The sequence below is a fragment of the Pecten maximus genome, chromosome 8 (genome assembly GCF_902652985.1).
Source record: "Pecten maximus chromosome 8, xPecMax1.1, whole genome shotgun sequence".
Taxonomy (NCBI): Eukaryota; Metazoa; Mollusca; class Bivalvia; order Pectinida; family Pectinidae; genus Pecten; species Pecten maximus.
This window is the reverse complement of record NC_047022.1, coordinates 37,306,587-37,558,427: the sequence shown is the minus strand read 5'-3', so window position 1 is coordinate 37,558,427 and position 251,841 is coordinate 37,306,587. Positions and strand designations below refer to the sequence as shown.

Genomic DNA, 251,841 nt, shown 5'->3' with positions numbered 1-251,841 from the left:
GAAACAGCTCGGCGTTATGAATGGAAACATCACACATGGAAGTGATATACAGAATGTCATCATTAATCCTGTGATTATCTGTTGTGCTTCAAGCACTAGTATTAATACTTAAAATGTTACAAACACACTCACAATGTGACAGGGCAAACATATACATACAAATATGTAATCACAATCGTTTAATTGGACAGTAAGAGAGGATTGTCCAGAGGGATGACTACGCTTCTAATTCAATGTTATAACTAGAGATGATGAACTGTCACCAATCTGTGTGGATTAATATTACTATGGCACTGACTTCTGTTCGGCTACCATATATATATATATAAGAACGCCGATGTGGCGCAGTGGTATAAGCTGCGGGTATTTCTGGCTAGGCGATTGGGTGCCGTAGATCTGGAGTTTGAGGCCCGGTCAGGGTACGCGTCAAAAAGTTGTCTTCCTTCGTCATTTGTGTTGCTAAGTTATATAAACAACGTATATATATCAAGCATATTACATTTTTTTCAATTTCATTGTTCAGTACGAGTATATTTCCAAATCACGAAATGAGAAATGAAAACATGAAGTTTTTTTATACTGACATTTTACATCTATACTGCCCTAAGTCTGACTTCGCTAGCTAGACAGCGATATCAAAGATGTCAGAAAAGAAAAACTTCAACCAGTGTCGGAAAACCGGCAAAGAATAATTGACAACTTTTGTTCAAAGCATTAACCATTTGAACGATATTAACCAATGATATTACAATCCACGCAGTAGTAACACAATGTCATAAAGACTCTGATTAAATGTACGGAATTACAGATCTCGGTTTTCGATACCATCTTCACACGGAGGACCATCTCCCGCTTAAACAGGAAAAGTATTACTTACCGTGTCATTTTTTTACGAACAAAGATGATCAGAATGAAATACATGTTGCGCAGAATCTGTTTCAGACACGTGAGGGAGACCGCTAGCGGTACCGTTATTACTTGATTGATGTACATGTTATGTCGCTCTAACTCGCACAGCAGGTGCTTGTCTGATCGGTTAATTAAATGCCCAAGGGTCAGCGTCACAGTCGATACAGTATACCTTCACTAATTGAAAGAGGTTAAATATTAAGCTACAATTGATATATCGTCACCATCATCATTCGCCAGGCTAATGCGTTATGCCATATCAACAAAGCTATACATGTATACGCTATATAGCGGTGCCACTCTGATTTATTTTAGTGTGCCAGAGTTCGTACGATGATAAATCACAGGTACGTCCAGCATACCAAACTGACCACCAGCCAGTGAAGGTGTATACAGATAGATGACAAGTGGGCTAAACACCTGACGTATTGTTTGTTTGTTGTCTCCGACACGGACACCAGTACATATAGGTACGTACAAGACAAGTTTATTGAAGTTTAGATACCAGAATGCAGTTTCCGGCTGATCCAGAGTTACCCGACAAGACGCAGGGTCATTCAAAGAACTGGGTTAGTAATTATCGTCAGCAATAAAGATCCAGAGTTTGGCATCAAATACAATAATGTTATGGAGACATCGGTTTGGTAAAAGTCAAGTTTCTCATTTTTCTAACCATATGTTTGTTGTCAATAAAATACCTTTATCTTGTATAGTATAAGGTAGCAGGAGAAATCTGTTTAAAGTTTAGCCTATCTGTTATATAAACTTAAGGTTTGATAAATTAAGGAGATATTTCTATCGACTAGGGACCACATAGATGACAATATAATCGGTTTATCTGTGTAATTTTCATTATATTCATCAGCCATGTTGTATCTTACTGTTCACGTTTTTATTTCTCGCTCTTTCCAATGGTCACCATTTTTTCAGCAATGCGTTGAAAAAGTATTTTTGCATCGGATTTGTGTACACGAATATCATGATGCACATGGATGTCTTACAGTACAAGGATATCATGGTGTACAGTGACATCATGGTGTACACGGATATCATGGTGTACACGGATGTCATGGTGTACACGGATATCATGGTGTACACGGATATCATGGTGTACACGGATATCATGGTGTACACGGATATCATGGTGTACTCGGATATCATGGTGTACACGGATATCATGATATACACGGATATCATGGTGTACACGGATATCATAGTGTAATGGATATCATGGTGTACACGGATATCATGGTGTACAGTGACATCATGGTGTACACGGATGTCATGGTGTACACGGATATCATGGTGTACACGGATATCATGGTGTACACGGACATCATGGTGTACACGGATATCATGGTGTACACGGATATCATGGTGTACACGGATATCATGGTGTACACGGATATCATGGTGAACACGGATATCAGTGTGGAGACGGATATCATGGTGTACACGGATATCATGATGTACACGGATATCATGGTGAACACGGATATCATGGTGAACACGGATATCATGGTGCACGGATATCATAGTGTTATGGATATCATGGTGTACAGTGACATCATGGTGTACACGGATGTCATGGTGTACACGGATATCATGGTGTACACGGATATCATAGTGTACACGGACATCATGGTGTACACGGATATCATGGTGTACACGGATATCATAGTGTACACGGATATCATGGTGTACACGGATGTCATGGTGTACACGGATATCATGGTGTACACGGATATCATAGTGTACACGGATATAATGGTGTACACGGATATCATGGTTACATGGATGTCATGGTGTACATGGATATCATGGTGTACACGGATATCATAGTGTACTCGGTTATCATGGTGTACACGGATATCATGGTTACATGGATGTCATGGTGTACACGGATATCATGGTTACATGGATGTCATGGTGTACACGGATATCATGGTGTACACGGATATCATGGTGTACACGGATATCATGGTGTACACGGATATCATAGTGTACACGGATATCATGGTGTACATGGATATCATGGTGTACACGGATATCATGGTGTACACGGATATCATGATGTACATGGATATCATGGTGTACACGGATATCATGGTGTACACGGATATCATGGTGTACATGGATATCATGGTGTACACGGATATCATGGTGTACACGGATATCATGGTGTACACGGATATCATGGTGTACATGGATATCATGGTGTACACTGGATATCATGGTGTACACGGATGTCATGGTGTACATGGATATCATGGTGTACACGGATATCATGGTGAACACGGATATCATGGTGAACACGGATATCATGGTGTACACGGATATCATGGTGTACACGGATATCATGGTGTACACGGATATCATGGTGTACATGGATATCATGGTGTACATGGATATCATGGTGTACACGGATATCATGGTGTACACGGATATCATGGTGTACACGGATATCATGGTGTACATGGATATCATGGTGTACATGGATATCATGGTGTACACGGATATCATGGTGTACATTGATATCATGGTGTACACGGATATCATGGTGTACACGGATATCATGGTTTACATTGATGTCATGGTGTACATGGATATCATGGTGTACATGGATATCATGGTGTACACGGATATCATGGTGTACACGGATATCATGGTGAACACAGATATCATGGTGTACACGGATATCATGGTGAACACGGATATCATGGTGTACACGGATATCATGGTGTACACGGATATCATGGTGTACACGGATATCATGGTGTACTCGGATATCATGGTGAACACGGATATCATGGTGTACACGGATATCATGGTGTACACGGATATCATGGTGTACTCGGATATCATGGTGAACACGGATATCATGGTGTACACGGATATCATGGTGTACATTGATATCATGGTGTACACGGATATCATGGTGTACACGGATATCATGGTGTACACGGATATCATGGTTTACATTGATGTCATGGTGTACATGGATATCATGGTGTACATGGATATCATGGTGTACACGGATATCATGGTGTACACGGATATCATGGTGTACACGGATATCATGGTGTACACGGATATCATGGTGAACACGGATATCATGGTGTACACGGATATCATGGTGTACACGGATATCATGGTGTACACGGATATCATGGTGTACTCGGATATCATGGTGAACACGGATATCATGGTGTACACGGATATCATGGTGTACACGGATATCATGGTGTACTCGGATATCATGGTGAACACGGATATCATGGTGTACACGGATATCATGGTGTACACGGATATCATGGTGTACATGGATATCATGGTGTACATGGATATCATGGTGTACACGGATATCATGGTGTACACGGATATCATGGTGTACATGGATATCATGGTGTACATGGATATCATGGTGTACACGGATATCATGGTGTACATGGATATCATGGTGTACACGGATATCATGGTGTACACGGATATCATGGTTTACATTGATGTCATGGTGTACATGGATATCATGGTGTACATGGATATCATGGTGTACACGGATATCATGGTGTACACGGATATCATGGTGAACACAGATATCATGGTGTACACGGATATCATGGTGAACACGGATATCATGGTGTACACGGATATCATGGTGTACACGGATATCATGGTGTACTCGGATATCATGGTGAACACGGATATCATGGTGTACACGGATATCATGGTGTACACGGATATCATGGTGTACTCGGATATCATGGTGAACACGGATATCATGGTGTACACGGATATCATGGTGTACACGGATATCATGGTGTACACGGATATCATGGTGTACTCGGATATCATAGTGTACTTGGATATCATGGTGTACACGGATATCATGGTGTACTCGGATATCATAGTGTGCTTGGATATCATGGTGTACACGGATATCATAATGTACACGGATTTCATGGTGTACGGATATCATGGTGTACACGGATATCATGGTGTACACGGATATCATGGTGTACACGGATATCATGGTGTACACGGATATCATGGTGTACATGGATATCATAGTGTACACGGATATCATGGTGTACATGGATATCATAGTGTACACGGATATCATGGTGTACATGGATATCATAGTGTACACGGATATCATAGTGTACACGGATATCATGGTGTACACGGATATCATGGTGTACACGGATATCATAATGTACACGGATATCATAGTGTACATGGATATCATAGTGTACACGGATATCATAGTGTACACGGATGTCATGGTGTACATGGATATCATAGTGCACACGGATATCATAGTGTACACGGATGTCATGGTGTACACGGATATTATGGCGTACACGGATATTATGGCGTCTTGGATGTTTGTACAAAGGGACCTGACAAAGGGACCTGGCAAAGGGACCTGACAAAGGGACCTGACAAAAGGGACCTAACAAAGGGACCTAACAAAGGGACCTAACAAAGGGACCTGACAAAGGGACTTTTTATTCCCTTATATCATTATCATGTACTCATATGGAATTAATCACTCAGCGTTTCGAATCACGGTGGTAGAGATATACGAGGGCTGATTGATATGTCCTTAGCCTCATGTTGAAGAATTTGAATTTTGCCGGACATATTGTATTATTTTTCAACATAATCCCCTTCAGTATCTATACACGTTTGCCAGCGGTGTTCAAGGGCCTCAATGCCACTTTTATAGAACTCATTTTCTTGGCTGTCCATAAAGTAATCCAATGCATGTATGACGTCATCATCAGACTTGCCTCAGAAAAGAAAGCATAGTATGTGCCATTGATTGTTTGTTCCTTTTGGAAATAAACTATCTGCAGAATACCATCTGAATCCTAGAAAACCGAGGCCATAACCTTCCCAGCTGATGGAACATTCTTTGTCTTCTTTGGCGGGGGAGAGCGAGGGTGCTTCCATTGTTTCGATTGTTGTTTGGCCTCTGGGGTAAAATGATGAGCCCATGTTTCATCCATAGTGACAAATCTCAGAAGAAAGTTGGCAGGATCTTCCTCGAAAAGGTTAAGATTAGCGCGCGATAATGTGCGCCTGGTGTGCTTCTGATCAAATGCCTGAAGTCTTGGTACCCATCGGGCCGAACGCTTTCTCAATGCCAGATCCAGAATGGAATGTACTCTTTCCTGTGAAATGCCAACTCTACTGGCTATATATCTTTCTGTGACTCGTCTGTCAGTCATGACAATATCATGAACTTTATTGACCATTTCTGGGATTGCAACATTGACAGGCTTTCCATGACGGGGGTCGTCCTCAAGGCTCTGTCGGCCGCGCTGAAACTCCGCCACCCACCTTTTCACTGTAGCATATGAAGGGACGTCTTTCCCTAGTGTTGCTACCATATCATTATAAATATCCTTAGGTGTTAAACTTTTTTATGCAAATATTGGATCAGTGCTCTTTCACCGATTTTGTCCATTTTGCAAAAGCCGCTTGTCTTGTTTAAATTAACCAAATGAGACCAGTCCTTGGGTACACGGCCCTATATAGTCAGAGAATAGTAGGACTTAAAAAGAACATCCTTGAGTACCTCCTTCAATACGAGGCACACAACATATCAATCATCCCTCAAAAAAATGAAATGAAATCCCACGGTGGTTGTGATATAGTCTATTCGAAGTGTAAGGAATTTCTTAATGCGCTATTTAGCCAAGATTCCTAACGCTTCAATAAATTTTTACAGCTAAATTTGAATTAACTGTCATACAATCCGGTTTTTAACAAGTTCCAGCAACTGATTAAAATAAAGGACGAGCCACATGTGGTTCCACTCCGTCATACGTAGTTGTTTTCCGGTTTAACGACATATGGCGGGTTCTGTATCGGGATATGCTCATTTCCAGATTTGATTATACGATATCTTTCCATGTCATTTCCACAGAAATCAATACGTAATTTATTCAAATTTCATAACTTTTAGGAACTGAATTTTCAAAGAAACTTGCGTGTCGTTATAATACAGTCATAAGATATTCTACTATGCATATATTGACGATGTTAATTATATAATACATTTATGCGATTCCAGGAATATGACCAACCTCATGGTGGAGAACTGTTTGGTGTCTAACATGACTGTCAAGTTTGGAATGGAGAAAAGTTCCACTTCACATCAAGCCAACCACAGACTAACGATTGATGGCATCGACAGGGACGTGTTCATTGTAAACTTCGAAAAAATATTCCGGTACCACTTCGAGATCTATATCTACGGTTATGCTTGGCCTTTGGTGGCTCTAGTTATTGTTGTGCTGAACAGCATATTGTTGTATATATTCGCCAAGAAACGCATGATGACTCGGAACGTGACGCACCTCATTATAGGGGCGATATGTCTCTTTGATATGCTAACACTCGTCCTACCGGGGCTTGCCTACGTGTACGTATTTGGCTTCCTAGGAATCGTGTCTTATTTACCATACAACTTGTGTTCTACATGGTACTTCTTAACGGAGATATCCCCCACAGTATGCCACAGCACCGCTAACCTACTGACCGTCACCCTGGCGTTCCAGCGCTGTCTCAGCATCACCTACCCACTACAGGTAGGGCGCTGGTGTACGACTCGGAGGACATTTGTTACCGTGATTGGGTGCTTTGTAATTTGCATTGTGCCAGAAATAGTTAACTCCTTCATGGTTGGACAGAAGAAAGTGGACATGCCTCTGAAGGATAATACCACCTTTGCTGCATGCTCTGTGGAACCGGTGAATAATGACGTCGCGATGGCATACTTTCCGCATGTAATCGTATGGCTTCTGGGGTTCAAGATCATTCCTTGTATACTACTTATAGTATTTGGCGCCATTATGATCCGACAGTTACGAAAGGCGACCAGAGCGAGATGCTACCTACTTCAAGTCAAAAACGCAACAGCACACCAGCATCACAGGGAGGCCAAACTCACCGTTATGATTAGCTGGGTGATCGGGATCTTCCTAGTGTTTGAAGTACCGGGGTCTATTTTAGTGGCTTTGTACACAATATCAATGGTGTTCCATGTTAACATTATCTGCCGCCAAGACCTCGAGACGACGCTGTCCTTCATGTACATCCTGGTCATTTTAACGTTTATCTCAAACTTCGTCATATATTGTGTTTGTTCTAGCGAATTCAGAACATACTTGAAACACATGATTCCATTTTCTAGGAATCAAAAAGACAAAGAAATTATACATTCTAAAACTTCCAATATCTCTATTGTTTCACTGACTTCAGAGAACGGGGACATGCCATCGACCTCCAGGGATCCAGATCACACATCGGATGTCGTGAATGACACACAGGCACATACACTATCACAAAACGTTAGGCATGATGGCAATACTGTAAAGACTACATTCCTTCTATATACAGAGACACAGAATGGTACCACATGTGGTGACCTACAAGATGGTGGCGCCACCACAAACGAGGGTATAAACAATAGCCAACGACATACTAGAAATGGTTCAATGCATCAAATGTCATCATACTTATAACATCATATTGCTAAAATGCCCCCGTGTTGAAAGTTATACCGAATCCGACGTGTCATATGCACAAAGACATTTTTCGTTTTCATTTTTTATGTGTTGATATTTTCGGTGTTCACACACACACACACACACACACATATATATATAAATGTTGAAGTTGACGAGATGCAAGTAAAATATACTGATAACTGACGTCACACCTTGTGTATTGTTACTATGTACCTGAAGATCTAATACAATGAAAGCGTTAGTGCAAAATGTAGCGTCTTCTTTTGTCGGTTATCAGTTATATATATATATTCTATGCATGTATTTTCGTTACACACGAAAAGTAGCAGACGTTTCTCCACGACAGATGTTTAAGCACAGTATGGTGTATGGTATTGTTATCATTAAAATGTGCTATGCCCTTCTTCAGTATACAGTTTGTGACAGACCATTGCACGCGCTGTCCATCTTGCATGACAGTCATGTAGCTACAGTAGGACGCTCACGCGTCTAATCCCGTTGACTTGTAATGCTCCTGTATGTGGTTGGGAGTATGCTATTGCCGGAACAAGTTATCCTAACATTTTTATACAACTTTACTCAAATCAACAATCAATTGTGAGCATTTGAAGTCATCAGGCATTTGAAATCTGTCTACGTTATAACGAACCTTTTTGTTTCCTAATGCTTTCGTATTTTTGACAGTGTTCGGCGTCGTCAAAGTGAAGATAATTTAAGTTATGCCTTCGGAGACCAATACTTTAAAAAAAATTAATGTTAGTAATCTATTTAGCCCATTGGATCACGTGGAACCATAAAATCGCTTAATTCTAACGAATCGTTTTGTTTCCTGAAATCTTCATTGGTAACATTTCTCGTTTGTCCTTGTGGCGAGTACGCCAAGTCTGTTGTCCAGCCCGAACCAAATGTAATTGTCACAATCTTCTTGACGTTCATCTTGGTGGTAAGGGCCATTAGCTTTTCAGTGTGATTACACTTAAAAAGGGATTTTGGGTGGCTCCTTCATTCGGGGACATTGTTTTCATCATTGTATGACCACGATGTTAGGAAGCCGATGGTATATAGAAAAACCACAATAAAAACAACGTCTAGAGAAATATAATGATCAATTAGTTCAACCATCCGTATCGAACTCCACTTTGAGGAGTGTCTATAACAAATCTGTCAGATCTCTCAGTATAATCTTTGATAGCTGTAAAACAGAGCAAAGACTGAATGGGGGACGGACGATAGGACATAGTTAAACGCTTCTTCACGGTCATTCGAGTAAAAAAGACTATAAACCAACAATTATCATAACTTCATTTATTTAAATGTTACGATGATGTGGGTTGTCTACTACATGTGAATGCTGTGGAAGACCCACATAGTTGTATTAATGACTGTACACAGGTTTGATGACACGGTGATACAGTACGTCAGTAACTCTATCACACACACATAGTTGTATTAATGACACAGGTTTGATGACATGGTGATACAGTACGTCAGTAACTCTATCACACACACATAGTTGTATTAATGACTGTACACAGGTTTGATGACATGGTGATACAGTACGTCAGTAACTCTATCACACACACATAGTTGTATTAATGACACAGGTTTGATGACACGGTGATACAGTACGTCAGTAACTCTATCACACACACATAGTTGTATTAATGACACAGGTTTGATGACACGGTGATACAGTACGTCAGTAACTCTATCACACACACATAGTTGTATTAATGACTGTACACAGGTTTGATGACACAGTGATACAGTACGTCAGTAACTCTATCACACACACATAGTTGTATTAATGACACAGGTTTGATGACACGGTGATACAGTACATCAGTAACTCTATCACACACACATAGTTGTATTAATGACTGTACACAGGTTTGATGACACAGTGATACAGTACGTCAGTAACTCTATCACACACACATAGTTGTATTAATGACACAGGTTTGATGACATGGTGATACAGTACGTCAGTAACTCTATCACACACACATAGTTGTATTAATGACTGTACACAGGTTTGATGACATGGTGATACAGTACATCAGTAACTCTATCACACACACCTAGTTGTATTAATGACACAGTTTGATGACACAGTGATACAGTACGTCAGTAACTCTATCACACACACATAGTTGTATTAATGACTGTACACAGGTTTGATGACATGGTGATACAGTACATCAGTAACTCTATCACACACACATAGTTGTATTAATGACACAGGTGTGATGACACGGTGATACAGTACGTCAGTAACTCTATCACACACATAGTTGTATTAATGATTGTACACAGGTTTGATGACACAGTGATACAGTACGTCAGTAACTCTATCACACACATATAGCTGTATTAATGACACAGGTTTGATGACACAGTGATACAGTACGTCAGTAACTCTATCACACACACATAGTTGTATTAATGACTGTACACAGGTTTGATGACATGGTGATACAGTACGTCAGTAACTCTATCACACACACATAGTTGTATTAATGACACAGGTTTGATGACACGGTGATACAGTACGTCAGTAACTCTATCACACACACATAGTTGTATTAATGACACAGGTTTGATGACACAGTGATACAGTACGTCAGTAACACTATCACACACACCTAGTTGTATTAGTGACACAGGTTTGATGACACAGTGATACAGTACGTCAGTAACTCTATCACACACACATAGTTGTATTAATGATTGTACACAGGTTTGATGACATGGTGATACAGTACATCAGTAACTCTATCACACACACACATAGTTGTATTAATGACACAGGTTTGATGACACGGTGATATAGTACGTCAGTAACTCTATCACACACACATAGTTGTATTAATGACACAGGTTTGATGACACGGTGATACAGTACGTCAGTAACTCTATCACACACACATAGTTGTATTAATGACTGTACACAGGTTTGATGACACAGTGATACAGTATGTCAGTAACTCTATCACACACATATAGTTGTATTAATGACACAGGTTTGATGACACAGTGATACAGTACGTCAGTAACTCTATCACACACACATAGTTGTATTAATGACACAGGTTTGATGACATGGTGATACAGTACGTCAGTAACTCTATCACACACACATAGTTGTATTAATGACTGTACACAGGTTTGATGACATGGTGATACAGTACGTCAGTAACTCTATCACACACACATAGTTGTATTAATGACACAGGTTTGATGACACGGTGATACAGTACGTCAGTAACTCTATCACACACACATAGTTGTATTAATGACACAGGTTTGATGACACGGTGATACAGTACATCAGTAACTCTATCACACACACATAGTTGTATTAATGACTGTACACAGGTTTGATGACACAGTGATACAGTACGTCAGTAACTCTATCACACACACATAGTTGTATTAATGACACAGGTTTGATGACACGGTGATACAGTACGTCAGTAACTCTATCACACACACATAGTTGTATTAATGACTGTACACAGGTTTGATGACACAGTGATACAGTACGTCAGTAACTCTATCACACACACATAGTTGTATTAATGACACAGGTTTGATGACATGGTGATACAGTACGTCAGTAACTCTATCACACACACATAGTTGTATTAATGACTGTACACAGGTTTGATGACATGGTGATACAGTACATCAGTAACTCTATCACACACACCTAGTTGTATTAATGACACAGTTTGATGACACAGTGATACAGTACGTCAGTAACTCTATCACACACACATAGTTGTATTAATGACTGTACACAGGTTTGATGACATGGTGATACAGTACATCAGTAACTCTATCACACACACATAGTTGTATTAATGACACAGGTGTGATGACACGGTGATACAGTACGTCAGTAACTCTATCACACACATAGTTGTATTAATGATTGTACACAGGTTTGATGACACAGTGATACAGTACGTCAGTAACTCTATCACACACATATAGCTGTATTAATGACACAGGTTTGATGACACAGTGATACAGTACGTCAGTAACTCTATCACACACACATAGTTGTATTAATGACTGTACACAGGTTTGATGACATGGTGATACAGTACGTCAGTAACTCTATCACACACACATAGTTGTATTAATGACACAGGTTTGATGACACGGTGATACAGTACGTCAGTAACTCTATCACACACACATAGTTGTATTAATGACACAGGTTTGATGACACAGTGATACAGTACGTCAGTAACACTATCACACACACCTAGTTGTATTAGTGACACAGGTTTGATGACACAGTGATACAGTACGTCAGTAACTCTATCACACACACATAGTTGTATTAATGATTGTACACAGGTTTGATGACATGGTGATACAGTACATCAGTAACTCTATCACACACACACATAGTTGTATTAATGACACAGGTTTGATGACACGGTGATATAGTACGTCAGTAACTCTATCACACACACATAGTTGTATTAATGACACAGGTTTGATGACACGGTGATACAGTACGTCAGTAACTCTATCACACACACATAGTTGTATTAATGACTGTACACAGGTTTGATGACACAGTGATACAGTATGTCAGTAACTCTATCACACACATATAGTTGTATTAATGACACAGGTTTGATGACACAGTGATACAGTACGTCAGTAACTCTATCACACACACATAGTTGTATTAATGACACAGGTTTGATGACACAGTGATACAGTATGTCAGTAACTCTATCACACACACATATAGTTGTATTAATGACACAGGTTTGATGACACAGTGATACAGTATGTCAGTAACTCTATCACACACACATATAGTTGTATTAATGACACAGGTTTGATGACACAGTGATACAGTATGTCAGTAACTCTATCACACACACATATAGTTGTATTAATGACACAGGTTTGATGACACAGTGATACAGTACGTCAGTAACTCTATCACACACACATAGTTGTATTAATGACACAGGTTTGATGACACGGTGATACAGTACGTCAGTTACTCTATCACACACACATAGTTGTATTAATGACTGTACACAGGTTTGATGACACAGTGATACAGTACGTCAGTAACTCTATCACACACACATAGTTGTATTAATGACACAGGTTTGATGACACGGTGATACAGTACGTCAGTAACTCTATCACACACACATAGTTGTATTAATGACTGTACAGGTTTGATGACACGGTGATACAGTACGTCAGTAACTCTATCACACACACATAGTTGTATTAATGACTGTACACAGGTTTGATGACACAGTGATACAGTACGTCAGTAACTCTATCACACACACATAGTTGTATTAAAGACTGTACACAGGTTTGATGACACAGTGATACAGTACGTCAGTAACTCTATCACACACACATAGTTGTATTAATGACACAGGTTTGATGACATGGTGATACAGTACGTCAGTAACTCTATCACACACACATAGTTGTATTAATGACAGTACACAGGTTTGATGACACAGTGATACAGTACGTCAGTAACTCTATCACACACACATAGTTGTATTAATGACTGTACACAGGTTTGATGACACGGTGATACAGTACGTCAGTAACTCTATCACACACACATAGTTGTATTAATGACACAGGTTTGATGACACGGTGATACAGTATGTCAGTAACTCTATCACACACACATAGTTGTATTAATGACACAGGTTTGATGACACGGTGATACAGTACGTCAGTAACTCTATCACACACACATAGTTGTATTAATGACTGTACACAGGTTTGATGACACGGTGATACAGTACGTCAGTAACTCTATCACACACATATAGTTGTATTAATGACATAGGTTTGATGACACAGTGATACATTACATCAGTAACTCTATCACACACACATAGTTGTATTAATGACTGTACACAAATTTTATAACATATAATGCAATTATAATATCATACCTATATATACAATTTGATAGTGTGTGATCACCTGTGGTTACAGGTAGGTACAGTACATCTTCAATTGGAGTATTGTATGGTTATTTATAAATGGAGGACCAGAAAATATATGGTATTATGCAGGCTATACTGAAAAAAAATGGTTTTTTTTACTTTTGCTTTCCCTATGTATAATGTAGATATGTAATGGCTTATATAACACACAGTCACCAATATCATCAATTAATACACCTATATCAAACGTGAGACACGTACAAACCATGGAAAATTAATTATCAATTAATACACCTGTATCAAACGTGAGACAGCGGAGGCTTGTGTTTTTCACATGCATTATCAACATCCTGCCAAGAAGATGTGTCACCATTAAACACGTGTTAAATATCTAGATATTACACTCGCTCCAAATACAAAACTGCTACAATATATTTTATTGAAATATGCAAACATTTCCTGCTAAATGCTTAAGGCATTATTTGTCAATAGGAAAATGATAACATGTTACATATATACTGGTAATTGTGAGTTTGGTTTGATGGGTGGAACAGTATTTAATACCAGGACTTTTGTATATGACATTTCATGTAAAACATTTTAATAACACTTAAATTTTAATCTTTGAGCTACAATATCCAATATAAGACCCACATTATATAATACTCCATATCAATCAAAAGGCCCATGGACATTAATGGTCACTTGATGTATTTCAGCCAATATGGCCATTCTTACCCGCCTATCAGCTCCTTGAGGTCAGTCAGAGCCAATATGTGCATACCATCAAACTGCCATCGTGAAAATTCTAACCAAGCTTGGATTATTTCTAATGGCTATTTAACAAATGATGCTCAAAATGTGTGACTTACTTACATAGTATTAATGATTCACAATACAGTTCTGTATTAGTGAAACACCTGAAGATCCATTTATCAAGACTCAAGAGTATTTGATTCTTCCATAGCTTGTCTTGAGAAGAAGATTGTTGTAATTTCAGCCAATTTGACCCATTTTGGCCCCACCCATCCGCCCCTTGGCACAATCAGGGCCAATATATACATGCCATCAGCCTGCAGTCCTATACTGACAATTCTAACAATGTTTGAATTATTTCCAATGGTAATTCAACAAATGATACATTAAAAAATATGATTTTCCAATATAAACTATTAGATAATAGTAAATTTTACCACTTACCCAGTCTCCAGGGAAATGAAATTCACAGTTTTGGTAAAGCACATCTATCAAGTATTCTACCACGTCTGGGTCTTAAGAGGAAGATTTTTTGAAATTTCAGTCAATTTGACCCTTTTTTGCCCTCCTCAAGCCCCTGGGGAACACATAATTCAAAATTTTGACCTTTGGCACATGACAACCAGGGGAGTAGCGGGGCCCTTTGATTAAGTGGATTCACAAGCGCCATAGGCGCCAGTCCGAAAGTTTTGGAAAGTTTTGAAAATATTAAAATGGAGTTCAAACAAAGTCCATGGTCTGGCTTTCCCCCCAGTAAACTTTAATTTTCATTTCTGTTATCGATGTGTCAGTGTCACTATATGGTTCTACTATGTATACAAGATGCATTTGACTTCATATTGATATAATTATTTTTTTTATGGAAAATTATGTGGATTCACCTACGTACTTGCGTACAGGCAGCTACACGCCTGACAACAGACAAAAGGCGATTGCAATTGATATCTTGAGACTCATCTCAGATGACCTCAAAAATCTGATACATTTCCTATTTGACATTAAAGCCAGGGGACACAACATTTAATTTCAAACACATTTATACATTTGACATGCCACAAAGGATTTCAGATAAGTAATGATAAATACATGTATCAAGAAACATTTAAGGTTCATATACAGCGTTTTAGTCGATAAGATAGTTTTGAATGTATTTAAAACATGTTGTATATGTACAGAACATAGTACATGGATTAAATAGGAGAATGCTAATAAGGGGAGATAACTGTTAAACAACATACTAATGACAGATTTGCTGTCTTTGCAAAGACATTTCTTTTTAAAGAAAAAAATATGAAATTTTTCTTAGTAAAGAAAACAATGTAATAAACTACAAACAAAAGTATAAAACAATTCCAAAAATATGCATATTTCATACAGACATTTCATACCAATTTTTTTTCTCAATTTTCCATTTGTCCAAAGATAAATTGAGGTAATTTTTGTCTTTAACATGCTGAAAAAAAAAAAAGAATTCTGTCATGTAAGTAAAGTGGTCAGAATACTGTGATTGTAATAAATAACTAAACATCACAATCTGGATATTAATGGAAGTTAAAGTACCGGTACATGTACAATTATTGTAAATGATGCTGATGATTAAAATCTTTTTATATTTTTGTGATAAAATTACTCATTTTTAAGAAATCTGAAAAAACTTGTTTTCAGCAAATAAGCATGAGTTCCAGTACTTTTTAAACACTTGTAAGCAAATTCTAGCACTGACCCCAAATTTCAGAACTTTTCCAGAACTGACCCCAAATTCCAGTACTTTTCATCAACCATGATATACATGAATTTTTTTTTTTTAAAAAGAAAAAAAAAAATGAATACTTTGAATTACCTGTAATGTAAAAAGTTTTTTTGAGGTATTTTGCATGTTTTGATTGATGGTAAATGACTAGATATCACATGTCATGCTTGAAAAATGTATAAACAAATTAACGAAACCAAAATATCAATAAATTTAATAAATAAGTTAAAATAATTGAAAATACTCTGATAATTTGATGATAAAGGTATAACCATTTTAAATATGTAAAAAAAGCTAGAAGAAATATCATTTTCCAAGTATAAGTATTCAAAAAAACTCTTTTGCCAGAAAAAGTGTCTGGAATGACTTTTCCAGAAACAAACAATGTTAAATTGTAGATTGAGTACAAACCTGTAGATATTACACAGTAATTATATTTTGACTATGACATCATCATAAAATAATAATCGCAATGAAATCTTTTGCAACATTTCTATTGATTACAGATAAGAGAAAGAATGAAGCAACATATTTATGTGTACTACAAGATTAACAAATACAATGTACTATGAGATTTACCAGTACAATGTATTACAAGATTTATCAGTACAATGATGTACTATAAGATATATCAGTACAATGTACTAAAAGATTTATCAATAAAATGTACTAAAAGTACAATTTACTGTGAGATTTACCAGTACAATGTATTACAAGATTTATCAGTACAATGTACTACGAGATTTACCAGTCCAATGTACTATAAGATGTACCAGTACAATGTACTATAAGATGTACCAGTACAATGTAGTATAAGATTTATCAGTACAATGTACTACGAGATTTACCAGTCCAATGTACTATAAGATTTACCAGTCCAATGTACTACAAGATTTATCAGTACAATGTAGTATGAGATTTACCAGTCCAATGTACTACAAGATTTATCAGTACAATGTAGTATGAGATTTACCAGTCCAATGTACTACGAGATTTACCAGTCCAATGTACTCTAAGATTTACCAGTCCAATGTACTATAAGATTTACCAGTACAATGTAGTATGAGATTTATCAGTACAATGTAGTATGAGATTTACCAGTCCAATGTACTATAAGATTTACCAGTACAATGTACTACAAGATTTATCAGTACAATGTACTATGAGATTTATCAGTACAATGTAGTATGAGATTTATCAGTACAATGTATTACAAGATTTATCAGTACAATGTACTACAAGATTTATCAGTACAATGTACTACAAGATTTATCAGTACAATGTACTACGAGATTTACCAGTCCAATGTACTACGAGATTTACCAGTCCAATGTACTCTAAGATTTACCAGTCCAATGTACTATAAGATTTACCAGTACAATGTAGTATGAGATTTATCAGTACAATGTAGTATGAGATTTACCAGTCCAATGTACTATAAGATTTACCAGTACAATGTACTACAAGATTTATCAGTACAATGTACTATGAGATTTATCAGTACAATGTAGTATGAGATTTATCAGTACAATGTATTACAAGATTTATCAGTACAATGTACTACAAGATTTATCAGTACAATGTACTACAAGATTTATCAGTACAATGTACTACAAGATTTATCAGTACAATGTACTACGAGATTTACCAGTCCAATGTACTACAAGATTTATCAATACAATGTTCTAAAAGTACAATTTACTGTGAAATTTACCAGTACAATGTATTACAAGATTTATCAGTACAATGTAGTATGAGATTTATCAGTACAATGTAGTATGAGATTTACCAGTTCAATGTACTATAAGATTTACCAGTCCAATGTACTATAAGATGTACCAGTACAATGTACTACAAGATTTATCAGTACAATGTAGTATGAGATTTATCAGTACAATGTAGTATGAGATTTACCAGTCCAATGTACTATAAGATTTACCAGTCCAATGTACAACAAGATTTATCAGTACAATGTACTACAAGATTTATCAGTACAATGTAGTATGAGATTTATCAGTACAATGTATTACGAGATTTATCAGTACAATGTACTACAAGATTTATCAGTACAATGTACTACAAGATTTATCAGTACAATGTACTACAAGATTTATCAATACAATGTACTAAAAGTACAATTTACTGTGAGATTTACCAGTACAATGTACTACAAGATTTATCAGTACTCATAAATGGTTTAAAGTATTCTTGCAACTTTCACTGATTTCTAGGTTATTCATTTAGATCCCAAACTTACGGCTTTTTGTTCTCTAGATTATAACAATATATCTGACCTGTATCAGCCATCCTTGGCATTCCAGGATTACAATCACACACATTCTCTACACTCGAGCATGTGATTGTAACCCCAGGAGTAATGAGGATGATAACGGCAGTGACAAAAGCATATTCAAAGTCTTATCAATATCTATAGCAAATGAATCTGACAATGCAATATCAACACTTAAAAATAATCTATATATTAAATTACATATTACAATAAATATCATGTATATCAACAAATAAATAAAGCATATTATAAAAGTATAACTATGTTTGAAAAATAACATGCATAAATAACCTACAACAACTGAGCTAACTAAAATAATAGCATGTTCATATCAACAACCACTCGTATATGTTCATGTTAACAACCACTAGTATTTTCTTTGGAAGAAAAGTAAAAAAAAAAAAAGAAAAAAAACATATTCGCTAAGTTGTAAAAAATTTAACGTATCATTTTGATTCTAAATTTTTAGAAAAAAAAATGGTATTAAGGATTGTCAACATTATTTAGAAAGTCTACCATACTAAATTCTAAACACCTTGAAAATCTTAACAACAATCACAGATATTTAAACAACAACTATAGAGAAACAACCTGACAACCTCAAACACCCTGACAACCACAAACACCCTGACAACCACAAACACCCTGACAACCAGACACCATGACAACTAGACACCCTGACAACCACAAACACCCTGACAACCAGACACCATGACAACCACAAACACCCTGACAACCACAAACATCCTGACAACCACAAACACCCTGACAACCACAAACATCCTGACAACCACAAACATCCTGACAACCACAAACACCCTGACAACCACAAACACCCTGACAACCACAAACACCCTGACAACCACAAACACCCTGACAACTACAAACACCCTGACAACTACAAACACCCTGACAACCACAAACACCCTGACAACTACAAACACCCTGACAACCACAAACACCCTGACAACCACAAACACCCTGACAACCTCAAACACCCTGACAACCAGACACCATGATAACCACAGACACCCTGACAACCACAAACACCCAGATAACCACAAACAAACACCCAGGTAACCACAAACAAACACTCAGATAACCACAAACCCCCTTACAACCTCAAATACCCTGACAACCAGAAACATCTTGACAACCACAAATACCCTGACAACCACAAACACCCTGACAACCTCAAACACCCTGACAACCAGAAACATCTTGACAACCACAAATACCCTGACAACCTCAAACACCCAGATAACCACAAATACCCCGACAACCTCAAACACCCAGATAACCACAAATACCCTGACAACCATTAACTCCCTGATAACCACATACATGTGCACATCAACATCCACAAACACCCTAACAACCACAAACACCCTACAACCACAAATACCCTGACAACCTCAAACACCCAGATAACCACAAATACCCTGACAACCATGAACAAAAAACATCCTGAAAAAAAAGGAAAAACAGGACAACCACAAAATCCTATAAAATGAAATCCCTTAATACCTTTATTATATAAAGCTCTCAAAAGCATACTGACAACATTACATAAAGAGAAAACCTGGTAGTATTTGTGGTGTAGACTAACACCAGTCCTCCTGGTAGTATTTGTAGTGAAGATTAACACCAGTCCTCCTGGTAGTATTTGTAGTGAAGATTAACACCAGTCCTCCTGGTAGTATTTGTAGTGAAGATTAACACCAGTCCTCCTGGTTTTATTTGATAGCAATGGCAAGCATTACATAAAGCTGCCATCAAACATCTCCTGTACTGCGATCATTTTGTTGAGTAAGGGATACTACAGGCTTCAAAAATAAATATGGACGGATGTAGTGTTTCATCCCTCACTCCCATCGACCCTAACTCTCAATCAGACAAGGAAGACCAGTCCCTTTACACACAGAAGATAAGACAAATTACCCTGTATAAGAAGGGAGACAACTCCTCAGGCAGAAACTATCTCACTTTGATTACATTTAATGGGTATGTGTATATATACTGTAACAAACAACTAGACATTTTTCGGATGTGTTACCATTTGTAAGCACAGCAGTGATTGTTGTTTATCCGCATGTGTAAACACATAGCTAACAATCAAACTCACCTATACAGGACAACTCACACTGAAGGGGAGACAATTTCCTACTGAAACAAGACATTAGATTTATATCTAAAAAAAGTTGACAATAAATGACATGGTAAAATTACAGACCAATAGGACGGTGTCTAAAAAGGTATCACTGTACATGGTACACTTCAAATATATGTTAGTACCTCTTGAGAAGTTGTTTTTGCCTGATTTTGGTCATTACCTCTTGATACAAATTGAAAATAATCCTCAAGTATCACCAATTAAAACCATACCAGAGTTTCTTGAGGAAGTAGTGAAACAGATAAATGATGACAATGCACAATGACTTTAGCATATTTGTTAAAGAAACAAAATGAATTCAGTATAAACTTCATACTGTTCATACACATTAGGAAATATCAACATGTCTTGCTGCAGATAAGTGAAATTCATTACTCAATGATAAAAAATCTTTCATTCTAAATCATTAGTGGACCCCCCCCCCCCCCCCCCCCCCCCCAACGGTGGGCATACTCACTGTATGGTTAATTAACAGGTGGTTTACAGATGTAAATGATATTCATTCAATAAATGAAAATATAAGAGAACCTTCATAAAATAACAGTTCTGTTCAGTCTTGGTCTAACAATGGCTAATCATTTAACAAACATCTGTGATTATTTTTTAGCTTGGTGCACAAGCGCATAAAAGTGTGAGTCTGTGTCCTCCAGAAGCTTTTCAGGGGTGTTAATCTCAACTATATGGCCGTTGTCCATTACCAGCACTCTGTCGTATTTCAGTATGGTTGATATGCGATGCTACAAATAAAAAGAGTTGATATTAGCAATGTGGGATGGTAACTGCGACATCACAACAGAAAAACTGATAACAGATGTTATCACTTGTATCAGATTTGTTAATATTCACCTGAAGGGAAAATGTAACAAAAACCAAAGACACAATGCCAAAAGTGATAGAAATAGTGAACTGCAAGATTAATTTTCTAATCAAAATATCATTGAGAGAGTACCATTTCATCTCCAAGTTTAGATGCATTTACAGAGAATTGCATAAAAAGTTGATATAAAATGCCACTCAGGAAGTAAACACTAACACAACTACGTATTAGGATTAATAAATTATACTCATTTTCAAAGTGATTGGTCGAAAAATGTAGCAGATCTCCAAACAAGAGTACTGCAGGGCAGAATAATAAATTGTACAATGCCAGAAAGTGTTTAAACTCTCACCTTTGCTATTATGTACAAAGTCAATGTTAATTTTCCTAGTTTGAGGAATACAGTAAATTAAAGATTAATCTCCAACGCATTACACTGTAAATACCACTACATACCATACATGTCAACCTCTGAAACCTCCAATGAGGGAGATCTCCCTCATTCCACATCCATATGTCATATCATAATTACAAAGCCATCAAAGAAATCTGTAGATCTCCAGACATGAAATCAAAATGCCTCTCAGGAAAACACAACTATAAATCATGGTTATAAAGCCTACCAAGTTTCAAAGAAATTGGTCATAAAATGTAGATCTCTGGACAAAAATCAAGTACTGAAATATACAAAGAGCAATACACAAAAAAATGTTGAATGACAATGCTGTTCAGGGAAACAACTACTATTTAGGTGTATATCATGATTACAAAGGTTCAAGGAAATCGGTAGAAAACTGTAGGAGATCTCCAGAATAAGGGGAATAGCATTTGTAACAAGAGATCCCAGAGGGATCTTGGCGCCCACCATTGAATGATCTTCATAGGTTCCATGTCAGATTGATCTTTTCTCTACTTTTCCCTTCATTTTACTAATCTGTGCAAATTGAGACATCCCTCCAGTACTTTTCAAACAAGGGAATCCTAGCTATATAAGAAATTTGAGATTTAACAATAATGGCTGTTTGTTTGTCAGGTTGTTTTCAGGACAGACTGGTCCAAAAATGCAATACAAGGGACCAAGGGGAACCTACTTATGAAATTTGAGAAAGATCCATTCAGTACTTTGAGAAATAGCGATAACAAACTTCAATTGTCAAAATCCAAGATGGCTGCCTGTCGGCCATGTTATTTTTAGATCGGTCTCAAAATGCAATATGCATAACTAGGCACCAAGGGGAGCCTTCATATGAAATTTGAGAAAGATCCATTCAGTACTTTCTCGGAAATAGCGATAACAAACTTCAATTGTCAAAATCCAAGATGGCTGCCTGTCGGCCATGTTGTTATCCGATTGGTCTCAAATCGCAATATGCATAACTAGGCACCAAGGGGAGCCTACATATGAAATTTGAGAAAGATCCCTTCAGCACTTTCTCAGAAATACCGATAACAAACTTCAATTGTCAAAATCCAAGATGGCTGCCTGTCGGCTATGTTGTTATCCAATTGGTCTCAAAATGCAATATGCATAACAAGGCACCAAGGGGAACCTTCATATGAAATTTGAGAAAGATCCCTTCAGTACTTTATCAGAAATAGCGATAACAATCTTCAACTGTCAAAATCCAAGATGGCTGCCTGTCGGCCATGTTGTTTTCCGATTGGTCTCAAATCGCAATATGCATAACTAGGCACCAAGAGGAACCTACATATGAAATTTGATAAAGATCCATTCAGTACTTTCTCAGAAATAGCGATAACAAACTTCAATTGTCAAAATCCAAGATGGCTGCCTGTCGGCCATGTTATTTTCAGATTGGTCTCAAAATGCAATATGCATAACTAGGCACCAAGGGGAACCTTCATATGAAATTTGAGAAAGATCCATTCAGTACTTTCTCGGAAATAGCGATAACAAACTTCAATTGTCAAAATCCAAGATGGCTGCCTGTCGGCCATGTTGTTATCCGATTGGTCTCAAATCGCAACATGCATAACTAGGCACCAAGGGGAGCCTACATATGAAATTTGAGAAAGATCCCTTCAGCACTTTCTCAGAAATAGCGATAACAAACTTCAATTGTCAAAATCCAAGATGGCTGCCTGTCGGCCATGTTGTTATCCAATTGGTCTCAAAATGCAATATGCATAACTAGGCACCAAGGGCAACTTTCATATGAAATTTGAGAAAGATCCCTTAAATACTTTCTCAGAAATAGTGATAACAAACTTCAATTGTCAAAATCCAAGATGGCTGCCTGTCGGCCATGTTGTTTTCAGATTGGTCTCAAAATGCAATATGCATAACTAGGCACCAAGGGCAACTTTCATATGAAATTTGAGAAAGATCCCTTAAATACTTTCTCAGAAATAGTGATAACAAACTTCAATTGTCAAAATCCAAGATGGCTGCCTGTCGGCCATGTTGTTTTCAGATTGGTCTCAAAATGCAATATGCATAACTAGGCACCAAGGGCAACCTTCATATGAAATTTGAGAAAGATCCCTTCAGTACTTTCTCAGAAATAGCGATAACAAGAATTGTTTACGGACGGACGGACGGAGGGACGGACGGACCACGGACCACGGACGCAGGGCGATTTGAATAGCCCACCATCTGATGATGGTGGGCTAAAAATAGCGGGATTAAAGTGTCATTCAGGGAAACACAGCTACATAACAGGATGGTAAAGCGTACCGGAGGTTTTAAAGACAGTTGTAGATCACCAGACACACAAAAGTTTACATCAGACTGATGACGCTATACCATAATACTACCATCCAATTTTGATGGGCATGTTAAAAAGATAAATCCAAATGTCATTCAGGGAGCCATAACTACATTATCACAGTTGTAATACCTGCTAAGTGTCATTCAGGGAGCCATAACTACATTACCACAGTTGTAATACCTGCCAAGTGTCATTCAGGGAGCCATAACTACATTATCACAGTTGTAATACCTGCCAAGTGTCATTCAGGGAGCCATAACTACATTACCACAGTTGTAATACCTGCTAAATGTCATTCAGGGAGCCATAACTACATTACCACAGTTGTAATACCTGCCAAGTGTCATTCAGGGAGCCATAACTACATTATCACAGTTGTAATACCTGCTAAGTGTCATTCAGGGAGCCATAACTACATTACCACAGTTGTAATACCTGCCAAGTGTCATTCAGGGAGCCATAACTACATTACCACAGTTGTAATACCTGCTAAATGTCATTCAGGGAGCCATAACTACATTACCACAGTTGTAATACCTGCTAAATGTCATTAAGGGAGCCATAACTACATTACCACAGTTGTAATACCTGCTAAATGTCATTAAGGGAGCCATAACTACATTACCACAGTTGTAATACCTGCTAAATGTCATTCAGGGAGCCATAACTACATTACCACAGTTGTAATACCTGCCAAGTGTCATTCAGGGAGCCATAACTACATTATCACAGTTGTAATACCTGCTAAATGTCATTAAGGGAGCCATAACTACATTACCACAGTTGTAATACCTGCTAAATGTCATTCAGGGAGCCATAACTACATTACCACAGTTGTAATACCTGCCAAGTGTCATTCAGGGAGCCATAACTACATTATCACAGTTGTAATACCTGCTAAGTGTCATTCAGGGAGCCATAACTACATTACCACAGTTGTAATACCTGCTAAGTGTCATTCAGGGAGCCATAACTACATTATCACAGTTGTAATACCTGCTAAGTGTCATTCAGGGAGCCATAACTACATTACCACAGTTGTAATACCTGCCAAGTGTCATTCAGGGAGCCATAACTACATTATCACAGTTGTAATACCTGCTAAGTGTCATTCAGGGAGCCATAACTACATTATCACAGTTGTAATACCTGCTAAGTGTCATTCAGGGAGCCATAACTACATTACCACAGTTGTAATACCTGCCAAGTGTCATTCAGGGAGCCATAACTACATTACCACAGTTGTAATACCTGCTAAGTGTCATTCAGGGAGCCATAACTACATTATCACAGTTGTAATACCTGCTAAGTGTCATTCAGGGAGCCATAACTACATTACCACAGTTGTAATACCTGCCAAGTGTCATTCAGGGAGCCATAACTACATTACCACAGTTGTAATACCTGCTAAGTGTCATTCAGGGAGCCATAACTACATTACCACAGTTGTAATACCTGCTAAATGTCATTCAGGGAGCCATAACTACATTACCACAGTTGTAATACCTGCTAAGTGTCATTCAGGGAGCCATAACTACATTATCACAGTTGTAATACCTGCTAAGTGTCATTCAGGGAGCCATAACTACATTACCACAGTTGTAATACCTGCTAAGTGTCATTCAGGGAGCCATAACTACATTATCACAGTTGTAATACCTGCTAAGTGTCATTCAGGGAGCCATAACTACATTACCACAGTTGTAATACCTGCTAAGTGTCATTCAGGGAGCCATAACTACATTACCACAGTTGTAATACCTGCCAAGTGTCATTCAGGGAGCCATAACTACATTATCACAGTTGTAATACCTGCCAAGTGTCATTCAGGGAGCCATAACTACATTATCACAGTTGTAATACCTGCTAAGGGTCAAAGAGATCAGTTGAAAAATGTAGGAGACCTCTGCAAAAAAATCAAAGACAGAAATAAACTACCGGTAATCACTTTTGCAAAACTTGTTGAATGAAAATGCCATTCAGGGAAACACAACAACATGATTATCCTGATCATTCAGGGAAACACAACAACATGATTATCATGATCATTCAGGGAAACACAACATGATTATCCTGATTATGAAATACAGATAATAGAGAGACAGGGGAGATAACTCACAGCTATAGTGATGACAGTCCTATTCTGAAAGGCAGTAGATATCACATTCTGCAGTTTGCTGTCTGTCTCCAGATCTATGGAGGCTGTTGCCTCATCTAGAATCAGTATTTGGTTTTCTCGGAGGAATGCTCGGGCCAAACAAAACAGCTGTGAAAACAGAAACATGTTGTAATTCCCCCTGTTTCACCAAGAGCATGCTAGGTTATATGAAACACAAGCAAATGAAACAGTCCCATTAACTTACATGCATTGGATATTTATATAAAAGGCCAAAATCCATTTTTTAAAGTTCAGTAACACACCAGTAATTAACTGAAATCTTTGGTTGATCGGTTGCAGAATACAAATTTGAAAAATCTTCTGGCACACACCTCGGATCTTCACCCTGAGGTGATGTGGCTGACACACACGCAGGATCTTCACCGTGAGGTTATGTGGTTGACACACACCTTGGATCTTCACCCTAAGGTTATGTGGTTGACACACACCTTGGATCTTTACCCTAAGGTTATGTGGCTGACACACACCTTGGATCTTCACCGTGAGGTTATGTGGCTGACACACACCTTGGATCTTCACCCTAAGGTTATGTGGCTGACACAAACCTTGGATCTTCACCGTGAGGTGATGTGACCGACACACACCTTGGATCTTCACACTTAGGTTATGTGGCTGACACACACCTTGGATCTTCACCGTGAGGTTATGTGGCTGACACACACCTTGGATCTTCACCCTAAGGTTATGTGGCTGACACAAACCTTGGATCTTCACCGTGAGGTGATGTGACCGACACACACCTTGGATCTTCACACTTAGGTTATGTGGCTGACACACACCTTGGATCTTCACCGTGAGGTTATGTGGCTGACACACACCTTGGATCTTCACCGTGAGGTTATGTGGCTGACACAAACCTTGGATCTTCACCCTGATGTGATGTGGCTGACACACACCTTGGATCTTCACTGTGAGGTTATGTGACTGACACACACCTTGGATCTTCACCCTGATGTGATGTGACTGACACACACCTTGGATCTTCACCATGAGGTTATGTGGCTGACACACACCTTGGATCTTCACCATGAGGTTATGTGGCTGACACACACCTTGGATCTTCACCGTGAGGTTATGTGGTTGACACACACCTTGGATCTTCACCCTAAGGTTATGTGGCTGACACACACCTTGGATCTTCACCGTGAGGTGATGTGGCTGACACACACCTTGGATCTTCACCCTAAGGTTATGTGGCTGACACACACCTTGGATCTTCACCGTGAGGTTATGTGGCTGACACACACCTTGGATCTTCACCGTGAGGTTATGTGGCTGACACACACCTTGGATCTTCACCCTAAGGTTATGTGGCTGACACACACCTTGGATCTTCACCGTGAGGTTATGTGGCTGACACACACCTTGGATCTTCACCCTGAGGTGATGTGGCTGACACACACCTTGGATCTTCACCCTGATGTGATGTGACCGACACACACCTTGGATCTTCACCCTGATGTGATGTGGCTGACACACACCTTGGATCTTCACCCTGATGTGATGTGGCTGACACACACCTTGGATCTTCACCCTGATGTGATGTGGCTGACACACACCTTGGATCTTCACCGTGAGGTTATGTGGCTGACACACACCTTGGATCTTCACCCTGAGGTTATGTGACTGGCACTCTAACTGACTGAGCTATCACATCCCCTGGCTTTTTGGCAACAGAATGAAATACCTATTGATTATGCGGAGTAAGTTTGATACACATTAAGTATATAGCTTATCAAGAACATAAAGAATAAATACTGTCTTAATAACATAGCATTTTCTGTGGTATATTTACCTGTTTCTGTCCAACACTGAAGTTTTCCCCACCTTCTGATACAGAAGAATCTGTAAAGACATATAGCAAAGTATCAGATCTCTCTTAGCTCTTCAACACACAAACATGCGCTGTGATATATAGAAGCCATATGACATCAGTAACAAGAAAATCAAGATTTTACCAAGTTTTTCTGGTAAGGCAGAAATGGTGTCCTTGAGCTGTACAGTTTCCAGGGCCAACCAAAGCCTCTCATCACTTATATCACACTTTGGGGCAAGGTTGTATCTGTCAAAGAAACAAAACCCTGATATATCAACAAAAACCATAACAAGGCATATCAACTGGTCAAAGACAATCTTTTTCTTGTTTATCTGTTTATGATATAACACACAGCTATTTCAGGATGCATTCATGCTCTGATAAATTCTCTCTCTGAACAATTTACCTGATCGTCCCTTCAAACAGTACCGGGTCCTGTGGGATGATAGCGAGTTTGGACCGAAGCTCTGGCAGGGGGATCTTCATTGTGTCCTTTCCATCGATCAGGATCTGGCCTTGGCAGATATCAATCATACGGAAAAGACTGAGCAGAAGAGAGGACTTACCGCTTCCTGTCCGACCACAGATTCCAATCTGTAACAGGGAAAATAATGTCAAGGGGGAACAACTCTGTTAACAGGGGGAACAACTCTGTTTACAGGGGGAAACAACTCTGTTTATAGGGAGAACATGTCTGTTTACAGGGGGAAAGAACTCTGTTTACAGGGGGAAAGAACTCTGTTTACAGGGGAAACAACTCTGTTTATAGGGGGAAAGAACTCTGTTTACAGGGGAAAGAACTCTGTTTATAGGGGGAAAGAACTCTGTTTACAGGGGGAAAGAACTCTGTTTATAGGGGGAAACAACTCTGTTTACAGGGGGAAAGAACTCTGTTTACAGGGGAAACAACTCTGTTTATAGGGGGAAACAACTCTGTTTACAGGGGGAACAACTCTGTTTACAGGGGGAAACAACTCTGTTTACAGGGGGAAACAACTCTGTTTACAGGGGGAACAACTCTGTTTACAGGGGAAAAGAACTCTGTTTATAGGGGGAACAACTCTGTTTACAGGGGGAACAACTCTGTTTACAGGGGAAAAGAACTCTGTTTACAGTGGGAAACAACTCTGTTTACAGGGGAAACAACTCTGTTTATAGGGAGAACAACTCTGTTTAGAGGGGGAAACAACTCTGTTTACAGGGGGAAAGAACTCTGTTTATAGGGGGAAACAACTCTGTTTACAGGGGGAAAGAACTCTGTTTACAGGGGAAACAACTCTGTTTACAGGGGGAAACAACTCTGTTTATAGGGGGAACAACTCTGTTTACAGGGGGAAACAACTCTGTTTACAGGGGGAAACAACTCTGTTTACAGGGGGAACAACTCTGTTTACAGGGGAAAAGAACTCTGTTTATAGGGGGAACAACTCTGTTTACAGGGGGAACAACTCTGTTTACAGGGGAAAGAACTCTGTTTACAGTGGGAAACAACTCTGTTTACAGGGGAAACAATTCTGTTTATAGGGAGAACAACTCTGTTTAGAGGGGAAACAACTCTGTTTAGAGGGGGAAACAACTCTGTTTAGAGGGGGAACAACTCTGTTTACAGGGGGAACAACTCTGTTTACAGGGGGAAACAACTCTGTTTATAGGGGGAACAACTCTGTTTACAGGAGGAACAACTCTGTTTACAGGGGGAAACAACTCTGTTTATAAGGGGGAAAAAATCTGTTTACAGGGGAAACAACTCTGAGACTAAGGAAACAAATCTGTTATCAGAGAAAACTCTGTTATAGAAAGAACAATCCTGGGGCAACTCTTTTATGGGGCAACATGTCTGTTAACAGGAGGAACAACCAATGGGCAGGGAAACACTCCCTTATAGGGGGGGGGGGGGGGAACAAATCTGTAATTTATTAGCTCACCTGGTCCAAAGGACCAAGGTGAGCTTATGCCATACCGTGGCGTCCGTCGTCCGTCCGTCTGTCGTCCGTCCGTCAACAATTGACTTATTTGACTTCTTCTTCATAACCGCTGATCGGAATTTGAACAAATTTGGTCAGAAGCATCCCTATGGGTAGGGGACTCAAAATTGTACAAATGATGGGGCTGACCCCCCAGGGGCCTCTGGGGCGGGGCCAAAAGGGGTCAATTGGAGCTATTGATATAAACGACTTCTTTTTCTGAAACTAAGCAATGGCTATCTCTCATATTTACCTGGTAGCATCACTATGGGGTGGGGATTCAAAATTGTACAAATGATGGGGCTGACCCCCCAGGGGCCTGAGGGGCAGGGGCCAAATGTGGTCAACCGGCTATATTGATATAAACGACTTCTTCTCTGAAACCAAGCTATGGCTATCGCTCATATTTGCTTGGTAGCATCATTATGGGGTGGGGATTCAAAATTGTACAAATGATTGGGCTGACCCCCCAAGGGGCCTGAGGGGCGGGGCCGAATGTGGTCAATCCGACTATAGTGATATAAACGACTTCTTCTCTGAAACCGAGCTATGGCTGTCGCTCATATTTGCCTGGTAGCATCATTATGGGGTGGGGATTCAAAATTGTACAAATGATGGGGCTGACCTCCCAGGAGCCTGAGGGATGGGGCCAAATGTGGTCAATCGGGCTATATTCATATAATTGACTTCTTCTCTGGAACCAAGCAATGGATATCTCATATTTTACTGGTAGCATCACCTTGGGGTAAGAATTTGAAATTGTACAAATGACGGGGCCGACCCCCCAGGGGCCTGAGGGGCGGGGCCAAAAGGGGTCAGTTTTGCAGAATTGATATTAACGACTTCTGCTCTGAAACTAAGCAATGGATATCGCTCATATTTGCCTGGTAGCATCCCTATGGGGTGGGGATTCAAAATTGTACAAATGGTGGGGCTGACCCCCCAGGGGCCTGAGGCAGGCCAAAATTGGTCAATTTGTTTAAACAACTTCTTCTCTGGAACTAAGCAATGGATATTACTCACATTTGTATGGTAGCATGGTTATGCAGTGGGGATTCAAAATTGTACAAATGTTGGGGTTGACCCGGGCCGCCAGGGGGCTGAGGGGTGGGGCCAAAAGGGGTCAATTTGGCTAAATTGATTTAAACAACTTATTCTCTGAAACTTAGCAATGGTTTGACTGGTAGCATCCTATTGGGTTAGGGATTCAAAATTGTATAAAGGAAGGAGCTGACCCCCCAGGGGGCAGAGGGCAGGGTCAAAAGGGGTCAATTTGTCTAAACAAGTTCTTCTCTGAAACTAAGCAGTGGATATCACTCACATTTGTGTGGTAGCATCCCTATGGGGTTGCGCCAAAATTCAATTTCATTTCATGGATTAATGCACTTTGTGGCATTTTTAGTATTAAAATAAAACCAATGTATATGTACCCATATAAAATGCTTATGATATATATTGACATACCAGCGACAAATATACTTAAGCGTCATTCTTGTTTCATATCTCATGAAACCAGGTGAGCGATACAGGCCCTCTGGGCCTCTTGTTTAAAAGAAGAATTGAAATTCTTTTTATGTTTAAATATCCATAAATTTTTGCCTGATGTTGTTTGAAGTATCATCAATGCTAAAATAGTGATAATCCCATCATATTTTCGAGCTTCTTTAAAAACTTAGTTTAATTCACATTACCTTTTCTCCTCCATGTATGATGAACGAGGCTTCGTTGACAACTGGGTCAAGATTTTCCTCGTATCGTAGACTGACATTGCAGAAACTCAATCTCCCCATTTTCTGGCCATGTTTTATCCACAATCAGGTTACCTGACAATACAAGGGGAAACAAGTAAAAACATGGTAGCTTGTAAGCTATCCTTCTACAAAAATTACGATTTCATAATTAAATTGATATATGTATCAGTATTCATACTTTTCTTCCACCTTGAGACTGAGTCCTATAAAATTTATCTAAACTACGGTAATTAAAAGATCAAACAAATATCATCTTTGTTTTTTCATTCTAAGGAAAAAAACAATTGAACCCTATATGAGGCAGAAAGAGAATTGACAAACACCAATTCCACAAACATGTTAACTCTATAATTTAAACTTTCTGTTTAGATCTAGACAATCTAGACATTAGATTCCAGACAGTTTTATTGACCAACCTTCTGGATGTCTGACGGGCTCAGTGTCAAGTTGGGTATATTCATCAACCCTTTCTACAGAATTCATCATCATCTCAGTCTCTGCTGAAAGTCTCACAATCCAATTCAAATAAAAAGAAACCTGAAGAAAGATCATAGCAATACAATAAACATGGCCGTAATATTATGTTACTCAGTGAAAAGGTGTTATGCTCAGGTCAAATTTGGTCACATTTGACCTTGTGACCTTGACATTTGGTTTCTTGTTCTATTTTAAGCAATTGTGACCGTAATCTTTGGGTCAGATGTCCAAAATAAAAAATCATCCAAGATGTTTTAGTTCTTTACACATGATCTTCAGTAAAATCTATCTAAAATATAAGCTTTAACAGTATATGAAAAGTAAGTTGAACAGAATTAAATGCCTTCTCCACAGAACTGTTATTTGGCAATCATGATGTACTTACAAGTAAGGCATAAGTTATACTGAGTCCGACTGAGGCAGGAGTGGTTTGTCCGGCAAGACAGGCACTGAGACTAGACACTGCAGCCAGAAACACCACCACAGCACCCATGTAGTCCTGTAACATACATACCGGTACATATACCACCACAGTCTATCTACTGTAACACACACATACATATACCACCACAGTCTATCTACTGTAACACACACATACATATACCACCACAGTCTATCTACTGTAACACACACATACATATACCACCACAGTCTATCTAGTCCTGTAACACACACATACATATACCACCACAGTCTATCTACTGTAACACACACATACATATACCACCACAGTCTATCTACTGTAACACACACATACATATACCACCACAGTCTATCTACTGTAACACACACATACATATACCACCACAGTCTATCTACTGTAACACACACATACATATACCACCACAGTCTATCTACTGTAACACACACATACATATACCACCACAGTCTATCTAGTCCTGTAACACACACATACATATACCACCACAGTCTATCTACTGTAACACACACATACATATACCACCACAGTCTATCTACTGTAACACACACATACATATACCACCACAGTCTATCTACTGTAACACACACATACATATACCACCACAGTCTATCTAGTCCTGTAATATACACATACATATACCACCACAGTCTATCTACTGTAACACACACATACATATACCACCACAGTCTATCTAGTCCTGTAATATACACATACATATACCACCACAGTCTATCTACTGTAACACACACATACATATACCACCACAGTCTATCTAGTCCTGTAACACACACATACATATACCACCACAGTCTATCTAGTCCTGTAACACACACATACATATACCACCACAGTCTATCTACTGTAACATACATACATATACCACCACAGTCTATCTACTGTAACCACCACAGTCTATCTACTGTAACACACACATACATATACATTGTACCACCACAGTCTATCTACTGTAACACACACATACATATACCACCACAGGCTATCTACTGTAACACACACATACATATACCACCACAGTCTATCTACTGTAATACACACATACATATACCACCAAAGTCTATCTACTGTAACACACACATACATATACCACCACAGTCTATCTACTGTAACACACATACATATACCACCACAGTCTATCTACTGTAACACACACATACATATACCACCACAGTCTATCTAGTCCTGTAATATACACATACATATACCACCACAGTCTATCTAGTCCTGTAATACACACATACATATACCACCACAGTCTATCTAGTCCTGTAACACACATACATATACCACCACAGTCTATCTACTGTAACACACACATACATATACACCACAGTCTACCTACTGTAACACACACATACATATACCACCACAGTCTATCTAGTCCTGTAACACACACATACATATACCACCCCAGTCTATCTACTGTAACACACACACCACCACAGTACCCATGTAGTCCACTAACACCCAGCTCTACAATGATAAAGTAACAGCTCTACTCCACTGTAAGGCTACATCACATGACTTAAGATCTTGTAGTTCAATAGAAGAAGTGTTTTGAAGACGTACCAGTCTGATGCCGAGCCATCTGTTGACAGAGTGTATAAACAGCAGTGGTGTTGTGTTGTTATTTATAGCTTGTATAGCATGGCACTGGAACTGACCCTCTGCTCTGAAACCAAAAATATTTAGTTATATGGCTGAAATATGAAATCAATGGCTACTGAGTTTACAGAAGTTTTAATAAAATCAATGTTTATCAGGCTTAAGTGCCAATATATCATGTAAACTGAGTTGGATGTTAATCCAGATGTACAAAAAAAAAAATCTTGAAATTTAGAACATTTTTTGGCAAACATCTTTCATTTTATAATATATTGTTACTGGCCTTTTCCAGAGAACATATTATCCTACTGCCTAGTAGCTGGTAGTGTAGCCTGTGTGGTATCTATATTGTCACACTGAGATCTTAGTGCATAGCCAAATTAAAACAGATCATTGCCATGAAGAATTGTCATCATGGTTGTCATAGAAATAAATTTACAGAAACTACAATTAGCACCAACATTTGAGCAGAATGCTTAAAGCATGACAAACACTAAAATATACAGTATTACATTGAGTCTACAATCAATTTATAACTGTATTTACTCACTTATAAGCCCTTATCGTCTGTAGACCATTCAGTGTCTCCGAGAAATGTGAAAATATGGGCGACTTTGTTAAGCTGTCCAATCTCTGGAGTTCTCTGAAATAATACTAAAATTAACCTTGGAATAACTAGAATTCCCTCAATCTGGATATGGCCAGATTTACTTGAAGGGTTGAAAAGGTATCAATATATAAATATGTATCAATATATCCTTTAAACTGAGTTTGATGTTAATTCAGATGTTTAAAAAAAATCCCTAAAATCTGCTACTTAAAATTTAAAACAATTTTTGACATTTAACATTTGCTACTGGTTTTTTCGAGAGATCAGTTCCGCGCTATCACAAGGAGACAAACAGTAATATACCACAGCTTCCCAGGACACACACAACACACATGCATCTCGCACACAGGGGGGGGCCGTCCTTAAATGACCAAAGCAGTTGATAGGACCTTGATTAGTATTCAATTTTGTTTATTTTGTTTAACATCCTATTAACAGCCAGGGTCATTAGTATTAGTCATTAATATCAAATCAAACCCTAGTATAAGATTCATTGGAATTCAGTCTTGTGGAACATATATGTAGTGTATAAACACCTGGTCGTTGCTCTGAAGAAGGTCTGTATACAGAAGTAGAGGATGACAAGTGGAATGGCTGCCAGAAGGAAGTAAGGGGTCCCGATGCTGTTCACTATAAGTGCGGATATTGTCAGGAAAAAACATTTCATCAGGTTCTCGAGAGTATTTGGTAAATGCTGTAAAAAACATAAAACACAGCTTCACACTTTTATACATATTTCCCGGAGAAAACCTGTATGAAATATATAGATTTTCTAGTAAATGCTGAAATGTCAGTTTGGGTATATTGTGAGTCCTGATTCAAACTTAAGGACATATACCAATCTACATATGAATTTATGTATATCTTTAACGTTAATAAAACAGTGATACAAAACTGTATTTTCAAGCTTGAGAAAGCATATATTTCCTTTGTTAAGCAAAGAATGTACCAGTTAATGAGAAAGTCACGGTAACTTTTCACTTTAGGGCAAAGGAAAGAAAATATAGAGTCAGCTGTCAAACTCTCAAGACATATTTTGTCTCACTAGCACTCCCAGACAGTATGGGGGATAGCTATTTGTCTCACTAGCACTCCCAGACAGTATGGGGGATAGCTATTTGTCTAACTAGCACTCCCAGACAGTATGGGGGATAGCTATTTGTCTCACTAGCACTCCCAGACAGTATGGGGGATAGCTATTTGTCTCACTAGCACTCCCAGACAGTATGGGGGATAGCTAATGTTTTTTTTAAATACATTGCACACTTTAAATTCGTGAAAGGATTTCAAAATATATATAAGGTAAAGCTGAATTCAGAGATTTTGATTAACTTTGTAATAAGAAGAAATTTTTGTCAAGCCTGTTCATCTAGGACAGTTTTACTGTGTTTTGTAAAGAGTTGGTATGGCTCAGTAATTTGAACCCTACGTATTATTGTGGTGTGAGAACTGCTTAAATACTGTCACTGTTAAAGTAAAATAGTAATACCTACATTTTAATGAGGTCACAATAATGTCACATCATGTTTGATATATACAGTCTAGTCCAGACTCCTACACATCCCAAACTTTAGGATGGTAGGTGTGTTTACACATGGGGTCCAACATTTTACATACATTGGAATGGGAGAACCTACAAAAATACTGTGTAGTTACATGTAGAATTGACCTTATAGAACCTGTCATGTGCCTTAACACAGGTGCAATGAGAAATTGACAAACATACATGATTGTTAAATTACAGCTGACAGTAGAATACTGACCTGGTCGATTTGTGACATGTCTGAGGAGAATCGGTTTAAAATCCTTCCCGTCGGATTAGTATCAAAAAACCTTAAATAGCAAAGAAAACAAAGATGTGAAACAAAACCAGGATGAACTGTACCGTTGTATCAAGAAATTTATTGTGTGGAATTAACTTATATTTAGCACTGTCAGTTCTAAACACCAATGAACTATTGAACCAATAATGTGTAATTTACATATAGATAAATATTCATGAACAAAATAATATGTTGGCTGACACTCATTACTGACCTGATAGGTATGTGTAGGATGGTATCTAACATAGTGGAGTGCAGCACTTTGGAGGCCTTAATCGCAGCAATGTACAGAAGGCCGCTGGCTAACATGGCGCCCCCTATGCCTGATAGGTTTAGTATGGAGTATATTCGCATGTACCGACCATTATCAAATGTCTAAAAAAAAAAGTTTATACTTACTTTTATTCTTAAATGATGTTTAAAACATGTTTAAATGTTTGCAAGTAAAGATGATTTGAATAATCTATAAATGTTAAATCATAAACAAACTAATTGAAAATATTTAATGTAATATGCAACATCACACACAGACTTTTGACCAATTTTGAAATTCAAGGTTTACACACTCGATTAGCAATTTCGGTTGTAGAGATTAAATGTTGCTTCTGATATAATGTAAAGAAGGAACAAGTGACAAGAAGTCATAATAGTTTAGATAATCTAATTAAAGATAAAATGTTCAGATCATCAGTGACGTGTGATAAAAAATGTCAAAATGTTCCCCTTAATTTAATTTTGTATTTGATACATTAATCTGACATGGTGAAAAAAGTAACATTTGTTGGTATAAAATGTATTCCTGGACACAACTTAATACATGTTTTCACACACCGACCATTTAATTACAAAGTGGAGCTCTAAAGGTGCCATTTCTTACTTATACTGAAAGACGGGTATTTCTCAGGATCAGATATTTCAATGGAATAACACAATAATAATGCTGTAATTTCTATTATAAGAAATGTTCAGTTGGTATCTACCTCGGTGAAGTTACTGGACATCTGTTTCCTGGTCTCGTAATCTGTAATAGCCTCTGTCCATGTGGCCAGCACCATGTTACTGCCCACAAAACACGCGTGGTATATCACATATATCATTAACACAATAACAGCCAGTAGAGGGCAGCACGCCTGGCCATATCTCACGTACACACCCATAGCTACAGCTCCTATTTCCCTATGCTCCTTCTTTATCAGCTTTCCTGATGAATCAGCATCTACTTTACTTCCTGTAAATAAACATCAATATTGTAGTCTTATCAAATTTAAACTTTCTAAAAGTTTTTATCCTAGATTAAGTAATTATTTCAGAAGCCTGTTAGGTTTAATGGACATCTGTTATCAGAATAATCGTAATTACTAACACAACCTGATGGAAAAGGCTACATAACCAGCCACTAACTCCTGATCTACTGAGCCTCACTCCAGAGTATCTTTAGGAATGTAAATGTTTTGTATAATGTATTGTAATTATTAAACATTAGCTTAATACAAATTAAAAGGTTCAATAAATCACATAAATTTGAGAAGCAGGAAGCATAAAACATTTATGTGATGGAATTTTAGGAAAAACTTTCATTTAATTGTAATTTGTCAGAGCTGCCATGTCAATCCCCTTGGATTTTGGCAGTGTCATGGCAACTTTTGTATGTATCAAGACTTGCATATTTGTGATGGTAACCTGTGGATGTGTCATGGTTACCTGTGTATGTGTCATTGTAATTTGTGTTTTTGCCATGGTTACCTGTGTATGTGTCATGGTAACCTGTGACAGTGTCCTGATTACCTGTGACAGTGTCCTGATTACCTGTGCCAGTGTTCTAGTTACATGTGATAGTGTCCTAGTTACCTGTGCCAGTGTTCTAGTTACCTGTGACAGTGTCCTGATTACCTGTGACAGTGTCCTGACTACCTCTGACAGTGTCCTAATTACCTGTGACAGTGTCCTAGTTACCTGTGCCAGTGTCCTAGTTACCTGTGACAGTGTCCTGATTACCTGTGCCAGTGTCCTGATTCCCTGTGACAGTGTCCTGATTACCTGTGCCAGTGTCCTGATTCCCTGTGACAGTGTCCTGATTACCCGTGACAGTGTCCTGATTACCTGTGACAGTGTCCTGATTACCTGTGACAGTGTCCTGATTACCCGTGCCAGTGTCCTGATTATCTGTGACAGTGTCCTAGTTACCTAAGATAGTATCCTAGTTACCTGTGCCAGTGTCCTAGTTACCTAAGATAGTATCCTAGTTACCTGTGCCAGTGTCCTAGTTACCTTTGCCAGTGTCCTAGTTACCTGTTTCCGTGTCATTAACAGCCTTGTTCCGGTCATGGTTACCCTTGCCCTTGTCATGACTGTGATCTTCCATCTCATTGCCTTCTTGACTTGTTGTCTCTTCCTCCATGTTTGAGAGCTGTGTGGACAGGCGTCGATGTGATAAAGATCCAAGCATCTTCAAAAAAAGGTCATTTATCATTGAAGTGTAATTCATAAACCAATGGAATTTAATTCACATGTCTTCTAATTAAAGACTTCTACTGTTATATCTGCTTCAAACTACAGCATACAAGTTATCAAGGTGTTCTCAAATTAAGGATTATGTAAATGAGGCCTTTGTTACCTGACATTGGACAGATCGCTTATCTTGGTTCCATTATTCTATTATTCTTGCTTTTGACACATTTTTATTTCGATAAAATATATATACAAAATGTATATTACAAATAATGTGTCCTCTCGCACGAGGGTTTACACATTCATTTTCTCTTCAACATTCATTTTTCTCTTCAACATTCATTTTACATACATCATTTATTCTCTTAGTATGTTTTTATCATTATCATTATCATTCATACTCATGTATAAAATGTCGCTAATTATAATTCATAAAATATTCTCACATTTCCGTGGTATATTTACTCTCTTCATTTCATTTCAAACTTTAACACTCTATACCCTTTTTTTGTTAGATAAACCACATAATTATTAAGACGAGTAAATAGATAAGTCGGTAAGCCGAAAAGTGAAGGGAAATAATTATTAGAAACAATATATTAAAAGTTAATTACATGCTGTGTAAATTAATGGTTTTTTTAGGTTGTCTTACCACAGAAACATCTGATACTACAGCAGCCATACCTGTCCTGATGGTCGGCGATGACCCTCTGGTCGGAGGAGGTTCTCTGACACCAAGGCCACATCTGAATCTGTATGTTCAGGTAACTCCTTGTTGTCTGTCCCCAAGGTCTCTTTTTGGCTATCAACAACGAATAACAGTCATGAAAAAACTTCCGACAGAAAGTATTTGATTGAGGAAACCACTTTCAACAGAAAGTATTCCATTGAAGAAACCCAGAAAGTATTTGATTTAAGAAACCACTTTCAACAGAAAGTATATAAAAAAACACTCATAGCAATGTTTGAGGAGACCACACCACTTTTAAAAGACAGAATTTGAGAAAGCCTTGCACTCTGAGCAGACAGACAATATTTGTGGTAACCTGTTGTGGTATGACCAGGTCAGTGGTGGCCAGTATAATCAGGTCAGTGGTGGCCAGTATAATCAGGTCAGTGGTGGCCAGTATAATCAGGTCAGTGGTGGCCAGTATAATCAGGTCAGTGGTGGCCAGTATAATCAGGTCAGTGGTGGCCAGTATGACCAGGTCAGTGGTGGCCAGTATGACCAGGTCAGTGGTGGCCAGTATAATCAGGTCAGTGGTGGCCAGTATAATCAGGTCAGTGGTGGCCAGTATGACCAGGTCAGTGGTGGCCAGTATAATCAGGTCAGTGGTGGCCAGTATGACCAGGTCAGTGGTGGCCAGTATGACCAGGTCAGTGGTGGCCAGTATGACCAGGTCAGTGGTGGCCAGTATAATCAGGTCAGTGGTGGCCAGTATGACCAGGTCAGTGGTGGCCAGTATGACCAGGTCAGTGGTGGCCAGTATAATCAGGTCAGTGGTGGCCAGTATGACCAGGTCAGTATGACCAGGTCAGTGGTGGCCAGTATAATCAGGTCAGTGGTGGCCAGTATGACCAGGTCAGTGGTGGCCAGTATGACCAGGTCAGTGGTGGCCAGTATGACCAGGTCAGTGGTGGCCAGTATAATCAGGTCAGTGGTGGCCAGTATGACCAGGTCAGTGGTGGCCAGTATGACCAGGTCAGTGGTGGCCAGTATGACCAGGTCAGCGGTTGATGACGTAATGCATTTTTTTGTTACCTAGGTTCCTGTGTAGATTTAAAGTCCCTTAATGCTCGTCTCCAGGACTCGTAGAGGTCTGGGTCCACCTTCTTAACATCTGTCAGCTTCCCCTGGTACTGAACGCTTCCTTCCTTCATAACTATTACCTACAGAAAATATTATATTATCAAACATATAAACAATCTATTATGATTTATTGCAGATTAAAGATATATTTCATTTAATTTATGAAGCAAAAGCAAAAGCAGAATGATTTCTTGTTCTTCTTGATTTCCACCCTCTAAGATAATTTAAGTCCAAAAACGGGTAAAAATTCTGAAAATTAAATGGATTAAGTAATAGTTTCATAGAAAAGATTATCATAATAATATGCTAAAGTATATAGGCCACGGAAGGTGGGCACATTACAATTAAAATTGAATTTGAAGAAACTTTTACAGATCCTCAAAATCCAAGGAAATTTCGTATTTTCCTCACAAAATTTGGATCAAAGTATTTCAAATTTCTCTTTTTGTCCTGATCTAAGTAAAGCATCATTTTATCTACTGATAGTTCTAATTTGCCTGCTATATAACTTACACATTTTGAGATAATTAACTAAACATAACATTGTTAATGATGCTGACCGAGTAGTATCACCTCAGTTTTGTGTTTACTCCCTCCTCTCGGCAATACAAAAATAACACCAACAAAACCTTTTTCAGAATAATGTTTCACAATTCATTGTGAAATGCAAGCATACTTACATGATTAGCCTGATTTAGGTACTGAAGATGATGAGTGACTAGAATGACCGTTCTCTTTCTCCTTAACAGTCGTTTCAATATAGCATCCTCAAACACATGCTTGCCAACATGGGCATCCAACGCAGACAGGGGATCATCCTGGAAACCAATATAACATATTGACATTAAAAATTGATATTCTTTAAATTTAAAGCATTTCATTTCTTGCTTTTACTTATTACAATTTTGTTTTACTTAATTATCTTACATTGAATTTAGATAAATTTTTTTAATTACTAGGAAAACAGAATGATAACATAACTTATTAAGCTTCGATATTAATTCACTTAAGAGCTTTTTTGATGCTGACATTATTGTGTAAAGAGCTCTGGTGATGTAGACTTACCAGTATTATTGTGTCTGCTTTAGAGTAAAGAGCTCTGGTGATGTAGACTTACCAGTATTATTGTGTCCGCTTTAGAGTAAAGAGCTCTGGTGATGTAGACTTACCAGTATTGTTGTGTCTGATTTAGAGTAAAGAGCTCTGGTGATGTAGACTTACCAGTATTGTTGTGTCTGATTTAGAGTAAAGAGCTATGGTGATGTGGACTTACCAGTATTATTGTGTCCGCTTTAGAGTAAAGAGCTCTGGTGATGTAGACTTACCAGTATTGTTGTGTCTGATTTAGAGTAAAGAGCTCTGGTGATGTGGACTTACCAGTATTATTGTGTCTGCTTTAGAGTAAAGAGCTCTGGTGATGTAGACTTACCAGTATTATTGTGTCTGCTTTAGAGTAAAGAGCTCTGGTGATGTAGACTTACCAGTATTATTGTGTCCGCTTTAGAGTAAAGAGCTATGGTGATGTAGACTTACCAGAATTGTTGTGTCTGCTTTAGAGTAAAGAGCTCTGGTGATGTAGACTTATCAGAAATATTGTATTCGCTTTAGAGTAAAGAGCTATGGTGATGAAGACTTACCAGAATTATTGTATCCGCTTGAGAGTAAAGAGCTCTGGTGATGTAGACTTACCAGTATTATTGTGTCCGCTTTAGAGTAAAGAGGTATGGTGATGTAGACTTACCAGTATTGTTGTGTCTGATTTAAAGTAAAGAGCTCTGGTGATGTAGACTTACCAGTATTATTGTGTCCGCTTTAGAGTAAAGAGCTCTGGCAATACTGACTCTCTGTTTCTGACCTCCACTGAGGTTCACCCCCTGTTCAACAAATGAGGTCAAAGAAAATTATTCAAAGTATGAAACTTTAGTTTGCTATAAATGCACCTCCAGTCCCACAATACTAGAGACACATTGGCTCGCTACATGCTTTATTCTAGGAAACAACAGTTACTTAGTGTGTTGATATGTTAGCATTCTCCCAGTATCTCTCGGTGCATTAGATGTTCTTCAACATTTCTATATTGTCCCATCCCTCTCCATCTTACCAGCATGACTGACATTGGACATCCTACCAACATTTCTCCTTTGTTTCTAACTGTCCCTTCCCCATTCTATGCCATCCCACTCTCTTCCCATATTTCCTTTTTTCCATATCATGCTGTGGCTACCTTTTGTCCTATTTCTGTGTTGTGCCTATCTTTTGCCCTATTTCTGTGCTGTGTGGCCACCTTTTGTTCTAAGTGTGTGTTGTGGCTACCTTTTTCGTATTTCTGTTGTGTGCCTACCTTTTGCCCTATATCTGCATTGTGTGGCTACCTTTTGCCCTATTTCTGTGTTGTGCCTACCTTTTGCCCTATTTCTGTTGTGTGCCTACCTTTTCCCCTATTTCTGTGTTGTGTGCCTACCTTTTCTCCTATTTCTGTGTTGTGTGCCTACCTTTTGCCCTATTTCTGTGTTGTGCCTACCTTTTGCCCTATTTCTGTGTTGTGCCTACCTTTTGCCCTATTTCTGTGTTGTGCCTACCTTTTGCCCTATTTCTGTGTTGTGCCTACCTTTTGCCCTATTTCTGTTGTGTGCCTACCTTTTCTCCTATTTCTGTGTTGTGTGCCTACCTTTTGCCCTATTTCTGTGTTGTGCCTACCTTTTGCCCTATTTCTGTGTTGTGCCTACCTTTTGCCCTATTTCTGTTGTGTGCCTACCTTTTGCCCTATTTCTGTGTTGTGTGCCTACCTTTTCTCCTATTTCTGTGTTGTGTGCCTACCTTTTGCCCTATTTCTGTGTTGTGCCTACCTTTTGCCCTATTTCTGTGTTGTGTGCCTACCTTTTCTCCTATTTCTGTGTTGTGTGCCTACCTTTTGCCCTATTTCCGTGTTGTGTGCCTACCTTTTGCCCTATTTCTGTGTTGTGTACCTACCTTTCCCCCTATATCTGTGTTGTGTGCCTACCTTTTGCCCTATTTCTGTGTTGTGTGGCTACCTTTTGCCCTTTTTCTGTGTTGTGTGCCTACCTTTTCTCCTATTTCTGTGTTGTGCCTACCTTTTGCCCTATTTCTGTGTTGTGTGCCTACCTTTCCCCCTATATCTGTGTTGTGTGCCTACCTTTTGCCCTATTTCTGTGTTGTGTGCCTACCTTTTGCCCTATTTCTGTGTTGTGTGGCTACCTTTTGCCCTATTTCTGTGTTGTGCCTACCTTTTGCCCTATTTCTGTGTTGTGCCTACCTTTTGCCCTATTTCTGTTGTGTGCCTACCTTTTGCCCTATTTCTGTGTTGTGTGCCTACCTTTTCTCCTATTTCTGTGTTGTGTGCCTACCTTTTGCCCTATTTCTGTGTTGTGCCTACCTTTTGCCCTATTTCTGTGTTGTGTGCCTACCTTTTCTCCTATTTCTGTGTTGTGTGCCTACCTTTTGCCCTATTTCCGTGTTGTGTGCCTACCTTTTGCCCTATTTCTGTGTTGTGTACCTACCTTTTGCCCTATTTCTGTGTTGTGTGCCTACCTTTTGCCCTATTTCTGTGTTGTGTGCCTACCTTTTGCCCTATTTCTGTGTTGTGTGCCTACCTTTTGCCCTATTTCCGTGTTGTGTGCCTACCTTTTGCCTTATTTCCGTGTTGTGTGGCTACCTTTTGCCCTTTTTCTGTGTTGTGTGCCTACCTTTTCTCCTATTTCTGTGTTGTGCCTACCTTTTGCCCTATTTCTGTGTTGTGTGCCTACCTTTCCCCCTATATCTGTGTTGTGTGCCTACCTTTTGCCCTATTTCTGTGTTGTGTGCCTACCTTTTGCCCTATTTCTGTGTTGTGTGGCTACCTTTTGCCCTATTTCTGTGTTGTGCCTACCTTTTGCCCTTTTTCTGTGTTGCGTGCCTATCTTTTGCCCTAATTCTGTGTTGTGCCTACCTTTTGCCCTATTTCTGTGTTGTGTGCCTACCTTTTGCACTATTTCTGTGTTGTGTGCCTACCTTTTGCTCTATATCTGTGTTGTGCCTACCTTTTGCCCTATTTCTGTGTTGTGCCTACCTTTTGCCCTATTTCTGTGTTGTGTGCCTACCTTTTGCCCTATATCTGTGTTGTGCCTACCTTTTGCCCTATTTCTGTGTTGTGCCTACCTTTTGCCCTATTTCTGTATTGCGTGCCTACCTTTTGCCCTATTTCTGTGTTGTGCCTACCTTCTTTCGTATTTCTGTGCTGTGTGGCCACCTTTTGTTCTAAGTGTGTGTTGTGGCTACCTTTTTCGTATTTCTGTTGTGTGCCTACCTTTTGCCCTATATCTGCATTGTGTGGCTACCTTTTGCCCTATTTCTGTGTTGTGCCTACCTTTTGCCCTATTTCTGTTGTGTGCCTACCTTTTCCCCTATTTCTGTGTTGTGTGCCTACCTTTTCTCCTATTTCTGTGTTGTGTGCCTACCTTTTGCCCTATTTCTGTGTTGTGCCTACCTTTTGCCCTATTTCTGTGTTGTGCCTACCTTTTGCCCTATTTCTGTGTTGTGCCTACCTTTTGCCCTATTTCTGTGTTGTGCCTACCTTTTGCCCTATTTCTGTGTTGTGCCTACCTTTTCTCCTATTTCTGTGTTGTGTGCCTACCTTTTGCCCTATTTCTGTGTTGTGCCTACCTTTTGCCCTATTTCTGTGTTGTGCCTACCTTTTGCCCTATTTCTGTTGTGTGCCTACCTTTTCCCCTATTTCTGTGTTGTGTGCCTACCTTTTCTCCTATTTCTGTGTTGTGTGCCTACCTTTTGCCCTATTTCTGTGTTGTGCCTACCTTTTGCCCTATTTCTGTGTTGTGTGCCTACCTTTTGCCCTATTTCTGTGTTGTGTGCCTACCTTTTGCCCTATATCTGTGTTGTGCCTACCTTTTGCCCTATTTCTGTGTTGTGCCTACCTTTTGCCCTATTTCTGTATTGCGTGCCTACCTTTTGCCCTATTTCTGTGTTGTGCCTACCTTTTGCCCTATTTCTGTGTTGTGTGCCTACCTTTTGCCCTTTTTCTGTGTTGTGTGCCTACCTTTTGCCCTTTTTCTGTGTTGTGTGCCTACCTTTTCTCCTATTTCTGTATTGTGTGCCCACCTTTTGCCCTATTTCTGTGTTGCGTGCCTACCTTTTGCCCTATTTCTGTATTGTGTACCTACCTTTTGCCCTATATCTGTATTGTGTGCCTACCTTTTGCCCTATTTCTGTGTTGTGCCTAACTTTTTGCCCTATTTCTGTGTTGTGTGCCTACCTTTTGCACTATTTCTGTGTCTTGTGCCTACCTTTTCCCCTATTTCTGTGTTGTGGCTACCTTCTTTCGTATTTCTGTGCTGTGTGGCCACCTTTTGTTCTGGTGATGGTGATTACCGATCAGTTTAGTTTGGTGTACGCAATCATTGGTATGTGTCGCCATGTATACGACCAGATTTGGTATGATGCGTTTTTGTAGTTCGTCCATGCAATGATGCCCACATTCCAATGATTGCGTACACCAAACTAAACTGATCGGTAATGGGAATACAGGGCATAATAGCGAGTCAAATTTGGCTTGATTATGGTTTGATAGTGATAGTAGTTGATTATATGTGCTACAAAGTATTCAACTCGACTTGAAAGTATCAATCTAGTGGAAAATAGGTGCGAGGTGTTGATTTTTGTCTCAAAATATCGCGTTAAATGCTCAATAACTTCTAAACCATATACTGTCAGCAAATATATCATACATGATTGGAAACTGCAAACATTTTGTCACCGAAACGCAATCTCTATTAATCTGTCATATTCTTTGTTAACGAAATATCAAGGATTGTGTACTCACCGGTGGGATCTGAAGCGGTGTTTGTCAGCCATATTGATCTTCTCATACCAAAATATGCGCTCATCATACCAAACACGTTGGACCCCCTGCTTTTGCCCTATATCTGTATTGTGTGCCTACCTTTTGCCCTTTTTCTGTGTTGTGTGCCTACCTTTTCTCCTATTTCTATGTTGCGTGCCTATCTTTTGCCCTTTTTCTGTGTTGTGTACCTACCTTTTGCCCTATATCTGTATTGCGTGCCTACCTTTTCTCCTATTTACATTTGTATATGTTATGTGCCTACCTTTTGCCCTATATCTGTATTATGTGGCTACCTTTTGCCCTTTTTCTGTGTTGTGTGCCTACCTTTTGCCCTATATCTGTATTGTGTGCCTACCTTTTGCCCTATTTCTGTGTTGTGTACCTACCTTTCCCCCTATATCTGTGTTGTGTGCCTACCTTTTGCCCTTTTTCTGTGTTGTGTGCCTACCTTTTCTCCTATTTCTATGTTGCGTGCCTATCTTTTGCCCTAATTCTGTGTTGTGCCTACCTTTTGCCCTATTTCTGTGTTGTGTGCCTACCTTTTGCCCTATTTCTGTGTTGTGTGCCTACCTTTTGCCCTATATCTGTATTGCGTGCCTACCTTTTGCCCTATTTCTGTGTTGTGCCTACCTTTTGCCCTATTTCTGTGTTGTGTGCCTACCTTTTGCCCTTTTTCTGTGTTGTGTGCCTACCTTTTCTCCTATTTCTGTGTTGTGTGCCCACCTTTTGCCCTATTTCTGTGTTGCGTGCCTACCTTTTGCCCTATTTCTGTATTGTGTACCTACCTTTTGCCCTATATCTGTATTGTGTGCCTACCTTTTGCCCTATTTCTGTGTTGTGCCTAACTTTTTGCCCTATTTCTGTGTTGTGTGCCTACCTTTTGCACTATTTCTGTGTCTTGTGCCTACCTTTTCCCCTATTTCTGTGTTGTGGCTACCTTCTTTCGTATTTCTGTGCTGTGTGGCCACCTTTTGTTCTAAGTGTGTGTTGTGGCTACCTTTTTCGTATTTCTGTTGTGTGCCTACCTTTTGCCCTATATCTGCATTGTGTGGCTACCTTTTGCCCTATTTCTATGTTGCGTGCCTACCTTTTGCCCTATATCTGTATTGTGTGGCTATCTTTGCCCTATTTCTTTGTTGCGTGCCTACCTTTTGCCCTATTTCTGTGTTGCGCCTACCTTTTGCCCTATTTCTGTGTTGTGTGCCTACCTTTTGCCCTATATCTGTATTGTGTGCCTACCTTTTGCCCTTTTTCTGTGTTGTGTGCCTACCTTTTCTCCTATTTCTGTGTTGTGTACCTACCTTTTGCCCTATATCTGTATTGTGTGCCTACCTTTTGCCCTATTTCTGTGTTGTGCCTACCTTTTGCCCTATTTCTGTGTTGTGCCTACCTTTTGCCCTATTTCTGTGTTGATTGCCTACCTTTTGCACTATTTCTATGTTGTGTGCCTACCTTTTCTCCTATTTCTGTGTTGTGTACCTATCTTTTGCCCTATAACTGTATTGCGTGCCTACCTTTTGCCCTTTTTCTGTGTTGTGTGCCTACCTTTTCAGGGGGTCCAACGTGTTTGGTATGATGAGCGCGTATTTTGGTATGAGAAGATCAATATGGCTGACAAACACCGCTTCAGATCCCACCGGTGAGTACAAAATCCTTGATATTTCGTTAACATAGAATATGACAGATTAATGGAGATTGCGTTTCGGTGACAAAATGTTTGCAGTTTCCAATCATGTATGATATATTTGCTGACAGTATATGGTTTAGAAGTTATTGAGCAGTTAACGCGATATTTTGAGACAAAAATCAACACCTCGCACCTATTTTCCACTAGATTGATACTTTCAAGTCGAGTTGAATAGCATTGTAGCAAATATAATCAATTACTATCACTATCGAACCATAATCAAGCCAAATTTGACTCGCTATAATGCCCTATATTCCCATTACCGATCAGTTTAGTTTGGTGTACGCAATCATTGGTATGTGTCGCCATGTATACGACCAGATTTGGTATGATGCGTTTTTGTAGTTCGTCCATGCAATGATGCCCACATTCCAATGATTGCGTACACCAAACTAAACTGATCGGTAATGGGAATACAGGGCATAATAGCGAGTCAAATTTGGCTTAATTATGGTTTGATAGTGATAGTAGTTGATTATATGTGCTACAAAGTATTCAACTCGACTTGAAAGTATCAATCTAGTGGAAAATAGGTGCGAGGTGTTGATTTTTGTCTCAAAATATCGCGTTAAATGCTCAATAACTTCTAAACCATATACTGTCAGCAAATATATCATACATGATTGGAAACTGCAAACATTTTGTCACCGAAACGCAATCTCTATTAATCTGTCATATTCTTTGTTAACGAAATATCAAGGATTGTGTACTCACCGGTGGGATCTGAAGCGGTGTTTGTCAGCCATATTGATCTTCTCATACCAAAATACGCGCTCATCATACCAAACACGTTGGACCCCCTGCTTTTGCCCTATATCTGTATTGTGTGCCTACCTTTTGCCCTTTTTCTGTGTTGTGTGCCTACCTTTTCTCCTATTTCTATGTTGCGTGCCTATCTTTTGCCCTTTTTCTGTGTTGTGTACCTACCTTTTGCCCTATATCTGTATTGCGTGCCTACCTTTTCTCCTATTTACATTTGTATATGTTATGTGCCTACCTTTTGCCCTATATCTGTATTATGTGGCTACCTTTTGCCCTATTTCTGTGTTGTGCCTACCTTTTGCCCTATTTCTGTGTTGTGTGCCTACCTTTTGCCCTATATCTGTATTGCGTGCCTACCTTTTGCCCTATTTCTGTGTTGTGTGCCTACCTTTTGCCCTATTCCTGTGCTGTGGCTACCCTTCTGCCTTATTTCTGTGTTGTGGCTGTCATTTGCTGTATTTCTGTGCTGTGTGTCTCCCTTTTGCCCTATTTCTGTGCTGTGTGGCTCCCTTTTGCCCTATTTCTATGTTGTGTGCCTACCTTTTGCCCTATTTCTGTGATGCGAGCCTACCTTTTGCCCTATTTCTGTATTGTGTGGCTACCTTTTCCACTATTTCTGTGTTGTGTGCCTACCTTTTGCCCTATATCTGTATTGTGTGGCTATCTTTGCCCTATATCTGTGTTGTGACTATCTTTGCCTTATTTCTGAGTTGTGGCTATTTTTGCCCTATATCTGCATTGTGTTGCTACCTTTTGCCCTTTTTCTGTGTTGTGTGCCTACCTTTTGCCCTATTTCCGTGTTGTGCGCCTACCTTTTGCCCTATTCCTTTATTGTGTGCTTACCATTTCCCCTATTTCTGTGCCTACCTTTTGCCCTATTTCTATGTTGTCTGCCTACCTTTTGCCCTATTTCTATGTTGTGTGCCTACCTTTTGCCCAATTCTATGTTGTGTGCCCACCTTTCCCCCTATTTTTGTGCCTACCTTTTGCCCTATTTCTGTGTTGTGCCTACCTTTTGCCCTATTTCTGTGTTGTGTGCCTACCTTTTGCCCTATTTCCGTGTTGTGTGCCTACCTTTTGCCCTATTTCTGTGTTGTGTGCCTACCTTTTGCCCTATTTCTATGTTGTGCGCCTACCTTTTGCCCTATTTTTGTGTTGTGTGGCTCCCTTTTCTCCTATTTCTGTGTTGAGTTCCTACGTTTTGCCCTATTTCTGTGTTGCGTGCCTACCTTTCCCCCTATATCTGTGTTGTGTGCCTACCTTTTGCCCTATTTCCGTGTTGTGTGCCTACCATTTCCCCTATTTCTGTGTTCGTGCCTACCTTTTGCCCTATTTCTACGTTGTGTGCCTACCTTTTGCCCTATATCTGTATTGTGTGGCTATCTTTGCCCTATATCTGTGTTGTGGCTATCTTTGCCTTATTTCTGAGTTGTGGCTATTTTTGCCCTATATCTGCATTGTGTGGCTACCTTTTGCCCTATTCCTGTGTTTTGTGCCTACCTTTTGCCCTATTTCTGTGTTGTGCCTACCTTTTGCCCTATTTCTGTGTTGTGCGCCTACCTTTTCTCCTATTTCTGTGTTGTGTGCCTACCTTTTGCCCTATTTCTGTGTTGTGTACCTACCTTTTGCCCTATTTCTGTGTTGTGCCTACCTTTTGCCCTATTTCTGTGTTGTGCGCCTACCTTTTCTCCTATTTCTGTGTTGTGTGCCTACCTTTTGCCCTATATCTGTGTTGTGTACCTACCTTTTGCCCTATTTCTGTGTTGTGTGCCTACCTTTTGCCCTTTTTCTGTGTTGTGTGCCTACCTTTTGCCCTATATCTGTATTGTGTGCCTACCTTTTGCCCTTTTTCTGTGTTGTGTGCCTACCTTTTCTCCTATTTCTATGTTGCGTGCCTATCTTTTGCCCTATTTCTGTGTTGTGTACCTACCTTTCCCCCTATTTCTGTGTTGTGTGCCTACCTTTTGCCCGATTTCTGTGTTGTGTACCTACTTTTTCTCCTATTTCTGTGTTGTGTGCCTACCTTTTGCCCTATTTCTATGTTGTGTGCCTACCTTTTGCCCTATTTCTGTGTTGTGTACCTACCTTTCCCCCTATATCTGTATTGTGTGCCTACCTTTTGCCCTATTTCCTTGTTGTGTGCCTACCTTTTGCCCTATTTCTGTGTTGTGTGCCTACCTTTCCCCCTATATCTGTGTTGTGTACCTACCTTTTGCCTTATTTCTGTGTTGTGTGCCTACCTTTTGCCCTATTTCCGTGTTGTGTGCCTACCTTTTGCCCTATTTCTGTGTTGTGTACCTACCTTTTGCCTTATTTCTGTGTTGTGTGCCTACCTTTTGCCCTATTTCTGTGTTGTGTACCTACCTTTCCCCCTATATCTGTGTTGTGTACCTACCTTTTCCCCTATTTCCGTGTTGTGTGCCTACCTTTTGCCCTATTTCTGTGTTGTGTGCCTACCTTTTCCCCTATTTCCGTGTTGTGTGCCTACCTTTTGCCCTATTTCTGTGTTGTGTACCTACCTTTCCCCCTATATCTGTGTTGTGTACCTACCTTTTGCCTTATTTCTGTGTTGTGTGCCTACCTTTTGCCCTATTTCTGTGTTGTGTACCTACCTTTCCCCCTATATCTGTGTTGTGTACCTACCTTTTGCCTTATTTCTGTGTTGTGTGCCTACCTTTTGCCCTATATCTGTGTTGTGTACCTACCTTTTCCCCTATTTCCGTGTTGTGTGCCTACCTTTTGCCCTATTTCTGTGTTGTGTGCCTACCTTTTCCCCTATTTCCGTGTTGTGTGCCTACCTTTTCCCCTATTTCCGTGTTGTCCCCAGCTGGCAGACTGGCTATGTCTGGTTGTAATGCACATGCTTGCAACACTTTGTTATATCTGAAAAAAAGAAAACAATATCTTTTACAGAACCTATTATATACTATATCTATCATTTAGTCCCTCCATATAACACAAATGGTGTATGACTCGGTAATTCCAAACAGAATGAACTTCTATCCAGTCAGTATCCTAAAACTATTATAGTGAAACTTCTGTAAGACGATCATGCATGGTATATGAATATTTGGCCGGTTTAGAGAGGGTTTGGTTTGGAGAAATGAAATATTTCAACTGGTAAGGAAATGATAGGATTTAGGAAAAGTTATTAATCAGATGACGTTTTGTTTCTTTGAAGCACTGATAATGTTATGGAAGTTAATGAATACATAGATTGCAGAATTGATGAAAATAAAATAAAGTAATTAGTTCCAATACTGACTGTAAATGTATGCTATAATTATACCATATCACAATGCTGGCATCAGCACTGACCAGCATCCAGCATCTCACTACACCTCTGTGCTTATATGGCACGATAAGAGGTATTTATTTCATAGTTATATGACATGATAAGGGGTATCTATTTCATAGCAAACTAGAATGGCTTTAAAAATGAAAATAAGAACAATAATTTCAAACATTTATCCATTCCTACTGACCTTATTCAGGACATCAATATTGTATTTTAAAATTAAGCCTGATCTACTATTAGCAAAAAATAACCTGTTCCTGGCCTCATACAAATTAAATGCCGACTTTCGAGCTCTACTTGTTTTCTTACAGTAAACAGACTGTACCGCTTTGATGATGCATGGTGATTTGATTTCATCTTGACCATTTGGATTAATACACAATTAAATCATAATGCTCCTCTATTCGTAGGTGTTATGTACCAATTTACCTATTACACATGTATGCCCCAAGACATAGCTCATAACAACAATCGCCACAAGTGTTGATTTCACGGTCGGTAGGCCTGTCATGATTGCTCAGGTCAGGTCGGTTTACAGAAGTAATTTTGGGTATATATTAACCATTCTGGACACAAAATTCGTTCGGTATTCGGAATTCAGAGGGATCTGTATTTGGAAGTTTTTCTTATAATAAATATTAATGATTCCTTACATCACCACTTCAATCGGTATCAAGAGGTGATCAGTTTTGAGAAGGATTGGTTTTTGGAAGTTGCACTGTATTATTCAAATAGTGAGTCGTTTACAAAACCCTAGCCAACTTATTTTGACAAACACGCACTAGATAATGTAAACATACATATTTAAGATTTTTTTGTATTGAAGACATTCCACTTAATTATGATTACACTAATTACAGTTTCTGTATATGGCATTACACTTGTATTTGTCAACCATTGAATTGAATTGAATTGTCAACCATGTAGGTGTGCTAACCATCATTGTTCTAATCTCCTAAATGTGTGCCAAACAATGTTTTTACAGTTTGAGGAATTCCTGTTCCCTCCTCGTGTATCACTTGATAAACAAACATTGGATATAAGGAATTCCTGTTCCCTCCCCATGTGTCACTTGATAAACAAACATTGGATATGAGGAACTCCTGTTCCCTCCCCGTGTGTCACTTGATAAACAAACATTGGATATAAGGAATTCCTGTTCCCTCCCCGTGTGTCACTTGATAAACAAACATTGGATATGAGGAATTCCTGTTCCCTCCCCATGTATCACTTGATAAACAAACATTGGATATGAGGAACTCCTGTTCCCTCCCCATGTATCACTTGATAAACAAACATTGGATATGAGGAATTCCTGTTCCCTCCCCGTGTGTCACTTGATAAACAAACATTGGATATGAGGAATTCCTGTTCCCTCCCCATGTGTCACTTGATAAACAAACATTGGATATGAGGAATTCCTGTTCCCTCCCCATGTGTCACTTGATAAACAAACATTGGATATGAGGAATTCCTATTCCCTCCCCGTGTGTCACTTGATAAACAAACATTGGATATGAGGAATTCCTGTTCCCTCCCATGTGTCACTTGATAAACAAACATTAGATATGAGGAATTCCTGTTCCCTCCCCGTGTGTCACTTGATAAACAAACATTGGATATGAGGAATTCCTGTTCCCTCCCCATGTGTTCACTTGATAAACAAACATTGGATATGAGGAATTCCTGTTCCCTCCCCGTGTGTCACTTGATAAACAAACATTAGATATGAGGAATTCCTGTTCCCTCCCCATGTGTCACTTGATAAACAAACATTGGATATGAGGAATTCCTGTTCCCTCCCTGTGTGTCACTTGATAAACAAACATTGGATATGAGGAATTCCTGTTCCCTCCCCGTGTGTCACTTGATAAACAAACATTGGATATAAGGAATTCCTGTTCCCTCCCCGTGTGTCACTTGATAAACAAACATTGGATATAAGGAATTCCTGTTCCCTCCCCATGTGTCACTTGATAAACAAACATTGGATATGAGGAATTCCTGTTCCCTCCCCGTGTGTCACTTGATAAACAAACATTGGATATGAGGAATTCCTGTTCCCTCCCCGTGTGTCACTTGATAAACAAACATTGGATATAAGGAATTCCTGTTCCCTCCCCCGTGTATCGCTTGATAAACAAACATTAAATATGAGGAATTCCTGTTCCCTCCTGTGTGTTACTTGATAAACAAACATAAGATATGAGGAATTCCTGTTCCCTCCTGTGTGTTACTTGATAAACAAACATTAGATATGAGGAATTCCTGTTCCCTCCCCGTGTGTCACTTGATAAACAAACATTGGATATAAGGAATTCCTGTTCCCTCCCCGTGTGTCACTTGATAAACAAACATTGGATATAAGGAATTCCTGTTCCCCCCCCGTGTATCGCTTGATAAACAAACATTAAATATGAGGAATTCCTGTTCCCTCCTGTGTGTTACTTGATAAACAAACATAAGATATGAGGAATTCCTGTTCCCTCCCCGTGTGTCACTTGATAAACAAACATTAGATATGAGGAATTCCTGTTCCCTCCCCGTGTGTCACTTGATAAACAAACATTGGATATGAGGAATTCCTGTTCCCTCCTGTGTGTCACTTGATAAACAAACATTGGATATAAGGAATTCCTGTTCCCTCCTGTGTGTCACTTGATAAACAAACATTGGATATAAGGAATTCCTGTTCCCTCCCCGTGTGTTACTTGATAAACAAACATTGGATATGAGGAATTCCTGTTCCCTCCCCGTGTGTCACTTGATAAACAAACATTGGATATAAGGAATTCCTGTTCCCTCCCCGTGTGTTACTTGATAAACAAACATTGGATATGAGGAATTCCTGTTCCTCCCCTTGTGTCACTTGATAAACAAACATTGGATATGAGGAATTCCTGTTCCCTCCCCGTGTGTTACTTGATAAACAAACATTGGATATGAGGAATTCCTGTTCCTCCCCGTGTGTCACTTGATAAACAAACATTGGATATAAGGAATTCCTGTTCCCTCCCCGTGTGTCACTTGATAAACAAACATTGGATATGAGGAATTCCTGTTCCCTCCCCATGTGTCACTTGATAAACAAACATTGGATATGAGGAATTCCTGTTCCCTCCCCGTGTGTCACTTGATAAACAAACATTGGATATAAGGAATTCCTGTTCCCTCCCCGTTTGTTACTTGATAAACAAACATTGGATATGAGGAATTCCTGTTCCCTCCCCATGTGTCACTTGATAAACAAACATTGGATATAAGGAATTCCTGTTCCCTCCCCATGTGTCACTTGATAAACAAACATTGGATATAAGGAATTCCTGTTCCCTCCCCGTGTGTCACTTGATAAACAAACATTGGATATGAAGAATTCCTGTTCCCTCCCCGTGTGTCACTTGATAAACATTGGATATGAGGAATTCCTGTTCCCTCCCCGTGTGTTACTTGATAAACAAACATTGGATATAAGGAATTCCTGTTCCCTCCCCGTGTGTCACTTGATAAACAAACATTGGATATGAGGAATTCCTGTTCCCTCCCCGTGTGTCACTTGATAAACAAACATTGGATATGAGGAATTCCTGTTCCCTCCCCGTGTGTCACTTGATAAACAAACATTGGATATAAGGAATTCCTGTTCCCTCCCCGTTTGTTACTTGATAAACAAACATTGGATATGAGGAATTCCTGTTCCCTCCCCATGTGTTACTTGATAAACAAACATTGGATATAAGGAATTCCTGTTCCCTCCCCATGTGTCACTTGATAAACAAACATTGGATATAAGGAATTCCTGTTCCCTCCCCGTGTGTCACTTGATAAACAAACATTGGATATGAAGAATTCCTGTTCCCTCCCCGTGTGTCACTTGATAAACATTGGATATGAGGAATTCCTGTTCCCTCCCCGTGTGTTACTTGATAAACAAACATTGGATATAAGGAATTCCTGTTCCCTCCCCGTGTGTCACTTGATAAACAAACATTGGATATGAAGAATTCCTGTTCCCTCCCCATGTGTTACTTGATAAACAAACATTGGATATGAGGAATTCCTGTTCCCTCCCCATGTGTTACTTGATAAACAAACATTGGATATAAGGAATTCCTGTTCCCTCCCCGTGTGTCACTTGATAAACAAACATTGGATATGAGGAATTCCTGTTCCCTCCCCATGTGTTACTTGATAAACAAACATTGGATATGAGGAATTCCTGTTCCCTCCCCGTGTGTCACTTGATAAACAAACATTGGATATGAAGAATTCCTGTTCCCTCCCCATGTGTTACTTGATAAACAAACATTGGATATGAGGAATTCCTGTTCCCTCCCCATGTGTTACTTGATAAACAAACATTGGATATGAGGAATTCCTGTTCCCTCCAGTGTGTCACTTGATAAACAAACATTGGATATGAGGAATTCCTGTTCCCTCCTGTGTGTCACTTGATAAACAAACATTAGATATGAGGAATTCCTGTTCCCTCCTGTGTGTTACTTGATAAACAAACATTGGATATAAGGAATTCCTGTTCCCTCCCCATGTGTTACTTGATAAACAAACCTTGGATATGAGGAATTCCTATTCCCTCCCCGTGTGTCACTTGATAAACAAACATTGGATATGAGGAATTCCTGTTCCCTCCCCGTGTGTCACTTGATAAACAAACATTGGATATGAGGAATTCCTGTTCCTCCCCGTGTGTCACTTGATAAAAAACATTGGATATGAAGAATTCCATAGTTACCTTCGCCACTGGAATTGCTGCCCAAACAGGATGTTGTTTTTCAATGAGGCATTCAGTAACCAAGGCTTCTGGGAAACATAGGCACGTCTTGTTCCTCTGTGGAATTAAACATTTCACATTACCATGTCACAGCTTGGTAATGATGATTTATCATTACTGATTCATTGTTTGACATTGGTGATTATCATATTCAGTTAAAAGGAAATAACACATTATTTCCTGCATCATTATTTCAAAAGATTAATAAATATTGACACATGTATATTATTAATATTGATTCTCAGTGTAATTGGAAGCTTGAGTTACATGCTTTCTTGTGGAACTCTAGAAACTTGAAAGCAATTGATATGACCTTGACCTTATCTGCTGGCTGTGATCAAATGACCTTGAACTGACATAGTTTTGAAGAAATGAACTTAGTTATTTTGGAAGAATCAACCTTGAACAAAGAGCCTACCTATTCCAGTCCACAGTTCCTGATACAGTGATCATTTCTCCTAAAACAGCAGATAATAGCGAGGACTTTCCAGATCCCACTGGACCAACAATAATAGTCAATTTTCCTGAAAAATTAAAAGAAAAAATAAATCTGTTGAAAATGCCATTTCATTATTTCTATAACTTTATCAAATACAGATATAACCATTTCTACCTATAAGTACATGTATAAAACCAAATCCATATTTTCTGAAGTATTTTTGAAATAACAACAAGAACAATAAGACTTGACACAAATAAACTCAATCCCCTTGTTATTGTTATGGTAGTCCATCGATAAATATTTTTTGTTTTCTTCATTACTGTTAAATTTCTGTGTAAAGATTAACCCTGAACAGTGGTATTTTTGACATACAGTGATAGTAACATATGCTGAATTTGTAGCCTTGAACTAATTAGTAGGGTTGAAAATCACGGTCCATTTCATAATTTCTTTTGGGAAAACCAAAGAAAAACATATATATTGAAAATAATATTCTAAAGACATTATAGATTTAATCTAGTATACAAGTAGTTCACCTGGCTGGTCTATTCAACACTCACCTGATGGTATTTTGATGTTAATGTTTTTCAGTGACAGTTCCTTACTTTCCAGCTCCCAGGAGAAGTTACCGTGGACAACCTCCACAGTGGCCCGTGGCTCTATCACCGTGGTAACATCGGCAACATCATCTTCATCCTCTGTTGACACACCACTTGTATGACGGCGCCGACCTGGCTCAGCAGGCTCTGACACGGTCAGAACTTCAGAAGCAAAATAACAACACATTCATAACACATATCACACAGATGTTGTGGTGTCGGCCAGGTACTGTAGGGTCTGACACAATCATTGTAGGATGTCTATACTATAGGTCAGCATGATTTACATCTTAAAATTGAATTCAAAAGTACAAAAACGAGCTATTTCAGACAAATTAATTCACCTATAGATCACACCAATAGAACGGTAGCTGATTATAAAGTCTTTATATGCTAGTATGATACATAGGTAATGTCAAATAGACACAACAGACTCGGGCACCAATGCTCTCATGAATTGGGCAGGAAATGCTCTGGATCTACATCTAAACCTTAAATTGGCTGAATCAAACAGACTGATATTGATTGGTGCATAAAGAAATAAACCTGTCATACCCGACCCTGCGGAGGTCCTACCAATACTGGCACGCTTGTTGGGTTCGTGTGTATCCAGGAGTGAGGCTCGACTTCCATGACGACTGTGCATGGGTGTACGAGAGTATGTACTCTCTAACGAACTGAGGGAGCTGGTGTCTTCATCCTTCCGCAGTAAAGAACTCGTTTTTCTTGTCCCATTACTTATATCCACTACCAACCCCAGTCGTATACTCTGTACACATTGACAACATTATATTCATTAAAAGGTATCATAATTATAAACAAGAGGCCCAAAGGGCCTGTATCACTCACCTGGCATTAATCCAAGAAGTGGATTTAAGGTGAAACATTTATTTGTAAGTATCATGAGTTTGTTTTGTAAAGTAGAGGTCACTGATAGTTGATTGTTGTGGGTTTTATTTCCAGACAAACTGTATACATTGATGACATAATTACATATGTCGTATTACACATTCACATTTACTGTATGAACGCATGATAACATAAATATAGAATGATATGTTTCTTTGTGATTTACAGGAATGATATGTGTGAATGTTTATAAGACTTACATCCAGATCTGTTGTCTCCACTCCTATGCTGTGTGTGTGGGTCTTGGCACCACGGCCTCCGGGTCCCTCCACCTCCTCAGCCAAGAAATATGGCAACAGACGCTTCACGCTAACATTAGCAGTGACAAAAGTGTTGACGAAGTGAGTGATCAACCAACAAGGTAGCTGTAGTAGATTAAACAGGGAGAGCGTGGATAGGGCCTTCCCCACAGTAAATGGCTCGTCCTCTAGATAGGGGTGGATCAAGAATGCCTGTCACCGAAAAAAAAATCATTTTCACAATAGCTGGCTCAATAATGATTTATGTTTAACTTTTATAAATGTCACTATATTGTACATTCAGTAAAAAACTGTGATGAATTGAAGCCTATAGAAGCTAAGATTTTGAACTTGGCTCTTACGGACAGGTCTCTGATATTACAGTATTCAACATTTATGGTGCCATGCCTTTAGTCAATATATGGCGCTTTCATTTTATCAATGTTTTGAAGTGTTTAAACAGTAACTAATCATGTGAATTTCTAACTGATCAATTAAATGCCAATACATACAGTATAGTGAAATGTAATCTCATGAAACACCTACAAGGTCTGTACATTGTATAACTATAATCACTAATACAAGCATCAAGAAAAGTTTTGATATCTACAGTTTTAATATCATTGTGTATATCTAAGATTAATCTGAATACCATTTGGATTTCACTTTATTTCAGATTTTGGACAAAAAAAAACAAAATTTAAAACTTTTTTTTTCCATGAACTTGAGGAAAATATTAAAAAGAAACCTCTCTGTATTTCGACTTTTAGGTATTTAATTGCAAAGTTCCAAAATCTAAAAAATAATGATGATTACAGCTGTTTTAATATGAACTGTGAGAACTGAAAGTTTCAGTGACAGTTATGGATATTGTGGTACAGCAGTTTGTAAAATTTCTCCTGATAGGAAAGGCTGACAAGTTCTTTTTTCTCTTAAGGAATTATGATGGAAGTAAACCAAGTAAAATGCAAACTTACCAACATTGTACCTATAGCAGGAACTGCAATGCCGATGAAAGCTGTAGACAACACAGCAAATCATTAGTGTTTTCACCAAAATGTTGATATTTTAAAATTAGACATACACACGTATTGGTTTCATGTTGAATAAACTTGTCATAAATTTCCAAATACAATGTACCATAATGATTGTTTTTAAGCTCTACCTCTTTTAATATTTCAGTTTTTGAAAACTAGGCTAAACTTTGAAAAGCGAAAGCTATCTATGCATGTCATTCTTATTGCTATGTTACACATGTACATGAAACAGAATTTGTAATTTATAATTTGCTCATAAATGAAGTTGTTTAAACTTAGCCAAAAAAGCACATTTTGTAAGTAAGACTTACATAACAGAACTCGGAATAATGAGTTGAAATACAGGCTTCTTAGTTCATCTGTACGAGTCTCAGTGATGCTTTTAGTGAAGAACGGTTCCCATGCCAACAGCTTTACAACACTTATACCCTGTATAACCTCGTTTGTCTTCTTGACTCTTTTATCTGCTTTTGACTGGAAAATCAAAATAGTTGTATGTAATCCAGAGACTAATAAAAAGCTGTGCAAGAGGAAAATTGCATAAAATAATGTTTTGTTGTAATAATTTTCATCTGATTCACTTAATTATGCTCTTATCAATGTCATAACAGTAATACATAATTGCATTAAGAAAGCACACATACCATACATTTCTTCTGGACATTTGAGAGACCACTGCCGGCGAAATATTGGAGAGGAACGGCAAGTATAACCAAAGATCCTCCTATAACAGCACTCCAGCCGAGTTTGTAGTACATCAACAGTAGGGCAAGTATGATCTACAACAATATACAACACAAGTTTGTACTACATCAACAGTAGGGCAAGTATGATCTACAACACAATGTACAACACAAGTTTGTAGTCAGTACAACACAAGTTTGTAGTACATCAACAGTAGGGCAAGTATGATCTACAACAATGTACAACACAAGTTTGTACTACATCAACAGTAGGGCAAGTATGATCTACAACACAATGTACAACACAAGTTTGTACTACATCAAAAGCAGGGCAAGTATGATCTACAACAATGTACAACACAAGTTTGTACTACATCAACAGTAGGGCAAGTATGATCTACAACACAATGTACAACACAAGTTTGTACTACATCAACAGTAGGGCAAGTATGATCTACAACACGATGTACAACACAAGTTTGTACTACATCAACAGTAGGGCAAGCATGATCTACAACACAATGTACAACACAAGTTTGTACTACATCAACAGTAGGGCAAGTATGATCTACAACACAATGTACAACACAAGTTTGTACTACATCAACAGTAGGGCAAGCATGATCTACAACACAATGTACAACACAAGTTTGTACTACATCAACAGTAGGGCAAGTATGATCTACAACAATGTACAACACAAGTTTGTACTACATCAACAGTAGGGCAAGTATGATCTACAACAATGTACAACACAAGTTTGTACTACATCAACAGTAGGGCAAGTATGATCTAAAACAATGTACAACACAAGTTTGTACTACATCAACAGTAGGGCTAGTATGGTCTACAACAATGTACAACACAAGTTTGTACTACATCAACAGTAGGGCGAGTATGGTCTACAACAATGTACAACACAAGTTTGTACTACATCAACAGTAGGGCGAGTATGGTCTACAACAATGTACAACACAAGTTTGTACTACATCAACAGTAGGGCGAGTATGGTCTACAACAATGTACAACACAAGTTTGTAGTACATGATCAACAGTAGGGCAAGTATGATCTAAAACAATATACAACACAAGTTTGTAGTACATGATCAACAGTAGGGCAAGTATGATCTACAACACGATGTACAACACAAGTTTGTACTACATCAACAGTAGGGCAAGCATGATCTACAACACAATGTACAACACAAGTTTGTACTACATCAACAGTAGGGCAAGTATGATCTACAACACAATGTACAACACAAGTTTGTACTACATCAACAGTAGGGCAAGCATGATCTACAACACAATGTACAACACAAGTTTGTACTACATCAACAGTAGGGCAAGTATGATCTACAACAATGTACAACACAAGTTTGTACTACATCAACAGTAGGGCAAGTATGATCTACAACAATGTACAACACAAGTTTGTACTACATCAACAGTAGGGCAAGTATGATCTAAAACAATGTACAACACAAGTTTGTACTACATCAACAGTAGGGCTAGTATGGTCTACAACAATGTACAACACAAGTTTGTACTACATCAACAGTAGGGCGAGTATGGTCTACAACAATGTACAACACAAGTTTGTACTACATCAACAGTAGGGCGAGTATGGTCTACAACAATGTACAACACAAGTTTGTACTACATCAACAGTAGGGCAAGTATGGTCTACAACAATGTACAACACAAGTTTGTAGTACATGATCAACAGTAGGGCAAGTATGATCTAAAACAATATACAACACAAGTTTGTAGTACATGATCAACAGTAGGGCAAGTATGATCTACAACAATATACAACACAAGTTTGTACTACATCAACAGTAGGGCAAGTATGATCTACAACATTATACAACACAAGTTTGTACTACATCAACAGTAGGGCAAGTATGATCTACAGCAAAATATACACTCAAGTTTGGTTTACTTGAAAACATGTAGGGGTTTAGTTCTGTTTACCTGTTAACATGGAGGTGTTTAGTACTGTTTACCTGTAAACATGTAGGTGATCAGTTCTGTTTACCTGTAAACATGTAGGTGTTTAGTACTTTTACCTGTAAACATGTAGGTGATTAGTTCTGTTTACCTGTAAACATGTAGGTGATTACCTGTAAACATGTAGGTGTTTAGTACTGTTTACCTGTAAACATGTAGGTGTTTAGTACTGTTTACCTGTAAACATGTAGGTGTTTAGTTCTGTTTACCTGTAAACATGTAGGTGTTTAGTTCTGTTTACCTGTAAACATGTAGGTGTTTAGTACTGTTTACCTGTAAACATGTAGGTGTTTAGTTCTGTTTACCTGTAAACATGTAGGTGTTTAGTACTGTTTACCTGTAAACATGTAGGTGTTTAGTTCTGTTTACCTGTAAACATGTAGGTGTTTAGTTCTGTTTACCTGTAAACATGTAGGTGTTTAGTACTGTTTACCTGTAAACATGTAGGTGTTTAGTTCTGTTTACCTGTAAACATGTAGGTGTTTAGTACTGTTTACCTGTAAACATGTAGGTGTTTAGTACTGTTTACCTGTAAACATGTAGGTGATTAGTACTGTTTACCTGTAAACATGTAGGTGATTACCTGTAAACATGTAGGTGTTTAGTTCTGTTTACCTGTAAACATGTAGGTGTTTAGTACTGTTTACCTGTAAACATGTAGGTGTTTAGTACTGTTTACCTGTAAACATGTAGGTGTTTAGTACTGTTTACCTGTAAACATGTAGGTGTTTAGTACTGTTTACCTGTAAACATGTAGGTGTTTAGTTCTGTTTACCTGTAAACATGTAGGTGTTTAGTACTGTTTACCTGTAAACATGTAGGTGTTTAGTACTGTTTACCTGTAAACATGTAGGTGATCAGTTCTGTTTACCTGTAAACATGTAGGTGATCAGTTCTGTTTACCTGTAAACATGTAGGTGTTTAGTACTGTTTACCTGTAAACATGTAGGTGATCAGTTCTGTTTACCTGTAAACATGTAGGTGATCAGTTCTGTTTACCTGTAAACATGTAGGTGTTTAGTACTGTTTACCTGTAAACATGTAGGTGTTTAGTACTGTTTACCTGTAAACATGTAGGTGTTTAGTACTGTTTACCTGTAAACATGTAGGTGTTTAGTACTGTTTACCTGTAAATATATAGGTGTTTACCTGTAAACATGTAGGTGTCTAGTACTGTTTACCTGTAAATATATAGGTGTTTACTTGTAAACATGTAGGTGTTTAGTTCTGTTTACCTGTAAACATGTAGGTGTTTAGTACTGTTTACCTGTAAACATGTAGGTGATTACCTGTAAACATGTAGGTGTTTAGTACTGTTTACCTGTAAACATGTAGGTGTTTAGTACTGTTTACCTGTAAACATGTAGGTGTTTAGTACTGTTTACCTGTAAACATGTAGGTGTTTAGTACTGTTTACCTGTAAACATGTAGGTGTTTAGTTCTGTTTACCTGTAAACATGTAGGTGTTTAGTACTGTTTACCTGTAAACATGTAGGTGTTTAGTACTGTTTACCTGTAAATATGTAGGTGTTTAGTTCTGTTTACCTGTAAACATGTAGGTGTTTACCTGTAAACATGTAGGTGTTTAGTACTGTTTACCTGTAAACATGTAGGTGTTTATTACTGTTTACCTGTAAACATGTAGGTGTTTAGTACTGTTTACCTGTAAATATGTAGGTGTTTAGTACTGTTTACCTGTAAACATGTAGGTGTTTAGTACTGTTTACCTGTAAACATGTAGGTGTTTAGTACTGTTTACCTGTAAACATGTAGGTGTTTACCTGTAAGCATGTAGGTGTTTAGTACTGTTTACCTGTAAACATGTAGGTGATTAGTACTGTTTACCTGTAAACATGTAGGTGTTTAGTACTGTTTACCTGTAAACATGTAGGTGTTTAGTACTGTTTACCTGTAAACATGTAGGTGTTTAGTACTGTTAACCTGTAAACATGTAGGTGTTTAGTTCTGTTTACCTGTAAACATGTAGGTGATTAGTTCTGTTTACCTGTAAACATGTAGGTGTTTAGTACTGTTTACCTGTAAACATGTAGGTGTTTAGTACTGTTTACCTGTAAACATGTAGGTGTTTAGTACTGTTTACCTGTAAACATGTAGGTGTTTAGTACTGTTTACCTGTAAACATGTAGGTGTTTAGTACTGTTTACCTGTAAACATGTAGGTGTTTAGTACTGTTTACCTGTAAACATGTAGGTGTTTAGTACTGTTTACCTGTAAACATGTAGGGGTTTAGTACTGTTTACCTGTAAACATGTAGGTGTTTAGTACTGTTTACCTGTAAACATGTAGGTGTTTAGTTCTGTTTACCTGTAAACATGTAGGTGTTTAGTACTGTTTACCTGTAAACATGTAGGTGTTTAGTACTGTTTACCTGTAAACATGTAGGTGTTTACCTGTAGAGGACCTCCCCAGAAAAAGTGGATGAAGAAGAAGAGATGCATGAGGAATACAGTGTCCATGGACATGTGGTTCATGATCTGACCAATGGTCATCTTTCCACTGTTGATGACCAGACTGGATAACTTCAATGCTTTACCAAATATCATGGTCTGAAACATAAATCAAAGAAACTTTACCATCATTTGATATGTGTAATTAATTCTACATCAGATATGTGTAATTAATTCTACATTAGATATGTGTAACTAATTCTACATCAGATATGTGTAATTAATTCTACATCAGATATGTGTAACTAATTCTACATCAGATATGTGTAATTAATTCTACATCAGATATGTGTAACTAATTCTACATCAGATATGTGTAACTAATTCTACATCAGATATGTGTAACTAATTCTACATCAGATATGTGTAACTAATTCTACATCAGATATGTGTAACTAATTCTACATCAGATATGTGTAACTAATTCTACATCAGATATGTGTAACTAATTTTACATTAGATATGTGTAACTAATTCTACATCAGATATGTGTAACTAATTTTACATTAGATATGTGTAATTAATTCTACATCAGATATGTGTAATGAATTGCACATTAGATTATTGCATAATATACACTTTTTTTCTAGATCCTAAATGTTTTATCTTTTAAATCCTGTATTGTTCTGTATCGGCAATACATTGAAATATTAACTGATGACCCTTACTGGATTCTGTCATGCAGCTTTCAGACACACTCATACAGGCCTGTAAAGTTTTCTTATCTTTTTCTTCTACCAACCTGTGAACCATACTGATTTCTGACTTGTACTCAGCTAAAGTACAGCCCTCGGCCTGTACCTGTAAACCCTACAGATTTCTGACTTGTACTGACCTACAGTACAGCCCTCGGTCTGTAAACCCTACTGATTTCTGACTTTTACTGACCTACAGTACAGCCTTCGGCCGTTGAACCCTACAGATTTCTGACTTGCACTGACCTACAGTACAGCTCTTGGCCTGTAAACCCTACAGATTTCTGACTTGTACTGACCTACAGTACAGCCCTCAGCCTGTAAACCCTACTGATTTCTGACTTTTACTGACCTACAGTACAGCCCTCGGTCTGTGAAACCTACTGATTTCTGACTTGAACTGACCTACAGTACAGCCTTCGGCCTGTAAATCCTACAGATTTCTGACTTGTACTGACCTGCAGTGCAGCCCTCGGCCTGTAAACCCTACTGATTTCTGACTTGTACTGACCTGCAGTACAGCCCTCGGCCTGTGAACCCTACAGATTTCTGACTTGTACTGACCTACAGTGCAGCCCTCGGCCTGTAAACCCTACAGATTTCTGACTTGTACTGACCTATGGTACAGCCCTCGGTCTGTAAACCCTACTGATTTCTGACTTGTACTGACTTCAGTGCCGCCCTCAGCCTAACGCCCTACTCATATCCGACTTGTACTGACCTGCAGTGCAGCCCTCAGCCTAACGCCCTGTCTGATGACAATGAAGTGATGGTTCTGCATCAGAGTGTGTTCCAACAGTGTTCCAATAAACAGTATAACACACAGTACGTAGCCATTGGAGAAAAAGCTTGACACTTCCACATACAATAGAGTGTTCTGTGAAAATATTACATTATACAAATCATTTCGATTATAATACATTGTTTTGTGTCTATTTAACCTTTGTATCACCTTTCCCAAACAGAATTGTTTTCTTGTACAACATATGTTATTTCAATAGTTTAAGTGAATATCACTTTCAGGTATACTAAACCTACTAAGGAATACTGTCATCTATTGTATCTGATTAAAACACATAATCAGCAAATTAGAACAAATAAAGAACAATTATTGAAACCTTATATTATAAAATAAATGAAAAAACCCAACAGAATTACAAAGTGAACCGCTACTATCTGAGGTGAAGTCAAAAGGCCTATAACATAATGGAATTTACAAAATTATTCCTTCACCAGAGTAAAAATATCAACAAATTAAAACCTTAGAATCTGGCAGTGTGGAGAATGTAGAGTTATCCGTGCCATTGTTGATTACATATGTCTGTACAGTTGGACCACTCTGGCTGGTGTTGGTGTGGGACTTAGCTTTGTAGCTATAGTCCACAATGTGTTCTATACACCAGGGGCCCACAAACGACAGCAGGACACCAAGCAACCGCAGTACCCCAGCAAACACCAGCATCGGTCCAAATGCTCTCAAGTAGCTCTTGTGAAAGGATGGGGATTGGTTTCTGCATGATGCTTTATACTAAACAGAAACAATACCTCATGTCAAACAAACATCTAGTTAATACTCCTTTAATGATATGACAAATTTTGGATAGGACAATTATATACCAGGGTATTTTCTAAAAGGTATTTTGATCAATACATTGTATATCATGATAAATTATTACCAGTACTTAACTCATGTCTTCCTAAATAATTCAATATGTATTTTCCATATTTAAACTCCATTGTGAAAAATATGTTTTTGGTTAAATTAAACAAATAAAAAAGATAATTTATTTAATACTAACTTTGAAACATAACATAAATGAGATATTGTCTTTTTATCAATACAATATTTCTTACCTTTTCTTCTTCAAATGAAGCGTGTAGTTTAGCATATTGGGCTACAGCTCCCTCAGTCTGGTAATAAATTACACATAAAAAATCAGTAACAAATGGGGATCATACACATGTGTGTCTATAGAAATACAATTACCTATATATAGCTAGTAGGCATAATCATCGAAAAAATTAAAAGGAATATTGAATTAAATCGCTGGCAAAACATAAAATTTAACACTTGGTTAACTAATACAAATATTATGCTAATGATTATGAAAAATATATGCTAATGATTGTGAAAAATACCTATTTATTCCATAAATTCAAAGACAAATTTCAACATGGTGAAATATTTCTAACCTTTGGTAAAGGACCCAAGTCCTCCATCTCTAATGGAGTTCTATAACCCTCCATTAGAGTTGAGTTGAGCCACCAAAATGAAGCTTTGGAGAGGAGGTTCACATGGTCGTGAATATACTTGGATGTTCCTAGCTCCTTTGAAGAGTGGGCTGGTATATACTTCTTGAAGAAAGCATACCTCTGAATAAGAAAAGCAAATATGCTGTACAATATATAATATATGGAAGCTAAAGATTTTTTTCATATAGCTTTCCCATAATGAAATCAATGAATTTTAATTCAATGCTAATATAAGTAAAGTTAATTATTATATAGCCTACAAGATCTACAAAAGATTATTTTGGGATTGACGTCTAAGTTTGGGCATTGGCATCAATACAAAATTTGAAAGTTTCATACTTGGGATACATGGATTATATTACTAGCAGTACTAATCAGAGGGTTGATTTGTGAAAGAGTAATTATATTACTAGCAGTACTAATCAGAGGGTTGATTTGTGAAAGAGTAAACAGAAAGCTAGTAAAAGACATTGTAAATCAATTATTAGGTCAAAGAAAACGATGTCTGATATGATCTGGGAAATCACCTGTGTCTATAAATAGAACACAAAAGAGTTCCATTTGAACACACTTTCTCTGGTCTAAAGATCAGCTGGAATGGTTTACAAGTTTACAGGAATATTCAAGTGATGTTTAAGCTTAATATAATAAAAATATGATAATGAATAGATATCTTCATCTGGAACATTTTTATACTGAATATTTTACTGTTTCCACAGCCTTGGGTATTCTGCTATAAGGTAGTCTGTTTCATAAAACTTCAGAATAACTAATCTTATTAAGGGCGCCCCCACTGTCAATTACCCGTGCCCTTATTAGGTCAAATACGGTATATTTATATCTATAACTATAGAAAAGGTTATCTAGCACAACCAATAAAGTAATTGCTAGTGATGTTTTGATATTAAATCGCTCTGTAATTTTCCTCAGATTTGAATGATCAGTATACAGGGCATCCAGTAGACCCCTGAGAGTATGCTTTTGACTCTCCAAAATCAGATTTGACTCTTGAATTTGAAGGAACATGTCTATTTGGCATAATGTTTTGACCCTTCAGATCTCTGAGAAGTAGTGATTTGACTTCTGAAATTGCTAAAAGTCAAGGGTCAACTGGATGCCCTGAGCATACAATGTGTGTACACTAATATAAGGTGGTAACTTTATTGGTTGTGTTAGATAACCTTTTGTATAGCTATCCTTATACCCATGCCCACCTGAAGAGTATGTTTCAAAATATATATCTAAAAGAAACACTATTGTATATTAAGACTATTTTGTATAGCATACATGCACAAATGTACCTGCACTCTTAGAACATTCAGTTCAACTCCCAGCAGTATCAGGTACAGCAACACATCAAACCAAGTTAGCCAGACTCTCAGATGAATATGTGTCACATCATTTTTGTATAAAGAAAATGCTTTCAAGAATTTAAGGACAATCATTGACAACCAATATCCCATCAATACAAGGAGAAATCTCGGTGAGTTCCATTGCTCCACATTATGATAGTAAGTAATACTTCCCAAGGCTGCAGCGAGGGCAAGACATTGTGGGAGGAAAGCGTGCACATTAACAGTATCTTGGTCCATGTAGTCTGACATTACTCCTTCTGCTATCCCTACAACACAACTTATCACCAGCACTATGGTAACTGTCCATCTCAGAGAATGTCCATGGTAGTGCACCCATGTTGTTACGTGGAGCTGGCCGAGCACAGACCTGTTCCATACGATGAGGATAAACACGCTGATTAGGAGAAATATTGCATGGGGTACAATGTTAAGTACATCAACAAAGCATTCGTTTTGTAAGACCCCGTTGTCAACTCGTAGAGCATCATCTCGTGATCCGCAGAACCCCATGTTTATTTCCAATTTAAGCAATCCTCCAAATCTCCTCTGTATCTGATTTCAGTATTTGTCCATGTTTTTCCTGTGTAACAAACGACAGGTTTTTAATGTTCACATCGTTTGAACAGTGGGACTTAAGTTTTAAAAACTTATTTTGATATTGGTTCCTTTAGTCACACCTTGCTCATAAGATAACTGAATCATCCTCTGATACATGAACATAATGAAATCATCAGCTGATTGCTGTCACAAAGATAAACATCAACATGGCAATCGGAACCTGCTGCCAAATCATTAATTTGGAAATTGTGCGGTCAAAATGAAAATAAACACCATTGTGAACAGTTAACGATCATCCCTTCTCTTAGTTGATCATCATCTTACATCAGTATGACCTAAAATTTAGGATTAGTTCGCTCACACAAGCCCAGAGACTCACAACCACAGTCGATTTAGGTGATTGACCAAACAACACCTAAATATTATCTCTACGCGTTCCGGTTAGACGACAGATATAAATTAAACATAAATGTTGCAATAACATTGTAAATTAAATTCATTGTGATCTAACCATGTTTTGTAATAAATTTTTGCATAAAAATAGTTGCAATATGGGTTATTGTTCAAAATAACAATATCTTTACAAGATCTTTTTTTCTTTAATATCAATGCGCCCACCACCGGATACTGCATTATCTTCCAGACGCTTTTTTTGGTTTGGAGAAAACATGTCGCTCGAAACAGTGCCAAAGGATCCTAACCGAAACCTACGAGCATGTTTGTTCTGTTCCCTTGTAAAGGTAGGTATTCGAAGTTAATGGCACTTCTTATTGTAAGCACAATTGGTGTCACACAGCATCAATTCACAATAGTGTCTGTAGTTGGGGAGAGATGATGGAATATTGATACTCCACAATGCATTGTACGGCTGTAGTTAGCTATGCTCAGGCATTTTTATTTTATATCAATATACTTGCAACCTGTATGTTTATGCATGAAGCATCTCTTAGGCATGCAAATAAAAAAAACAGAATGAAGATGTGTGGATTTTTGGATTTTTAATGATTTTTTTTAATTTCGGAAATTTGGTAATTCTTGTCAGCTTTGTCAACCATTTTTCAAAAAATGCGTCAGTATGAAAAAAAAATAATTTCAAAGTGATTTCGGCAATATTTACATAAACCACAATATAAAACTATATGTATTTTATCATATGAAAGCAAATTTGGCGTCTAAAACATAAACAATTTTTTTATCTCTGCGCAAAGATGCCACAATTTTTAAAAAAACAAGCAAATTATCTCCCTTTGCAATTATCTACAATTTTGCTTTCTTCGCCAAAGAAAATACACACACCTGTCTAAAACATGCAAACTAGAAAAATAAGAAATAACATTTAAATATCTGTATGAAAAGCATCAAATTATAACCAGGGACTGTGTCTGTGACCGTATCTTTGACATTGTTAGAATTAAGACGACTGTCAAATATATTGAAATCACATGAAAATGTATTCTTAACAACACTTGGAAATAATCATTGAGATTTTTAGGAACATGCCAAGTCAATATCAGTCCCGATTTTACTTTCACTAGCTTCAATTTCACAGTAACAAACTTGCACAATATTAGTCACAATCACGTCGGAACGATCGCTTACGTAACTTGTCGTGAGTTACGATACTCAACTATAAGTTAGTGGATTATATATGCTATATAGATAAATTCTTTCATGAAAATGTTTCATTTGCTGCAGTACCATTACTATCTTTTAAATTAATAACTTAATTAAGTTATACATCGACAAAATTGAAGTGTTATGCATTTTCAAATGCTAAAACCAAACCTGCATGAAAGTGAAAGTAGATAATGTCAACATGGTCTGTGGCTTACCATAGTCGTAACGGACCCCATCTTAATTTTTACATATGGTCATTTCGAACAAAAAGCGGAATAATCACACATCTTTTATGGTATGTATGTATAGATAGAACATGTGTTAAACTAAATAAGAGTATTTTTGACATGTAATCAGCGTTAAAAGAAAAATACACGGATTTACAGATTTCAATTTTGGACCTCATCTTACCGCCATTGATTTTCTCCAAGATTTTTCTCATTAACATAGCCTCAATATCATATCTGCATCATCGGTCAATCGAATGTTTGAAAGGTATACGCTTTCATGTGCTAATTTAACGCTATAAAAAGGCGCTTGAGAATGACGTTTTAGGTATAAGGTAAGGTGACAAAAAAAAGTTACCTCCCCTTTGCCTGAGCATAGCTACTGTAGTATACTGTAATTTGTAAACATAATACCACTCGCCTGTCAAAAATGATGAAGGTTAGGAACTCCATCGTCCCAGTGAAAAGACCCAATTTCGGAAAAATTGTGATTGTCTATAAACCGTTCAAAAAATCTCAATAAGCTTCAATCATCAATTACCTGCAGCTGATTGTCCTGAAATTGAATACACCAAAGGCGTTTGAAGTTCTGACAGTAAACTGATATATAATACCATACAAAAAGTAAGGGTATTTACTATTAAAATAGTAAATACCCTTACTTTTTGTATGGTATTATATATCAGTTTACTGTCAGAACTTCAAACGCCTGTGAATACACTAACAAAATTGCAACATACCATCATCTACGAGTGCACATTTCACATACCTGGGATCATATTTGGTATTCTCATATTTGAGGACACTTGTACTAATCAGGTTGGGGAAAACCGCCAACTTGCATATATACTTGAATTCGCGTATTATATGCCAGGTCGTGTATGGATTTGTTTCTAAAAATAGACAAAATTAATGAAACAGTAAATTTTGAAATATATTACCGTAAAAACACGTGTAATTTGCGTACCAGTGTAATTTTGTAACTTTTTGAGGCTGAAAATTTGCGCATGAAAAATTTTGACCAAAAATGATGCCCAGGGGGTCCCGAAAACGATGTATGAAAATATTAATGACACCAACACAGATTAACACAAAACTCATTAAAATCATTCTAATAAATACTTGATGATTAAAATAATATAAAATTTCACTGGTAGAAATATAATAAATTATCACTAAAAGGTAATTAATGATGATCTTGTATTGTAACTTTTTATTCTGTTTTACAGACTTTTGACCAATTTGAGCTGGATGGCTGTGACAATTGTGAGGAACATTTACATATGAAGAATAACAGAGATGCAGTGTATGACTGTACTAGTGCTAATTTTGATGGGTGTGTATATTATATTGAAGCTGTACTGATTAAATTTGTTCATTACAAATTGATATCCCAGAAACAGTACTCATGTGATGGTTCATGGATATGGGCATTTCAGCTGCAAAGTCCAATAGCTAGCTTTTGTGGTTGTGCGGTTGAGTTTCATGTCTGTGTACCGAAGTTAAACAACGTCGAGCGTGGTCAGCTCTTGGGTGGGTAAACGGTCTGTTGTTCCCCCGGTGCACGCTACACTCTGTACTTCCATGACAAAGGGAATTTGAAGCTTAGTATTGTTGCCATTGTCTTTTTGTTTTGTGTATAACATAGTTTATTTCCTAGATTATGATTATTCCCAATAGTTATTTATCCTTAAGAGATAAAGTGAGCACTCAAAATTTGAATGAGTCTCACAGGAATTCTGAATAAAAAATCAAACTCCAAAAACTTATACATATTGTACACATGGTACTAAAAACAAGCTTCAAATTAATTCACAGTTCCCACAGTGTTGACTTTGGAAGCTGCGCTCATAATATACAGTATTATGTATACAAAATGGCAATGTATACATTAAAGCTGTTTGCTGGGGTTATTGTATACATTAAAGCTGTTTTGCTGGGGTAATTTGACAACTGCCAGAGTTTTGAAGCATAATTTATGTAAGGTCTCCTTGTGGCTACCTCACTGAACAACAGACAGAAGAGTTCCAGACCCGTCATATGGTACCCAGTGTAATATTATTATGATGAAGTGTCTTGCTCAAGGACAGAATCAATTACGTATATGGGGTTTTTGAAAAAAACAAAACCGAAGTAGTCAAACTTTTAAGGGAGCCTGGAGTAGACTGTAAATCACCAGCTGTCACTGTCAACCTCAATGGTCTTGTTTGAAGTTGAATGTTTTCTGATGCTGACATCATATTTGAAACACTTGCTATTGTACTCAAGAGTATTAAACATTTCAAAGCTGTACAATTTACATTGTTTTATACTTATCAATGTTACTATTTTCAGAATGGTAGCTATGATGAGTGGTGATGACAGTTGGGTGGCCAAATGGCAAAGGATAGGTATGTACCACAGTTTCATGGGTATGTTATATTATTATGTGTAGATATAGCTACTCTCTATGGTATGTACCACAGTTTCATGACTTCAATATTCTCACCCATAACCAAAGATTCATGCACAACTTTCTGAAAAAGGAGGCAAATCTTATTCAGTAGCTTTTGGATCAAATAATTTAATGGGTGAATTTTTGTTTATTCAACAGCAGTACATTTACATTTTAAAGACAGTTCTATACATTGATATTAACATTGTTCTAGATTTGTCCTTCAGGATCATCATTGCAAAGCAAATAAGATAAAATCAAAAAGTGTTGTCATATCAGTTACAAAAAAGTACTGAAACTCGCCACATGTAAACTGCTCATAGACTTGGAATATTTTCATGAGACTGTTTTATTTAGACCTAACTATGTAGATAGACAGTAATGTCTGCGGGAGGAGTATGTTATATTGTTATGTGTAGATATAGTTACTGTCTGTGGTAAATGTCTCTGATATTAAATTGGCTTTCCTCTGACTATTTCCATGTGACTCCTGTTGGAAAACATTGGTAGGATATGTACAATTTTTTCCGTCTAAACTAAAAGTATGTACCAGAAATTTTCTTATTTTATGTATAATATTTGAATTTGATGTTGTAGGTCGGTTTGTGAAGGGTTGTTATGCCTTGTCTGTGACGGGGCGCCTTCCACCGGGAGTGGTCCGAGAGTTGAAGAGAAAAGGAATTATTTACAGACCTCGAGATGTCAGTCAGAAACTAGTTGGATGACGAATCATCACTGCAATTTCATGGAAAGTTTGAGAGGTTTAATCCTGTATGAGACTGGTGTGTATTGTTAAGTGAAAACCAAAATTATGAGGACAAAACATTGTGTATGAGAGAGTGCATATCTGTATAAGACAGCTTCCCAGACACTATTTGTAGGTGAGTGAGGGGGTGTATCACTGTTAGGGTGACATCATTTGTGAGGGTGTTCATGTGTGAGAGAGGGTGTCTTTGTGGAGGCATCACTGTTTGTGAGGGTGTTCTGTGCGAGGGAGGGTGTCTTTATGGAGGCATCACTGTTTGTGAGGGTGTTAGTGTGCGAGGGAGGGTGTCTTTATGGAGGCATCACTGTTTGTGAGGGTGTTCGTGTGTGAGAGAGGGTGTCTTTGTGGAGGCATCACTGTTTGTGAGGGTGTTCTGTGTGAGAGAGGGTGTCTTTGTGAAGGCATCACTGTTTGTGAGGGTGTTCGTGTGTGAGAGAGGGTGTCTTTGTGGGGATTTTGAGGATATTTTAGTGTGTATATATCTGAATTACTTTGTTAACATGGTGAACTGTGTGCTGGAGAATTAGTATTTACCAATTATGTTAGAAATTGGTGCAATATATTATGATTCCGTTTAGAAAGAAATTTGAAAAATATTCTTTTTTTTTCAATTTTGAATATTTCATTTGTATTTATGTACAGATTTATGGTCTATATTTGAACAAGTTGCACTAAGACAATGGAAACATCATAGGCAGGATTTGGTTATTTGATTAAAATATTTAACTAAATAAGCTTGTAAAATTTAATTAACACACTCAAACCTTTAATCAGCATTTTGTATAATGCAACTATTTTCTCGTCAAAGAATTTTGTTAAATTTGTTGTACAAAAGTAGCAGTCAAATAAAAAACATTAAAATATGATCCTTTGAGTTTTTTTTGAATGTATTTAGTGGTAAGAATTTAAGTAACTTGACTAGCAATTATGGAATCAAAAGCATGGTTTGTACAGATGACAAAAAGTACTTGAAATTGGGATCAATGCTTGAAATGTGCTTGCACACTACTGAGATTCATGCTTGCTGTAAAAATGTAATTCTTTTCAGATTCCTTAAAAATGAAGTATTCATTCAGGAGAAAATTATAAAAAGAACAATAAGTACATGTCTTTGATTTGATTCTTCGACACATTTCAAGAGACTGAGTTGATGAAGATAATGAGTTAAAAAAGTGAGAAAAAGGTTCCAAAAATGTGCTTGAATTCTGTAAGAACCCTGCTCAGAGACCACAAGTTTTCACAAATAGAATCTTACGTGGGTCTGTTCTTTAGAAAGTTACTGAGTGCTGGCCAGTCAAACCCTTAGGAGGGTTGTGATATACCCCTGTCCATGGAACAGACCCATGTTTTTTTCTCACAAACTTGCTAGTACAAATAACCAATTTCCAGTCAGAATACTGATAAATATTGATATACTTTGAAATTCAAAACCAAAAACCCTATGTAGAGACAGATTTCTTATTTGACAATTCAATATTACATTAAAGTCATGCTAGCTGTCTTTCCCTATATAGATACTCTGGTGAAATTAGTTATCTCTTCCCCAGAACAAGAGATTACAGAGGGATCTTGGTGTTAATCATTAAATTATATAATTAGTCATATGAAAGACTGATCTTGTCTCTACACCCTCATCCTCTCGATACTCTTTAAGAACTTCTGAAATGTAACGATAAGAAATTCAAATATCAAAATCCCCAGATGGCCATCTATCAGCCATTTTCTTTTCCTGACTAGACTCAAAATTGATTGGGCACAACAGGAGACCAAGGGCATAAGTAGGGACCCAATGGGAACCTACATTATCCCCCTGTACTTCTAAAGTAATAGCAATAAACTTCAAAGTTCTGTCAAAACCCTGATAAGTCTCCGAATTTAATGGGTACAACTAGGGACAAGGAGAACCTTACACATGAAGTTGAGAAATATCAGGACAGAGTACGCTTCTCAAAAAAAAAAAAAAAAAAAATCCAAGAGATGGCCATAAGGAGTACAACTTGGGACCAACAAGTATGTTTTGAGAGAAATAAAAAAAACTTTCTACTTGTTTAAGTCATATATTGATGATATAATTTATTATGTATCCTATTGGTTTCGGATCTACAGATGTATGGCAAGCCGTTTGGGTTTTTTAGGTCACCTGAGACGAAGTCTCAAGTGACCTATTCTAATCGCCTTTGGCCGTCGTCGTCCGTCGTGCGTCCGTAAACTTTTTACATTTTCGACTTCTTCTCCAAAACCGCTTAACAAAATTCAATGAAATTTAGCAGAAAGTTTCTATGGCTGAAGGTCAACCAAAATTGTGAATTATATGGTCCCCACCCCCCAGGGGCCTGAGGGGTGGGGCCAAAAAGGGTCAAATTGACTAAAACTTCAAAAATCTTCTTCTCTACTCTCAGATATGGTGGAGTCAAACACTCTTTATAGATGAAAGGGTCTTGTGGTGCTTTACCAAAATTGTGAATTGCATGACCCTGGGGTCTCACGTTTGCCCCTGGGGAGGGGGTAAACTTTACTATAGTTTATATAGGGAAATCACATTTTTGGCTATTATTTGTTGGATTTGTATTGGAATTCATTCTAACTTGGTTCAAATTATCAGCATGGGATGACACTTTGATGGTATGTACATGTTGGCCCTAATTGACCCCCAGGGGCTGGTGGGCGGGGCCAAAAAGGGTCAAATTGACTAAAATTTCAAAAATCTTCTTCTCTACTCTCAGATATGGTAGAATCAAATACTCTTCATAGATGGAAGGGTCTTAAGGTGCTTTACCAAAATTGTGAATTTCATGACCCTGGGGTCTCACGTTTGCCCCTGGGTAGGGGGTAAACTTTACTATAGTTTATATAGGGAAATCACATTTCTGACTATTATTTGTTGGATTTGTATTGGAATTCATTCTAACTTGGTTCAGATTATCAGCATGGGATGACAGTTTGATGGTATGTACATGTTGGCCCTGGTTGACCCTCAGGGGCTGGTGGGCAGGGCCAAAAAGGGTCAAATTGACTGAAATTTCAAAAATCTTCTTCTCTACTCTCAGATATGGTAGAATCAAATACTCTTCATAGATGGAAGGGTCTTAAGGTGCTTTACCAAAATTGTGAATTTCATGACCCTGGGGTCTCACGTTTGCCCCTGGGTAGGGGGTAAACTTTACTATAGTTTATATAGGGAAATCACATTTTTGACTATTATTTGTTGGATTTGTATTGGAATTCATTCTAACTTGGTTCAAATTATCAGCATGGGATTACAGTTTGATGTTATGTACATGTTGGCCCTGGTTGACCCCCAGGGGCTGGTGGGCGGGGCCAAAAAGGGTCAAATTGACTGAAATTTCAAAAATCTTCTTATCTACTATATGTTAGAATCAAATACTCTTCATAGACTGACCCCATTAGGACTGATGGGTGGGGCCAAAAAGGGTCAATTTAGTTGGCCGAAATATTTCAAATCTCAGGTGACCGTTAAGGCCCTTTGGGCCTCTTAAATTGTTACCTATTGAAATGAAGATATCTCTATTTAATTAAAGATATCTCTATTTAATTAGAGATATATGTAATTTAAATAAAGATATCTGTAATTTAAATAAAGATATCTGTAATTTAAATAAAGATATCTATTTAAATAAAGATATGTCTAATTTAAATAGATATCCCTATTTCTACTGAAAATAGAGATATCTTCTTTTAAATTACAGATATCTCTATTTCAAATTCAGATACCTCTATTTGAATTACAGATATCTTTAATTGTAATTGAGATATCTTTATTTTAAATAGATATCTTTAATTCTTGTCAAATTAAAGATATCTTTATTTAAAATAGAGATATCTCTATTTGAATTAAAGATATCCCTATTTTAAATAGAGATATCTTTAATTTTATTTAAATAGAGATGTCTTCATTTTAAAGAGGTATCTCTAATTCAAATACAGATATCTCTAATTCAATTAAAGATATCTCTAATTCAATTAAAGATATCTCTATTTAAATTAAAGATATCTCTATTTGAATTAAAGATATCTTTAATTTTTATATTGATAATGATATCTTTATTTTAAATACAGATATCTGTATTTAATAGGTAAAAACCCAAACGGCTTGCCATACAGATGAAGTAATAAATATCATAGGTGTCAACCATCCCGGATTACGCGGGAAGTGCCCGGAAAATCATTAAAATTTCCCCTAAATCCCGATTTGGTACACTTCCCGAATCGGGGTTAAATTTCTCCCGGATTTGAGCAGTCTTCCCTCATTAAACCCCGGAAATCTCAGACACTTCGACCCTAAACTGATTATGTAAACAAAACACCCCCACCACCTGTGTAGCCTGCCCTGGCCTGAGGCTTGGTGAGAGAGGGTAGTCGGTCACCGGTCACCGTGCATGCGTGCCTGCCGACTGGTGTATACATAACCCATGTGGCTTCATTCGACATGGTCAGTTAATTTTGTGATTACAACTAGGATACATCACTTCAAGAACAAACACTGATACTATCTGTCAACAAGATTTACTCACATGAAAGCCAATAATGCCTTTCTTAATAGTAGCTGTCAGTACCAGCGTTTGTACTGCCGCCATCTTTAATTGGTCAATACTAATATAAAGTCGTAAACTGCCACAAAAATCCGGATTTCAATTTGGGTCAGAAAAAAATAAAAAGACTTTTTAAGAAGTTTGTTTTTATTGTCATAATAGAACTACTAGTAAAACAAAAATTAATAAATTACTGTGTAATTATTATTTGAGAAAGGAAGGGAGATAATTTGATAAATACATTTAGAAATATTTCAGAACAAAATAATAAAAAAAAAATCAGGAGATAAGTAGTTGCTTTGTATACTGGTTGCAAATTTCAAGTGACTACATCATTAATAATATTATTCACTAAATACAGTTTTTAAATGAATTAATCATTTTTTTCTATTTTTTTAAAATTATTATTATTCTTTAAAATTAACCATTGTTGTCAAATTTAAGTATCAAAATGTATAGCCCGTGGTAATTTACACCTGCGCAAGCCCATGAGGAACATCACCTAAAGTAACAAAAATGTCGCGATTTTTTTCACGCACTTTCTCCCTCATTTTGGATGTGGAATGAGGGAGATCTCCCTCATTGGAGGTTTCAGAGGTTGACATGTATGAAATATATGCATTCAAAACTAATGGGATACATTCACATAGATTTCGTTTGTTTCCTTTGGACATATATCTGATGACTTAAATATCAACGAAGACATGAAGGCTCCATTTTGTTGAGAACTGGTTGGTGCAGATGATGCCAATGGGTCAAGGGAGGCAACTGTTTTATATAGAAAAACTTTCTATTTTTTTGTCGTGTAAACAACGTACCCAAAAAAACCTTTTTATTAGTAAAGATGTCAGCGACTTGGCACGAAATCCCATCTTAAAATGCGTATATTTATACGAATCATATAACACTATATTTGGACCGTGGTTTGGTGATTCATGTTCGGTTCCTGTACTGTGGTAAAAATTTGCGACAAAATTTGGATTTCCCGCCATTTGAAACATTAGTGATTATGTCCCTTGTTCACCGATCTTCAGAGAAAAATGACTCGAAACTAAAAATAGTAACACAGTGAACCAGCGAAAACATGCATGAAAAAAGGTATTAATCTATATCTATATCTACATGGTCTTTATATAACTGCTACTTATCCATGCAATCGATGTATGTATTATGGTTTGAGTTTTAGAATGTCTAGTGGCCATATATTTCAGATGTTTTTATTTGAAGGTGCCTAATTTCGACAAGAGACGTTGACGTTTCGGCATCCGGATGTTTCGGTACCGAGACGTTTCGGCATCTGAAACGTAAACTAACTTTTACCCCAACACAGTTGATATTTTACTCTATATTGACTTAATTTAATAGACGCACTGTATGAATATTAATACTGATCTGTTGTTTTCCGTTTGTGCTCCCAATTGTCGTATTAGTGCCGAAATACCTCTATCGTAATAATACGTATACCAATGACCGAACAGTCCTGATTCTATTTATCAAAATTTAACGTCTTTTTATCGGCTTACAAATTATTATTGCGGTTATATTGGTCAACCATAGCAGTCACTGCCTTTCTCAACTCCCTAACACACATTAGGGGATCCCATTTCGGCGCTATCTCTCACCAGAGACGTAGGTCCTATATAATTATACTGATATACCAGTCTCTGATCTCACACAGTGAAGATACTCATTTACCGGTTGAGTCAACTGGAACACGATATCATAAGTATCTTGATAAAATGTACAACACAGTGCCAGATCCGCGACTGATTCTTCTGCTTATTTTCTTCATCAATTAGTAAGCAGAAAGGTGAGGTCCACCATGTTTGCCGATTAAATAATTAGCAAACCATTAAGCTTGAAAATAAATCATCAATTTTTTTTCTCAAGTAAAAATGGTATTTTGATATACAATAACACCTCTTCTTCCATGAAACACTGAGAAATAACACATTTATTAGCGATAAACACCTTTAAAACCAATAAAGGTCTTCAGGAGGACCCAAAAAGTTGTCAACACTAGTCACTGTTGGTAGACTATCAGCTAGCCACCAGCCCCTCGCATCACCTGTACACAGCCCATGCATACAGAGTTCATGCCTATTATCGTGACGAACATATTACCATGATGTAAAATGGCATAGAATTTTGCAAGCATTTTCATGGTGTCTTTTTCAGTGATTGATATTCTGCGTCAAGGTAACTATTCATTCGCATAAAACAAAAGCTTCTGGTCACATCTAAATCATCAATACTGACCTTCAATATCCTGCACCATTTTACCTTTAGGTAATATGTTTGTCACAATAATAGATATGGATCCTGTAGGCTTGGTAATTCTGTAGTAACTGCAGTTGAGTTGGTTAGAGTGCTGGTCACGTATGTAACGTCAGGTAAGGTATGTGGTTGATGCACCCTACCATTAGTGTTGGTTTGTGTTTCTAGGGAAGCTGAGAAACGGTTGGTCTGTTCTAGGTGTTGGGGATGTCTTGGGCATGACACTTTACTCATAACTGCTCTGGATGGCATGTAACAGGCTGTGCATTTGTTGTTCAGTGAGGTACATGCAGTACATCATTACTTCAAGGAAACGCCGCCTCAAAATAACCCTGGCTGTTCATGGGGCGATAAACCCAACAAACAAACAAACTTGAGGCAAGACCCTGAAATGAATGGGCTGCATAGAATCTTTTATATCATTTCTGTGCTAGTTGAATTTTTTTGGATGTTCCAAAGTCTATTCATAGTACTTAAGGTTTGTTTATATCAGTTAGCCAGAGTTTCCTCTTTAATAATTCCTTAACATCTGAGATGTAAGACAATTTACTTCACTGTTGTCTACCTCAGGCTAATATCTAGTGTAGGCAAATAAAACTGACCTGTCTCCAATATTCTGTCCACTCACTTGTTGAAGTACCAGGATTGGTAAAAAGAATTTACTCTGCGTTTAATGGTCAGTTTTAGCAAATGAAGATCCTGCACTTCTTTACTTGTAATAGTCACTCATTTCATTTAATTTGTAATTTAACAGCTGGGTTGGTGTGGCATATCAGGGTAGTCTTAAAAATATATGGTCTCATCTCTCACTCAACTAACGGAGAATGCTTCTTTGTCTCATTTGTAAGACATCCAAGTTTGGTACCTGTCGTGCACTCGGGCAGAATATGTTTTTCCCTGTTCTTTCACTTATAAATAAATACATGTAGGTATATATATTTGCATATAGTTACTAATAGCATTACGATTTTATGTTTGATGTTTAAAATATTGGTGATATAGGAAGCAGTAAGCTTGCACCAACCTCATATAATAGCCTAAATATTTCTCAAAGAATTACTGTTTATACTGTGTACCTGTTCAATTCATTGAATTGATACATGTTTGACATCTCAATTTCAGAATCAGAGGGGGGAAAAAGAGATAAGAATCATAAAACAAAAAACTTCAACTGAAACCTGATAAGGAGGAAATTTCAATAGTTGAAACTTGATTGAGAGATATAACCATGGCATCACTTCGTCCAAATGATCATGAAAATTTGATGAAAAAGCTGGCAATTGTGCAGAAGAAATCACTTGATGTGAAGTTTGACCTTACCAACACCGACTATCAGGCTGTGGAGAATATAGGTATAGGTGCATACGGTGTAGTGTGTTCAGCCATTCACAGAAAGACTCAAGATCGGGTGGCCATAAAGAAAATCCCAAGAATATTTGACTACTGTAAAATAGGAACCACAACATACAGAGAAATAAAAATTTTAAAACATTTTAAACATGATAATATTATTTCTATCCGAGATATTATCAAGCCGAAGGAAACATTGGAGGAGTTCAAGGACATATATGTTGTGTTTGATTTGATGGAAAGTGACCTTCACAAGATTATCTATTCCAAACAAGATCTTTCAGAGGAGCATGTGAGGTACTTTCTCTACCAATTACTGAGGGGACTCAAGTATATCCACTCGGCTAACGTTATTCACCGAGATCTGAAGCCAAGTAATCTACTTGTCAATGAGGACTGCCAGCTCAAGATAGGAGATTTTGGTAAAGTCTTTAAAAACAGTAGAGTAATGACAATGATTTCATTACTTTTAAAGGGACAAATTAGAATACACATGTATATTGACAGTGGGGGTTCAGAAATTGCTTAGTCTCTTGTAAAATTCTATTTGCCTTATAAGGATATAATTTACGTTGAATGAATTTTGAAGCATTTTGAAGTCTTTAATCTTTCTCTTTTTCTTATTAAAGTAATAATTTGGAATTTAATTGTAATATTTGCATAACAGTGTGCCAACTTCTGCTCCCGCTTAATAAGTTACTATACAGAGCCTTTTCTCACTGATTTGGGATGGGGCCTTTTTGTGTCATTTTGGGAAGAAAATTGGTGAATTGGGAAAGGTTTTATCAGCAGTAAACTGCAAATTTTGGGAAGTTGGCTTAAATATGAAATAATTTCAATTGGGAATGGGGCCCATTAACGGCCCAAAAGGCTATCAGAATAAGCCCTGCTATAGGAAAACCATACCAAATGTACAAAAGTACCAGGTAACATGTATTAAGGTTGTCAATTATAGTGTTAATTTGGAAATTCTTTTCTTCGGGTTAAACTTTGATATCTGTAGATTAATTAATTGTCATTGTCTATACACATCCTTTAGGTATGGCACGAGGTGTGTCGGCCTCACCAGAAGAGCCAAACCACTTCATGACGCAGTATGTGGCGACTCGCTGGTACCGTGCCCCAGAGATCATGCTAGCACTGGTAGAGTATGGCGCGGCTGTGGATGTGTGGTCTGTTGGATGTATATTTGCAGAAATGCTGGGACGCAAACATCTCTTTCCAGGTATACAATTTGTGTGACCTAAGTCTCAGTCATTTCATTTATGTTATTTTGAAGTTCATTTCACCAAAAAAATTTGGATTTGGATTTTGGCTTTTCCTATCCAAATTGTGACAGCCTTAACGAATTGTTTTCATCAATTTTTCAAAGAATTAATCACTTTGTAAGAGTAAAAATTAAAAATTCAGAAGTGGTACCTTTGCCAGTAAAAAAACCTTGTTTTTGTTTGGCTTTGTGATTATAACTATTTTACAACAATTCATAGAAAAAAATGTAGTGATGTTTTAATCTTTTTACAGGAAAAGATTACATTAGCCAGATTAAGTTGATAGTAGGAATTCTTGGTTCTCCATCTGATCGACTTTTCCAGTTATGTCAGTCAGATCTCATCAAGCAGTTTATCACCAGTAAGTTGTCATTTCACTCTTTATGGGAACAAATAATCCTAATAGTATTTTTGTTACTGTTGTATGGTAAGTAACTTTAGTTGCTTAACCCATTCACCTATGATGATACTTTTCATGATACTAAACTTCAGAAAATTTTGTATCCAGGGGCCAGGTCATGAAATTAAAAAATAAGGCATTACAATTTATATATTTACTGAAATTGTCCTGAACTGTTAAACTGTACATGACAATTTGAAAGCTTGCTCATTGCTTATAGTATTCTGACTGATGTACTTTCTTGTAGAACTGGGGAGGAAAGAATCCATAGCCTGGAACACTCTGTTTCCCAAGGCCAGTAAAAAGGCTCTGGATCTTTTGGGGAAGATGTTGGTGCTACACCCGGGTGACAGAATCTCTGTGGATAATGCCCTGAAACACCCATACCTCAACAAATACCATGACCCTGATGATGAGCCAATATGCCTGCCAACATTTAACTTTGATTTTGAGAATGAGGTTAGATATACAGTAGTTACATGTTACTGTACAAATACATTCCTATGTTGGTATAATGATCTACACTCTTTTAAAAAATTTTTTTATAAAGATACATTGTATTAGATTAATGCTATTTCTGAAATTCAACTTTTCTTTCTAGGAGATGACAACAACAAAGCTTCGCAATATTATCTACAAGGAGATCATGGAATATCATGAGCCAAAGACCTCTGTAATGAAATTCACAGCCTGTCTGAAGCCAGTTCCGCGGGAATCGACCTGTACTGTTTCCACGCCGCCAAAACAGGATAGTTCCAGTACACAAAATTTATTAAATCAAAAGCCTGGATTAGATGGATTGCAGGTTGTTCCACAAATCCAGACAAAGGATGAATTCAAGCGACCCATGACAGTTAAAAAGAATGATGAAAGAGTGACTCTTGATAAGGATAGTCTTAAAATGCCCACAAATGATGTTGAAATGCCTAGTGCTAAGTCAGAAAGTGGTGACCCTCAGGCTACTGCTCCAGGATCCCGCATCAAGGAGGAGGTCCAGCAGGAAATGAAAAAGGAGAATAAGACAATTTCCTCTGACACAAAGGCTTTAGTGAAGGCAGCACTGTTAAACTCTAGCCTGAAGAAACAACGTCACGGTTAGTATACTCTGTTACCATTCTTTCACCAATCAAAAACAACCTGTAACACATAAAATCTAGTGTGGAAATGGGCATAATGACACGAATACAAATTCAACTTTGGTGTTTTAGACAGAAACTTGAACTAGTATTTTAACAATTAATGTGATAGGATAAAATGTGTTTTAAGTACACAAATGACATTAACAAAAATCTGACAATAAACAATTTATTATTCGGTATGGTCAGCTGTATACAGAATATCTGAATAGTTTTATGAGATGTTTGAAAATTCATCTCAGTTCTTAAATTAAAAAAGACTTTCATTTATCTTCTGGTATGGGTGGCACAGTGAAAACACACTTGTCTTTCACCTAGGCAGCTGGGGTTCAATTTCCCGATAGCATATGAAAAAGGTACGGGGTTACCTGCCCGACCATGTGGGTTTTCTCCGGGTATTCCAGTTTCCTCCCACAGTATTATACTCTTACACTCCCATCTAGTCCAACAAGATTGATTAATATAAGATGGTTTATATTAGATTTTATTAGTCCTCCATCCGTAAACAATCCTTGCTATCTCTATTTCTTGAAAAGTGAATGAGGGATATATTCCTAAAACTTCACATGTGCCCATTTGATTTTGAGACTGATGGGGAAAAAAAAATCGCTGACAGTCAGACCAACTGTTGAAGTTTATTATCTCTTTCTTTAAAAGTACTGATGACTTCACATGTAGGTTCCTCTTGGTGTTCACTCAGAAACACATACCGGTATGTGTGTAACAAGAGATCACATACATTCAGTAAATTTTATGCATGATGGAACACACTGATTCATGTATACAAATTAATAAATAGTGATACTTGTCGCCAATATCTGCAGTAGAACTTGTTTCACAATTATTGTAAAATAAAGTTTAATCAATTTATTAATAGTTAATTTGCTGGTACGATTTTAGAATCCTCTGTGGATACAGATGACAGACCAAAACCTATCACTGCAGCACAAAGACAGAAGGAGAGGGAAGAAAAAAGGAGGAAAAAGAAAGAAAAGGCTTTAGAGAGGACAAAAAAGAAGAAAGACCAGAAAGGTAACATTCTTAAGAAACAAAAATATTTAATCTATGTTGCTATTAAAGAACAGTGCGTTATCAGTTTTTGGACATTCTTAACATGGTTTTTAAAGGAAAATTTTGGCATGAAATTATGAGAAGCATTTGTAAGGATTTTCAGCTTCAAAGATTTGTAAATTATGTACATGTACTTTTATGGTATGCTGATATTTTACTGCTGTACTTACCACACTTTGACTTGAGTGGCATGTTCTACTGAAAAGTATTTCTAACTGTTGACCATAACTCATGGAAGATTTATGAACCCATTGATAATGGTGTTTCTGTTGTTTTTCACAGCTGCTGCTGATGCTGGGGGACTCCTGACAGATGCAGACAGAGAACTTCTTAATAGGTGGTCAAAGATGCAGAAAGTTAACCATCCTATCGCACCCAAACCTGAAATCAAGTCCAACCCTCCACATCAGCCAACAAACTGCAATATGATATCTATTGGTGAGACCGGTCAAACGCTGGGGCAGCAACGCCTCCAACAGTACCTGGCCAATCAGAAGAAGGCTGCAGAAAGCCGCACATATGACTCTGACCCACAGGTCAACCCTGCCAGTACTGTAGGTCCAGGTTCTGACAGAACTCTAGCAGGAAGCAATATATCTCAGTCTGGTAGCCAACATCAGACAACCAGTTTCTCTCAGGACAGTACACAAAAGAACTGCCAAACATCAACCTCTAGTATGCCAGGTCTACAAGCTGGTAACAGTCAGAATGTAACAAAAGTTGGGGATGTATCCTCTAATGTCACCAAACAACATGACATGTCATATACTCAGCAACTCTCACTACTAGCAGGAAGTCATAGCAACCAAGGCATAATTGGTAATCTTGTCCAAACGCAAGGAATGATGGAAGGCGGAATTCGTAAATCAGAGGATGGTAACATGACTAATGATCTTTCAACAATTAGTTTTGAGAACTTAAAGATGCTTGGGATTATTAATCCCCAAACAACAACTACAAATTTTCAGCAAGGGCACTTCTTTAGCACACCTCAGCAAACTGTTCCCTTTGGTGGCTCTGGAGGGGAGAGTGTAGTTAGTGATAATAGAATCTCAGCCTCATCTCTTCCTCAAGATGAAAATCAAAGTCAGTCCTTCTCACAAGTTCGAGGACCTGTTTCTCATGGGTCCCCAGCATCCCCTCATAAAGAATACAGTAATCACAGCTCGCCTGAGAGTTACCAATCACAGGGCTCACCAGAGTATTACCAAGGAGAAAAACAGGACCAAGGCAACAATCGTTTAGGGTCATACACTGAGCCCAGTCCTCCTGATCATCAGCAGGGGACACATGAAACTGTGTTTCAGCAGAGATCACCTCAGTCAACATTTGACCAACAGCAATCACCTCAGTCATTATTTGGACAGCAGAATTCTCCGCAATCAACTTTTGGTGAGTTTGGTCGAAGACCAAGTGATGACCAACTCAGCAACACCGACAGTCAGTCAAGCAATACTGGTCTGACCGGTGCCATACTGTCAATGAACACGATACAAGATCTAAGTGGACATATAAATCAGATACCATTCGCTCCAGTGGCCATGGACAACGATAGCAATCATGGACACTACTTTGCTAATGGCTCCCAAATACCATTCAAACATGATGCAACTGCACAAGATCAGTCACACCAGCAGTCTTATTTCGCTCAGGGTTCCTCCATGCACCCTGGCCAGTCTTTGAGCAACCATCTTTTATTCAATGCTAATTCTCCACCAGACTTGATTACCTCTCTGTCCCGACAGTTGTCAAGGTCACAGGTTGATGACCCCTGTCCACCTGCCCTAGCCCTGACTCCACGTGGTACTGGAGCTGGATATGGTGTGGGAATGGACTTGGATGCCCTGATGGTTGATGCCCAGGAAATTGGGTAAGTATTGGTGTCCTTTTAAACAGTACATGGAAAGTGGTACACTGTTTTCTTTTTACAAGATTGTTAAGATTTCTACTGTTAACATTTAATCACTCTTTACATTTGGAACCTGTACTGCTGTTGTATATTATATATTGATATCTATATATAATTTTGTATTTCCAGAGCCCGTCCAGAACCTTCACCTCTGTCCTCCTCCTTGTTGACAGACTGGATGGAAGTGACCGGTGACCTCAATATAGATATGGATGCCCTGGAGCAGGAGTTGAGTCTCCAGTCTCCTATGACTTTGTCCTACAATGACCTTTCTATGTACACCACCTGATCCAAAGTCAATGTCGTATTGATGGTGATAAAGGGATTGTTACAGCCTAACTTTATTTTAAGGGGAGATAACCTGGTTATCCTACAATGACCTCTCTATGTACACCACCTGATCCAAAGTCAATGTCGTATTGATGGTGATAAAGGGATTGTTACAGCCTAACTTTATTTTAAGGGGAGATAACCTGGTTATCCTACAATGACCTCTCTATGTACACCACCTGATCCAAAGTCAAGGGCATATTGATGATGATAACAGGATTGTTACAGCCTAACTTTATTTCAAGGGGAGATAACCTGGTCAATAAGAACATTCTATAAGTAACCTATTTCAAAGAACTTACATTTGCTGATTGTTATCAAACTTATGAAAGAGATGGTTGTAGGGATAGAAGTGGAAGAGTTACTAATCTTCTCAAATCAAAATTGTTAATGCTTTTACATGTTTTGTTGTATACTAAAATGCTGGGCATTTATATTTATGATTTGTCATATAAATGAACAATTTATATGTTGCACCAACTAGTCTGAATTGTAATAAAGCAGAAGTTCAAAGATATTAATAGTGTATATTCCTATTTTCAGCTCACCTGGACTAAAGGTCCGGTGAGCTTATGTCATGGCGCAGCGTCCGTCCGTCGTCCGTCAACATTTGCTTCAAATTGCTTCAGAAACATCCTTGGCAGACGGGGATCAGATTTTGCATAAATAGTGACTCTGACCCCCGAGGGGCCAAAGGGGCGTGGCCCAATAGTTGAAATAGAGGTAATTCCTTTAAATCGCTACTAGTCATTAAGTTATGAATGGATTTGAACCCAATTTAGTCAGAAACATCTTTGGGGGAAGGGGAACAGATTTTGCATAAATAGTGACTCTGACCCCCAAGGGGCCCAAGAGGGGAAATAGAGGTAATGCCTTAAAATCGCTACTAGTCATAAAGCTATGAATGGATTTGAGCCAAATGGTCAGAAAAATCCTTGTGGGAAGGGCCAAAGGGGCGGGCCCAATAGGGGAAATAGAGGTAATTCCTTTAAATTGCTACTAGTCATAAAGTTATGAATGGATTTGAACTTAATTAAGTCAGAAACATCCTTGGGGGAAGGAAATGGGGACTCTGATCCCTGAGGGGCCAAAGGGGTGGGGCCCCATCGGGGAAATAAAGGTAATTCCTTTAAATTGCTACTAGTCATAAAGTTATGAATGCATGTTGTAAAAACAATTCTTGAGGTATTTCAGACCCTTAGAGAGTCTGGACCATGTAATTTCTTTAAAGCAGTTGGGATCCCACAGTATAATCATATATAGCATTGTTTGAGATTGACAAATAAAATGAATTGAACATGAACATTATTTTGACATTTGGTCAAATTCAACCAGGTGAGCGATGCAGGCCGAATGGGCCTCTTGTCTTTGTATAGCTGTCTGATCATGTTTAGCTCACCTGGTCCACAAAAAAGGCAAGTGGCCTTAATTATGGTATGGGGAAGTGTCTGACAAATGTCAATTTTCTCTTCATGATGCTACTTGTCTAGCATGCCTAAATGGAGCGTCACGAAACTCGGCCTACTGCATCCATGGATGAAGGTCACTTACAGTTTTATTTAAACAGAGTTCCTGACTCCCTAACCCCCTGGGAGCAGATGGACAGAGCCAGATATGAAAAATATTCAAAAAACTTCATAAACAAGTTGTCACATCTTGAAAAAACCATTCGATTTGGGGAAAAAATGTTGTTGAAGGATAAACTATTACATAACACTTATTTCAGTATTGTATCCCTTCGTCTTCAGTAAACTGCATTGAAAGTATATGAAATTACATGACTTGCAATCTATGATTTGGCACTGGTCAGATATTTATTTTCCAGCAGTTAGATTTTTCTATCTGTATGGCACCATACAATGTTGTTTGTACAAATTGTTTGTAGAACACAACTTACAAGGGAGGTAATTCAGGCAATGTGAATAATTTTGAAACAATAATAGTTCATAAAAACACTTTCTATACACTGATCTTAAAAAAAAACCCAGATTTTATCAGTGTTTTGTATTACTAGTGCCTGCCCCTGAACCTTCACCACTGCTGTCCTCCTTGTTTACTCGGTTGTGGTTGTGTCCTTTGGTAAGATACTTTATCCTAATTGCTCTGGATGGCATGCGATAGGCCTCCCGTATGTTGTTCAGCGAGTGACCTTGGCTGTTCACGGGGCAATAAACTCCGCAAACAAACAAGTATGGAAGTGACCAAAGATCAACTTATTTGTTTTAGACTGCATATTCTGTAATGTAGCTTCTCATTCTTGGCTCCTGACCTTAAATGAAAATTTGCTACAAAATACCCAAGGTCACTCGGAGGAGTCAAAATACACCATCTGGGATTTAAAGTAAGAGTTTTACCTCCTTTTGGTGTGTAAGGAATAACAAACCTGTGGATATTACTATATAGCTGGTAATAATCGCAGGGAATTTATTTCACTATATTCACTATAATTGAATATAGCGCGAATATTGCAAACATCATATTCGAACTGATCAGCACACTTGCCCTGATAAGCATAACTTTTTCAGGGAAAGAGAATGGGTTCGCTAATTGAAACATGTAAAAGTTCTTTACCTCACTGACCTGCCAATATTATCTCGTCTTAACTAAATACTATTGCTTTCACAACATAAATGTATGTAAATGGAAAAAGTTATTTTTCCACTCAAATTTTTCTCTGTACATGTACATGGTTTTATCAAGTGTGCTCCTTTCGTGTTTTTGTAAGTGCTCAGTGCACTTATTAAGTCGAATACAGTATATGCAAACAGATGCCTTTAAGTGTTTTTATGTTTATTGCAAAATTTTGAAAAGGATTTAGCCAAGTGAAATTAAACAACTAGACTGTACATGTGTATATAGTTGCCAAAGTTATCGTTCCCATTGGGTTGTCATCCCTCAATATTGCTACCTTTGAAAGAAAGAAACATGTGTATCTACTGGTTTATTAATGACATCTGGTTCCGTCAGCCGTTAATATTATGATATTGAAGTCCGAGTCATGTCCATTTATCCTTATGTCCAAGATATTACTGTCTTCAGAGGTTGACACTAACTTAATCACCTTGACAGACATCTGGGCTGCAAGGTTTTGGATTGAGGCAGCCCGGGCTGCCAAAAGTGATGCCCCTCTTGGGGGATTTGGAGGCATTGTCCCTCCAGCCCTTACCCCCAACACTGAGGAAAAAATTGAATATTCTAGATGCAGTTTCCTGCATTCTAATTCATTTTGAGTATAAAAATATTAGAAAAAAAATAAAATTTTGAAGTAAATGAAGAAAACTTTAGCTGGATATTATACATTTGACTGAAAATGTTGGCAGCCCACAGGGCTGCTGGTCTGGACATTCAAGCAGCCTGACCAGATTCCAGGCAGCCTAGGGCTGCCGGGCTACTGTTAGTGTCAATCCCTGGTCTTGTCTTGATATGTTAACTCCATTCTGTTTTTCAGAAGTATCTTTGCTTTATGTACATGTTAGCTTTGATACCCATAATTTGTAGTTTTAGTGCAATCTAATGTATTCAGGAAAGTTTTGCATCCTTTTTCCACCGGTAAAACAATAGTATTGTAATACTTATGCTAATTTTGATTAAATCAATTTTTTCCTGATTTTTCCTCACAGCCACAAGTACTGTAAGAGATACTATATCCACAATGACTAATACAAGACTTGAAGGCAATGATGACCAATCTTTATTATAATTATATATATATATATAGGTCAAGCCACCTGGTAATCATGCCTGTATATTTTAGGCTCAGCGTATCTATTCCTTACACTGTAGTCTATGCCTGGGCGGTAGGTTGGTTTGATCACATCAGGCTCTGTCAATTCTAATTTCATCTTTTCCAACCCTTCAAGAAAAGCTTGATTCTGAAACAAATTTGAATCAGAATAACAGGAAATTCCTTAGATGACATGTTTGTATCTCCAATACACAAGTTTCTCTCCTGTTATCTACCAAGTGTCAAGATCTGGTTTTGTTTAAGGTCTAACAATTATCAGTAGTACCTGCATGTAAAAAGCTTTTAAAAAGCTTTTACATAGAACAAAAAAAAAATTCCAAGAAAAACTTTTATTTAAGAATTAATTAATACCTTTCTTTACAAACAATTTTTACTTATCTTGTGTCCAAATGGATTGATGAATATGACAGTAAAAATGGTCTGTTCAATACTGTATTTCCGTGAAATGCTCAGATATGTATTTAAATGTTTAATGATAGAGTTAAGTGAAAAAAAGGCCTACATACCGATGGAGAAATGTCACCTTGCGGAGGCTCAAAGTCCACATGTGTAATGCCTGCCTCAAGACACCTCTGGGCAATTATCTGACCGAGGTAATGAGCTCGCGTCACTCTATTGCATCCGGAGCTGCAATTCAAAAAGACAAATCATATATATTTCACAGATCAACAAATTCAAAATGCTAAACGAGTCTAAAAGAGTGTAGCACATGGCAATGTATAATGTCATAAACATTGATGCAGAACTTGTAAAACAACAAGACAATTCAGTGAATTTAATAGTCCCCCACCAGATGTGAAATTATAAGCCAAGGATAATGAATTTGTGTTGGAACTAATTCTACACATTTACTGTTTGACGAAGCCACTGCATTTGAATTGGTGGTATTAATGTGAATGAATTCAGGAATATTAACAATCTACAATTCAATGTTAGTAAGCACTATCAGAAGTCGGTGATCACCACGGGCTGTTTTATTATAGCACAGCGCTACCAGTAGGGGACTAAAATTTGATATCAATTTCTCAAAATCAGAGGTTTTTAACCCCAAAATACAGGATATGTAGAGATGTCTTTGCTTGGAATAACATTAATCCTTTGTGAGAAATTGAGGTAAACAGAAAACTATAAAGGGAATTGATGACAACAATGAAGAGGCCACTGGAATAGTAACACCATAGTCTCGCTTCACGACTCTGTGGCAGGCAAGTAAAACTGGTACAAAAGTATCTACTTATCTTCTTATGGAAACTGTTTGACTCAGTTTACCATAAACAAACATATGATATCATCATATCTAATTTGCGGAGATTCTTTATAGATCTAGCTAGATTGATTTACAAATGTTCACACGGCCCTGAATGCATCAAAATAGATTTGCATTGTATTTGCCAAACAGTATGAAGTTTTTTTTGTAAAATTGACAGGAAATAAACCTGACAAAGCAAAGAAATTGCGATACCAGGAGATGTTATATGTGAACAGCGTACACACTTGTGTAATAACTAGTGGTGTAACGATTCACTGATGCATCAATGTATTGGATCACAGAGTGGTGCATCAATGCATTATCCTTGATTTGTATCGCGATACTTGAAAATTTGTAGTTATCTCCCTTGACCAACGTTAGCTTACGTTTTGTAGTAAACAACATGGCTGACAAGGCTGTTCCAGTGGCTTATAAAGCTGCCTGTTGGAGTTTTTTCAAATCCAAATTATCTAAATTCAAGAACGCTTTGTGGGAAACGGACATAACATGCTTTTTGTAACAAATGTAGACAAAGACTTAAATATTCCAGAAATACCACAAACATGACTACTCTACGATGGAATACCAGATATCTGATAGGTCATCAGCTTCTCATATATCGTGATACATATCGTATCGTGACCCCTGTATCGCAATAAGAATCGTATCGCTACCCACCTTGCGATACACAGCTCTAGTAATACGCAATACTTCTTATAAAATTTAGAATAATATTATCCTTCCCTTCCTGATTCCCAGATAAGCTTTATTTGGGTGATATAATTTTACGATAGATATTCCCACCAATTTTGCTTCTCAAAACTGATCACAGGTAAGATATTTTGATGCTTACAATAGTCATAATCAAAACATAGTTCTTAAAAGGTACAGAACTGCCAATAACTTTTGCAGAATATCCCTTTAAAATAAAAATAACATGGATGCTTTACTCATCATCGTCCTGAATAAATGACATTAATTCCTCAATTTGGCAAACTTAACATCTGGCCATATATCAAGTGCCATGACCTACCCTGAGAACGTTTGTTTCATTTCTGGACAGTCTGTAGACACCTTCAGGATGAATGTCCCACTGGAGTGCCTGACTATAGCCGTTGTTTTTCTGTTGGCAATTTTTACACTTAATCTACAAAATATGAAAACAATTTCTAAAAATTTGGTGTTCTTTCTAGGCTATTATATCTAATACAGCTTCTATTTTTACTCATTATTACGTCATTAAATGATAATTTGTTCAGATTTTTAGCTCACATGGTCCAAGGACCAAGGTGAGCTTATGCCATACAGTAGCGTCCTCGTCTGTCATCCGTCCGTCAACAATTGACTTCTTCTAAACTGCTGATAAGAATTTAACCAAATTTGGTATAAAGCATCCCTATGTTACTGGGATTTAAATTTATACAAATGATGGGGCTGACAGGGGCCTGAGGGGCGGGGCAGAAGGGGTCCATTTGGCAATATATCAACTACTTCTTCTCTGAAACTATGCAATGTATGATATTGATATTTCAGTGGTAACATCCCTAGGTGGTTGGGATTCAAATTTATGCAAATGATAGGGCTAACCCCTAGTGGCCTCAGGAGCGGGGCAAATTGACTATATTGCTATAAAGGACTTCTTGTATTTTTGAAACTAGTGAGATCCCCACCCCATAACCATATAATAGCATTGCTGGGCATCAAGAGATGAACACAATCCTAAATTGGCCTAGGGGTGTTTCCCCACCAGTGAGGGACTTTTCTTTAAACACAATCATGTTGAGTCTTGACTTCATTTCTGGGTTATATCTTTGAAGCATTTCAGATCCCCATCCCATAATCATACATATAGCGTTATTAGACATCAATAAATAAAGCTATTAACAAATTGAACATGAACATTATTTTGATGTTTGCTCAAATAAACCAGGGGAAACAATACAGGCCCTCCATGCCTCTTATTTTATAGACAGAATGAAGTTTTAGTACACACACGTCCTTATGTCCAGATTTTACAGAGATTTTCTCCATTCTCAGTAGATAACAAAACTTTATTCCCAGTAAAGATGGCTGAATTATGAGATAGCAGATAAAATTACGTACTCTCATTAAACCTGTTTCCTATACATATATGAATTTCTAAGAGAGAGATTTTAAAACTTTTCTCTGAAATCTATCAAGGTTTTTTCAGAAGGCTTTTTGGGGCCATTAATGGGTCCCATTCCCAATGTCTTTTGTATTTACAATCTGATTAAAATTAGCTGTTGCATGGCTATGTTTACTATGTACTATGCCTGTTCAGATTTTCATATTTAGGTCAAATTCACAAAATTTGCAGTTTACTCCTGAAAATCTTTTTCCCCAATTCACCAATTTTCTTCCCAAAATGAGGCAATTTATAACTAATAGTTTCTAAGAGTAATGATATAAATTTATATACTGAGGAGTGGGGATATATGATATAAATTAATGTACTGTAGATATATGATATAAAATCATGTACTGAAGATATATGATATAAATTCATGTACTGGGGATATAACTCACTGATGGTAGAATTTTCTTGCTCCTTGTTGGTATTTCCATCCTTCTGTCTTTCTTGCCAAAGCCATCTTTTCCAAATTTCTGTTAATTGAAACACAACAGATTTATTAAATCAGTTGTTAAGTGCCTTGATTTTAGGGCCTACATGTAGTCTGTTCTAAATTCCTTGATACATGTCTCAATGAGCATGATGACAGGTAATTATGTATCAAATCGAACTTAATTTATCCAATTTCATTTTGAATCATTCTTTAATTAATTCCAACTACATTTAATATTGACACAATTTCAATTATGTGAACTCAATAAATTAAGAGTTAACTGAAGTCTGGTTTCAATGACATATGATATTTTATGGCTAAGTCTTCTTTAACTCTGGTTTAACACAATAATCCAACTATAAGGTTTCACAACACCTTACAAATTATTACTTTTTTTTAAAGTACAATGTATATGAGAAAAATAATCAAACAAGGCCCTTTACCACGGACGGGGATATATATATATCTCCACCCTGAAACTAGTCAGCCCTAACTCTTGCACAAGGGTTGAGATATCCCCTGTCCATGTAAGATTCTATTCATCACATAATGGCTACTGTACTTTGAGATATTTTGGATGTGGTTATATTTTGGTTTATTTGACGCCTGGGTTGAATGAGCCAAAATTAAACACACCAAAAGTTCACGAAAAAATTGTCGGAACAGTATCCGGATTATAGCAGCCGTCTTTCCTTTCATTTACTACATACCCATTACTAGCTTCCGCGATCTGTGTTGATGGAATATTGTTTTTTTGATAAAAAAACGTGTCAATAAATTCTGTAAATGTGTCATAAATTTCATTACTGATGTGTTCTCAGCAAAAACCTATTCAAACAAAGGCTATATCTCAGGTAGGTGATTGAATCCTGTGACTTAGGCACAGAGCTTTCAATCCTTTTGTACCTGTCCACGCGACATGGCTTCTAAATATGTAGACTTTCGTAGGGTAATGAACAAACATATCAATTACATTTAACTACGTACAGGTGAATGCCAAAATTTAACACACATAATTGTAAACGCCAAAATTTGACGCACCAATATTTAACCACCCTATTTTGAGCAAAAAATGCCAAAATATCCCAAAGTACGGTATTCCATGAGGTCATTTACCTTGGGTTTCTGTTCCTAAATTGTGGGTTGATTTCATAGTCAGCATTGGGAGAAGTGTTTTTGATTGATTCACTGGCAGACACTGAACATCTCCTAACTACAAAAAAATATGAAAGTGTAAGCTCAGGTCATATAAAAATTTTACAATTTTTGTTTGTAGCACTAGTACCCAAGTAGAACATAGATGCCATGGACAAATCATGCAGAATTAACAATTCCATATCTAGACATATCTATTGTAGGGATTCAAAATCGTACCGATAGTACCGGTGGTGCTGACCCCTTTGGGGCCTGAGGGCATTGCCAAAAGGAGTCAATTTGGCTCAATTGATATAAACGACTTCTTCTCTGAAACTAAGCAATGGATACCACTCATATTTGCCTGGTGATAGTACACATTGACAATGCTCCACAATTCAGTCACATTCGAGGCAGAATTTAAGACAACAGCTGATAAAATGTGCTATTTATATAGAGAAGATGTGTGGAGGAAAACTCTGGCTATGTTGTTTAGTCAGATTCATAACATTATTGCTGGGAAAGCAGTAAAACATCAATCCTAGAAAAACTGCAGTTTTCACCTCTGAAGGACTGAGACTGGAACAACTTTACTAAAGAAGTCGTCCAAGCACCAGTATGCACACTCCTCCTCCCTGGAAAATATGCGAGGTCTTTCTAGTAACAATAACAGACAAGGCATACATGATACAAAGCGAAAAACAGACAAGCATATATTTGGTAACACTGTAAGAGAAGAAGTAAACCATTCAAAATGGATCAGGTTTAGACTAGGGCCGTTTTTGCTTTAACAAAGACTTTCAAGGCCTGCATTAATATCTGCAGGTCAGTCAAGACACATAAAGAACAGTGGAAAACACATTCCTGTCGAGTGCCGCGACAGGAAACGAACCCGCTACCCGGGTCTCCGGCGTGATAAGGCACGGCTCTACCTCATGAGCTAAAGAAGCATGCTCCACTGAGAAATAACACATTTATAAGCAACAAACACCTTTAAAACACATTCAGGTCCAGATTCAGGTCCATTCATATCTTTAGGAGGACCCTAGCTGCTCTGTCAGCTGATCATGAGTGACAGAGACCGTATTTAACGCTGTACAAGCTACATCGATCGCGACTCGTTCCTTGTACATATTCATGAAACATCACATTTAAAAACAGACGAACCGGTTTGTCCGCATAAACGAACAGGCCATAAGACTCCATCTCGTCTTAATCCGTCAAAACTGGTGATGCAACTACACATCGCACATACTAACAATAAAATGGATTTACTGCGCTAATTAAGTCATAGTTTTAAAATTTGGAATACAAACCACTTCTACATATACATGTTAGCGCCCCTGTCGACAAAGGAAGCTGTAGCCTTCCTCCAACCATCAATGCCATAATGCAGAAGAAATACGATCTATGTCCTTGGATATTCTCTCAGAGGGCCGTTCTCTCATCACTTGAACGTTTGTAAAATGCTATTGTATTCAAACTTTTTTCGGACTTTGTAAATGAGTAATCGTTATTATGTATTTTAATTACAGTTATTTTGACGTAGAATGAAATATATTGTTGCTTTATATGTTAGAATTAATTCCTGTTATTAATTTATTTGATTTTTTTTAATGAAAATATTGCGTTATTATTTGTCGTAACATACCTGAAATAATAGCTGTTCCCCCATTACAACCGGAAGCACATGGTGAATTTGCACAAACGTCAACACGAGATCATCATGAGGTAGGCCTAATATGTCGAGTTAGTTACCATAGTATTGTGTCATATTTTGGAAACACACTGACATACATGCCACCATGTTACTTTATGCAGATATTGTAGTGTTTATAGAGCCGATCAGACCATTGATACACAGGGGTTCAGTTACTCCTATAACATAAGAGGCCGCTGGTCGGCTCTTTTTCTATCGGATATTATTTTGCCGACTGCGACCTCTTATTTCCGAAGCACTAATTCTTTGATGCAGTTTCCGCCCGGATTTCGGGCGGAACTAAATATGCTTGAAAAAAACACTTAAGAGGTTGACAGGTCATTAAAACGATGTCTACGTATCATGTATGCAATATTTATCCCATATGTATGTCACAGACACAAATATATAGTATAATACGGTGTATAACACACAAAATACATGCCCATGTCGTTGTAGCACTTTTCTAGTCGTTTTTAAAAATGGCTGCCTAAAGGTTGATACAAAATAGTTTTCGTTATTTCAAACGGAACGAAATCATACGGACTTTGTTGTATTCCGCTTGTAGGACAGAGGTTGTAATCCAATTTTGTATTAACCGGCAAATCACGTGGTATTTTTACTATCACTAACGGCAGTATTGTCTGCTTGCGCTCTGCTCCGCTTCGGAAGAAGAAAACTTCATAATATGTGTTTGTTACGAAATTATTCTCATTTAATCATTGGATTATGGAAAGAAATATATATTGGACACCGTTGATCATTTAAATGTAAGTTGACACGCTATATTTTTGCAATAAACGAACTTTGAAAATTTCATCGTCAGCATCGGGAAAATCAGCTATGGGCAGTTAGAGGTTACACGGCGCCTGTCAAAAGTATCTCGCCGTGTAAAACCTCTAACATTGTTGGAGTAGGGTTCAGTAAGCTACATACAAGTAAAAATGATAACGACCCCCCAGTGGTGATACACAGGGGCTCAGTAATAAACGTCTAACACAGCTAATTCAGCCAATTCAATCAGCTGGTGTTTGTGGGACCGATCCAAGTCCCTGAAAAAATGTGTTTCTTAAGGTTGTAGTTTTTTTCCCCTGAGTAAATAACCCATGAAATGAGTACTTCCCATATATGAGAATAAAGAGTTTAGAGATTTTATAAACAAAAATATACACTCTTGGTATAAATGGAAAGATGTAGGATTCCAGGCGAAAAAGGGCGGGAATTCCCCAGGCTGGGGTTGCCCTGTCCACTGCAAATATTAGGGTTACTGTCTTCCAAGTACTGATGCTATTAAACTTGTCCAATGACATCATTTTTCTGGTAGGGAAATCTTCAAACTTTGATTTGATATTTTCACAGCATTTGAACTTCAAATGAGCGATTGAAGGGATTGAGTCATTGGTGATAACATATAGTGAAATAATTAGTTGTGTGAGATGTAAAAGTTACATACATGTATCATTTATAACGATCCCCAGTGGCTGATACACAGGGGTTCAGTACATAGATGTTTTTTTGAAATAGCTGCTAATTATTTTTGAAGAGCAGTAGCTGACCATAAACAGATAGCATATCAAAGCTTGGGATTCTGTGATTATAATCAATGTTAATAGAAATGTGCCCCTACCAGCATTCACTACCTACCAGGGACTTAAGTTGGAGATAAAATCATTGCTGACTCGCGATCGGGGAAAATTCCTTTAGCTTGATTGATGGAGCACTAGTTGTTGCAAAGAAATGTTTTCAGGGCTCCGCACCATTTCCTAGTCTTCTTGTCACTGGAGCATCATACTTGAGACATGGGTTAACCAAACATAGGTTAACCTACATTTTGACCTTTGGCATGGCCTACATCAAAGAAAAGCAGTGTCCTGGCACTATTTTCTACATTACTACTCACTGGAACTTGGTGAGGTCATGTACATGCATGTACTAAAAGTAGAAATTTAGTATTTTCAGGGACAGACACTTGTCCTTCAAAATGCATTAACATTTATAGTGTTCAATACATATTATCAGGTAGCCAAATTTCCCTCTTTTCCCAACAGTTGAGAACAAAGGAAAATTTGTCTACCTGATAATATGTATTTTTTCTGTAAGATGTCTCTTTTTCATTTAGAAGTATGTTTGGAAGATTTAAAGCAATAGCTTTTAAGACACTTTACTATGATTATTGATGGTGTATTTGTATAGTGACAATGAAAACTCTGGTGAAGCAGAAGGAGAAACAGGACAGCGAATCCTTGCTCAGTTTAAGAGTGAGACAGGTGAAGTGGCAGGCAGCTCGTTTGACTTACCTGTAGATATAACACCTGAGAAGTTACAACTCATCTGCAATGCAATCCTCAATAATGTGAGTAGCTATTATTCTCCTGATCTTATAATCTACATGACTGGGGTAAATCTAGGATTTAGGTAAAACTAACCATTATGATATTTAGGAGAAAAGAAGGGCTGCAGTGTTTGGAATTATTCTTTAAACTTTAACTTTTTACAGCTATTCTTTGCTATAATTCTTACATATTTCATCAAGATTTGGTGGAATTCCCCCTGTTCTGGAGAATTTTCCCCTGTTTTTTAATGGATTTTTTCTTGGTGGGGAATTTGTTTTTGTTCAAAGGGGATAACTCCATCAGTAGGGAAAACTACTTTATTTCGGTAGTAAAAATGGTCTAATTGTCTTCTTTTGAAAGTTATGGACATTGGTCCTATTATTATCCCTTTCTTTCAGATCTTTCTGAAATTCCGTGACAATGATCAGTACAACATGGAGTTGTGCCCCCTTGAAGTAATTTTACAAAATACCCCTTTTAAGAAAGTTATGCCCCTTTTATGTGAAAAATCAATAAAATTTTGTCCGTCCATTCATTCGCTCAGTTTTCATTGGATCTTTCTGAAATTTTGTGACAGTGCAATAGAGTTATGCCCCATGAAGTGATTTAGCTCTAAAGGTCAAGGTCACTGTAACTCTAAACAGAAAATAAATTTCTGTGCATCAACTTGAGTTTTCTGGGATCAATCATATTCAAATATCCTACTGTGCTTCCTTACCGGTAGTGCTTGTTTAGGATTGCTTTTTAGCCTCAAAGGTTTAAGGTCAAGTAAGTTTTTGTGTGAAAACTCAAGTTCCTTTGGGCCAATCACAAACATGTGATACTGTTATGCAGACAATAAAGGAAATTTCATTGTGGTTTTAAGGGAATTTGACCTGAAATAAGGGCATTTTCCCAGAATGATTGAATTAGCGACATTTTTGAAATTTTAAATTTATATTACATAGTTTCTTAGTCTTCTTTTATTTTGATGCTAAATAAATGACGTATTATAATAAAATACATAATTTCATCAAATTTGTGAAAATCCTTACTTGCAAATGTATGGTTTAACACACTTCAGTAATACTTGCTGACCTGAAGTGTTTAGGTTGGTTAGATATGTGTTTTCAGGCTACATGACTTCATATTGCTAGGTTTCATCAATTAAAGTCTGTGTTCTATGGGTATAAGGTGAACTATACATTTTTTATTCACTCATACATTCATTTGTTGATTGCTTCTTATAACATTGTGTATTCATTACCCTTTCATTTTCACATGAAATAAGAGAAGTGACTTTAATCTAAGGAAGAAGAAATATTATCCTGCTGTAGTATTTATCATATACAATGAATTTTTAACAGACAGAGACAGTGCCGTATTCCTTCTTTGTCAATGAGACAGAAATAACAACATCACTGTCCAGTAGCTTAGATAAGGATGCTCTAGAGAACACGGAGAAGGTGCTGGACATCGTGTATCAACCTCAGGCTATCTTCAGAGTCCGAGCGGTCACTCGCTGTACTAGCACCATTGCTGGACATGCTGAGGCAGTGATTGCTGTATCCTTTAGTCCCGATGGCAGGTAAAGTGTGAACATTTAGACCCAGACTGCTAATTAACTGAAAATTATAACATCAGTTGTCACAGGTATTAATTTAAAACTAAAAATGGTCTGTTTTTAAGATACTGAAAAATAGTGTTTAGCCAAACTTGTCTTGTACAATCCTGTTTTGTGTATCAGTAAAACATTTATCTCCCAAAGTAGGAAAAGACAGTTAATGTACAGAGACAGGAATCAAACTTTAGGATAAGATTTTTGCTGTTCAGTACCTTAAAAAAAAAGGGTAGTAACTTCTAGGCGACAAATTGTACACATTGTCACATTCTGCATTACTAATACTTTAAGAACCTAATATGTAGTAGAGCAAGATCTCTGTTGATAATGAAGTAAAATCGGTAGGTTTGTCTCCCTTGATTAGAACTCTCTTCCTGCCCTAATGGTTCACGCATGATCAGAGCTCCTTGTTTATGGCAGTGCAGTGTATTGTGTATACCAGATTTGTCACTTTCGTCTCCATTGTAGGTATCTAGCGAGTGGATCTGGTGATACCACTGTCAGATTCTGGGACATCAACACAGAATCCCCACAATATACTTGTAAAGGTGAGTCTTTCAGAGCAGTTTGGTTTCATATGTGCTGAGGTAGGTATTGATCAGCTGGAGTTTGGTTACACCACTCATATAATTGGTCCAGTGTGTGGGGCACCTTCCACCTTGTGGTCCAGTGTGTGGGGCACCTTCCACCTTGTGGTCCAGTGTGTGGTGTGTGGGACACCTTCCACCTTGTGGTCCAGTGTGTGGGACACCTTCCACCTTGTGGTCCAGTGTCTGGGGCACCTTCCACCTTGTGGTCCAGTGTCTGGGGTACCTTCCACCTTCTGGTCCAGTGTGTGGGACACCTTCCACCTTCTGGTCCAGTGTCTGGGGCACCTTCCACCTTCTGGTCCAGTGTGTGGGACACCTTCCACATTCTGGTCCAGTGTGTGGGGCACCTTCCACCTTCTGGTACAGTGTGTGGGGTACCATTCACCTTCTGGTCCAGTGTGTGGGGCACCTTCCACCTTCTGGTCCAGTGTCTGGGGCACCTTCCACCTTCTGGTCCAGTGTGTGGGGGAACCTTTCACCTTGTGGTCCAGTGTGTGGGGAACCTTCCAACTTCTGGTCCAGTGTGTGGGGCACCTTCCACCTTCTGGTCCAGTGTGTGGGGTACCTTCCACCTTCTGGTCCAGTGTGTGGGGTACCTTCCACCTTCTGGTCCAGTGTGTTGGGTACCTTCCACCTTCTGGTCCAGTGTCTGGGGCACCTTCCACCTTCTGGTCCAGTGTGTGGGACACCTTCCACATTCTGGCTCAGTGTGTGGGGAACCTTCCACCTTCTGGCTCAGTGTGTGGGGCACCTTCCACATTCTGGTCCAGTGTGTGTGGCACCTTCCACCTTCTGGCTCAGTGTGTGGGGCACCTTCCACCTTCTGGTCCAGTGTGTGGGGCACCTTCCACATTCTGGTCTAGTGTGTGGGGCACCTTCCACCTTCTGGTCCAGTGTGTGGGGTACCTTCCACCTTGTGGTCCAGTATGTGGGACACCTTCCACCTTCTGGTCCAGTGTGTGGGGCACCTTCTGGTCCAGTGTGTGGGGCACCTTCCACCTTCTGGTCCAGTGTGTGGGGCACCTTCCACCTTCTGGTCCAGTGTGTGGGGTACCTTCCACCTTGTGGTCCAGTATGTGGGACACCTTCCACCTTGTGGTCCAGTGTGTGGGGCACCTTCCTTCCACCTTCTGGTCCAGTGTGTGGGGGAACCTTCCACCTTGTGGTCCAGTGTTTGGGACACCTTCCACCTTCTGGTCCAGTGTGTGGGGAACCTTCCACCTTCTGGTCTAGTGTGTGGGGAACCTTCCACCTTATTGTAGCAAGATGCCTCACATTATGACATGATGATGATGATGAATAAATAGATAAAGAAAATGTTTTGTATATTATGACACTTTGCTTTTGACTCTATAACATGTTCAGAATTTAATAAATTTTGTGTGTGTTTTTCCTCAGGACATAAACACTGGGTTTTGTGTATTGCATGGTCCCCAGGAGGTAATAAACTGGCGTCAGGCTGTAAGAACAGTCAGGTGAGTCATCACATACACCCATCTCTTGAGAAAAACAAAAAAATGAAGGAAACATACAATCTGTAAAATTCTCAGTTTAGTTGGCATTTTTTTACACCCGTCAAATTTGACAGAAGTATTAAGGTATGGGGGCCAGCTTTACTTTTGTTTGTCCAGAGATTTCCCCCTACATTTTTTCACCAATCCCTGAAAGGAATTTTGATTTGTCAGTCTTTGTAAAAGTTATTGCCCTTTGTTTATTTGTAGTACTTGAATCTTGTCTGGAGATATTCTACAGTTTCCTAATGATTTTATTTGAAACTTGATAATGAGTTATAGACTACTAGGCTTTTTAACCATGATATCACATTTAATGTGTTGTAGACTATTAGACTTTTTAACCATGATATCACATTAAATGTGTTGTAGACTATTAGACTTTTTAACCATGATATCACATTTAATGAGTTGAAGACTACTAGTCTTTATAACCTTGATTTCACATTTAATGAGGTGTAGACTACTAGGCTTTATAACCTTGATATCACATTTAATGAGTTGTAGACTACTAGGCTTTATAACCTTGATATCACATTTAATGAGGTGTAGACTATCAGACTTTTTAACCATGATATCACATTTAATGAGTTGTAGGCTACTAGGCTTTTTAACCATGATATCACATTTAATGAGTTGTAGACTACTAGGCTTTTTAACCATGATATCACATTTAATGAGGTGTAGACTACTAGGCTTTATAACCTTGATATCACATTTAATGAGTTGTAGACTACTAGGCTTTATAACCTTGATATCACATTTAATGAGGTGTAGACTATCAGACTTTTTAACCATGATATCACATTTAATGAGTTGTAGGCTACTAGGCTTTTTAACCATGATATCACATTTAATGAGGTGTAGACTACTAGTCTTCATAACCATATCACATTTAATGAGTTGAAAGCATTAATGAGTTGAAGACTACTTTAGTAACACTAGATTACTGGTATTCTTTGTTAGAAAAATAATCATTGACTTTGAAGTGCAAGGTGAGGGTTAAAGCATACCACCTAACCACTCACAAGGTGATGTCAATGTTATAGACTACATGTATAACTGTTTAAATAATCATGGTGTTGAACTGTTGCCAGGTATGTCTGTGGGACCCAGGCACTGGAAAACAGTTGGGACATACACTGGTAGGACACAAGCAGTGGATCACCTGGTTGTGCTGGAAACCTTTACACTTGTAAGTCCTCTACACTTTGCTAATGACCTCAAAACTTCCATTTAGGCCAATGGGAGAGGTTAGTATCAGTTGGAACACACTTCTATGGGCCAATGAGAGAGGTCAGTATATGTTGGAACACACTTCTATGGGCGACAGTATCAGTTCGAACACACTTCTATGGGCCAATGATAGAGGTTGGTATATGTTGGAACACACTTCTATGGGCCAATGATAGAGGTCAGTATATGTTGGAACACACTTCTATGGGCGACAGTATCAGTTCGAACACACTTCTATGGGCCAATGATAGAGGTTGGTATATGTTGGAACACACTTCTATGGGCCAATGATAGAGGTCGGTATCAGTTGGAACACACTTCTATGGGCCACGGTATCAGTTGGAACACACTTCTATGGGCCAATGATAGAGGTCGGTATCAGTTGGAACACACTTCTATGGGCCAATGAGAGAGGTCAGTATATGTTGGAACACACTTCTATGGGCCAATGAGAGGTCAGTATATGTTGGAACACACTTCTATGGGCCAATGAGAGGTCAGTATATGTTGGAACACACTTCTATGGGCCACAGTATCAGTTGGAACACACTTCTATGGGCCAATGATAGAGGTCGGTATCAGTTGGAACACACTTCTATGGGCCACAGTATCGGTTCGAACACACTTCTATGGGCCTATGAGAGGTTGGTATCAGTTGGAACACACTTCTATGGGCCTATAAGAGAGGTCAGTATATGTTGGAACACACTTCTATGGGCCACGGTATCAGTTGGAACACACTTCTATGGGCCAATGAGAGAGGTCAGTATATGTTGGAACACACTTCTATGGGCCAATGAGAGAGGTCAGTATATGTTGGAACACACTTCTATGGGCCAATGAGAGAGGTCAGTATATGTTGGAACACACTTCTATGGGCCAATGAGAGGTCAGTATATGTTGGAACACACTTCTATGGGCCACAGTATCAGTTGGAACACACTTCTATGGGCCAATGATAGAGGTCGGTATCAGTTGGAACACACTTCTATGGGCCAATGATAGAGGTCGGTATCAGTTGGAACACACTTCTATGGGCCATGGTATCAGTTGGAACACACTTCTATTGGCCAATGATAGAGGTCGGTATCAGTTGGAACACACTTCTATGGGCCAATGATAGAGGTCGGTATCAGTTGGAACACACTTCTATGGGCCTATGAGAGAGGTCGGTATCAGTTGGAACACACTTCTATTGGCCAATGATAGAGGTCGGTTTCACTTGGAACACACTTCTATGGGCCACGGTATCAGTTAGAACACACTTCTATGGGCCAATGATAGAGGTCGGTATCAGTTGAAACACACTTCTATGGGCCTATGAGAGAGGTCGGTATCAGTTGGAACACACTTCTATGGGCCAATGATAGAGGTCGGTATCAGTTGGAACACACTTCTATGGGCCACGGTATCAGTTTGAACACACTTCTTTAATTTAATTGGTAGAATGACAGACTTTGATTTAAGATGGGGGCCACGTGCACTGGTTAATCTAATTGGTAGAACAGCAGACTAAGAAGATGGGGTCCACTGATTAATCCAATTGGTAGAACAGCAGACTGGGAAATTTAATATAATTGGTAGAACAGCAGACTGGGAAATTTGATATAATTGGTAGAACAGCAGACTGAGAAGATGGGGTCCACTGGTGAATCCAATTGGTAGAATATATATGATGGACTGGGCCAATTGTGTCTCAGGTTTCACACTCTCCAGAGGAAGTACACTTCTTTCATGTTTCGCAAAAAGAATTAAACTCTGTGTTGGTAGAATTTGTTTTGTTATTTGTTTACCTGCCAGAAGTGAGCTTATACCGTGGTGTGGTGTCTGTCTTCTCAACAGCCAGTAGGCCTAGGATCATGATATATGCATGCTTGGATGAAGGGCTACCAAGTTTGTTAAGATGAATCACCCTCACCTATGTTTAAGCTCACGGCGGTCAAATATGTTAATATCTTAATCATTTTATTCCTAAATATCATAATTATGTACCAGTTACTGATGAGAAATGGTATTTTTGGTTTTCCAATAGTCTTCATTTGGCAGGGTACAGATCAGAACAGGTAAGCGATAAAGGCCAATTGGGCCTCTTGTGTTCGATATGTGATATTTTCTCCGGTTATGGAGGCCATTTGTGTTAAAATCATTACTATTATCAGGTTTTATATCATCAACATTGAAGAAACTGCTTTGTTTTATACCTTTCAGAGATCCAGATAGTCGATTCTTAGCAAGTTCTTCAAAGGTAAGCGTGGGTTTTCTTTTCATTACTGTTCAAAGGTAATGGACCTGTAAAATAATGTACAGGTTAAGGTGATGTATAGTTGTGTTTCCCTGAATGCCATTTTGTTTTGACTATTTTTGGAAAAGTTATTCTCGGGTAATCTCTTGTTTATTTCAATGTTTGATTTTTGTCCTGAGATCCTACATTTTAACTGATTTTTTTAAAACTTGGTTGGGGTTTATAATCATGATATCAAGATGTGTTTACTGAATTGGAGAAAACTTTAGTAGCTGTTGATTACTGATATTCCTCAAACTGTTGGAAAATTAAGCATTCACATTATAGTGAAGGTAAAGGTGAGAGTTTATGCATGCCACATAACCAATCATAAGGTGATGCAAATCTTATAAAACTGTATGGCCTTTCGACAGCATATATTGGGCCGCCAATCTTATAAAACTGTATGGCCTTTCGACAGCATATATTGGGCCGCCAATCTTATAAAACTGTACGGCCTTTCGACAGCATATATTGGGCCGCCCCGAGCAAATCTTATAAAACTGTATGGCCTTTCGACAGCATATATTGGGCCGCCAATCTTATAAAACTGTATGGCCTTTCGACAGCATATATTGGGCCGCCAATCTTATAAAACTGTACGGCCTTTCGACAGCATATATTGGGCCGCCCCGAGCAAATCTTATAAAACTGTACGGCCTTTCGACAGCATATATTGGGCCGCCAATCTTATAAAACTGTATGGCCTTTCGACAGCATATATTGGGCCGCCCCGAGCTACTCTTATAAAACTGTATGGCCTTTCAACAGCATATTGGGCCGCCCCGAGCTACTCTTATAAAACTGTATGGCCTTTCAACAGCATATATTGGGCCGCCCCGAGCTACTCTTATAAAACTGTATGGCCTTTCAACAGCATATATTGGGCCGCCCCGAGCTACTCTTGTTTCTGTTGATGTCATATGTGTTTAACATGATAATGAAATTCTGACAGACTAACTTAGTATTGAGTGACCCACTCATTTGATGAGTCTGTCTTTGTTACAGGACGGAGTATTGAGTGACCCACTCATTTGATGAGCCTGTCTTTGTTACAGGACGGAGTATTGAGTGACCCACTCATTTGATGAGCCTGTCTTTGTTACAGGACGGAGTATTGAGTGACCCACTCATTTGACGAGCCTGTCTTTGTTACAGGACGGAGTATTGAGTGACCCACTCATTTGATGAGCCTGTCTTTGTTACAGGACGGAGTATTGAGTGACCCACTCAATTGACGAGTATGTCTTTGTTACAGGATGGAACGATTAAGATCTGGGACACAGTTTTATTCCAGTGTACGATAACACTGTCTGGTCATCTACAGTCAATTACTTGTGTCAAGTGGGGTGGAACCGACCTCCTGTACACCTCCTCACAGGATAGAACTGTCAAGGTGTGGAGGGGCGACAATGTAAGTATTATGGTAGAAATGTCAAGGTGTGGAGGGGCGACAATGTAAGTATTATGGTAGAACTGTCAAGGTGTGGAGGGGCGACAACGTAAGTATTATGGTAGAACTGTCAAGGTGTGGAGGGACGACAACGTAACTATTATGGTCAAGCTTTGGAGGGGCCACTACGTAGGTAATAGGAGTGATGATACACTGGTACACCGGTGGATGGCGATCTCTTTCACTACAATACCAATATCGATCCAAATGCAATTTTACGATACCTGTTCGATCCTGTGTCTTGCACTTGTTATTTATTTGTTTAATACATAAATCCATTTTCTTCGGAAAGACTTTAATTCAAATTAAATGACAATTGTCGAAAACGAAAGTGTTGTCGATTTCCGGGAAACCGGAGCGCTACTCTGAAAGTGAAAGCAGTTAAATGATTGGTTGAGGCCGGCTGCAGTAGGCCAATCAGAAAGCGTTTGACAAATACTTGTTCACAATAAACCAATCGTCATGGTGAACAACTGGGTAGCTTTGAAATTGCCTCTCGGATCAAAATCTGATGTATTGAAAACGTTTGGTCTTTATTGAAACAAATAATGTACAATGTTTGAATATGGTTTATCTATGTATCGGATCGTAGCTCTAGTATCGTGATACGTATCAGATCGGGGCATCACTGTATCGTCCCAGCCCTACATCATATATAGCCAGTCAATGTAAAGGTACAGTGACCTAGGGATTAATTTGATGTACATCATAGCCAGTCAATGTAAAGTACAGTGACCAAGGGATTAATTTGAGGTACATCATAGCCAGACTGTAAGAGGTGTAGAGAATGAAGGTGAGTATCAAGGATGAGTCCATAGTAGTCAGGTGATAAGTGTATGTTAAATTGTTTTGGTAGACAAATGTATGTTAATCAGGTTTCTTTTAAAAACAGGTATGATTTTAACTCTCTTTTACTTAAATGGCTGTAGTTAAGAAGAAACATGTGTTGATGTTCCAGGGAGTGTTGTGTCGGACCCTTCAAGGTCATGGTCACTGGGTCAATACAATGACTTTGAGTACAGATTATGTAATGAGGACGGGAGCGTTTGATCCCGCCGATGCCCAGCTGGTGCACGGAGACATCACAGACTCAAGTAAGTGTACCTTTTGTTGGTAAACAATATCATATTGGGAGTACATGTGTACATGTATTTGTTGGGTTTTTTTTCAGAAAAAAAAATCGAAATTTTGAAGATTTCTTGTGAAGTTTTCAGTTTTAGACTCAGATTTATTTTGGTAATCTCCTGGGCGAAAATCTTGAACTGGAGATTTCCGAAAATAAAATTGGTTATTTTTGTTCATCTTATCTAAATATCTATATATTTTTAAAACTGAGTTGGTTAAAGCACAAAGACATTCCAAACAGGAGATCTCATCAGATGGTGGACTATTCAAATCACCCTGCGTCCATGGTCTGTTTGTCTGTCCCTCCGTAAACAATTTTTGGAATCGCTATTTCTCAGAAGTGCTAAAGGGATCATTCTCAAATTTACTAATTGTCCTAGACTGATTTATCTGTACTGATTTACCTACACTGATTTACCTGTGCTGTTTTACCTACACTAATTTATCAGAACTGATTTACCTGTACTGATTTACCCTGACAAATTTACCTACATCGATTTACCCGTACTGATTTACCTACACTGATTTACCTGTATTGATTCACTGATTTACCTGTGCTGATTTACCTACACCAATTTACCTGTACTGATTTACTTACACTGATTTACTTGAACTGATTTACCTGAACTGATTTACCTACACTGATTTACCTGTACTGATTTACCTGTACTGATTTACCTCAACTGACAGAAATAATGATATAATCAAAATGGAATCTGAATCCAACACAGTGGTGAAGTATCAGGAAAACTTTTTATGCAAAAAACCCAAGTCGTCTTCTGTGTACAGCCAGGGCCAGAGAGTACTATTGCACATTACAGTCAACAATTATCCCAATGTACATGTGCACAGCCAGATAGTTCTGTTATCTTAAACATCACAGTCATCATTTATCCCTGTGTACATGTGCAGGGCCAGAGAGTACTATTATCTTAAATATTACAGTCAACACTTATTCCTGTGTACATGTGCAGGGCCAGAGAGTTCTGTTATCCTAAATATTACAGTCAACACTTATCCCTGTGTGCATGTGCAGGGCCAGAGAGTACTATTATCCTAAATATTACAGTCAACACTTATTCCTGTGTACATGTGCAGGGCCAGAGAGTACTATTATCTTAAATATTACAGTCAACACTTATCCCTGTGTACATGTGCAGGGCCAGAGAGTACTATTATCCTAAATATTATAGTCAACACTTATCCCTGTGTACATGTGCAGGGCCAGAGAGTACTATTATCCTAAATATTATAGTCAACACTTATCCCTGTGTACATGTGCAGGGCCAGAGAGTTCTGTTATCCTAAATATTACAGTCAACACTTATCCCTGTGTGCATATGCAGGGCCAGAGAGTACTGTTATGTTAAATATTACAGTCAACACTCATCCCTGTGTACATGTGCGGGGCCAGACTGCCTGTACTATCACAGTAGGCAAACCCTGTCCTCCACACTGTAGCGATGTCTATCAAGTCTGCCTGGTTCCTGTAAAACCTGGCCCCATTAGCCCCGCTGGTCCACAGTAAATGATGGTCCTCGTTAACGTTGTTCGTGCGGTAATAATGGATGACTGGGTGTATTTGGTTGGTGGATTTGTCTCTACGGTCACGTAGTTTGGTCACCAAGGATGTGGATGGCGGATGACATCTTCCATTCTCTTTCACAACTAAATTGAATCTTACATCTCCAAATATCAAATTAGGTATTTTCTTCTGGAGAAATTCAAATTTAAAAATGAAAGCAGATTTTTGCCCATTGATATGTGAAGCACAAGAAGAGGCCCGAGTTACTCTCTTGGCTGTTCGATCCAGTGTGTAGCAGTCACTGATAACTAACGTACCCGAGGAGTTAGTCTGCCATATCACTATTTTGGTTTTGGTCTGGTCATATTCAAGTTTGAACACCTCTGTATTTTTCTCCCTCACATCATACAGACTGATGAGTCGTATCCAGTTTACATCATTGTTGTCAAGGCTGCCATTGTCAAAGTCGATAAGGGGATGATGTAAGTACATGCTGACATTCTCGAAGTAGCGTTCCTCATCATACAGTCCTTCAAACGCAGTCTTAGGCAGATTGAATTTTATTTTCCCCTCTTCAGTTCTCTCAAACTGTGTAAGAAAGAAAATGGCTATGGAACAGGAGAAGACACCTATCAGTCCAATCATAATGAGGAAGCGATAGGTCACATGACGACATGATGTTTTTGTGTGGTCTTTCAGTTCGGCTAGGTTCTTCTTATTGCAGTAATGTATAAGACTTACAATGATTCTGATGATGATGCTGGCAATGATAACAGAAGCTTTCACCAACTGGAAGTAACTGATGGCCTCATCACGACACAGTGCAATGAAAAGGTTGATGATAATCTGTGGTACATCTTCAATCCAGATTGTCACTGCCGAAGCGAGATCAGCATTAATCCACGGATTCTCCCGATATATCTCCCACCATAGATTTACTACCTCAAATAGAAATGTCAGTGTTCCAATAATGGAGAATGCCAGTAATGAGTAGGTAATAGCTTTGTCTGGAGGCCCGTACACAAGGCCTTCCTCCGTCTCAAAGACGTCTCGAAACAGTAACCAATCAGCTATCATGTCCACTGCATTCAGGACCATAACCACAAAAAATACAAAAGTTTTGAAGCAGAAATTGTGTCTAAGTTTGGCACAGTGCCCCAATTTTGTGATTTCCTCAATGATATCGGGGTCATGTTCTGCCTTTCCATCTCCAGAGATCTTTGACTCTGTGTCTTTATTGTCCCTATTTGACCTGTTTGACAGAGATGATTTGTTGGCCTTGTTACCAAGTGATGTTGCTGTAGTACTACCTGTTTTGTTACCATGTTGACTGGGTGAGGATACATTCCCCTGTTGACCTGGCTTGGTATTTCCTAATTCAATATCCTCTGTCTTCATGCTGACAGCAGGGCTGCCACCAGTATCCTGGCTGTGGGAGATAGAAGTATATACAGTAGATGTAGTCAAATAAAGTCATTAGATGTAGTCAAATAAAGTCATTAGATTTAGTCAAATAAAGTCATTAGATGTAGTCAAATAAAGTCATTAGATGTAGTCAAATAAAGTCATTAGATAAAGTAAAAAAAGTCAATAGATAAAAGTCAAATAAAGTCATTAGATGTAGTCAAATAAAGTCATTAGATGTAGTCAAATAAAGTCATTAGATGTAGTCAAATAAAGTCATTAGATTTAGTCAAATAAAGTCATTACATAAAGTCAAATAAAGTCATTAGATGTAGTCAAATAAAGTCATTAGATAAAGTAAAATAAAGTCATTAGATAAAGTCAAATAAAGTCATTAGATTTAGTCAAATAAAGTCATTAGATAAAGTCAAATAAAGTCATTAGATGTAGTCAAATAAAGTCATTAGATGTAGTCAAATAAAGTCATTACATAAAGTCAAATAAAGTCAAATAAAGTCATTAGATAAAGTAAAATAAAGTTATTAGATAACGTCAAATAAAGTCATTACATAAAGACAAATAAAGTAAAATAAAGTCATTAGATAAAGTCGTAACATACAAGGTACATACCTCTTTAATATTTTAGTGGGAAGTATAATTTAATTTCACTTAAATGTTCATAGAATCTTAAACTTTGTGAAAACTTACCTGTCTCCTGAAAATGGTTGTGTATCGTTCTAATCAGAAAGCCTTATCGGAATGGTTGTTACTGTGTTGTTTGGTTGTACTCGTGTCGTCAGGAGCTAATAATACATAGCCAATATTTGTACTATCAGGACCAGATGATAACAGAGAATAAATCTAGTTCATGGTACAGGAAAACAGGTTAATCTTCAACAGCATGCGTTGTTTTTTTTAAACTTTTCTATTAGATAAAATATGACATAACATTTAATCATTTGTGGAAGTGACTAGATATTACCTTGAAAACAGTTTATCTCTTGATGTCAAGGTATGTACAGGTAGTTGGTAACAGTGATACATTAGAAAACAAATGTTTTAATTGTACTTGTTAAAATTTAAACAAATTACTTAGTTAATACCTTCATTGTAATATAGAATAAATAGTTAACAATCGTTATGCTGGAACTGTTTATATAGGATGTTGTTTAAGCTAAAAAATATTGAATTTGTACTTAATATATGTACATTTGATTAGACTTCCGCAAAACATAAATATCAGACATGTTCTTTACATTCATAATATGAATGTACAGTACATTACACATGTAAAATATGAACATGTATCTGCTAAGTGTTACCTCACGAAAACATGGTAAAACTGTAAACAGAAACTGTGTAGTTTACAAACTCCTTGGTTTCCCAAAATACAAAAACTGTGTAATTCACCATCCAGTTAACTTGTTAACTTAAAAGTTGATTAATAAAGATCCATTTATATTTTACCTTTTCTTGTTTTTTATGATGATATGTATATAATCCCATATCTTCTATTTTATTGTAATGGTTGATGTATTTTTTGCTTTCGGAAAATATTGGAGTTGTGTTTTTCAATTTACACAAATATATATAGAATCTCATAAGCAGCAATAGAAAGTTTATCTCATAATTATGTTCTATGTCTGTCACACCAAAAAGAAAGGTCATTGGGTGTCTAGGTAAAGTTATTTGGCATTTGTTTTCCAACATTTCCCTAAACAAAAGCCAGAAAGATTTAACAATATTACAATCCCAAAATAAATGAAGAATAGTTTCTCTCTTCCAATTGTGCAGAAGGTACATCTTTCAGTTTCTGAAAGTTTACATTTCATCAACTTAGTGTTGGTATACAATATCCTGTGTACTAGTTTATAATGAAAGTTAATAAGTTTAGTATCATCAGTTACCTCCCTTGGTAGATGATAAAGTAATTCCCAAGTTTCATCACTGATATCAGTATTTAATATTTCTTGCCACTTTCTTTGGCTATTAATTGGTTTTTCAGAAAGAGGTCTGATCATAATATGATAAAAATATTTAGTGACTTTATCGTGTGTATTCAAATAATTAATCAACTTATATGGAATTATAGGTATATCTACAATACCGTTACTATTCCGTAGAATGTCCATCCAGTTTCTTGGTATGGCATTAATAACACCAAAGTACTCTATAAAGTTAATTTCAGTAAAGAAGAAAAGGTAAAATATAAATGGATTTTTATTAATCAACTTTTAAGTTAACAAATAATTAGCTGGTTGGCAAATTACACAAATATTTGTCTATTGTTAAACCAATGGGTTTGTAAACTACACAGTTTCTGTGTATAATTTTACCATGTTTCATGAGGTAACAACAGGTACATGTCCATATTTTACATATGTTGTACTTATACATGCATATTAGGAATATAAAGATAGGTCAGTAAAAGGGAAAAGGTAAAATATAAAGTTAACAAATTAGCTGGCTGGTAAATTACTCAATTTTTATCTATTGCTAAACAAATGGGTTTGTAAACTACACAGTTTCTCTTTTAAAATTTTACCATGTTTCATGAGGTAACAAAGATACATGTCCTTTCATTTTTACATGTGTAATGTACTGTACATTCATATTAGGAGTATAAGGAAAAGTTAAATAATCTATTTAGAATTGTCATTGAATATTAAGTTGTAATGTGAATAATAATATATCCAATTACATATGCGATGTATAGATGTACACTTTGTATGTGATTATGTGGACAAAATTTGAATAAAAAAAAAAAAATATCACACATGTTTGGTCAGTTAAGATATTAAAAAAAAGTGTTTTATTTGTGTTAGCATAAAATTTTGAAGAATATTAGTGAAAAAATATCTGACAATTACTTACCTGTTGGAGTTAAACTCCAGGTAGTATTTCCGAGGCTGTTGCTAGTTTTGAGGACGAACTGGAGATTGTTGGCATTGACAACACTATCTCGCCAGGGTCACTATGAACCCTCACTTGGAAGGTCAGGATCAATGAAACTCTTATTTATTGTTTGATAAGCTTGTTCTTAATCCTCCGACAACCATGTTTGTCTGACTGGATAGAAGAGTTCCAAACTGTCTCAGTCTAGTTTTACTATCTATCAGATAAATATCTATATTTACTAGTATAAATTGGTTTATATCTATAAAATAGCTAACATTACTTAAAGCTGAGATACTAAAGTAGTAAGTAGTTGTATTCGACATGCACCTGTGCTTACTGCTTTTATGTGTATTTTATGTACGTCTTTTTCCTTATGTTTGTAGACAGAATCTTTTTTGGATAACTTCTTTAGTTTTCATCAAAACTTTATGAAACTTATGTAGTGAGCACACTTGTTCAATGAAGTTGTGCACCCATGCTTACTAACTCGGGTAATCACCGTTCCTGAGTTTCTGTTCGGTACTTAATCATTTCTTTGGACAGAAAATAATGTTGCAGCATTATCGCATTGAACTCATCAAACATTGATAGATGACATTTCATTTCTCTGTCAACACTTAAACCTACTCCTACATGTTACATGCCTGTTTATTGAAGTTTTCTGATGTATCACGAGAAATAGCTAAAATGTGGTCTGTGACTGATACCTGGTATGCCAGATGATTTAGATAGTCAATTTAACAGCTTAACATTGTTTAACTGGTTTTTTTTTGGCATGACAAAGACTGCTTGTGCATCATCTTATTGAAAAATAGTGCCAGCACCATGCTAGTTAGTACCATTGGCTATGATAGTCAGTAAACATTGGCCATGATAGTCAGTAAACATTGGCCATGATAGTCAGTACCATTGGCCATGATAGTCAGTAAACATTGGCCATGATAGTCAGTACCATTGGTCATGATAGTCTGTACCATTGGCCATGATAGTCAGTACCATTGGCCTTGATAGTCAGTAAACATTGGCCATGATAGTCAGTACCATTGGCCATGATAGTCAGTACCATTGGCCTTGATAGTCTGTACCATTGGCCTTGATAGTCAGTACCATTGGCCATGATAGTCTGTACCATTGGCCATGATAGTCAGTACCATTGGCCATGATAGTCAGTACCATTGGCCATGATAGTCAGTACTATTGGCCATGATAGTCAGTACCATTGGCCATGATAGTCAGTACCATTGGCCATGATAGTCTGTACCATTGGCCATGATAGTCAGTACCATTGGCCATGATAGTCAGTACCATTGGCCATGATAGTCTGTACCATTGGCCATGATAATCAGTACCATTGGCCATGATAGTCAGTACCATTGGCCATGTTAGTCGGTAAACATTGGCCATGATAGTCAGTACCATTGACCATGATAGTCAGTACCATTGGCCGTGATAGTCAGTACCATTGGCCATGATAGTCAGTACCATTGACCATGATAGTCAGTACACTTGGCCATGATAGTCAGTACCATTGGCCTTGATAGTCAGTAAACATTGGCCATGATAGTCAGTACCATTGGCCATGATAGTCAGTACCATTGGCCTTGATAGTCTGTACCATTGGCCTTGATAGTCAGTACCATTGGCCATGATAGTCTGTACCATTGGCCATGATAGTCTGTACCATTGGTCATGATAGTCAGTACCATTGGCAATGATAGTCTGTACCATTGACCATGATAGTCAGTACCATTGGCCATGATAGTCAGTACTATTGGCCATGATAGTCAGTACCATTGGCCATGATAGTCAGTACCATTGGCCATGATAGTCTGTACCATTGGCCATGATAGTCAGTACCATTGGCCATGATAGTCTGTACCATTGGCCATGATAATCAGTACCATTGGCCATGATAGTCAGTACCATTGGCCATGATAGTCTGTACCATTGGCCATGATAGTCAGTACACTTGGCCATGATAGTCTGTACCATTGGCCTTGATAGTCAGTAAACATTGGCCATGATAGTCTGTAACGATTGGCCGTGATAGCCAGTACCATTGGCCATGATAGTCAGTACCATTGACCATGATAGTCAGTACCATTGGTCATGATAGTCTGTACCATTGGCCATGATAGTCAGTACAATTCGCCATGATAGTCTGTACCATTGGCCATGATAGTCAGTACCATTCGCCATGATAGTCAGTACCATTTGCCGTGATAGTCAGTACCATTGGCCATGATAGTCAGTACCATTGGCCATGATAGTCAGTACCATTGGCCATGATAGTCAGTACCATTGGCCATGATAGTCAGTAAACATTGGCCATGATAGTCAGTACCATTGACCATGATAGTCAGTACCATTGGCCATGATAGTCAGTACCATTGGCCATGATAGTCAGTACCATTGGCCTTGATAGTCAGTACCATTGGCTATGATAGTCAGTACCATTGACCATGATAGTCAGTACCATTGGCCATGATAGTCTCTACCATTGACCATGATAGTCAGTACCATTGGCCATGATAGTCAGTACCATTGGCCATGATAGTCAGTAAACATTGGCCATGATAGTCAGTACCATTGACCATGATAGTCAGTAAACATTAGTGATGATAGTCAGTACCATTGGTCATGATAGTCTGTACCATTGGTCATGATAGTCTGTACCATTGGCCATGATAGTCAGTACCATTGACTATGATAGTCAGTAAACATTGGCCATGATAGTCAGTACCATTGACCATGATAGTCAGTACCATTGGCCATGATAGTCTGTACCATTGGCCATGATAGTCAGTACCATTGGCCATGATAGTCAGTACCATTGGCCATGATAGTCAGTACCATTGGCCATGATAGTCTGTACCATTGGCCATGATAGTCTGTACCATTTGCCATGATAGTCAGTAAACATTGGCCATGATAGTCAGTACCATTGACCATGATAGTCAGTACCATTGACCATGATAGTCAGTACCATTGACCTTGATAGTCTGTACCATTGGTCATGATAGTCTGTACCATTGGCCATGATAGTCAGTACCATTGACTATGATAGTCAGTAAACATTGGCCATGATAGTCAGTACCATTGGCCATGATAGGCAGTACCATTGACCATGATAGTCAGTAAACATTGGCCATGATAGTCAGTAAACATTGGCCATGATAGTCAGTAAACATTGACCATGATAGTCTGTACCATTGGCCATGATAGTCAGTACCATTGACCATGATAGTCAGTACCATTGGTCATGATAGTCAGTACCATTGGCCATGATAGTCAGTACCATTGGCCATGATAGTCAGTACCATTGACCATGATAGTCAGTAAACATTGGCCATGATAGTCAGTAGACATTGGCCATGATAGTCAGTACCATTGGCCATGATAGTCAGTACCATTGGTCATGATAGTCAGTACCATTGGCCATGATAGTCAGTACCATTGGTCATGATAGTCAGTACCATTGGCCATGATAGTCAGTAAACATTGGCCATGATAGTCTCTACCATTGACCAGGTATTCGCTCAGGTTTTTCTTCAGTGTATATTTATATAGAGTTGATCAAGAAATGTTACATTTCTGTGCTGTGTAACATTGCCTTAACCATCTACCAAGATAACACTCAGCAATCTTTCTTTATCAACAGGTGCCCTAAGCCCTGATATTGCCATTCCTGTATCGCCAAGTTTTACTGATTAGCAATAAATGTCCTTTCTGATTATTAGGTGTCCTTTGTAATGTTCGTATTTAAACTGCAGGAATAAGTTTCCGTTCTGGTTTGTCGGATCTCCTCGACAATATTCACATTAACACTTCTAACGTATGTTTCTGTGTTGGACATGTTTGTCAGTTTGTCGCCTCTATTTGTTTTGGTGATAAATATGGCAAGTCATGATTGGTGTTGTTAAAAGATTGTGTGGCTGTATGTTGATCAAACGCCCAATATAGACACTCAATATTGACTGTTCTCATTGGCTAGCCTTACTAAAGGACAGATATGATGGGTACAAGTTATACATTAATGTAACATTGACTAGCCTCACTAAAGTCAGATATACATTAATGTAACATTGACTAGCCTCACTAAAGTCAGATATACATTAATGTAACATTGACTGGCCTCACTAAAGTCAGATATACATTAATGTAACATTGACTGGCCTCACTAAAGGAGAGATATACATTAATGTAACATTGACTGGCCTCACTAAAGTCAGATATACATTAATGTAACATTGACTGGCCTCACTAAAGGAGAGATATACATTAATGTAACATTGACTGGCCTCACTAAAGTCAGATATACATTAATGTAACATTGACTGGCCTCACTAAAGTTAGATATACATTAATGTAACATTGACTAGCCTCACTAAAGTCAGATATACATTAATGTAACATTGACTGGCCTCACTAAAGTCAGATATACATTAATGTTACATTGACTGGCCTCTCTAAAGTCAGATATACATTAATGTTACATTGACTGGCCTCACTAAAGTTAGATATACATTAATGTAACATTGACTGGCCTCACTAAAGTCAGATATACATTAATGTAACATTGACTAGCCTCACTAAAGGAGAGATATACATTAATGTAACATTGACTGGCCTCACTAAAGTCAGATATACATTAATGTAACATTGACTGGCCTCACTAAAGTCAGATATACATTAATGTTACATTGACTGGCCTCACTAAAGGACAGATATACATTAATGTAACATTGACTGGCCTCACTAAAGTCAGATATACATTAATGTAACATTAACTAGCCTCACTAAAGGACAGATATACATTAATGTAACATTGACTGGCCTCACTAAAGGACAGATATACATTAATGTAACATTGACTGGCCTCACTAAAGTCAGATATACATTAATGTAACATTGACTGGCCTCACTAAAGCCAGATATACATTAATGTAACATTAACTAGCCTCACTAAAGTCAGATATACATTAATGTAACATTGACTGGCCTCACTAAAGGACAGATATACATTAATGTAACATTGACTGGCCTCACTAAAGTCAGATATACATTAATGTAACATTGACTGGCCTCACTAAAGGACAGATATACATTAATGTAACATTGACTGGCCTCACTAAAGTCAGATATACATTAATGTAACATTGACTGGCCTCATTAAAGTCAGATATACATTAATGTAACATTGACTGGCCTCACTAAAGGACAGATATACATTAATGTAACATTGACTAACCTCACTAAAGGACAGATATACATATATGTAACATTGACTGGCCTCACTAAAGGAGAGATATACATTAATGTAACCTTGGTTGCCTCACAAAGAAAGCTATGGTAGAAATCAAACATACATAGTTGTCAGTTTGTCACATCTGTATGTTTTTTATCAACCTTGGCAGAGTTATAGGACCATGATACCTTTAAGTTTGTGAATTCTAGGTTCAAAGTCATCATTACTGTTTTCAAATATCCCTGGACAACATTCTAGTGGCTTCATTTTGTAGTAATTTGATCAAATCTCGCACACCATGAAGGACTTCTGTAAACATACTTGATTTGACGCACTCAACATTTAGTGTAAAATCAAACTAAAACTGATAAGAGGAATGATGAACTAGTGGACCAACAAATGTCCATAAACCGACAGTAAGCACAATTATAGTTTAGCACAATATTTCCAGTGCAAAAAATGCTAAAATAAGATTACCACGAAAATATGTATGTTTACAGTAGGTCCTATAATGTCTTGGTCAGCTGAGAGTTTCAGAATTGTTTATCAGTGAAAGTTATTAATCGAGATGTGATGCTGTGTTGCTTCGATATGGTAGCCACTCGATGAACATTTTTGGCACTAGAATGAAAATATGTGCAGACAATGAGTCCCACAGTGTAATTCGATTGATGGGGAAAACATCTTAATGGTGTAGTTCAAGTAACAGATAAATGTCAGAAGATAATGGCACCCATCAGATTGTTATACATTTGTAGTTAGTATAGTAACATGAAATAAAATAGCAATTCAAATTTTCATTATCATTTATTTCAAATAATTCAAACATAACTTGTTCATTAAGAATATAGAAGATATTAAAAATGAAAAAAAGAATTATTGAACATTGCAGATAAAAATATTGCATTAGAAATTTGTGATTTCAGAACAGTAACATAATTATATAAATATTAAAACATAAAAGCACTTAATAACAATATAGCAAAAAAAAAACAATGGAATTTCATTGCTAATGATATAGTATCACGGTTTAACAGTAGAACATCGTCTGTCAGAACTCCTGTCCTAGCTGTCCCCCATCTATACAGATTAACAGTAGAACATTGTCTGTCAGAAATCCTGTCCTAGCTGTCCCCCATCTATACAGATTAACAGTAGAACATCGTCTGTCAGAAATCCTGTCCTAGCTGTCCCCCATCTATACAGATTAACAGTAGAACATTGTCTGTCAGAAATCCTGTCCTAGCTGTCCCCCATCTATACAGATTAACAGTAGAACATTGTCTGTCAGAAATCCTGTCCTAGCTGTCCCCCATCTATACAGATTAACAGTAGAACATTGTCTGTCAGAACTCCTGTCCTAGCTGTCCCCCATCTATACAGATTAACAGTAGAACATTGTCTGTCAGAAATCCTGTCCTAGCTGTCCCCCATCTATACAGATTAACAGTAGAACATTGTCTGTCAGAAATCCTGTCCTAGCTGTCCCCCATCTATACAGATTAACAGTAGAACATTGTCTGTCAGAAATCCTGTCCTAGATGTCCTCCATCTATACAGATTAACAGTAGAACATTGTCTGTCAGAAATCCTGTCCTAGCTGTCCCCCATCTATACAGATTAACAGTAGAACATCGTCTGTCAGAAATCCTGTCCTAGCTGTCCCCCATCTATAAGGTGGCTTTATCTGAATAGTTACAATATTTTGTGTTATTCTGTATAATGTTCTGTATAATGATAGCAGAATCCTGTTAATGACCTAAAAATCACCATAATGTACCTGAATTGTTTCAATACAAACCAATAACAACTACAGTATCAAAACACACATCTCACAAAAAGGTCTGTGTCTAGTTTTGGGGATTCTCGACCAGTGTTTCCACAATTTGAAGTGCCAGTCTTCCACACTTCATGTGTTGACAACAGGTCGCTATCTTCATTGTAGAACCGATACTGGCCTCCTTTGTCTGTAGTCATTAGGGCAAGGTCACCCTTCACTTCAGGCCTGACCTTGAAATATTTCAATAAACGGTTTCATTAGTCAAAATTTGATGGAATTCCTGACGAAGCTCAGTGTTGTAGTGAATATCTCCCATTGGCTGGAAGTTGCTTGGTCGAACGTAAGTAAAACGTAAGGACACAGTCGTAGTGTTAGCACTGGATGTAAGGTTGGAACAGCTATTTGGAGGTAAAAGAATCATGGATGTTGACTGTCTCTTGTAACATGATATAGACTCTGGTGGCCCAGGGAAATGTTTCCTCACCCGAATATACTGGAATGGTGCTGTAGTAATCAGGACACTGAGGAACATGCCGTACGTTGGTGACGATAGAAGAGTAATATTTTTAAGATCCGTCAACATCATCCACTGGTTTTCTGCCATGTTTGGTATGTTAGGGAGCCTCATAAAGACACCAACACCTTGGAGGTAACGATTGGACACCTCCCTGTCGAGACCCGGACTGTCAAACTCAATGTGAGACTTCTGGAAGTTTATGGTGATAGAGAAGACTATGATCGATAGGATCAGATTGATGGCAAGCAGAAATACTATGCAAATCTTTAATGCTTTTCTCAACTTTTTTGCTTTTTTAATTTTATTTGTTTTTTTACATTTGTTTCTGAAAAAATGAATACCCATAATGCATAGCTTCACTGAAGCTTCAAATATAGCTGTTGAAGCCTTAGCTATCTGTATGACATTGGTCGCCTCTTCTCTACACAGGGCTATATGAAGGTTGATACCAATGAGAGGTAAGTCCTCAATCAGTAGTGTTGTAACAGCAAGAATATCCACTACAAGTTCCACTGTCTTACTCTTCTTGTTGTAGTTGAGGTAGTCTAGAGCGACTTCTAACACACACGTCACACTGGCTATCACACAGAACACTAACAATGTGACAATGTAAGGTTCGTAAGGACCGAACACCAAGCCGTCTTTGATTGACACCTCTCCAATGTAAAATGACCAATCAGTGATCAAATCAAAAATATTGACGAAGGTGGTGAACAGCAAAGCTGTCAGATGACAACAGCCATTGTGTGCCATTATGTTGTTTTCCAGTTGTAACAGAAATCTGAAAGAAAGACAAAATACTGTGTAGGAAATGGAACATACATGTAGATATAAAGATCTGCAAAATACTGTGTAGGAAATGGATCATACATGTAGATATAAAGATCTACAAAATACTGTGTAGGAAATGGAATATACATGTAGATATAAAGATCTGCAAAATACTGTGTAGGAAATGGAATGTACATATATAGATATAACGAAATACAAAATACTGTGTAGGAAATGGAACATACATGTATATGTACGTATATATTCATTGGGAGTCCTGATTTCCTCCTACAGTTAGACCTTTTGTGTACTTTTATCTCAGGGCCAGCAAGAGGGATTAGTATAAATTGTCTTTAGAGTGTTAATGTAAATGTAGCAATTATCTTAATGTAAATGTAGCAATTATCTGAAAAATGGATTTTTGATAATCTTACCATATGTAACTGAAATTTGTACACCTAACTAAGGTGTAAAAGCTGTCATATCTGACAAAATGTTAACATTACATATTTACTATAAAAATATGAATTTCCAGCAATACATATTTCATAATCATTACAAGTTTTAACAAAATATGTTCAATTAAATCAGTGAATGATTAACAATTAGGTTTGTACCCCTAAGTGGAATCCATTCATATTTCAAACATGTATCTATCTTTCAGGCAATATGATTTATATATGAAATGTGTATAGTTATCTTCCTGTTGTCTCCCTTTCAATCTGCTCTAAAAATCTCAGAAAACACTAAACTTTCAGTTTCACTTGGTCAGAATAGCTATCCCGGAGATATGATTTGGCTCAGTACTTTCGCAGTGCTTTGCTAAAACTTCATATCAGCTGTAGTATATGGAGTGAGAAGGAAAAACGTTACTCAGAATAAAGTTTGTGCTCTGCAGAAGAATATTTTATGCATATCATTCTGGATTAGGAAGACATTCTTTATGATTTTAGATTTAGGAGGAATGATTTTGGATTAAGGTGGAACAATTTTAGATTAAGGAGGAATGATTTTGGATTAAGGAGGAACGATTTTAGATTAAGGAGGAATGATTTTGGATTCAGGAGGAATGATTTTGGTCATTCTTCTTGTTTTCAGGTAAGATTTGCTGAAGGATGCATAAACCAAATCTAAAAAAAATTTCATTTGCAAGAGGATATTGAATTCATTGTTATGAAATTTTCTCTCACCCTTCACTTTCTATGGTAATTATTTATAATTATTTTGTTAGAGTCCATTAAAGCTATGTCTATTGAATTACTTTCCTACAGTTTGTATTTAATTATTTTTCATGTTGAGAATCCTTTCTAATACCTTAGGGAACGTAACAGGAGAGGATAAATGAACTCTAAATGGATACTTTAACCATTTGAGCAACCTAGCCACCAGCGTTTCGCCGAGCCCTACTTCAACAAAGTTTTTTACCCCTACAACACACAGTATACCCTATTACCACCTCAGATGCCATTTAAGTTGGTCACTAAATGTAACAAAAGAAAAATAATGAAATGACCAGACCGGAACTTGAACTTGGGACTTCTGAACTCTAGTTGGATGCTCTAAGCATTTGAGTTATTTGTACCTGGCCAACAGTGTTCAGCCTAAGTTCAGTCCGCTACAGTTACACAGGGCTCAAGGGACATAACTCTGGGTGTTTCTCAGTAGTGTAACATATAAAAGAATGAAATGCTTACCTTTATCTCGGTAAACAAGGTATTCATGCACCTGGATACAGTCCGGAGCTACTAGACCCAAACATTACACTGACCACACTATACAATTAATTGATTTGATAAATGTCATGATATTGTTCTGGAAATTCCAAGTTGCCAGTTATTTATAAAAGTGATGAACTTTTCTGAAATTCCAAGTTATTTATAGAAGTGATGAGCTCACACTAAAGTATCGTACTTATCGTTCAGGAAATTCCAAGTTACCAGGTATTTATAGAAGTGAAGAGCTTTTCTAAAGCAACATGTTTGTATCGTTCAGGAAATTCCAAGTTATTTATAGAAGTGATTTGGTTACCGTAAATATTCGGGTTATAGTACGCAGGTTTGTTTTTGAGGTTCGTTTTCAAAACAAAAAAAAAATGAACAATTTTTTTTTTCAATATTCAACTGAGCGGTAGATGAATTCTAAAGCATATGATGATAGGAATTTGTAACGTATGAAAGCTTATTTACCACATTTAATTGGAATCACCGATCAGATTTGACACATTGGATTGACAGGTTGTTTACATTATACCGCGACAGGCCTAGTCAGCTTGCAAATTGTAGCGGTCCCATCTCCGCTGTTGTACAAACAAAATAATTAATCCTACCCTCAATTACCTTGTGATTTTCATGCAGGTATGATCTCTTGTGGTATCTGTCCACGAACATACAAAGCTAATTAAGCTCAATTATAATACGATTGACTAGTAAGCTGACTGCTACGTAATGTAACACAGGCCGCCATTTTGTATACAGTACGGAAACAAGTCTGCTGTCGTCGTGGTGGTCACAACTTTTATATCAATGAATTAACATGTGTAATGGATAAATCTACAGTGCAGACGATAAATAAGAGTACCCCGGTAGTTTTCACAGTCAGATCGTATTTTATATGGCCAGTGACTGCCGCACGAGATCAAGGCATTAGTGTTACCCTGGCCTAATTGCACATGCGTGCTGTTACAGCTTCCGTAAATAAACAAGTTGAACGTTATCAGTTTCTGGCAGTACTCTGTTATTAATTTAGAAGTATGAAATAACGAAGTACTGCGACTTCATTTCAAGTTTTGTTTGATGTTAATTGAGATGTTATACATCGTTTTGGACCTGAATACGAGAACATGCTCAAGTGAGATCGTATGTGTACGGAGCGTGTGGCTCACGATCGACTTAGGGCAAATTTGTTGCAAATAAACTGGTTCAGGTTTGGGTTTATGGTTTAAACCTGGTTTTCAAAACGGTTTGTAAACTAAAACTGGTTTGCTCTTGAGAAACAAATGCGAAATTCTAGTTTTCAATATGGTGTCTTTGGGAGAAAAAGCTTCAGAGCAGTATTTGAAACGTTAATACCTCCTGAACGCACAAAAATCCCCCGAATCCCAAATTATGTTGAAGACATACTTCCACAATGCAATGACAGGGAAACGCATGCAGTTCTAGCAGACTTTCTTTCAAACACAAGGGAAAACTGTCATACTAATGGGAAAACAATTATTAATATTTATAATTTATATTTTATTTGTCCAGTCAAATGGCACTACAAGCCATAGCTGGCAAGTTTGGAGCACGTAACGCACTTCAAGAGCACATTCTGCATGTGTGTTGACAACATTCGCCATCTTGTTTTCAGAAACGAAACCTTCCAAACCACAACCGGTGGTGGTTTGAATGGTTTAATAAACTAGTTTAGGTTTATCAGAAACAAATGAATGAACCGGTTTCAGTTTAAATGTGGTTTGAAACTGGTTTACTCAACAAATGGAAAGTTTACAGAACCGGTTCGAAACTAAAACTGGTTTTAGGAGAACAAATTCGCCCTTAGATATCCACATAATTGCTGATAAATACACAATTTCAAGGAATTAAACATCAAGATAACTATTCATTTCTTTGATTATTTGTTAACTATTACTTTCTTAATGCTTTATATATGTTATATATATATATAAGTATTAAATCAATCCTGCTTTGGAAGGAAACGATCGCAAATCTCCGTCAAATCACATTCATTCTGACTGGGGAAAAGGCTTGTACTTGCGTATAGTGCGCAGTGGTCTTTTTCACTTGTCAATTTTTGAAAAAAAAGTGCGCACTATACGCGAATATTTACGGTACTCTAAAGTACAAAACTATACTTGTTGGAATTTCCATTGAGGATATAGGGTGTATTAAAAATATCTAATCTCGGGAAAAGACATTTATAAATTGTAGATGTCCTGTGACAAACTCCCATTTAAAACATCATTTCTGTTAGACCACACGTGTCTGCTTCTGGTTAGTATTAATAGAAAAAGTACTAGATCCTACTCATACTATTTCAACAAGATGTAACACTTGCAGATCTACGATGCATTGACTGTGGAATGTAAGTAGACTTGATTGGTCGACAATTACAGTTAGTATTGTTTGTAGAGTTGTCGACCAATCAGATATTGCCCCCTGTATACCACTCAAAAATATACAGACTACTTCTGTTCCACAGTCGATGCATCGTCGGCTATCATGATTGCTTTGGATCTATCTTCTCATCTTTAAATAATTGTCATATGACAAAAGAATAAAATGCAGTTATATTTAAGGATTCTAAACCAAGGTACATTACTGAAGTTTACTTGCATTTGATACTTAAATCGGATTGAACTTAAATTCAAAGTAAATCGAAGCTCACTCCCACTTTCGGTGTTTCGAGTGTTACACCTTGTTGATATAGTATGAGTAGGTTCTGATATTTTTTTTCTATTAATACTTACCAGAAGCCAGACGCCTGTGGTTAGACTAATTCGGTTTTAAATACTATTAGTAAGATAATCTGATTACTGACCATTCATTTCTTTATCTTGGGTCCAAATTTGGGAATTGCTATCCCGAATCAGCTGATGCTGGCTGGGATGGGATCTCATTAGTGGGCAATTAATTGATAATATGCCGTAATAAATGTTGGTAGTTTGATAAGATGGCCAAAGCAGGCTGAGCTTATGCTATATGGCAATGATTGTCATCCATCATAAATTAACTTTAAATCACTACTAGTCCTGAACAGCTGAATAGAATTTGGCCAAATTTGATCTGGAGTTGATATTAAAACCAAATGGTCTGGCCTTTCTAGTGGGAGAGGGATCATAATAGACAGAAATAAAGGTTGATCTAAACATCCTTGTGAGGATAAAGAGATTTTTTTCTAAATTGGTCTGGAATTGGGTGATTTAAAGACTCGGTGTGGTATTAATTTGAGGGTCTGGTTCCCTTTGGGACAAAGATGGGTCCAAATAGCAGAAACATTTTGAGTCTAAAACTGCTCTTCCCTACAAATATAAAGATACTGATCAGATTTAGTCAGAAGTATTATTGGGTGAAGGAGATTCACTTTTAGCTCACCTAGTCTGAAGGACTGTCATCCATCTATCGTCTGTTGTCTGTTGTCTGTCATCTGTTGTCTGTCATCTGTTGTCTGTTGTCTGTCATCTGTTGTCTGTTGTCTGTCATCTGTTGTCTGTCATCTGTCGTCTGTTGTCTGTCATCTGTTGTCTGTCATCTGTTGTCTGTCATGTGTTGTCCATCTGTCAACTTTTCCTAAAAAATGTTACAAGTCATGAAAACCTCAGTGGATTTTACCAAATGTCGTCTGAGTATCCTTGGGTGAAGAGGGAACCGATTGTGTATAAAAAGTAGATCAGAATTAAACAAAAAGTCAACTGACTACAAGTTCAAAGGTCAATGTCAAGTTTGAAATGTAAAATTTTCACTGATGATCATTTTATTATCATGACATATTTACAAAGAAAATATGGTTAAAATTATAATTATTACATTACATGTATTAATTGGTTGAGGTTAAACAAGTCATTAACTGACTGAGAATGAATGTCACTGCTGGATAAAAGGTCAAGGTTATTTGTGTCTAAGGGTCAGGACAAAGTGAATTTCTGACAATGACCTTAGCTGATATAAAACAAATCATACCTTTCTTATGAGTATTATACTGGTATTTCTATTTCCATTAGCCAAGCAAATATAGAGGTGGAAGGAAACGAGAGTCACATTACAGTAAAGTGCAAATGTCAAATTTGATCAAATCTCACACACCATGAAGGACTTCTGTAAACATACTTGATTTGATGCATTCAACATTTAGTGTAAAATCAAACTAAAACTGATAAGAGGAATGATGAACTAGTGGACCAACAGATGTCCATAAACCGAAGTAAGCACAATTATAGTTTAGCACAATATTTCCAGTGCAAAAAATGCTAAAATAAGATTACCACGAAAATATGTATGTTTACAGTAGGTCCTATAATGTCTTGGTCAGCTGAGAGTTTCAGAATTGTTTATCGGTGAAAGTTATGAATCGAGATGTGATGCTGTGTTGCTTCGATATGGTAGCCACTCAATGAACATTTTTTGCACTAGAATGAAAATATGTGCAGACAATGAGTCCCACAGTGTAATTCGATTGATGGGGAAAACATCTTAATGATGTAGTTCAAGTAACAGATAAATGTCAGAAGATAATGGCACCCATCAGATTGTTATACATTTGTAGTTAGTATAGTAACATGAAATAAAATAGCAATTCAAATTTTCATTATCATTTATTTCAAATAATTCAAACATAACTTGTTCATTAAGAATATAGAAGATATTAAAAATGAAAAAAAGAATTATTGGCATATTGCAGATAAAAATATTGCATTAGAAATTTGTAATTTCAGAGAAGTAACATAATTATATAAATATTAAAACATAAAAGCACTTAATAACAATATAGCAAAAAAAAAAACCAATGGAATTTGATTGCTAATGATATAGTATCACGGTTTAACAGTAGAACATTGTCTGTCAGAAATCCTGTCCTAGCTGTCCCCCATCTATACAGATTAACAGTAGAACATTGTCTGTCAGAACTCCTGTCCTAGCTGTCCCCCATCTATACAGATTAACAGTAGAACATTGTCTGTCAGAACTCCTGTCCTAGCTAGCTGTCCTCCATCTATACAGATTAACAGTAGAACATCGTCTGTCAGAAATCCTGTCCTAGCTGTCCCCTATCTATACAGATTAACAGTAGAACATTGTCTGTCAGAACTCCTGTCCTAGATGTCCTCCATCTATACAGATTAACAGTAGAACATTGTCTGTCAGAAATCCTGTCCTAGCTGTCCCCCATCTATACAGATTAACAGTAGAACATCGTCTGTCAGAACTCCTGTCCTAGCTGTCCCCCCTCTATACAGATTAACAGTAGAACATTGTCTGTCAGAAATCCTGTCCTAGATGTCCTCCATCTATACAGATTAACAGTAGAACATTGTCTGTCAGAACTCCTGTCCTAGCTGTCCCCCATCTATACAGATTAACAGTAGAACATTGTCTGTCAGAAATCCTGTCCTAGCTGTCCCCCATCTATACAGATTAACAGTAGAACATTGTCTGTCAGAAATCCTGTCCTAGCTGTCCCCCATCTATACAGATTAACAGTAGAACATCGTCTGTCAGAACTCCTGTCCTAGCTGTCCCCCATCTATACAGATTAACAGTAGAACATCGTCTGTCAGAAATCCTGTCCTAGCTGTCCCCCATCTATACAGATTAACAGTAGAACATCGTCTGTCAGAAATCCTGTCCTAGCTGTCCCTCATCTATACAGATTAACAGTAGAACATCGTCTGTCAGAAATCCTGTCCTAGCTGTCCCCCATCTATACAGATTAACAGTAGAACATCGTCTGTCAGAACTCCTGTCCTAGCTGTCCCCCATCTATACAGATTAACAGTAGAACATTGTCAGTCAGAAATCCTGTCCTAGCTGTCCCCCATCTATACAGATTAACAGTAGAACATTGTCTGTCAGAAATCCTGTCCTAGCTGTCCCCCATCTATACAGATTAACAGTAGAACATTGTCAGTCAGAACTCCTGTCCTAGCTGTCCCCCATCTATACAGATTAACAGTAGAACATCGTCTGTCAGAAATCCTGTCCTAGATGTCCCCCATCTATACAGATTAACAGTAGAACATCGTCTGTCAGAAATCCTGTCCTAGATGTCCTCCATCTATACAGATTAACAGTAGAACATTGTCTGTCAGAAATCCTGTCCTAGCTGTCCCCCATCTATACAGATTAACAGTAGAACATTGTCTGTCAGAAATCCTGTCCTAGATGTCCTCCATCTATACAGATTAACAGTAGAACATTGTCTGTCAGAAATCCTGTCCTAGCTGTCCCCCATCTATACAGATTAACAGTAGAACATTGTCTGTCAGAACTCCTGTCCTAGCTGTCCCCCATCTATACAGATTAACAGTAGAACATTGTCTGTCAGAACTCCTGTCCTAGCTAGCTGTCCTCCATCTATACAGATTAACAGTAGAACATCGTCTGTCAGAAATCCTGTCCTAGCTGTCCCCTATCTATACAGATTAACAGTAGAACATTGTCTGTCAGAACTCCTGTCCTAGATGTCCTCCATCTATACAGATTAACAGTAGAACATTGTCTGTCAGAAATCCTGTCCTAGCTGTCCCCCATCTATACAGATTAACAGTAGAACATCGTCTGTCAGAACTCCTGTCCTAGCTGTCCCCCCTCTATACAGATTAACAGTAGAACATTGTCTGTCAGAAATCCTGTCCTAGATGTCTCCATCTATACAGATTAACAGTAGAACATTGTCTGTCAGAACTCCTGTCCTAGCTGTCCCCCATCTATACAGATTAACAGTAGAACATTGTCTGTCAGAAATCCTGTCCTAGCTGTCCCCCATCTATACAGATTAACAGTAGAACATTGTCTGTCAGAAATCCTGTCCTAGCTGTCCCCCATCTATACAGATTAACAGTAGAACATCGTCTGTCAGAACTCCTGTCCTAGCTGTCCCCCATCTATACAGATTAACAGTAGAACATCGTCTGTCAGAAATCCTGTCCTAGCTGTCCCCCATCTATACAGATTAACAGTAGAACATCGTCTGTCAGAAATCCTGTCCTAGCTGTCCCCCATCTATACAGATTAACAGTAGAACATCGTCTGTCAGAAATCCTGTCCTAGCTGTCCCCCATCTATACAGATTAACAGTAGAACATCGTCTGTCAGAACTCCTGTCCTAGCTGTCCCCCATCTATACAGATTAACAGTAGAACATTGTCAGTCAGAAATCCTGTCCTAGCTGTCCCCCATCTATACAGATTAACAGTAGAACATTGTCTGTCAGAAATCCTGTCCTAGCTGTCCCCCATCTATACAGATTAACAGTAGAACATTGTCAGTCAGAACTCCTGTCCTAGCTGTCCCCCATCTATACAGATTAACAGTAGAACATCGTCTGTCAGAAATCCTGTCCTAGATGTCCCCCATCTATACAGATTAACAGTAGAACATCGTCTGTCAGAAATCCTGTCCTAGATGTCCTCCATCTATACAGATTAACAGTAGAACATTGTCTGTCAGAAATCCTGTCCTAGCTGTCCCCCATCTATACAGATTAACAGTAGAACATTGTCTGTCAGAAATCCTGTCCTAGATGTCCTCCATCTATACAGATTAACAGTAGAACATTGTCTGTCAGAAATCCTGTCCTAGCTGTCCCCCATCTATACAGATTAACAGTAGAACATTGTCTGTCAGAACTCCTGTCCTAGCTGTCCCCCATCTATACAGATTAACAGTAGAACATTGTCTGTCAGAAATCCTGTCCTAGCTGTCCCCTATCTATACAGATTAACAGTAGAACATTGTCTGTCAGAAATCCTGTCCTAGCTGTCCCCCATCTATACAGATTAACAGTAGAACATCGTCTGTCAGAAATCCTGTCCTAGCTGTCCCCCATCTATACAGATTAACAGTAGAACATTGTCTGTCAGAACTCCTGTCCTAGCTGTCCCCCATCTATAAGGTGGCTTTATCTGAATAGTTACAATATTTTGTGTTATTCTGTATAATGTTCTGTATAATGATTGCAGAATCCTGTTAATGACCTAAAAATCACCATAATGTACCTGAATTGTTTCAATACAAACCAATAACAACTACAGTATCAAAACACACATCTCACAAAAAGGTCTGTGTCTAGTTTGGGGGATTCTCGACCAGTGTTTCCACAATTTAAAGTGCCAGTCGTCCACACTTCATGTGTTGACAACAGGTCGCTATCTTCATTGTAGAACCGATACTGGCCTCCTTTGTCTGTAGTCGTCAGGGCAAGGTCACCCTTCACTTCAGGCCTGACCTTGAAATATTTCAATAAAACGGTTTCATTAGTCAAAATTTGATGGAATTCCTGACGAAGCTCAGTGTTGTAGTGAATATCTCCCATTGGCTGGAAGTTGCTTGGTCGAATGTAAGTAAAACGTAAGGACACAGTCGTAGTGTTAGCACTGGATGTAAGGTTGGAACAGCTATTTGGAGGACAAAGAATCATGGATGTTGACTGTCTCTTGTAACATGATATAGACTCTGGTGGCCCAGGGAAATGTTTCCTCACCCGAATATACTGGGATGGTGCTGTAGTAATCAGGACACTGAGAAACATGCCGTACGTTGGTGACGATAGAAGAGTAATATTTTTAAGATCTGTCAACATCATCCACTGGTTTTCTGCCATGTTTGGTATGTTAGGGAGCCTCATAAAGACACCAACACCTTGGAGGTAACGATTGGACACCTCCGTGTCTAGACCCGGACTGTCAAACTCAATGTGAGACTTCTGGAAGTTTATGGTGATAGAGAAGACTATGATCGATAGGATCAGATTGATGGCAAGCAGAAATACTATGCAAATCTTTAATGCTTTTCTCAACTTTTTTGCTTTTTTAATTTTATTTGTTTTTTTACATTTGTTTCTCAAAAAATGAATACCCATAATGCATAGCTTCACTAAAGCTTCAAATATAGCTGTTGAAGCCTTAGCTATCTGTATGACATTGGTCGCCTCTTCTCTACACAGGGCTATATGAAGGTTGATACCAATGAGAGGTAAGTCCTCAATCAGTAGTGTTGTAACAGCAAGAATATCCACTACAAGTTCCACTGTCTTACTCTTCTTGTTGTAGTTGAGGTAGTCTAGAGCGACTTCTAACACACACGTCACACTGGCTATCACACAGAACACTAACATAGTGGTGACAATGTTAGGTTCGTAAGGACCGAACACCAAGCCGTCTTTGATTGACACCTCTCCAATGTAAAATGACCAATCAGTGATCAAATCAAAAATATTGACGAAGGTGGTGAACAGCAAAGCTGTCAGATGACAACAGCCATTGTGTGCCATTATGTTGTTTTCCAGTTGTAACAGAAATCTGAAAGAAAGACAAAATACTGTGTAGGAAATGGAACATACATGTAGATATAAAGATCTACAAAATACTGTGTAGGAAATGGAATGTACATGTAGATATAAAGATCTACAAAATACTGTCTAGGAAATGGAATATACATGTACATATAAAGATCTACAAAATACTGTGTAGGAAATGGAACATACATGTACATATAAAGATCTACAAAATACTGTGTAGGAAATGGAACATACATGTAGATATAAAGATCTACAAAATACTGTCTAGGAAATGGAACATACATGTACATATAAAGATCTACAAAATACTGTGTAGGAAATGGAACATACATGTAGATATAAAGATCTACAAAATACTGTGTAGGAAATGGAACATACATGTAGATATAAAGATCTACAAAATACTGTCTAGGAAATGGAACATACATGTACATATAAAGATCTACAAAATACTGTGTAGGAAATGGAACATACATGTAGATATAAAGATCTACAAAATACTGTGTAGGAAATGGAACATACATGTAGATATAAAGATCTACAAAATACTGTGTAGGAAATGGAATGTACATATATAGATATAACGAAATAGAAAATACTGTGTAGGAAATGGAACATACATGTACATGTATATGTATATATTCATTGGGAGTCCTGATTTCCTCCCACAGTAAGACCTTTTGTGTACTTTTATCTCAGGGCCAGCAAGAGGGATTAGTATAAATTGTCTTTAGAGTGTTAATGTAAATGTAGCAATTATCTGAATGTTAATGTAGCAATTATCTGAAAAATGGATTTTTGATAATCTTACCATATGTAACTGAAATTTGTACACCTAACTAAGGTGTAAAAGCTGTCATATCTGACAAAATGTTAACATTACATATTTGCTATAAAAATATGAATTTCCAGCAATACATATTTCATAATCATTACAAGTTTTAACAAAATATGTTCAATTAAATCAGTGAATGATTAACAGTTAGGTTTGTACCCCTAAGTGGAATCCATTCATATTTCAAACATGTATCTATCTTTCAGGCAATATGATTTATATATGAAATGTGTATAGTTATCTTCCTGTTGTCTCCCTTTCAATCTGCTCTAAAAATCTCAGAAAACACTAAACTTTCAGTTTCACTTGGTCAGAATAGCTATCCTGGAGATATGATTTGGCTCAGTACTTTCACAGTGCTTTGCTAAAACTTCATATCAGCTGTAGTATATGGAGTGAGAAGGAAAAACGTTACTCAGAATAAAGTTTGTGCTCTGCAGAGGAATATGTTATGCATATCATTCTGGATTAGGAAGACATTCTTTATGATTTTAGATTTAGGAGGAATGATTTTGGATTAAGGTGGAACAATTTTAGATTAAGGAGGAATGATTTTGGATTAAGGAGGAATGATTTTGGATTAAGGAGGAATGATTTTGGATTAAGGAGGAACGATTTTAGATTAAGGAGGAATGATTTTGGATTCAGGAGGAATGATTTTGGCCATTATTCTTGTTTTCAGGTAAGTTTTGCTGAAGGATGCATAAACCAAATCTAAAAAAAATTTCATTTGTAAGAGGATATTGAATTCATTGTTATGAAATTTTCTCTCACCCTTCACTTTCTATGGTAATTATTTATAATTATTTTGTTAGAGTCCATTAAAGCTATGTCTATTGAATTACTTTCCTACAGTTTGTATTTAATTATTTTTCATGTTGAGAATCCTTTCTTAATACCTTAGGGAACGTAACAGGAGAGGATAAATGAACTCTAAATGGATACTTTAACCATTTGAGCAACCTAGCCACCAGCGTTTCGCCGAGCCCTACTTCAACAAAGTTTTTTACCCCTACAACACACAGTATACCCTATTACCACCTCAGATGCCATTTAGTTGGTCACTAAATGTAACAAAAGAAAAATAATGAAATGACCAGACCGGAACTTGAACTTGGGACTTCTGAACTCTAGTTGGATGCTCTAAGCATTTGAGCTATTTGTACCTGGCCAACAGTGTTCAGCCTAAGTTCAGTCCGCTACAGTTACACAGGGCTCAAGACATAACTCTGGGTGTTTCTCAGTAGTGTAACATATAAAAGAATGAAATGCTTACCTTTATCTCGGTAAACAAGGTATTCATGCACCTGGATACAGTCCGGAGCTACTAGACCCAAACATTACACTGACCACACTATACAATTACATCTTATTATAGTAGTCAAGAAACTGAAACTGAAAATATTTACATGTGATTTCCTAGTTATCAATTGATTTGATAAATGTCATGATATTGTTCTGGAAATTCCAAGTTGCCAGTTATTTATAAAAGTGATGAACTTTTCTGAAATTCCAAGTTATTTATAGAAGTGATGAGCTCACACTAAAGCATCGTACTTATCGTTCAGGAAATTCCAAGTTACCAGGTATTTATAGAAGTGAAGAGCTTTTCTAAAGCAACATGTTTGTATCGTTCAGGAAATTCCAAGTTATTTATAGAAGTGATTTGGTTAGGTACTCTAAAGTACAAAACTATACTTGTTGGAATTTCCATTGAGGATATAGGGTGTATTAAAAATATCTAATCTCAGGAAAAGACATTTATAAATTGTAGATGTCCTCTGACAAACTCCCATTTAAAACATCATTTCTGTTAGACCACACGTGTCTGCTTCTGGTTAGTATTAATAGAAAAAATACTAGATCCTACTCATACTATTTCAACAAGATGTAACACTTGCAGATCTACGATGCATTGACTGTGGAATGTAAGTAGACTTGATTGGTCGACAATTACAGTTAGTATTGTTTGTAGAGTTGTCGACCAATCAGATATTGCCCCCTGTATACCACTCAAAAATATACAGACTACTTCTGTTCCACAGTCGATGCATCGTCGGCTATCACGATTGCTTTGGATCTATCTTCTCATCTTTAAATAATTGTCATATGACAAAAGAATAAAATGCAGTTATATTTAAAGATTCTAAACCAAGGTACATTACTGAAGTTTACTTGCATTTGATACTTAAATCGGATTGAACTTAAATTCAAAGTAAATCGAAGCTCACTCCCACTTTCGGTGTTTCGAGTGTTACACCTTGTTGATATAGTATGAGTAGGTTCTGATATTTTTTTCTATTAATACTTACCAGAAGCCAGACGCCTGTGGTTAGACTAATTCGGTTTTAAATACTATTAGTAAGATAATCTGATTACTGACCATTCATTTCTTTATCTTGGGTCCAAATTTGGGAATTGCTATCCCGAATCAGCTGATGCTGGCTGGGATGGGATCTCATTAGTGGGCAATTAATTGATAATATGCCGTAATAAATGTTGGTAGTTTGATAAGATGGCCAAAGCAGGCTGAGCTTATGCTATATGGCAATGATTGTCATCCATCATAAATTAACTTTAAATCACTACTAGTCCTGAACAGCTGAATAGAATTTGGCCAAATTTGATCTGGAGTTGATATTAAAACCAAATGGTCTGGCCTTTCTAGAGGGAGAGGGATCATAATAGACAGAAATAAAGGTTAATCTAAACATCCTTGTGAGGATAAAGAGATTTTTTTCTAAATTGGTCTGGAATTGGGTGATTTAAAGACTCGGTGTGGTATTAATTTGAGGGTCTGGTTCCCTTTGGGACAAAGATGGGTCCAAATAGCAGAAACATTTTGAGTCTAAAACTGCTCTTCCCTACAAATATAAAGATACTGATCAGATTTAGTCAGAAGTATTATTGGGTGAAGGAGATTCATTTTTAGCTCACCTAGTCTGAAGGACTGTCCTCCATCTGTTGTCTGTTGTCTGTCATGTGTTGTCTGTCATCTGTTGTCTGTCATGTGTTGTCTGTCATCTGTTGTCTGTCATCTGTTGTCTGTCATGTGTTGTCCATCTGTCAACTTTTCCTAAAAAATGTTACAAGTCATGAAAACCTCAGTGGATTTTACCAAATGTCGTCTGAGTATCCTTGGGTGAAGGAGGAACCGATTGTGTATAAAAAGTAGATCAGAATTAAACAAAAAGTCAACTGACTACAAGTTCAAAGGTCAATGTCAAGTTTGAAATGTAAAATTTTCACTGATGATCATTTTATTATGACATATTTACAAAGAAAATATGGTTAAAATTATAATTATTACATGTATTAATTGGTTGAGGTTAAACAAGTCATTAACTGACTGAGAATGAATGTCACTGCTGGATAAAAGGTCAAGGTTATTTGTGTCTAAGGGTCAGGACAAAGTGAATTTCTGACAATGACCTTAGCTGATATAAAACAAATCATATCTTTCTTATGAGTATTATACTGGTATTTCTATTTCCATTAGCCAAGCAAATATAGAGGTGGAAGGAAACGAGAGTCACATTACAGTAAAGTGCAAATGTCATAGATGTTGACCTCAAGTGGCTGCTTTCTTTTTGGAAATGTTCTAGCTAGTGATGGTTTGAACTCTGTTTATAATTGACCCTATTTCTGATAGTCTGAACTTGTCATTTAAATAATGTGTTGTATATATGATCATAGCAATACAGCTGTTACAGACAAACAATACAGCTGTTACAGACAAACAATACAGCTGTTACAGACAAACCATAAATACATATATTTGCCACAGATTTTAAGATTTGAATTAGTTTTTCACATTGTTTAGAAAAAATATTGAGCACAAGACAACTAATTGCTAGGCCCTGACAATGTATAAATAACATGCAATCAGTATCAGCTGATGTCACTGCATGGTAGACTACGAAATCACACTTGTATTTTCAAGTATGGTATTAACTAAACATTTTGATTTAATTTCAACCAGATGTTTCTTAATTTTTGCCAATTAAGGTATTACATGTACATATGTGTCAGGGCATCCAGTTGACCCTTGACTTTTAGCAATTTCAGAAGTCAAATAACTATTTCTGAGAAATCCGAAGGGTCAAAACATATGTCAAATAGACATGTCCCTTCAAACCCAAGAGTCAGATCTCAATTTGGGGAGTCAGAAACATACTCTCCAGGGTCTACTGGTTGCCTTGTGTGTCCTCACATTATGTAGGGCAGGTTACACAAGGTGTTGTGGTAAAGTTGAAAGGATCGGCCGCCCGGTCATGGTGATTGACCAATAGAAACTTACATGGGTCTGTTTCGTAGACAGGGATATCTATTGGTTCCAAGGGTTGAGATATCCCTGTTCACGGTATAGGTCCATGTTTGATTACTTTTCTCACATACTGTACTTAAAACAGTAACAAATTGTAAGGTGTTGGGAATCTTTTTCATTGCACCATCATGAAAATGTGCATCAAAATTGATGATGTTATCAATTTGAGACATGGTTACGATGCAGGAAATAATGATGTTACGCTATTGTGAGACTATGTGAGATCGACTTATCCAATCCCTAACAAACACGGGATCACCTTGTGAAGTATGTGAGAAATAATTAGCATTCATGTCCAGTCAAAACACTTCACAGGTGTTCCAATGAGCAACGGGTAAATTTGAAGGTGTCAAATAAGTTTGGTAGATACTAGGACTATAACTTATAATTGAAAAGCAGACATGTTGATGTTCTGACCTAATTTTGCTAATATATAGACCTTAATTTACAGTAGCGCTTTCAAAGATTCAATTTATTTAACAGACCATTCTTTACGAAATATATATACCATAATTTTTTATTCAAATAAAACATATACAAAATGTACCACGAAGAGATCTATGTTTAGGTCTCTGATACAAGGCAGTCTAACTTTTGCGAAACAAATGAAATGTGTACTGTTTCAGGGCCTTCACAATGGCGGCATAGTCTGACCTCTGCTTTGCAATAACGATTATGATTTTCACAAGTAGAAGAAAGTTAAATAATCCATTAACATCAAATAAATTAAAATACTATAATTTTACCCATTTATGAATGTTTCATTGCTCTATACCAGGCATTTGTTTTTGTATATATGTTTGATTTTGCTGATATTGACTCAGATAGTTCAAACTCGTGCTAAATTTGAACAGTTTCATCATAATTTTTATTTAATTTTGTCCTAACTGACTGAAGGTCATCATCATCTGTGGGGATATATAGCCACAGGACTGGACCCGTGCTGACATATCAGTGTTGTAGTTTGCTTTAGAGCAATATGTATACATGGTAATGAGAGGCAGATCCCAAAATAGAAAAAGTTTTGGTAATGTAACTTAGAGAGCTTTGCCATAATCACTCAAATATTCAGGTGAGTGATACAGGCCCTGTGGACCTCTTGTTGAAAATGTTAGCTGGAATGAAGGGCTCTTGGGGTTGTTCAAAAGAACTAGTACATTCAAGGGTACAGAAGTCAGATGTGCTGAAATAGTTCAACAAATTCTTCCAAATAACTAAGACATTGAGGTCCTGATGTTTGGGAGGCAGCATGCTAGGAAGGAGCTATTTATTTGAGGGAGATCTCTGTTAGATTTGATGAAGACGTAATACCGCTGTATTAATGTAGACATGTCACACCGAGATCTCTGTTAGATTTGATGAAGACGTAATACCGCTGTATTAATGTAGACACGTCACAGGGAGATCTCTGTTAGATTTGATGAAGACGTAATACCGCTGTATTAATGTAGACACGTCACAGGGAGGTCTCTGTTAGATTTGATGAAGACGTAATACCGCTGTATTAATGTAGACACGTCACAGGGAGATCTCTGTTAGATTTGATGAAGACGTAATACCGCTGTATTAATGTAGACACGTCACAGGGAGGTCTCTGTTAGATTTGATGAAGACGTAATACCGCTGTATTAATGTAGACACGTCACAGGGAGATCTCTGTTAGATTTGATGAAGACATAATACCGCTGTATTAATGTAAACACACGTCACAGGGAGATCTCTGTTAGATTTGATGAAGACGTAATACCGCTGTATTAATGTAGACACACGTCACAGGGAGATCTCTGTTAGATTTGATGAAGACGTAATACCGCTGTATTAATGTAGACACATTACAGGGAGATCTCTGTTAGATTTGATGAAGACGTAATACTGCTGTATTAATGTAGACACGTTACAGGGAGGTCTCTGTTAGATTTGATGAAGACGTAATACAACTGTATTAATGTAGACACGTCACAGGGAGATCTCTGTTAGATTTGATGAAGACGTAATACCGCTGTATTAATGTAGACACACGTCACAGGGAGATCTCTGTTAGATTTGATGAAGACGTAATACCGCTGTATTAATGTAGACATGTTACAGGGAGGATCTCTGTTAGATTTGATGAAGACGTAATACCGCTGTATTAATGTAGACACGTCACAGGGAGATCTCTGTTAGATTTGATGAAGACGTAATACCGCTGTATTAATGTAGACACGTCACAGGGAGATCTCTGTTAGATTTGATGAAGACGTAATACCGCTGTATTAATGTAGACACGTCACACCGAGATCTCTGTTAATTTTGGGACTATCCCGTCCAGTACTTTCACACATAAGTTTACCAGTCCTCCAAGCTTCCCTGACAGACATAAGGTCATCTGGTACAGTGTAATAATGGTATTGGCCATCACTCTCTGTGGAGGTGAAGGTCATAGAGTCCTTGACCTCTGGCTTTACCCTAAAGTATTTCAAGGTCACGATGTCTGGTTGGACTTCCTCAGTGCAGTTGTTGAGATGCACCTGTACATTGCTGTGTATATCACCTAAAGGCTGTTGACGATTTGGTGCGATGTAGGTCAGTTTTAGTGATACAGTTGTAATGTTTGAGGTCATAGAAAATGTATCTGAACAATTTTGTGTTGGAATTCTATAAATCACTTTGGAATCCTCTTTATAACAAAACAGTGTGTCTACTGCTGGTGTTGAGTGATTCCTCACCCATATATAGACAATAGGTGGCGCTGTGAACATACAGCTCAGCGTGATTCCTGTGGAGGGATCTGACAAACGTGTCACGTCCTGTAGACCAACAAGTCGTATCCATTGATGGTCGGCCATGTTGTGTATCTGTCTGTGTGAGGCATTCAGCCTCATGAATATACCGACTCCCTGTATATATTTATCAGACTCCTCACCTGATAGACCATCACTGTCAAACTCAATCTGGGTCTTTTGGAAGTTTGTCGTCAGAAAGAACACAGTGCCACAAAGTCCAAGTATTGTCAGGAGAATAACGCTAGTAAAAATACTGATACCTTTTCTTATTCTGCTAGATTCTCTCCCACCTTGTTTTCTTTTAATGAAATATTTGATCCAGACAAAAGCTAGTTTGACAATCACTTCAAACATAGCTGCTGATGCTTTGACAATCTGAACGGTGTTGGTTGCTTCCTCCCTACATATAGCGATACGAACGTTTATAGCGATCTGTGGCAGATCTTCAATGAGTAAAGTTGAAAAAGTTAGAAATTCACTGATCACTTCTATGGTGTCGTTATCCTTATGGTATTCCATAAAGTTTAAGATTATCTCTCCTACAAAGGTTACAGAACCAATGATACAAAACACAAACGACATCCTGATTATCAGATCCTCGTGTGTCCCAAACACCAGGCCATCCTTCGCGAAAACAAGGTCCGAATAAAACAGCCAATCGCTGACAAAGTCAAACAGGTCTGCAATCAGCGACACCAGTAGTACTATCAGTTTACCCAGACTTCTAAGACAAGCCATGATCAGTATTGCTTTCTTCTTGCTTTATAACTGAAGTCCAATCTATAAAGAAAGAAATTTATGTAAAATGTTAAAAATTGTCATATTGCGAGCCTTCACTATAAACATACAGACTCACTGGGGCCTAATGATGGCCTTTACTATAAACATACAGACTCACTGGGGGTCTAATGAAGGCCTTCACTATAAATATACAGACTCACTGGGGCCTAATGATGGCCTTTACTATAAACATACAGACTCACTGGGGGTCTAATGAAGGCCTTTACTATAAATATACAGACTCACTGGGGGTCTAATGATGGCCTTCACTATAAATATACAGACTCACTGGGGGTCTAATGAAGGCCTTTACTATAAACATACAGACTCACTGGGGGTCTAATGAAGGCCTTTACTATAAACATACAGACTCACTGGGGGCCTAATGAAGGCCTTTACTATAAATATACAGACTCACTGGGGGTCTAATGAAGGCCTTTACTATAAACATACAGACTCACTGGGGTCTAATGAAGGCCTTTACTATAAACATACAGACTCACTGGGGTCTAATGAAGGCCTTTACTATAAATATACAGACTCACTGGGGGTCTAATGAAGGCCTTTACTATAAATATACAGACTCACTGGGGGTCTAATGAAGGCCTTTACTATAAACATACAGACTCACTGGGGGTCTAATGAAGGCCTTTACTATAAATATACAGACTCACTGGGGGTCTAATGAAGGCCTTTACTATAAACATACAGACTCACTGGGGGTCTAATGAAGGCCTTTACTATAAACATACAGACTCACTGGGGTTCTAATGAAGGTCTTTACTATAAACATACAGACTCACTGGGGGTCTAATGATGGCCTTTACTATAAACATACAGACTCACTGGGGGTCTAATGAAGGCCTTTACTATAAACATACAGACTCACTGGGGTCTAATGAAGGCCTTTACTATAAATATACAGACTCACTGGGGCCTAATGATGGCCTTTACTATAAATATACAGACTCACTGGGGGTCTAATGAAGGCCTTTACTATAAACATACAGACTCACTGGGGTCTAATGAAGGCCTTTACTATAAACATACAGACTCACTCGGGCCTAATGAAGGCCTTTACTATAAACATACAGACTCACTGGGGGTCTAATGAAGGTCTTCACTATAAACATACAGACTCACTGGGGTTCTAATGAAGGTCTTTACTATAAACATACAGACTCACTCGGGCCTAATGAAGGTCTTTACTATAAACATACAGACTCACTGGGGGTCTAATGAAGGCCTTTACTATAAATATACAGACTCACTGGGGCCTAATGAAGGTCTTTACTATAAATATACAGACTCACTGGGGCCTAATGAAGGCCTTTACTATAAACATACAGACTCACTGGGGGTCTAATGAGGCCTTTACTATAAACATACAGACTCACTGGGGTCTAATGATGGCCTTTACTATAAACATACAGACTCACTGGGGTCTAATGAAGGTCTTCACTATAAACATACAGACTCACTAGGGCCTAATGATTCCCTTTACTATAAATATACAGACTCACTGGGGGTCTAATGATTGCCTTTACTATAAACATACAGACTCACTGGGGGTCTAATGAAGGCCTTAACTATAAACATACAGACTCACTGGAGGTCTAATGATGGCCTTTACTATAAACATACAGACTCACTGGAGGTCTAATGATGGCCTTTACTATAAACATACAGACTCACTGGGGGTCTAATGATGGCCTTTACTATAAACATACAGACTCACTGGGGTCTAATGAAGGCCTTTACTATAAACATACAGACTCACTGGGGTCTAATGATGGCCTTTACTATAAACATACAGACTCACTGGGGTCTAATGAAGGCCTTTACTATAAACATACAGACTCACTGGGGCCTAATGAAGGCCTTTACTATAAATATACAGACTCACTGGGGTCTAATGATGGCCTTTACTATAAACATACAGACTCACTGGGGTCTAATGAAGGCCTTTACTATAAACATACAGACTCACTGGGGTCTAATGAAGGTCTTTACTATAAACATACAGACTCACTGGGGCCTAATGATGGCCTTTACTATAAACATACAGACTCACTGGGGTCTAATGAAGGCCTTTACTATAAATATACAGACTCACTGGGGGTCTAATGAAGGCCTTTACTATAAACATACAGACTCACTGGGGCCTAATGATGGCCTTTACTATAAACATACAGACTCACTGGGGGTCTAATGATGGCCTTTACTATAAACATACAGACTCACTGGGGGTCTAATGAAGGCCTTTACTATAAACATACAGACTCACTGGGGTCTAATGAAGGTCTTTACTATAAACATACAGACTCACTGGGGGTCTAATGAAGGCCTTTACTATAAACATACAGACTCACTGGGGTCTAATGAAGGCCTTTACTATAAACATACAGACTCACTGGGGGTCTAATGAAGGCCTTTACTATAAACATACAGACTCACTGGGGGTCTAATGAAGGTCTTTACTATAAATATACAGACTCACTGGGGGTCTAATGAAGGCCTTTACTATAAACATACAGACTCACTGGGGGTCTAATGAAGGCCTTTACTATAAATATACAGACTCACTGGGGGTCTAATGAAGGCCTTTACTATAAACATACAGACTCACTGGGGGTCTAATGAAGGCCTTTACTATAAACATACAGACTCACTGGGGTCTAATGAAGGTCTTTACTATAAACATACAGACTCACTGGGGGTCTAATGAAGGCCTTTACTATAAACATACAGACTCACTGGGGTTCTAATGAAGGTCTTTACTATAAATATACAGACTCACTGGGGGTCTAATGAAGGCCTTTACTATAAACATACAGACTCACTGGGGTTCTAATGAAGGTCTTTACTATAAACATACAGACTCACTGGGGGTCTAATGATGGCCTTTACTATAAACATACAGACTCACTGGGGGTCTAATGAAGGCCTTTACTATAAACATACAGACTCACTGGGGTCTAATGAAGGCCTTTACTATAAATATACAGACTCACTGGGGCCTAATGATGGCCTTTACTATAAATATACAGACTCACTGGGGGTCTAATGAAGGCCTTTACTATAAACATACAGACTCACTGGGGTCTAATGAAGGCCTTTACTATAAACATACAGACTCACTCGGGCCTAATGAAGGCCTTTACTATAAACATACAGACTCACTGGGGGTCTAATGAAGGTCTTCACTATAAACATACAGACTCACTGGGGTTCTAATGAAGGTCTTTACTATAAACATACAGACTCACTCGGGCCTAATGAAGGTCTTTACTATAAACATACAGACTCACTGGGGGTCTAATGAAGGCCTTTACTATAAATATACAGACTCACTGGGGCCTAATGAAGGTCTTTACTATAAATATACAGACTCACTGGGGCCTAATGAAGGCCTTTACTATAAACATACAGACTCACTGGGGGTCTAATGAGGCCTTTACTATAAACATACAGACTCACTGGGGTCTAATGATGGCCTTTACTATAAACATACAGACTCACTGGGGTCTAATGAAGGTCTTCACTATAAACATACAGACTCACTGGGGCCTAATGATTCCCTTTACTATAAATATACAGACTCACTGGGGGTCTAATGATTGCCTTTACTATAAACATACAGACTCACTGGGGGTCTAATGAAGGCCTTAACTATAAACATACAGACTCACTGGAGGTCTAATGATGGCCTTTACTATAAACATACAGACTCACTGGAGGTCTAATGATGGCCTTTACTATAAACATACAGACTCACTGGGGGTCTAATGATGGCCTTTACTATAAACATACAGACTCACTGGGGTCTAATGAAGGCCTTTACTATAAACATACAGACTCACTGGGGTCTAATGATGGCCTTTACTATAAACATACAGACTCACTGGGGTCTAATGAAGGCCTTTACTATAAACATACAGACTCACTGGGGCCTAATGAAGGCCTTTACTATAAATATACAGACTCACTGGGGTCTAATGATGGCCTTTACTATAAACATACAGACTCACTGGGGTCTAATGAAGGCCTTTACTATAAACATACAGACTCACTGGGGTCTAATGAAGGTCTTTACTATAAACATACAGACTCACTGGGGCCTAATGATGGCCTTTACTATAAACATACAGACTCACTGGGGTCTAATGAAGGCCTTTACTATAAATATACAGACTCACTGGGGGTCTAATGAAGGCCTTTACTATAAACATACAGACTCACTGGGGCCTAATGATGGCCTTTACTATAAACATACAGACTCACTGGGGGTCTAATGATGGCCTTTACTATAAACATACAGACTCACTGGGGTCTAATGAAGGCCTTTACTATAAACATACAGACTCACTGGGGGTCTAATGAAGGCCTTTACTATAAACATACAGACTCACTGGGGGTCTAATGAAGGTCTTTACTATAAATATACAGACTCACTGGGGCCTAATGATGGCCTTTACTATAAATATACAGACTCCCTGGGGGTCTAATGAAGGCCTTTACTATAAACATACAGACTCACTGGGGTCTAATGAAGGCCTTTACTATAAACATACAGACTCACGGGTCTAATGAAGGCCTTTACTATAAATATACAGACTCACTGGGGGTCTAATGATGGCCTTTACTATAAACATACAGACTCACTGGGGTCTAATGAAGGCCTTTACTATAAACATACAGACTCACTGGGGGTCTAATGAAGGCCTTTACTATAAATATACAGACTCCCTGGGGGTCTAATGATGGCCTTCACTATAAACATACAGACTCACTGGGGCCTAATGATGGCCTTTACTATAAACATACAGACTCACTGGGGGTCTAATGATGGCCTTTACTATAAACATACAGACTCACTGGGGTCTAATGAAGGCCTTCACTATAAATATACAGACTCACTGGGGTCTAATGAAGGCCTTTACTATAAATATACAGACTCACTGGGGTCTAATGATGGCCTTTACTATAAATATACAGACTCCCTGGGGGTCTAATGAGGCCTTTACTATAAACATACAGACTCACTGGGGTCTAATGAAGGCCTTCACTATAAATATACAGACTCACTGGGGGTCTAATGATGGCCTTTACTATAAATATACAGACTCCCTGGGGGTCTAATGAGGCCTTTACTATAAACATACAGACTCACTGGGGTCTAATGAAGGTCTTTACTATAAATATACAGACTCACTGGGGTCTAATGATGGCCTTTACTATAAATATACAGACTCACTGGGGGTCTGATGAAGGCCTTCACTATAAATATACAGACTCACTGGGGGTCTAATGAGGCCTTTACTATAAACATACAGACTCACTGGGGTCTAATGAAGGCCTTCACTATAAATATACAGACTCACTGGGGGTCTAATGATGGCCTTTACTATAAATATACAGACTCACTGGGGTCTAATGAAGGCCTTTACTATAAACATACAGACTCACTGGGGGTCTAATGAAGGCCTTTACTATAAACATACAGACTCACTGGGGGTCTAATGAAGGCCTTTACTATAAACATACAGACTCACTGGGGTCTAATGAAGGCCTTTACTATAAACATACAGACTCACTGGGGGTCTAATGAAGGCCTTTACTATAAACATACAGACTCACTGGGGGTCTAATGAAGGCCTTTACTATAAACATACAGACTCACTGGGGTCTAATGAAGGCCTTTACTATAAACATACAGACTCACTGGGGGTCTAATGAGGCCTTTACTATAAACATACAGACTCACTGGGGTCTAATGAAGGTCTTTACTATAAATATACAGACTCACTGGGGTCTAATGAAGGCCTTTACTATAAACATACAGACTCACTGGGGGTCTGATGAAGGCCTTTACTATAAATATACAGACTCCCTGGGGGTCTAATGAGGCCTTTACTATAAATATACAGACTCACTGGGGGTCTGATGAAGGCCTTTACTATAAATATACAGACTCACTGGGGTCTAATGAAGGTCTTTACTATAAATATACAGACTCACTGGGGTCTAATGAAGGTCTTTACTATAAACATACAGACTCCCTGGGGGTCTAATGAGGCCTTTACTATAAATATACAGACTCACTGGGGGTCTAATGATGGCCTTTACTATAAACATACAGACTCACTGGGGTCTAATGATGGCCTTTACTATAAACATACAGACTCATCGGGCGTAATGAAGGCCTTTACTATAAATATACAGACTCTCTGGGGTCTAATGATGGCCTTTACTATAAACATACAGACTCACTGGGGGTCTAATGAAGGTCTTTACTATAAACATACAGACTCATCGGGCGTAATGAAGGCCTTTACTATAAACATACAGACTCACTGGGGGTCTAATGAAGGCCTTTACTATAAACATACAGACTCACTGGGGCCTAATGAAGGTCTTCACTATAAACATACAGACTCACTGGGGCCTAATGAAGGCCTTTACTATAAACATACAGACTCACTGGGGGTCTAATGAAGGCCTTTACTATAAACATACAGACTCACTGGGGTCTAATGAAGGCCTTTGCTATAAACATACAGACTCACTGGGGCCTAATGATGGCCTTTACTATAAATATACAGACTCACTGGGGGTCTAATGAAGGCCTTTACTATAAACATACAGACTCACTGGGGTCTAATGAAGGCCTTTACTATAAACATACAGACTCACTGGGGGTCTAATGAAGGCCTTTACTATAAACATACAGACTCACTGGGGTCTAATGAAGGCCTTTACTATAAACATACAGACTCACTGGGGCCTAATGAAGGCCTTTACTATAAATATACAGACTCACTGGGGTCTAATGAAGGCCTTTACTATAAACATACAGACTCACTGGGGCCTAATGAAGGCCTTTACTATAAATATACAGACTCACTGGGGTCTAATGAAGGCCTTTACTATAAACATACAGACTCACTGGGGGTCTAATGAAGGCCTTTACTATAAACATACAGACTCACTGGGGTCTAATGAAGGCCTTTACTATAAACATACAGACTCACTGGGGGTCTAATGAAGGCCTTTACTATAAACATACAGACTCACTGGGGTCTAATGAAGGCCTTTACTATAAACATACAGACTCACTCGGGCCTAATGAAGGCCTTTACTATAAACATACAGACTCACTGGGGGTCTAATGAAGGTCTTCACTATAAACATACAGACTCACTGGGGTTCTAATGAAGGTCTTTACTATAAACATACAGACTCACTCGGGCCTAATGAAGGTCTTTACTATAAACATACAGACTCACTGGGGGTCTAATGAAGGCCTTTACTATAAATATAAAGACTCACTGGGGCCTAATGAAGGTCTTTACTATAAATATACAGACTCACTGGGGGTCTAATGAAGGCCTTTACTATAAATATACAGACTCACTGGGGCCTAATGAAGGCCTTTACTATAAATATACAGACTCACTGGGGGTCTAATGATGGCCTTTACTATAAACATACAGACTCACTGGGGTCTAATGATGGCCTTTACTATAAACATACAGACTCATCGGGCGTAATGAAGGCCTTTACTATAAATATACAGACTCTCTGGGGTCTAATGATGGCCTTTACTATAAACATACAGACTCACTGGGGGTCTAATGAAGGTCTTTACTATAAACATACAGACTCATCGGGCGTAATGAAGGCCTTTACTATAAACATACAGACTCACTGGGGGTCTAATGAAGGCCTTTACTATAAACATACAGACTCACTGGGGCCTAATGAAGGTCTTCACTATAAACATACAGACTCACTGGGGCCTAATGAAGGCCTTTACTATAAACATACAGACTCACTGGGGGTCTAATGAAGGCCTTTACTATAAACATACAGACTCACTGGGGTCTAATGAAGGCCTTTGCTATAAACATACAGACTCACTGGGGCCTAATGATGGCCTTTACTATAAATATACAGACTCACTGGGGGTCTAATGAAGGCCTTTACTATAAACATACAGACTCACTGGGGTCTAATGAAGGCCTTTACTATAAACATACAGACTCACTGGGGGTCTAATGAAGGCCTTTACTATAAACATACAGACTCACTGGGGTCTAATGAAGGCCTTTACTATAAACATACAGACTCACTGGGGCCTAATGAAGGCCTTTACTATAAATATACAGACTCACTGGGGTCTAATGAAGGCCTTTACTATAAACATACAGACTCACTGGGGCCTAATGAAGGCCTTTACTATAAATATACAGACTCACTGGGGTCTAATGAAGGCCTTTACTATAAACATACAGACTCACTGGGGGTCTAATGAAGGCCTTTACTATAAACATACAGACTCACTGGGGTCTAATGAAGGCCTTTACTATAAACATACAGACTCACTGGGGGTCTAATGAAGGCCTTTACTATAAACATACAGACTCACTGGGGTCTAATGAAGGCCTTTACTATAAACATACAGACTCACTGGGGCCTAATGAAGGCCTTTACTATAAATATACAGACTCACTGGGGTCTAATGAAGGCCTTTACTATAAACATACAGACTCACTGGGGGTCTAATGAAGGCCTTTACTATAAACATACAGACTCACTGGGGTCTAATGAAGGCCTTTACTATAAACATACAGACTCACTGGGGCCTAATGATGGCCTTTACTATAAATATACAGACTCACTGGGGGTCTAATGAAGGCCTTTACTATAAACATACAGACTCACTGGGGGTCTAATGAAGGCCTTTACTATAAACATACAGACTCACTCGGGCCTAATGAAGGCCTTTACTATAAACATACAGACTCACTGGGGGTCTAATGAAGGTCTTCACTATAAACATACAGACTCACTGGGGTCTAATGAAGGCCTTTACTATAAATATACAGACTCACTGGGGCCTAATGAAGGCCTTTACTATAAATATACAGACTCACTGGGGGTCTAATGAAGGCCTTTACTATAAATATACAGACTCACTGGGGCCTAATGAAGGCCTTTACTATAAACATACAGACTCACTGGGGTCTAATGAAGGCCTTTACTATAAATATACAGACTCACTGGGGGTCTAATGATGGCCTTTACTATGAACATACAGACTCACTGGGGCCTAATGACAAAAAGTATACTGGCTTGACAGGAACACAGACAAAGAGTTTATAGATAGTTAGAACCCTTCAGACTACAAATGCTGATTAAACAATGATTATTCAAATTTAATTGTAGATAGACTTAAGAAACCATTATAATGATAATGAATGAAATGATGTCACTATAACCATATAATGTAACTATATAAGTTTATATTTGTTGTTGTTTGAAGCCCACAACAGCTGACATACAGCCTTAAATCTGTAAATGATACGGATACTGAATGCAGTACAAAATGAATATATCTTATCAAAACACTTAGATGATAAAGATACCTTGACTAAGTAGTCTGAGTAACACTATTAAGTAAAGTTATTATCAGTTATATCAACAATGTTATAATAAATATCAACAATGTTATAATAAATATCAACAATGTTATAATAAATATCAACAATGTTATAATAAATATCAACAATGTTATAATAAATATCAGCAATGTTATAATAAATGATATATCAACAATGTTATTATAAATATCAACAATGTTATAATAAATATCAACAATGTTATAATAAATGATAACAACAATGTTATAATAAATATCAACAATGTTATTATCAATTATATCAACAATGTTACAATAAATATCAACAATGTTATAATAAATGATATATCAACAATGTTATAATAAATGATATCAACAATGTTATAATAGATATCAACAATGTTATAATAAATGATAACAACAATGTTATAATAAATATCAACAATGTTATAATAAATGATATATCAACAATGTTATAATAAATGATATCAACAATGTTATAATAGATATCAACAATGTTATAATAAATGATAACAACAATGTTATCATAAATTATATCAACCATGTTATAATAAATCAATAAATTATATCAACAATGTACATTTGATTGACAGTACATAAACTTACCTCTATACACAGCAACTCATGCTGTCACAGACGTCCGTATTGGCTGTCTGTGTTCGTCTAATATAACTGTTTGGAAGGTCAAGTGATCAGGATGTATGACGATTTTCTCTTCCTGTACTTAAGGAATATCTATATATCTCTCTCTCCAACACCAGGATGTACTAGTTTACATGGGAGTTATTAGATATTATATTAAAATGATAAATTTCTATAACACAGTAACTCTTTGTTATAACACCATGTTATACCACAAAGTAATGACAATACATCAGGTTAGATATTAATAAAGGATCTACTCATAGCATGGAAATCATCACCTGACCCTGTAGTACCTATATTACCTGTATTTACCTGTGATGACAAAGGACACTCCACCTAACAATATTGGCTGTTACTCATACCTATTGCTTGATTTCCAGATCTTGTTATTGTAGGTATACCGTTATTAGACCTTTTAAGTGCCACATTATGCTATAATAATCACATTGTCTGTGTGTTCATCCTTATCATCAATTTAACAAGGCAAATTGCCCTTTGAAATGCGAGTCATTTTCAGTAATTGGCTGAGAAAAATAATTGATAATTACTTACAATTATTAACTTAATATTTTGTTTGTATACATGATGTTATTTTGTAAACAATTATGAAAATGTAGTGTAGTCAGATATTATACTGTAGTGTAGTCAGATATTATACTGTACTGTAGTCAGATGTCCTTTTGCCTAGTGTAAAAGTTTAGTACTGTATTTATCCTCAAATAAGCCCCTTTGCCTAGTGTAAAAGTACTGTATTTATCCTCCTCGTATCTATCTGTATCTATCCCTTCATATAAGGGAAGGGGTTTATTTGAGGATGAATACAGTATTTAACTTTAGTGTGTAAAAATTTAGCATTGAAGTTTGGGTAATTTTATTTGTAAACAACTAATAGCATGCATGTTATTCTAAAATTGAGTATTCTGTTAAATTGAGAAAGGGGCAGATTTGTATGCAGTTTGTCCATAGACAGCTAGGTTAAAGTTTTTCATCATCAGATAGTGGGCTCTTCAATTCACCTTCCATCAGAGGTCCATCGTCCATCCGTCTGTCTACAAGCAGCCATTTTGTATTTTGACATTTGAAGTTTGTTATCGCTACTTCTCAGAAAATATATCATGGCTCTTTTTCAGATTCCATATGTAGGTACCCTTTGAGATCTAGTTGTGGTAGTTCAACTTTTGAGTCTGAATTGGAAAACAAAATTGCCAACAGGCATCCATTTTGGAATTTAATACATTTTGTAGGTGAAGTTTGTTATCACTACTTCTTGAAAAGCACTGGTGGGCTAATTCTCAAACTTCTCATGTAAGTTCCCTTTGGTCCCTAGTTATAATGCCTATTCCATTTTGAGTCTGACAGGCGACCACCTTGAAATTTGACTGTTGAAATCTAATACTGATATATTTCAGAAAGTTTTTTTTGTATGTTTCCTAGACGTCATATGTAGGTTCCCCAAAGAAGGAAATAGTAGAAAACACATGATTCTTCCTTAAGACTATATAACGATCATTCAGTGGTGGGCACTTAAGATTCCTCTGGGATTTCTTGTTATAAAACAGTGTTGTGTCAATACTAGTGGAGATATAACTTAGCTATTTCACATGCATGTTCCTTTGGACAAGACCTTTCCATTAGTACTACATTTGCACACCTGCTGACAATAAGCCTGAACTTGGCCATTACCTTTAACCTACTTTTAAAAAACTTAAACCTCGTCCACAGTATGATCTTAATTGTATGAGATAAGCCTTTCATATTTGATGTGTTGCAATTGGTTCCTTGTCACAAGACCTTTCCATGGGTAATACATTTCTAAGGATCTGCTGACCTTCAACCTTGACCTTTTCTTGGCCACTTGCCTTTTGGTGAACATATTACATAGTAAAGATGATTGATATAATGTGTTTCCATATCAAAACAAGGCTGGCTTCAGTAACAGTTGACTTGATTGTTATACAGATAAGTAACTACAAATGTACAACAATAAATCTGGTATAAGTTTTAATTTATTAGGAACACAATTGTATGAAACATGAAATCAGTGTAAATATTTGATAGTGTGCATGTGAAAAGGAAGGTCAGCTACATTATGTAAAGGTATTTCTTCTCCTTTAAACTGATGGCCCTTAAACATTCTCATCAGTGACAGCCCTCTCTATTTTGTATCGATGGCCCCTTAAACATTGTCAGCCCTCTCTAATTTTCACTCCATAATATTGCATTTAGACCCGATATACAGTATTTGACCTAATAATCACACTTGCCCCTATAAACACTCCCCTATCTTTTCTCAGGAAAAGAGGATGGGTGTGCTAACTGATGCTTATCAAATCTTCCTAACCTCATTCATCAGTTAATCTTCAGTCCTTAACCAAAGTCTCTGGATTGTTTTCTCTACAAAATATATGTAAATGAAAAAAAAAATTCCACCCAGATTTTACACACAAACGGTTTTTATTTTTAAGTACACTCCTTTTGGGATTTGTGCTTATTAAGTAAAACATTATATGTAAAAGTTCTTAACCTTATATATCCCTTCTGAAGATGAATTAGTGCATTATATATCAAATTAACAATATTACACCACTACCTGGTACCTTGTTACACAAAACCTTGCATTTACTAGATTTGGAAAACAATAAATACAATATCCAATCTCACATCATGTTACTGTCAATCTCACATCATGTCACTGTCAATCTCACATCATGTCACTGTCAATCTCACATCATGTCACTGTCAATCTCACATGTTACTGTCAATCTCACATCATGTTACTGTCAATCTCACATCATGTCACTGTCAATCTCACATGTTACTGTCAATCTCACATCATGTTACTGTCAATCTCACATCATGTCACTGTCAATCTCACATCATGTCACTGTCAATCTCACATCATGTCACTGTCAATCTCACATCATGTCACTGTCAATCTCACATGTTACTGTCAATCTCACATCATGTTACTGTCAATCTCACACCATGTCACTGTCAATCTCACATGTTACTGTCAATCTCACATCATGTCACTGTCAATCTCACATGTTACTGTCAATCTCACATCATGTTACTGTCAATCTCACATCATGTCACTGTCAATCTCACATGTTACTGTCAATCTCACATCATGTTACTGTCAATCTCACATCATGTCACTGTCAATCTCACATGTTACTGTCAATCTCACATGTTACTGTCAATCTCACATCATGTCACTGTCAATCTCACATGATGTCACTGTCAATCTCACATTATGTCACTGTCAATCTCACATCATGTCACTGTCAATCTCACATCATGTCACTGTCAATCTCACATCATTAATCTCACATCATGTCACTGTCAATCTCACATGATGTCACTGTCAATCTCACATCATGTCACTGTCAATCTCACATCATGTCACTGTCAATCTCACATCATGTCACTGTCAATCTCACATGCTACTGTTAATCTCAAATCATGTTACTGTCAATCTCACATGCTACTGTTAATCTCACATCATGTTACTGTCAATCTCACATCATGTCACTGTCAATCTCACATCATGTCACTGTCAATCTCACATCATGTCACTGTCAATCTCACATGTCACTGTCAATCTCACATCATGTCACTGTCAATCTCACATCATGTCACTGTCAATCTCACACCATGTCACTGTCAATCTCACATGATGTCACTGTCAATCTCACATCATGTCACTGTCAATCTCACATCATGTTACTGTCAATCTCACATCATGTCACTGTCAATCTTACATGTTACTGTCAATCTCACATGTTACTGTCAATCTCACATCATGTCACTGTCAATCTCACATCATGTTACTGTCAATCTCACATGTCACTGTCAATCTCACATGTTACTGTCAATCTCACATCATGTTACTGTCAATCTCACACATGTCACTGTCAATCTCACATCATGTTACTGTCAATCTCACATCATGTCACTGTCAATCTCACATCATGTCACTGTCAATCTCACATGCTACTGTTAATCTCAAATCATGTTACTGTCAATCTCACATGCTACTGTTAATCTCACATCATGTTACTGTCAATCTCACATCATGTCACTGTCAATCTCACATCATGTCACTGTCAATCTCACATCATGTCACTGTCAATCTCACATCATGTCACTGTCAATCTCACATCATGTCACTGTCAATCTCACATCATGTCACTGTCAATCTCACATCATGTCACTGTCAATCTCACACCATGTCACTGTCAATCTCACATGATGTCACTGTCAATCTCACATCATGTCACTGTCAATCTCACATCATGTTACTGTCAATCTCACATCATGTCACTGTCAATCTCACATGTTACTGTCAATCTCACACCATGTCACTGTCAATCTCACATCATGTCACTGTCAATCTCACATCATGTCACTGTCAATCTCACATCATGTCACTGTCAATCTCACATCATGTCACTGTCAATCTCACATGTTACTGTCAATCTCACATGTTACTGTCAATCTCACATGTTACTGTCAATCTCACATGTTACTGTCAATCTCACATGTTGTCACTGTCAATCTCACATGTTACTGTCAATCTCACATCATGTTACTGTCAATCTCACACATGTCACTGTCAATCTCACATCATGTTACTGTCAATCTCACATCATGTCACTGTCAATCTCACATCATGTCACTGTCAATCTCACATCATGTCACTGTCAATCTCACATCATGTCACTGTCAATCTCACATGTTACTGTCAATCTCACATCATGTTACTGTCAATCTCACACCATGTCACTGTCAATCTCACATCATGTTACTGTCAATCTCACATGTTACTGTCAATCTCACATGTTACTGTCAATCTCACATCATGTCACTGTCAATCTCACATCATGTCACTGTCAATCTCACATGTTACTGTCAATCTCACATCATGTCACTGTCAATCTCACATGTTACTGTCAATCTCACACCATGTCACTGTCAATCTCACATCATGTCACTGTCAATCTCACATCATGTCACTGTCAATCTCACATCATGTCACTGTCAATCTCACATCATGTCACTGTCAATCTCACATGTTACTGTCAATCTCACATGTTACTGTTAATCTCACACCATGTCACTGTCAATCTCACATCATGTCACTGTCAATCTCACATGTTACTGTCAATCTCACATGTTACTGTTAATCTCACATCATGTCACTGTCAATCTCACATCATGTCACTGTCAATCTCACATGTTACTGTCAATCTCACATCATGTCACTGTCAATCTCACATGTTACTGTCAATCTCACATCATGTAATTGTCAATCTCACATCATGTAATTGTCAATCTCACATGTTACTGTCAATCTCACATCATGTCACTGTCAATCTCACATGTTAATGTCAATCTCACATGTTACTGTCAATCTCACACCATGTCACTGTCAATCTCACATCATGTCACTGTCAATCTCACACCATGTCACTGTCAATCTCACATGTCACTTTCAATCTCACATCATGTCACTGTCAATCTCACATCATGTTACTGTCAATCTCACATGTTACTGTCAATCTCACATCATGTCACTGTCAATCTCACATCATGTCACTGTCAATCTCACATCATGTTACTGTCAATCTCACACATGTCACTGTCAATCTCACATCATGTTACTGTCAATCTCACATGTTACTGTCAATCTCACACCATGTCACTGTCAATCTCACATCATGTCACTGTCAATCTCACACCATGTCACTGTCAATCTCACATCATGTCACTGTCAATCTCACATCATGTCACTGTCAATCTCACATCATGTTACTATACTCGGCTTTCAATAAATCGCACACCCATATAACTTGGTATAATTCTATTGTTTACAACAGCTATTGTCTTCATTCAACTTTAATTTTCTATAATTTGTTTTCATGTTAAATTGTATTAATGATAAAAATCGCATCAACAATGATACCTATATAATAAAAACATGTTTACATTAAAATGTGATTTGAAATGTTAATGATGAAATAAAGACATTATTAAATTGTAGGCTATTTATACAGGGAAGATGAATTGAAGTGACTGGGGAACGCCAGGTTACCCAAAGGCATTGATCCCGACCAGGTCTAGTCATTCTCTGTTCCTCCAGATCTTGGTGGAGAAGTCAGGGTCAGAGTTGATGACTTGGATAATGAGAGTTAGCTGTACTCTACCAGTCACTTCTATCATCTGTTTATACAGGGTAGTATTGTTGTAAAAAGGGGGAAGTATTTATCTTAAAAGAAAAACCTTTGTATAATAATATAAAAAAAAATGCAAGAGAACTACAGGGTAGAACATTATATGCCCGTTGTTTAATGCCATATAGTGATTCTAATGTTTACATTAAATGCGGTTTTGAATTTTTAATGATGAAGTAAAGACATTATTAGATAACAGTCTACTTATACAGGGTAGTATTGTTGTAAAAAGGGGGTAGTATTAATACAAATGTGAAGGGATGTATTAATGATTAAAAACACAACTTGTTGTGTAATGATATAAAAAAATAAAAAGTATTATTTATATTATGAAATGACTAGATCATAACACACGTACTACAATAAGTCATTAGTACAATACATAAAATAGTTCAATTAAAGTATACAACCATTGATTCAGTAAAACAACATCTGATATCTATAAAGCCATGGGCAGTACTAAAACTGTTAGTTACTTAAGGACAAGCCAAGGCGATGGGGGGCGTTTATTGTAACAAGTGAAAAATGGTATACGACAAAACTTAACTTCTATGATAAAATGTGTTATCAGAGGTCAACCTCAAAGAGAGAACTGGTGGGTTTATTTACAGAACATTGGATTATTACTGGCTACGTTCAGTATGCCCTTATATGGTAATGAATCAGCACTTGTTGATACACTATCACTAATGTTAAATAGAACATAACACCTAGTACACATTCCTCTAGTACTAAAACTAACTACGCTGACGTAAAAAAATCGACCCTAGCATGGGTTAACTTTTGTCAGCACATGAACAAAGTCCTTCTGATTGGTCAGATCTATGATCAATACAGTTACTTGCTGAATTTTGATAAAATAATTTTCCACGGGAGATTAAAATCTTGGTAAATATGCTTTAAAGCAATTGTCATTTCCAGGTGGCATTCATTGACATATGAATCCATGAAATGTTATTAACAGTTTTGTTTTTTACGCGGACCTATTGAACTACTCTAGATGAATATGTTATAAACATGGTACAGGTATGTCAGTGTTGTAAGTCGGTTGTGATTTCCCTGTGAATTTACAGCCTAGGAAACCTGTCTTCCATATTTCTGTAATCGGCTGTAGATGTGATGAAGAATAGAACTTGCTCTCGGTCAACGACTGTGGCGCCACCAAGTGGTGGAGCCCCGAAGAGATGGTTAGTCTTGATTTGAAGTAGCGTAGGGCTAGCTGTGGTAGTGATGTAGAGGGTATGATTACACTGTTACAGGTAGTATCCTGGTATACCTTTACATTGTATTCTATATCTCCCAGCAGGAGGTGGCCCTCTGGTTCAATGTATCTCAGCTCTATTACTGCAGATACTGTTGGTTGGTTCATGATAGAACATTTGGAAAGTGAACTCTGCAAGTTCCACGATGCACCATTTTTAATGTAGCATTCTGAGAAGTTTGCTGTTGCTAAGGAACCTGGTGGTTTTCGTATTGAGAGAAACTTACTAACCCCTAAACCAAATGTGACATGAGTAACAATGGCACTTTTTCTTTCTCCAAAATCATCAATATCCACCAATCGAATCCACTCATCCTTTGCCATGTTGACATTTGGTCCACTGTCTTTGGAAGCCATGTTAACATATACACCGACCTGGTCAAAGTATTTGTCTGTGTTATATTCCCCGTCCAGAAGGCGGCGTGGATTCTGGAACTTGAGACTGCCATCTGCATTGTCCCATGTGAGCTGTGTGAAGGAAAACACCATGATGGATCCAACGATTATCAACAAGATCCCTGGAATAGTGATGATTCTCACCCACTTATTGACCCGCTGAGTTCCTTCCGAGCCAATCTTCTCCTTCCTCTTCCAGTAGCAGAAACGGACAATCGCGATCACAAGCTTCATAAGCGCACCCAACATACAGATACTCGCCTTTATGATCTGTACTACACTGATTGGTTGATCTCGACATGCAACTATTACAACGTTGATGATTATTTGAGGGACATCTTCCAACCAAATGACGAGCAGAGCGGCCACATCCAAAAGGAGTATGGGAAGGTCATCACGTGACAGATTAACTCCCAAAGTGATGATTTCAAACAGAAACAAACATGAGCCCAGGATGGAGAAAACCAGCAGTGTTGTAGTTAGACTGTCCTCGAAATGGCCAAACACCAAGCCTTCCCTGGCCGCTACGACATCGTGGTATAGGAGCCAGTCACTGATTGTATCAATGGAGTCCACAATCAATGATGTGGTGAAGGCAATCAAGCGTAAAATGTAGGAACACTCCATTTCAAATCTGTCTTCCTGTTTCAAAGTTTAATTATAAGTTAAGTTTATGGCTTTTGTATACTGCTCACAGAAATCTTCAATACTGATACAGATCCTCACTCTTTTTGTGGTGGATTATTACCAGAAGGATTTCTGTATCCTAGATTGTGATGTCTTGAAAAGCAGGCTTCATCTGTAACAGAAAAGAAAGAGTGCATTTGATAGAGAAATCTCAGTAAAAACCAACCATCTTCATTTACCTGAGGACGTTATAAAAGATAATTGTTACTGAGTAAAATACTGACAAAAACATACCTGTGCCATATATCTACCTGATATCTGTGGTTGTATTACATAGTTCTGTGACATACCTGTAACATATCTACCTGATATCTGTGGTTGTATTACATAGTTCTGTGACAGTGTAATATATCTACCTGATATCTGTGGTTGTATTACATAGTTCTGTGACATACCTATAACATATCTACCTGATATCTGTGCTTGTATTACATAGTTCTGTGACATACCTGTAACATATCTACCTGATATCTGTGGTTGTATTACATAGTTCTGTGACAGTGTAATATATCTACCTGATATCTGTGCTTGTATTACATAGTTCTGTGACATACCTATAACATATCTACCTGATATCTGTGCTTGTATTACATAGTTCTGTGACATACCTGTAACATATCTACCTGATATCTGTGGTTGTATTACATAGTTCTGTGACAGTGTAACATATCTACCTGATATCTGTGGTTGTATTACATAGTTCTGTGACAGTGTAACATATTTACCTGATATCTGTGGTTGTATTACATAGTTCTGTGACATACCTGTGACATATCTACCTGATATCTGTGTTTGTATTACATAGTTCTGTGACAGTGTAACATATCTACCTGATATCTGTGGTTGTATTACATAGTTCTGTGACATACCTGTAACATATCTACCTGATATCTGTGGTTGTATTACATAGTTCTGTGACAGTGTAACATATCTACCTGATATCTGTGGTTGTATTACATAGTTCTGTGACATACCTGTAACATATCTACCTGATATCTGTGGTTGTATTACATAGTTCTGTGACATACCTATAACATATCTACCTGATATCTGTGGTTGTATTACATAGTTCTGTGACAGTGTAACATATCTACCTGATATCTGTGGTTGTATTACATAGTTCTGTGACATACCTGTGACATATCTACCTGATATCTGTGTTTGTATTACATAGTTCTGTGACAGTGTAACATATCTACCTGATATCTGTGGTTGTATTACATAGTTCTGTGACATACCTGTAACATATCTACCTGATATCTGTGGTTGTATTACATAGTTCTGTGACAGTGTAACATATCTACCTGATATCTGTGGTTGTATTACATAGTTCTGTGACATACCTGTAACATATCTACCTGATATCTGTGGTTGTATTACATAGTTCTGTGACATACCTATAACATATCTACCTGATATCTGTGGTTGTATTACATAGTTCTGTGACAGTGTAACATATCTACCTGATATCTGTGGTTGTATTACATAGTTCTGTGACAGTGTAACATATCTACCTGATATCTGTGGTTGTATTACATAGTTCTGTGACATACCTGTAACATATCTACCTGATATCTGTGCTTGTATTACACAGTTTTGTGACATACCTGTAACATATCTACCTGATATCTGTGGTTGCATTACATAGTTCTGTGACATACCTGTAACATATCTACCTGATATCTGTGGTTGTATTACATAGTTCTGTGACATACCTGTAACATATCTACCTGATATCTGTGCTTGTATTACACAGTTTTGTGACATACCTGTAACATATCTACCTGATATCTGTGGTTGCATTACATAGTTCTGTGACATACCTGTGACATATCTACCTGATATCTGTGGTTGTATTACATAGTTCTGTGACATACCTATAACATATCTACCTGATATCTGTGGTTGTATTACATAGTTCTGTGACATACCTATAACATATCTACCTGATATCTGTGGTTGTATTACATAGTTCTGTGACATACCTGTAACATATCTATCTGATATCTGTGCTTGTATTATCTGATTGAATTATTACTAAGTAATCACAGTTTCTTCACAGTTGAGGATTTCTATTGAATAAGAATTCACTTTTAACAGTTCTGGGGTAGCCTAGATCTGTGTAAAACATTTCCTAACCATTTCCATGGTTTGATGTGTGTCTCTCTGTACAGCACCAGTATCTGCTGCCAGTGACTGTAATTAGTAGCTCTCATTGATTTTTGTTTGAACACAGAGAAATACTTGTTGTACCTCATGTGCTATTTATGTTTGTAAGTAAGAGTATTATCACGACTGATGATATAGGACACCAACCAGTCAGTGTTTTATCACAGACTTCGATGACAGTGTGTGCTGGTATACAGTTATCAAATGGGTATGAGGGCGATAGTAATTTTGTCAGACCCGAGGCAACAACTGTTGCACGAGGGCTTTAGCCCGAGGGCAACCGTTGTTGATGAGGGACTGACAAAATTAATATTGCCCGAATTACCCCATTTGATAACTGTTTTATTATACCTTTACGATTTTTCTTGGCATAAAACTCACCATTAGCCTTTCGGATATCTACGTAAAATTTTCTAAGAAATAGGTTAAAATCCGTTGTCGGTATCTCGTATAATACTTTTATAGTATTTTGGCTGTCTCTGTCCGTTAATAATGACTCAATCTCTACGTCTGTGGCGTTTTGAAAACGCGTGTGTTAATTGATCCATGTTTGACAGTTTCGTGAGAGAAAACAAAATGTTAGGCTACCGTCTGCAACAACAAACAATTTGTGTCAATTAAGCGCTTGCATGTCGTTGTGTCTTTCAAACGTTCTGACGACGTTACAGCAGGGGTGTGACAGTTCGCCGTGTGACAGTTTGCCGTGTGACAGTTTTTTCGAACTGTCACATGGTGTGATAGTCCTAGAAACACATGCGAAATCCTCTCGAGGCTGATAGTCAAATTATCACATTACTTCTATATAGAGAAAAAAACGTAAAGGTATAATAACAGTTACTGTCACACCACATACAGGACGTGGTGTGTGCTGGCAGTTACCGTCACACCGCATACAGGACGTGGTGTGTGCTGGCAGTTACCGTCACACCACATACAGGACGTGGTGTGTGCTGGCAGTTACCGTCACACCACATACAGGACGTGGTGTGTGCTGGCCGTTACCGTCACACCACATACAGGATGTGGTGTGTGCTGGCAGTTACTGTCACACCACATACAGGATGTGGTGTGTGCTGGCCGTTACTGTCACACCACATACAGGACGTGGTGTGTGCTGGCCATTACCGTCACACCACATACAGGACGTGGTGTGTGCTGGCAGTTACCATCACACCACATACAGGACTTGGTGTGTGCTGGTCGTTACCGTCACACCACATACAGGACGTGGTGTGTGCTGGCCGTTACCGTCACACCACATACAGGATGTAGTGTGTGCTGGCCATTATCGTCACACCACATACAGGACATTAAAAAAAGTTAAATAATTATGGTTTGGTAGATATCAATTCCCAACAAAAAAAAGGTAAATTTTAGGAAAAATTGATTGATTTGTAATTTATGATCAGATTCTGGTTTCTAAATTTCACTATCTTCTTGTGATAGTATCTAGACTCTTGCCTTATGGATAATTTGATGATAGAGTGCTAACAATGAACTAAGTTGTATGTACCAGGGGACATAACCAATGTTTATCCAGTAATGTAAGACCAAAGAGTAAAGTATATCTATAAGGGGTGATAGAAACAGTTGATACAGCCTAATTACCTCTATAACACTGACTATTACACTGACTATAACACTGACTATTACAGTGACTATTACAGTGACTATTACACTGACTATTACACTGACTTTAACACTGACTATAACTACTGGACTATTACACTGGACTATAACACTGACTATTACACTGGACTATAACACTGACTATTACAGAGGACTATTACACTGACTATAACACTGACTATTACACTGACTATAACACTGACTATTACACTGACTATTACACTGGACTATAACACTGGACTATTACACTGACTATTACACTGACTATTACACTGACTATAACACTGACTATTACACTGACTATAACACTGACTATTACACTGACTATAACACTGACTATTACACTGACTATAACACTGACTATTACACTGACTATTACACTGGACTATAACACTGACTATTACACTGACTATTACACTGACTATTACACTGACTATAACACTGGACTATAACACTGACTGTTACACTGACTGTTACACTGGACTATTACACTGACTATTACAGTGACTATAACACTGACTATTACACTGGACTATTACACTGACTATTACACTGACTATAACACTGACTATTACACTGACTATAACACTGACTATTACACTGGACTATTACACTGACTACTACACTGACTATTACACTGGACTATAACACTGACTGTTACACTGACTGTTACACTGGCTATTACACTGACTATTACAGTGACTATAACACTGACTATTACACTGGACTATTACACTGACTATTACACTGACTATTACACTGGACTATAACACTGACTATTACACTGGACTATTACACTGACTATAACACTGACTATTACACTGCCTATAACACTGACTATAACACTTACTATTACACTGGACTATTACACTGACTATAACACTGACTATTACACTGCCTATAACACTGACTATAACACTGACTATAACACTGACTATAACACTGGACTATAACACTGGACTATTACACTGACTATTACACTGACTATTACACTGACTATTACACTGACTATTACACTGACTATAACACTGGACTATTACACTGACTATACAGTGACTATAACACTGACTATTACACTGCCTATAACACTGACTATAACACTGACTATAACACTGACTATTACACTGGACTATTACACTGACTATTACACTGGCTATTACACTGACTATTACACTGGACTATAACACTGGACTATTACACTGACTATTACAGTGACTATAACACTGACTATTACACTGGCTATTACACTGACTATTACACTGACTATTACACTGGACTATAACACTGGACTATTACACTGACTATTACAGTGACTATAACACTGACTATTACACTGACTATTACACTGGCTATTACACTGACTATTACACTGGACTATAACACTGGACTATTACACTGACTATTGCACTGACTATTACACTGACTATTACACTGACTATTACACTGACTATTACACTGGCTATTACACTGACTATTACACTGGACTGTTACACTGGACTGTTACACTGACTATAACACTGACTATAACACTGACTATAACACTGGACTATTACACTGACTATTACACTGACTATTACACTGACTATTACACTGACTATTACACTGACTATAACACTGGACTATTACACTGACTATTACACTGGACTATTACACTGGACTATTACACTGACTATTACAGTGACTATTACACTGACTATTACACTGACTATAACACTGGACTATTACACTGACTATAACACTGGACTATAACACTGACTATTACACTGGACTATTACACTGGACTATTACACTGACTATTACACTGACTATTACACTGACTATAACACTGGACTATTACACTGACTATAACACTGACTATAACACTGACTATAACACTGGACTATTACACTAACTATTACATTGACCCTGTAAACTAATCCGAAACACAACATAGAGCACAGTGATCATCTGTCCATCAAAGACTTGTCTTTCTGTTGCATTACATTAGTTACTCTAAAGAGAGTGATGAAATCTGGCTTGACAAATTTTGACAATTTGGTATGGAACAAAACCCTTGGCCAGACTAATTATTGATTGTAAATGATGTGTAGGCTCTAAACATTTTGGGTGAAGAGTGCAAAGGTTTGGGCTAATGATTAGAAAATACACATGTTATAATGTTACATAAAACATCAGTATAGATCTGTCACCCCCTAAAACATGACATAAAATACATCAGTATAGATCTGTCTCCCCCTAAAACATGACATAAAATACATCAGTATAGATCTGTCTCCCCCTAAAACATGACATAAAATACATCAGTATAGATCTGTCTCCCCCTAAAACATGACATAAAATACATCAGTATAGATCTGTCTCCCCCTAAAACATGACATAAAATACATCAGTATAGGTTATGTCTCCCCCTAAAACATGACATAAAATACATCAGTATAGATCTGTCTCCCCCTAAAACATGACATAAAATACATCAGTATAGATCTGTCTCCCCCTAAAACATGACATAAAATACATCAGTATAGATCTGTCTCCCCCTAAAACATAAAATACATCAGTATAGATCTGTCTCCCCCTAAAACATGACATAAAATACATCAGTATAGATCTGTCTCCCCCTAAAACATAAAATACATCAGTATAGATCTGTCTCCCCCTAAAACATGACATAAAATACATCAGTATAGATCTGTCTCCCCCTAAAACATGACATAAGATACATCAGTATAGATCTGTCTCCCCCTAAAACATAAAATACATCAGTATAGATCTGTCTCCCCCTAAAACATGACATAAAATACATCAGTATAGATCTGTCTCCCCCTAAAACATGACATAAAATACATCAGTATAGATCTGTCTCCCCCTAAAACATGACATAAAATACATCAGTATAGATCTGTCTCCCCCTAAAACATGACATAAAATACATCAGTATAGATCTGTCTCCCCCTAAAACATGACATAAAATACATCAGTATAGATCTGTCTCCCCCTAAAACATAAAATACATCAGTATAGATCTGTCTCCCCCTAAAACATGACATAAGATACATCAGTATAGATCTGTCTCCCCCTAAAACATAAAATACATCAGTATAGATCTGTCTCCCCCTAAAACATGACATAAAATACATCAGTATAGATCTGAATCCGGTAACAACAACAACAACAAACCCCCCCCCCTCCCTTAAATAGATATAGAAAATGGGACAGATCCGTCTCCCCATAAAGCAAATTATTGATTCACATCTCTGCTGTTTCCCCATTCCTTACAAGGCTGTTATCCAATATGCACACACATCGTAACCCTCGGCCATGTTTTCTGGTGAATTATTGATACCTGTTAGTTACTACACTGATCCTCAGCTGCCATTTACCACCATACATCACTCAGAAATACACAGCCAGCCCCACTAGTTACTGGGTACATTACACAGCCAGCCCCACTAGTTACTGGGGTAATCCACATTCTGCTAATCTCTAATCGTACCTCACTGAGGATTATGTTCTGTAGTGATATTTGGATCCAAATACAATCGGAAAATCCTGCGTCACTTGAAATTTCCAAGACTCGAAATTTTCAAGTGAATTGAGTCTATTTTTAGTAGGTATTAAACAATGTACATGCTGATGTAATATTCAATTGATAAGCTATCTACAGTCATGGAAACCTAAATACTATTAATCTTACATGTAAACTTGTATAATGATGTACAACCCTGCCTATGAATCGGCCTGCTCTTAGTCACAGATCACCACCATGCCTCCCCAAGGCTCAGTCACAGATCACCCCCATACCTCCCCAAGGCTCAGTCACAGATCCCCACCATGCCTCCCCAAGGCTCAGTCACAGATCACCACCATGCCTCCCCAAGGCTCAGTCACAGATCACCACCATACCTCCCCAAGGCTCAGTCACAGATCACCACCATACCTCCCCAAGGCTCAGTCACAGATCACCACCATGCCTCCCCAAGGCTCAGACACAGATCACCACCATACCTCCCCAAGGCTCAGTCACTGATCCCCACCATACCTCCCCAAGGCTCAGTCACAGATCCCCACCATGCCTCCCCAAGGCTCAGTCACAGATCCCCACCATACCTCCCCAAGGCTCAGTCACAGATCACCACCATGCCTCCCCAAGGCTCAGTCACAGATCCCCACCATACCTCCCCAAGGCTCAGACACAGATCACCACCATGCCTCCCCAAGGCTCAGTCACAGATCCCCACCATACCTCCCCAAGGCTCAGACACAGATCACCACCATGCCTCCCCAAGGCTCAGTCACAGATCCCCACCATACCTCCCCAAGGCTCAGTCACAGATCACCACCATACCTCCCCAAGGCTCAGTCACAGATCACCACCATGCCTCCCCAAGGCCAGCTGCCCTCCTGGTACATATGTACCAACATTCCACATCCAGCTATCAGCTGTTGATTTATACTCCATCAACACACTGCCATAATAGTTACAGATTAAATGTTTCTCCCCCACATACAAATGTACTATTTATACATCAGGCCTGGAGTCCATGTCTACTAGAGGCTTCCAACATAATATTTCTACTAGAGGCTTCCAACATAATATTTCTACCAGAGGCTTCCAACATAATATTTCTACATCAAACATGGAGTCCATACATGTCTACTAAAGGCTCCCCACATAATATTTATACATTAAACTTCAGCTAGTCCTATTCAGTAACAGTCCAAGAGCTGATAGTATTCTAGATTGATACTGCTCATCTGCAAGTCTGTAAACAAACACAGTGTTTATCACTTTAAAGTAAAACCATGGCTGTAGGGTGTACCAGTGTGTCTGTAAATCTGTTCTAGTGTCTACAACTCACCACTTAAAACATGCTAATGTCCACCATCATTCTGCACAGAGAGAGTACATATCCAGGCCGAGGACAGCTCCAGGTCAGGTTGGCTTTTTTGTTCTGTTTCCGTGGAGATAGCATCTCCTTTGGAACAGCAGAGCTAACAACTACTGCTTTTGTGAGGAGTGATGTCATGTGATCAATACTGTACAGTCATACTAAGGCTCTTACTACTACAGCCCCAGGGGACAGCTGACCTCACCCCAGGGGTCAATCAGCTACTGACTCAAGTGTCAATGTACATACGATTTAGTCACTTGTAGGTAAAGAGGAAACTTATGTAGAGAAAACTCATCTGGCATTTTATCTGACACTACTATTATCTTACTGTCCGGCTGATAATGTCACAGAGTTCCAACGGTACAGTGTTACAGTCATGTAAACATTAAAAAACCTTGTTCTGCGTGATTGTGCTATTGTTAGTGACAGTATCAGTAATATGTACCACACATCTCAGTCGGAGCAAATTAATGTGGAGGGGTACGTTCTACATACTTTCTATGTGAGTTGTATGATAAACAGAATCTTATACTTGTATCAGTGTGATTTGGAATTTAACTTATTAAATAATCCAATTACAGTCACCTTTGAAAACAATCATTTAGAGATCAATAAAACTTCAATACCAATGAAGTTTTGTTTCAAGACCTGACGTTCTTCACAATACCGTCTTATAAATTGACAATAATTAACTTTGAAATAAGATATTTCTCATGGTTCTCAAAAACAAAAAATGACTATACTGAACTTGTTACATATCACCTCTTATATAAGATCATAATGAAAATTCTACATGGTTCCATTTCTTCTGTTTAGTGTCTGTCTCAAGTCCCCTACTGGTGAAACCATGCAGGGGGGACTATAGGTTTTCTAGACTTCATCTCTCGTGTGCGTAATGCCAAAGTTTGTCAGTGTTCTTTAACAGCTTCATTTCTTTAAGGATTTCAATCAAGCTTCACACAATGATAAAGTACCATAATATCTCAGACAAGTTCGAGTTTCCAGGATTTTTGGTTAAGTTCAAGGTCACTGTTACTATTTTTAGCAGGTGCCAGTATGGTTCATGTATTGCTTAAAGCAATACCCAGAATGCATGTTCATATTGGAAATTTTCTATCTGATTGGAAAATATTGCTAATAAAACTGAAATAAATTTATGTTGATTTAGAATATCATATGTTCAATCTGAGTGATAGATATTAAATTATAAATGTTTGTAAGTTTTATTGTTAGTTCCCTACCAGTGAAATTGGGGGAGCTATATATATATAGACTCCCTATCCAGCCATCTTGTACGTAACAGAGTTTGTCAGCACTTTAGAGGCTTCATTCCATGAGGGACTTTGATTAAACTTCAGGTACATGTAAAGAACTGTAATAGCTAGCGGGGAACATGTAGGAGACATATTACTTCAGCAATTCTCATTTTGTTTGTTTTTATTGCAGATGAAGCCCTGGCAAAGAAAGCAAAAGAGAGATATGATTCAGCTAAGGTACAGTTATATAATGGTCAAAAGAGAGATATGATTCAGCTAAGGTACAGTATATAATGGTCAAAAGAGAGATATGATTCAGCTAAGGTACAGTATATAATGGTCAAAAGAGAGATATGATTCAGCTAAGGTACAGTATATAATGGTCAAAAGAGAGATATGATTCAGCTAAGGTACAGTTATATAATGGTCAAAAGAGAGATATGATTCAGCTAAGGTACAGTATATAATGGTCAAAGAGAGATATGATTCAGCTAAGGTACAGTTATATAATGGTCAAAAGAGAGATATGATTCAGCTAAGGTACAGTTATATAATGGTCAAAAGAGAGATATGATTCAGCTAAGGTACAGTTATATAATGGTCAAAAGAGAGATATGATTCAGCTAAGGTACAGTTATATAATGGTCAAAAGAGAGATATGATTCAGCTAAGGTACAGTATATAATGGTCAAAAGAGAGATATGATTCAGCTAAGGTACAGTTATATAATGGTCAAAAGAGAGATATGATTCAGCTAAGGTACAGTTATATAATGGTCAAAAGAGAGATATGATTCAGCTAAGGTACAGTATATAATGGTCAAAAGAGAGATAGGATTCAGCTAAGGTACAGTTATATAATGGTCAAAAGAGAGATATGATTCAGCTAAGGTACAGTTATATAATGGTCAAAAGAGAGATATGATTCAGCTAAGGTACAGTTATATAATGGTCAAAAGAAGGGGGCTGCTGAATTGTTGAGAATACATTTATATTCATTATATCCAGTTAATTTTAGGAAGGCAGTGATCAATTGTAAAACATTTCCAAGTTATCAATTGTATATTACATAGGATGTACTACAATGTTACATAGGATGTACTACAATGTTACATACGATGTACTACGATGTTACATAGGATGTACTTCAATGTTACATAGGATGTACTACAATGTTACATAGGATGTACTTCAATGTTACATAGGATGTACTTCAATGTTACATAGGATGTACTACAATGTTACATAGGATGTACTACAGTGTTACATAGGATGTACTACAATGTTACATACGATGTACTACAATGCACCAGCTGTAAGTAATTATTTCATTTTGTAACAAAATTACTACAATGTGTGACTGTTAATGAAAAGTTGTTGTTTTCAAGGGAGTTATGCCCCTTTTTCCATTTGTTGTATCTCCTACATGTATGATAACTATGATTGTATATAACCTGGCTATAATATGTTAATGTTACTGTAACCTGGTTATGATTGTATATAACCTGGCTATAATATGTTAATGCTAATGTAACCTGGTTATGATTGTATATAACCTGGCTATAATATGTTAATGTTACTGTAACCTGGTTATGATTGTATATAACCTGATTATTATTGTATATAACCTGGTTATGATTGTATATAACCTGATTATTATTGTATATAACCTGGTTATGATTGTATATAACCTGGTTATGATTGTATATAACCTGGCTATAATATGTTAATGTTACTGTAACCTGGTTATGATTGTATATAACCTGATTATTATTGTATATAACCTGGTTATGATTGTACATAACCTGATTATTATTGTATATAACCTGGTTATGATTGTATATAACCTGGCTATAATATGTTAATATTAATGTAACCTGGTTATGATTGTATATAACCTGGTTATGATTGTATATAACCTGGTTATGATGGTATATAACCTGGCTATAATATGTTAATGTTACTGTAACCTGGTTATGATTGTATATAACCTGGTTATGATTGTACATAAACCTGGTTATGATGGTATATAACCTGCCTATAATATGTTAATGTTACTGTAACCTGGTTATGATTGTATATAACACAGGTTTTAAGTGATATAGGCAGAATAATGATGTCAATAAAAAATTGTTTAAAACTGCAATGAAACCAATTAATATATCATTGCCAAAAAGTGACGACACACCAGCACATTTTCTTTTCTAAAGAGTAGACTCAAAGCACCTCTCTAAAGAACGACTTAAATCTTCATCACTACAGTAAGGACTCTGAATTAGAATTTATTAAATCTCATCTCTAAAGAAGGACTCAAAATCTCATCTCTAAAGGACTCAAAATCTCATCTCTAAAGAAGGACTCAAAATCTCATCTCTAAAGAAGGACTCAAAATCTCATCTCTAGTCATGAGAATCATGTCATCTACTCAGAAATGAAATCTGGAAACTCATTGCCTTTGAGATAATAATATATACACATGTATAATGAAAGAAATTCATATTGCCTGAAATGGTGCCTAGACAAGAACTCTCTCTTTTTTTTGTGTAATTAAGGGCAATGACTATATTTTTTTATATTTGCTTATTTATAACCTGATTATTACTGTGGGTTATGTAGAGTAATTTCTGTCCACAGGGCCCTGGACCTGAGCGGCTTGTGTCTGGCTCAGATGACTTTACATTATACCTATGGAAACCGGAAGAGGATAAGAAACCAATTGCACGCATGACTGGTCACCAGCAACTCATCAATGATGTACAGTTTTCACCCGACACCCGACTTATCGCCAGTGCATCCTTCGACAAGTCTGTAAAGTTATGGGACGGCCGCACTGGAAAGTAGGTCAATATTAATATCTCCTTATCATCCAAATATATTGATTACATCGTTGAACTTCAATTTATGAACGTTGTTATTTGAACTATCATTCCAACTTTCTTGTCACAGATTCCTGGCGACTTTCCGTGGACATGTAAATCGTGTGTACACACTGGGCTGGTCAGCTGATAGTCGACTCATTTGTAGTGGCAGTTCTGATTCCACCATTAAAGTATTTGATGTGAAGACTAGAAAACTATTGTTTGATTTACCCGGACATGCAGACGAGGTAAGGTGTTTCTATTGTACACAGCCTTTAACTTCCTGTTCCTAATACCCGAAATTCTTAAAAATCAGCAGGTCTTGGAAATAAATATCCAAATAAACCATGGATTCTTTACATGGACAAGTATCTTTGAAATAATCCATAAATGTTTACAAAGTGTAGCTCTGGTTTTGTATGATACAACCCAAGGGGTAATCGGGTCTGTCAGATGGATTGTATGAATTGATAACTGATGTTTTGTGACATGGTATTATCTTATCAGTGCATTTTATAGTAAAATCATTCTTTGTTTCTGCTCAATATCCAGAGTTCTGTGTGGAAGATTGTATTCTGACTTTATCCTCTGCTTCCTTGAAGTAATTGCTTGTTGTTTATCCTCTGCTTCCTTGAAGTAATTGCTTGTTGTCAATAACTTTTCAGGCTCAAAGGTCAAAAATCACTGTTACTATAAATAGAAAATCAGTTTATGCACAATATCTTGAGTTAATGTTAATTAAGCTCAAGGTTTAGAGACACACACACACATTGTAGGGCTCTTAATTTCTGACACGTCAGTACTCTAAGTATAGAGACATACATTGTCAGTACTCTAGGTTTAGAGACATACATTGTGGGTCCATTTCTGAGACGTCAGTACTCTAGGTTTAGAGACACACATTGTGGGTCCATTTCTGAGACGTCAGTACTCTAGGTTTAGAGACATATACATTGTGGGTCCATTTCTGACACGTCAGTACTCTAGGTTTAGAGACGTATACATTGTGGGGCCATCTGACGTGTCAGTACTCTAGGTTTAGAGACACACATTGTAGGCCCTTAATTTCTGACACGTCAGTACTCTAGCTTTAGAGACATACACATTGTGGGTCCATTTCTGACACGTCACTACTCTAGGTTTAGAGACATACACATTGTGGGGCCATTTCTGACATGTCAGTACCCTAGGTTTAGAGACACACATTGTGGGTCCATTTCTGACATGTCAGTACTCTAGGTTTAGAGATATACACATTGTGGGGCCATCTGACGTGTCAGTACTCTAGGTTTAGAGACATACACATTGTGGGTCCATTTCTGACACGTCAGTACTCTAGGTTTAGAGACATATACATTGTGGGTCCATTTCTGACACGTCACTACTCTAGGTTTAGAGACATATACATTGTGGGTCCATTTCTGACACGTCACTACTCTAGGTTTAGAGACATACACATTGTGGGTCCATTTCTGACATGTCAGTACTCTAGGTTTAGAGACATACACATTGTGGGTCCATTTCTGACACGTCACTACTCTAGGTTTAGAGACATACACATTGTGGATCCATTTCTGACACGTCAGTACTCCAGGTTTAGAGACATACACATTGTGGGTCCATTTCTAACACATCAGTACCCTAGGTTTAGAGACACACACATTGTAGAGCCCTTTCTGACATGTCATTTCTGTTGTTTTTCTGATAAAGGCATGAATTATTCCCTGTATTTATATAGGCAAAGATATGTTTATAACGTTTAAGGGAATTAGAACATTTTGAAATTATTCCCTGTATTTTTGAAAAAAAAAAGTACAGATCCACTAGGTAGAGTAACTACTAGGTAGAGTACAGATCCACTAGGTAGAGTACAGATCTACTAGATAGAGTAAAGATCTACTAGGTAGAGTACAGATCTACTAGGTAGAGTACAGATCTACTAGGTAGAGTAACTACTAGGTAGAGTACAGATCTACTAGGTAGAGTACAGATCTACTAGGTAGAGTACAGATCTACTAGGTAGAGTACAGATCTACTAGGTAGAGTACAGATCTACTAGGTAGAGTACAGATCTACTAGGTAGTGTAACTACTAGGTAGATTACAGATCCACTAGGTAGAGTACAGATCCACTAGGTAGAGTACAGATCTACTAGGTAGAGTACAGATCTACTAGGTAGAGTAACTACTAGGTAGAGTACAGATCTACTAGGTAGAGTACAGATCTACTAGGTAGTGTAACTACTAGATAGAGTACAGACCAATAGGTAGAGTACAGATCTACTAGGTAGAGTACAGATCTACTAGGTAGAGTACAGATCTACTAGGTAGACTACAGATCCACTAGGTAGAGTAACTACTAGGTAGAGTACAGATCCACTAGGTAGAGTACAGATCTACTAGGTAGTGTAACTACTAGGTAGAGTACAGATCCACTAGGTAGAGTACAGATCTACTAGGTAGACTACAGATCTACTTGGTAGAGTAACTACTAGGTAGAGTACAGATCCACTAGGTAGAGTACAGATCTACTAGGTAGAGTACAGATCTACTAGGTAGAGTACAGATCTACTAGGTAGAGTACAGATCTACTAGATTGAGTAACTACTAGGTAGAGTACAGATCTACTAGGTAGAGTACAGATCCACTAGGTAGAGTACAGATCCACTAGGTAGAGTACAGATCCACTAGGTAGAGTAACTACTAGGTAGAGTACAGATCCACTAGGTAGAGTACAGATCCACTAGGTAGAGTAACTACTAGGTAGAGTACAGATCCACTAGGTAGAGTACAGATCCACTAGGTAGAGTACAGATCCACTAGGTAGAGTACAGATCCACTAGGTAGAGTACAGATCTACTAGGTAGAGTACAGATTCACTAGGTAGAGTACAGATCCACTAGGCAGAGTACAGATCTACTAGGTAGAGTAACTACTAGGTAGAGTACAGATCTACTAGGAAGAGTAACTACTAGGTAGAGTAACTACTAGGTAGAGTACAGATCCACTAGGTAGAGTACAGATCCACTAGGTAGAGTACAGATCCACTAGGTAGAGTAACTACTAGGTAGAGTACAGATCCACTAGGTAGAGTTACTACTAGGTAGAGTACAGATCCACTAGGTAGAGTACAGATCTACTAGGTAGAGTACAGATCCACTAGGTAGAGTACAGATCCACTAGGTAGAGTACAGATCTACTAGGTAGAGTAACTAATAGGTAGAGTACAGATCCACTAGGTAGAGTACAGATCTACTAGGTAGAGTACAGATCCACTAGGTAGAGTACAGATCCACTAGGTAGAGTACAGATCTACTAGGTAGAGTAACTACTAGGTAGAGTACAGATCCACTAGGTAGAGTACAGATCTACTAGGTAGAGTAACTACTAGGTAGAGTACAGATCCACTAGGTAGAGTACAGATCTACTAGGTAGAGTACAGACTACTAGGTAGAGTACAGATCCACTAGGTAGAGTACAGATCTACTAGGTAGAGTACAGATCTACTAGGTAGAGTAACTAATAGGTAGAGTACAGATCCACTAGGTAGAGTTACTACTAGGTAGAGTACAGATCCTACATAGGTAGAGTACAGTAATCTACTAGGTAGAGTACAGATTCCACTAGGTAGAGTTACCGCTCTCCTCGGAGGATACAGCTCCAACTAGGTAGGGAGTACAGATCTACTAGGTAGAGTAACTAATAGGTAGAGTACAGATTCCACTAGGTTAGAGTACAGATCCTACTAGGTAGAGTACAGATCCACTAGGTATATTACAGATCCTACTAGGTAGTAGAGTATACTAGGTAAGTACAGAATCCTACTAGTTAGAGTTACAGATCTACTAGGTAGAGTACAGATCTACTAGGCTAGAGTACAGATTCCACTAAGGTAGAAGTACAGATCTACTAGGTAGAGTACAGATCCACTAGGTAGCGTACAGATCTACCTAGGTAGATGTAACTTTACTAGTAGAGTACCAGATCACCACTAGGTTAGCGTACAGAATCTACTAGGTAGAGTACAGATCTACTAGGTAGAGTACAGATCCACTAGGTAGAGTTACAATAAGGTAGAGTACAGATCCACTAGGTAGAGTACAGATCCACTAGGTAGAGTACAGATCTACTAGGTAGAGTACAGATCCACTAGGTAGAGTACAGATCCACTAGGTAGAGTACAGATCCACTAGGTAGAGTACAGATCTACTAGGTAGAGTAACTAATAGGTAGAGTACACATCTACTAGGTAGAGTACAGATCCACTAGGTAGAGTACAATAGATCCACTAGGTAGAGTACAGTCTCACTAGGTAGAGTACAGATCTACTAGGTAGAGTACAGATCTACTAGGTAGAGTAAGATCTACTAGGTAGAGTACAGATCTACTAGGTAGCGTACAGATCCACTAGGTAGAGTACAGATCCACTAGTAGAGTACAGATCTACTAGGTAGAGATACAGATCTACTAGGTAGAGTACAGATCTACTAGTAGAGTACAGAGTACTAGGTTAGAGTCAGATCTACTAGGTAGAGTACAGATCCACTAGGTAGAGTACAGATCTACTAGGTAGAGTACAGATCTACTAGGTAGAGTACAGATCTACTAGGTAGAGTACAGATCTACTAGGTAGAGTACAGATCTACTAGGTAGAGTACAGATCTACTAGGTAGAGTAACTACTAGGTAGAGTACAGATCTACTAGGTAGAGTACAGATCTACTAGGTAGAGTACAGATCCACTAGGTAGAGTACAGATCTACTAGGTAGAGTACAGATCTACTAGGTAGAGTACAGATCTACTAGGTAGAGTACAGATCCACTAGGTAGAGTACAGATCCACTAGGTAGAGTACAGATCTACTAGGTAGAGTACAGATCTACTAGGTAGAGTACAGATCTACTAGGTAGAGTAACTACTAGGTAGAGTACAGATCTACTAGGTAGAGTACAGATCTACTAGGTAGAGTACAGATCTACTAGGTAGAGTACAGATCTACTAGGTAGAGTAACTACTAGGTAGAGTACAGATCTACTAGGTAGAGTACAGATCCACTAGGTAGAGTACAGATCCTACTAGGTAGAGTACAGATCCACTAGGTAGAGTACAGATCCACTAGGTAGAGTACAGATCCACTAGGTAGAGTACAGATCCACTAGGTAGAGTACAGATCTACTAGGTAGAGTACAGATCTACTAGGTAGAGTACAGATCCACTAGGTAGAGTACAGATCTACTAGGTAGAGTACAGATCTACTAGGTAGAGTACAGATCCACTAGGTAGAGTACAGATCTACTAGGTAGAGTAACTACTAGGTAGAGTACAGATCCACTAGGTAGAGTTACAGATCCACTAGGTAGAGTACAGATCCACTAGGTAGAGTACAGATCTACTAGGTAGAGTACAGATCCACTAGGTAGAGTACAGATCCACTAGGTAGAGTACAGATCCACTAGGTAGAGTACAGATCTACTAGGTAGAGTACAGATCCACTAGGTAGAGTACAGATCCACTAGGTAGAGTACAGATCTACTAGGTAGAGTAACTAATAGGTAGAGTACAGATCCACTAGGTAGAGTACAGATCCACTAGGTAGAGTACAGATCTACTAGGTAGAGTACAGATCTACTAGGTAGAGTACAGATCTACTAGGTAGAGTACAGATCTACTAGGTAGAGTAACTACTAGGTAGAGTACAGATCCACTAGGTAGAGTACAGATCTACTAGGTAGAGTACAGATCCACTAGGTAGAGTACAGATCTACTAGGTAGAGTAACTACTAGGTAGAGTACAGATCCACTAGGTAGAGTACAGATCTACTAGGTAGAGTACAGATCCACTAGGTATAGTACAGATCCACTAGGTAGAGTTACTACTAGGTAGAGTACAGATCCACTAGGTAGAGTACAGATCTACTAGGTAGAGTACAGATCCACTAGGTAGAGTACAGATCCACTAGGTAGAGTACAGATCTACTAGGTAGAGTAACTACTAGGTAGAGTACAGATCCACTAGGTAGAGTACAGATCCACTAGGTAGAGTACAGATCCTACTAGGTAGAGTACAGATCCACTAGGTAGAGTACAGATCCACTAGGTAGAGTACAGATCTACTAGGTAGAGTACAGATCCACTAGGTAGAGTACAGATCTACTAGGTAGAGTACAGATCTACTAGGTAGAGTACAGATCTACTAGGTAGAGTACAGATCCACTAGGTAGAGTACAGATCTACTAGGTAGAGTAACTACTAGGTAGAGTACAGATCCACTAGGTAGAGTACACATCTACTAGGTAGAGTACAGATCTACTATGTAGATACAGATCTACTAGGTAGAGTATAGATCTACTAGGTAGAGTAACTACTAGGTAGATTACAGATCTACTAGGTAGAGTACAGATCTACTAGGTAGAGTAACTACTAGGTAGAGTACAGATCTACTAGGTAGAGTACAGATCTACTAGGTAGAGTACAGATCTACTAGGTAGAGTACAGATCTACTAGGTAGAGTACAGGTCCACTAGGTAGAGTACAGATCCACTAGGTAGAGTACAGATCTACTAGGTAGAGTACACATCTACTAGGTAGAGTACACATCTACTAGGTAGAGTACACATCTACTAGGTAGAGTACAGATCTACTAGGTAGAGTACACATCTACTAGGTAGAGTACACATCTACTAGGTAGAGTACAGATCCACTAGGTAGAGTACAGATCCACTAGGTAGAGTACAGATCTACTAGGTAGAGTACAGATCTACTAGGTAGAGTACAGATCCACTAGGTAGAGTAACTACTAGGTAGAGGACAGATATACTAGGTAGAGTAACTACTAGGTAGAGGACAGATCTACTAGGTAGAGTACAGATCTACTAGGTAGAGTACATATCTACCAGGTAGAGTACAGATCTACTAGGTAGAGTACAGATCCACTAGGTAGAGTAACTACTAGGTAGAGGACAGATATACTAGGTAGAGTATATAGGATAACAACTCTAACATATAGAAAAAAAAGTAACAGGCAATAGCATAGAGCCCTCTGGGGTCACTCTACCTTAGCATAATTTATTTTTAACATGGATACTTTTGCTTTATTAATACAGGTCATGTGACATACATGTGTTCAAATTGTACTGACAGGGAAATTCAATTGTTAGAAAGTTTAGCCCATGAAAGTAATAAAACTCAACAAATATAAATGCTAGTTGAGTTTGTTAGACTGAAGGGAGACAACTCTGATTGAATGTATAAGGGAGGTAACTGTGATTGTCTTGCATTCAGGTTTACTCTGTAGACTGGAGTCCAGATGGACAGAGAGTAGCAAGTGGAGGCAAGGACAAAGTACTGAAAATGTAAGTCCTAAACAGTCAGTATATGTTTTATATCAGGTCAAGTCTGGCTCTGTAAAATGTAAGTCCTGTCAAAATAAGTTTTATATTGGATAAAATATAGATCATGGACCAAGTTTTATATCTGAACAAGCATAATGCACTAAATAGTTTATTCAGAAATTGTTTTAACCATTTTTTTTTCAAGGAAATTCACTGTTGTAGTATAATCGTTATTTTTTATTTAAGTCCAAGGAGAACAATTATGCTGTATTTCAGATTTGATATTTTAACATTATTCCACAATGGTGAGCTAATGAAATTGCTCTTCGTCCGGTGTCCGTGCGTCTGACCTGAAACAATTCTTGTTATTGTTATTTCTCAGAAAGTTCTGTATGGGCTCTCTTAAATTTCATTTGTAGGTTTCCTTTGACCCTCAATTGTGTCAATAAGCTTGCCAATATGAATTTTGTCGGTTAAAGTGTTTTTACGCCATTTCTCAGGAAGTCCTTCATCAATATTTCTTGAATTTAATTTAGATTCAGCTTGTATAAGTTGAAGATTGTTAACCCTACTTCTTGATGGATCTTTCTCCGATTCAGTATGTAGGTTCAGCTTGTTTTCAAATGATTAAGAGGAACAAGAGAAAGAAGAGAAAAGATCAGTCTTGCAGAGATCAAATAAAAATCACTCAGTGTTGGATGCCAAGATTCCTCTGGGATCTCCTGTTTACTAAGTAGTCAAGTTTGGTGCAAATATTGAAATTTGTTTTAAATGTAATTATATTTACATTGGTATTTGACATGAAGGTTCCTGAAATATCAGAAGTCCAAATATATTTTTAGCCCACCATCATCAGATGGTGGGCTATTCAAATCGCCCTGCGTCCGTGGTCCGTGAAGTTTGTTATCGCTATTTCTGAGAAAGTACTGAAGGGATCTTTCTCAAATTTCATATGTATGTTTCTCTTGGTGCCTAGTTATGCATATTGCATTTTGAGACCAATCAGAAAACAACATGGCCGACAGGCAGCCATCTTGGATTTTGATAATTGAAGTTTGTTATCGCTATTTCTGAGAAAGTACTGAAGGGATCTTTCTCAAATTTCATATGTAGGCTCCCCTTGGTGCCTAGTTATGCATATTGCATTTTGAGACCAATCGGAAAACAACATGGCCGACAGGCAGCCATCTTGGATTTTGACTAATTGAAGTTTGTTATCGCTATTTCTGAGAAAGTACTGAAGGGATCTTTCTCAAATTTCATATGTATGTTCTCCCTTGGTGCCTAGTTATGCATATTGCATTTTGAGACCAATCAGAAAACAACATGGCCGACAGGCAGCCATCTTGGATTTTGATAATTGAAGTTTGTTATCGCTATTTCTGAGAAAGTACTGAAGGGATCTTTCTCAAATTTCATATGTAGGCTCCCCTTGGTGCCTAGTTATGCATATTGCATTTTGAGACCAATCGGAAAACAACATGGCCGACAGGCAGCCATCTTGGATTTTGATAATTGAAGTTTGTTATCGCTATTTCTGAGAAAGTACTGAAGGGATCTTTCTCAAATTTCATATGTAGATTCCCCTTGGTGCCTAGTTATGCATATTGCATTTTGAGACCAATCAGAAAACAACATGGCCGACAGGCAGCCATCTTGGATTTTGATAATTGAAGTTTGTTATCGCTATTTCTGAGAAAGTACTGAAGGGATCTTTCTCAAATTTCATATATAGGCTCCCCTTGGTGCCTAGTTATGCATATTGCATTTTGAGACCAATCGGAAAACAACATGGCCGACTGGCAGCCATCTTGGATTTTGATAATTGAAGTTTGTTATCGCTATTTCTGAGAAAGTACTGAAGGGATCTTTCTCAAATTTCATATGTAGGTTCCCCTTGGTGCCTAGTTATGCATATTGCATTTTGAGACCTATCGGAAAACAACATGGCCGACAGGCAGCCATCTGGATTTTGACAATTGAAGTTTGTTATCGCTATTTCTCAGAAAGTACTGAAGGGATCTTTCTCAAATTTCATATATAGGTTCCCCTTGGTGCCTAGTTATGCATATTACATTTTGAGACCAATCGGAAAACAACATGGCCGACTGGCAGCCATCTTGGATTTTGACAATTGAAGTTTGTTATCGCTATTTCTGAGAAAGTACTGAAGGGATCTTTCTCAAACGTTTTTGTAAGTTGCCCTTGGTCTGTAGTTCTGCATATTGCATCTTAGGACCAATAGGAAAACAACATGGCCGACAGGCAGCCATCTTGGATTTTGACAATTCAAGTTTGTTGTCGCTATTTATCAGAAATTGCTGAAGGGATCTTTCTGAAATTTCATTTGTAGGATTGCCCTCTGTGCCTAGTTATGCATATTGGATTTTGAGACCAGTCAGAAAACAACCTGCCCGACAGGCAGCCATCTTGTATTTTGACAATTGAAGTTTGTTATCGCTATTTTACAGAAGGTACTGAAGGGATCTTTCTCGAATTTCATATGTAGGCTCCCCTTGGTCCCTGGTGTTGCATTTTCGGACCAATCCGAAAACAACAGACAGCCATTATCGCTAAATCTTAAATTGTTTGCAAAGTACTAGAGGGCTGTTTCTGAATTTACACAGATTAGTAAGACTTAGAGGAAGGGAAAAGTAGAGAAAAGATCAATCTGACATGGAACCTATAAAGATCATTCAATGGTGGGCGCCAAGATCCCTCTGGGATCTCTTGTTATATTTTAATGAAACCTCTGTCAATCGGCTGGCTGAGTCTGCTTCTTTACCTCAGTCAGTTGACTGCCATGGACTATCATGCCAAATGCTTCAATTTTTGTCAAGGTACTGGGCAAGAATGTGTTATTACACTGGCCTCCAACAAAATCAACTAATTCAATTAAATCTTAGTGTAATGAAAATCTATTCAGATCATTTTGAATAATCATCCTTCTATAATGGCCACCCGTTTAGCATGAATAGGGCCATTATACCAACTATAGTTTTCACCTGTATATAAAGACCATGGTCATGATACAACTGTATATACCAGCTGTCTGTCCATAATGGCCACCTACCTACAGTCATCACCTCTCTATAAAGACAATGATCATAAAAAAATGTGTTTGCCATGTATACCAACTGTCTGTCTATAATGGTTACCTGTCTATAATGACCAGTTATCTGTTGTGTCTGTCTATAATGGTTACCTGTCTATAATGCCCAGTTATCTGTTTGTTGTGTCTGTCTATAATGGCCACCTATCTACAGTCATCACCTCTCTATAAAGACCATGATCATAAAACATGTGTTTCCCATGTATACCAACTGTCTGTCTTTATAATGGTTACCTGTCTATAATGCCCAGTTATCTGTTTGTTGTGTCTGTCTATATGGCTACTTGCCTATAATGCCCAGTTATCTGTTGTGTCTGTCTTTATAATGGTTACCTGTCTATAATGCCCAGTTATCTGTTTGTTGTGTGTCTCTATATGGCTACTTGCCTATAATGCCCAGTTATCTGTTGTGTCTGTCTTTATAATGGTTAACTGTCTATAATGCCCAGTTATCTGTTTGTTGTGTCTGTGTTTATAATAGCTACCTGTCTATAATGCCCCCTATATGTTGTGTCTGTCTCTATAATAACTACTTGCCTACAATGACCAGTTATCTATTTGCTGTGTCTGTCTATAATGGCTACCTGTCTATAATGACCACCTATTTGTTGTGTCTGTCTCTATAATGGCTACCTGTCTATAATGACCACCTATTTGTTGTGTCTGCCTATAATGGCTACCTGTCTATAATGACCACCTATTTGTTGTGTCTGTCTTTATAATGGCTACCTGTCTATAATGACCACCTATTTGTTGTGTCTGTCTCTATAATAACTACTGCATACAATGACCAGTTATCTGTTTGCTGTGTCTGTCTATAATGGCTACCTGTCTATAATGACCAACTTTTTGTTGTGTCTGTCTCTTTAATGGCTGCCTGTCTATAATGACCACCTATTTGTTGTGTCTGTCTCTATAATGGCTACCTGTCTATAATGACCACCTATTTGTTGTGTCTGTCTATAATGGCTGCCTGTCTATAATGACCACCTATTTGCTGTGTCTGTCTCTTTAATGGCTGCCTGTCTATAATGACCAACTATCTGTTGTGCATGTCTATAATGGCTACCTGTCTATAATGACCACATATGTTTGTTGTGCCTGTCTATAATGGCTACCTGTATTTAATGACCACCTGTCTATAAAGACCACCTGTCTGTTTGCTTTGTCTGTCTATAATGGCTACCTGTCTATAATGACCACCTATTTGTTGTGTCTGTCTCTATAATGGCTGCCTGTCTAGAATGACCACCTATTTGTTGTGTCTGTCTTTAATGGCTACCTGTCTATAATGACCAGTTATCTGTTGTGTCTGTCTATAATGGTTACCTGTCTATAATGACCACCTGTCTATAAAGATCACATATCTGTTTGTTGTGTCTGTCTATAATGGTTACCTGTCTATAATGACCACCTGTCTATAAAGATCACCTGTCTGTTTGCTGTGTCTGTCTATAATGGTTACCTGTCTATACTGACCACCTACCTGTTTGTTGTGTTTGTCTATAGTGGTTACCTGTCTATAATTACCAGTTATCTGTTTGTTGTGTTTGTCTATAATGGCTACCTGTCTATAAGGACCAGTTATCTGTTTGTTGTGTCTGTCTATAATGGTTACCTGTCTATACTGACCACCTACCTGTTTGTTGTGTTATCTTTTGTACAAGTTTAAATGTAAGATGACTAAGATTTGTGTTTGTGTCGTCTAGTGAGATATCATTACAGAAATCTGCCTTTATGTTAAGGTCACACAGGTCACTGTCTACATTTAATGTTGCAGTGAAATCTTCCTTTCACGCTATGTGATCTAACATGTCCTTTTTAAATTCTTAAAATATTTTATCTTGTTTTTCTCCTTTTTAAGTTGTCAGTTCAAGTTATATTTTTGCAAATTTTACATAAGTCCCAAATTAGCTTTTGAAGTTGATACAGATTCGGTCAAGGATATTGTACAGTGTGTCTATACCCTGGAGATAAATCACAGTAACATTCTGATGTTTTGACATATAAACATGTTTATCTCTGTAGTATAGACAATAACAAATTGGCGACATACTGACGGACTACTTCACCCATATAGGTTTGGTGAATATTGAAGGGTTTTATGTTAGGAATGATTTAAGTTTGACATTAGTTGGAGTCCTGTATTAGGTCACTGGTTGAGATGTTTGATCGAGTACCCTTACCACCCTAGTCCGAACACTTATAGATGGATCTAAAGTCAGTGTCGCCGTGTGTGTGTGTGATGTGTAGTTATAATCGTCTCCTCACATACACACGATAAAATGGGTCTGTTTCCACAACTACTTGACACTCCGTAACCACGACTACTTGACATTCTTTATCCGACTGTACTTGACACGAATCAACATCTATATTGATGTTTTACAGTTGTTTATAGATTTGGAAATCTTAACAAGTTATTTGTTTATGGTTTGAGAAATCAATTAATGTTTGATAAGGTTGAACAACCCATGTTTATATGTGTAGATATTACTATTCAATAAAGGCTTGGTAAGGTCAAAAAGGTCAAATGTGACATGGTTGTGTTATCTCAGTGTTTTCCTAGGTCAGTCAAAACTGAATTCAAATTTGATATGTAAACATGGTGACATTCTACTAGATACATATTTGTATGGAGAGGGAATGAAATCTTCTGATCTAGTTGTAGGAAAGGAACTATACAATGTTATGGACAAGTTAGATCAGCCAGACAAGACAACTCCCTGATAGAGTTAGCTCCCTTCCCTCATAAAGTTGTAACAGAAAATAGTTAGCAAAAATGATGGAAACATTTGATAGCATGACAGTACTATGTAACTATTCTACAACAGTCCAGGTGTCATGACATCAATATATAACTATACTACACAGGTGTCATGACATCTATATATAACTATACTACAACAGTCAAGGTGTCGTGACATCTATATATAACTATACTATACAAATGTCATGACATCTATATATAACTATACTATACAGGTGTCATGACATCTATATATAACTATACTATACAGGTGTCATGTCATCTATATATAACTATACTACACAGGTGTCATGACATCTATATATAACTATACTACAACAGTCCAGGTGTCATGACATCTATATACATTTGTATAACTATACTACACAGGTGTCATGACATCTATATATAACTAAAATATACACAGGTGTCATGTCATCTATATATAACTACACTACACAGGTGTCATGTCATCTATATATAACTATACTACAACAGTCCAGGTGTCATGTCATCTATATATAACTACACTACACAGGTGTCATGACATCTATATATAACTATACTACACAGGTGTCATGTCATCTATATATAACTATACTACACAGGTGTCATGACATCTATATATAACTATACTACAACAGTCCAGGTGTCATGACATCTATATATAACTATACTACACAGGTGTCATGACATCTATATATAACTAAAATATACACAGGTGTCATGTCATCTATATATAACTACACTACACAGGTGTCATGTCATCTATATATAACTATACTACAACAGTCCAGGTGTCATGACATCAATATATAACTATACTACACAGTCAAGGTGTCGTGACATCTATATATAACTATACTATACAAATGTCATGACATCTATATATAACTATAATATACAGGTGTCATGACATCTATATATAACTATACTATACAGGTGTCATGTCATCTATATATAACTATACTACACAGGTGTCATGACATCTATATATAACTATACTACACAGGTGTCATGTCATCTAAATATAACTATACTACAACAGTCCAGGTGTCATGTCATCTATATATAACTATACTACACAGGTGTCATGTCATCTATATATAACTATACTACACAGGTGTTATGACATCTATATATAACTATACTACACAGGTGTCATGACATCTATATATAACTATACTACACAGGTGTCATGACATCTATATATAACTATACTACAACAGTCCAGGTGTCATGTCATCTATATATAACTATGCTACACAGGTTTCATGACATCTATATATAACTATACTATACACAGGTGTCATGGCATCTATATATAACTATACTACACAGGTGTCATGTCATCTATATATAACTATACTACACAGGTGTCATGACATCTATATATAACTATACTACAACAGTCCAGGTGTCATGACATCTATATATAACTATACTACACAGGTGTCATGACATCTATATATAACTAAAATATACACAGGTGTCATGTCATCTATATATAACTACACTACACAGGTGTCATGTCATCTATATATAACTATACTACAACAGTCCAGGTGTCATGTCATCTATATATAACTACACTACACAGGTGTCATGACATCTATATATAACTATACTACACAGGTGTCATGTCATCTATATATAACTATACTACACAGGTGTCATGACATCTATATATAACTATACTACAACAGTCCAGGTGTCATGACATCTATATATAACTATACTACACAGGTGTCATGACATCTATATATAACTAAAATATACACAGGTGTCATGTCATCTATATATAACTACACTACACAGGTGTCATGTCATCTATATATAACTACACTACACAGGTGTCATGACATCTATATATAACTATACTACAACTGTCCAGGTGTCATGACATCTATATATTACTATACTACACAGGTGTCATGACATCTATATATAACTATACTACACAGGTGTCATGACATCTATATATAACTATACTACAACAGTCCAGGTGTCATGTCATCTGGGGGGCCGAGGTGGCTGAGTGGTTAAGGTGTACCGACACTTTATCACTAGCCCTCCACCACTGGGTTTGCAAGTTGGAAACCTACGTGGGGCAGTTGCCAGGTACTGACCGTAGGTCGGTGGTTTTTCTCCGGTACTCCGGCTTTCCTCCACCTTCAAAACCTGGCACGTCCTTAAATGACCCTGGCTGTTAATAGGACGTTCAACAAAAACAAACCAAACAAACAAACCAAAGTCATGTCATCTGTATATTTCATACTCATTACAAACATTATGTTGACATCACTTGTTTCACCATGTGACAAGCTAGCAAAGCTTATTTTAATCCCTATGGTGCATTTCCACATTGGTAGTCTGTTACAAACACCTTTGTGACCTTGCTGATGCTATTCTAAATTATATTTATATTATGCTGTATACAAAACTTCTGAGAGATAATGCAAAATTCAATCTCCTTGTTATTAGATCCTACAACTAGTACAAACTTCCTGCTGTATATTAAGTATTGATGCCATTAGCTATGAAATACTTTTTACCCCATACAAACATCTTGATGATAATGCTGGCTTCATTCTCTGTTTACACCTGTTGCAAACATCGTGATGATAATGCAGGCTTTATTCTTTGTTAACACCTGTTACAAACATCTTGGTGACAATGTCACTTTTAAAGGGAAATGATTGATAAGGTTAAATATTTGATAGTTAAACATCACTTGAATTAGAATTGAATTTGATTTATTGTTTTAACGATATCCATAAACTATTCCACCAGTCAATGTAATGATTATATGTTACATGAATTATTAAGTTGGTGGTAAGATGGTGGCTCAGTTACTAAGAATGTTATAAAGGTTTGCTGGTGACTAACACTCTAGGCCAGTTTTTGTATGTTACAAACTCTAGAAGTTGTCAAAATCAAATTTCAGGATTTCCTTGTCCTCCCACGTCATTTTGACAATTTTTATCAGACTTTGATATGTGACCATGTGTCTATATAGATTAAGCCTTCAAGGTTACAGCCAAAAGAAAAAACAACATATGTATGAAAATTTGAAACATACTGTAGTTAGTAAGGATGCTTTAAAAGGAAGTTGGGCAGAAAAAACTTGACTGTAATTGAGATAAAGACTCGGAACAAAGTCTGTATGGATACTATACTATAAGACAATCTGAGAAAAAGCCAGATTGTTCACAAGGAAAAGTCAAGACAAAGTCTGTTTAGAGACTACTCCCAAGGTAATCTGAGAAAAAGGCAGATTGTTCCCAAGGGAAACCCAAGTCCAGGTCTAGATAAACAAACTGTTGCCAAGACAACCGGAGAGAAATTGTTCTATCCAGAGATGTAACATGGGACCTCATTATTAGAATTCCTAATTTTACCTCAGATGTTAAACATAAGACATATCATTTGTTTACCACAAGTCTTATCCTTAACCTCTGATATCAGCAAATTAATTAGATATCTCTTTTGACTTTGTGATTTGTAACTAGCCTGGAAATTCAAACCTAGGTATAATTGATCAGGTGTTGGTAGCATTTCCCTGAAAAAAAGTTAACGTGATGAAAAAACTTCACATGAGTTTGGGCAGAATTTATTGGCAATAATAAATGTACTTTCAAGTGATTTAAAATTCTTTGAAAAAAGTATACTGGCAGAAAGATCAAACACAATCACAACTTTCTGTTTCCTCAAGGCAAAGGTGTTCCACTCCATTACAGGAGCTATGTGTCAGATGTTCTGATTACAGTAGAGAGCCGATTATCAAAACAGGAGACATATAAACATGGTTCTGATAATAGACAAGGTTTGGATAACCAATCAGGCTGTAATAAAACATTTTTTATTTGTGGACACCACCTAGGTTGGAATAATCAACAAAATTATGTACAGGATTGTACAGAACCCTAGACACTCTCACTTATCACATCAAAAACTTCTCATAAACATTCCAATTGATTAAATTGAAATTTGTTCTGAAATGATGAGAGGAAAATTACAAACTGACTATGTTGTTTAGAAAATGAAAGTGATTTAAGCTGTATGTAATCACCTGTGATACCTTCAAGTTCTGCCCAATTAAGTTATCTCCTTGATCCAGGTGAGACTGATTAGGCAGCGTACCTGTTATTGTCATTACCTGTTCACAGGTGAGTTATCATACAACCTTAATTGGACAAGTGAAAATAAACTATTTGTAGAATTCCTAGTTTTTTATCAATGAAAATGCTGTTGATGTGTTTGACTGGTGTGATTGTGTGTTACATCATGTGTAGTGCTGTAGTAGACTTTTTTATGGAATAGTTGTTGAATTTGTCACAGGTTTAACTCCTCAACACATGTTGTGATTCATTCTCTTCACAAATAAATTAATAAACTGTAGGATATGCTTCAGATCACCAAACTAGGACATCAAAGATACAGTGTAAACCTTTTACCTTCTACACTACTTTTGTTTTATCCTTTGCACTGTAATCCTGAGGCCCAAAGGGGGCTATGATGCTAATTCAGAAGAGTAGATTGAAAGTGTGTGGAACATTTCCTACAAAGTGTGTGGACCATGTCCTACAAAGTGTGTGTTTTGTATGGAAGCTGAAATCACGACCATCCTGTGGTGTTGTGGTTATGTCCATGGGCAACACACTTTATCCCAATTACTCTGGAGAGCATTTGATGGGCCTGGAATTGTCCAGTATGCTATCAACCAGCTACTACAAGGAGACCATGCTTAAATGTTACATGCTGTTGCCATGTTGATAGGCACAGCAAAAAGTTATTACTCAGCTTCCAGGGATGGGACACACCTACTTATAATGTTCAGCATTATTGGGTGAGGGAACTGGTCAACTCAATGCTCGATCAGCACCATAGGAAGTGTTTCAAGGGGTGAGGGAACATCCCCACTCAATGCTCAACCCCAAGGGGTGAGGGAACATCCCCACTCAATGCTCAACCCCATCGGGTGAGGGAACATCCCCACTCAATACTCAACCCCAAGGGATGAGGGAACATCCCCACTCAATACTCAACCCCAAGGGGTGAGGGAACATCCCCACTCAATACTCAACCCCAAGGGATGAGGGAACATCCCCACTCAATACTCAACCCCAAGGGATGAGGGAACATCCCCACTCAATACTCAACCCCAAGGGGTGAGGGAACATCCCCACTCAATACTCAACCCCAAGGGATGAGGGAACATCCCCACTCAATACTCAACCCCAAGGGGTGAGGGAACATCCCCACTCAATGCTCAACCCCAAGGGGCGAGTGAACATCCCCACTCAATACTCAACCCCAAGGGGTGAGGGAACATCCCCACTCAATACTCAACCCCTAGGGGTGAGGGAACATCCCCACTCAATACTCAACCCCAAGGGGTGAGGGAACATCCCCACTCAATACCCAACCCCAAGGGGTTAGGGAACATCCCCACTCAATACTCAACCCCAAGGGGTTAGGGAACATCCCCACTCAATACTCAACCCCAAGGGATGAGGGAACATCCCCACTCAATACTCAACCCCAAGGGGTTAGGGAACATCCCCACTCAATACTCAACCCCAAGGGGTTAGGGAACATCCCCACTCAATACTCAACCCCAAGGGATGAGGGAACATCCCCACTCAATACTCAACCCCAAGGGATGAGGGAACATCCCCACTCAATACTCAACCCCAAGGGGTGAGGGAACATCCCCACTCAATACTCAACCCCAAGGGGTTAGGGAACATCCCCACTCAATACTCAACCCCAAGGGGTGAGGGAACATCCCCACTCAATACTCAACCCCAAGTGGTGAGGGAACATCCCCACTCAATACTCAACCCCAAGGGGCGAGGGAACATCCCCACTCAATACTCAACCCCAAGGGGTGAGGGAACATCCCCACTCAATACTCAACCCCAAGGGATGAGGGAACATCCCCACTCAATGCTCAACCCCAAGGGGTGAGGGAACATCCCCATTCAATACTCAACCCCAAGGGGTGAGGGAACATCCCCACTCAATACTCAACCCCAAGGGATGAGGGAACATCCCCACTCAATGCTCAACCCCAAGGGATGAGGGAACATCCCCACTCAATACTCAACCCCAAGGGGTTAGGGAACATCCCCACTCAATACTCAAGGGATGAGGGAACATCCCCACTCAATGCTCAACCCCAAGGGGCGAGTGAACATCCCCACTCAATACTCAACCCCAAGGGGTGAGGGAACATCCCCACTCAATGCTCAACCCCAAGGGGTGAGGGAACATCCCCACTCAATACTCAACCCCAAGGGGCCAGGGAACATCCCCACTCAATGCTCAACCCCAAGGGGTGAGGGAACATCCCCACTCAATACTCAACCCCAAGGGGTGAGGGAACATCCCCACTCAATACTCAACCCCAAGGGGTGAGGGAACATCCCCACTCAATACTCAACCCCAAGGGGCGAGGGAACATCCCCACTCAATACTCAACCCCAAGGGGTGAGGGAACATCCCCACTCAATACTCAACCCCAAGGGATGAGGGAACATCCCCACTCAATGCTCAACCCCAAGGGGTGAGGGAACATCCCCATTCAATACTCAACCCCAAGGGATGAGGGAACATCCCCACTCAATGCTCAACCCCAAGGGGTGAGGGAACATCCCCATTCAATACTCAACCCCAAGGGGTGAGGGAACATCCCCACTCAATACTCAACCCCAAGGGATGAGGGAACATCCCCACTCAATGCTCAACCCCAAGGGATGAGGGAACATCCCCACTCAATACTCAACCCCAAGGGGTTAGGGAACATCCCCACTCAATACTCAAGGGATGAGGGAACATCCCCACTCAATGCTCAACCCCAAGGGGCGAGTGAACATCCCCACTCAATACTCAACCCCAAGGGGTGAGGGAACATCCCCACTCAATGCTCAACCCCAAGGGGTGAGGGAACATCCCCACTCAATACTCAACCCCAAGGGGCCAGGGAACATCCCCACTCAATGCTCAACCCCAAGGGGTGAGGGAACATCCCCACTCAATACTCAACCCCAAGGGGTTAGGGAACATCCCCACTCAATGCTCAACCCCAAGGGGTGAGGGAACATCCCAACTCAATACTCAACCCCAAGGGGCCAGGGAACATCCCCACTCAATGCTCAACCCCAAGGGGTGAGGGAACATCCCCACTCAATACCCAACCCCAAGGGGTTAGGGAACATCCCCACTCAATACTCAACCCCAAGGGGTTAGGGAACATCCCCACTCAATGCTCAACCCCAAGGGGCGAGTGAACATCCCCACTCAATACTCAACCCCAAGGATGAGGGAACATCCCCACTCAATACTCAACCCCAAGGGGTGAGGGAACATCCCCACTCAATACTCAACCCCAAGGGATGAGGGAACATCCCCACTCAATGCTCAACCCCAAGGGGTGAGGGAACATCCCCACTCAATACTCAACCCCAAAGGATGAGGGAACATCCCCACTCAATAAACAACCCCAAGGGGTGAGGGAACATCCCCACTCAATACTCAACCCCAAGGGATGAGGGAACATCCCCACTCAATACTCAACCCCAAAGGATGAGGGAACATCCCCACTCAATAAACAACCCCAAGGGGTGAGGGAACATCCCCACTCAATACTCAACCCCAAGGGGTGAGGGAACATCCCCACTCAATACTCAACCCCAAGGGGTGAGGGAACATCCCCACTCAATACTCAACCCCAAAGGATGAGGGAACATCCCCACTCAATACTCAACCCCAAGGGGTGAGGGAACATCCCCACTCAATACTCAACCCCAAGGGATGAGGGAACATCCCTACTCAATACTCAACCCCAAGGGGTGAGGGAACATCCCCACTCAATGCTCAACCCCAAGGGATGAGGGAACATCCCCACTCAATGCTCAACCCCAAGGGATGAGGGAACATCCCCACTCAATGCTCAACCCCAAGGGGTGAGGGAACATCCCCACTCAATGCTCAACCCCAAGGGGTGAGGGAACATCCCCACTCAATGCTCAACCCCAAGGGATGAGGGAACATCCCCACTCAATACTCAACCCCAAGGGGTGAGGGAACATCCCCACTCAATACTCAACCCCAAGGGATGAGGGAACATCCCCACTCAATACTCAACCCCAAGGGGTGAGGGAACATCCCCACTCAATAAACAACCCCAAGGGGTGAGGGAACATCCCCACTCAATACTCAACCCCAAGGGGCCAGGGAACATCCCCACTCAATGCTCAACCCCAAGGGGTGAGGGAACATCCCCATTCAATACCCAACCCCAAGGGGTTAGGGAACATCCCCACTCAATACTCAACCCCAAGGGGTTAGGGAACATCCCCACTCAATGCTCAACCCCAAGGGGCGAGTGAACATCCCCACTCAATACTCAACCCCAAGGATGAGGGAACATCCCCACTCAATACTCAACCCCAAGGGGTGAGGGAACATCCCCACTCAATACTCAACCCCAAGGGATGAGGGAACATCCCCACTCAATGCTCAACCCCAAGGGGTGAGGGAACATCCCCACTCAATACTCAACCCCAAAGGATGAGGGAACATCCCCACTCAATAAACAACCCCAAGGGGTGAGGGAACATCCCCACTCAATACTCAACCCCAAGGGATGAGGGAACATCCCCACTCAATACTCAACCCCAAAGGATGAGGGAACATCCCCACTCAATAAACAACCCCAAGGGGTGAGGGAACATCCCCACTCAATACTCAACCCCAAGGGGTGAGGGAACATCCCCACTCAATACTCAACCCCAAGGGGTGAGGGAACATCCCCACTCAATACTCAACCCCAAAGGATGAGGGAACATCCCCACTCAATACTCAACCCCAAGGGGTGAGGGAACATCCCCACTCAATACTCAACCCCAAGGGATGAGGGAACATCCCTACTCAATACTCAACCCCAAGGGGTGAGGGAACATCCCCACTCAATGCTCAACCCCAAGGGATGAGGGAACATCCCCACTCAATGCTCAACCCCAAGGGATGAGGGAACATCCCCACTCAATGCTCAACCCCAAGGGGTGAGGGAACATCCCCACTCAATGCTCAACCCCAAGGGGTGAGGGAACATCCCCACTCAATGCTCAACCCCAAGGGATGAGGGAACATCCCCACTCAATACTCAACCCCAAGGGGTGAGGGAACATCCCCACTCAATACTCAACCCCAAGGGATGAGGGAACATCCCCAATCAATACTCAACCCCAAGGGGTGAGGGAACATCCCCACTCAATAAACAACCCCAAGGGGTGAGGGAACATCCCCACTCAATACTTAACCCCAAGGGATGAGGGAACGTCCCTGCTCAATACTCAACCCCAAGGGGTGAGGGAACATCCCCACTCAATGCTCAACCCCAAGGGGTGAGGGAACATCCCCACTCAATGCTCAACCCCAAGGGGTGAGGGAACATCCCCACTCAATGCTCAACCCCAAGGGGTGAGGGAACATCCCCACTCAATGCTCAACCCCAAGGGGTGAGGGAACATCCCCACTCAATGCTCAACCCCAAGGGGTGAGGGAACATCCCCACTCAATACTCAACCCCAAGGGGTGAGGGAACATCCCCACTCAATGCTCAACCCCAAGGGGTGAGGGAACATCCCCACTCAATACTCAACCCCAAGGGGTGAGGGAACATCCCCACTCAATACTCAACCCCAAGGGGTGAGGGAACTGGTAAACTCAATGCTCAACCCCAAGGGATGAGGGAACATCCCTACTCAATACTCAACCCCAAGGGGTGAGGGAACATCCCCACTCAATACTCAACCCCAAGGGGTGAGGGAACTGGTCAACTCAATGCTCAACCCCAAGGGGTGAGGGGATACTCCAACTCCAACTCTAACTCAGTGCTCAACACTGCTCAGCACCAAGGGGTGTGTGTGGGGGGATTCCCACTCAATACAACTAACATTTATACACACACTTTCTATATATGTCTCGAAACAGATGTAGTATATGGAATAGATGTTTTATCTAAAATATCTGACAATAGAGAGTTGAGGTGGTAAAATTTGTGGCATAACATATGGTTTTAATTGTTTTATAGCATATAGACTTGTGTAACTCCATTGTGTTATGTATGTGATGTAGAATTGATTGTGACATTCCTAACTAAGGCACCAGGATATGGTACTCTGGTCAGCTGGCACTAATGTCAGTCGGACCTCTGCCATTAGGGGGTAAATATACCTCATTAGGATTTAACATTCCAGCCAACTTGACCATGGTCAGTCCTGAGAAAGTACACCAGTGGTCAGTAATGGGGTAATAAAGCCCAGAGACACAAGTGTACGGTGTAGTTAACTGTAACACATTGTACTCGGTCAGAATGTTAAATACTATAGAATGGATTAAAGTTGTGTGCCATGTACTGACCTATGGCTTTATCACTCATCGGGTACATTTCCAACTCATTATGATAAAAATGTTTTCTTTACACATGTATCATGCCATTGTTTAGTAATTAAAAGACTCACTTTTTCAAATTTGTCCAGAGAACTTAAAAATTGTGTACAAAAATATCTGTTAAAACCATACATATAGGGGAGTAGCATTACATCATTTCTCAGTAAATAGTCCAACACTGACATGTACACTGTTGAGTACTGTTAGGGTTAAATATCGTGTAGGCGATGTCCATGGTTGATGGGCACTGACACACTTTTATAGTGTTGTTACACTGAAATTTCATAGCCTGGACACAGTAACTAGTATGACCCAGCCACATTATACTGACAACAGGTGAACCAGTCCCTTAACCAAAACTTTATCATCAAAGCAGCAGAGAGCAATAAGTAACCAATAGAATATTGAAATTTAACATTTAAGTTAAGTAGGTCAACATGTGTCTATTATTTCAATTAAAGCAACCTTACTAATAGGTTATGTGATCAAACTGATAGTAACACTACTGGACACAGGTTTTCAACATTTCTTGGTGTCTTGTATGGGACATTGGGGATAGTACTGGAGACTTGTCTGGAAGGTTGAGGTCCTATGAGGGACATTAGGGACTTGTCTGGAAGGTTGAGGTCCTGTAAGGGATTTTAGGGACTTGTCTGGTAATTTGAGGTCTTGTAAGGGATGTTAGGGACCATACTGTCATCTGGCTAACTAGGTGATAAATTTGTTAATTAGCTATTAAGAAATTCTTTGAAGAGAAAATAGGAAACTTTGTAAAGTAGGTAGGACACTTTGTAGAGTAGGTAGGACACTTTGTAGAGTAGGTAGGACACTTTGTAGAGTAGATAGGACACTTTGTAGAGTAGGTAGGACACTTTGTAGAGTAGGTAGAACACTTTGTAGAGTTGGTAGGACACTTTGTAGAGTAGGTAGGACACTTTGTAGAGTAGGTAGGACACTTTGTAGAGTAGGTAGGACACTTTGTAGAGTAGGTAGGACACTTTGTAGAGTAGGTAGAACACTTTGTAGAGTTGGTAGGACACTTTGTAGAGTAGGTAGGACACTTTGTAGAGTAAGTAGGACACTTTGTAGAGTAAGTAGGACACTTTGTAGAGTAGGTAGGACACTTTGTAGAGTTGGTAGGACACTTTGTAGAGTAGGTAGGACACTTTGTAGAGTAAGTAGGACACTTTGTAGAGTAAGTAGGACACTTTGTAGAGTAAGTAGGACACTTTGTAGAGTAAGTAGGACACTTTGTAGAGTAAGTAGGACACTTTGTAGAGTAGGTAGGACACTTTGTAGAGTAGGTAGAACACTTTGTAGAGTTGGTAGGACACTTTGTAGAGTAGGTAGGACACTTTGTAGAGTAGGTAGGACACTTTGTAGAGTAGGTAGGACACTTTGTAGAGTAAGTAGGACACTTTGTAGAGTAAGTAGGACACTTTGTAGAGTAGGTAGGACACTTTGTAGAGTAGGTAGGACACTTTGTAGAGTAGGTAGGACACTTTGTAGAGTAGGTAGGACACATTGTAGAGTAGGTAGGACACTTTGTAGAGTAGGTAGGACACTTTGTAGAGTAGGTAGGACACTTTGTAGAGTAGGTAGGACACTTTGTAGATTAGGTAGGACACTTTGTAGAGTAAGTAGCAGCTAGTGTAGTTCAGCCAAAAATAAAGGCTCTCTTGTTCCCATGGGAACAGTTGTATAAACTGACCATTACATAAGCCCTGCAGCTGGTCAAGCTGACCATTATATAAGTCTGCAGCTTGGCAGAGGTCAGTTGGTACCAGTGGTCAGGCAGCTGGAATTTATTTGGCCATTATAGAGTAATATACACTGCTGGAGTTTAATCACCCAGCCACTATAAATCTTTGGCTTCTGTCTCCCACTTCTTTGTGTCCAGTCATAAAATGGTCATTCCAGGCATTCTAAACAGTGGTAACTTCCTTCCCAATCTAGGCCACATAGCTGGCCTGGTCAGTCTACTCTAGCCCGTCTACTTCAATCATTTATGTATTTGTACTTCCATGTGGTCACTTTTAATGACCCATGCTTTAAACTACAGTTTCTGTATACTGACAAATAAAATGTTAAGGAAGAGATTTTTGAATTCATAAAACTAGTGTCTAACTATTTTAGACAGGAATGTACACAGTGTTGTCATTTATAGACAGGTACACAGTTGTCTATATTTTAAACAGTTTTCATTTACAGACAGGTATACAGAATATTTATTATATTTTTTACATAGTTGATCATTAGATAGGTTTATTCAGGTGTGTAATATAACCGTCCTTTATAGACAGGTTTATACAGTTGTGTTATACAGTTGCCCATTAAAGACAGGTTTATCAATTTATGATATATCCCTGTCCATTATAGACAGGTTTAGACAGATGTCTGGGAGTATCAACTGGTATACATTGTAGGTACAAACTGGTATAAATACTTATTGTAGGTACAAACTGGTATAAATACTCATTGTAGGTACAAACTGGTATAAATACTCATTGTAGGTACAAACTGGTATAAATACTTATTGTAGGTACAAACTGGTATAAATACTCATTGTAGGTACAAACTGGTATAAATACTCATTGTAGGTACAAACTGATATAAATACTCCATTGTAGGTACAAACTGGTATAAATACTCCTTTGTAAGTACAAACTGGTATAAATACTCATTGTAGGTACAAACTGGTATAAATACTCATTGTAGGTACAAACTGGTATAAATACTCCTTTGTAGGTACAAACTGGTATAAATACTCATTGTAGGTACAAACTGGTATAAATACTATTTGTAGGTACAAACTGGTATAAATACTCCTTTGTAGGTACAAACTGGTATAAATACTCATTGTAGGTACAAACTGGTATAAATACTTATTGTAGGTACAAACTGGTATAAATACTCATTGTAGGTACAAACTGATATAAATACTCATTGTAGGTACAAACTGGTATAAATACTCCTTTGTAGGTACAAACTGGTATAAATACTTATTGTAGGTACAAACTGGTATAAATACTTATTGTAGGTACAAACTGGTATAATTACTCATTGTAGGTACAAACTGGTATAAATACTCCTTTGTAAGTACAAACTGGTATAAATACTCCATTGTAGGTACAAACTGGTATAAATACTTATTGTAGGTACAAACTGGTATAAATACTTATTATAGGTACAAACTGGTATAACGGTACAAACTGGTATAAATACTCTTTGTAGGTACAAACTGGTATAAATACTCTTTGTAGGTACAAACTGGTATAAATACTCATTGTAGGTACAAACTGGTATAAATACTCCTTTGTAAGTACAAACTGGTATAAATACTCATTGTAGGTACAAACTGGTATAAATACTCCATTGTAGGTACAAACTGGTGTAAATACTCATTGTAGGTACAAACTGGTATAAATACTCCTTTGTAAGTACAAACTGTTATAAATGCTCATTGTAGGTACAAACTGGTATAAATACTCCATTGTAGGTACAAACTGGTGTAAATACTCATTGTAGGTACAAACTGGTATAAATACTCATTGTCAATACAAACTGGTATAAATACTCATTGTCGATACAAACTGGTATAAATACTCATTGTAGGTACAAACTGGTATAAATACTTATTGTAGTTACAAACTGGTATAACGGTACAAACTGGTATACCGGTACAAACTGGTATAAATACTCATTGTAGGTACAAACTGGTAAAAATACTCATTGTAGGTACAAACTGGTATAAATACTCATTGTAGGTACAAACTGGTATAAATACTCCATTGTAGGTACAAACTGGTATAAATACTCATTATAGGTACAAACTGGTATAAATACTCCATTGTAAGTACAAACTGGTATAAATACTCATTGTAGGTACAAACTGGTATAAATACTCCATTGTAGGTACAAACTGGTATAAATACTCCATTGTAGGTACAAATTGGTATAAATACTCCATTGTAGGTACAAACTGGTATAAATACTCATTGTAGGTACAAACTGGTATAAATACTCATTGTCGATACAAACTGGTATAAATACTCATTGTAGGTACAAACTGGTATAAATACTTATTGTAGTTACAAACTGGTATAACGGTACAAACTGGTATACCGGTACAAACTGGTATAAATACTCCATTGTAGGTACAAACTGGTATAAATACTCATTGTAGGTACAAACTGGTATAAATACTCATTGTAGGTACAAACTGGTATAAATACTCCATTGTAGGTACAAACTGGTATAAATACTCATTATAGGTACAAACTGGTATAAATACTCCATTGTAAGTACAAACTGGTATAAATACTCATTGTAGGTACAAACTGGTATAAATACTCCATTGTAGGTACAAACTGGTATAAATACTCCATTGTAGGTACAAATTGGTATAAATACTCCATTGTAGGTACAAATTGGTATAAATACTCCATTGTAGGTACAAACTGGTATAAATACTCATTGTAGGTACAAACTGGTATAAATACTCATTGTAAGTACAAACTGGTATAAATACTCATTGTAAGTACAAACTGGTATACATACTCATTGTAGGTACAAACTGGTATAAATACTCTTTTGTAAGTTCATTGTCCTCATCTAACACTACATTGATATGTTTAGTGTAATTTCTTTTTCTACACAGGAGATTAATAATGGTGTAAATGATTTCTAGGAGATGATGAAGTTCATTTTCTAATCAGTACATGTTAATCCCTTAAGTACCATTTGATCACCTAAATGATGCCTTCTAGTGGGGTGAGGTTAGTTATTGACCAGTTAAATGGTAGTCCTTATAGTCAACTGTCCTACAGGTGAGGTGTTCGGGTACACACCTGGCTGATGAGACTGCTGTACTAATTAACCCCTATCATCACTCACTTGACACTGGTTCAGTCATATTGTTGACTTCAATTTTGGACAGGCATTACATATTCTCTGTCAACTCCTCTGATGTCCTTTAACATCCAACATATACACAGGCTTTACACTGGGAAAAAGCATTAAAACTAATGCACTTAAACATCAACACGTACAGGTCTATAGTAAACATCAATATGTACAGGTCAATAGTAAACATCAATATGTACAGGTCTATAGTAAACATCAATATGTACAGGTCTGTAGTAAACATCCACATGTACAGGTCTATAGTAAACATCAACATGTAGAGGTCTATAGTAAACATCAATATGTACAGGTCAATAGTAAACATCAATGTGTACAGGTCTATAGTAAACATCAACATGTACAGGTCTATAGTAAACATCGACATGTACAGGTCTATAGTAAACATCAACATGTACAGGTCTATAGTAAACATCAACATGTACAGGTCTATAGTAAACATCAATATGTACAGGTCTATAGTAAACATCAATATGTACAGGTCTATAGTAAACATCCACATGTACAGGTCTATAGTAAACATCAATATGTACAGGTCTATAATAAACATCAATATATACAGGTCTATAGTAAACATCAACATGTACAGGTCTGTAGTAAACATCCACATGTACAGGTCTATAGTAAACATCAATATGTACAGGTCTATAGTAAACATCAATATGTACAGGTCTATAGTTAACATCGATGTGTACAGGTCTATAGTAAACATCAACATGTACAGGTCTATAGTAAACATCAACATGTACAGGTCTATAGTAAACATCAATATGTACAGGTCTATAGTAAACATCAATATGTACAGGTCTATAGTAAACATCAATATGTACAGGTCTGTAGTAAACATCCACATGTACAGGCCTATAGTAAACATCAACATGTACAGGTCTATAGTAAACATCAACATGTACAGGTCTATAGTAAACATCAATATGTACAGGTCTATAGTAAACATCAATATGTACAGGTCTATAGTAAACATCAATATGTACAGGTCTATAGTTAACATCGATGTGTACAGGTCTATAATAAACATCAACATGTACAGGTCTATAGTAAACATCCACATGTACAGGTCTATAGTAAACATCAACATGTACAGGTCTATAGTAAACATCAACATGTACAGGTCCATAGTAAACATCAACATGTACAGGTCTATAGTAAACATCAACATGTACAGGTCTATAGTAAACATCAACATGTACAGGTCTATAGTAAACATCAATATGTACAGGTCTATAGTAAACATCAACATGTACAGGTCTATAGTAAACATCAACATGTACAGGTCTATAGTAAACATCAATATGTACAGGTCTATAGTAAACATCAATATGTACAGGTCTATAGTAAACATCAATATGTACAGGTCTATAGTAAACATCAACATGTACAGGTCTATAGTAAACATCAACATGTAAACGTCTATAGTAAACATCAATATGTACAGGTCTATAGTAAACATCAATATGTACAGGTCTATAATAAACATCGACATGTACAGGTCTATAGTAAACATCAACATGTACAGGTCTATAGTAAACATCAATATGTACAGGTCTATAGTAAACATCAACATGTACAGGTCTATAGTAAACATCGATGTGTACAGGTCTATAGTAAACATCAATGTGAACAGGTCCATAGTAAACATCAACATGTACAGGTCTATAGTAAACATCAATGTGTACAGGTCTATAGTAAACATCAACATGTACAGGTCTGTAGTAAACATCAACATGTACAGGTCTGTAGTAAACATCGACATGTACAAGTCTATAGTAAACATCGACATGTACAGGTCCATAGTAAACATCAACATGTACAGGTCTATAGTAAACATCAATGTGTACAGGTCTATAATAAACATCGACATGTACAGGTCTATAGTAAACATTGATGTGTACAGGTCTATAGTAAACATCAATGTGAACAGGTCTATAGTAAACATCAATGTGAACAGGTCTATAGTAAACATCGACATGTACAGGTCTATAGTAAACATTGATGTGTACAGGTCTATAGTAAACATCAATGTGAACAGGTCTATAGTAAACATCAACATGTACAGGTCTGTAGTAAACATCAATATGTACAGGTCTATAGTAAACATCGACATGTACAGGTCTATAGTAAACATCGACATGTACATGAGGTCTATAGTAAACATCGATGTGTACAGGTCTATAGTAAACATCCACATGTACAGGTCTATAGTAAACATCGATGTGTACAGGCCTATAATAAACATCGATGTGTACAGGTCTATAGTAAACATCGACATGTACAGGTCTATAGTAAACATCAATATGTACAGGTCTATAGTAAACATCAATATGTACAGGTCTATAGTAAACATCAATATGTACAGGTCTATAGTAAACATCAATATGTACAGGTCTATAATAAACATCAATATGTACAGGTCTATAGTAAACATCAATATGTACAGGTCTATAATAAACATCGATGTGTACAGGTCTATAATAACATTGTTATTTACAGGCCTATAACATCATGAGAATTACTTGGAGAGGAAAACTTTATACAGTACATTGATACAGTACATATAGATTTCCTTTGTCTATACTCATTAGGCATTTAGCACAAAGCATTTTTATGGTTGATATATACATATATATACATAATAGATGTGTTTTGCAATTTTTCTTTATTGCAAAATGTTAGTTTGACATAAAAATCCATATGTTACGACAAAGTTATCTCTTTGAATTTCTGTGTGTATTATGATGTGAAGGACTTTTTCAAAACAGGAATCAATAGATAAAATCTGGACATGTACTGTTAAGTGTTGTCTGTCTGTGTGTGTGGGAGGTTACCCTGCTACAATGTCATTTTCCTGTAAGGTTCCACATAAACATCATTTACATAAATCACATATTGGCCATATGTGACACTGTCTATGGACTATTGGGGATATCATGTTGAACACTCAGTTTTTAGCTCACAAAGCATAAAAGTATGCTTAGTTTAGTGACTTAAACTTATAATGTCAACTATTCTATCAAATAACTTATCTTGAAATTGCACCGGTGTGGAGGGTTTTTAAGTTTATGTAAATGACCTTGTTCAGGTTTATGTAAATGACCTTGTTGTCTTACTTCAAGGTCACACAGATTTGATAACAATGTCAAAATTCAGAGGTCAACTTTTTTTTCAAATAACTTCTACTAGGTCTGTTGAGTGGTGATTTTTTATCAGTGATCTTCCCAGGATAGAGTTGACAAGGATTGTGTGACCCATACTTGACCCATATTCAACATCGCAGAAATCAACTGCTACATTCAAACACTTCTTCTGATTAATCAAAGGCTTGGAATCATGAATTTCAGCTGGTTTTTGAGGTAAACAAACAAATCACCTTGACACAGTTTATATGTTAGAGGGATCACCTTGACACAGTTTATATGTTAGAGGGATCACCTTGACACAGTTTATATGTTAGAGGGATCACCTTGACACAGTTTATATGTTAGAGGGATCACCTTGACACAGTTTATATGTTAGAGGGATCACCTTGACACAGTTTATATGTTAGAGGGATCACCTTGACACAGTTAATATGTTAGAGGGATCACCTTGACACAGTTTATATGTTAGAGGGATCACCTTGACACAGTTTATATGTTAGAGGGATCACCTTGACACAGTTAATATGTTAGAGGGATCACCTTGACACAGTTTATATGTTAGAGGGATCACCTTGACACAGTTATATGTTAGAGGGATCACCTTGACACAGTTTATATGTTAGAGGGATCACCTTGACACAGTTTATATGTTAGAGGGATCACCTTGACACAGTTAATATGTTAGAGGGATCACCTTGACACAGTTAATATGTTAGAGGGATCACCTTGACACAGTTTATATGTTAGAGGGATCACCTTGACACAGTTTATATGTTAGAGGGATCACCTTGACACAGTTAATATGTTAGAGGGATCACCTTGACACAGTTTATACGTTAGAGGGATCACCTTGACACAGTTTATATGTTAGAGGGATCACCTTGACACAGTTTATATGTTAGAGGGATCACCTTGACACAGTTTATATGTTAGAGGGATCACCTTGACACAGTTTATATGTTAGAGGGATCACCTTGACACAGTTTATATGTTAGAGGGATCACCTTGACACAGTTTATATGTTAGAGGGATCACCTTGACACAGTTTATATGTTAGAGGGATCACCTTGACACAGTTAATATGTTAGAGGGATCACCTTGACACAGTTAATATGTTAGAGGGATCACCTTGACACAGTTTATATGTTAGAGGGATCACCTTGACACAGTTTATATGTTAGAGGGATCACCTTGACACAGTTTATATGTAAGAGGGATCACCTTGACACAGTTTATATGTTAGAGGGATCACCTTGACACAGTTAATATGTTAGAGGGATCACCTTGACACAGTTTATACATTATAGGGATCACCTTGACACAGTTTATATGTTAGAGGGATCACCTTGACACAGTTTATACGTTAGAGGGATCACCTTGACACAGTTTATATGTTAGAGGGATCACCTTGACACAGTTTATATGTTAGAGGGATCACCTTGACACAGTTTATATGTTAGAGGGATCACCTTGACACAGTTTATATGTTAGAGGGATCACCTTGACACAGTTAATATGTTAGAGGGATCACCTTGACACAGTTTATATGTTAGAGGGATCACCTTGACACAGTTTATACGTTAGAGGGATCACCTTGACACAGTTTATACGTTAGAGGGATCACCTTGACACAGTTTATACGTTAGAGGGATCACCTTGACACAGTTTATATGTTAGAGGGATCACCTTGACACAGTTTATATGTTAGAGGGATCACCTTGACACAGTTTATATGTTAGAGGGATCACCTTGACACAGTTTATATGTTAGAGGGATCACCTTGACACAGTTTATATGTTAGAGGGATCACCTTGACACAGTTAATATGTTAGAGGGATCACCTTGACACAGTTTATATGTTAGAGGGATCACCTTGACACAGTTTATATGTTAGAGGGATCACCTTGACACAGTTTATATGTTAGAGGGATCACCTTGACACAGTTTATATGTTAGAGGGATCACCTTGACACAGTTTATATGTAAGAGGGATCACCTTGACACAGTTTATATGTTAGAGGGATCACCTTGACACAGTTTATATGTTAGAGGGATCACCTTGACACAGTTTATATGTAAGAGGGATCACCTTGACACAGTTTATATGTAAGAGGGATCACCTTGACACAGTTTATATGTTAGAGGGATCACCTTGACACAGTTTATATGTTAGAGGGATCACCTTGACACAGTTTATATGTTAGAGGGATCAAAGTTTTAATGGTTAAGATATCTTTCAATGTTTCTTTCTCATTGACTAAGAAACTGTGGGACAGCATATTCAGACAGTTACTGCTTGTTATTTAGGCAGTAACATGCTCTGATGGAAAAGACTTTTGAATTGGGGATCCACATGAATGACCAGTAGATCAACTCTGAATGGTTTGAAAATAAAAATGTTCCAACAAAGTATTTTCTTTGCTGTTAGGATATCATTGAGGTGTTGTGGTATTTATGCTGTATGGATCAAGAAGCTGACAATTTAGGCCTATTGGTCCTATTTGTTTGTAATATTATTGCTGTACAGATGAGGAAGCTGACAGTTCAGGCCCATTGGGCCTCTTGTTTCTTGTATTGATGCTGTAGGGATCAGGAAGCTAACAATTTCATGCCACAATAAATTTTATTAACTGCATCATCACACAAAGTGCTGGTGCATTGTTTTCTGGCTGGATATGGTGTCCAAGCTTTGTTTCACTGCTGGACTGGGTGTCGGATATCAACATCACATGTGGAATATTGTGTTACTGTCAGTCATGGAAAATAAATAAGGGTGTATCATAGATGAAGGCCAGTGTGGAAATGAAGCATGAGTACATCATGTCAGAATGAGATGTATTACTAGTGTGCTGGGAGAGAAAATCCACAGTATTAGGTGTATCAAAGCATATCTGAATTAATTAGGGATAGATTTGATTTCCTATAGGACCTGCTGGTGTTCATAGTGGTGACTAATAAACAAATTATAGTTCACAAGACTATCATTGACACAATCACAGACCACAAACATTATGGCCTGTCACTGTAGATTCTGTGTACCTTATTAGGTGATGCCACTGTTCTGTGTGCATTGTGATGTCACTGTTCTATGTGTACATTGTGATGTCACTGTTCTCTGTGTACATTATAATACCACTGTTCTGGGTGTGCATTGTGATGTCACTATTCTATGTTTACATTGTGATGTTACTGTTCTTTGTGTACATTATAATGCCACTGTTCTGTGTGTGCATTGTGATGTCACTGTTCTATGTATACATTGTGATGTCACTGTTCTATGTGCATATTATGATACCACTGTTCTGTATGTACATTGTGATGTCACTTTTTCGTGTGTACATTGTGATGTCACTGTTCTGTGTGTACATTGTGATGTCACTTTTTGGTGTGTACATTGTGATGTCACTGTTCTTTGTAACATTTTAATGCCACTATTATGTATGTACATTGTGATGCCACTGTTCTGTGTACATTATGATGTCACTGTTCTGTGACAGGTACTATCTCAAAAATTACATATTCATTATAGTTGTGTTTTGTTACAGCATTTAATGTTGTTAAGTTTTGCCTATCGCACTGTTAAACTGTACTCTGTAGTGTGTTTACTTCAATATCTATTAAATAAATCTAATTTTTTTATTCTGTCATCAACATTTCCTGTGATAATGACATAATTAAGTGACCACTTTGGTTACACCAGCTGTTAGGTGTCTCCTCACCACCAGCTACAGGTTTGTCTTAGTCTACAGATGTACCTGTCATCAATTTACCTGTAATCAAGCATTTCTTTGATGTATCATAATAAATGAAAAGACCCAGGTTTGTGTTTGATATCCAGGGCAGGAAGTATTTAGCCTGCCCCTCACACCACTACAAAACAGGTCCCTTACATCATTACAAAATGCTAAGTAATGTGGCTCTTGGCTAGTGTCACCAGACTGGGACCACCAGGTTTGATGTGAGGAGCTGGACTTCCCTCTCTCCTCTTGACTCTTGTGTATGTGGCCTTTGATGAAGTAAATGAAAAGCCTTCTGTATCATTTCATTCCTTCTATCTTGTTGTGTCTCTTTGATCGACTAAGAATTAAAAAGCTAGCTTTCGTTGAGATGTGTTTTTACACTTGATTCCTTTTCCTGTGATTTTCTCTCTTTGAAGGGTTTTTAATCTCCCACTTATATGGTGTGCCAGAATAGACAAAAAAAAGTCCTATGACATATCACCATTGTACTTCGACTATCCTTACACAGGTGTTGTCCTCAATGTACACACTCTTAAATCAATTATCTTAATAAAGTGCAACAGAAATGTTTTCATCAATTTATTTGAAGAATACTTTCCAAATGTAATTACAAAATGAAAGGTAATATAGGTATCTATGTCCTGTGATCTGTGACTATATATATCGGTATCTATGTCCTGTGATCTGTGACTGTAGGTATCTATGTCCTGTGATCTGTGACTATAGGTATCTATGTCCTGTGATCTGTGACTAGGTATCTATGTCCTGTGATCTGTGACTATAGGTATCTATGTCCTGTGATCTGTGACTAGGTATCTATGTCCTGTGATCTGTGACCAGGTATCTATGTCCTGTGATCTGTGACTAGGTATCTATGTCCTGTGATCTGTAACTATAGGTATCTATGTCCTGTGATCTGTGACTATATATATAGGTATCTATGTCCTGTGATCTGTGACTATAGGTATCTATGTCCTGTGATCTGTGACTATAGGTATCTATGTCCTGTGATCTGTGACTATAGGTATCTATGTCCTGTGATCTGTGACTATATATAGGTATCTATGTCCTGTGATCTGTGACTATAGGTATCTATGTCCTGTGATCTGTGACTAGGTATCTATGTCCTGTGATCTGTGACTATAGGTATCTATGTCCTGTGATCTGTGACTGTAGGTATCTATGTCCTGTGATCTGTGACTGTAGGTATCTATGTCCTGTGATATGTGACTATAGGTATCTATGTCCTTTGATCTGTGACTAGGTATCTATGTCCTGTGATCTGTGACTATAGGTATCTATGTCCTGTGATCTGTGACTGTAGGTATCTATGTCCTGTGATCTGTGACTGTAGGTATCTATGTCCTGTGATCTGTGACTGTAGGTATCTATGTCCTGTGATCTGTGTCTATAAGTATCTATGTCCTGTGATCTGTGACTGTAGGTATCTATGTCCTGTGATCTGTGACTGTAGGTATCTATGTCCTGTGATCTGTGTCTATAAGTATCTATGTCCTGTGATCTGTGACTGTAGGTATCTATGTCCTGTGATCTGTGACTGCAGGTATCTATGTCCTGTGATCTGTGACTATAGGTATCTATGTCCTGTGATCTGTGACTATAGGTATCTATGTCCTGTGATCTGTGACTATAGGTATCTATGTCCTGTGATCTGTGACTGTAGGTATCTATGTCTGTGATCTGTGACTGTAGGTATCTATGTCCTGTGATCTGTGACTGTAGGTATCTATGTCCTGTGATCTGTGACTGTAGGTATCTATGTCCTGTGATCTGTGACTGTAGGTATCTATGTCCTGTGATCTGTGACTATATATAGGTATCTATGTCCTGTGATCTGTGACTAGGTATCTATGTCCTGTGATCTGTGACTGTAGGTATCTATGTCCTGTGATCTGTGACTGTAGGTATCTATGTCCTGTGATCTGTGACTAGGTATCTATGTCCTGTGATCTGTGACTATAGGTATCTATGTCCTGTGATCTGTGACTATAGGTATCTATGTCCTGTGATCTGTGACTGTAGGTATCTATGTCCTGTGATCTGTGACTAGGTATCTATGTTCTGTGATCTGTGACTGTAGGTATCTATGTCTGTGATCTGTGACTAGGTATCTATGTCCTGTGATCTGTGACTATAGGTATCTATGTCCTGTGATCTGTGACTGTAGGTATCTATGTCCTGTGATCTGTGACTAGGTATCTATGTCCTGTGATCTGTGACTATAGGTATCTATGTCCTGTGATCTGTGACTGTAGGTATTTATGTCCTGTGATCTATGACTGTAGGTATCTATGTCCTGTGATCTGTGACTGTAGGTATCTATGTCCTGTGATCTGTGACTATAGGTATCTATGTTGAGATGTATGTATATCATGATCATATTGAGATGTACAGGTATATCATGATCATATTGAGAGATACAGGTATATCATGATCATATAGAGATGTACAGGTATATCATGATCATATTGAGATGTACAGGTATATTATGATCATATTGAGATGTATGTATATTATGATCATATTGAGATGTATGTATATCATGATCATGTTGCTTATGTTTTTAGGCTGATCCAGTAAAACATGTTTGTAACAGAATATAATCAATAGATATCAGCGTAAATTTTACAATCACAAGATATCAATGTTAATTTAAAAGCATATAGTAGAGTTATCCCATAAGTGCATTGTTTTGTTATTTGTTAGTCACTTTACCTATGATAACCCTGATTTTGTCTCTTACATTTGATATTATCTCTATGAATGCATCATGCCTGGCCTAGAAACATTTTTAAATATTTGGTTTGTTCTTTTTTATATTCAGGAAGCAGATCAAATAGCAAAAAAATATTTTACCAAACGTAAATCAGTTAGCTTCAGATTTTTAGTGAGAACACCCTGAACAGATGTATTGTTGCCCTAAAATTTTCTCATCTTCTATGTGTACAAAGATTACCTCAATTTACATGATGTAGAAGGGATTAGGTAATTCAAGCTTAGGGGACGGCAGGTCTTGTTGATGAAGCTGACACTCGGCGTTGTTTGATGTTGTACTATTGACCAATCCCAGTAATGACAGATTTGATTCGTTTTCTATACATCAATAATATACTTTGTGTAGGAACATTACTGCCACTCTTTATCAAAGCTGTCGTCTGTAGTTTTTGGAGTTGGGGGTTAAAATCAAAAGAATGAAAATGCTGGTTGATTTGTCAATAGTCAGTTTGATCAGTGAATCAATTGAAGCCATCCATCAGTTGTTCTGACCACACTCATGTTGGCCTGGTCGATCACCATATAAGTAAAAACCCAGCCTAATTTTGTCTCCTTTTGAAGAAACTTCTGATCAAAGTATATTTTTCTTTTCAATTTGCCTGATCAATAAGCTGTAGACAAGCTCCCTAGAGCTGCTGTCCTAAACACCAATCTATTCCTTTATATGGCTGTGATCAAAGCCGATGTTATAGCCGATTATTTCAGCGGGACAATCAGAGTCTTCCTTCCCTGTTAACAGGACAATTTAAAACAAACCCTTACATATTTATGAATGTAATATTTGGAGTAAAACATTTTAAAAGATAGTTATGGGAATCTACTATGATTATATAGCAATAGAGCTTTTGTATGATAATGGTAGGTGGTGAGAAAGGATGGTGTCCTTCAGTAGAGGTAACACCTGTTATATAGACTGGTAAAGACAACTTATAAGTGACAGGTGTATAAAACTGAATCTATATGTCACATTAACGGAACCATCAACAGCAAACTGAACATGACTTTCTATAAAACTAGGTTGGTTTTATTTCAAAGTTAACTGTCAATAGACATTGCTCTTTATATGTACTGTACAGGGCTATTATTTTTATGATAATGCATTTTTCAAAATGGCCGCAACTTCTGATTGGTTGAGGCTTGTCCTGACAACTCCTTCTAAAGAAATGTTCCAATTTCAACAAAACTTGGCATGTATAATCAGTACAACATTAAGTTGTGCATCCCGACTTTTTTTTCACAATAATGCATTTTTCAAAATGGCCGCCGACTTCGGATTGGTTGAGGCTTGTCCAGACAACCCTTACTAAAGTACTGTTCTGATTTCAACAAAAATTGGCAGGTATAATCAGTACAACATTAAGTTGTGCATCCCGACTTTTTTTTTACGATAATGCATTTTTCAAAATGGCCGCCGACTTCGGATTGGTTGAGGCTTGTCCAGACAACCCTTACTAAAGTACTGTTCTGATTTCAACAAAAATTGGCATGTATAATCAGTACAACATGTAGTTGTGCATCCTGACTTTTTTTTACGCCCATGGGGGTTATTAGTTATTCCTTGGGATACAACTCTAGGTTCATACAGTGTAGTTGTCCAAGTTGGAAATCTGCAGGCAATACGCAACCACGCCTTGTACACATTCTTCAGTAAACACTTATACCACAAATATAGAGACATTTAATACCCTATGGCTATTACAACTATACAGTAATTAGAAAATTGTAAACTCTGTTTATTTCACGACAAATTAAATTATCTTATTTTAATAGCTGTTGTTAGCCCAGATGTAAACACGCAAGAGGTCTTAGAGAGGAAGGAAACTGGAGTACCAGGAGAAAATCTACGTGGTTGGGAAGTTAACCCAATATCTGTAAACATCCAGTCGGGGAATCGAACCCCAGTCGCCTTGGTGAAAAGCTAGTGTGTTACTACTGTGCCACCCAACCACAATAATTAGACCACAGGGATACAATATCATTAGTCATACGTTGGTGGGGTACATTTGTATATTGTAGTGCGACTTTATCAGGAATCGCCTGTTATTTCTACACAAAGCTACCACATCAGTAATTCATGTATTCAGCTTTGTGCTTTCTTGTCTGGTGATCAAAAACAATCCTCTCGCCAGTTAAATATCCAACAATGCCTCGTAAGCAAGTTATGTGACCTTGGCAAGCCCTGAATGACCTTGAATATCTTGCTGTGACTGTACTCTGGTCCCTTGGGGCGGGAAACATGACAAGGGTTACCCTATAAAAATGTCTCATTACTGTTTTGTTAGCAATCTCAGCTACATCACATATACAAACAATTTTTACCACAGGTAACGGTGATTGGTTTAATGATTAAACAGGTGTGTTCAGGTACAGTCCTTAAAACAAAATCTTGTCGAGTCTACATACTCACAGGTACACACTTTGATACAAACTCACAGGTACACACTTTGATAAAGACTCACAGGTACACACTTTCATACACACTCACAGGTACACACTTTCATACACACTCACAGGTACACACTGATACAAACTCACAGGTACACACTTTACTACAGACTCACAGGTACACACTTTCATACACACTCACAGGTACACACTTTCATACACACTCACAGGTACACACTTTGATACACACTCACAGGTACACACTTTGATACACACTCACAGGTACACACTTTGATACACACTCACAGGTATACACTTTACTACAGACTTACAGGTACACACTTTACTACAGACTTACAGGTACACACTTTACTACAGGCTCACAGGTACACACTTTGATACACACAGGTACACTTTGATTCAGACTCACAGGTACACACTTTCATACACACTCACAGGTACACACTTTCATACACACTCACAGGTACACACTTTCATACAGACTTACAGGTACACACTTTACTACAGACTCACAGGTACACACTTTGATACACACTCACAGGTACACACTTAGATACAGACTCACAGGTACACTTTGATACAAACTCATAGGTATACACTGATACAGACTCACAGGTACACACTTTGATACAAACTCACAGGTACACACTTTGATACAAACTCACAGGTACACACTTTCATACAGACTCACAGGTACACACTTTGATACAAACTCACAGGTACACACTTTGATACAAACTCACAGGTACACACTTTCATACACACTCACAAGTACACACTTTCATACACACTCACAGGTACACACTTTCATACACACTCACAGGTACACACTTTCATACACACTCACAGGTACACACTTTCATACACACTCACAGGTACACACTGATACAGACTCACAGGTACACACTTTACTACAGACTCACAGGTACACACTTTGATACAGACTCACAGGTACACACTTTACTACAGACTTACAGGTACACACTTTGATACACACTCACAGGTACACACTTTGCTTTCTGTGTAACACATATAAAACAGTCGGTAAGTGGAAGGAGACGGTAATAGCTAGTACTAGAGGGAGGAGGCTAATGGCCCCCATCAATCATGTATGATGGTAGGATGGACATATGGCTACCATGATCATCTTAATTTGTCCATTATTACATGTTTTGGGCTCCTCACACCCACACATGTAGACCTGTAGAATCTAACAAATTGTACCATGTAGGGTAGGGACAAAATTGTACTATATAGGGTTGTGACAAAATTGTACCATGTAGGGTAGGGACAAAATTGTACTATACAGGGTTGTGACAAAATTGTACCATGTAGGGTTGTGACAAAATTGTACCATGTAGGGTAGGGACAAAATTGTACTATACAGGGTTGTGACAAAATTGTACCATGTAGGGTTGTGACAAAATTGTACCATGTAGGGTAGGGACAAAATTGTACCATGTAGGGTTGTGACAAAATTGTACCATGTAGGGTAGGGACAAAATTGTATTCAATAGATTGGGTTGTGACAAAATTGTACCATGTAGGGTAGGGACAAAATTGTACTATATAGGGTTGTGACAAAATTGTACCATGTAGGGTAGGGACAAAATTGTACAATATATTGGGTTGTGACAAAATTGTACCATGTAGGGTAGGGACAAAATTGTACTATATAGGGTTGTGACAAAATTGTACCATGTAGGGTAGGGACAAAATTGTACAATATATTGGGTTGTGACAAAATTGTACCATGTAGGGTAGGGACAAAATTGTACCATATAGGGTTGTGACAAAATTGTACTTTATAGGGTTGTGACAAAATTGTACCATGTAGGGTAGGGACAAAATTGTACTATATAGGGTTGTGACAAAATTGTACCATGTAGGGTAGGGACAAAATTGTACAATATATTGGGTTGTGACAAAATTGTACCATGTAGGGTAGGGACAAAATTGTACTATATAGGGTTGTGACAAAATTGTACCATGTAGGAGAGTTGTTTTTACTTCTCTGATAAAACTTGTTAAAAAGAGATAAAGGGAAGTGGCCAGCTGTTGTGTCCGTGTTACACATAGACACAGTAATATTGGCCTACCATAATATGCAGATACATTTACATGATATGCCTTATCTTATCAACCATTGAAATTTTAGTAGCTATTCAACAAAAAAAAAGGAAATCTCAATTTTTATACATTTTTTTTTTTAGTTGGCATAAATTTATATTTCATGAATGAAACACTGAAAAAGATCCTGATGGGGCTGGGGCACATCCTGTTGGTAGACCTGCTGGATTGTAGTTTATATACAATGGCCACTCCAATCACCAATCAGCCAGACTTATTTGATTTTGTCCTTTGAAGATGATCTGTATGTCCTTTTTAATAAACTGCAATTGCTTCAACAACTTTGGACATGAACTACAACTAGTGTAATTTATATGATAATGTAATTTCATTTAATGTAGAACTTGCAAATGAAGAAATTGGTGGTTTAATATTTCAAAAGACTGTTATATGAATAATTCCTGCAATAAAGAAGTTAATTAGACGTGTTGTGCAAATATTTTGTAAGATTCCCTATTTTGCTGAATGTTGATAAGGTGATTTTGAAAGAATTAGAGGAAGGCTCAATTTCTTCGCTATGAATTTGAAAAGAAGTGAATACATTAACTATGCTGGTGACATAATAAAAACAGAAACCTTTGGCCATGTGTGGAGGAGTGCAGATTCAATAGATAGGTATACCATTCACTCGATCTCCCCAGGCCTATAAGTACATATATGTACAGACCTCTAACAGATAGATAGGTATACCGTTCACTCGATCTCCCCAGGCCTATAAGTACATATATGTATACCATTCACTTGATCTCCCCAGGCCTATAAGTACATATATGTATACCGTTCACTCGATCTCCCCAGGCCTATAAGTACATATATGTACAGACCTCTAACAGATAGATAGGTATACCGTTCACTCGATCTCCCCAGGCCTATAAGTACATATATGTACAGACCTCTAACAGATAGATAGGTATACCATTCACTCGATCTCCCCAGGCCTATAAGTACATATATGTATACCATTCACTCGATCTCCCCAGGCCTATAAGTACATATATGTATACCATTCACTCGATCTCCCCAGGCCTATAAGTACATACATGTACAGACCTCTAACAGATAGATAGGTATACCATTCACTCGATCTCCCCAGGCCTATAAGTACATATATGTACAGACCTCTAACAGATAGATAGGTATACCGTTCACTCGATCTCCCCAGGCCTATAAGTACATATATGTACAGACCTCTAACAGATAGATAGGTATACCGTTCACTCGATCTCCCCAGGCCTATAAGTACATATATGTACAGACCTCTAACAGATAGATAGGTATACCATTCACTTGATCTCCCCAGGCCTATAAGTACATATATGTACAGACCTCTAACAGATAGATAGGTATACCATTCACTCGATCTCCCCAGGCCTATAAGTACATATATGTATACCGTTCACTCGATCTCCCCAGGCCGTATACCATTCACTCGATCTCCCCAGGCCTATAAGTACATATATGTATACCGTTCACTTGATCTCCCCAGGCCGTATACCATTCACTTGATCTCCCCAGGCCGTATACCATTCACTCGATCTCCCCAGACCTATAAGTACATATATGTACAGACCTCTAACAGCCAGATTGCATGATCACAGACTATTTTTCTTTTCCAGTTGGTTTCTGTTATTTTATTTTGTTGTAATTAAAACAGAGATTGGCCTATAGTCTGAGGCTTGGCAAGCATCACTCACCGTAATTCAATCTTATTCTCCAAGGAAAATGTTCCTATGGATGTAGAATGGAAAAAGACATTTTAAGGGCAGCCTTCATTTTTAATTCATAATTTAAGAAAAAAGAAATAATCGTAGTGACATCTGTGGAACTGTATAAGAGATCTAATTGATTGTGAGTAGAATAGTTTTATACAGTGTAGATGAGACTATTGACTTGTATGGGAAGTGATACACCATTAATTAGTCTACACACTTGAGTATGTGTCCTCTCCCATGACAGGGTGGTGATGGCTGGCTGTCTTCTCTCCCCTAATTCTACATCAAAGGCTCCTGCCACACATTAATGGGTATGGGTACAGTGCTAATAGACCTGGGCCCTTTGTGCACCTGTCAGACCATTTCTTTTTAGCTATTTATACAAATTATCTTATCTGTATCTGGAGGATATCTCCAGTCTGTGGTGATCTGGACTGTGTAGTGTTACAGAGTCCCACACCACACTGAGGACACCAGTGTGTGGCCTTTGTTTAGAATTCGACCATGAAATAATGCTTATATCGTCATGAAAATACTTGTCTTTTCTGTTTCAATAGCAAATGTTGACACCAACCTGAGCCATTTCTTACAAAATTCCAACCCATATTCTTGCTGATAATCCATAGATTTTTTTGAGTGTGTGTCTTGATGTTCAGTTGGTTTTGTTTTTAAACCATGAGTACTTAAGAGTATTTCTTACTCATATCGAGGGACCACGGTGGCCGAGTGGTTAAGGTGTCCCATCACTAGCCCTCCACCACTGGGTTACAAGTTCGAAACCTACGTAGGGCAGTTGCCAGGTACTGACCGTAGGCCGGTGGTTTTTCTCCGGGTACTCCGGCTTTCCTCCACCTCCAAAACCTGGCACGTCCTTAAATGACCCTGGCTGTTAATAGGAATGTTAAACAAAAACAAACAAACAAATTACTCATATCAATGAAGACGACATCACAGTATATTATGATGTGATGTGTATATATAAGGGAATGAGGTCAGTATTGGTGTTACCGAGTACTTACAGGACTTTACATACTCGTAACAATTGCTAAAACACGATTATGGTTTGATCCGAGGAGGCTTTAAATCGGTAAATAATTATGATAATGCTTTGTTTTGATAGAAAATCATAGATCTATCTATCTTCATGTAAGTAGAATAGAACTATAAACAACATATCTCTAGATTTACAATCATATAACTCCCATACACTTACTCACTTAAAGTTACCATTATTTACCCTGAAAATTCAGAGTTCAAGGTCATTGTGAGTCATAAATATGAAGGTCACTGTGACTCACAAGGTCATGGAGACTTGATCAATGATGCTGTGATTATCGCTGTAAGCAATACCCCTCATCACAAGCTGTCTATATATTAAATAACAACATTCATAGAAATTATTTCATCTCGTCCATATTCATTTCCTAATAGATTGATTTTTTCATGTTTTTCAGATGGAGGAAATGAGGAATGAATCATCAGAAAGCTGTTTAATTCCAAGCCTGGGAGGAAGAGCCATGTGACAATTTACATTTCATTAAATGCCATACTGTATGATATTTGATGATAAAGTTATATAATTGTTTATATAAAGATATACACTACACTGTGTTAGGGTTTCTTTGTAACTTGTTGTGTCTGGTTAAGCTTTAAAATAGTAAAGAGTTGAACTTGTCTTCAATTATGTGAACCAACATTGTAGTAATTTGAACAATAACATTGTAAACAGGACTTGTTCAGGGCTGTAACATCAAGCGAAAGCTTGGATGGATGCTCAGTGATATTTTTCAACTCTGTTGATGAGCCCTTCTTATTGGCTTGAATTAAGGTTGTTCCGAGTGAATTTCCTCCGACTGCTAGGTATACACAGTAGACACAATGTGAGTCATAATAGAGTTTGTATTGTCTAGTAATGGATGATCTAGGTACAGGGACAAGTGGGCCATAGACCCCATGGACAGGGCAGGTCATATACCACATGGACAGGTTGGCCATAGACCACATGGACAGGTGGGTCATAAACCACATGGACAGGTTGGCCATAGACCACATGGACAGGTGGGTCATAGACCATATGGACAGGTGGGTCATAGACCACATGGACAGGTGGGTCATAGACCACATGGACAGGTGGGTCATAGAACACATGGACAGGTGGGTCATATACCATATGGACAGGTGGGTCATAGACCACATAGACAGGTGGGTCATAGAACACATGGACAGGTGGGTCATAGACCACATGGACAGGTGGGTCATAGACCACATGGACAGGTGGGTCAAATACCATATGGACAGGTGGGTCATAGACCACATAGACAGGTGGGTCATAGAACACATGGACAGGTGGGTCATAGACCACATGGACAGGTGGGTCATAGACCACATGGACAGGTGGGTCATAGACCTCATAGACAGGTGGGTCATAGACCACATGGACAGGTGGGTCATAGACCACACGGACAGGTGGGTCATAGACCATATGGACAGGTGGGTCATAGACCACATGGACAGGTGGGTCATAGACCATATAGACAGGTGGGTCATAGACCATATGGACAGGTGGGTCATAGACCACACGGATAGGTGGGTCATAGACCATATGGACAGGTGGGTCATAGACCACACGGACAGGTGGGTCAAAGACCACATGGACAGGTGGGTCATAGACCTCATGGACAGGTGGGTCATAGACCATATGGACAGGTGGGTCATAGACCACACGGACAGGTGGGTCATATACCACATGGACAGGTGGGCCATATACCACATGGACAGGTGGGTCATAGACCACATGGACAGGGTGGGTCATAGACCACATGGACAGGTGGGTCATAGACCACATTGACAGGTGGGTCATAGACCTCATGGACAGGTGGGTAATAGACCACATGGACAGGTTGGCCATATAATACATGGACAGGTGGGTCATAGACCACATGGACAGGTTGGTCATAGACCGCATGAACTGATGGGTTATAGACCACATGAACTGGTGGGTCATAGACCTCATAGACAGGTGGGTCATAGACCATATGGACAGGTGGGTCATAGACCACACGGACAGGTGGGTCATATACCACATGGACAGGTGGGTCATATACCACATGGACAGGTGGGTCATAGACCACATGGACAGGGTGGGTCATATACCACATGGACAGGTGGGTCATAGACCACATGGACAGGGTGGGTCATAGACCACATGGACAGGTGGGTCATAGACCACATTGACAGGTGGGTCATAGACCTCATGGACAGGTGGGTAATAGACCACATGGACAGGTTGGCCATATAATACATGGACAGGTGGGTCATAGACCACATGGACAGGTGGGTCATAGACCGCATGAACTGATGGGTTATAGACCACATGAACTGGTGGGTCATAGACCACATGGACAGGTGGGTCATAGACCACATGGACAGGTGGGTCATAGACCACATGGACAGGTGGGTCATAGACCACATGGACAGGTGGGTCATATACCACATGGACAGGTTGGCCATATACCACATGGACAGGTTGGCCATATACCATATGGACAGGTTGGCCATATACCATATGGACAGGTGGGTCATAGACCACATGGACAGGTGGGTCATATACCACATGGACAGGGTGGGTCATAGACCACATGGACAGGGTGGGTCATAGACCACATGGACAGGTGGGTCATAGACCATATTGACAGGTTGGCCATATACCATATGGACAGGTGGGTCATAGACCACATAGACAGGTGGGTCATAGACCACATGGACAGGTGGGTAATAGACTGTATGAACTGGTGGGTGATAAACCACACGAACTGGTGTTTCATAGACCTCATGGACAGAACATTTGTGGCACTACTGAGAACACTTCTAGATAATACCATTTCCCAAAGAACGTTTCTGGAACTACTAGGAACACCTCTAGACAATACCCTTTCGCAGAGAACGTTTGTGGAACTACTATGAACACTTCTAGATAATACCATCTCCCACAGAACGTTTGTGGAACTACTAGGAACACCTCTAGATAATACCATGTCCTACAGAACGTTTTTGGAACTACTAGGAACACTTCTAGATAATACCATGTCCTACAGAACGTTTTTGGAACTACAAGGAACACTTCTAGATAACACCATCTCCTACAGAACGTTTTTGGAACTACAAGGAACACCTCTAGATAATACCATCTGCTACAGAACATTTGTGGAACTACATGTACTAGGAACACTTCTAGATAATACCATCTCCTACAGGACGTTTGTGGAACTACTAGGAACACTTCTAGATAACACCATCTCCTACAGAACATTTGTGGACAACATCCACTAAGAGTACAAACTATGCAATATAGATTACTAATAAAAGATAACTAGTAGTCCTTAGCATTACTGACGAGTCCTGGGTATCTACAGTTTAGTCCCTTGGCATTATTGACGAGTCCTGGGTATCTACAGTTTAGACCCTTGGCATTACTGACGAGTCCTGGGTATCTACAGTTTAGACCCTTGGCATTACTGACGAGTCCTGTGTATCTACAGTTTAGACCCTCGGCATTACTGACCACATGGACAGGGTGGGCCATAGACCACATGGACAGGTGGGTCATAGACCATATGGACAGGTTGGTCATAGACCATATGGACAGGTGGGTCATAGACCATATGGACAGGTGGGTCATAGACCACACGGACAGGTGGGTCATAGACCACATGGACAGGTGGGTCATAGACCACATGGACAGGTGGGTCATAGACCTCATAGACAGGTGGGTCATAGACCATATGGACAGGTGGGTCATAGACCACACGGACAGGTGGGTCATAGACCATATGGACAGGTGGGTCATAGACCACACGGACAGGTGGGTCATAGACCACATGGACAGGTGGGTCATAGACCTCATAGACAGGTGGGTCATAGACCATATGGACAGGTGGGTCATAGACCACACGGACAGGTGGGTCATAGACCACATGGACAGGTGGGTCATAGACCACATGGACAGGTGGGTCATAGACCTCATAGACAGGTGGGTCATAGACCATATGGACAGGTGGGTCATAGACCACATGGACAGGTGGGTCATAGACCATATGGACAGGTGGGTCATAGACCACACGGACAGGTGGGTCATAGACCACATGGACAGGTGGGTCATAGACCTCATAGACAGGTGGGTCATAGACCATATGGACAGGTGGGTCATAGACCACACGGACAGGTGGGTCATAGACCATATGGACAGGTGGGTCATAGACCACACGGACAGGTGGGTCATAGACCACATGGACAGGTGGGTCATAGACCTCATAGACAGGTGGGTCATAGACCATATGGACAGGTGGGTCATAGACCACACGGACAGGTGGGTCATATACCACATGGACAGGTGGGTCATATACCACATGGACAGGTGGGTCATAGACCACATGGACAGGTGGGTCATAGACCACATGGACAGGGTGGGTCATAGACCACATGGACAGGTGGGTCATAGACCACATTGACAGGTGGGTCATAGACCTCATGGACAGGTGGGTAATAGACCACATGGACAGGTTGGCCATATAATACATGGACAGGTGGGTCATAGACCACATGGACAGGTGGGTCATAGACCGCATGAACTGATGGGTTATAGACCACATGAACTGGTGGGTCATAGACCACATGGACAGGTGGGTCATAGACCACATGGACAGGTGGGTCATAGACCACATGGACAGGTGGGTCATATACCACATGGACAGGTTGGCCATATACCATATGGACAGGTTGGCCATATACCATATGGACAGGTGGGTCATATACCACATGGACAGGGTGGGTCATAGACCACATGGACAGGTGGGTCATAGACCATATTGACAGGTTGGCCATAGACCATATGGACAGGTGGGTCATAGACCACATAGACAGGTGGGTCATAGACCACATGGACAGGTGGGTAATAGACTATATGAACTGGTGGGTGATAAACCACACGAACTGGTGTTTCATAGACCTCATGGACAGAACATTTGTGGCACTACTGAGAACACTTCTAGATAATACCATTTCCCAAAGAACGTTTCTGGAACTACTAGGAACACCTCTAGACAATACCATTTCGCAGAGAACGTTTGTGGAACTACTATGAACACTTCTAGATAATACCATCTCCCACAGAACGTTTGTGGAACTACTAGGAACACCTCTAGATAATACCATGTCCTACAGAACGTTTTTGGAACTACTAGGAACACTTCTAGATAATACCATGTCCTACAGAACGTTTTTGGAACTACAAGGAACACTTCTAGATAACACCATCTCCTACAGAACGTTTTTGGAACTACAAGGAACACCTCTAGATAATACCATCTCCTACAGAACGTTTTTGGAACAACTAGGAACACCTCTATATAATACCATGTCCTACAGAACGTTTTTGGAACTACTAGGAACACTTCTAGATAATACCATCTGCTACAGAACATTTGTGGAACTACATGTACTAGGAACACTTCTAGATAATACCATCTCCTACAGGACGTTTGTGGAACTACTAGGAACACTTCTAGATAACACCATCTCCTACAGAACATTTGTGGACAACATCCACTAAGAGTACAAACTATGCAATATAGATTACTAATAAAAGATAACTAGTAGTCCTTAGCATTACTGACGAGTCCTGGGTATCTACAGTTTAGTCCCTTGGCATTACTGACGAGTCCTGGGTATCTACAGTTTAGACCTCGGCATTACTGACGAGTCCTGGGTATCTACAGTTTAGACCTTGGCATTACTGACGAGTCCTGGGTATCTACAGTTTAGACCCTTGGCATTACTGACGAGTCCTGGGTATCTACAGTTTAGACCCTTGGCATTACTGACGAGTCCTGGGTATCTACAGTTTAGACCCTTGGCATTATTGACGAGTCCTGGGTATCTACAGTTTAGACCCTTGGCATTACTGACGAGTCCTGGGTATCTACAGTTTAGACCCTTGGCATTACTGACGAGTCCTGGGTATCTACAGTTTAGACCTTGGCATTACTGACGAGTCCTGGGTATCTACAGTTTAGGTCCTTGGCATTACTGACGAGTCCTGTGTATCTACAGTTTAGACACTTAGCATTATTGATGAGTTCTAGAAGGACTGAAGGATGATTTAGTTCATATTTAAAGGTGTCAATATCTTGTGTGTCTTTTTTACAGGTCCTAACTAACACGAGCATTACGAGTCCTGGGTAATGTAACGATCTTGCTAATATAACGAGTCCGGGGTAACATAACGATCTCGCTAACATTACGAGTCCTGGGTAACATAACGATCTCGCTTACATTACGAGTCCTTGGTAACATAACGCTCTCGCTAACATTACGAGTCCAGGGTAACATAACGATCTCGCTAACATTACGAGTCCTGGGTAACGTAACGATCTCGCTAACTTTACTAGTCCTGGGTAACATAACGATCTCGCTAACATTACGAGTCCAGGGTAACATAACGATCTCGCTAACATTACGAGTCCTGGGTAACATAACGATCTCGCTTACATTACGAGTCCTTGGTAACATAACGCTCTCGCTAACATTACGAGTCCAGGGTAACATAACGATCTCGCTAACATTACGAGTCCTGGGTAACGTAACGATCTCGCTAACTTTACTAGTCCTGGGTAACATAACGATCTCGCTAACATTACGAGTCCTGGGTAACATAACGATCTCGCTTACATTACGAGTCCTGGGTAACATAACGAGCTCGCTTACATTACGAGTCCCTGGTAACATAACGATCTCGCTAACATAACGAGTCCTGGGTAACATAACGATCTCGCTAACATTACGAGTCCTGGGTAACATAACGATCTCGCTAACTTTACGAGTCCTGGGTAACATAACGAGCTCGCTAACATTACGAGTCCTGGGTAACATAACGATCTCGCTAATATTACGAGTCCTGGGTAACATAACGAGCTCGCTAATATTACAATCTCGCTAACTTTACGAGTTCGGTAATATTACGATCTCGCTAGTATTACGAGCTCGCTAAGGTTAATTCATGTCCGCTTCTATATACCAACGTATGTTTGAGCTATTTTTGATGTTCTGGAATTCCACGACTTGGGTCCGTAGCGTCAATGCCCTGTACAATGCAATTTATTAAGTAAGTTTTAAAACGTATATGATAAAAGCATAGACATAACAAAAAGACAAAGACACCCACTCTTTCTTGAACCATCAAGCACGCTATTAAATCATTCTTTATACCATCAACTTACCGAGTGATAAAATATCATACGTTATTATTAGCACGATACAACACAATAATCTATTTACTACAGTAAATACGAGATATGATGTTAGATAATAATTAAAATCACCTGTAAGTGGGAGGAGGGTATCCCGGGACCATGGATTATAAAGCAGGGAATCACTCCGCTACGGGTCATAATCTTTGAAATGTTGAAACAATTCTACGAATACATTGGAACAATTAAAAGTTCAAGGTGCACTACCTATGAATGCCTTTGATGTCAAAGAATACCATACGACAGTTGGTGTTAGGCGTCACCAAGTCAAACGTATCATATTACCATATTAATTCTTCCTCATCATTTATCTCTTGTCAAATAAACAATGACTAGTTTTTTTATGATAAGTGTAAATTCTGTCTAATCTTTCTTTCAGTTGAAACTATTCGTGACGCGATTCGACCAATCACAACTGAAGATAGTCACATTGAACAGTAATGTGACAGCCAAAGTTGAACAGTTTCCACCAATCACTGATCGGGTTTTAACGACCGGTTTATCAAGCCACGTGATCAGGCTATTTGTCAGGTTTGATTTCGTTCAGAATGAAGATAAAACAAAGTAAAGTGGACAAGGTAGTGATCAGTTGGTGCACCCTGAATGGAATCCATCGTGAAGCCATTACGATCGTAATAAAAGTCTCTCATTCGATATCAAGGAAAAGTGCCATCTTACTAAAATATATTTATTGGGTTGTTTAATCCAATTTCTTATGTCAAATACGGTTTCCGATAGAACGGAAAATCTAGGATTTAAGAGTTGTCTAAGGAAAAGAAACTATGTATTGTTCTGCAGCATTAAATGGACACTGTATTGTTCTGCCTGATTCCATTATCTCAACAATGATTTATGTGTTGTTTGTTTGACACTATCAGTTCGACTTCTCCATTAGCGCTATCTCCTGGTGAGGGGAGACAACAATCCAGCACTATGATGTAATGCATTACTTCTGTATAAATGGCCGAAAGTCTCGCTTCCAAAGTCAAATGAAATAGATGGTTTCTTTATCTCCACAATCTTCTCAGAAGAATTCTAGACATACATATATCTCATTGATAGCGGGGTGTGAGTAATGGTATCGGTGTACGTAAATTGTTCCATGTTTCAAATTGATTCCTGTATCATTATCCGTGGTTTGTCTCTTTTTCACGGCGATAGTAGAGGGGGAGTCCCTGTACCATTCCTCATGATAGTTACTAGTGGAGGGAGAGTCCCTGTACCATTCCTCATGATAGTTACTAGTGGAGGGAGAGTCCCTGTACCATTCCCCATGATAGTTACTAGTGGAGGGAGAGTCCCTGTACCATTCCCCATGATAGTTACTAGTGGAGGGAGAGTCCCTGTACCATTCCCCATGATAGTTACTAGTGGAGGGAGAGTCCCTGTACCATTCCTCATGATAGTTACTAGTGGAGGGAGAGTCCCTGTACCATTCCTCATGATAGTTACTAGTGGAGGGAGAGTCCCTGTACCATTCCTCATGATAGTTACTAGTGGAGGGAGAGTCCCTGTACCATTCCTCATGATAGTTACTAGTGGAGGGAGAGTCCCTGTACCATTCATCATCATAGTTACTAGTGGAGGGAGAGTCCCTGTACCATTCCTCATCATAGTTACTAGTGGAGGGAGAGTCCCTGTACCATTCCTCATCATAGTTACTAGTGGAGGGAGAGTCCCTGTACCATTCCTCATAATAGTTACTAGTGGAGGGAGAGTCCCTGTACCATTCATCATGATAGTTACTAGTGGAGGGAGAGTCCCTGTACCATTCATCATGATAGTTACTAGTGGAGGGAGAGTCCCTGTACCATTCATCATGATAGTTACTAGTGGAGGGAGAGTCCCTGTACCATTCATCATGATAGTTACTAGTGGAGGGAGAGTCCCTGTACCATTCCTCATGATAGTTACTAGTGGAGGGAGAGTCCCTGTACCATTCATCATGATAGTTACTAGTGGAGGGAGAGTCCCTGTACCATTCCTCATGATAGTTGCTAGTGGAGGAAGAGTCCCTGTACCATTCCCCATGCTAGTTACTAGTGGAGGGAGAGTCCCTGTACCATTCCTCATGATAGTTACTAGTGGAGGGGGAGTCCCTGTACCATTCCTCATGATAGTTACTAGTGGAGGGAGAGTCCCTGTACCATTCCTCATGATAGTTACTAGTGGAGGGAGAGTCCCTGTACCATTCCTCATGATAGTTACTAGTGGAGGGAGAGTCCCTGTACCATTCCCCATGATAGTTACTAGTGGAGGGAGAGTCCCTGTACCATTCCCCATGATAGTTACTAGTGGAGGGAGAGTCCCTGTACCATTCCCAATGATAGTTACTAGTGGAGGGAGAGTCCCTGTACCATTCCCCATGATAGTTACTAGTGGAGGGAGAGTCCCTGTACCATTCCCCGTGATAGTTACTAGTGGAGGGAGAGTCCCTGTACCATTCCTCGTGATAGTTACTAGTGGAGGGAGAGTCCCTGTACCAATCCTCATGATAGTTACTAGTAGAGGGAGAGTCCCTGTACCATTCCTCATGATAGTTACTAGTGGAGGGAGAGTCCCTGTACCATTCATCATGATAGTTACTAGTGGAGGGGGAGTCCCTGTACCATTCCTCATGATAGTTACTAGTAGAGGGAGAGTCCCTGTACCATTCCTCATGATAGTTACTAGTGGAGGGAGAGTCCCTGTACCATTCCTCATGATAGTTACTAGTGGAGGGAGAGTCCCTGTACCATTCCTCGTGATAGTTACTAGTAGAGGGAGAGTCCCTGTACCATTCCTCGTGATAGTTACTAGTGGAGGGAGAGTCCCTGTACCATTCCTCATGATAGTTACTAGTAGAGAGAGAGTCCCTGTACCATTCCTCGTGATAGTTACTAGTAGAGGGAAAGTCCCTGTACCATTCCTCGTGATAGTTACTAGTGGAGGGAGAGTCCCTGTACCATTCCTCATGATAGTTACTAGTGGAGGGAGAGTCCCTGTACCATTCCTCGTGATAGTTACTAGTGGAGGGAGAGTCCCTGTACCATTCCTCATGATAGTTACTAGTAGAGGGAGAGTCCCTGTACCATTCCTCATGATAGTTACTAGTGGAGGGAGAGTCCCTGTACCATTCCTCATGATAGTTACTAGTGGAGGGAGAGTCCCTGTACCATTCCTCATGATAGTTACTAGTGGAGGGAGAGTCCCTGTACCATTCATCATGATAGTTACTAGTGGAGGGAGAGTCCCTGTACCATTCCTCATGATAGTTACTAGTGGAGGGAGAGTCCCTGTACCATTCCTCATGATAGTTACTAGTGGAGGGAGAGTCCCTGTACCATTCCTCGTGATAGTTACTAGTGGAGGGAGAGTCCCTGTACCATTCCTCGTGATAGTTACCAGTGAAGGGAGAGTCCCTGTACCATTCCTCATGATAGTTACCAGTGGAGGGAGAGTCCCTGTACCATTCCTCATGATAGTTGCTAGTGGAGGAAGAGTCCCTGTACCATTCCTCGTGATAGTTACTAGTGGAGGGAGAGTCCCTGTACCATTCCCAATGATAGTTACTAGTGGAGGGAGAGTCCCTGTACCATTCATCATGATAGTTACTAGTGGAGGGAGAGTCCCTGTACCATTCCCAATGATAGTTACTAGTGGAGGGAGAGTCCCTGTACCATTCCCCATGATAGTTACTAGTGGAGGGAGAGTCCCTGTACCATTCATCATGATAGTTACTAGTGGAGGGAGAGTCCCTGTACCATTCCTCATGATACTTACTAGTGGAGGGAAAGTCCCTGTACCATTCCTCGTGATAGTTACTAGTGGAGGGAGAGTCCCTGTACCATTCATCATGATAGTTACTAGTGGAGGGAGAGTCCCTGTACCATTCATCATGATAGTTACTAGTGGAGGGAGAGTCCCTGTACCATTCATCATGATAGTTACTAGTGGAGGGAGAGTCCCTGTACCATTCCTCATCATAGTTACTAGTGGAGGGGGAGTCCCTGTACCATTCATCATGATAGTTACTAGTGGAGGGAGAGTCCCTGTACCATTCCTCATGATAGTTACTAGTGGAGGGAGGGTCCCTGTACCATTCCCCATGCTAGTTACTAGTGGAGGGAGAGTCCCTGTACCATTCCTCATGATAGTTACTAGTGGAGGGGGAGTCCCTGTACCATTCCTCATGATAGTTACTAGTGGAGGGAGAGTCCCTGTACCATTCCTCATGATAGTTACTAGTGGAGGGAGAGTCCCTGTACCATTCCTCATGATAGTTACTAGTGGAGGGAGAGTCCCTGTACCATTCCCCATGATAGTTACTAGTGGAGGGAGAGTCCCTGTACCATTCCCCATGATAGTTACTAGTGGAGGGAGAGTCCCTGTACCATTCCCAATGATAGTTACTAGTGGAGGGAGAGTCCCTGTACCATTCCCCATGATAGTTACTAGTGGAGGGAGAGTCCCTGTACCATTCCCCATGATAGTTACTAGTGGAGGGAGAGTCCCTGTACCATTCCCCGTGATAGTTACTAGTGGAGGGAGAGTCCCTGTACCATTCCTCATGATAGTTACTAGTGGAGGGAGAGTCCCTGTACCAATCCTCATGATAGTTACTAGTAGAGGGAGAGTCCCTGTACCATTCCTCATGATAGTTACTAGTGGAGGGAGAGTCCCTGTACCATTCATCATGATAGTTACTAGTGGAGGGAGAGTCCCTGTACCATTCCTCATGATAGTTACTAGTAGAGGGAGAGTCCCTGTACCATTCCTCATGATAGTTACTAGTGGAAGGAGAGTCCCTGTACCATTCCTCATGATAGTTACTAGTGGAGGGAGAGTCCCTGTACCATTCCTCGTGATAGTTACTAGTAGAGGGAGAGTCCCTGTACCATTCCTCGTGATAGTTACTAGTGGAGGGAGAGTCCCTGTACCATTCCTCATGATAGTTACTAGTAGAGAGAGAGTCCCTGTACCATTCCTCGTGATAGTTACTAGTAGAGGGAAAGTCCCTGTACCATTCCTCGTGATAGTTACTAGTGGAGGGAGAGTCCCTGTACCATTCCTCATGATAGTTACTAGTGGAGGGAGAGTCCCTGTACCATTCCTCGTGATAGTTACTAGTGGAGGGAGAGTCCCTGTACCATTCCTCATGATAGTTACTAGTAGAGGGAGAGTCCCTGTACCATTCCTCATGATAGTTACTAGTGGAGGGAGAGTCCCTGTACCATTCCTCATGATAGTTACTAGTGGAGGGAGAGTCCCTGTACCATTCCTCATGATAGTTACTAGTGGAGGGAGAGTCCCTGTACCATTCATCATGATAGTTACTAGTGGAGGGAGAGTCCCTGTACCATTCCTCATGATAGTTACTAGTGGAGGGAGAGTCCCTGTACCATTCATCATGATAGTTACTAGTGGAGGGAGAGTCCCTGTACCATTCCTCGTGATAGTTACTAGTGGAGGGAGAGTCCCTGTACCATTCCTCGTGATAGTTACCAGTGAAGGGAGAGTCCCTGTACCATTCCTCATGATAGTTACCAGTGGAGGGAGAGTCCCTGTACCATTCCTCATGATAGTTGCTAGTGGAGGAAGAGTCCCTGTACCATTCCTCGTGATAGTTACTAGTGGAGGGAGAGTCCCTGTACCATTCCCAATGATAGTTACTAGTGGAGGGAGAGTCCCTGTACCATTCATCATGATAGTTACTAGTGGAGGGAGAGTCCCTGTACCATTCCCAATGATAGTTACTAGTGGAGGGAGAGTCCCTGTACCATTCCCCATGATAGTTACTAGTGGAGGGAGAGTCCCTGTACCATTCATCATGATAGTTACTAGTGGAGGGAGAGTCCCTGTACCATTCCTCATGATACTTACTAGTGGAGGGAAAGTCCCTGTACCATTCCTCGTGATAGTTACTAGTGGAGGGAGAGTCCCTGTACCATTCCTCGTGATAGTTACTAGTGGAGGGAGAGTCCCTGTACCATTCCTCGTGATAGTTACTAGTGGAGGGAGAGTCCCTGTACCATTCCTCGTGATAGTTACTAGTGGAGGGAGAGTCCCTGTACCATTCCCCATGATAGTTACTAGTGGAGGGAGAGTCCCTGTACCATTCCTCATGATAGTTACTAGTGGAGGGAGAGTCCCTGTACCATTCCTCATGATAGTTACTAGTGGAGGGAGAGTCCCTGTACTGTTCCCCATGATAGTTACTAGTGGAGGGAGAGTCCCTGTACCATTCCCAATGATAGTTACTAGTGGAGGGAGAGTCCCTGTACCATTCTTCATGGTAGTTACTAGTGGAGGGAGAGTCCCTGTACCATTCCTCATCATAGTTACTAGTGGAGGGAGAGTCCCTGTACCATTCCTCGTGATAGTTACTAGTAGAGGGAGAGTCCCTGTACCATTCCTCATGATAGTTATTAGTGGAGGGAGAGTCCCTGTACCATTCCTCATGATAGTTACTTGTGGAGGGAGAGTCCCTGTACCGTTCCCCATGATAGTTACTAGTGGAGGGAGAGTCCCTGTACCATTCCCCATGATAGTTACTAGTGGAGGGAGAGTCCCTGTACCATTCCCCATGATAGTTACTAGTGGAGGGAGAGTCCCTGTACCATTCCCCATGATAGTTACTAGTGGAGGGAGAGTCCCTGTACCATTCCCCATGATAGTTACTAGTGGAGGGGGAGTCCCTGTACCATTCCTCATGATAGTTACTAGTGGAGGGAGAGTCCCTGTACCATTCCCCATGATAGTTACTAGTGGAGGGAGAGTCCCTGTACCATTCCTCATGATAGTTACTAGTGGAGGGAGAGTCCCTGTACCATTCCCTATGATAGTTACTAGTGGAGAGAGAAATTCCCCTTGTGTGTGTGGGTGTGTGTGTGTGTGTGTGTGTGTGTGTGTGTGTGTGTGTGTGTGTGTGTGTTGGGGGGGGGGGGGGGGGGGATATGTATATCTGTCGCGGTGTAATGCCTGTCACAGTAAATGGTAGATATGTTCCGGGATAAGACCTTTTGTCAATACTCGTGTCCTGGCATTATGGCTGTTACTACAGTATCCCTGGAGGTTGGTAAATTTGAATATGTTTTGTCTGAGATGCAGATAAATGTGAACTGTTTAAGATTGGGATATAGTTACATTAGCTAATGCCATCAAGCTGTATCGGACACATCTGTTCTGATCAGGAACCTGATATCACCACAAATGCATCAGACCTTTTAGCGTGTCACGCTCCGTTGTTTCCCTGGACACCAGCTGGAGGGACTGGGTCCTACTTACAAAGTCGGGGATTGTTCATGCTTGGAAACCAATCATTTTTATTTTATTTTATTTCTATTTGTATTGTCTTTATCAAGTGATATTGATTAATACTTCATGCTGAAATTCTCGATATGTATTTTTTTTCAATGAGCAGTAGAATTCTGAATTTCCTGTTGTACTATTTTTATTTTCTCCCATGTGGATGTTTTGAAGCCCCTGTAGATATTTGCCGACTATACCGAGGTGATTATATCTATGACACGGTGCCTTGGGTACGGGGTTATTCCGTAAGTCTCTTAATCTTCGTGAAAACCAATAAAAGTAACGATCTAACAACAACTAGACTTTGATAACTATCTAATTGTATTATTCATATTGCTGGAATCATCAAAAAGTCTGTTAAGAGTCCTTTGTGTTTTATTTTCAAAGTCTAAATGCGCTTTACTAAAAGATTTTTAAAAATTCATCCGTTAAAATAGCTATTTTACTTGCTAACATTCGATTTGCATTAATCTTCTTAATAACAATAAAGATCTGTTTATCCGATATATTTAAAAGCTTCGTTTATCTGTAAAATACGAACATGGTGCTTTTAAAGCTTCAAAGAGGTCTAAGCATTGTCCACATAGTGTAAACTCAGACGATGAATTACTATGTAGGACTTCCCCGTAAGCTTTGTACTGTACAACAAGTTAATACAGTAATTCGTTTGAAATGATATATCAGATATGTGTCTACCCGCATCAAAGGAGCGAATCAGAAAAACATGTATTGAAGTCTATCACAGAGAAATATTGACATCAAATGCTACTTTATCCATACTCTATTAATATCAACAGCTTTGATCAAAAATGAGTTTGTTCCAGGTTGATAAACCTGTTACAATGGAATAACATACCTTTAAAATATCAAGATTTTAAGGTTATACTGATTGTGTGTTTATACTTTTCTGTCGTGTTTAGTTTGTTACTGTATCTTAGGAACATCATTAAGCTATAGTTTACCAGTTGAATGTAACATAAATTCCACTCGTATGACAGAATATTTCGATATTTCTCACTCGTGCTTCGCACTCGTGAAAATATTGATGTTCTGTCACACTCGTGAAATATATACATTATATTCAACGGGAAACCAATCAATTTTCTTTTTGTTGCATTTTTATAATAAAAACAAAATGAAAAACAGAAAAATTAATAGTGTCAAAACAGGGCAGAAATCAGTAACATTACTTATGACGTCGTCTCTTTGTGACGTTACCTAACGTCAACTTGACGGCGCCATTTTGAAAGGACTGATCAGCGCAACCTTTTCTGCTGTTATCGGAGAATCTGTGCATGGAAAGCTAACGCCAAGTGAGTATTTTGTCGGAAACTAGTCTAAATATTTCAGAAATACAACAAAATAACCCATTCATCTATCTTCACTTCGATTGGAGAAATCGGCAAGTTTCCATGAGGCGAATACTGGAGAAACCAGAGAACCCGGGGATAACTCTCGTGGTCGAGCAGGTGACCCCATACCTTTTTATAATCATTTCCGATCGGGAATCGAACCCCGGCCGTCTAGGTGAAAGGAAAGAATGTAACCGCTGTGTCACCTGACCACCTTTTAAGCCTGTAATTTGGTTTTGAGATGGAATACTAATTATGTCAAGGGCTGTCTGGTCACGTTGGGCTAAGAATCTATAAATGCCAATCGTTCAAAACAAGCCCCGTGTTATCCAGTAGGCCCACCACCTTGATCAGGAGACAATCGGCGACAGAGGACACCGCTTGTCCTTTACGTTTAAATGTGTCAATGTCGGTTTGTGTAACCCCGTGATATGGTAAAAATAAAGATTACTACGATTCAATTGGAGATTATTACAATATGTGGTATATTGTCACTGAGGAAGTGAACGTGGTGGAGAAATCAGGTGGTAAATCAAGCGGTATAGGTTGTAGGAAGGTAGACCACTAGGCCATTATTCTACCCTAAGTGAACCCCACAGACGGTCAGTCGGCACAGACTGAAAACAGTGAGCTTCCTAACTTGGAAGCTGCAGCTTTTAAAAGAACTTCCATCGGTCTCACCCTAAGGTCAAGGTAAGATAAGACAAGCTGCTCTGTGTTGGCACCTGAAGAACCTCCATTGGTCTCACACCAAGGTCAAGGTAAAGTATGGCAAACTTAACGTGTTGGCAGCTTAAGAAACCTGCATCGGGCTCACGCCAAGGTCAAGGTAAGGTCAGGCAAGCTTCGTGTTCACGCCGAGAGAAAGGACGATATTATGCCACTCTCAATACAAGATGACATTTTCGTTGCAGAAAATATTATACAGTTATATCTGTTATAGGAAGAGCTAAATGACATTATAGCCACTATACAGTAATGTTATATCTGTCAAAAGAAGAGCTAAATGACATTATATCCATTATACAGTAATGTCATATCTGTCAAAGGAAGAGCTAAATGACATTATAGCCATTATACAGTAATGTCATATCTGTCAAAGGAAGAGCTAAATGACATTATAGCCATTATACAGTAATGTCATATCTGTCAAAGGAAGAGCTAAATGACATTATAGCCATTATACAGTAATGTCATATCTGTCAAAGGAAGAGCTAAATGACATTATAGCCATTATACAGTAATGTCATATCTGTCAAAGGAAGAGCTAAATGACATTATAGCCATTATACAGTAATGTCATATCTGTCAAAGGAAGAGCTAAATGACATTATAGCCATTATACAGTAATGTCATATCTGTCAAAGGAAGAGCTAAATGACATTATAGCCACTATACAGTAATGTCATATCTGTCAAAGGAAGAGCTAAATGACATTATAGCCACTATACAGTAATGTCATATCTGTCAAAGGAAGAGCTAAATGACATTAAATATTATAGTTATATCTGTCATAGGAAGAGCTAAATGACATTAAATATTATACAGTTATATCTGTCAAAGGAAGAGCTAAATGACATTATAGCCACTATACAGTAATGTCATATCTGTCAAAGGAAGAGCTAAATGACATTATATATTATACAGTTATATCTGTCAAAGGAAGAGCTAAATGACATTATAGCCATTATAAGGTAATGTCATATCTGTCAAAGGAAGAGCTAAATGACATTATAGCCACTATACAGTTATATATGTTATAGGAAGAGCTAAATGACATTAAATATTATACAGTTATATCTGTTATAGGAAGAGCTAAATGACAATAAATATTATACAGTTATATCTGTCAAAAGAAGAGCTAAATGACATTATATATTATACAGTTATATCTGTCATAGGAAGAACTAAATGACAATAAATATTATACAGTTATATCTGTTATAGGAAGAGCTAAATGACATTAAATATTATACAGTTATATCTGTCATAGGAAGAGCTAAATGACATTAAATATTATACAGTTATATCTGTCATTGGAAGAGCTAAATGACATTATAGCCACTATACAGTAATGTCATATCTGTCAAAGGAAGAGCTAAATGACATTAAATATTATACAGTTATATCTGTCAAAAGAAGAGCTAAATGACATTAAATATTATACAGTTATATCTGTTATAGGAAGAGCTAAATGACATTAAATATTATACAGTTATATCTGTCATTGGAAGAGCTAAATGACATTAAATATTATACAGTTATATCTGTCATTGGAAGAGCTAAATGACATTAAATATTATACAGTTATATCTGTCATTGGAAGAACTAAATGACATTAAATATTATACAGTTATATCTGTTATAGGAAGAGCTAAATGACATTAAATATTATACAGTTATATCTGTCACAGGAAGAGCTAAATGACATTAAATATTATACAGTTATATCTGTTATAGGAAGAGCTAAATGACATTAAATATTATAGTTATATATGTTATAGGAAGAGCTAAATGACATTAAATATTATACAGTTATATATGTTATAGGAAGAGCTAAATGACATTATATCCATTATACAGTAATGTCATATCTGTCAAAGGAAGAGCTAAATGACATTAAATATTATACAGTTATATCTGTCATAGGAAGAGCTAAATGACATTATAGCCATTATACAGTAATGTCATATCTGTCAAAGGAAGAGCTAAATGACATTATAGCCATTATACAGTAATGTCATATCTGTCAAAGGAAGAGCTAAATGACATTAAATATTATACAGTTATATCTGTTATAGGAAGAGCTAAATGACATTAAATATTATACAGTTATATCTGTCATAGGAAGAGCTAAATGACATTATAGCCATTATACAGTAATGTCATATCTGTCAAAGGAAGAGCTAAATGACATTATAGCCATTATACAGTAATGTCATATCTGTCAAAGGAAGAGCTAAATGACATTAAATATTATACAGTTATATCTGTTATAGGAAGAGCTAAATGACATTAAATATTATACAGTTATATATGTTATAGGAAGAGCTAAATGACATTAAATATTATACAGTTATATCTGTCACAGGAAGAGCTAAATGACAATAAATATTATACAGTTATATCTGTTATAGGAAGAGCTAAATGACATTAAATATTATACAGTTATATCTGTCACAGGAAGAGCTAAATGACATTAAATATCATACAGTTATATCTGTTATAGGAAGAGCTAAATGACATTAAATATTATACAGTTATATATGTTATAGGAAGAGCTAAATGACATTATATCCATTATACAGTAATGTCATATCTGTCAAAGGAAGAGCTAAATGACATTAAATATTATACAGTTATATCTGTCATAGGAAGAGCTAAATGACATTAAATATTATACAGTTATATCTGTCATTGGAAGAGCTAAATGACATTAAATATTATACAGTTATATCTGTCATTGGAAGAACTAAATGACATTAAATATTATAGTTATATCTGTTATAGGAAGAGCTAAATGACATTAAATATTATACAGTTATATCTGTCACAGGAAGAGCTAAATGACATTAAATATTATAGTTATACCTGTCATAGGAAGAGCTAAATGACATTAAATATTATACAGTTATATATGTTATAGGAAGAGCTAAATGACATTAAATATTATACAGTTATATATGTTATAGGAAGAGCTAAATGACAATAAATATTATACAGTTATATCTGTCAAAAGAAGAGCTAAATGACAATAAATATTATACAGTTATATCTGTCAAAAGAAGAGCTAAATGACAATAAATATTATACAGTTATATCTGTCAAAAGAAGAGCTAAATGACAATAAATATTATACAGTTATATCTGTCAAAAGAAGAGCTAAATGACAATAAATATTATACAGTTATATCTGTCAAAGGAAGAGCTAAATGACAATAAATATTATACAGTTATATCTGTCAAAAGAAGAGCTAAATGACATTATATATTATACAGTTATATCTGTCAAAGGAGGAGCTAAATGACATTAAATATTATACAGTTATATCTGTCATTGGAAGAGCTAAATGACATTAAATATTATACAGTTATATCTGTCACAGGAAGAGCTAAATGACATTAAATATTATACAGTTATATCTGTTATAGGAAGAGCTAAATGACATTAAATATTATACAGTTATATCTGTCAAAAGAAGAGCTAAATGACAATAAATATTATACAGTTATATCTGTCAAAAGAAGAGCTAAATGACATTATATCCATTATACAGTTATATCTGTCAAAGGAGGAGCTAAATGACATTAAATATTATACAGTTATATCTGTTATAGGAAAAGCTAAATGACATTATAGCCATTATACAGTGATGTCAAAGGAGGAACTCAATGACATGTACTTGGTGTAAAATATCCGACACTTCGGAACGGAAATAACTCTTTGATATCAAAAGAAAGTGTCGTTTTTTACATACAGACTCTTTCTGTTTGTAACTTTTGAAAGAGTAAGTAATCGATAGCTTGCTTTGCCTTATTGTTTAAGAGCCTACTAAAATTACAAGTGTTTCCTTTTGAAATCGAGGACATGAAAGCGGGCCTGTCATACCGGGGATATCTGTACAAAGTGTTCGCGCCATATTTACGACAACATGGCGGATGCGACATGCACAAATCCCTTTGAAATATTACTATATTTGTCTGTAAGAAATACGGATATTGTAGCCTCGGGCCTCGTTACTATCCAGGCTGTAACAGGTGTTTGGGAGGCAAACTTCTTTTTTTTTCGTTTTTAATTTCCATTGCATCATTCATTTCAACATTTTATTTACATCATGTTACGTATAATTTCAGAAGTAAATTCCATGACTCATATTATTGAAATTGTTGGACTTAGATAAGTATAGATCGGACACTTTCCCACTTTTGCTGGGTCTTTCGAGCCATATTGGTTGGAAGATTGTAGACCGAATAAAGATCTAAACTTCTATAATTCTTAATAACGGTTTTACAAGTTTCCCAATTTGGAATGTGTTTGTATTGTCTTTGCAGAGATATGTATTTCTTAATCAAAAGAATTACTGAATTACTAAATTACTAGATTGGTTGTCTGTCATCTGTGACATCAAGTAGGAAAGAGTCAGGTTTCCTTTCTAGCCTTTTACTATAACATTGATAAATGCTGCGCACTCGTGAAAAATATCAAAATATTAGCCACACGAGTGAAATATATTTGGTATTACTGAAGACACTGTTAGATATTCTGTTTATTACATTTTTTATCAACGAAAACCCTACCCCATATGCGAACTAGGACTACAGCGATAATTTGTAAACAAAAAAAAGTAGTTTCTCCTGTCCAGTTGCTGACATATATGTCGGGCTTTCTGATTGGTCAATTATTTTGGTATTTTCTAATCATTGATTTGATTGGTCAAATCAGCAAAAGTGATATTTTTCACTAGTGAAAAATATGATATTTGTCACTAGTGAAAAATATCACTTTTATAGAATGAATAATTTTTGATATTTCACTGGTAAAAATGTAATAAAGAGAGTTAATAAGACTTGTCCAATGATTGGCTATGAGGACAATCCCAAAAGAGATGGCAAATTGTTTCTGGCGCTCCACTACAAAAACTGCACTCTCCGTGTTCAAGAACTTTCGTTTTTAATAACATTGCATTAGTAAAGAACACTCTATTAGTTTAGAGTCATTTCTTTCCTGAAACGGAATAACATGGATTTTTTCCCACTCGTTTTTGCATAAAGATATATCTAACAAGGTATGCCATCTCTCATGAGATTTAACAGGTCATTCTGCCACCTTTAAAATAATCTTTTTATAGAAGTATCTTGATAGTTTTTCAATACTTTTAACTTGATTTAAGTTGTTATGTACAATATTTTCAATATTTTGTCTGTGGTCATTGACCAATCTCTTCCAGCCTCATGGAATGACACTAATGAGACTATTGAAGTTCATGAAATTAATGTGAACTTGATATTTTTGTATAAATTGTTCATATGTCAAACAAATTCCATTTCCGTCAACAAGGTCCTTTACAAAGTATATATCCGCATCACATAATTTCGTTAAAAAAAACAGGGCGTCTATTCATTTTAATATTTTCATTAAACCATAAAGGCTGGGAGAGAATATCCTCAGGGGCTGCGGGGAGGTGTTCATAGAGAGAACCCCAAATCTGTAAAAGTTCATCCCAAAAAGGTCCCAAGTTTTCCCTTTTTCTTAATTCTGTAAGACCAAAACTGGTTAGACTCCATATTTTGTCGCCACCATATTTTTCAATATGGTCAATGGATAGTTTTTTTCCAGTCTGAATGGTTATCATAATCTAAACATTTTTTGTCCATATTACTTTTAATGCTTTGCGGTATGAAAAGACATCAGGGACCTTTAAGGGGCATCTAAACAGCAAATCCAGCCAAAACAGTTGATATTTTACAAGGCTATACATCCCTACTAGGGTGCAATTTAACAGAAGTAACTTGATAACATTTTGATATGTATCATGTCAAACTGTGGGCCTTGCTGTTGACATTTAATTTGTTCAGTAGTTCGTAAATTTCAACAAAACATAAGAAAAATGCATGTTTCAGGGGGACATAATTAACTCATTTGTATCTCATTTATTGTGCAAAACAGTCATGTCGTTTTGCTCACAAGGGTCTAAAGCACAAAATAGGAGCATTGGTTTGACTAGATTGGACTTTATGATATGTATTAACACTGATTTTATTTAGACCTTGAAATGCAAATGGCGGTTGTGAATAAGATCAGACAATTACGGCATATAAGAAGGTATTTCAAACGTCAAAAATGCTCATATTAGATACTATAGAGAACACTAGACATGGCAGGAAGACTGTTTTTAGGAAAAAATGGTCATCCGTTGAGTTTGGGGTAAAAGATATATATTTCTGAAAAAGGCCCAAAACTCACCAGTTTGACAATTTGTCTTAAAATGGTCATTCTTACTATAATCAGATATCTTAAATGTATGATATTGGAGCATTTTTAATGGCTGAAATGCCTCCCTTTATGCCATATTTGTGTAATATCATCTACAGCCGCCATTTGCATTTCAAGGTCAAAACTAAATATGTGTTTATACCTACATAAAGTCAAATCCGGTCAAACAAATGCTCCTACCCTGTGCTATAGACACATGTGAGCATTACATCTGGGCTATTTTTCAGGTTTGGTTATTTTTGTGGCTTAGAATTATTCCATGCTACAACTTACCACAAAGTAACTCTATAGAAGATATTGTTAGCATCTACATCAAATTATTTGTGATTTTAAGACACTACATGTCCAAACAAACATTTTGGTATATTACATGACTATTTTTGTGCAATTTTTAAGCTATTTATTCGTGTTTGAAATTCAACATTACTCTGCTATATAGATGACCCTTAAGCCACACCTTTAGAGTCTGCTATTAAAGGATTTCTTTTCAATTTATCTACGTTGCTATTCCAGATAAAATTATAGAATAGCTTTTGGAAAGACTTCAGTACTTTTTCATTTGGGCTTGCAAGAACTGTCAAAACTCACACCATGATAGGGAACGCTAATGTTTTAATAACCGTTACTTTACCAATAATTGATAAATTCCTGAGAGACCAATTAGACAAAAGATTCTCTATTGCTTTACATTTTTCAGTGAAATTGCTATCACTTTGGATAGATCATATGTGATTCCTAGTAGCTTGAATTTACCACTATGATTCCAATAAACTTGTTGTTTCAATTTCCTCTCCGCAGCCCCGTTTTGCCCAAATCCATACAGCTTGAGTTTTGTCAAAGTTTGCCTTCAAGCCAGAATATTCTCCAAAGATGTCAATCAAGAATAGACTTTTTTCTAGTGATTTCTTATTATCATCCAGTATTAGTGTTGACTCATCCGTGTATTGACTTAATATATATCCCGAGTTATTTTGGATAAAACCTTTAATATCAGGATCAAACTTTATAGCTGCTGATAGTAGTTCAAGACAAATAATAAATAGATAGGGAGACAAAGTATCTCCTTGTCGTCCACCTCGGGTAACATAAAAAAGTAAAGGATGTCCATTATTTTCAACAGTTGTTGATATGTTTGAGTACAAAGTCTTGAAACAATTAAGAATATCATTACTGAACCCCAAAAAATTGTAAACTCTTTTCAATGAATCAAGGGAGTCAAATGCTTTTTGCAAAGTCTAACATAAACAGAATAGCAGGTACATCATTTTTTTCAGACTTGAATATAACATCATTAACTAATCCTTGAACATTCTCCTATATAACGACCCTTCACAAAACCGGATTGACTTTCACTAATTATATCCACTAAAGTGGGTTTTATTCTGTTGGCAATTGAAGATGATGCTATCGTATAGTCTACATTTAAAAGTGTAATTGGTAATTGGTAATTGAAAGGCAAACTTTATTTCATGAGAAATTAAAGTCGAGTTGCTTTAGTGACTGACGTTGTTGTTGTTTTCAATCTGATGTGAATATCAAGATTATGCTGTCAATATCGAGTAGTAATGATGTAAACATATCAGTAAATACCGTGTATGTTACACTTGTTATAAGATAAACATATCAGTAAATACCGTGTATGTTATACTTGTTATAAGATAAACATATCAGTAAATACCGTGTATGTTATACTTGTTATAAGATAAACATATCAGTAAATACCGTGTATGTTATACTTGTTATAAGATAAACATATCAGTAAATACCGTGTATGTTATACTTGTTATAAGATAAACATATCAGTTAATACCCCGTATGTTATACTTGTTATAAGATAAACATATCAGTAAATACCCCGTATGTTATACTTGTTATAAGATAAACATATCAGTAAATACCCCATATGTTATACTTGTTATAAGATAAACATATCAGTAAATACCCCGTATGTTACACTTGTTATAAGATAAACATATCAGTAAATACCCCGTATGTTATACTTGTTATAAGATAAACATATCAGTAAATACCCCGTATGTTACACTTGTTATAAGATAAACATATCAGTAAATACCCCGTATGTTACACTTGTTATAAGATAAACATATCAGTAAATACCCCGTATGTTACACTTGTTATAAGATAAACATATCAGTAAATACCCCGTATGTTACACTTGTTATAAGATAAACATATCAGTAAATACCGTGTATGTTATACTTGTTATAAGATAAACATATCAGTAAATACCGTGTATGTTATACTTGTTATAAGATAAACATATCAGTAAATACCGTGTATGTTATACTTGTTATAAGATAAACATATCAGTAAATACCGTGTATGTTACACTTGTTATAAGATAAACATATCAGTAAATACCGTGTATGTTATACTTGTTATACGATAAACATATCAGTAAATACCCCATATGTTATACTTGTTATAAGATAAACATATCAGTAAATACCCCGTATGTTATACTTGTTATAAGATAAACATATCAGTAAATACCCCGTATGTTATACTTGTTATAAGATAAACATATCAGTAAATACCCCATATGTTACACTGGTTATACGATAAACATATCAGTAAATACCCCATATGTTATACTTGTTATAAGATAAACATATCAGTAAATACCCCGTATGTTACACTGGTTATACGATAAACATATCAGTAAATACCCCATATGTTATACTTGTTATAAGATAAACATATCAGTAAATACCCCGTATGTTATACTTGTTATAAGATAAACATATCAGTAAATACCCCATATGTTATACTTGTTATAAGATAAACATATCAGTAAATACCCCGTATGTTATACTTGTTATAAGATAAACATATCAGTAAATACCCCGTATGTTATACTTGTTATAAGATAAACATATCAGTAAATACCCCGTATGTTATACTTGTTATAAGATAAACATATCAGTAAATACCGTGTATGTTATACTTGTTATAAGATAAACATATCAGTAAATACCCCGTATGTTATACTTGTTATAAGATAAACATATCAGTAAATACCCCGTATGTTATACTTGTTATAAGATAAACATATCAGTAAATACCCCGTAGGTTACACTTGTTATAAGATAAACATATCAGTAAATACCCCGTATGTTATACTTGTTATAAGATAAACATATCAGTAAATACCCCGTATGTTATACTTGTTATAAGATAAACATATCAGTAAATACCGTGTATGTTATACTTGTTATAAGATAAACATATCAGTAAATACCCCGTATGTTATACTTGTTATAAGATAAACATATCAGTAAATACCCCGTATGTTATACTTGTTATAAGATAAACATATCAGTAAATACCGTGTATGTTATACTTGTTATAAGATAAACATATCAGTAAATACCCCGTATGTTACACTTGTTATAAGATAAACATATCAGTAAATACCCCGTATGTTATACTTGTTATAAGATAAACATATCAGTAAATACCCCGTATGTTATACTTGTTATAAGATAAACATATCAGTAAATACCGTGTATGTTATACTTGTTATAAGATAAACATATCAGTAAATACCCCGTATGTTATACTTGTTATAAGATAAACATATCATTAAATACCCCGTATGTTATACTTGTTATAAGATAAACATATCAGTAAATACCGTGTATGTTACACTTGTTATAAGATAAACATATCAGTAAATACCCCGTATGGTATACTTGTTATAAGATAAACATATCAGTAAATACCCCGTATGTTATACTTGTTATAAGATAAACATATCAGTAAATACCGTGTATGTTATACTTGTTATAAGATAAACATATCAGTAAATACCCCGTATGTTATACTTGTTATAAGATAAACATATCAGTAAATACCCCGTATGTTATACTTGTTATAAGATAAACATATCAGTAAATACCCCGTATGTTATACTTGTTATAAGATAAACATATCAGTAAATACCCCGTATGTTATATTTGTTATAAGATAAACATATCAGTAAATACCCCGTATGTTATACTTGTTATAAGATAAACATATCAGTAAATACCCCGTATGTTATACTTGTTATAAGATAAACATATCAGTAAATACCCCGTATGTTATATTTGTTATAAGATAAACATATCAGTAAATACCCCGTATGTTATACTTGTTATAAGATAAACATATCAGTAAATACCCCGTATGTTATACTTGTTATAAGATAAACATATCAGTAAATACCCCGTATGTTATACTTGTTATAAGATAAACATATCAGTAAATACCCCGTATGTTACACTTGTTATAAGATAAACATATCAGTAAATACCCCGTATGTTATACTTGTTATAAGATAAACATATCAGTAAATACCCCGTATGTTATACTTGTTATAAGATAAACATATCAGTAAATACCCCGTATGTTATACTTGTTATAAGATAAACATATCAGTAAATACCCCGTATGTTATACTTGTTATAAGATAAACATATCAGTAAATACCCCGTATGTTATACTTGTTATAAGATAAACATATCAGTAAATACCCCGTATGTTATACTTGTTATAAGATAAACATATCAGTAAATACCCCGTATGTTATACTTGTTATAAGATAAACATATCAGTAAATACCCCGTATGTTATACTTGTTATAAGATA

The 251,841-nt window shown here is 38.1% G+C and overlaps 13 protein-coding genes and 2 long non-coding RNA genes across 18 annotated transcripts; 4 read left to right on the top strand and 11 right to left on the bottom strand.

Moving 5' to 3' along the window:
* The first annotated feature begins 1,316 nt into the window (after nt 1-1,316).
* Nucleotides 1,317-8,516, top strand: LOC117332379 (sex peptide receptor-like). The gene is made up of 2 exons (XM_033891265.1): nt 1,317-1,478; nt 6,995-8,516. The coding sequence occupies exon 2, from the start codon at nt 6,999-7,001 to the stop codon at nt 8,445-8,447; it is 1,449 nt and encodes a 482-aa protein (XP_033747156.1). The 5' UTR covers nt 1,317-1,478; nt 6,995-6,998; the 3' UTR covers nt 8,448-8,516.
* A 1,227-nt stretch (nt 8,517-9,743) lies between these two features.
* LOC117333413 lies at nt 9,744-12,344 on the bottom strand. The gene is made up of 2 exons (XR_004533893.1): nt 11,594-12,344; nt 9,744-10,534 (listed from the first exon to the last, which is right to left on the bottom strand). It is a non-coding gene; the product is annotated as an uncharacterized LOC117333413 (long non-coding RNA).
* Nucleotides 12,345-21,840: 9,496 nt separating this feature from the next.
* On the bottom strand, nt 21,841-71,521 carry LOC117333411 (ATP-binding cassette sub-family C member 9-like). The gene is given in 35 exon segments (XM_033892700.1): nt 21,841-22,128; nt 27,060-27,206; nt 28,915-28,964; nt 29,078-29,181; nt 29,342-29,529; nt 32,591-32,668; nt 32,670-32,722; nt 33,067-33,187; nt 33,513-33,626; nt 35,157-35,259; nt 35,743-35,835; nt 36,339-36,496; nt 37,566-37,635; nt 37,840-38,000; nt 38,606-38,853; nt 39,915-40,071; nt 40,758-40,875; nt 41,836-41,963; nt 42,564-42,701; nt 43,677-43,757; nt 52,985-53,069; nt 58,235-58,330; nt 58,692-58,797; nt 59,276-59,476; nt 59,870-60,083; nt 60,424-60,675; nt 61,440-61,480; nt 61,811-61,973; nt 62,144-62,278; nt 66,607-66,762; nt 68,080-68,235; nt 68,620-68,886; nt 69,213-69,269; nt 69,552-69,731; nt 70,913-71,521. Coding segments are annotated over 35 exon segments (5,124 nt in total). The 5' UTR covers nt 71,477-71,521; the 3' UTR covers nt 21,841-21,987.
* LOC117333412 lies at nt 65,253-65,856 on the bottom strand. Its single transcript, XR_004533892.1, has 3 exons — nt 65,827-65,856; nt 65,431-65,462; nt 65,253-65,322 (listed from the first exon to the last, which is right to left on the bottom strand). It is a non-coding gene; the product is annotated as an uncharacterized LOC117333412 (long non-coding RNA).
* A 611-nt stretch (nt 71,522-72,132) lies between the features above and the next one.
* LOC117333410 (transcription elongation factor SPT4-like) lies at nt 72,133-77,434 on the top strand. Of its 2 annotated transcripts, XR_004533891.1 has the most exons (5): nt 72,133-72,264; nt 74,598-74,704; nt 75,703-75,758; nt 76,400-76,936; nt 76,987-77,434. XR_004533891.1 is itself a non-coding variant. In XM_033892698.1 (4 exons), the coding sequence occupies exons 1-4, from the start codon at nt 72,133-72,135 to the stop codon at nt 76,525-76,527; spliced, it is 423 nt and encodes a 140-aa protein (XP_033748589.1). In that variant the 3' UTR covers nt 76,528-77,434. The 2 variants fall into 2 exon arrangements, 1 of the variants encoding a protein (XP_033748589.1); XM_033892698.1 differs by having other exon boundaries at nt 76,400-77,434.
* A 4,709-nt stretch (nt 77,435-82,143) lies between these two features.
* Nucleotides 82,144-91,376, top strand: LOC117333409 (mitogen-activated protein kinase 7-like). The gene is made up of 9 exons (XM_033892697.1): nt 82,144-82,216; nt 84,518-85,167; nt 85,785-85,970; nt 86,267-86,374; nt 86,661-86,872; nt 87,015-87,507; nt 88,450-88,581; nt 88,903-90,490; nt 90,659-91,376. Exons 2-9 carry the CDS (start codon nt 84,624-84,626, stop codon nt 90,816-90,818), a joined length of 3,423 nt encoding a protein of 1,140 aa, XP_033748588.1. The 5' UTR covers nt 82,144-82,216; nt 84,518-84,623; the 3' UTR covers nt 90,819-91,376.
* A 3,156-nt stretch (nt 91,377-94,532) lies between these two features.
* On the bottom strand, nt 94,533-101,040 carry LOC117333408 (39S ribosomal protein L18, mitochondrial-like). The gene is made up of 6 exons (XM_033892696.1): nt 100,889-101,040; nt 99,555-99,651; nt 98,401-98,478; nt 96,887-97,000; nt 95,111-95,231; nt 94,533-94,731 (listed from the first exon to the last, which is right to left on the bottom strand). The coding sequence occupies exons 1-6, from the start codon at nt 100,959-100,961 to the stop codon at nt 94,579-94,581; spliced, it is 636 nt and encodes a 211-aa protein (XP_033748587.1). The 5' UTR covers nt 100,962-101,040; the 3' UTR covers nt 94,533-94,578.
* A 209-nt stretch (nt 101,041-101,249) lies between these two features.
* On the top strand, nt 101,250-224,930 carry LOC117333402 (notchless protein homolog 1-like). Its single transcript, XM_033892689.1, has 14 exons — nt 101,250-101,303; nt 103,465-103,624; nt 104,951-105,171; nt 105,673-105,752; nt 107,193-107,269; nt 108,403-108,500; nt 110,750-110,786; nt 112,081-112,236; nt 113,234-113,369; nt 176,070-176,116; nt 178,513-178,715; nt 178,825-178,984; nt 186,016-186,086; nt 224,704-224,930. The coding sequence occupies exons 1-14, from the start codon at nt 101,263-101,265 to the stop codon at nt 224,714-224,716; spliced, it is 1,500 nt and encodes a 499-aa protein (XP_033748580.1). The 5' UTR covers nt 101,250-101,262; the 3' UTR covers nt 224,717-224,930.
* LOC117333401 lies at nt 114,135-119,276 on the bottom strand. Of its 2 annotated transcripts, none has more exons than XM_033892687.1 (2): nt 119,204-119,276; nt 114,135-116,354 (listed from the first exon to the last, which is right to left on the bottom strand). In XM_033892687.1, the coding sequence occupies exon 2, from the start codon at nt 116,321-116,323 to the stop codon at nt 114,767-114,769; it is 1,557 nt and encodes a 518-aa protein (XP_033748578.1). In that variant the 5' UTR covers nt 116,324-116,354; nt 119,204-119,276; the 3' UTR covers nt 114,135-114,766. The 2 variants fall into 2 exon arrangements, with proteins under 2 accessions (XP_033748578.1, XP_033748579.1); XM_033892688.1 differs by lacking the exon at nt 119,204-119,276 and adding an exon at nt 117,038-117,915.
* Nucleotides 125,264-130,024, bottom strand: LOC117333406. 2 transcript variants are annotated; one of them, XM_033892694.1, is made up of 2 exons: nt 129,880-130,024; nt 125,264-127,553 (listed from the first exon to the last, which is right to left on the bottom strand). In XM_033892694.1, exons 1-2 carry the CDS (start codon nt 129,891-129,893, stop codon nt 126,497-126,499), a joined length of 1,071 nt encoding a protein of 356 aa, XP_033748585.1. In that variant the 5' UTR covers nt 129,894-130,024; the 3' UTR covers nt 125,264-126,496. The 2 variants fall into 2 exon arrangements, with proteins under 2 accessions (XP_033748585.1, XP_033748586.1); XM_033892695.1 differs by lacking the exon at nt 129,880-130,024 and adding an exon at nt 129,238-129,605.
* On the bottom strand, nt 136,969-140,804 carry LOC117333405. The gene is made up of 2 exons (XM_033892693.1): nt 140,668-140,804; nt 136,969-138,557 (listed from the first exon to the last, which is right to left on the bottom strand). The coding sequence occupies exon 2, from the start codon at nt 138,527-138,529 to the stop codon at nt 137,294-137,296; it is 1,236 nt and encodes a 411-aa protein (XP_033748584.1). The 5' UTR covers nt 138,530-138,557; nt 140,668-140,804; the 3' UTR covers nt 136,969-137,293.
* LOC117333404 lies at nt 145,807-157,448 on the bottom strand. The gene is made up of 2 exons (XM_033892692.1): nt 157,315-157,448; nt 145,807-147,263 (listed from the first exon to the last, which is right to left on the bottom strand). The coding sequence occupies exon 2, from the start codon at nt 147,219-147,221 to the stop codon at nt 145,974-145,976; it is 1,248 nt and encodes a 415-aa protein (XP_033748583.1). The 5' UTR covers nt 147,222-147,263; nt 157,315-157,448; the 3' UTR covers nt 145,807-145,973.
* On the bottom strand, nt 163,203-174,875 carry LOC117333403. Its single transcript, XM_033892690.1, has 2 exons — nt 174,591-174,875; nt 163,203-166,045 (listed from the first exon to the last, which is right to left on the bottom strand). Exon 2 carries the CDS (start codon nt 165,871-165,873, stop codon nt 164,599-164,601), a length of 1,275 nt encoding a protein of 424 aa, XP_033748581.1. The 5' UTR covers nt 165,874-166,045; nt 174,591-174,875; the 3' UTR covers nt 163,203-164,598.
* A 240-nt stretch (nt 224,931-225,170) lies between the features above and the next one.
* On the bottom strand, nt 225,171-226,253 carry LOC117332307 (extensin-1-like). The gene has a single exon (XM_033891191.1). The coding sequence runs from the start codon at nt 226,251-226,253 to the stop codon at nt 225,171-225,173; it is 1,083 nt and encodes a 360-aa protein (XP_033747082.1).
* Nucleotides 226,254-227,802: 1,549 nt separating this feature from the next.
* On the bottom strand, nt 227,803-228,816 carry LOC117332306 (extensin-1-like). Its single transcript, XM_033891190.1, has one exon. The coding sequence runs from the start codon at nt 228,814-228,816 to the stop codon at nt 227,803-227,805; it is 1,014 nt and encodes a 337-aa protein (XP_033747081.1).
* Nucleotides 228,817-251,841: the final 23,025 nt, after the last annotated feature.

Coding starts and splice junctions, on each gene's coding strand:
- LOC117332379 (XM_033891265.1), top strand. CDS start 6,999: ATGACCAACCTCATGGTGGAGAACTGTTTGGTGTCTAACATGACTGTC.
- LOC117333410 (XM_033892698.1), top strand. CDS start 72,133: ATGCGCCCACCACCGGATACTGCATTATCTTCCAGACGCTTTTTTTGG. Junction 74,705..75,702: donor ACTAGTGCTAATTTTGATGG/GTGTGTATATTA, acceptor TACTATTTTCAG/AATGGTAGCTATGATGAGTG. Junction 75,759..76,399: donor GGCCAAATGGCAAAGGATAG/GTATGTACCACA, acceptor TTGATGTTGTAG/GTCGGTTTGTGAAGGGTTGT.
- LOC117333409 (XM_033892697.1), top strand. CDS start 84,624: ATGGCATCACTTCGTCCAAATGATCATGAAAATTTGATGAAAAAGCTG. Junction 85,168..85,784: donor GCTCAAGATAGGAGATTTTG/GTAAAGTCTTTA, acceptor CACATCCTTTAG/GTATGGCACGAGGTGTGTCG. Junction 86,375..86,660: donor CATCAAGCAGTTTATCACCA/GTAAGTTGTCAT, acceptor ACTTTCTTGTAG/AACTGGGGAGGAAAGAATCC.
- LOC117333408 (XM_033892696.1), bottom strand. CDS start 100,961: ATGGCATTGATGGTTGGAGGAAGGCTACAGCTTCCTTTGTCGACAGGG. Junction 97,001..98,400: donor GCAAGAAAATTCTACCATCA/GTGAGTTATATC, acceptor CATATTTTGTAG/ATTAAGTGTAAAAATTGCCA. Junction 95,232..96,886: donor ATGAAACAAACGTTCTCAGG/GTAGGTCATGGC, acceptor TTTGAATTGCAG/CTCCGGATGCAATAGAGTGA.
- LOC117333402 (XM_033892689.1), top strand. CDS start 101,263: ATGGTGAATTTGCACAAACGTCAACACGAGATCATCATGAG. Junction 107,270..108,402: donor CAGGCTGTAAGAACAGTCAG/GTGAGTCATCAC, acceptor AACTGTTGCCAG/GTATGTCTGTGGGACCCAGG. Junction 113,370..176,069: donor CGGAGACATCACAGACTCAA/GTAAGTGTACCT, acceptor TTTTTATTGCAG/ATGAAGCCCTGGCAAAGAAA.
- LOC117333401 (XM_033892687.1), bottom strand. CDS start 116,323: ATGAAGACAGAGGATATTGAATTAGGAAATACCAAGCCAGGTCAACAG.
- LOC117333405 (XM_033892693.1), bottom strand. CDS start 138,529: ATGGCACACAATGGCTGTTGTCATCTGACAGCTTTGCTGTTCACCACC.
- LOC117333404 (XM_033892692.1), bottom strand. CDS start 147,221: ATGGCTTGTCTTAGAAGTCTGGGTAAACTGATAGTACTACTGGTGTCG.
- LOC117333403 (XM_033892690.1), bottom strand. CDS start 165,873: ATGGAGTGTTCCTACATTTTACGCTTGATTGCCTTCACCACATCATTG.
- LOC117332307 (XM_033891191.1), bottom strand. CDS start 226,253: ATGACCCACCAGTTCATGTGGTCTATAACCCATCAGTTCATGCGGTCT.
- LOC117332306 (XM_033891190.1), bottom strand. CDS start 228,816: ATGGCCAACCTGTCCATGTGGTCTATTACCCACCTGTCCATGAGGTCT.